The following is a 239,768-nucleotide window of genomic DNA, read 5'->3' on the forward strand; positions in this document are numbered from 1 at the left end:
GGATTTCAAGCAGAACTGAAGATTCAGCCAATATTAGCAACATGTCATATGCTAATACAAAAATTATGAAAAGAATCCATAGAAATCTATTAAAAATCTATACAAATCTTCCCTCCCTGCATTTAAAGACAATGAAGCGACGATGGTTTTAAGAGAAGAGATGCCCAGGATAATATTCTTTCTTTGGGAGGGGAAATTAATTAGGTTTTTATACTGATTTACCCAATTACACCTACATAAATCTATGAATTATTGGTCAGTAATCAATATTCAATAGACAACAAAATCCTTAAATAGACAACTTAGACAACAAAATCAAATTCACAGTTAAGTAACATAACTTTAATGAATTTACATAATTTATAAGCCACCCAGAATCACCCTATAGGAGAGATAGGTGGCATAAAAAATTAATAAATAAAAAGTAAAATAATAAAAATGTGACTGTTTATGCTACAGTATTTCATTGCAACTCATTCTTCCCTAAAGAGCCCAATGGAATTTTGTAAACTGACATGCCAACTTCTGAATTTGAATCCACACATAACATAAGGATCTTTTCAGCCAACAGGGAATTTGCAAATTCAGGGTTCAAAACATATTGTGAAAATGAAATGAAGAATATAGAAAAAATGTGAATCAAAGTTTCAATCACACTCCATCCACAATACCCTCCCCCACTTTTTTTTTTAGTATTTGTCTTTTAAAATTGCTGAGTGGACAATATTAGCACATATCAGAGTAAATGTCATACAATACTTTATTATAAAGAGTGATTACAACTTTCTGTCCATCTGGGGATTAAAAATCCTATTTCCAATTATTATATTTGTAGGAATTCTATGGTGATCTATGTCTCTGTTATTATCGATTATCCTTTGAGCATTATTCTAGCTTCTTTGTATCCCAACCTCAAAAGCATCTGAGAGACAAACCCAATCTAAACATTTTCTTTTCTCATGAATGAAGGCAAATATATGTGTCCCAGGATAATGTTGCAGGATTCAATGTGGGTCAGTCACTGAACACTGGGTCCGATCCTAGTGTCTAACCCAGGTTGGGTCTTGTAACTTTCTTTTCTACCACCTACACCCAAGAAGCCTGAACTCACCAGTTAGAATTAGGGTTCTTGTGGGCAGAAGCTCAATTAATTAATGATTTCTCAACAGGCTTCCGATCAGAGTTTTGTGCAGTTCACCACTTGTATGGGCTTTGAAACTATATTGTTCCCTCAGTCTCAGTTCCCCTGCCATGCCAAAGTTTGGTTGTGAATTATTTAAATGAAACTGATGTATTCTGAACAATTCTTGGTTATAAAAGCGATAATTAGTCTGCAATACTTCTTTATGCTTTCTGGATAGTATTTATGAAGCGGGCTTTACAATTTCCAGTTCATGATCAAATAAACAAGACATTGAATGCAACTGAAACTTGCAGTTTCATCAACCATTACTATTTAAAAGTTCACATCATAGATAAAACTCTTAAGTGTTGTAAGGATTATGAATAACAAATATTAAAGTTTTGTGTTTGCAGTTTATTAATTTGTTTATTTTTACTGAACATTCCACAAAGTCTCTACAATTCTAGGAAGCTCTCTCTCTCTTTTTTTAAAGATCTTTTACAATGACTTTTCTGCATAAATGCAGAAAACACAAAGCAGTAGCCAAACAAAAAATTTAAAAAAAAACCCACACCAGAAAACAAATAGCAGGGAGGGATAAACAACAAAGGCCTTCCTATAAAACTGGATTGCTCCCTTCTGAAAAGTTGTCAGCAAAGAAGTGAGACAGACGTCCCCAAGAAGGATGTTCTAAAGCTTAGGCATAGTCACCAAAGTGATCCTCTTCAAAATGAATCTCAAAAATTGTTGGGTGTAACAAGAGAGCTTCTGAACATGAGCATATGAGATAAGCCAGCCATTAAAATATCATGATCTTAAATCATTCAGAGCTTTAAAGGTCATAACCAGTGGTTAGATTTTTTCCCTGGAAACTAGGATAGCTCTTTTGGAAGAGAGTTTGCCAGCCCTGTTAAAGCATTGACTGATTGATTATGCGCCATCAAGCTGGTGTCAATTCTTAGCAGACACATAAATAGATTTTCACCATGATGACCTGTCCCTCTTAACATGTGGATGCTTAGACAATATTTTTTCAGGCAGTTGTTTCCAAAGACTTTAAAGTCAGCACTTCACTGTAGTGATATTATATAATATGTATGTAAGTGCCATGTTGACTAGATCTCCATATTTCAGGAAAGGGCTGATTTGACATCCCCTCCTGACTCCTGGCCTCCTGGACACTGTCAACATTTGGGCTTCTAGGTCATGTTTAGAAAAATTCCCAAATGAGGAGCTCACCTTTTAAAAGAGAGGAGACCATTTCATTCAATCTGAAGTTGAGAAATTATTTCATGAGCAAGAATCTTAAAACTGGAATATTAGGGAATGGTCAGGTATCCTTGGGGAGAATGTTCTTTAATGACATTCTTACTACCTCTTTAGTAAGGCATTTATCATTTCAGCCATCCATTCAGCCAATTCACTTCCATCTGTGTTGCTACTCAGAATAGACAAATATACATATTGGCCTCACTTCTTGAAGAATCATGAAAAATTCCTGTCTATGGGTTGCACAGCCCATTGAATTGAACAGGCAGGGTTTGAATGTGATGTAATTACCAAGGTATTGGACTAGGACCAGAGGGGCCATGACTCAGGTCCACCTCTAGCCACAGAAATTCCCTTGGTGGCTTTGGGCTAGTCAATACTTCTTAATTTTCCTCATAGAGTTGTTGCCAAGGGATACACCTGGAGGGAGGAGTACTATCTATTTCTTGGAGCTTAAGCAGGCAATATTGATTCAAGCCTATAGTACAATCGCTGTTAAATATTTAAAGATGTAGGCATGTCCTTTGCAAAACCATAAGGATTCCCTTACATGCTTCTCAAACATTAGAATTGGATCATCTTGGTAGAACCAACATTTTTAAGGCAGAAAGATTTATGACCTGATTTACCACAGATATGTTTTATCTAAAACTATATTACAAACCCTAGTTAACCTACCCATCAATACAGTTAAATAATAAATATATTTTTTTTAATTTTTTAATTTATTTATTTTGTCACAACAATATATGTAACTATCATACAGAAAGGTTATATAGTATATAAAGGTATAGAAGAAAAGAAAAACAACAGGACAGGAACGGTAGGCACATTTGTGCGCTTATGCATGGCCCTTATGGTCCTCTTAGGAATGGGGTGAGGTCAATAGTAGAAAGTTTTTGGTTAAAGCTTTTAGGATTATGAGAAGAGACCACAGAGTTAGGTAAAGTATTCCAAGCACTGATGATTCTGTTACAGAAGTCATATTTTCTGCAATCTAGATTACAGCGGTTGACATTAAGTTTAAATCTATTGGTTGCTCTTGTATTATTGCAATTAAAGCTGAAGTAGTCTTTGACAGGAAGGACATTACAATAGATGATTCTATGAGTTAAACTTAGGTCTTGTCGAAGGCGATGGAGTTCCAAGTTTTCCAAGCCCAGGATTTCAAGTCTAGTGGGATAAGGTATTTTGTTGTTTACAGAGGAATGGAGAACTCTTCTTGTAAAATATTTCTGGACACGTTCAATTGTATTGATGTCAGAGATATGGTGAGGGTTCCAAACAGGTGAGCTGTATTCTAGAATTGGTCTAGCAAATGTTTTATATGCTCTGGTTAGTAGTGTAGTGTTTTGGAAAAGAAGCTACATAAGATTAGGTTTACAACTCTTAGAGCCTTTTTTGCTATGTATTTGCAGTGGGCTTTGGCACTTAGATCATTTGACATGAAAACTCCAAGGTCTTTAACGGGATGGGGGTCATCTGTAAGGTAATGTCCATCAAGCAAGTACTTAGTGTTTGGGTTCTTTTTTCCTATATGTAAGACTGAGCATTTGCTGGTTGAGATTTGGAGTTGCCAAGTTTTAGACCAAGCGGTTAGATGATCAAGGTCTTTTTGAATGATAGATGTATTATCAGTGGTGTTAAATAGTTTGACATCGTCAGCAAAGAGAACACAATTACTTGAGATATGGTCACAAAGATCATTAATGTATAGTATGAAGAGTGTTGGTCCAAGGACGCTGCCTTGAGGAACGCCACTCTTGACAGGAACAGGATTTGATAGAGCATTGCCAATTTTGACCACTTGTTGTCTGTTAGACAGAAAAGCAGATATCCATTTGTGAAGGGGTCCTGAAATGCCGTAGGATTTTAGTTTTAGGAGAAGTTTATCGTGTACTACTGAGTCAAAAGCTTTGCAGAAGTCTATGTAGATTGCATCTATTGTTTTGCCTTGATCAAGATTTGTAGTCCATATGTTTTTACAGTGGAGAAGTTGTAAGTTGCATGATAATTTTTTCCTGAAACCAAATTGTTTATTGGAGAGAAGGTTGTTTGCTTCTAAGTGTGAGGTAATGGATTGATTGATGATTGATTCCATGACTTTGCAGGCGACGCAGCATAGAGAGATTGGTCTGTAATTTTCGACTAAGCTGGGGTCTTCTTTTTTGAAGATAGGGATGACTGTGGCCAGTGACCACAGTTTGGGAAGGGAACTGGTAGTGAAAGCTTTATCAAGATTATGCTTAGGGGTTCTGCTATATTAGTGGAAAGTTTTTTTAAGAAGTAGGCACATAGTCCATCGGGTCCAATAGATAGCGATGGTTTTATGTTATGAAGAGCTTTTCCAACATTTTCTTCTGTGAAGTCTATATGAGTTAAGTCATCATGTTCATTGCTGGTACGTTTGTGGAATGTCGGATATGTGTCATCGCTGTTAACAAAAACTGAGCCAAAGAATATGTTGAAGAGGTTGGCTTTAACTGTTTCGTCATTGCATTCTTTGTTGTTAGAATCTTTTAGTGGTGGGATGGATCTTGTGTCTTTAAGTTTATTGTTAACAAAATTATAAAAGGCACGATTGGAATTTGTGCGCAGAAGGCCTTCTTCTTGTTTGGTATGGTAATTTGTGCATTCAGTTTTTATTTGGTTGCATATATTTCTGTAGTGGTTTTTGAAATTTGCTACAAAGCCTTTTTTGTTTTTTTTCCAGAGGGATTTTTTTTTGATTGAAGCTTTTTTATTGATATGGGTAGTTTGCTTTTCCTGATCATATTATAATATGATAATCATATATTATTTATATTTTTGTCCCTTGTCGTTGTATAATTTCTTTTTCTCTTTTCCTTTCTTTTTCAAAAGGTGGCAACCCTTGATAGATTTATTAAGCATTTCCCAGACTTCCAGGGTCAACTGGCAGCTTGCAGATTAGCCTTGAGTCATGGGAAATGTCATTTATCCCATCTGCTACATCCTATCCACAGGGTTCCCACCTTTGGGAAGGATGAAAAAAATCTTTACATAATGTGCATCATTGTTTCCATCAAACTAAAATATTTTTTAAACTATTTCTTCATTATAAATACAAACGGTATAAATATAACAAACTGCCATAATAGGAAATCTTGGTTTGGAGAAGAGTAGTTAACACACACCTCTGGATGAATGAATAAAATAATAAGTAGAATCAAAATTAACTTATATTAGGAAAAGGGATTTTTGACGTTAGATGAAGTTAATGATTCTTTTAAATCTATGTTTACTGTATGCAAGGAATTCAAAAAAAAGTTAACTACAACACATATATCTTTATAGACTATATATGTATATACTGTATATAGTATATATGTATGGATACTGATAAGGATATGGGTGTGTGTGTGTGTGTGTGTGTGTGTGTGTGTGACCCTCTACAAGGGTCTTTCAAGATAGATAGATAGATAGATAGATAGATAGATAGATAGATAGATAGATAGATAGATAGATAGATAGATATGCAGACAGACAGACACATACAAACATATATACTGGTATATACATATTCATGTATACATATCTGTGCACACACATACATACATACATTTATTTAAATCTCCATGCTATGTTATACAATTAAATTATTAACAGTCAATGTTTTTATTTACCAGTAGGAAAAACTGTCTTATTAAGTATTTAAATTAGTATATGCAATCCAAATGTATCAAAGTTAAAAGGTTATGTCACCCCCTATAAGGCTGCTTTCGAGACAGGCATACATAATGCTTAAAGTAATGCTTTCCCCTTTATCCCAATCCATGAGTTCAATTTGATGCACATCACTGACTGTTTTGTGGGTGGCAAATGGGAAGGTTGCCCATCACCCATTGGCTGTTTAAGGCCGGTGCAGGTCCAGCTGCTCTCTTGAAATCGCTATGCATCATCTTCTAGGACTATTTTTGTAGCAGGAGTGTCTATTTCTTTGAAACAGGTTCTCCTCCTGTACCTGTCAGGTTTCCAAACAATCGTCAGGTCAGTTACCTGTATCAGTCTGACCAGCAGCAGAGGGGAAGGGAAACGCTGTAAAATCGAAAGGATCTTAACTGCTTCATAGTGATGGACTGTCTGCTAAAACAAAGCAATGCTGTGACATACACTTGAAAGGAGACTGAGAAAGCCTGTAATTGTGAAGTCTGTCTGACAAGAACAAAGAGCTGTGGTGGTGCAGTGGTTAGAGTGCAGTATTGCAGGCATCTTCTGCTGACTGCTGGCTGACTGCAGTTTGGCAGTTCAAATCTCACCAGGCTCAAGGTTGACTCAGCCTTCCATCCTTCCGAGGCGGGTAAAATGAGGATCCAGATTGTTGGGGGCAATATGCTGACTCTGTAAACCACTTAGAGAGGGCTGTAAAGCACTGTAAAGCAGTATATAAGTCTAAGTGCTATTGCTAAGTGCTATTATTCACAGAGAATATGAACCTGTAACACTTGTAGCAATTCTAGGTGGTCAGAGGATTGATAATAGTAACAAAGAGTTAGACATCCTGCATAGCTCAGCTAAAAGTTAGGAATAGAGGAATAGAGATAGGAGCAAACAGAATGTGTATTAGATAACTCCTGGAGCATTCATTAGCAAAGGCTTAGGAATAGGGACGGCTAGAGACCAATAGAACAAATTGTTAGATCATTACTAAAATGTTTATTAGATGCTACTTCTTATATATCCCACCTTGTCCCGCCTTCTGCTTTAGTGAAAGTGTATAAAGCTTTCTTAATCCTTTGCTCTGGGTCCTGGCATTTTGCTGGCTGGGGCCCCTTTTGTTGAAGCGCTTCAATAAAAGGAAACAAAACCTGTACTTCATGTCTGGTGTTCTTTGTCAACTTTGTTACCAGGCTCAGATCCAAATTGGGGACAATAATTGTACAACTCTGCTTACACCTGCCAGTGACTCCTTGGCCTCCTTTTAGTACTCTTTCCACACAGCTTTCAAACTTTACTCAAAAGGGATTTGAGAATCACCTGATACCAGCTGATCGCTGAACTTCATTTTTATTTATTTATTTATACAGCAATCTCCAAATGAGGCTCAGGGTGACATATAAGACAAAACAATAAAACCTTCTTATTTTAACCATTAAAAACAACAAAGCATGCATAGAAGTAAAACTGCAAGAGAGCATTTAAAGAGCCCACATGGAATATTATAAAGCCATGTCATGGCTCCCTGTTTCCAAGGAATCCACAGGCCTGTTGGAAAACCATGTCTTGAGAGATTACTAGAAGGACAATAAGTCTTTTGCATAAAGAGCAAAGGTTGAACTAAAGTCAAATAGCGCTGTTCCAAAATATAGTTATTCTGGAAAGGAATCTGAACACCAGCTGAAATTGGCTGATGATGAGGCACAATATCAATATACCTCACACAAAACACTTGTAACTGACCCGAGTGAGTTTTGAAAAATGGCTAAACCTGCCGGCTTAGTCATCTTTCAGAATTTACTTCCTCCCCAATCTCTTTCTTAGTCCCAGTCCCAGTCCACTTTAAGAGGTTAAGATAGGATCGGGAGGATGGGGAGGGAAACAAAGCAATGAAAATCCAGTAACCCTTATTCTGAACAGCTCTATATATCATAAATTAATGGGGCAGCAAAATTTATTCTAATGGACTTTTCTGCCTGCGGAAGGATTGGTGGAAAGCACTTCAATGTAAGTGTGAGGAAGAACCCATTCCATGAATTTTTCTTAGCAAAATATGGAATTCCAAAATTTGGAACTCCCTGATGGTCATCCTTTCCCTGGGAAACCCAGGAATTGCTCGATGATAAGTGATCTAAGTGTCAACCAGCAATCATGCTTAGTTTTTCTTGAGAATTATCACTCATTAATTCTCATGAATTATCACTGAATATGCGATAATATGACTCACATTTCTAAAATATCTCTAGTTAGGGTTCCTGATTTAAAATGCTTATTTAGGTGTGAAAATGAAGTGACTTCTTCAGAGTTTTATAAATTTGACTGACAGTCAGTATTATTATATTTGTTGGTATAATTTTTTTCAGCTAGAAAAGCACAAAATATCAATGTCAGTAGTCTCCTGTTACTGAAGTATATTTAATTTAGCCTCAGCACAACAATCACATACCAGCTACCTTTCAGGCTCATAGCTTCCATATTAATGGAGAATAAGCCTACGATATTTTTCTAGACTTCTTGAGAAATAGAACTTGGATCAAGTAGATTCCCCAATAAAGGCGGAAGTTTCTTTTGACCTGAGCATGACTCCTAAAGATTGTTTATGTTTATTTTTGACAACAATATAGTAATTGTTTACTACTGACATCTGGATTTTTTTTAAAAAAAGAGTCTAGCTACAGTTCTGATCTTCCCTGGATGTCTAGATGTGGCATTTAAATCTATTTTAATAAGACTGCAGTCTTGTGCTGATTTACTCTAAAGCAGGGGTCCCCAATCCCTGAACACAAACAGGTACAGGTCTGCGGCCTGTTAGGAACCAGGCCTCACAAGTAGAGGTGAATGGCAGGAGAGCAAAATTGCACATATGTGGGATCTAGGCCAGAGGTCTCCAACCTTGGCAACTTTAAGACTTGTGGACTTCAGCTTCCAGAATTCCTCAGCCAGCTTTGCTGGCTGAGGGATTCTGGGAGTTGAAGTCCACAAGTCTTAAAGTTGCCAAGGTTGGAGACCCCTGATCTAGGCTGCTCACACCTTCACCCCCTGAGGTCCGTGGAAAAATTGTCTTCCACAAAACTGCCAAAAAGGTATTCTGTATTCAGTGGAATTTATTTCTCTGTGAATCAGTCTAAGGTTTCATTCTCAAATTAATTAAACCGTTGGCTTTCTGCTTCTGAATGCTTCTGAATGCTTCTGAATGCTTCTGAAAATTATAAGTGTGTCATCTGATACAATGAAACACAAAACGTTTGCATTTTGAAAGCTTGTTATTATAGTGGTTACAAAAATGGTTTTGAGACATTTGGGTAATCCCCTTGACACGCTGGCTGCTATTACTTCATTCTATTCACTGAAATCTCCCACATTCCCAGATGCTGGAGAGTCAAGAGTTTCACATTCTTTGGTTGGGTTGTCCTGGTATCTTACCGCATTTCCCGTACTTTTGCCTTAGGAATGAAGATATTCAGGGTTAGGTTGGAGCCAAATTGTTCAAAAGCACGATTTGTTGGCAAGGTATCATATTAGTTTCTTCTGAGGAAATCCAGTGCTCTCTTGCTTAGCTTTTGTTATTTAAAGGGATTCTTCTCTATTAATATGGATAGAGGTTAGACATTCCCGAAGAGAGAATCAGAAAGGAGCAGTGAACATCTGATCCAGTGGTGGGATTCAGCCAGTTTGTACCATTCGGGAGAACCGGTTGTTAACTTTTTGAGCAGGTTGGTGAACTGGTTGTTGGAAGAAATCATTAGGGCAGAGAACCAGTTGTTAAATTATTTGAATCCCATCACTGATCTGATCCAATGTTATTGATTATTTCCAACAACAGCATCCTCCATTTAAAAATGACAGTCTTTATTTGCTGTTAACTAGATGTGCCGGTGCAAAGCCTCTCAGTTCATTCCTTGTTTGTCCCTGCATGAAGATATCTCTTTTTTTTTAAATTTGCATTTATATCCCGCCCTTCTCCAAAGACTCAGGGCGGCTTACACTATGTTAAGCAATAGTCTTCATCCATTTGTATATTATATACAAAGTCAACTTTTATTGCCCCCAATAATCTGGGTCTTCATTTTACCTACCTTATAAAAGATGGAAGGCTGAGTCAACCTTGGGCCTGGTGGGATTTGAACCAGCAGTAATTGCAGGCAGCTGTTGTTAATAACAGACTGTCTTAGCAGTCTGAGCCACAGAGGCCCTTAATAGGTTGTTTAGGACATCAGTGCTCATCATTGTTCTCAATCTGTCCCAACTTATTTTGAAAGAAGCTTCCTGTCTTGTTTCATTTTAGAAAGCGTTCTCTAAACAACCCAGTCTCTACTGGGTTGGGGACAGTCTGATTGTATAAATCCCAACTATGAAATTGGCACTACATTTCTTTGAACTACTTGGAAAGATGTTTTCTGGCTTTCATTTCTTTGGATTTTTAATCCCAGTAGGAATCTTGCATTTTACTTTTGGACTCTTCTAGGAAAATTATCTTTTGCAATTGAACATATGATGTTCTCAAAACATGTTTTGTAGTTGTGCATTCACTTTTTTTCTCAGTACTTATTTGTGCAACCATGATATTGATTGCATCAGAATGATTATTTTTTTTTAAAAAAATCTACTATTGTGCTCAATTATGAATGTGTAATACCCAATACTTTATTTTTCTGCAGTTTTTCAGTAATGGTATCTTTAGAGGGAGGTTTTGGGGTTTGTTTGTTTATTTTATTTTTTATTTATTTTATTTATTTATTTTGTCACAACAATATATGTAGGTATCATACAAAAAGATTATATAGTATATAAACACATATATGAGTAAATATAGGAGGTATAAGCATATATATATATATATATATAGGAAGAAGAAAAGAAAAAACAACAACAATAGGAAAGGAACGGTAGGCACGTTTGTGCACTTATGCACACCCCTTATGGTCCTCTTAGGAATGGGGTGAGATCAATAGTAGAAAGTTTTTGGTTAAAGCTTTTAGAATTATGAGAAGAGACCACAGAGTCAGTAAAGTATTCCAAGCACTGATGATTCTGTTACAGAAGTCATATTTTCTGCAATCTAGATTAAAGCGGTTGACATTAAGTTTAAATCTATTAGTTGCTCTAGTATTATTGCAATTAAAGCTGAAGTAGTCTTTGACAGGAAGGACATTACAATAGATGATTCTGTGAGTTAAACTTAGGTCTTGTCGAAGGCGACGGAGTTCCAAGTTTTCTAAGCCTAGGATTTCAAGTCTGGTGGGATAAGGTATTTTATTGTTTTCAGAGGAATGGAGAACTCTTGTAAAATATTTCTGGACACGTTCAGTTGTATTGATGTCAGAGATATGGTGAGGGTTCCAAACAGGTGAGCTGTATTCTAGAATTGGTCTAGCAAATGTTTTATATGCTCTGGTTATTGAACTTGTTATGCTGCCCATTTCGCCAAAGGTGACTCTAGACACTCACAAGACTCAATATGATGATGATGATGATGATTGCTTGTTTACTCTTCTTGCTTTTCTGAAAAGAACTTTGAATCATATTTATTTGTGTGTGTTTGCTAATCAGACATATTAGCATAAATGTTCCTTCGTAACCTCTCTGAAATTGCTCTATTGAGTCAAACTGACCTCACATTTCCCAGCTTATTAATTTATTCTGATTTCCTGTTATGTGTAAATAATTGTGGCATTAATTTCTAATAAGTTCACAATTTATTATTTTGAAAAAGGACAATATTTTCTTTGAGCTTTAAATGATTGGTTTTATTCAGCTTTTTGTTTAAAACACTGGAGTTAAATTACCCAGCTGGAAAGCATATGATGAACATCAAACATTATAGTAAGGCTGTTTGGGTAATAACTGTGAGGAAAGGAACCATATATGGTCACAGATAATTTTTTTAGCAGTGTCTATCCTCCAAAAGATGTTTTCGTTCTCTTACAATTGCTGTTACCAGATGTTCTCTTTCTGTTATTCCTTCTGTGAGTGTCAATTCTCAAAAAGATGTTGGCTTAATCAGTCCTGTAGAGAAATCCCAAAACTGGCTATTTAATGCAGAGCTCTATGATAATCAAATTATGAACTTCAGTCAACCTTCCTCAAGCTGACATCTTCCAGATCAAAAGTTCTGGAGAACCGGTAGCGGAAATTTTGAGCAGTTTGGAGAACCAGTAAATACTACCTCTGACTGGCCCCACCCCCATCTATTCTCTGCCTGCTGAGTCCCAGCTGATTGGGAGGAAATGAGGATTTTGCAGTAACCTTCCCCTGGAGTTGGGGGGAAATAGAGATTTTACAGTATCCTTTCCCTGCCACGCTCACCAAGCCATGCCCAAAGAACCGGTAGTAAAATTTTTTGAATCCCACCACTGTTCCAGATACATTAGATTAAAACTCCCATCATTCCCGGACATCATGGCAAACAGAGAGGACAAATGAAAGTGATGGGAGATGTAAAGGGAATAGGAATAGCCTTGAAGGACAAGAAGGAGCCACTATCAAAACAATGATCAGACAAGTGGGGCTGGAGTCTTTTCAAGAAGTTGAGTTGAAGTCTATTATATCTGTGACTAGTGGGTACAAACGAGTCTCACACAGAGGTTGTAAAGAACACAACCTTTATTCAACGCAACAACTGATCACAACAAGATAACGTATTTCACTCCAAACTAACTCTCCAGGTGACAGCCCTTATATACTGGCTGCCTCAGGAACTTTAACCAATGACAGGACTTCCAAACTCCCGCTTCTTTCCTCCGGCGCGTCTTAGCCAATCAGAGACCACTTGGCTGTTGTCAAGGCTCAGCCACGTCGTAACTCCGAGGACTTTGTTAGACATAACAAAGTCAACTCAGACAAGCCCCTCTCTAATTCACACAAAGATAAAATGAGAATGAAAAAATCACATTCAGGCTGTTACCACAGTATAAAAGGTAAAGATTCCCCTCGCACATATGTGCTAGTTGTTACCAACTCTAGGGGGCGGTGCTCATCTCCGTTTCAAAGCCGAAGAGCCAGCGCTGTCTGAGGATGTCTCCATGGTCATGTGGCCAGCATGACTCAACGCCAAAGGCGCACGAAATGCTGTTAACTTCCCACCAAAGGTGGTCCCTATTTTTTCTACTTGCATTTTTACGTGCTTTTGAAATTGCTAGGTTGGCAGAAGCTGGGACGAGTAACGGGAGCTCACCCCATTACACGGCAGCACTAGGGATTCGAACCCGCCGAGCTGCCGACCTTTCGATTGACAAGCTCAGCGTCCTAGCCCCTGAGCCACCGCATCTCTCTACCACAGTATATTTATTCCAATCAAAGGAGTTTTAGACCCATGGCATGTAATGTTTCATGGCATGGCATGGCTATAGTGGTGCCAGCAGTAGTCAACACACAGGATGAGAAAAGGAAGAAGCTCAATTCTGGCCACGAAGGATAGCCAAGGAGGCTTTTATGCTTTTTATATTTACCGATGGTCCTCAACTTACAACTTTTCATTTAGTGTCCATTCAAAGTTACAACAGCACTGAAAAATGTGAATCGTGACATTTTTCATACTTACAACCATTGTAGCGTCCCTGTGGTCACGTGATCAGAATTCACACACTTGGCAACTGACTCAAATTTATGATGGTTGCAGTGTCCCAGAGTCATGTGATCACCTCTTGCAACCTTCTGACAAATATAGTCAATGGGGAAGCCAGATTCATTTTCCAGTGATTCACTTAACAATTGTGGCAAGAAAGGTCCCTAAAATAGGTCAAAACTCACTTAACAATGTCTTGCTTGGCAACAGAAATTTTGGGTTCAATTGTGGTTGTACCTGACTACCTGTACAGTGAAGTTATTTACAACCTGCATTTCCGGAGTATATTCAATAAATCCTGAGGTTCACCCAGAGTCAAGTAGCATCCTAGGTCTTTCTCCCAGAGACTATACACCTCTCTAGCTGTCTTGCTCTCTCCAACTTTTACCCCATCTCATCCCCCCCCCTCACTTGTTTCTGGCTTATCAAGAGAGAGGGAGAAGAAAGGAACAGCTGGATTTAGTGTGGTGTGCTCAACACAAGTTGACTTTCTCCTGAATCTGCTCAGCCAAACATCCACTGCTTCTTTACTGAGGGAAGAAGCTCTCTCAGGGTCTTCTGCCCAGCCCTTCCCCAGAGAACAGGGCTTTGCCAATGACCAACAAACCTCTCCTTTCCACTTTGGGCCTTGAAAAGATGAAGATGCTATCTGGAGCCAGCTGCCTCCCTCTTTCCTGTCTTAGGTGAACATGTCCTCTCTCTGGGTCTTCATTCTTATTCTTCCAAAGAAACTACCTATGGATCTTTCTTCTCCCTCCCCTGACCAGGAAACATCAACTGCTCTACACATTCATGCAGTGGTAAAATCCAATTTTTTTTACTACTGGTTCTGTGGGCGTGGCTTGGTGGGTGTGGCAGGAAAAGGATACTGCAAAATCCCCATTCCTACCCCACTCTGGGTGACATTTGCCGAGTCTCCGAACTACGCAAAATTTCTGCTACCAGTTCTCCAGAACCTGCCAGATTTCACCCCTGCATTCATGTAACTTCATTCTCCAACTTTTCTCTCCAGCCACTCCATTTTACAATCTTTTTCTCTCCTTTTCTCCTCCCTCTCTCTCTCTCTTCCGCCCTCTCCAATTTTTAGGTCAAACAGTCACCATGTCCCCCAAGTGACTTAGGAAGTGAGTGTCCACCTACACTTGAATATCAGGCTGGAGCAATAGGATTGCTGTTGACATCTCTCACAACCGCCTTGGTTAGCAGTCATGTCAGTTCGTTTGCTTTGTGACAACACAGCTGCCCTGCAAGGCCAGAAATGAACTTTCTCCTTCCCCCCACACACCCCTTTCCTCATTCCCTTTGGTAACTCCCACCAGCACAACCAGGCCAGGCTACTAAGAACCATATGCCACAAAACCCATATGACATGAATCTCTTGCTCTGCTCTATTCTACAGGGCCAACAGGAATTAGATTGCAATGCATCTGCCAAAACCCAAGGGAGAAAAGGCTAATTTCAATAATATGTTTGGAGGAGAAAGTCTGATCCAAAGAAAGAAGCCTCAGAAGTTCCGGCTGAGCAGATTGCTGCCAGACAAACAGCGACGCGTGACAATTTCAAGTTCTCGGGCCTCAGACAAAACAGATAACACAGATGTTTCTGCTTTGTATCTTTTACATTTAGGAAATATTGAAGCTGCTTTATACTGTGTTCAATGACTGGTCCATTTAATCCTGTATTATGGCTCTATTTTTCTAAGTCTGGAAATATCGCATCACAGCAGGGGTCTCCAACCTTGACAACTTTAAGACTTGTGGACTTCAACTCCCAGAATTCCTCAGCCAGCTTTGCTGGCTGAGGTATTCTGGGAGTTGAAGTCCACAAGTCTTAAAGTTGCCAAGGTTGGAGACCCCTGCATCACAGTATATGTGCTCTGACACTGAGTTATGGACTCTCTCTCTCTCCCCTTCAACTCCCTCCCTCTCTCCCTTCTCCCCCTCTCCCTCCATGAAAATATCATTCACATACATGAAATTTGTCTATATACAAAGCAAACTAACAGATTGTAGGATGATTCAGTAATAACAGGAAAAATCATTAACTGAAACTGAAAAATATAGGCACGTTTTGCTACTGAAAGATCTGGAAAGTAGCAATATCCTAAGATTGACTCTATAATTCTTACACATCTAGTGTCAATGTTCCGACTGATGAACCCAACCGAAGCAAGCACAGCTGAGACGATCCAATCTCTTAATGCAAAACTTGATTGATTACATCATATCAGCAAAGATGAGGGCAAAACCAGATCTACCCATTTCCTGCTCAAACACACATAGTTAAAGTTCCGGTCTTCCCTCCCCACGTTAGACTAGGTCACATTGTCCAATGGAGGCTCTTGGTATTGTTATGAAAAGTTCTTTTGGCTCTGGTAAACACCTGCTGATACGTCCTTGGTTCCCATGGATGGCATCTTGATGTCTGGAAGCTATACTCTATCTACCCTTTCCCTCCCGCTATAGTTTGTTGGCAAGCTGGAAAGCACGAATAGTTTTCAACAGCGAAAGCACCCTGTGAAGCTTGACATCTAGAGCCGAATTGTTTTTAAAATCTAAAATATTTCTGAATACTTATTCAATACAGGTAGTCCTTGATTTATCATCATAATTGATCTTCAAATTTCTATTGCTAAGCAAGGCAGCTGTTAAGGGAGTCATGCCCGATTTTACAACTTTTTTTGCCATGGTTGTTAAGTGAATCACAACAGTTGTTAAGTGAATCATGCAGTCTCTAAATGAATCCTGCTTCTCCCATTGACTTTGCTATCAGAAGCTCCCTAGCTAGGTTGCAAATGGCAATTCCAGAATCCCGGGATGCTGCAACCATCATTAATAGATGCCGGTTGTCAAGCATCCAAAGTTTGATCACATGACCACTATGGGGATCCTGCAACGGTCGTAAGTGTGAAAACGGATCAAGTAACTTTTCCCCCCGATATTGTCATAACTTTGAACAGTCATTAAACAAATGGTTGCAAGTTGAAGACTATCTACACCCTTTCATAACTTCCATGCTGGTTTTATACATCCGATTTGAAACACAATATAGGGGGAAATTTATCTTGTCCAGACCCCTTCACTCAATGGTAACAGAGATGGGTTTCAGCAGGTTCTGACCAGTTCTGGAGAACCAATAGAGGAAATGTTGAGTAGTTTGGAGAACCGCTAGTAAAAATTCTGACTGGTCCCACCCCCATCTATTCTCTGCCTCCCGAGTCCCAGCTGATCAGGAAGAAATGGGGATTTTGCAGTCACCTTCCCCTAGATTGGGGAGGGAATGGAGATTTTACAGAATCCTTCCCCTGGATTGGGGAGGGAATGGAGATTTTACAGTATCCTTCCCCTGCCATGCCCACCAAGCCACACTCACCAAGCCACGTCCACAGAACCGGTAGTAAAAAAATTTGAAACCCACCACTGAATGATAAGCAGAAGGTCCTAGAGAATTCAGAGAGACAAGACAACTCCCCCAACTCAGCAACATACTGTCTCTAGAGATAGAAATAGCACAGACCTTCCATGCCACCCAGTTCTTTATAAATTTAAAGCATGAATACATTTTACCCCATTTGTGAGAAACAGAATGATCCTTCATATATTTGGACACCGTGGCAATGGGAGAAAGGCAAGCACAATGTAAAGCTGGTAGGCAGTGGAAGTCCATTCAAGAAGGGCTTTTGTGGAAAGATAGGGAGGATTGAATGGTTCTTCTGCAAATCTCTATGTGGCATCTCTGAATATCTACCCCAAAGTCTTTGCATTTCCATATTTTGATCTGTACTCTATAGGAAAAACCGGGGAACACTATCCTCTGTAACAGTGATGGTTAACCTTTTTGGTGCCGACTGCCCAAAGCGTGTGCGTGAATGCGTGCGTGCGTGCCCCAATCCCCAAAATGCAATGCGAGCACCCCCTGAGCATGCGCCCATCCCCATGCATGCATGTGTGTCCCCTGTGCATATGACCCCCCATGCATGTTTCCCCCACACCCCGTTTTGGCTTCCAGGTTGGTGCAGGAGGCTTTCCAGGCCCAAAACAAGGCGTGGGGGCCCTCGCGTGCCCCCCCCGCGCCCCGTTTTGGCTTCCAGGTTGGTGCGAGTGGCAGGAATGGAGTAGAAAGGTAGGGCGCGCTGGAGGGGAATCTGCAGAGATCGGGGAAGGCCCTGCCCTCTGCGCATGCACGGCAGAGACCTAAAGACCAGCTGGTTGGCGGGAGGAGCGTGCACATATGTGCGGTGGAGCTAGTCTGGGGTGAAAACTGGTGTGCCCGCGGACAGGGCTCTGTATGTCATCTGTGGCACCCATGCCATAGGTTTGCCATCACGGCTCTATAAATACATTTCATTTATATCCTTCTGTCGATGGATAATTCCACCCCCAATCTGAGCTGGTCCATGTTTTTTCTTAAGCTAGCTTCGGAAATTCCAGTCTGGATTGCCATGAGACTGGGCTGGTGCTTGGTCTGGACTCTGGCCGCCAGAAGACCTCATGGATTGTTCTTATTTATTATTTATTTATTTATTGTTTATATTTATATACCACCCTATCTCCCAAAGGACTCAGGGCGGTTTACAGGCATTTAAAAGCAAGAAATACAATAAATACAATTCTAAAAACAATTAAAAAACTTATTCAAAGCCTTAATTAAAAATATAAAAATTAAAACCCAAGATAAAACCCATAAACTAAAATCTAACTCAGTCCTGCGCAATTAAATAGATATGTTTTAAGCTCACAAGGAAGGTCCGAAGGTCCGGAAGCTGACGAAGTCCTGGGGGCAGTTCATTCCAGAGGGTGGGAGCCCCCACAGAGAAGGCCCTTCCCCTGGGCGTCGCCAGACGACATTGCCTCGCTGACGGCACCCTGAGGAGTCCCTCTCTGTGAGAGCGCACGGGTCGGTGAGAGGTATTCGGTAGCAGCAGGCGGTCCCGTAGATAACCCGGCCCTATGCCATGGAGCGCTTTAAAGGTGGTCACCAAAACCTTGAAGCGCACCCGGAAGGCCACAGGCAGCCAGTGCAGTCTGCGCAGGATAGGTGTTATACGGGAGCCACGAGGGGCTCCCTCTATCACCCGCGCAGCCGCATTCTGGACTAACTGCAGCCTCCGGATGCTCTTCAAGGGGAGCCCCATGTAGAGAGCATTGCAGTAATCCAGGCGAGACGTCACGAGTGCGTGGGTGACTGTGCACAGGGCATCCCGGTCCAGAAAGGGGCGCAACTGGCGCACCAGGCGAACCTGGTAAAACGCTCTCCTGGAGACGGCCGTCAAATGATCTTCCAAAGACAGCCGTTCATCCAGGAGGACGCCTAAGTTGCGCACCCCCTCCATCGGGGCCAATGACTCGCCACCGATGGTCAGCATGATTTAGCTGACTGTACCGGGATGCCGGCATCCACAGCCACTCTGTCTTGGAGGATTGAGCTTGAGCCTGTTTCTCCCCATCCAGACCCGTACAGCCTCCAGACACCGGGACAGCACTTGATAGCCGTTGGGGTGGTCCGGTGGAAAGGTACAGCTGGGTGTCATCCGCATACAGCTGATACCCCACGCCGAAACCACTGATGATCTCACCCAGCGGCTTCATGTAGATGTTAAACAGAAGGGGCGAGAGGATCGACCCCTGCGGCCCCCCACAAGTGAGGCGCCTCGGGGTGACCTCTGCCCCTGTCAACACCGACTGCGACGGTCGGAGAGATAGGAGGAGAACCACCGATAAACGGTGCCTCCCACTCCCAATCCCTCCAGCCGGCGCAGCAGGATACCATGGTCGATGGTATCGAAGCCGCTGAGAGGTCTAATAGGACCAGGGCAGAGGAACAACCCCTATCCCTGGCCCTCCAGAGATCATCCACCAACGCGACCAAAGCCGTCTGTGCTGTAACCGGGCCGGAAACCGGACTGGAACGGGTCTAGATAGACAGTTTCATCCAGGTGCAGGGAAACTGATATGCCACCATACTCTCTACAACCTTCGCCGCGGCGGGTTGGAGACTGGACGATAATTACCTAAAACAGCCGGGTCCAGGGAAGGCTTCTTAAGGAGGGGTCTCACCACCGCCTCTTTCAAGGCGGCCAGAAAGACACCCTCCACCAAAGAAGCGATCGTAATCGCCTGGAGCCAGCCTCGTGTCACCTCCTGAGTGGCCAGCACCAGCCAGGAGGGGCACGGGTCCAGTAAACACGTGGTGGCATTCAGTCTACTCAACAACCTGTCCATGTCCTCGGGAGCCACAGGGTCAAACTCATCCCAGACAATGTCACCAAGACCACCCTCGGACGCCTCACCTGAGTCACTGCAATCTTGGTCCAACCCGTCCCGAAGCTGAACGATTTTATCGTATAGATAACCGTTAAACTCCTCAGCACGTCCCTGCAGCGGGTCATCCCGCTCCCCCTGGTGAAGAAGGGCGAGGATCGACCCCGCGGCACCCCACAAGTGAGGCGCCTCGGGCCGACCTCTGCCCCTGTCAACACCGACTGCGACCGGTCGGAGAGATAGGAGGAGAACCACCGATAAACGGTGCCTCCCACTCCCAATCCCTCCAGCCGGCGCAGCAGGATACCATGGTCGATGGTATCGAAGCCGCTGAGAGGTCTAATAGGACCAGGGCAGAGGAACAACCCCTATCCCTGGCCCTCCAGAGATCATCCACCAACGCGACCAAAGCCGCTCTGTGCTGTAACCGGCCGGAAACCGGACTGGAACGGGTCTAGATAGACGGTTTCATCCAGGTGCAGGGAAACTGATATGCCACCATATTTCTACAACCTTCGCCGCGGCGAAGGTTGGAGACTGGACGATAATTACCTAAAACAGCCGGGTCCAGGAAGGCTTCTTAAGGAGGGTCTCACCACCGCCTCTTTCAAGGCGGCCGGAAAGACACCTCCACCAAAGAAGCGATCGAATCGCCTGGAGCCAGCCTCGTGTCACCTCCTGAGTGGCCAGCACCAGCCAGGAGGGGCACGGGTCCAGTAAACACGTGGTGGCATTCAGTCTACTCAACAACCTGTCCATGTCCTCGGGAGCCACAGGGTCAAACTCAACCCAGACAATGTCACCAAGACCACCTCGGACGCCTCACCTGAGTCACTGCAATCTTGGTCCAACCCGTCCCGGAGCTGAACGATTTTATCGTATAGATAACGTTAAACTCCTCAGCACGCCCCTGCAGCGGGTCATCCCGCCCCTGGTGAAGAAGGGAACGAGTCACCCGGAACAGGGCGGCTGGGCGGTTATCTGCCGACGCAATGAGGGAGGAGGCGAGCAACGCCGCTTCCCTCAATGCCACTAGGTAAGTCCTTGTATAGGACTTCACTAGTGTCCGATCAGCCTCTGAACGGCTAGACCTCCAGGAACTCTCTAGGCGTCTTCTCCGCGCTTCATCCCCTCAGCTCCTCGGAGAACCAGGAGCCGGTTGGGACCTGCGCCGGGTCAGAGGCCGCAAAGGCACGACACGATCTAAGGCCCCGCCGCGCCCGCTCCCAGGCCGCAACAAGTTCCTCAGACGTGCCGTGAGCCAGACCCTCAGGAATGGCCCAAGCTCCGTCCGGAACCTCTCCGGGTCCACCAGGCGCCTGCGACGGAACCAACGCATCGGCTCCGCCTCCCTGCGGTGTTGGGTGGCGGTCAGAAAGTCTAGGCGAAGGAGAGAGTGATCTGACCATGACAAAGGTTCGGTGACTATTTCCTTTAAGTCCAGATCTCGACCACTGACCAGAGACAAAATCAAATCGAGTGTACCACCCCGGTGTGGGTAGGGCCATCAACTACTTGCGTCAGGTCTAAGGCCGTCATGGAAGCCATGAACTCCCGAGCTGCTGTCGATGACGAGCCGGAAGAAGGCAGTTAAAGTCCCCATGACTAAAAGTCTGGGGTTTCAACTGCCACCCCAGCAAGCACCTCCAGGAGCTCGGGCAGGGCAGCTGTCACGTAGCAAGGAGCCAGGTACGCCACCAGCAAGCCCATCTGACATCTATGGCCCCACTTCACAAGGAGGATTCACACCGACAATCTGAGGTACAGTGGTCTCCCTCGGCTCCAGACTCTCTAATCACAACCGCCACCCCCACCCCTACCCTGGGCTCTCGGCTGATGAATGCACGGAAACCTGGTGGGCACATCTGCACCAGGGCACGCCCCTTCTGCGCCCACCCAGGTTTCCGTAATGCCTATAAAGTCCGCGGCACCCCCCTGAATAAGGTCGTAAATTAGGGGGGCCTTATTGGCCACAGACCGTGCATTACATAACATCAGCCGAAGGCCCAGGCTCTGAGGGTCTTGGCTATCCGGGAACGGAGAAGTCTGGGGCTCGGGCGCGATCGCCTGCAAATATCGAGCGTGCCCCTTAACACGATCCGAGCCCCGCTTCCGCCAAATCTGCCCCTCCCCAAACTGCAAATAACGCCACCCTCCACCAATGGAACCTGAACTCCCCCCATAACCTTCGGACCTATTAGCTCACCGCCACGGGCATGCGCAGCAACTGATACCCCACCCGGCGGGTTTCCCCAACACCGCCCTACCCCTCCCACCCCTTAAAAATGCCCTATCTAAAAACCCCCAAAGGCTCTTCCTCTTCGCATGCCACCTCTGTGGATCCCAAGATCCGTCATTGAGGCCGGCCCTTGGTAATAAAACGGGCCATTCCTGCGAGGCGGGGGCACCTCGCAGGCGCAAGAGTTCCTGTACTGAATAACATAGGCGAATCGTGAAATAATACTACTTCGCTAGGGGAAAACAGTCGCCGGGAGATGATCATTGTCCAGGATGGCAGAATATTAGTCCATAGTGCTTCACACGGATACCCATCGTCCGATGGTGGCTAATAATGATAATAAATAGGCTAAAGATGGAAAGATGGAAAAAATAGCCCAGTCCAAAGATCCATGTTCTTCTGCTTCTTATTTATGCAGGAACCCTCACTGGCTGGCTCCCATATGGACTGGCCTATCAGTGTCTGCCTTTTCCTTTTATGTATTGTTTGGTCTTCAATAGTCCCCATGCCTTTTCTTTGCTTTCCAAAATGTTTGCACACATGGGTGCTTTCACACTCCCTTCCCACATATCTCATCTGACACTAAAACAAAGTCTTTTTCTTTTTCTTTGTGATACAATAATCAAAGCAGTAGGGAATAGATTGTTCTTTTGCTCTTAAATTCCTCTGTAGATCCATGGAAACTGATGGAACTAGAGAAGGCAGAACTGATAGTTCACCTTCGTAGAAGCAAAGTACAAGTAGTCCTCTATTTATAAACATAATTGGGACTAGAATTTCAATATAAATCATTGCAGATGTAAATTGAGTTGCGTCCATCCAATTTTACGACAATTTTTATGGTTGTTATTAAGCAAATCACGTGGACGTTAAGAAATACAACTTCCTCAATGGCCGTTGTTTTTTTTTTGCTGGAATTGGTGCAAATCTCAATCGTACAACCACAGAATGCTGCAAACCGTTTTAAATGCAAGCCAAACACCCAAATTGCAATCATATGAGTGTGGTGGTGATACAATGGTTCTAAGTGAGAGTACTGGGCATAAATCATTTTTTCTAAGGCTGTTGTAATTTGGAACAGTCATTAAATGAAAGTCAAAAGTCTTTCTACCTGTAGTAACATTCCTCTCTTGCAATTTAAATATTTGGGATGTGAGGGGAAGAAAAGGGAAGGGAAAAGAAAGTAATGAGAGCATGCCTAAGGTGACCAGATGTTCCACTTTTGGCAGGACAGTCCCGCTTTTTAATAATTTGTCCCACGTCCCGCAGCATTTCAAGAAAGTCCCGATTTTTAAAAAAAAATTTTTTTTTTTAAAAGTCCCACCTTCAGACGCAGACTCCATCCACTCCCATTCTGAAAATGGGAGGCAGCAACGCAAGAGGAGGAGGAGGAGGCGGAGGCGGGGGAGTGGGTGTTACAGACATCAAGCGGCGTCTCTCCTCCGCCCGCTCTCGCGAGATTGCCCGCTCTCACGAGAGCGGGCGGAAGAGAGATGTTGCTTGACTTTGCCTGCCGGAGGCTGCCTGGAAGAGCCAAGAAGGTGCCTGGAAGAGCCGAGAGCCGAGAGGAGAGCCGAGCCTGCCTGGAAGAGCCGAGAAGCAGTGCAGCAGCCACTCCTCCTCCTTCAGCCAGATGGCGAGACCCAACGTGCATACGCAGCCCCCCCCCCCCATCGTCAATGGTGTCCCGCTTTGCCATCGCTGAAATCTGGTCACTTTCAGCATGCCTCCCTTAGTTTGGCAGAAATCAAAGGCAGGTGCCCACTGGGAGGGTTGAGGATAATTCATTGACTTAACAGACCATCACTGGATCAATCACAAGCTGATTTTTAAAAAAGCAACTGCAAAGAATACAAAATCCTGGCAGCTGTGAACAAAACAACTGCTTGGGCATCAACCAGTCACTGGAGTTAAGGGGCCATGTCAGGCTCCGCCACCAGTAAGAGTTGTGGCTGCTGTAAAGAATGAAGTGAAACCTTGGGACCAGCTGCTCTGGAGAGCTTAAGACAGCTCAGTGTCAAGGTTTTCATTCACACCGAAATGATGTACTCAATCAAACAGTTCTTTGAGGAAGCTGGAAGTCTCAGAGCGCTAAATTGGTTGGGTTCATTAGTCAGAACCTTGACCCTCAGATTGGGAAACAGCAGTTTTGCATCAAAACATGGGTGTGGGGATCATTTGCAATAGGATGTGAGTGGAAGGAAGATAATAATATTTGTTTCTTCCGTCAGGAATTGATGAATGGCCTAATGGGTGATGGGCCAAGCAGATCTGCCCTATGACTAAGGAGAGAAAGTCGGCTGTTCTTTCATGGATACACACACACACACACACACACACATACACACACACACACACACATACACACACAAAGTTAACCAGGGAACTATACAGAGAAAAAAAATCCTCCCTCCAAAAGCAGACTCTAGTTGAGTTCCAGCCTTCCTCTTACCGTGCCTTGGTCTGACTTGCCAATGGGATGACTTAGACCAGGGGTCTCCAGCCTTGGCAACTTTTTAACTTGTGGACTTCAACTCCCAGAATTCCTCAGTCAGCATACGCCAAGGTTGGAGACCCCTGACTTAGACAACTATTGATCCTTCCCTAATTTCCCCTGCTAGCTGTGTCATTTCCAGATTTTAGAAGGTGCTTGACCAGTTTTCCTTGGTCTGCTTCCTAACAACAACAACAACAACAACAACAACAACAACAACAACAACAGAGTTGGAAGGGACCTTGGAGGTCTTCTGGTCCAACCCCCTGCCCAGGCAGGAAACCCTACACCACTTCAGACTAATGGTTATCTAACATCTTCTTAAAAATTTCCAGCGTTGGAGCATTCACAGCTTCTGGAGGCAAGTTGTTCCACTGATTAATTGTTCTAACTGTCAGGAAATTTTTCCTCAGTTCTAAGTTGCTTCTCTCCTTGATTAGTTTCCACCCATTGCTTCTTGTTCTACCCTCAGGTGCTTTGGAGAATAGAAAGCAATAGCACTTAGACTTATATACTGCTTCACAGTGCTTTCCAGCCCACTCTAAGCGGTTTACAGAGTCAGCATGTTGCCCCCAATAATCTGGGCCCTCATTTTATCAACCTCGGAAGGATGGAAGTCTGAGTCAACGTTGAGCCTGGTGAGATTCGATCTGCCAAACTGCTGGCAACTGGTGATCAGCAGAGGTAGCCTGCAGTACTGCACTCTAACCACTGTGCCACCGTGGCTCCTTCTCTGAGTCAAGTCCCACCTTCTCCTTCCTGCAGTGGCCAAGATCCACTGATTTCATGCAGGGAAGGAACAATCCAAACAAGCACTAACCAGCAGTTGAGATGACATCTGGGGTAGCAGCTTCTTCAGACTGCTGCTCTTTTCCCCGTATATTCATTTAGGCACAGCAGCAAATCAGCAGAAGAACGAGGAACCATGTCTGGGATGACTTCCTTCCTAAGGAACTGTGAGGCCCTCTGCAGATGCCTGTTGATACAATCAATATCTCTTGATGGTGTTGCCGGTTCCTTTTCCTTTGCTTTACTCGGACCTTATTTTGAGTGGGAGAAGAGAAATGGCCTCTTGTTCCTTGTTTGCTTCCCAGGTAGCTCAAGTGCTGATTTAAAGTTGGTCCTTGCTGTTTCCTAAGAATTATTTTTTCCATTTAGAAAAGGTGCTAATCAATTAAAAACCAAAAGAATTAAGTAATTGCAACTGTTTACTGATTGAAGCTTTAAATACAGAAAGTCCTGGATTTAACAGCCGACTTTTATAGGTAGCCTGCAGAGACTCACATCTAAAACCTTGGACTGCTACTTACCCATGATAGCTAGAAGGGCCAAGTTCTGATTCACCATAAGACTATCCTATGAGTTAGGACTATTACACTGTTCTGGCTTTTTCTTGTCATAAAAATTCCCTTTTTACAACCCTGTAGTCCCTATTCAGGGTAGAGTTGGAACATCTGGATGGAGCTGAGGGCTTACTGGCCAAATGCCCTTCCTGACAGCTACATAGAATTCACAGCAGATATTTTTTTTCCTTTGTGCCCTGAGAGAGAAACATCTGCCGCTACCTTAGGATTGAACTTTCAACCTTGCAAATGGGAAGCGAGCGTCTTCACCACTAGGCCACCACATCGCTCATTTTTTTCTTGTCATAGAGTTATGCATATTTGGTTTCTGTACCTACATTTTCTTGGTTTTCCCTTCTTTATTTCACTGCCTCTTCATCCTTCCATCGATGGCAATTGAGTGGCTCGTTATCGGTTCTATGGTCTTGTTTCTTTTCTCTAGGTTTGTCATCTTTCCATGAGTAATTAAATGAAGAGTGGCAAGATAAAGCTGGATAGAGAGTGTCTGTTGATAAGAAAGGCCTACGCGCTACAAGTGTTGTCGGGAAGCCGCCTTGCTGTGCAAATCCATCTACAGTTCACTTGATACTTGATACCTTTGGATCAATTACTATCTCTCAGCCAGTGGTGATAGGGCCGGGCTACTTACGGGACCGTCTGCTGCCACCGAATGCCTCTCACCGACCCGTGCGCTCTCACAGAGAGGGACTCCTCAGGGTGCCGTCGGCCAGGCAGTGCCGACTGGCGACACCCAGGGGAAGGGCCTTTTCTGTGGGGGCTCCCACCCTCTGGAACGAGCTTCCCCCAGGACTTCGCCAACTTCCTGACCTTCGAACCTTCCGCCACGAGCTTAAGACACATCTATTTATCTGTGCAGGACTGGACTAGAATTTTAAATTTTTAAATGTTTAAATTTTAAATCTGGTTTTAAATGGGGTTTTATTATTTATATCTCTATTTTAAATATTCGGCCTATGTAATAAGTTTTTTAAATTAATGTTTTACTCTGTATATATATATATGTTCTTTTTATATGGCTGTAAACTGCCCTGAGTCCCTAGGGAGATAGGGCGGTATAAAAGTGTGAATAATAAATAAATAAATAAAATAAATCTGAACCAGTTTACTACCGGTTCACTGGCTGCACATGCACACTGCGCGCCAAACATGCGCTATACACACGCACGCACAGTGCACACCACAGTGTGCACGATAGGCGAGCTGCACACGCATGTGCAGTGGATGCCAAAAGGAGGCATGGGGTAAGTAGAACAGTGCAAAATGCTTTTAAAAGTAAAAAAAAAAAAGGTTCTGACAATCACAGCTGTGGCGCGTGATTGTCAGAGCCTTTTTTTTTACTTTTAAAAGCATTTCTTTACAACCTATTTGGGCGAATAGGCTGTTAAAAATGCTTTTAAAAGGTAAGAAAAGGCTCTGATGATCGTGCGGCACAGCTGTGATCGTCAGAGCCTTTTTTTTACTTTTTAAAAGCATTTTTAACTATCGGTTCCAAAGAACTGGTAGTAAAAAAAATGCTAAAAAAGTAAAAAAAAAAAAGTTCTGACAATTGTTTGTCACTTCCAACCTGATCATCGGAACTTTTTTTTTTACATTTTTTACTACCGGTTTGGCCCTGCTCTCAGCCCAACATATCTGATATGGCTGTGTGGTGGGGATAAAATGTGGAGGCGGGCCTGTTACCCAAGTAGTGAGCTCTCAAGTGAAAAGTGAGATATACATAGTTAATCAAGCAATCATTGTTAGATTGCTCAAAGACCCGTGAGATTGCCTCAGGGACGCATTAGCAGAGGAGAATATTTGAGAATATTTGTAGCTCAGGGTTGACATGAGGGCTCTCGGTGCTCCCTGAACATCATCAGTGCTAGAGTAGAATTACTCTACTCTACTACTCTCTCATTAGTAGAATTGTCACACACAAATAGTTGGCAAATGAAGATGCATTAAGGTATGAGAAACCAGCCTAGTCAGAGATTTCTAAGAAGGTGCATAAATATCCTTTTTTCTCTATCATTATGAGGCATGCATGGATAAGTCAGGTCTCTGAACAGCTTGGACAGCGTTCAGGCCACTCATATATTAGCTTTCCCAACAAACCGGGCTATGTAAGTCAGAGCCACAGTGCTCATTAGGATCTCTGCCCAAAATACTTTGACCTAATGGATAAACTAGTTTTGAGCTGCAGCCACATTGATTTCTTCTTTTATAAGCAGCTGTACTTTTTCTGGGTTTAAGTTCAAAACCATTAATGTTTTGCAGAAGGTTTTTTTTTAAATTAAAACCGACCCACATTACTTTTTTTTCAGATTTCTTCACAATTCTTGTGTGTGCCTGTTGCCATAATATGTCAAGATCTTCAATTTAATTTTCTCTACATCTCAAGTCCTTTTGCATTTACAGATGTTTATGTTTGTGTTCCAGTACTATAAATACCTAAAAACAAGAAAGACAGGATCTGTAAATCCATAAATAGTGTATTTTTTGGTCTTTTTTTTTTTTTTAAATTGAAGTGTATCTAACCAAAGAGAACTCTGATGCAAAGTTCTGCTCCCACGGTGGTACATTAGCCTGAGGTCACCAGGTCTCCAGGATACTGGCAGACACCAGTCTTCTTTCCATAAGTAGCAGCAGTGAGCCTATAATATTCCACCATCCAATTCCGCCAGATTCTTCAGATAAATACAAACTCATCCAAGAATGGTTATCCAGTTCTGCTGACTTTCTCAACTTCTAACTTGTCTGAGTTAAATTGTTGCTTGCTCCCCATGTCTTCATTGGGCTTGTTTTCCTTATTTAATCTGAAGACCAGACTTAATGCCTGGGTTAAGATTTTAATGTTGCTTTAGATCGGTGCTTTTCAAACTTGGTGTCTTTAAGATGTGGCCTTCAGTTCTCAGAATTCCACAGCTAGCATGTTGATTAGACTACACTATCTATATACAATCTGAAGAGAAGGATAGCAGTGTTCCAATATCTGAGGGGCTGCCACAAAGAAGAGGGAGTCAAGCTATTCTCCAAAGCAGCTGAGGGCAGGACAAGAAGCAATGGGTGGAAACTAATCAAGGAAAGAAGCAACTTAGAATGAAGGAGAAATTTCCTGACAGTTAGAACAATTAATCAGTGGAACAACTTGCCTCCAGAGGTTGTAAATGCTCCAACACTGGAAGTTTTTAAGAAGAGATTGAATAACTATTTGTCTGAAATGATATAGGGTTTCCTGCCTAAGCAGGGGGTTGGACTAAAAGACCACCAAGGTCCCTTCCAACTCTGTTTATTCTATTCTATTCTATTCTATTCTAGTCTAGTCTATTCTAGTCTAGTCTAGTCTAGACTAGACTAGTCTAGTCTAGTCTAGTCTAGTCTATTTTCTATTTTCTATTCTATTTTGATTGCTTTGAGTAAGACATAAAGCAGGGTATATAGACTTTTAGTCTCATCATTAAGACAATGAATGGGGCAAAGGAAATTACCCTGACTTTTTTTTTAAAGTCATACCTTTTATTAATGCAGTACAATTGGATTATAAAGATTTATTTCTTCTCTCTCTTATCTACATCACCACAAAGTTCAAAAAGAAAAATCAATTTTCAGTTCAAAGGTTTTGTCAGCATATGCTATAGCAAAAAGAAAAGGTGGAAAGAAAGTTGACCTTTGTTTCATGGTATAGATTACACTTTGGAAAAGACCCTGATGCTTGGAAAGATTGAATGCAAAAGGAAGAGGGGACGACAAAGAATGAGATGATTAGATAGTGACATTGATGCAATGAACATGAATTTGGGCAAACTCCGGAAGACAGTAGAGGATTTGGGGGAGGGGCTGGTGTCCATGGAGTTGTAAAAAAATGAAAATAATTTATCAGCCAAACAGCAACTACTACTACCGTGTTTTCCCAAAAAATAAGACCTCCCCTGAAAATAAGCCCACCCACCCCAAAAATATTTAACTGCATGCGCAGCTGGTCCCCACCATTTCCTCGGGTTAGGGTTAGGGAGACAGAGCTGGAAATCAGGTAAGACGGCAAGAGGAGCCCTGTCTTGCTCCACATGCCCCAAAATAATAAGACCTCCCTGAAAATAAGGCCAAGCACTTATTTCAGGGTTCAAAAAGATATAAGACAGGGTCTTATTTTCGGGAAAACACAGTAGCAACATAGATTACATTGAGAGTCTGTCTGGCAATTTATCAGGAAAAATTTCACCATTGTCTCTAAATATATTTGACCTATGAATTTATTCTAATAAAAAAAAGGAAGAAATGCAGTGATTTTTTGCATCTTTATTTATCAAAATGGCAACTGTAAATGAAATCATGAGACTCATCTTTTTCTTTTTTGCTTTAAATATGTTCATTATTTTAGATAAAGGCCAAGACAGCCCTGGCAATGTAGCTGTTTCCAAGATCAAAATGGAAAAGGATGCCAAATTAGGAACTTCAGCAAAAATCCTATAAAAAAGCGTCAATCTCTATTGTGCTCTTGGACTTTCTTAGCTGTATTCACGTTCCTATTTATGAAGAAGTCTAATTCAGTTAGTGAAACTTCCTTTTAAAAGTAGGACTTCTAGGAGGAACTGGCCCCTAGTTCTATCTTTCTTTCTTGAATGCTGCCTATTTTCTACAGTAAGTGGGGTGGGGTAGGGAGAAATTAAGCGAAAATATTGCAGATCTATTAGTAGAAGATGAATTTTCATCTTAGGAAAATACAGAAATTCATTTTGAGGTTTTAAAATTGTAAGAGATTGCATATATGTGTATGTGTAATTCTGGATTACTAGCTTGCAATCCCAAGGAATCATGGTCAACCTCTTTCTATTTTTTCCTGATTGCTTATTTGTACCCTATGCTTATCATTAAGTGTTAAATTGTACCCTATGACCATCATTTGTGTTGTAAATGTTGTACCTTGATGAAGGTATCTTTTCTTTTTATGTACACTGAGAGCATATGCACCAAGACAAATTCCTTATGTGTCCAATCACACTTGGCCAATAAAAATTCTATTCTATTCTATTCATTCTATTCTATTTTTTTGGATTTTCACTTGGACATGGTTTGATATCTATATATTTTCTTTCATTTTAATGATGTTTTAGAACTCCATTTTATTATTTAACCTGATATCATTCATACACTTTAATAAATACAATCATCTGAGCCAATACAACATATGAGATTTTTATTCCAGGTGCCAACAATAGTTGAAAATACGATTGTAAACCCCATTTTTAAATCTAGACAAAAATGAATAAATATGATTAGTAAGCTTTTTTTAAAAAAAATCGTGAAAAAGGATTTGTTTTCTCTGGTGGGAGCACAAATGAATTTGGAAAAAGAAACCAGATAGTTTTAAACCAAAGTTTTCATTCAGGCGTAATTGGCATGCTGTACACAGTAGCTGTTGAGAATAAGTGGTGCATATACTTAAAAGTAGCTGGATGATTGAAAACAGTTCACCGGGCTCTGAAAATAAGAGGCAACGCTATGAAATAGCAAATAGAAACAAGCATAGTAGAAGCAAAATATCACAGGTAATGTTCACTGCTTTACGACACAAAAAGCTACTTCAGAAAGTAATTGAATGCTTGCTTTGCATTTAAGATTACTTGAGAAGAGAACATTCTAATTACATTCAGGTAGTGGCAAACAATCCTTCTTGGCCAGCTTGCCTGACTCTTAGCTACTAAGACAAAAGTCTCCCAAGAAGTTTATAGATGCTTTTGCATAACATGTTGGACGAGAGTTCAAGAGACTAATTGGTAGCGATGAATTCACGGGCCACAGCCCTAGAATGAAGAGTGGTAAAGGCTGAAGTTGTGTCAAATGTTTTTTTTTTTTTAAAAAGGAGTGGGTGGGGAGGAAGGACTGTTGATACCCCACCCCCAAAAGAAAGATAATTCAAAGGATGAGAAAAAGCTTACATCTATGTCCACCTTGTTTGCCAAAATTTGACAACTTAATTGCCATGTCTGATAGAGTCCATACCAGAGGTGGGCTTCAGCAGGTTCTGACCAGTTTCTGGAAAACCAGTAGCGGAAATTTGGAGTAGTTTGGAGAACCGGTAGTAAAAATTCTGACTGACCCCACCCCCATCTATTCTCTGCCTCCCAAGTCCCAGCTGATTGGGAGGAAATGGGGATTTTGCAGTAACCTTCCCCTGGATTGGGGACCTCACTCCAATCCTAAGAGGTCTGTAAGGGGCATGCATAAGAGCACCAGCATGCCTACCGTCCCTGTCCTAATATTCCCTTTAATTGTATTCATTTTATGTATTCAATTCATGCTTATATATATTATCTAATATGTACTCGACAAGATAGATAGATAGATAGATAGATAGATAGATAGATAGATAGATAGATAGATAGATAGATAGATAGATAGATAGATAGATAGAAGAATGATAGATTTTTAACACTCACTTCAAGCCTAAATATTCAGGTTTTAGTATTTCTCAAAAAGTTCAAAGTTCCTTCAGTGGCAGCAGGGAAAGCAAGTATGATTTTACACTAAGCATGGGGTTTTCTATTGTCTAGTTTTTTGTTCATTAAGAAAGTGAAGGAAAGAAATATAATGCTCCAAAGCTGGTAGACCGTAAGGAATGAGACATGAGCAGGATCTGAGGCACCAGTGGCTCTATGATGCAGTTGTAGTAGCTGTTCAGGAGGCCAAGGCAAACCAAGCATCATAACATCTATTATATAGAGCATGTAATTATTATTATTTGACCATGTAACTAAGGAAAAGTAGGAAAACCAATGGGCCACTTGGTAAAAGTCCTACAATATGTGGTAGCACATGGTACTCCTGTATCCTGTGATCACAGAGGATACCCTGCAACCTATCAACACCTGTCAGTAGCACCTCCCACTTGTGAGCCCAGCAACTCATACAAAAGATAAATAGTCATAATGATAGGCAGCCATTGACAGCCTTCCTCATTCATGTTAACAAATCTTCTTTGTTCTGGTTGAAAACCATCTTTACACCATGACATTACTTCAGATTTTAATTAAGAAGGAATACTTCATTTTATTAAGTCAGAATATCTTTATTCATCTTTATATTGGATGACCCTGGGAATTAATATTTTTAGGATAATATGTTAAACCTTCTGACACTTTTTCCATACCATGCAATATTTTATCGTTCATGAGATCCTCTCTATTCAATGTTTTCCTAAGGGAAAAAGTCTTTTGCAACTCTTCCTCACAGACCTCTATCGACACAACTTCGATTATTTTGATTTGTCAAGTTTCGTATCTTTTCCAGAAGCCCCAAAGGTGTTTTTCAAAAGGCAGCTGGATTTTCTTGACCTGAATGTTTGAGAATCTCCATAGACAAATTATAAATTGAAGCTACCATAACGTTTGGCTGTGCAAAATCCACCAGCTGCTAATGCCCCCTTATTCTATTCCAGTCCTTCTTGTCCTTCATTTCCTTCTGCAACAGTTACCATTACAAATCCAGCAATTCATAACCTCCGAAATGGAGCAACGTCTGCTTGTCTTGTTTAATGCTAACGTTGCAGAGTATACAGTTGTGCTTTTCAGGCATGTAACACATCCTGCCCAAACCGTGAGATTATGTTCTTTTATAGACTGATGGGTTACTAATTATAAAAGTAGAAATGCACCCAAGAAAGCAGATTTAATGGAAAGCAATTTGAGAGCAATGGCGTCCCTTGGATTCAGAGATTGACATATTTTTAAAAAGGAAGTGAAGAGATATATGAATTCTATAGAGATTCTCAAGCAAGTCAAGGTGCTTTTTCAGGAGGCAAGTGGACTTTCTTGTTTTTTTTTTCTTTGAAGACATTTTGCTTCTCATCCAAGAAGCTTCTTCAGCTCTGACAGGATAGTGGGGAATGGAAGGATTTATATTCCTTGCAGACAGCTGGTCATTTGCATCCTTTTAGAAGGTCGTTGAAGCACTTGGAGGTTTATCTGTGTCCTCAGGGTCACCTGAGTAGCGCTCCTAGTTCCTGTAGTCTGCATTTTCCCCCCTTTGGAAATCCATTCCTACTTCCACACCATTCAAAGGGTCTTCATCGCAAATTGTATAGCTAAAAGTCTGTAGAGATTCTCAGTCATTCAGGTCACGGTTGTCCCAAAGGTGTTTTTTCAGGACGCAACTGGACTTTCTTGTTTGGTTTTTTTGAAGACATTTTGCTTTTCATCCAAGAAGCTTCTTCAGCTCTGACAGGATAGTGGGGAATAGAAGGATTTAATCCTTCTATTCCCTTCCATTCCCACTATTCTTCCATTCCCCGCTATCCTGTCAGAGCTAAAGAAGAATAGAATAGAATAGAATAGAACAGAACAGAACAGAACAGAACAGAACAGAATAGAATAGAATAGAATAGAATAGAATTTTTTATTGGCCAAGTGTGATTGGACACACAAGGAATTTGTCTTGGTGCATATGCTCTCAGTGTACATAAAAGAAAAGATACCTTCATCAAGGTACAACATTTACAACACAAATGATGGTCAATATATCAATATAAATCGTAAGGATTACCAGCAACAAAGTTACAGTCATACAGTCATAAGTGGAAGGAGATGGGTGATGGGAACGATGAGAAGATTAATAGTAGTGCAGATTTAGTAAATAGTTTGACAGTGTTGAGGGAGTTATTTGTTTAGCAGACTGATGGCCTTCGGAAAAAAACTGTTCTTGTGTCTAGTTGTTCTGGTGTGCAGTGCTCTGTAGCGTCGTTTTGAGGCTTTTTTTTTAAAGCTTCTTGGATGAGAAGCAAAACATCTTCAAAGAAAAACCCCCAAAAAAGTCCAGTTGCCTCCTGAAAAGTACCTTTGGGACAGATATATAAATATATAAATTGTTGCTCTCTGGTCTTTTTTCACTTGCTTGTGGCTTTGGTTGCTGCATTTTTATTAAAATTACAAGAGGAAACATTTTGTGAGATGATAACATTTTGTGAGATGACATCCCTACAGAATAGAACAACAAATAACAAAAGGACAAATTTTGTTTTTATTGGAATACATGACCAGTCCACATACTTTCCATTTGCTAGGCATTTTTTTCTCACTAGGAAAATAAGTCCTCAGGTCATCATAGTTCATTCTCTTAAAGGGACAGATATAGATACACCTGAATAGGATGTTGTTTAAACCTTGCTTTTAATATAAAAGATTCCCAAAGCAATTTGATGGTTTAAAGAAAAGAGAAAACATAAATGTAAATACTGATCTCTGTGTGTCAGTTTTCTGTATACTTTAATGCTGAGGCATTTGTCTTCCTTAATGTTTACCGCACAGGTCAGGAAAGTGAGACAATTCCTCTTAAAATCTTCCTGTGTGAATTTAACGTACCTGTACACAGTATTGATGTGCTTGGTGAAGGCTACTACTCCCCACTCTTCATTCAAAAGCAATGCCCTATTTCTAACCATCTTCATTTCCAAGATGGTAACCTGGCATTCCTGGCAACCTGATATTCATCTTTATCTCTATTCCCTTGGAGGTAGAGATGCTTTTGCTGCTTCTGTCAGGGTCAGAGTTCATGGAAAGAGGCTCAGCGGGCGAGGCTATGGGGCCTGATTCTGGTTTATGGCCCATACAGTCCCTGTTCTTTTGTCCTCTTTCTCCCATAAAGACCGATATGCCTTCCGTGTGAAAGGGGTTGACCTTGGGCATTGCCTGCTTGTGAGCACAGAAGATAATTATCACCAGAATAACTGTTAGTCTCATTCTATTATTTGTTCATGCTAAACAGTATTAATAAGTGAGTTGGAAGGGTCCCTGGAGCAGGGGTGAAATGTTACTGGTTTGCTCTGCTTCAGGCGAACTGGTAGCAGTGGCAGCACATGGTTCAGTGAACTGGTAGCGGCGGACATTGTTACTTCCTGGTTTTAATCAGGAAGTAACCTATTTTTGGCCCTCTGCACATGTGCAGAAGGCTTTGCGCATGTGCAGAAGGTCCAAAATTGGATGTGAAGATGGCGCGCGTGCAGCGCGTGGACTTCCAAACCAATAGGGAAGGTAAGTAGATTTCACCCCTGCCTTGGAGGTCATCTAGTCCAATCACCTGCTCGTGCAGGAGACCTGTACTAGGGATTCGAACCGCCAAATTGCCGACCTTTCTGATCAACAAGCTCAGTGTCTTAGTCACTGAGCCACCTAGTCAGGCTCCATAATGGGGGTTTGTTTATTGCTCAGCATGTTATTTTTATTCAACAGAATATGTACCATTCTTTAGCCTGATGTGTGAAGCCAGTCCGTATTGCTTACATGGACTGCAGTAGTTTTTCAATGTTTCAGCGAAGGGTTTTTTCTTAGCAGAGGTATCCACATCTATAGAAGAAGGAGAGCTGGCATTGCATTGGTGTGATACAGATAGACCTCTAAGTAACTGCCTTACTTAGTGATCATCTGCATTTATGATAATGGTGAAAAAGTAACTTTGCAGCCGGTCCTCACATATATGGATGTTACAGGTCTAAAAAGCCAAGAAAAGCTGAAGTAAAGTCATAAGGACAGCTGTGTTGTCACTTAATGACCACCTTGCTTAATGACTGAATTGCTGGTCCCAGTTATGATTGCTAAACAAAAACTCCCTGTGCTACTTTCTTCTTTTTCCACCTCCACCTTCCTTTGTGGATGACTCAGTTTCTTAGTCAACCAAGACTGGGGTATTTTTTGTACAAACCTGGAAGATTCACAAGATCTTGTGCATTCCTGAAGATCTTTGTATTATATATGCTGATGGTTGGAGGGAAGACTGTGCCAGACAGTTAATAGTGGAGTATTAAATTTAACAATAAATCACCCAACGTGTAGGACGTGAGCCTGCAAGTGTAATGTGAATTAGCAGATTAGAAATGAAGTCTTCAATGCATGGTTTGTCAATGTGCAAAGTAAATTAATGGCTTTCCTGTGACTTTTGGTCTGGTCACACTTTGTTAATTTAAGCAATTTTACTGCCTACAAAATGTTGAGAGATGCATGTGAGGCTGTCACTTTGGGTGACCTGATCCTGGTGCAAGAATGCCAACCTTAGATGATATTCTAGAGCACATTGGAGAGTTTGATTTGTATCAGAAAAGAGCATTTTTTGTCCTGTGTTTGCTCTCTGCTGCCTTCACACCCATCTATGTTGGTATCGTTTTCTTAGGTTTTACTCCTGAGCATCGTTGCCGGACAGCTGGGCTTCCTGAATTAACAGCCAGATGTGGCTGGAGCCTTGAAGAGGAGTTGAATCATACCTTTCCAAAGAAAGAAACTCACGGAGATGCTTTCATTAGTCAGTGCCAGAGATACAATGTGGATTGGAATGTATCTGGGCTCAACTGCACAAATCCAATCAATTTTTTCACTGCAAACAGCAACATCAGCCATGTTCCTGTTGTTGCATGCCAAGATGGTTGGCTTTATGATTTTCGTGGATCATCCATTGTGACTGAGGTAAGATCCCTGCAATAATCATAAATTGCTTGCTACAGTAGGTAATAAAGCTAATGTAAAGAGCTACACCTCTGCTAAGCCCTTTTGGCCAATGCAACTGAGATGGAAACCAGGGGCGGGTTTCAAAATTCGTTGCTACTGGTACACTTGTAGGCGTGCGTGCGCAACGCTTCTGCGCATGTGCAGAAGCGTCCAGCTGCTGCCACTACTGGTTCACCCAATCCGGGGCGAACCGGTAGCAACCCACCACTGATGGACACCAAGGGCTCTTCTCTTCTCCAGATGTTATTGCCTCTTGAAGTTATTTTATTTTATTTATTTATTTATAATTGAACAGACAGATCAATTATATGAAAGAGCTGACAAGCTCTCTGCCAAGGTAGATCTACTAATTATTTCCATATTATCTTTTGGACATTGAACATTGTACTATTCATCTGAGTTCAAGGTTAACAATCACCTTAGAAAAGGTGGTAAAATCAGGCACATGATGACCCCCCTTACAACCACAATTTCAGGATCAATTATGGCTGTAAATCAAGGGCTACCTGTAATTAATAAAATATATTTTGATTGGCCCATGGGGTTGACTTTTGATGCACCCTGTATAAATGTTCTAAAGAGATACTTTTAAAAAGCCCTTGGATATTCAAGGGGAAATAGAGGGATTCAGAAAAGACAAATATCAGCGAGGGAGACAAAAGACACGAGACAATAATAATTGCCTTGAAAGAATTTGGAATTAAATGACGAAGATTCAGACATTGTCCTGTTTAGAGGAGACTCACTGATCATCACAGGACAACTTAGACATGCTGCTGTAGTTTTAATTTATGAGAGTTATGTCTTAATTTTAATGTTTATATGTTATAGTTAAATGCTGTGAACATTATTTTCAGCAAAAAAGGTGGGGGGGAGAAAGATATTTTTTCTTATTATATCTTAAATTTAAAGAGAAAGTTATTTTTTTGTGAAATATTTGAAACATTTTGATGTACTTTCTCTAACCAGCATGCTTCATCTTTTCAGTTTAACCTGGTGTGCAACGACGCCTGGAAACTGGATCTATTTCAGTCATGTGTGAATGTGGGCTTTTTTCTTGGTTGCGTAAGCATCGGTTACCTGGCAGACAAGTGAGTAAGATTTTCCATGTTGAATTGTAGTGTTTACCGTTTCTCTGTTACAAAGAAAAGGGTAAGCTGCAGAGACATTCTTTAGAACAAAGTTGCCTTCTGTTGGAAAATTAACACTTGGAACGAAATGTTGTATTATGTATGTATGTATGTATGTATTTATTTTATTTGTCAAACACAACAGTATATATAAGTATAAGCATAAAATAACCATATGAATTGGATACAGTCAAAGGGAACATTAGGACAGGAACGGTAGGCAGGCTGATGCTCTTATGCACGCCCCTTACAGACCTCTTAGGAATGGGGTGAGGTCAACAGTAGATAGTCTTTGGTTAAAGCTTTGGGGATTTTGGGAAGAGACCACAGAGTCAGGCAGTGCATTCCAGGCATTAAAAACTCTGTTACTGAAGTCATATTTTCTACAATCAAGATTGGAGGGATTCACATTAAGTTTAAATCTATTGTATGCTCGTGTATTGTTGCGATTGAAGCTGAAGTAGTCTTCGGCAGGAAGGACATTGTAGCAGATGATTTTATGAATTATACTCAGATCATGCCAAAGGCAGTGGAGTTCTAAATTTTCTAAACCCAGGATTTCAAGTCTGGTGGCATAAAGTATTTTGTTGTGAACAGCGGAGTGGAGAACTCTTCTTGTAAAATATTTCTGGACACGCTCAATTGTATTAATGTCCGAAATGAGGTGTGGATTCCAGACAGGCGAACTGTATTCGAGAATTGGTCTAGCAAATGTTTTGTATGCTCTGGTTAGTAGAGTAATCTTTCTGGAGAAGAAATTCTTTCTGGAGAAGTATTCAGCAGGTGAGAGTATTTGTTCTCACAGTTGGCCCTTAGCTGCCCTTTGATTAGGTCCAATGAGATTCAATGCACTCTAATGTGACTGCTAAGAGAATGTCCATCCAGTCAACAGGAAATTAAGTTTCCTGTGGCATTTTCCCCTGGTTTATGACCAATTAGACCAGGGGTCTCCAACCTAACCAACTTTAAGCCTAGAGGACTTCAACTCCCAGAATGTCCCAGCCAGCAAAACTGGCTGGGGCATTCTGGGAGTTGAAGTCCTCCAGGCTTAAAGTTGGCAAGGTTGGAGACCCCTGAATTAGACTTTAGTTTGGCTAATAAATTTTATTTAGCCAGTTTAGTATAGTAGATAAGGCCTCAAGATAGAAACTGAGAGAGTGTTTGTTCTCATCCTTGGGCCCAAAGCCAGCAGGATGACCTTGAGCCAGTCCTTTTCTTTCAGCTATAGGAAGGAAGCAATGGCTAATCACTTCTGAAAATCTTGCCAAGAAAACTGCAGGGACTTGTCTTTCTGGTTACTAGGAGTCAACATGGACTTGAAGGCAAAAGAAAAAAAAATATTTGCAGGCTATCATAATCTCCAAGGGCAACTGGAGATTAGTAACTACACCATAACAATCATTCAGTAATAAATGTAAACATTCACGGTAAACAATAAAAAATATTAAATTACAATAAATGAAGTAATCCAATCCAACTGCGTAATTTTTTAAACATTTTGGAGATGGACAGCCTGTGCAGACTTATGAACAGATGTTTTAAGAAGACCTGAAGAAGGGACGTGGGAATGCCACCTACTGCATTGCAGTACCTCAAGTCTGAACATAGATGGCCTTTGTTCTCTCAGTCTTTCCAACATCACAACACTTTGGAGAAAGAGGACTGTTTTAAATTAATGAATAGCAATAGCAATAGCAATAGCAATAGCAATAGCACTTAGACTTACATACCACTTCATAGTGCTTTTACATCCTTCTCCAAGCAGTTTACAGAGCCAGCATATTGCCCCCAACAATCTGGGTCCTCATTTTACTGACCTTGGAAGGATGGAAGGCTGAGTCAACCTTGAGCCAGTGAGATTTGAACTGCCAAACTGCAGCTAGCAGTCAGCTGAAGTAGCCTGCAATGCTGCACTCTAACCACTGTGCCAACTGAGCTCTTGGGTTTGTTTTTTTAAAAAATGAGTTCTTTAAAAAAGAATGAGCTTTTTTAACAAATAGTCTAGAGTTTCATTGGCAAATAATTCCATGTCTTCAATAACATGTTCATCTCCCTTCTGCTTTTCAAGTACATAACAATGACTATAGTGTTTTTTCTTTCTAGGTTTGGCCGAAAACGGTGCTTACTAATTACCATCCTAATAAATTCTATCTCTGGTGTTCTTGTGGCTGTTGTCCCTAGTTACACATGGGTAGTGGTTTTTCGCTTGATACAAGGATTGGTCAGCAAAGGAGGCTGGTTAACAGGATATATCTTGAGTAAGAGTGTTGATAGTTTAAATATTCAGTTGATACTGCACAATATACTATTGTACATTAAGCATGCTCCTGATCCTACTCTTATACACTGATTAATTAAAATAAAATAATTACTATTTCTATCTAACAACACTGGCTAACCTTTCATTTATTGAATTAAAAGTTGTTGTATAGGTTTTTTCGTTATTTCAGAATGTCTCAGTAGTAACTTTTGCTAATACGGAAAGCTGCTTATTCACTGTTCCTAGAAGTTGCTTTGTACAATTAATAAAGGATATGTGAGATGTAGGAATATTTGCAGGGAGAAGTCAAAGCAAGGTGTTGGCCACAACTGTGCAATCTGAGCCCTACCCTTCTTTAAAGTGTTTTGTGACATACATTAAAAAGAAGTGGTGCTCAGGTCATACAATTGCGGCCAACATCTTGATTCTCTTGTAGACAGCTTTGGTGGAATGCAGAGGTGGGTTTCAGCAGGTTCTGACCAGTTCTGGAGAACCGGTAGCAGAAATTTTGAGTAGTTCGGAGAACCGGTAGTAACAATTCTGACTGGCCCCACGCCCCATCTATTCTCTGCCTCCCAAGTCCCAGCTGATCGGAAGGAAATGGGGATTTTGCAGTAACCTTCCCCTGCCATGCCCACCAAGCCACGCCCACAGAACCGGTAGTAAAAAAATTTGAAACCCACCACTGGTGGGATGGTGTGCACATTTTAATCTTGGGAAGGTTCATAAAATTCCGGAAGTATACTGAATATTTTTGATGGTGTTATCGAAAGGTATGCTTCACCATTTTATAAAAACTGAATTTTGAATGATGAATAGTATCTCATACATTAAAAAATGGAAACTTTCCTAATTGAGCACTACATGTATAAGATTAAAACTGAGTTCCGTTGCGATGATGATGATGATGACAATGATAATGATGATACAGTACTATGTTTAATTTCCTCTGCCCTTTCAAAGTTGCAGAGTTTGTGGGTCTGAACTACAGAAGAACAGTTGGTATTGTTTATCAAGTGGCCTTCACTGTTGGACTCCTCATACTTGCTGCTCTTGCTTATGGAATTCCTCACTGGAGATGGCTTCAACTTGCTGTCACATTGCCAAATTTCTTCTTTTTGCTCTATTATTGGTAAGTAAGGCAGCCCTTCTAATTAAAACAGAAAACAACAAGAAGAATGCAAATAAAATATTGTAACCAAGAAGAACCTTTGGGGTGAGGGGTTCTTAAATTGGGACCTTACTAGATACTTTTATTTTTCCAGGAAAAATGCACTTGTTGCCAGCTTTGCCTTGACTGTATCACCCAAATTTAACATTCCAAGATATTAATCTGGGGAGGTGTGTAATACTTTGGATTCAGAACGTGAAGGGCAATGAATGTAGCAGTTGTCTTTAAAACAGCTGTGTTTTTGCTTGCAGTCATTTGATAGCTACAGAGGGCAGCTGCATGATCCTATGAAAAGTCATGGTAGTTTAGAGTGGCAGATAGGTGCTTTGTTCACGGTTCTCTGCACTCCAAAGTATATTTTGTCAATTATTTCCAAGTTAGTATATTTTAATTAGGAAAGGTCACTGAAGATTGGCAATATTAATCCGTGCAAATATTTTAGAAAAGGACTGTTGTGTTGTAAGAGTTGATTTTGAGCTGGCTTTTCATTTGTGGAAGTTTTATGTCCTTCCCTAGGTAACATCTTCAGTGCTACGATGTTGGGGAAGTGAGATTTGCTGCTTATTGTGGAAACTGCTTATATGGGAGTGGATAGCTGCATTTTATTGCTTTCTATGTGATTGCTGAGCCACTTTTGTTATACTGATGTGGGGCCACCTAGTGTAGTGTCTTCTCATGCAACTATTAAACAACACCCAGATAAGCAGCAGATGTTATTGCGTGCACATTACAAGAACCAAATAATATATCAATCACAGCAGCACTCAACTGCATAGCTCACCCAATCACATACAATCCTGGTAAGACAGACCACTATACATTCCCCAGATAACCAACAAATCCATTTCTCCAAAATGAGATATGTCAGGATCCAAGAAACAAGAAGGACATGCAGTGATTCTTCTAAGCAGATATCTTTATTGTTCCACACCTATAGACAGAATCTTACCAAACTAAAGCAAAATACTCCCTATATGAAGCTTATACTTCGGGTACTATTAGGGAGGGGCTTCTTCGCCCTCTTTCTCTCACACAAACTAACTGAACTAAGTTGGTAATTACTCCTCTGAAATGCATTTCCTCCAGACTGCGTTCCATGAAAGATATGACCTTGGTGGGTCAAACCAGTGGTGGGATTCAAATTTTTTTACTACAGGTTCTGTGGACGTGGCTTGATGGACGTGGCTTGGTGGGCGTGGCAGGGAAAGGATACTGTAAAATCTCCATTCCCTCCCCACTCCAGGAGAAGGTTACTGCAAAATCCCCATTTCTTCCCAATCAGCTGGGACTCAAGAGGCAGAGAATAGATGGGGGTGGGGCCAGTCAGAGGTGGTATTTACCGGTTCTCCGAACTACTCAAAATTTCCACTATTGGTTCTCCAGAACTGGTCAGAACCTGCTGAATACCACCTCTGGGTCAAACTCAAACAACTCCTGACACTCCAACCCTGATTAACATATAGGTAGTCCTTGACTTATGACCATAATTGGGCTCAGAACTTCCATTGTTAAGGGAGACAGTTGTTCAATGAGTCATGGCCACTTTTACCATCATTTTGTGTTATGGTTTGTAAGCAAATCCCCATAGTTGTTTAGTGAAACACCTGGTTGTCAAATAAATCCAATTATTGACTTTGTTTGGTGGAAGCCAGCTGGGAAGGACACAAATGGTGATCATGTGACCTCAGGACACTGCAACCATTGTAAATGCATGTCAGAAGGGTTCAGATTCTGATCACATGACCATGGGGACTCCCTGATAGTTGTAAGTCACTTTTTTCATCGCTTTGAACAGAGTTTAAACAGATAGTTATAACTCAAGGACTACCTGTGTATTCTCTATCATCACAAGATTCATCATGTTACAGAAAGGGAACTTGGACCAGATACTGCACATTTGCTACAAAGAAGCTGAATCTTGTTTCCAAAGTTAGGTTTCAGTCAACCCAAGACAAGTCCTACGTCATCCTGATTTTGTGTTACCATCAAATGTTGTTACATAGATACTGTACACTGCTTTACAGGTGTCTTCCAGAATCCCCAAGATGGTTGATAGCCCAGCAGGAAAATGACAAAGCCCTGAAAATTATTAAATGTATTGCCAAGGGGAACCAAAAGAAGCTGCCACCATCCATGGAGGTAATCAGACCTTTCTCCTTGCAAAGCTATCCCAGGAGTGGTATGCTTTGCAGATAATATTCCGAAATATGAATTTAGCATCTCACTTGGTAAGCCAGGATTTGGGACAGAACTTGTAATTTTCAAAGTACTCTTTGAAGACATATTGCCTCAGTTCACCCACTGTGTCTTGTGAGTAGATATTGCTGTAGATTATTTAGAGCTTCTTGAATGGAGAATGCAGTATACATATAATAGCAAATAAATAAGAAGCTCAACAAGTTAGTAACTCCAAAGCAAAAGTTATCCCAACAGAATTGTTTCCATGTGGACATCACCATGAACAGCATGGAAAGAGCAAAATAATAACAACAACAAGAAGAACCTTGGTTAAGTAAGACATTTGCACAAGGAAATAATTGTAGAAGGAAGATGGCGGAAGATTATTTTCCTCCCTAGGTTTATAAGAAGTCTCTGATTTCTCCTACTCAGATCAGTACAAATCCATTCATGAGGTCCAATGGCTTTTGGAAAATGCATCTTTGGACAGATTTGGATGTTGTGGTGAGGAGAAGATGAGAAAGTCACCTCATTTATTGGAACTTTGGAACTTTACTCTAATTGCTTATTAGAACTTTACTCTAATTGCTTATTAGAACTTTACTCTAATTGCTTATTGGAACTTTACTCTAATTGCTCTCAGTCAGGAAATGAACATGGAGAACAGACACACGCTTGAGATACAAAATAGGACACATTCCAGGGGTGAAATGTTCCCGGTTCAGAGTCACATTTCCTTTCTTTATAGCTGACTTTATAGCTTTATAGCTTTGTAGCTGACTACTGTGTTTTCCATGTATTTTTTTTTTACTTTAAAAAATTGAAAAGTTAAGTCCTCCCACCAGAATCCAATACCATGATTTCAACTACCTCCAACATTGAAAATTTGTGTTTGGGTTGTTGTTTTTTTGTCCTAGAAACTTCAGCCTGAGGAAGAAATAAGCGATAAGCCTAATCCTTCCTTTATAGACCTGGTGAGAACACCACAGATAAGGAAACATACATTAATCTTAATGTACACTTGGTAAGAAAAGTTCAGTTTTTTTAAAAAAATGTCCAAAGACATCTCCATGTAACTGACTAGCTCAACGGGAGGCTGTAGAAATAGTAAGAATGGCAATAGGAGACCAGAAGAGATAGCATTGAAATCAAAGATAGAATCAATCAGAAATGTCAGTGGTTTTCTTTTTTCATTAAACTTTAATTAAACAACTTATTTAATTTAATTAACTGTTACTTGTTTAGCTTTTGACTGTGGAATGGGAAAGGTTAGCCTTTATTACTTGAGTAGAATGTCTTTCTTCATGAAAGCAATCCATTTTCTCTCACATCCACAATACCTACACTTAAAAAAGCTCTTTAGTTACTTGATTGGATTTGCACACTGTGGTAAACAGTGGTGGGCTGCTGCCGGTTCGGACCAGTTCAGGTGAGCAGGTAGTTCCGACGATCAACTGGCCCCTCCCACCCACTCCTGCTCTATTCTGTCCTATATTTCCTTAATAATAATAACAACAACAACAATAATAATAACAACAACAACAATAACAACAAAAGAATTGGAAGGGACCTTGGAGGCCTTCCAACCCTCTGCCCAGGCAGGAAACCCTATACCATCTCAGACAGATGGTTATCCAACATTTTCTTAAAAATTTCCTTCTTTCTGGCTCACTGATTTTTGTGCCTCTGCTATTCTACTTAAGGGCTGCCTTAGAAGGTAAGCAGCTGAGCTTCAAATTGCTGTATTTTGAATGCTGTGAGCAAGTGCATTAGGCGCATGGACGCGCAAAACCTGCATGCACACAAGAAGCCTGTATGTGCGTGCAAAGCACGTGCTCACAGAACCAGTTGTTAAACTGGTTGCAGCCCACCACTGGTGGTAAGCCATTGTTTGGTCAGCTGCAGTTCAGTGATTCATCTCAGTTAACAAATTTAATATTCTAGGCCAGGATTGGCCTGTGAACTTCAACTTCCAGAATTCCCCAGCCAGTCAGCTAGCCACTCTCAATTCTGGGAGTTGAACTCCGAAAGTCTTAAAATTGCCAAGGTTGGATACCCCTGTTTTACGTCACAAAATGTGCTTTACAAATCACAGTGCTTAGGTTCACCCATGCTATGCCAAAATGAAACAAACCACATTTATGGCTGGTTACAAACCACATTATGGCTTGTGAAGCAAGCCTGCTTTTATAATGCAATGTGTCCTGGCATTAATGTTGATAGGTAGCCCTCAAAGGTACACTTTATATGCATTAATTCTCAAGTTCTTTGGCATTAAGTTATATTCAGGTTTAATTTCAAACTGTCTTCCAGCTTTAGAAAATGGTGTGAGGCAATACAGTACAGGACGTTCTGGGTGAATAACTCTTTGCAAAAACAAAGCCAACAACAACCTTGGCTTCATCTAGTTCTACTTCTTTGCCTAGGTTTACCAGCGCTGTAGTGTATCAGGGCCTCATCATGCATTTGGGAATTGGTGGAGGTGACATTTACCTGGACTTTTTCTATTCTGCTCTTGTGGAATTCCCTGCTGCCATCATACTCATAGTCACAGTTGACCGCATAGGCCGCCGTTCTCCCTGGGCTGTGGCAAATTTTATGACAGGAATCTCCTGTCTCATTACTGCCTTAGTTCCTGAAGGTGAGTGTTGTAGTGATACATTGTATATGCCCCTTTTCTCTCTAATCTAGGGGTCAACAACAGTGACCTTCGAGTTCAGTTGAGTTCTGACATCCACAAGTCCCAGGCAGCATGACTAGTGGTGAGAAATGAAAGGAGAAGCAGTCCCAAGGCAACTAGATGCTATTCTTTGCAACTTTTTTCCTACCAAAATATAACATATAGAGCTTGTACTATTTTTTTTATTTAATTTTGTCATAAAAGTATACATAAACATTGTCATAAGTAAAAGAAACATATCATGAAAATATATATATCTTAAATTGTTTAATTTTAAATTTTAAATTTTCTCTCTGGTTTTAATTGGGGTTTTTAGATTCTTAATTCTTAATTATTTCGGCCATACTGTATAATAAGTTTTTTAATTGTATTTTAATTGTATATTGTTCTTTTTTATCCTGGCTGTACACCGCCCTGAGTCCTTCGGGAGAAGGGCGGTTTATAAATCCAATAAATAATAATAATAATAATATATTTGTTTTCTGAGGTTTTCACGGGTGTTTGTATATAGGTCTTTGGTTGTTCGGGTTTTCTCCCGTGTAAAATTGGAAGGGAGAAAACCCGAACAACCAAACACCTATATATATATGTATATATATATACATATATATATATGTATATATATATGTATATATATATGTATATATATAGGTCTTTGGTTGCTCGGGTTTTCTCCCGTGTAAAATTGGAAGTGTCTTGGCGACGTTTCGACGAAGTCTCATTCATCATCTTCAGGCTTCAGCTTCGTGCTTCTGGGAGCAATGTGTGATCGCAGCTGTTTCTTCCTTTTAACTGCTAGTGGGGGTTTGAACTGATTGGGTGGGAGCTTGGCTGTGCTCTGATTGGATGGGGGTTTTTCTGTGCTCTGATTGGCTGGGGGTGTGTCCTGTGTTGGTGGGGGCTTGGTTGTGCTCAGTCTAGTCTGTGCTGCAGGGGGATTTGAGCTGGTGAGCTGCATAGCTGTTGTTTGGCTTATTCCCTGATGCAAATCATGTTGAGTAGTTATTGCTTGTCGAACAAACTAGATTTCCTAATTAAGTATGAACTTCTCTACCACTTTTGCATCCCCCACTTATAAAAAAAGTATAAAACCAAAATTATTTTTTTCAATATTTCCTCAGATCTCTATTGGCTAAAAATGACTGCAGCTTGCTTTGGCAGGCTGGGTATTACAATGTGCTATGAAATGGTCTGCTTAGTCAATGCAGAGCTCTACCCAACCTTCCTCAGGTGAGTGACTCCTCTTCTATTATCCTGGGTTGGGATGACCTTTGATGGACCTTTCTGGATTGGATTGGGCTGAATTAAGGAGGAAGTTCCTGGCAGTTAGAACAATTAATCAGTGGAACAACTTACTGTACCTGCAGAAGTTGTGGGTGCTCCATCATTGGAGGTTTTCAAGAAGAGACTAGACATTTATCTAGAATAGTATACGGCCAGGATGGCGAACCTATGGCACACATGCTGGAAATGGCACACAGAACCATCTCTCTGAGCATGCCAACCGTTGCCCATTGCTCTAACGGGTTCCGGTGTGCACAGGCGAAGCAGTCAGAAAACCGGAAACTGGAGGACTAGGTGACCGCGCGCTTGTGCATGCTGGAAACAGGAAGCTCAGCTTCCCAGCACACACATGCACGCCGGGGAACTGCTCTTCTTGTTTCCAGCGCTCCCCCGCCCATGTGCACTCATGTTTTGGCACTCGGTGCCAAAAAGGTTCACCAACACTTGTATAGAGTTTCCTGCTTGAGCAGGAGGTTGAACTAGAAGGCCCCCAAGATCCGTTCCATCTCTGTTAGTCTTTTATTCTTGCTCAAATAGCTTTTGATATTCAAAGCCAACTTGTGATGCATGCACATTTCCATCTGGTTCCACCAAGCTCATGAACGTTTTTCTCAATGCTTTTGGTCTCAAAAGCTAAGGGGAATGGTGCTACCAGAGAAAGCTTAATTGGTTCTCCAGGCAAAATGAAGAAACTGGCTTGAGAAAGATGGTTGATTTAAAAAATAATCATCATATTGTTTAGGGATCCTTTCAAGATGCTACTGATAAAGATAAGGGTTTTTTTCCTGTGATTTTTTTCTTTTTTAAAGGAATCTGGGGGTCCTTGTCTGCTCTTCCATGAGTGATATTGGGGGGATCATAACTCCGTTCATTGTCTATAGGCTGGCAAATATTTGGCACGAGCTTCCGCTTATTGTCTTCGGTAAGAATGCCCTTTTGTTCTTTTGAGTGATTGAGAATAAGGGCACCATTGTTGTTCTGTCATAGCAAGTTTCATATTTCTTCCTGTATCTCAGAAGTATCCTGGCAGAACAGCACAGCCTTGGGGGATTTCTGGTCAAGCTCTTAAAAAAAATATCTCTAAATCTCAGGGTCAAGGCAGTGGAATTTTATTTATTCTTGTTCTATTAAGCAATTCCGTTTAATCAATGATTTACTGCATGGCATTAGTGATATCTAGGGAGGAAGAATTACATGGACAGGAATTATGAGAAAAGACAAGGGGGGTGGGGTTGGAATGACCTATCACCTGATAGCCCTGAATTCTGGCATAATGACAAGTCACAACAGTGAAAAGGCCAATTTTAAAATCAGTTTCTCCCCTTATGAATCAGACAATCTGGCAAATGAGGAGGACAGCCCTTGGTTATTCTTTTTTTTAAAAAAAAACCACTTGATGTCATTGTTTAAAAGATCCCATCAGTGGCCAAACCAACCACTCCCTGTAGGCTTATTTTAAAAGGAAGGCTTTTTTTTCACTGCAAAAGAAAAAAGCCCGGATTATGGATACCTGCCTATCCAAGTTCCTACTTTCTTCATATTTGTCTGGAAATTCTTTCCTTCATACAATTTTGTGGTGATATTTAAAGGATACATTTGATCCATAGTCTGATTGTTGTTTTAGTATACCTAAAGGCTTGGTGGAGAAAAATAATAATCAATGCATTTTGGGAGTGTGTTTTTTTTAACAAATAAATGACTGAAAGAGCATGGTTGGTATGCCACCTCCATGGCAGGGGTCACAACATGGTTCCTTTTGTTTCTTCTCTGTTCCTGAAGCTGTCATTGGCCTTGTGGATGGCGGTCTGGTGTTGCTCTTACCTGAAACCAAAGGGAAAACTTTACCTGAGACTATTGATGATGCTGAAAATCTGCACAGGTATGGGCACGTGCCATTTCTTAAAGAGGAATATTTTCTATTCAGAATCAGAAAACAAGGTTGCATGGTGATGCAGGCTGAATGTTCCTCTCACTCACCTTCCCTAACATCCAAAAAAACCAGAGTCTTAGGAGACAAACTTTGTGAAGACTCAACCATTGGTTTGGTTCAGAGGTGGCTTTCAGCAGGTTCTGACCAGTTCTGGAAAACCAATAGCAGAAATTTTGAGTAGTTCGGTAGTAAAAATTCTGACTGGCCCCGCCCCCATCTATTTTCTGCCTCCCAAATCCCAGCTGATCAGGAGGAAATGGGGATTTTTGCAGTAACCTTCCCCTGGATTGGGAAGGGAATGGAAATTTTACAGTATCCTTCCCCTGGAGTGGGGTGGGAATGAAGATTTTACAGTATCCTTCCCCTGCCATGCCCACCAAGCCACGCCCACCAAGCCATGCCACACTCACCAAGCCACACCCACAGAACCAGTAGTAAAAAAATTTGAAACCTAGTACTGGTTTGGTTGATCAGTTTTTGATAAAACTGGCCAGCTTCCTAGGATAAAACATTCTAGTAATTTTAAAAACAATTTCTTGGATCATTCTCTCCCTAAAGTGGGCCAGAAAGCAAAGAGCTTCAATTAATCAGGGAAATCCACCAACCATTTCCAAAAAATTATCTGTGAACAGCCCAGCTCTCCACAAAGCTTAAAAAACAATTTCCCAAGAGTTCCATGTTTACCTTTTTCCATCTCTGAAAAACTTTCAGCCTTACATAGAAAAAAAAAAGCACTTATGGGCTCTCATCCAGGTCCTTGAATTAGCCTAAAGCCTTGTGCTGCCTGACTGTCCTAGCAGATAATATTGGATGTCCATAACATTTTCTTTAGCATCCTAAGACACCCACACAGTGTCTTTACTACCGGTTCTCCAAACTACTCAAAATTTCTGCTACTGGTTCTCCAGAACTGGTCAGAACTGCTGAAACCCATTCTCTGCGCCACCAAACTGAAGCAGCATGGGGAACTCTCAGGAAGTTTCCTTGAGGCAGATGTCCTATTAGGGTCCCAATCTGAAGCCCACATCTGCCCTCTTTGACAACCTACAGCAGCAAATTCATATTTCCTGTAGTGTTCTATGATCTGGCTGACATTGAGACAGCTTGGTAAATTTAAAATAGTCCTTCTTTTTTCAGTTATTAGTATGAAAGACTGAATAAAGTCAGGATCATGCAAGTCATACAGAGTATAAAGTATTTCTTCCAAAAAAAATTCAGCTAGTACAGAACCACTATTCTTTTTCTTTCAAGAATAAATTGGCCAAATATGTTATTATAAAATACTTAAGAATTTGGATGAAATGGCTGTGGTTATCAGTTTGATTTATTTTATCTGTTCCCATTCATCTCTTGGTTCCTTTACATAGACCAGGGAGGCCCAAGGAAAAAATGATTTATCTTCATGTGCAGAACTCAGATGTGTCCATTTACTGAAGAACAACTGTGTTCCCCACAAATTTCCATGGATGCATAAGGAAAGAAAAGCAAAAATGTGGATACAAACATAACTCTTCATGAGGGTTCTGAAGTCTTTAAACATTCGATGTCCTCTGCTTTTTGTGTGCAGCTATGACTCTGATACATTCCAGAGAATTCTGTGGTCCTGGCAAACATTTTAAAGTCTTCCCCAGGGTGGTCCCCTTTGGTTATGTAATCTGTCTTGAATTTCTCAAATTGAAGAAACCAGGCTAGGGACAGTGCCTATATATGCACCATTGAGTCTAATAGAGATACTTTTGTGTAATGTAACATAAAATATGGCAGAGAAATTGACATTGCCTGAAAACTTGATTTCAATCTGTTCCTATTTTTTTCCCTTAAATTTTGTTCTGTTTCATTTATCAGCTGATGCTTTCTGTTTCTCTCACACAAATGTATATGCATTTTCATGAACATTTCTTCAAATATACAATGCTATTAACAGTGCTCCTAATATACAGATCTCTGTGAGAACTTTTCAGAAGGAACCAGCATTCTGGGCCAGGGATCTCCCTTGGCTTAGGAGAGATGAACTAGAGGACACTAACCAAATAGAAAACACATAGTCTCAAAACATCCACCAGAGTTTCATTTTATTCTGCTTATGTATAGGCAGTCTTCATTTAGCAATCAAAATTGGGACTGGCAACTCAATCATTCAGCAAAACAATCACCAAATAAAACTGCAGCAGTGCTTATGATCTTACTTCAAATTTCTTTTGCTTTACAAGATCATAAATGCAAGGATCAGCCATAAAGTTACTTTTTCATCACCATCATAACTGCAAACAGTTGTTCAACAAGGCAGTTGCTAAACAAGAAGTACTTGCAATTAATCATGTGATCCTCTGTCCATTAAACATTATCATTTGATAACAGCTTTTGGAAGCACCCAGAGAAGGGCAATACTCAAGATTTCAGGAGCAATCTGGTGCTCAGGATCATTAACCTAAATCCATCCTGTGAGTGGATGGCCAGTTTTGCAACCCACATACCTATCTAAGACTGGCAAAACCAAGTATTTATAACCATTTTTGAGAGAGAGGAAACAATTTAGTATACATTTGAAAATATGCTTAACCATTGTTTCAAAAAGACAAGGAAAAAGGAGACACTAGAAAAAGTGCTGAGAAAAGCAACAAAGATGATTAGGGGATTGGAAGCTAAAACATATAAAGAACAGCTGCTGAAACTGGGTATATCTAGTTTAATGAAAAGAAGGACTAGGGGTGACATGATAGCAGTATTCCAATATCTCAGGGGCTGCCACAAAGAAGTGGGAGTCAAACTATTCTTCAAAGCACCAAAGTTTAGAACAAAAAGCAATGGGTGGAAACTAACCAAGGAGAGAAGCAACTAAGGAGAAATTTCCTGACAGTTAGAACAATTAATCAGTGGAACAACTTGCCTCCAGAAGTTGTGAATGCTCCAACGCTGGAAGTTTTTAAGAAGACATTGGATAATTATCTTTCAGATAATTTCTCTGAAATGGTATAGGGTTTCTTCCCTGAGCAGGGGGTTGGTTTAGAAGACCTCCAAAGTCCTTTCCAAATTTTTTATTCTGTTAAATTAGAGATATAGCAGAAGACCTGTCGCCCCTCATGTAATTAAGGTGACCTTGACCAAATTACTCTCCATCCTATTCTGGCTCTTAATTTCTCTTCTCCAAGTGTCAAATACCTGCATTGATTCATTCTTTTCTTCCTACCTCTGGCTACAACCTGACAAAATTGAGAATTTGGAAGATTATGTAAAAATCACACAAAACCTTTTTCTAGAGCCCAATTTCATATCCGTAGATACACACACACACACACACACACCACTGCCTGCAATATATGCAGTCTTCCATTCTTTTCCCCTCCCGCTTTTGGAGATGATTTGGGGGAAGGGGTTCTCTCAGTAAAACTGGACACTAAGATAGAAGTGTTACATAAATGAGATGCTGGGGGAGATGCACCAAGAGGGATCCAATTGCTTTCTCCTACTGTGAAGATCTATAAACATAAGCATGTTTATATTGTGCAGAGAGCAGGTTATAGTGAACAGGGCAGTTTCAAATTTTTTTACTACCAGTTCTGTGGGCGTGGCTTGGTGGGTGTGACATGGCGTGGCTTGGTGGGCGTGGCTTGGTGGGCATGGCAGGGGAAAGATACTGTAAAATCTCCATTCCCACCCCAATCTAGGGAAAGGTTACTGCAAAATTCCCATTTCCTCCCAATCAGCTGGGACTTGGGAGGCAGAAAATAGAAGGAGGTGGGGCCAGTCAGAATTTTTGCTACCGGTTCTCCAGAACCGGTCAGAACCTGCTGAAACTCACCTCTGGAACAGGGGTGTTTTTACCTCTTTCCCAAGTACCCCTGAAACTAACATTTTGCTCAGGGTCACCTATTCTACACTTAAAGGTAAAGGTTCCCCTCGCACATATGTGCTAGTCATTCCAGACTCTAGGAGGCGGTGCTCATCTCAGTTTCAAAGCTGAAGAGCCACCCCTGTCCAAAGACGTCTTCCTGGTCATGTGGCCAGCATGACTAAACGCCAAAGGTGCAGAGAAGGCTGTTACCTTCCCACCAAAGGTGGTCTACTTGTATTTTTTAATGTGCTTTCGAACTGCTACGTTGGCAGAAGTTGGGACAAGTAATGGGAGCTCACCCCATTACGCGGCAACTAGGGATTCGAATTGCTGAACTGCCGACCTTTTGATAGACAAGCTCTAAATTTTAAAATTCTAAGTGATTTCTACCTTTTTAAAAAGAAAACATTCATCCTCTGTCCCTTTAATTGCCTACTTCCAAGCATAGAATTTTAAAATCTGGATCACCAGAAAGGAAATAAATGATCCTACGAAAGCGGGGGGAAGTAAATATGCATTGTATTGAAGGGATAAATAAAAGATTATTAAAACCCTGAGAAGTAGAACTGGTTCCTGTTTTAACATAATTGCGGATCCTGAATCCAAGGAGTTGATTCCCCAACCTCACAGCAGAGATCCTACTAAGGGTAATGCAGTTCCCGTAACCAAGCCTGCTGCTATCCGTAATCTTCTATCCGTAAAGAGATTCTAAGGGTCGATTAGGGAAAAAAAATATCCAACCTCTTCAATAGACAAGAACGATTTTACTATTAGCAATAGAAAAGCATTAAACATACAGATATACAGACAACATCAAATAGAGTACTAATTTTAAATACAAATAAGGTACTGAGCTCAATGGGGTGATTTCCCATATGTCCCACACAGGAGCTTGTTCAGAGCCAGCAGTTCCTACATCCATACAGTACATATACTGAGCAACAATTGCCTTCAACTTGCAGCACATCCAAGGCACAGTGCATATTTAAACAATTTAACTCTCCCTCCTACCTCCTGAAATGCCCAAAGAGTTATCTCTGCAAAAATCTCATGGGGCAGTTCTCCCCATCTCTTCTGGGCCGCTTAATCCCCCCACCCCCAAATTAATCAGTGGAACAGCTTGCCTTCAGAAGTTGTGAGTGCTCCATCACTGGGAGTTTTTAAGAAGGGATTGGACAACCATTTGTCTGGAATGGTATAGGGTCTGCTGCTTGAGCAGGGAGTTGGACTAGAAGACCTCCCGGGTCCCATCCAAATCTGTTTTTCTTAAATTTCATCCTGCCTGGCCCATCTGAATCCTATCTGCTCTTCCTCTTGATCCTCCAAGCTTCTATCCTCCCACAGCTGATTGATCTGCTGTGCACTGTTCACCCCAACAGTGAAATGGTCAGCTGCCTCTGTCTATCTGCATTGCCTAAGTAGACACTGTACTTGTGAATCTTTGCACCTTTGACACCTCTCTAGCCTTGTTGGTTGCATGAGTGGAAACCTGCTAGCCAAAAAACTACAAGGAGAAACCTCTTGCTTCCTCTCTCCTTTAACTCTTATCTACTCATGGATGGTCTTTTTTCCTACTTTAAGATGTGGGTCATATTCCCTTTAGCTGTTTATATTACCTTTTTTTCTTAACTAATATTCTGTTTCTTTCTTTTTCTGTCCTTGATTCACCCATTTTTGTATGTGCATCCAAGCTTTTTTTCTTTTCCCCCCCAATCCTTCTGGATTTTGTTTCTTTTTCTCCATTCTTGGGGACAGGCCCTCATTATGACTCTCTTAAAGTAGCCAAATGCCTCGTCATCTAATTAGTGACGCGCATGAATGGATGAACGAGATTCCCACTGTCCCTACCTACTATCTAGCGAAACCACAGCCAAGGGAACATCTCCCATGTTGACTTCCTGATTCAAAGCTACCCAATGAGAAGCCTTTTATTGCTATCCCTGTTTATCATAGTAATGTATTTGAATTTCAGGAGGGAAATTTGGGCGGGAAATTGCATGTTGCTGATTGGCTGATGCCTCAGCCAAAATACTATTTAAAGAGGGGTTTTGCCTGTTGGTTTTCGCTGGGATCACAATAAACCAAAGAGCTGTTGTCACTTGTATCGTCTCCTGCCTCATCATTGCCCGAACTTAACACATAGCATAACACATACCATTCCTCTACATCTGACGCCTTCTAGTTCTAGGCCTGTGCAACTATAAACAAAACACCCATATTACTTTCCTTACTTGTCCTGGCAAACTCTTGCCACTTTGCATCAATTTTAACCCATTTCTTTGCCTATTTTTCAACTCTACTGTAACGAACAGGATAATATAGAAATATTTATTTATGTATTGATCTCTTTTAGCTGCAAAGGGATGTTTATCTTGGATCTGGGCACTACAAAGAATCCCCCAAAGATTTACAACATACATATATGCATAGCAAACTAAATAAAGTAGCAAAAGTTAAAATAAAAAGAAGGAATAGTATTTTAACAAATGTAGAACCTCCATAACATAATGTTTAAATACCGGTTAAAAAGTATTATTTTCACTGCCCTCTGCTTATTTTTACTGTTTACATGTTGTGTTTGCTATATTGACAATGTTCAACAGTTTAACACAGGCACACGTGGAAGAAACGAGCACTTTGTGTGCATAAAATACCTGTCCAAATGAAAGACTGTATAGTGTAATATTTTTATTAGATAGTGAATAGATCTGGACTTTTTATGGACCATAGCTGAGCACGCACATTTCAAAAATAATTAAACTTTAATTTGCTTCAAGATTGATTGTTTAATGCAGGTTTGTGGAAGTTTTCTATGTCATCAATGGTCTCGGGCAAGGTGCTTCCTTTGGTCTCAGGCAAAAGCAGCACTGATCCAGCAGCTATTAACCCTATGACAGCTGCAAATAAAACAGAACAAAAAAACATGAGAAGCCAAATTGTGACCTATTGTCAAGATGGACACACAATCGTTTTATTTTGGATGTTTTATTTCTGCTGCATCAAAATTATCTGTGCAGTTACTTCAGTGGGGGGGTTCTAATCGGTGTTACCACCGGTTCGCTTTGCACACGCGCTTTGTGAGCTTTGTGCAAGTGCATTGAATTGCTCAACAGCTGAGGCATTGCAATCCGCTCTGCCGCGCCTTTCAGCTGGGCTAAAAACTAAGGACTAAAGGTAGGTATAGCACAGGGGCGGGCGGGAGGGCCCAGATTATTTATTATTATTTATTATTTAATTTAATTTTTATACCGCCCTTCTCCCGAAGGACTCAGGGCGGTGTACAGGCAAGATAAAAACCAACAATACAAATATACAAGTTAAAATACCCTTTAAAAAACTTATTTAAAATAGCCCAAAGTTAAAAATTGCCATCAGTTAAAACCCCATTTAAAATTAATAAAATTCCCCTTATTAAAATCCAAATTTAAGCCAGCCCCGCGCAAATAAAAAGATGGGTCTTCAGTTCGCGACGGAATGTCCGAAGGTCAGGTATTTGACGTAAACCCGGGGGAAGCTCGTTCCAGAGTGTGGGAGCCCCCACAGAGAAGGCCCTTCCTGGGGCCGCCAGCCGACATTGTTTGGCGGACGGCACCCTGAAGTCCCTCTCTATGGGAGCGCACGGGACGGTGGGAGGCGTGTGGTAACAGCAGGCGGTCCCGTAAGTACCCAGGTCCTAAGCCATGGGCGCTTTAAAGGTCGTCACCAACACCTTAAAGCGCACTCGAAGGCCACAGGCAGCCAGTGCAGTCTGCGCGGGAGGCGGTGTTACATGGGAGCTACGCGTAGCTCCTCTATCACCCGCGCAGCTGCATTCTGGACTAACTGAAGCCTCCGAGTGCACTTCAAGGGGAGCCCCATGTAGAGAGCATTACAATAATCCAAGCGAGAGGTAACGAGCGCATGAGTGACCGTGCATAAGGCATCCCGATCAAGGAAGGGGCGCAACTGCCGAACCAGGCGAACCTGGTGGAAGGCCCCCCTGGAGACGGCCGTCAAATGATCTTCAAACGACAGCCGATCATCCAGGAGGACACCTAAGTTGCGCACCCTATCCTTTGGGGCCAATAACTCGCCTCCGACAGCCAGCTGCGGCTGCAGCTGACTGAATCGGGATGCCGGCATCCACAGCCACTCCGTCTTGGAGGGATTAAGCTTGAGCCTGTTTCTCCGCATCCAGACCCGTACGGCTTCCAAACACCGGGACAGCACTTCAACAACTTCATTGGGGTGGCCCGGAGTGAGATGATGGTCGGAGTGAACCAGGGAGAACATCTCTGCTACTGGCTCTCCTGAACCGGGAAGAACCGGTAGCAACCCACCACTGAGGTAATCCTCAACTTACAACAGTTCATTTAGTGACTGTTCAAAGTTACAATGGCACTGAAAAAGTGACCTGTGACCATTTTTCACACTTACAACCACTGCAGCAAGCCCATGGTCACATGATTTACATTTGAATGTTTGACAACTGACTCACATTTATGACGATTGCAGTATCCCGGAGTCATGTGATCCCCTTTTGCGATCTTCTAATAAGCAAAGTCCATGGGGAAGCCAGATTCACTTAACAACCGTGTTACTAATTTAACAACTGCAGTGATTCACTTAACACACATGGCAAGAAAATTCGTAAAAATGGGATAAAACTCACTTAACAAATTTCTCATTTAGCAACATAAATTCTGGGCTCAATTGTGGTCTTAAGTCAAGGATTACCTTTCTTAAAAATTGGGATTCTTAACTTTGCCATGCCATGGGTCCCTTTGAAAATCTGGTTGAACATCTGGCATTTCTTTTTTCATGCACAGCTCTAATTTGTGTTAAGCACTTTTCGCTAGCATGTAAAATTAAGGATATCGTATTATTGTTTGCACACTCTATTACAGTCTTTTTTGGTAGTAGAATGTAGATTGACCTCTTCCAGTCTGTTGGTTAGAACTTTTACTGATTTCATCTTCTGTTACTTGCCATATTTCAGTGTGCATTCCATCACTTCCTATAGCTTTCTGAACTGGTAATGACCAGAATGCTGATCTCTAAGTTCGTCTTCTAGGACTAGAGATTTTTATAAATCGGGAATATCTTTTAAGGCATCCTGGATATTGATATCTATACTGTAGAGTGCTTCATATACTCCTTCCATCTTTGTTTGATCGCCTTTGAATTGCTTACATTACAATATGCCAGGGTGTCAAACTCAAGGCCCGCAGGCTGGATCCGGTCTGTGGGATGCTTAAATCTGGCCTGCAGAGCCAGCCTGGAAATAGCATGGAGCTGCCTATGGTGCACCTAGCAGTCAAAACGGGGCACAGCCCCCCCCCTGCCTCATTTTCAGCCTAGACAATCTCCTATAGCATTCTGCTGGCCAAAACAGGGCATGTTTTGGCTGGCAAAGTGCTGCAGGAGGCCATCCAGGGCAAAAACAGGGGCCGGGGGGGGAGACGGGATGGACACCTCCTACAGCACCTGGTGGCCAAAGTGTGCCTTGTTTGCAAGGTACAGTGCTGCAAGAGGCCATCCAGGCCAAAAACGGGGTGTGGGAGATCTGCTTGTGGCCCCCTGTGCCCCATTTTGGCTGGCAGGATGCTGCAGGAGGCGTCCATCCCATCTCTCCCACGCCCCCAGCTGCCCGACGGAGAACTACAATGCTGATCCAGCCCTTGAAGAAATCCAATTTGACACCGCTGCAATATATCCTTTGGAGTAATTCATTCAATTCAAGGTTGGAACTAGATCAAATATTTTCTTTTTTTTTTTTTCCCATGTCTGTTTCCATCCTTCTTCCATTCCATCCTGAATTGGTAATGATCAGAGTGCTGATCTAAAGTCACATTCTGGTACTTGAGGTTCTTGTAAGTAGGTAATATTTTCTAGTTACCATGGATGTTGGCATCTATACCTGGGATGTTAATTAACAGCTCTCTGATATAACTTTATTAAGTTCCTTTCGGTACTTTTTTTTCAAGAGGCAACTGGACTTTCTGGGTTTTCTTTGTAAAATTTTCACTTTTCATCCAAGAAGCTTCTTCAGCTCGGAAAATATCTTCAAAGAAAAACCAGAAAGTCCAGTTGCCTCTTGAAAAAAAGCACCTTTGGGACAACCATGACCTGGATGACTGAGAATCTCATTAGACGTTCCTTTCTGAGATTTTTCTCTTACTTGGCTTTCGTTTCTCTTCTCTTTTTGGCAATTTCCATACATTCTTTTATTGAGTTTACTTTCTTCTCTTTCCTCATTTTTGGCAGTCTCTTAAAGACTTCTTTAAATTCATTCCACAATTCTTTTGGTTTTTTATCAATGAGTTCAGGACTTCAAAATGACTCCTGATGTTCTCCTTGAAAATGATTGGTATATGTTCAAGATCATATCATGGAAACTGACTGCTTTTCTTCTTCTGTAGCTTAACTTGAAATTTGCACAGGAGCAGTTTGTGATCTGTTCCACACTCAGCACCTGGCCAAATCTTGATGCCATATATGAACTCATCCATTTCCTTTTAGTTAATTCAATTTCTATATACTTCATCTGGTACTGTCCATGCATAGACATTCTGATTATTTGAACACCATGTTAGCTGTTTCTTTGGAGTGACAGAAATAGATAAAATGGTCTTCTGCTTCATTTTGGTTTCCTAAACCATGTAATCAAGCTATATTTTCCTCTTTTGTGTTTCCAACGTTGGTATTCCAATCTGTAATCACAAGCAGTGCTTCTTGCCTGCATATTCTGCCAATTTATTGTATGATCCAGAGCTGCATAGACCTAAGCCCAGTTAGGTTCAGTTGGACAGGATCTCTGGATGAATACAAAAGTGCATGATTAACGAGCTGTAGTTGCCACAGATAGAATATTACTTACAGAAGACTACAAGAGGTAATTCATGCCAGATCTCTGCCAATCTGTAGACTATAAATGGGGATATGATTCCACCAAAATCGCACAGGGAAGAACATACCATCAACCCAAGGTTTCTGAAAGACAGACAGACAGACAGACAGAAAGATCAGATTCAATGCTATACACCAGTGATGAGTTGCTACCAGTTCGCCCCGGATCAGGCGAACCGGTAGTGGCAGCAGAAGGCTCTGCCCACCCGTCCGGACGTCTCTGCGCATGAACAGAAGCGTCGCACACAGGCATGAGTGCACATACGCTCGTGCGCCCACAAGTGAACCAGTAGCGGCCGAAATTGAACCCCACTACTGATATACATACATACATACATACATACATACATACATACATACATACATACTAATAAAATAATGAATAAATGAGAAATTATCTTATTAGAAAGCCAAGAGCCAAACCTTATTATCATTTTCATTCTCTGACCTCCAGATAAGCCTATGAGTTTGGTGGGTGGTTGCAACCCAGTCATTTGTCTGAAAAGACTGAGCTCTTCAGATTCCTCTTCATAAAGGGATCAGAAGAGGGCATAGATGGATTAAAGAGAAATGGCTACAGATTGAACAAATATAAATTCCTCCTCACTGAATTCATATGTCCTGCAAAAATTCTGGGGGAGATCTGATTTTAAGATCATCTGATTCTCTGAATAATGAGAAGTCCGTAGAGGTAAGTGCATGAGACATTGTTTTTTAAAAATTAAAACTTTTACCAATATTTTCCTTTTTTTCCCTTCTTCACAGAAAAGTAAAAAGGTTCAAATTTAAAGGAATTGAAAGTGGGAGAAAAGAAAACTAACAAATTTGTTTATTTCATATGTTAGTTGCTTAACTCCTAAAGGCCTGAAGTTCAATTCCTGTTTATAATCCTGAAATAAAACCTTTCACAGCTACATGATAAGCTATTTCTATGTAATCACTTCCATGCTGGAAACAGCTGTCACTGATGAAATGCATAAAAGTTAAAACCCTTTTTGATTTATTTTTTTTATAAGAAACTAATGTCTTTTTGAACAGAATGGAAAGAAATATCGTGAAAAATAAGTTATGAGGGAAAGCAAAAGTGGCAGACCTCTCTAGTTAGTTTGGGGGTTTTTTGCTGATTTTTTTTTTATTTTTAGTAAGAACATCCAGGACATCTGCAGACCTCATGTCCTAGGCTTATTTACAAATGTAGATACAAAGCAGGGAGGAAATAGATTCATGAAGAAGGCAGCACAGTCAGCTGATGTGTTTCAGGTTCAGGTTCATGCCAGGGGTGTCAAACTCAGGGCCCGCGGGCCCGATGTCTCATGCACTGGCCACACCCACCCCAGTTTAGTGAAGGGGGAAAATGTCACAATACGTCACATGACAATGATGTGACAATGCGAGTTTGACCCCCCTGCTCCAAGCCAACGAATGGAATGACTGTTATATTCTCTTCTATGGCATTCAGTTCAAAACCACCACTATTTCTAGCCACCACCTTGTTTATTTCCCTCTTGGTGAGACCAAGGTTCCTCCCTTAGATGTGGTGATGGCCACCATCTCTTCCCCGGTATTAAGCAAAGATTCCCTTGGTTGGCTTTTACCCATGGAAAAAGAGATGCCATTGGTTTTGTCCTGCCTCATCTCCAAAGTTTCTCCACTTTGGCTTGCCATGCTAATTCTATTTATGATGTTAATTCAGAGGGATAGTGCCTCAAAATTGGTGATAGTTGAGTAATCAAAGATACAGAATTTCTACATTAAGCCGTTCTTCGAAGCAGCACCTACCTAAGAAATGTTGGGTACAATTCAGCATTGACAAAGCAGACCATTTCGAAAGCCATAGTAATTCCCAACCTGCCAAAGGAACCTGCAAGAATCTTTAACCAATGCATATCTGAAAAGAAAGCATATGTACATAGTTTACCCAAAATAATTCATTGGAAGAAGATGATTAATACTGGTGATATAATAGGTAGTCCTCATTTTGCAACCACAACGGGAATTGGGACAACTGGGAAGTGGTCGCTAAGTGAAAAAATCACATGACCGCAAGTGTGCTCAGAATTTTACTTCAGCTTTCCTTTGTTTTACTGCATCAAAAGGATACAGCTTTAAATAGCCAGGTGAAGCTAAATGGTGGGGTAGGTTCCTGGAACTCAATTCACAAGGAAGCTGGATAAATCTTATAGCCCTTTTACCCAATTCTCCCACCCTTTGAAATGCTCACCTGGCACAGGGATAATTAGCAAGACAAGAATTAATGTTTCTATTTACATTCATTGGAGAGGAAGGATTACAAGAGAGTATGCAAGCAAGCAATGGGGAATATTCATCTAAAGGAATAGGGCCTACAGCTGAAAGCAGAGAGTTTAGGAGGCAAACAAAAGGCTTTAGCATTAAAGTGATTAGAGTCTTATCGGTGTCAGGCAGCATTGCAAGCCATAGAAGAATTCTAATCAATTAATGTCACAGGTAAGCTTGTTAATTTGGCTGAGCATTTTTTAGGGATGCACTGCACTGCAGAAAAAAGCAGCTCAGGAAGTGATAGCTTGTTTAGGCAATCTCTCTGGAGGTGGGGTGGAGAAAAACATATGTCATATATGTGGGCATTGGTAGCAAAGTTTCTTTTTTTAATCACCGTCATAACTGCAGATGGTCACTCACTGTCCAAGGCAGTCACTAAATAAAGACTACCTGTGCAATTTCCCAGAGAACTAGTGATAAAGATAAGTACCCCTAATGCAGGGGTGTCAAACTCGATTTCATTGAGGGACGCAACAGGGTTGTGTTTGACCTTTGGGGGCGGGTAAGGAGGAGGCATGGTCAGGATAGCATGGCCAAGGTGGGGATGACCAGCTCAACATCACTTGTGTTGGGGGCACCTTTGCTAAGGCAGGACTTTTTTTAACATTAACATTAACAAAGTTGGAAGGGACCTTGTAGGTCACCTAGTCCAACCCCCTGCCCAAGGAGGAGACGTACACCATTTCTGACAGAGGGCAGTCCCATCTATTCCCAAAAGCCTCCAATGATGAAGTTCCCACAACTTCTGAAGGCAACTTCTGTTCCACAGGTTGGTTACTCTCACTGTCAGAAAACTTCTCTTATTTCTAGGTTGAATCTCTCCTTGATCGGTTTCCATCCATTATTCCTTGTCTGGCCTTCAGGTGCTTTGGAAAATAGCTTGACCCCCTCCTCCCTTAGACCCTCCCTTATTCTCATTATAATCTCTCTCCCTTCCTTCCTTCCTTCCTTCCTTCCTTCCTTCCTTCCTTCCTTCCTTCCTTCCTTCCTTCCTTCTTCTCTTCTTTTTCCTTCCCTCTTCATTCTCCTTTCTTCTTCCTTCCACTAGTTTAGTGCAATTAATGAGAAAGGGCTGTTCTCAACTTTTGGTTCTGTAAACAAGGGAAACAAAAGTCTGTTCTCTGTTTATAACTAGAAGTGCCTTGAGTTTTGGAGAGATGATGCCCCTTAGAGTCCTCCCCTGTTGGGACAATTACAGTAAATTGGGTGGAAGGGGATTTAGGAAGAAATTAGAAAAGACACTCCTAGTGTCTTTTCTCCTAAAACTCCTAAAACACATCAGCAATCAATTAATTGATTAATTAATTATTAATTAATTAATTAATATGTTAATATGGCTCTGCACTACATCCTACAACATCTTGAGTCTCCAAAGATCTATGCAAGGGTCCTTTTTGTAGACTTTAGTTCAGCATTCAATACCATCATTCCAGACATTCTTCTAACTAAACTAAACCAGCTACAGGTACCGGAACAGACTTGTAAGTGGATCACAAGCTTCCTAACAAACAGGAAGCAGCAGGTGAAGCTAAGCAAGTTCACATCAAATACCTGTACAATTAGCACAGGGGCCCCCCAAGGCTGTGTGCTCTCCCCACTTCTCTTCTCTCTGTATACCAATGACTGCATCTCCAACGATCCATCTGTTAAGCTACTGAAGTTTGCAGATGACACAACAGTGATTGGTCTCATTCGAGCCAATGACGAATCCACATATAGACGAGAGGTCGAACAACTAGCCTTGTGGTGCAACCAAAACAATCTGGAACTGAACACACTCAAAACCGTAGAAATGGTGGTAGACTTTAGGAGAAACCCTTCCATACTTCCACCTCTCACAATACTAGACAACACAGTATCAACAGTAGAAACCTTTAAATTTCTAGGTTCTATCATATCGCAAGATCTAAAATGGACAGCTAACATCAAAACATCATTAAAAAAGGACAACAAAGAATGTTCTTTCTGCGCCAACTCAGTAAGCTCAAACTGCCCAAGGAGCTGCTGATCCAATTCTACAGAGGAATTATTGAGTCTGTCATTTGCACCTCTATAACTGTCTGGTTCGGTTCTGCAACCCAACAAGAAAGACACAGACTTCAGAGGATAATTAGAACGGCAGAAAAAATAATTGCTACCAACCTGCCTTCCATTGAGGACCTGTATACTGCACGAATCAAGAAGAGGGCCGTGAAAATATTTGCAGATCCCTCGCATCCTGGACATAAACTGTTTCAACTCCTACCCTCAAAACGACGCTATAGAGCACTGCACACCAGAACAACTAGACACAAGAACAGTTTTTTCCCGAAGGCCATCACTCTGCTAAACAAATAATTCCCTCAACACTGTCAGACTATTTACTGAATCTGCACTACCATTAATCGTTTCATAGTTCCCATCACCAATCTCTTTCCACTTATGACTGTATGACTATAACTTGTTGCTGGCAATCCTTATGATTTATATTGATATATTGACCATCAATTGTGTTGTAAATGTTGTACCTTGATGAACGTATCTTTTCTTTTATGTACACTGAGAGCATATGCACCAAGACAAATTCCTTGTGTGTCCAATCACACTTGGCCAATAAAATTCTATTCTATTCTATTCTAATTCCCAACAGGAAAAATTGCGGCAGGAACTTTATCTTCTTCTTCAAGACATTTTGAATAATCCACCAAATTCTTATCCAAAAGGCCTTAATTTTCTTGCAAGTCCACCAAATATGAAAATATGTAGCGTCATCACAGTCACATCTCCAACATTTCGCTTGGATATCAGGGTACATACATGATAATTTTTGGGGATCTAAGTGCCATCTATAAAACATCTTATAAAAAATTTTCCTTAGATTCTGCGCTTGTGTAAACTTAACATTTCTAACCCAGATTTTCTCCCATGTTACCAACATTATTGGTTCCTGAATATTCTGTGCCCATTTATCATACAGTCCTCTACCAAATCCTTTTCCGAATCTATTTCAAGCAACACATTATACAATCTCTTTATATGCTCTTGGGTCTGATTTCTAATAATCAGAGCTCAGGAAACCTGAATCCCTCAAACCTCTTTATTCATCATCATGATCATCACCATGATTATCATCATCATCATCATGACTGTGATCATCATCATTTTTATCCATATTGTGCATAGTTGTTTATTTATTTTTTTTGTCTTATCAAATGACCCTCCAACATCTTGAGTTGTTCCTCTTGATGTCCCTGCAGAAAGGCTGCTTGTGACCATCATTTTGCTAAAGTAGATTCTTGCAGTATTTTCCTCCAGGCTGCCCTTGGTCAAGGCAATTAAAAAAGATGGACAGACATTATGTACTTACCCTCTGGGCTGAAAGCTGTAACAAGGCAAGCAATTCCGGCCAGCAGATTAGAAGCTGCCCAGGGATAACGACGGCCCACACGCTCTATGGTGACGATGAGGATGAAAGCAGCTGGAAATTCAACAAGGGTGGCATAGAAAAAATCCAGGTAAACATTTCCACCAGCAACTCCTATGTGCATAATAAGTCCTTGGTACATTATAGCACTTGTGAACCTAGGAAAAGAGGAAGAACAACAGTTAATTTGGGCTAGATTTATTGTCTAGCAAGTCTTGAAAGAATCAGTGCTCCAGATTTGACATGTCAGTCCCACATTGTATTACTAACATAAGCAAGCTGATGCATGATCAAGTTTTGTTAGTAGAAACTTTTTTGTCTTCTGGAATTTTGACTGTTTAAAAGAATTTGGTCCTCCATGTGGGCATCAGTGGTGGGTTTCAAATTTTTTACTACCGGCTCTGTGGATGTGGCTTGGTAGGTGTGGCATGGCTTGGTGGGTGTGGCAGGGGAAGGATACTGTAAAATCTCCATTCCCTCCCCAATCTAGGGGAAGGTTACTGCAAAATCCCCATTTCCTCCCAATCAGCTGGGACTTAGGCAGAGAATAGATGGGGGCGGGGCCAGTCAGAAATTTTACTATTGGTTCTCTGAACTACTCAAAATTTTTGCTACCGGTTCTCCAGAACTGGTCAGAACCTGCCGAAACCCACCTCTGGTGGGCATGTATGTTCCTTAGATAAGCATCCATATTTCTTCTATTAGAAGAGAATATGTGTAGCTCAGAATTGAACTGTAGAGTCCTTGATGCCCTGATGATGTTACCTAGTTGGGTAATTAATCTGCAACCAAACAACCAAGCTCAAAGAGCACCAAAGACTCCATGATTCTTTTCTCCTTCTGGAATTTCCTTCCATTAACTGATGAGTAGCAGCGTGAATGGATTAAAAAAAGTAATTAGGCAACAGGAGCTTGTTGGAAAACAAGAAGTTGTTTCTATTAGCTATTGAAACCCCACAACCCCAAGACACCCACAATTTATATGAATGGGGAATGGACTACACCCATCTTCCCCTTAACTTGCTTCCTTTACTTGTTTATGGAGTTGCCCCCCTCCAAAATATGAATGAATGAATGAATGAATGAATGAATGAATGAATGAATGATAGAAAAGCCTACAATATCTTCTCAGATAGTCTACCATTTATGCTGAAGTTGTCAATTTAAAGCCCACCTAATATGGGCTGGCATTGGGTTTCCCCAGTCCTAAGCCAACACTTCACATGCTAGTTCTGAACATACTGCATGAGAATTGGAAACTGAGCAGAGAACTGGATTTGTCTGCAGTGATCCAAATTCTTACATCCTATTTGCCCTCTCCTCAGTCTCCATGCACTCAGCAGGTAGATCTGAAAGGAAAGAATAATTATACTCACTAGTACACAACTCACCATGTGATCCCGGTAGACTATCAGGACCCCAGATTACAAAGAGAGCTATACTCGCATCTGCATGAATGTGAGTGTAAATTTTGCTTTGCTCAGTGCAATGAAGTTGACAACAGTAAGAGGCAGAACAGCCTGACATTAGCTTTGTGAAGTAGATTAGATAGGAAGCATGGCTACAGGAGCTAATTCTCTTTTATTGTAAGGATTCAGTAACAGAATCTTGCAAGTCTGAAATTACATTTCTCCCCCTGTCTCAAAGGAACACACACACACACACACACACACACACACACACACACACACACACACACAGGATGATGACACCCAATCTCAAATTGTGATGTTTTCAGGGCAATACAATTCCAATGTATTCAGGATGTGCAGTGTGAAAAAAAGAACTGTCTGGAGCAAGGTTTAATGTTATAGAATGATGATGATAATATTATCCATTCAATCATATTCAACACTTGGCGATTCTATGGGCTATCCAGTGTCTCCACATCTGCCGATCTTGCACTACTTCTTTTAGTTTTTCTATGCTGTAGTTGGTGTCAGTTTTGATGGTGGTGTTCTGACTTAGGCTTCACAAAAGCACGAAGCAGACTCCTTGTCCCAACAAAACCCCTTTTTATTAAGCTAATGTAAATTCCTCTCATTCATATCCAGCAAAGTCCTGGCAAACAGTCTTTCAAGGGTGAATTTACAACCACAGACCTTATCAGGCTTGGAGAGCTGCCAGGCCAATATCTTCCAAACACAATGCTGTTCAAGAAAATACTTGGCGAGGAGTCTCTGAGAGCCAGGAACAGATCTTCACACTTATTAAATGAACTAATTGTCTCCTGCAAACACCACTCCCCTTTTGCTCCTATTTATTTCCTATGGGAGGGGCCATTCAGCATCCCCTTGTGCTTTTACTTCCGAGTCAACCTCTGTTCCTTAATTGTTCCCTTCTCCTGACAGCTCTGCATATGCGCACATCGGGAACAGGCTCCAGCTGTTCTTCAGCCCTACTTATCTCCGACTCCAAAGGTAGCTGATAACTGTCGGATGGCTCTGGCCCCATCTCTACCTCCGATGCAGAGCACTCATCAGAGCCTTTCCCAGACTCCAGGACTGGCCCATGTTCCTCCCCAACCTCCCCACTGTCTGCCGTCAGCTCCACTGGCCGCTGGCGGGCCACAACAGGTGTCTAGACACTGTGTTCTTTGGTGGCCTGGTTTTCTTTTACCACTAATAATATTATAAGAATATGGACCCAATTTTTTAATGAGCAGAGCTTCAGGCAAAATATGAACTCTAACCAAGGGTTTACCTGACCCTCAATTGCACAAAAAATTGTAAATGTAACATATTAGGGTTATGTGTGTACCAATAGAGCCAACATAGCTGGCATAGCTAAAGTAAGCAAGGATTCAATGAATTGCATGAAATAAATGGCCTCTTACCAGTTATACATCAAAATTAATGTGTATTTCCTGATCTGTGGTGTCCTCACAAGGTCCAGGAGTGAAGGGCTAAGCTTTGTGTCTTCTACATGTTCTTCTTCAAGATTAATATTCTATAAGTTAATAATTGCAAAATAAATAAAAAGACAAGGAGCATAAATACATACATATCCATCACATTGTTTATGTTCAGGATAAGTGTTACGCTGAAACAGAAATTGAGTAAGAAATGTAAGGCACGAAATAAGAAAAAGTTAATCTAAAAGAAAAAGTTAAAGCTAATTAACACCAAGACCAATGAATGGAATAGAATATAATTTTTTATTGACCAAGTGTGATTGGACACACAAGGAATTTGTCTTAGTGCATATGCTCTCAGTGTACATAAAAGAAAAGATACATTCATCAAGAATCATAAGGTACAACACTTAATGATAGTCATAGATTACAAATAAGCAATCAGGAAATAATATCAATATAAATTGTAAGGATACAAGCAACAAAGTTACAGTCATACATGGAAGGAGATGGGTGATGGGAACAATGAGAAGATGAGAAGATTAATAGTAGTGCCGACTTAGTAAATTTATTTTTATTTATTTGTCAAACACAACAGTATATATAAGTATAAGCATGAAATAACCATACGAATTGGATATAATCAAAGGGAACATTAGGACAGGAACGGTAGGCACGTTGGTGCTCTTATGCACGCCCCTTACAGACCTCTTAGGAATGGGGTGAGGTCAATAGTAGATAGTCTTTGATTAAAGCTTTTGGGTTAAAGGAGAGTGATGGCATTCGGGGGAAAAACTGTTCTTGTGTCTAGTTGTTCTGGTGTGCAGTGCTCTATAGCATCGTTTTGAGGGTAGAAGTTGAAACAATTTATGTCCAGGATGTGAGTGCTCTGTAAATATTTTCACAGCCCTCTCTTTGAGGAATACATTCATTCCAGTCAACCACATCTTTCTTGGACTTCCTCTGTTTCTCTATTCATTCGCTCTGCTCAGGGCAACCTGCACTGACCAACTAGGACATCAAACTTGCAGGTGACCAGGCAATCAAAGTCCTTTTCTAGGATGTATCAAATGCATCACATGTAAAAGGGGTAGAGATTTCACACCCACCATTTTGATGTTAATCACAGCCTCTGCAGATGCACCTGACTCATCATCTATTTATTTATTTATTTATTTATTTATTTTGCAAATTTAACCCTCTTTCATTCTTTTTCTATGACCAACTCTACATTCATTCAAACTTTTCACTCACTCTCCTTCTCGATCTACATTCATTCTTACATTTACACCCTTGACCCTATAGCTTTTTCTCTTGCTGTACACATCTTTTAAATATCTCATCACGAGATTTTGTTTTCACATTGATAAAAAGTCTTATGGTCTGTTTGTATGATTGTCAGTAGATGCAAACACAAAGCCTCCTCCCTTTTATTCCAAAAACATGAGAAAATGCTGCTTATATTGCCTGCATATAATTTTTCTATTTGGAAGTAGAGCACAGGCTAGAATTCATGTATTGTAACCTCACCTGGCATCTAATAAATATCATCAATCAGAGCTTTGAGACCTTTGTTCTTTAAATTAATCATTTCCTTTTGGATAACCATAAGAGATGTCTGATGCCAACTCCTACTATAGTCAACTTACTTTTATCTTTTTGCTAACATACTTTTATGTCTGTTCCATCAGATGACCATCTCCTTTTTCTGTTGTATGATGTTGTTCTATACCAGGGGTCCCCAACCTTGGCAACTTTAAGCCTGGTGGACTTCAACTGCCAGAATTCTGGGAGTTGAAGTCCTCCAGGCTTAAAGTTGCCAAGGTTGGAGACCCCTGTTCTATACCTTTGCTTTTAATTTTGTATGCTGCTCAGAGAAGTCAAGAAGTTGGAGGGCTTTAGAAATGTAAATAAGTACATAAATACTAAACTCCCACTTCTCTATAATATATTGGAGAGAAACAAGCTCTTGAATGCAACTTTTTAGCATCGTTCAACATTCATACTTCAGAATCGACAACATGACATTCTACCAGTATTTGCATGTCTTCAAATATTTCCATGCATTTTCCATCTTTAGTTAATCTTTTTAACAAGATATGTAAATTCAACTACTTGCTCTAGTTTTTTGTCAAATTATAAACATTCAGTTCATCTTTATACTAGTGTTTCTCAAAGACCCTTCTCAGCGGTCCACCTAATCAATATTACTCGCCAGACTATGTTGAAAAATAATTGATTGATTATATACCATCAAGACACTTTCAATTTCCAGCAATCACATAGATTTTTTTCCCCATGATGATCTATCCCTATCATGTTCTTTCAAGTTTCCTAATGAAAAGTAATACAATATTAAAATCCCATCAAACCATTGCGAAAAGCGGGAGTGGCAGCAAACGTGTCAATTTTAGTTTTTAATGTAGTAAATATGGATAATATAAACCATACAAACAAACTTTTTTGGGGGGTCCTACCTACCTAATTTTTAAAAGGTGAAGGTCCTAAGGGAAAAAATTTAAGAAACACTGCTGTATAAGGTAAAAGGTAAAGGTTCCCCTCGCACATACGTGCTAGTCGTTGCCGACTCTAGGGGCCGGTGCTCATCTCCATTTCAAAGCCGAAGAGCCAGCGCTGTCCGAAGACTTCTCCGTGGTCATGTGGCTGGCATGACTCAACGCCAAAGGCGCACGGAATGCTGTTACCTTCCCACCAAAGGTGGTCCCTATTTTTTCTACTTGCATTTTTACGTGCTTTCGAAACTGCTAGGTTGGCAGAAGCTGGGATAAGTAACGGGAGCTCACCCCGTTACATGGCAGCTCTAGGGATTCGAACCTCTGAGCTGCCGACCTTTCGATCAACAAGCTCAACGTCCTAGCCCCTGAGCCACCACATCCCAAGAGATTTACATGACAGGTTCCACCGAGATTTGAACTTGGATCGCTGGATTCAGAGTCCAGAGTGGTAACCATTACACCATGGAACCACAATGGTGTAATCTGCTGTATATAATTATCTAAATGTAGATAAAGAAATTTAAATAAGTGCCTCCCAATCTTCTTTGCAGCAGTTAAAACAGTAATTTATTTTTTATTTTATTGCATTAAATTTATATGCCACCCATCTCATTCTCCGAAGTGACTCTGGGCAGCTTACAATAGAATTACCATCTTCACCCTCCAGATTCACTGACATTATCATGATTATAGGATTATTTCTGTTTACCATGGTTAGGAAGAGATACACTATGCCAGGGGTGAAATCTAAAAATTTTCCCTACCGGTTCTGTGGGCGTGGCTTAATTGGGGGGCATGGCTTGGTGGTCAGATGACTGGGTGGGCGTGGCCAATAACAATAAATAATAAAAATAATAAACAAAGTATAAAAAACAATAAGAGGTACCAAAAACCAACTTTCACACTTTACACACACACAACACAACACAACACAACTGACTCACACACAATGTAAAAGCAGCTGCACTTCACACTTCACACAGCCACAAAAAGCTCAAAAACCAACTTTCACACTTTACACACACACAAATGACACACACACACACAAAATGCCACATACAGCTTTCTGAGATTTTGTGTGTTTGTGTAGTTAGAGTGAAACACTACAGAAACATACCAAATCTCACAAAGCTGCACAAATATTTTATTTTATTATTTTATTTTATTGTGGACTTCAAATCCCAGAGTTCCTCAGCCAGCAAAGCCAGCCAGTTGATCACCAAGGAAATAGATTAGCTAAGCGATTGATTCTTTCTGGCTAAAAGTGAAACTGCTTTCGGGCTGGAAAAAGAGCCATGCGTTCATCAGTAATCAGGTAAGTGCCTTAGAATCTCTACTCTTACTTGTAGAAAACATGAAATTTACTTGTAGAAAACATGAAATTTATTTATTTATTTATTTATTATTTAAATTTTTATACCGCCCTTCTCCCAAAGGACTCAGGGCGGTTCACAGCCAGATAAAAATACAATAATATTACAATTAAAATACAATTAAAAAACTTATTCAATTGGCCGAGATTAAAAATTTAGGATAAATACTAAAAACTCATTAAAAACCCATTAATTAAAAAACTAACCCAGTCCTGCGCAGATGAATAAGTGAGTTTTGAGCTCGCGACGAAATGTCCTATCATTCATGGTAGATGCATCTTTCTGGCAGCCTGCATTCTGCTCTCTATCTCTCAGTTAAAGATAGGGCAAGAAATTATATGATAAATTTGGTCCTGGGGTCTTTTCATTTCAGAAAGTATGGGCAGCTGCAGAAGAATGGAGAATGGGGTAGTGCAAATGTGTAGTACACACCACCCACCGTCCATCTGTCTGCTCAAACTGAAAGATTCAGAATCTCACTGAAAGATTCAAATCCAACTAATCAGGCAGAGGTGGAAGAAGATCAGCAGAAGATTAATGGACTGTTACAACATCCTATGAAATTAGCCTACCAACATGTAGTGTTTAAGACTCACCTCAAAAAAGGCAGGTACAACTTTTCCATTTTTTTTAGCAATTTCAACCACGAGTTTCATAGCTCGGGCATTCTGTCCTTGAGTGATCAGCCACCTGGGTGACTCGGGGAGGCACCTACAAAAGAACTGGAATCATTGGTCAGGTCCAGAAATGCTCGTGGCAAAAAACAAGCTCATAGGGTGGGACCAGACACCTACCTTCTTCTACATGCATTAGTTAATTTAGTCTTGTTGCACTTTAAAGATATAACCAATTTATTATGGTGTAAACTGTCATGTGATACGAACAGCATTATTCCGTAAAAGGAATACTTCCATAGCTATGCTTATCGGGGCAGGTTAGACAGCAGTAACATAATTAAGAAGGAAATAGAGATGTAAGAGAAGCAAGCAGTGAAAATTACCTATTGTTCCTGGCTATTCACAAATCAATTGTTGGATGCAACACAAACATTATTTTATTCTTGTAGGATGATAAGGGGCCTGGGTTTCTGTTTACTTCTTGAGAAATAGATGACTATGACTACATGATCTTGGCTTCCTTCACTCCTTTGTTCAAAGGTGACTGGTTTGAGGTCACAGACAGCACAACCTTTGAAGTTGGAGTGGCCCCTTATTGGTGACAATGCCTATTACAGCCTCTGTTGGATTACACTTACAGCAATAAAAATAAGCTTTTCAGGAGAGGCTGTTGATACCAGATAATCATCCTTTAAGGTCATAGTTCTCAACCTATGGTCTGTGGACCACTGGGGGCCACAATGTCATTCATAGGCTTGAAGAAATACTATGATTTAAATCTTGGTTAAGTTATGTGGGTCTGTGGCTATGTTCTATGGCCACAAAAAGTAACCGGTAATAGTAACAGAGTTACTATTACTGCCCTGAGTCCTCGGAGAAGGGCGGTATAAAAATACGAAAATAAAATAAAATAAATAAAGTTGGGAGGGACCTTGGAAGTCATCTAGTCCAACCCCCTGCTCACTCGAGAGACCTATACTAGGGATTCGAACCGCCGAACTGCCGACCTTTCTGATCAACAAGCTCAGTGTCTTAGCCACTGAGCCACCTAGCCAGTATTTAAATATTTAAAGGGTGTCTGTGGTGACGAAAAGGTTGAGAACCATTGCTTTAAGGCAGCACACATGCTTCCCAAAAAGGAGAATGTTTTCATTACAATAATCTCCTCTCTAAGTGTCTCCTTGATCACTCTAGTTCTTAGGATATCTGGTGGCAACCATGAATTAGGCTAGACTGACTTAGTGGTTTAGTAATTTGTGAAAAACAGCCACTAAATAGAAATAATTCACTTATATGCAGAAGAGAGGAAGATGAGTTACTGAGAATCAAACTTACTCATTTATTAGAAATAAGCAAATAATTATGGGCCTCATGATGTTGTTCAATTACAGCTTCCACAACCCTTCACAATTGCCATGGTGGACATGGCTGCTGGATCTAATATCACTCGGATATTCTCCATCCCTATCCTAATTGCACTAGACCCAGTCTTTCCTTGTTCCATAATAGAATCTATTCCTTGGATATGATAGGCAAAAGACTGCCACTGAGCAAGACGTTCTTACCAGTAGTAGAGTAAAAGAAAGAACATTGGAAGAGTAACCGCAAGTTGAAGCCACCTCCAGTTGGGAATTGCATAAGCCAAAGCATTGAGGATGAGGAGGCCGAAACCATATGCTAGTTGATAGAGAATGGCCACAGTCCTCCTGTAACTTGGGCCAACAATTTCTGTGACTGGAAAATAAAATGAGGACATTCCATATTAATTCTTAACTGAGAAAGCTTATTTGTAGGCTTTGATTAGGAAGAATGCTTGTAAGCAAAAGAAACAGTTGAAAGCATCTTTGTTTCAAATAATAAAAAACTAATAAGGGAGATCAATTTTGAAACTGGGTGGAAATGATACATACTCTACCAATATCTATGATCTCTTTGGACTCTCAGTGGCTTTTAATAACATTAAAAGAAAATGTACCTTAGTTTTCTTTAATTACACTGAGAGCATATACACCAAGACAAATTCCTTACGTGTCCAATCGTACTTGGCCAATAAAAATTCTATTCTATTAGAATAGAATAGAATAGAATAGAATAGAATAGAATAGAATAGAATAGAATAGAATAGAATAGAATTTTTATTGGCCAAGTATGATGCGACACAATTTGTCTTGGTGCATATGCTCTCAGTGTACATAAAAAAAAACCTAAGGTACGTTCATGAAGAATCATAAGGTACAACACTTAATGATAGTCATAGGTTACAAATAAGCAATCAGGAAACAATATCAATATAAATCATAAGGATACAAGCAACAGAGTTACAGTCATACAGTCATAAGTGGAAGGAGATGGGTGGTGGGAACGATGAGAAGATTAATAGTACTGCAGACTTAGTAAATAGTTTGACAGTGTTGAGGGAATTATTTGTTTAGCAGAGTGATGGCGTTCGGGAAAAAACTGTTCTTGTATCTAGTGGTTCTGGTGTGCAGTGCTCTGTAGCGTTGTTTTGAGGGTAGGAATTGAAACAGTTTATGTCCAAGATGTGAGGGGTTTGTAAATATCTTCACAGCCCTCTTTTTGACTCGTGCAGTATACAGGTCCTCAGTGGAAGGCAGGTTGGTAGCAATTGTTTTAATGATGTATAGTGCTTTAATGATGCTGCTATCTGTTTGTTTATTTAAATAATTATTTAATTTGTTCCCACCCATCTCGCCGTGATTTGTAAGGGATGTCTCAGAAAATAATGCTGTAGCTTCTGTCTTTATCCCTTGGTTTTGATTCATGAGGTGCCTCTACATTTAATTTAATGCAACATTTAGATTAAATTAGTGGACAAAGTCATCTGGGCAGAAAAAAACCCTTAAAAACATGTTAAACTTACAAATGAACCAACTCAGTTCATTGGGTTAAATCCACATTGTCGCAACAAGAGATATTTATACCCTCTTTTAGCCTTTGTTCATCTGAAGCTAATTGCGATATAAATATAACCCAGCAACATCTTTCTTGTTCCATGTCCTCATGAAGCTGCCATTATTCGATCCCTGGTTGTACTGAAGGTAGCTTTAACTCATACTTGGCTATTTTGGTTTTGAACTGCTGTTTTCTCCCTTTATTTCTCCAACAACTTTTTTAATGTGAATATATTCTGGCATGCTTTATCAACTATTCTGTACCTTATAAAATCAGATTGACTCCCGGGAGCTAGGACCCAATATCCTAATGGCCATTTCAGGCTAGTATGGGCACACACTTTCACTTGTGATTTCTGGGAACTGTTCTCTAGAGCCATTTTTGTTTGGACAGTAGGAAACATTGGGTGGTTTTTGTTTTTTTAATGAGCTCCCCCTCTATGCCTGCCAAGTCTCCAAGATAATTCCTGTCTTGAAGAATTGCATCAACCCAAACAGCAGCTGAACAGAGAGGAAGAGGGAAAAGAGATGACTGTCCCTGTACCACTTCATCATACAACCTTCTTCCCCATGTCTGCCAATTCATTGCTCTGGAACCCAGCTTTAATGCTTTTCCAGACACTCAGATGTCAACCGGTAATCAGGCTTTTTGTGCATATGGGTTTGTGCACTTCTGGAACAGTGCAATATCTCTATCCAGCTCTTCTTGAACCCTGAATTAGCACTTTTTGAAGACACCCATGCAAAACTCTTGCAGAAAACATATCTCTTTTTATCCCACCTCCTCATGATTGATGTATGTTTCTCCCCCAGATGATAATGTTTGGTGGGAGGGGCCTCTGTTATTAACAGCAGCTGCCTGCAATTACTGCAGGTTCTAGTCCCACTAAGCCCAAGGTTGACTCAGCCTTCCATCCTTTATAAGGTAGGTAAAATGAGGACCCAGATTGTTGGGGGGGGGGCAATAAGTTGACTTTGTATATAAATATACAAATAGAATGAAGACTATTGCTAACATAGTGTAAGCCGCCCTGAGTCTTCGGAGAAGGGCGGGATATAAATGTAAATAATAAAAAAAAAGGAGGGAAACAAGCCTGGAGAAACCTATCATTCCTTGTCCCTAATGTGTCCTGAAGACATTCAATGGGAACAGCGCTGGGTTTTGGCACTGGGATTGTGGCAGGAACAGCAGCTTTCATGCTGGTAGATCACCCTGCTGACTCAAGACTTGGATAGATTTAATTTAATCTGGTCATGAGAAGAAAGCCTTTAACTTTAGTATATTAATTGTAGCAAAAGTATCACAAATTAATAAGGCTGCAAAAGGTTGGCAGTTTAAGACCTAAGTACCACATGAAGGGGTGAGCTCCCATTTTTGCCCCAGCTCCCGCCAATTTAGCCAACTAGCAGTTCAAAAGCCTGCAAATACTTCTCGAATAGATAAATACTTCCTACTTTGGTGGAAAGATAACAGAGTTCCATGTTCCTTGGCATATCGTCATGCTGGCCACATGATCACATGACCATGGAAGTAATAATAATAATAATAAGGGGCGTGCATAAGAGCACAAACGTGCCTACCGTTCCTGTCCTATTGTTTTTCTTTTTCTTCTTCATATATATGTGTGTGTGTGTGTGTGTGTGTGTGTGTGTGTGTGTGTGTGTGTGTGTGTGTAGGTCTTTGGTTGTTCGGGTTTTCTCCCATGTAAAATTGGAAGTGTCTTGGCGACGTTTCAACGAAGTCTCATTCATCATCTTCAGGCTTCAGCTTCGTGCTTCTGGGAGCAAAAGCACGAAGCACGAAGCTGAAGCCTGAAGATGACGAATGAGAGTCGCCAAGACATTTCCAATTTTACACGGAGAAAACCCGAACAACCAAAGACCTACATACAAACACCGTGAAAACCTCAGAAAACATTATATATATATATATATATATATATATATATATATATATATATATATATATATATATATATATATATATATATATATAGGTCTTTGGTTGTTCGGGTTTTCTCCGTGTAAAATTGGAAGTGTCTTGGCGACGTTTCGAAGTCTCATTCATCATCTTCAGGCTTCAGCTTGCTTCTGGGAGCAAAAGCACGAAGCACGGTTGAAGCCTGAAGATGACGAATGAGAGTCGCCAAGACATTTCCAATTTTACACGGAGAAAACCCGAACAACCAAAGACCTACATACAAACACCGTGAAAACCTCAGAAAACATTATATATATATATATATATATATATATATATATATATATATATATATATATATATATATATATATATATATATATAGGTCTTTGGTTGTTCGGGTTTTCTCCGTAAAATTGGAAGTGTCTTGGCGACGTTTCGTGAAGTCTCATTCGTCATCTTCAGGCTTCAGCCGTGCTTCTGGGAGCAATGTGTGATCGCAGCTATTTCTTCCTTTTAACTGCTAGTGGGGTTTGAACTGATTGGGTGGGAGCTTGGCTGTGCTCTGATTGGCTGGGGTTTTCTGTGCTCTGATTGGCTGGGGTGTGTCCTGTGTTGGTGGGGGCTTGGTTGTGCTCAGTCTAATCTGTGCTGCAGGGGATTTGAGCTGGTGAGCTGCACTGCTGCTGTTTGGCTTCGTGTTCGTGGTCGTGCTACATCTTCGTAGTGGGTGTCAGTCTGCTGCATGTATGGATTGGAGGGTTTGAAGTGGCTAATGTTGCAGCTGCGGTCTGGCTTCTGGTCCTTGGTCGTGCTTCCTGATCAGTGTGGGTTTGGGTGTGCTTTCTGGGTGGATGTGTGGTGGTGACATCCTGTGTGGACCTCGTGAGTGTGGGTCTGGTGTCATTCCTCGTGTTAGGGACACGCTTTGTCAATAAGGGCAGGTTTCCAAATGGCTGGTAGGCGGAGGTATCATCTCGTTTGTTCATGCTGTGTGGGCGTTTTCTATCTCGATGGCTTCTCTGATTATTCTGTTGTTAAAGTGTTCAGTTTTGGCGATAGTTCTGGTCTTTTAAAGTCAATATCGTGTCCTGTGACTTTAAAGTGTTGGACCAGGAAGAAGTTAGTTCCTCTTTTTGAATGAGTTCTTGTGTTCTTCAATGCGTGCACTTATTCTTCTGTTGGTTTGTCCAATGTATGTGGTGGGGCAGGCGGTGCATGGGATTTCATATACTCCTTGATTTTCTAACTCAATTTTGTCTTTGGGGTTTCTTAGGATGGTGGATATTTTTTGGTTTGTGCAGAATGCTGTCTTGATGTTATGTTTGTGGAGGATCTTGCTGATTCTGTCTGTGGTGCCTTTTATATATGGGAGGAGGGCTGTGCCATTTTCTTGCTCTCTGTCTTGGGTTTTAGTGGGGGGTTCTTTTTGGATTAGTTTGGTAATTTTATTTCTCTGGAATCCAGATACGTAGACGACACCTTCATAATCTGGCCACACGGGAAAGAAAAACTTGAAAACTTCCTCACACACCTCAATAGCCTACACCCTAAAATACAGTTCACCATGGAAACAGAAGTTAACAACCAACTTCCCTTCCTAGATGTCTTAGTCTACAAGAAACCCAATGGCTCCCTAGGACACACCATCTACCAGAAGAAAACACACACAAACCGCTATCTGCATGCACTCTCACACCACCACCCAGCACAGATCAACTCCGTAGCCAAGACACTCATCTCTAGAACAAAATGCTTAGCTGACGAACAACACCTAAAAACCGAACTACACACTCTCACAAACGTACTAACATCCAATGGATTCCAGAGAAATAAAATTACCAAACTAATCCAAAAGAACCCCCACTAAAACCCAAGACAGAGAGCAAGAAAATGGCACAGCCCTCCTCCCATATATAAAAGGCACCACAGACAGAATCAGCAAGATCCTCCACAAACATAACATCAAGACAACATTCTGCACAAACCAAAAAATATCCACCATCCTAAGAAACCCCAAAGACAAAATTGAGTTAGAAAATCAAGGAGTATATGAAATCCCATGCACCGCCTGCCCCACCACATACATTGGACAAACCAACAGAAGAATAAGTGCACGATTGAAGAACACAAGAACTCATTCAAAAAGAGGAACCAACTTCTTCCTGGTCCAACACTTTAAAGTCACAGGACACGATATTGACTTTAAAAGACCAGAACTATCGCCAAAACTGAACACTTTAACAACAGAATAATCAGAGAAGCCATCGAGATAGAAAACGCCCACACAGCATGAACAAACGAGATGATACCTCCGCCTACCAGCCATTTGGAAACCTGCCCTTATTGACAAACGTGTCCCTAACACGAGGAATGACACCAGACCCACACTCACGAGGTCCACAGGATGTCACCACCACACATCCACCCAGAAAGCACACCCAAACCCACACTGATCAGGAAGCACGACCAAGGACCAGAAGCCAGACCGCAGCTGCAACATTAGCCACTTCAAACCCCTCCAATCCATACATGCAGCAGACTGACACCCACTACGAAGATGTAGCACGACCACGAACACGGCCAAACAGCAGCAGTGCAGCTCACCAGCTCAAATCCCCTGCAGCACAGATTAGACTGAGCACAACCAAGCCCCCACCAACACAGGACACACCCCAGCCAATCAGAGCACAGAAAACCCCATCCAATCAGAGCACAGCCAAGCTCCCACCCAATCAGTTCAAACCCCACTAGCAGTTAAAAGGAAGAAATAGCTGCGATCACACATTGCTCCCAGAAGCACTGAAGCTGAAGCCTGAAGATGACGAATGAGACTTCGAAACGCCGCCAAGACACTTCCAATTTTACACGGGAGAAAACCCGAACAACCAAAGACCTATATACAAACACCGTGAAAACCTCAGAAAACATATATATATATATATATATATATATATATATATATATATATATATATATATATATATATATATATATATATATATATATATATATATATGCTTATACCTCCTAATATTTACTCATATATATGTTTATATACTATATAATCTTTTTTGTATGATTCCTATATATATTGCTGTGACAAAATAAATAAATAAATAAAATAAATAAATAAGTCTTTGGAAAATGCTGGCTCCCTCAACTAAGAAACGTAGATGAGCACTGCTGCCCCCTAAAATCAGACATGATTGGACAGGGGAAACCTTTACCTTTGTTTTAAGCTAATGTAAAATGATTTATTAAAGTTTCAGAGACATCTTTTTCCTGGAATTATTAAATTTATTCAAAACTTCAGTTTTGAGTTTCAAGAATAGGTTTGATTTATTAGAGTTGGACTTAGGTAAAGGTAAAGGTTCCCCTCGCACATATGTGTTACTCGTTCCCGACTCTAGGGGGCAGTGCTCATCCCTGTTTCAAAGCCGACAAGCCAGCGCTGTCCAAAGACGCCTCCGTGGTCATGTGGCTGGCATGACTCAGTGCCAAAGGGCCATGGAATGCTGTTACCTTCCCACCAAAAGTGGTCCCTATTTTTCTACTAGCATTTTTACATGCTTTCAAACTGCTAGGTTGGCAGAAGCTGGGACAAGTAATGGGAGCTCACCCTGTTACGCGGCACTAGGGATTCGAACCGATGAACTGCTAAACTTTCGATCGACAAACTCAGCATTTTAGCCACTGAGCCAGTAGTAATCAAGTCCAAGTTGGACTTGATTACTACTAATTTAGGAAACAGTGTTAAAGATTAACTCTCTTTTTAATCTTTCAAAAGAGTTAAATGAGTTCCACTAATACGTTAGATTCTGTCCTCTCGCAGAATACCAATCTGTAGGAAAGTGTCATACTTACGCAAACTGTAACCTGCCACCCAGCTGCCCTTGCTGAACAGGCCTTGGATGAAACGAAATATCACAGACCATAAGTAGTTTGGTGAGAAGGCAACTAGTACTCCAGAGATTGCAGTTACCAGGACAGAAATTAAAAGGCTTACTTTTCGTCCAAATCTGCATTAAGAGAAGCAATAGATACACATGCTCAGAAAGATACATGGAAAATCATATGCTGAAGCATATGCTTAAGCTGCCCTAGTGGTATAGTTTGTCCTTGACTTATGACCGCAATTGAAGTCCAAATGTATGTTGCTGAGTGAGAAATTTGTTAAGCGAGTTTTGCCCCATTTTATGACTTTTATTGGCACAATTGTTAAGTGAATCACTAGAGTGGTTAGTATCATGGTTTTTAAGTGAATTTGTCTTTCCAAATTGACTTCCTTGCCTGAAGGTTGCAAAAAGTGATCAGATGACCCCAGGACACCCCAACTGTCATAAATATGAACCAATTGTCAAGCATCCAAATGTAAATCTTGTGACCATGGGGATGCTGCAATGGTCATTTCTCACATGGTGTGAAAAATGGTCCTACGTCACTTTTTTCAGTGTTATTGTAACTTGAATGGTCACTAAACAAACTATTGTAACTCAAAGACTACCTATTCTGCCGTGAGTAGGACTTGTAAGGTATCTTCCAACTGTCTCATTGTATTAAATTTGTTTAGCTTTTTCTAGGTTCATCCGTGCTGCCTGAGTTCACACAACATCTAAACCAGTGGTAGTCAACCTGGTCCCTAGTGCCCACTAGTGGGCGATCCAGCTTTCATGGTGGGCGGTAGGGGTTTTATCTGATACTGAAGCACTTTCCTTTTTTTTAATTTAATTAACTTTTTGAAAAATTTTCATAGCATTATTTAAAAACATTTTCATTAGGTTTTCATAAAATTCCCCGTGTCAATTTAAATTTCTGAAAATACACTATTTGTATCGTCCGTGCATAAGTTTAGTTCACGTTACGTAAGTGAAACTAAATGGCGCTATAGTGGGACTGCAAATAAAAGAGCCTCATCCCAGAATAGGTCACGCATCTCCCCCTACACCACCCAGATGTAACAGACAAGCAGAGCTGGTAGCCGGCGCCCCCCCCCAACCCAATCCATGATGCACGAGAGGCATGCGCAGACGATACATGGCGCATTACTGTGGAACCGGTGGGCAGTTAGAAAACTTTACTACTAACAGAGATACAAAAGTGGGCGGTAGGTATAAAAAGGTTGACTACCCCTGATCTAAACCTTAAACCCAGATTCAAATTTGCTCTGCTTGTATAAAATACTCTGCCCAACTAAATTAGGCACATATGGTTTGCAATGATTTATAATTCATACAACCTGCTAAGATTATTAGAGAAAGTGATAAGGAAAATTATGGACTGTGCTGAGATGGATAAATTAACGACGGAGATAAAAGAAAAGGAAGATATGGAATATTATATAGTATGGAATAAATGCTATAATTGGATAGAAATTAGAAATGGTAAATGATGAAAAAGGGGAAAAGGTCCCACATACACACACACACACACACACAAAGGGTAGTGCATGAAAGGAAATGAATTGTTATAATGATAGGTATAATGGAATATATACAGAAATAAGAAGTAATGGGACAAAAAAAGATAAGTATAATTAAAGAAAACGAGAGGGGAAAAATGTAAATAATAGAGGAATACTGATACGAAACTGATGTAAAGAAGGAGTATATGTTTTATGTTAGTGTTTGTTATGTCTTGTTGTTGTTTTTTAAAAAAATAAAAAGTATTTACAAAAAAAAAAAAAGGTTACAACTAGCCTCCCACAACACACTGAATCCTATACTTCCCAGCTCCATTTTAGATTAATGTACTGTTCTGAACTAAAGTTTTGAGTTACTAAGAATTTTCTTGAACACCATGAATAAAAATGGATTATGATGAATCCATCCCTGCCTCGACTGACAAAACCACTAGCAGAACACCCTTGCCTAAAGGAATAAATGTTTTTCTTCAGCAATAGTAAGCAGCCTGCATCATGGTGTTCAATTAACAGTAGTGAATCTGAACACAAGGTGGCAATGTTTACGCAATATTTATTTATTTATTTATTTATAATTATGTTTATATACCGCACCATCTCCCGAAGGACTCAGGGCGGTGTACAGCCAATATTAAAATACACATAACACTATGATATAAATATAATAAATCAACACTATTTAAAAACAATTTAAAAACAAATATTTAGTGGTCGAATCACTAAAACGGCCGAAGAACAATTAAAAACCCATTAAAATTTCGCTAAAATACATTCTTAGGCTAGTCCCACTCGGTGAAATAATAAAGTCTTTAGTTCACGCTTGAAGGCCCGGAGGTCGGGTAGTTGGCGTAACCCTGGAGGTAACTCGTTCCATAGTGCTGGTGCTGCCACAGAGAAGGCCCTCTCCCTGGGGGCTGCCAACCTACATTGTTTGGTCGACGGCACCCTGAGGAGGCCCGCTCTGTGGGAGCGCACAGGTCGTTGGGAGGCAATCGGTGGCAGAAGGCGGTCTCGCAAATACCCCGGTCCTAAGCCATGGAGCGCTTTAAAGGGGGTAATCAGCACCTTGAATTGCACCCGGAAAGCTATCGGCAGCCAGTGCAGGCTGCACAGGATGGGTGTTATATGGGAGCAACGTGGTGCCCCCTCTATCACCCGCGCGGCCACATTCTGGACTAGCTGGAGCCTCCTGGTGCTCTTCAAGGGAAGCCCCATGTAGAGAGCATTGCAATAGTCCAGGCGGGAAGTGACGAGGGCATGAGTGACTGTGCGTAAGGAGTCCTGATTAAGAAAGGGGCGCAGGGGGCGTGGCCATGACCGTGGTGGGGTAAGGACCTTTCCTTCACTTCACAGGGCTTAATAATGAAGATTTATGAGGATTAATGCTGTTTGGAATGCACCGTTATGGATGAAAGTTAATAAATCATGAAGTGGAAGTGTTAATAGCCCAGCAGACTGAATTTAAAACTGGTAGGTCATCTGAAACTGCTTGAATTAAGGAGTTTTTACTGCGTGGGATGACCGAACTGGCAGACACAAGGAGTTTGGAATAAATTGCTGTCTTTTGCTTTCCTTATTATAATTATCGTGTTCTGTGTTAAATGCTGAGGCTAAGGAATATCAAAGACTGAATTTGTTAATGAGAAGAATTTTAATTGAAGAGATCGATCTTTTGTGCTGGACTGACTGGCTGATTGGCTGAAGAAGATTTTATTAGGTGGATAATTTTTTTATTATTTTTCTTTTGAGAGGAAATTAATAGCTTGTTTATATTACAGAAAACAAAAAAAGGACTTTGTTTTGAAGTTCAAGCTGGTTTGTTTGTTTTTTCTCTCTGCCGACGTGGAGAAAAAATGGCGCTGATTAAGCTGTGAGGTAATTGTGTTTCTTTGTGGAGTGAATATGACTCGTAAGTTACTGATAAGCTACTAACGAGTGCAAATAAGCCGTTTCGCTTCAATTAAAAGATTGCCGTCCCTTGATCTTCATCAAGACCCTCTGTAAAATTGGTTTGACTGCTGTCCTTTGATCTTCACTAAGACTCTTTGAAAAATTGGAATCCCAGTTTGAGAAATTTTTTGGTTTTGTTTTTTCAAAATGACTCAACAACTTTCAGAACGCAGCAAATTGCTGCAGCTTTAAATAAAATTGGGGAAAAATAGCAGCACTATCAGAGCGTATAGATAATTTGACATTTAAACTGACATCCAAGTGCAAAATTTAAAGCAAGATATGGATGATAACTTTGCTAAACAAAAGAGGAAATGACAATGATTAAAGATGAAATGGAGCAGCTGCATGTGCATGAGGCAAAAGTAGATCGGCAAATTGGCAAAATATTTTATAAAATGAGCAGCAAGATAAGAGAATTTGTCTTTTGGAAGAAGAGATGAGGAAATATAATTTTGTTATCAGAGGAATCTCGGAAGAAAGGAAGATAAATTGAAACAGCGGGTTTTGAAATGGATTAATGATTTGGATACGCAACTTACGTTCACAATAGCAGACCTGGCAAGTGTTTTAGAATTGGATATAGAAGGCAAAATGGTTCTAACAGGAATGTGCTTGTCAGGTTCGCAAATCTTGGTGATAAGTTGGAAGTTATGGCCAAGTTAAGAGAGTTGGGAGATGCTTTGAGTTTGAAGGAAGACTATTCAAGTCTTCCCGGATATATCAAGAGAAGAAAGGGCATGGAGATTTTTTAAAACCAATTACAAAAGTTTTGAGAGATAATGGAATTAAATACAATTGAGGCCACCACAACAATTGAAATTTTTTATAAAGGAAGGATCGTACAATCACCCCAGATATAGATGCATTATTATATTTACGGAGCTTGGACTGATTGAGATGGAGGATTTAATGGAGATAAAAGATCAAATGCTTCAGATGGGTGGAACATACGTGGAAACATCAATCTCAGAAGAAGAAAAAGGGGCTATTGGAGGCAAGACTCAAAGGGTTAAAGAGGAAAGAAATATCACCTGTGTTGGTTGAACAGAAGAAGAGTCGTGAGGATACAGTAGGAGAAGAAGCAGATAAGAGTCTTGGAAAATATGAAGCTGAATGCGGTCATCGCTATCTTTTTTTGAGTGATGAATTTAAATAGACAGCCGAAAGAAGTGCCCGGGCATTGGCACGTCCCCTCTCCCCCATTCTCTTTATAGAGGCGAAACCGATGAGGATGTGGGGGAAGAAGATTGTTTGTTTTGTTTTTTGTTTTTTTTTTTGTTTTCTTATTGTTGTTTATATGGTAGTTTAATGTCGGGTGGTGGGGGGCACAGAAAGGAAGATGCGGGGATAGGATTAAAAAATTTATATTTTAAATGGGAGTTATAAAAATAATGTCATGGAATGTGAAGGGTACAGGGAATCAGATTAAAAGAAGAAGATTGGAGCTTAAGATTAAAAGGGATTTACCAGACATTTTATTTTTACAAGAAACTCATCAGAAATCTGAAGATTCAAATAGAATGTATATAAAAGGTATGCAAATATATGAAAAAGCATTTGGAACTTCAAAAGCTAGAGGAGTTGCAACACTGATATCAGATAGGGTGTACTTTGAAAAACATAAGGTAATTTTGGATGAAGATGGAAGATATGTAATAATTGTTGGAAATCTTAATGAGGAAAAAGTGACACTTGTTAATTTATATTTACGAATGAAAACAAAGAGAATTTCTTGAAAAATAACAAAATTTTGGAGAATGAAAGTGTAGGAAAGTAATTGTGGCTGGGGATTTTAATTAATCAGAGATAAAATAGACAGTACTAATCCCACCGCTGTGGAGGAGCAAATAAATGGGGATTTTAAATATGTGGATGCTTCGAAACGGCGTGGTTGATGTGTGGAGAGAGGTTAAAGGAATTGAGAGAGTATACACTTTTTTTTCTAAGATATATAATACATATTCTAGAATTGATTATATTTTTCTTTCTAAAGATTTGTTGAATAATGTGGATAAGGTAGATGTGGGAATTTAAAGATCCTGATCATGCAGAAGTTATGGTGGACTTAGATTTTAATTTTGAGAAAAAAAGAAGCTATTGGAGATATGACGAGAAATTGTATAAAAATGAAAAGGATAAAAAATGGATACTTAAAAAATTGGAGGAAAGTTGGAGATTAAATGATAACGGGGAGGTTAAATTTGAAATTGTTTGGGATGCGATGAAAGCGGTGTTTAGAGGGGAGAGTATTAAATTATCAAGTAGGAAATATAAAAATTATAAAATTAAAATGGAAAGAGATAAAAATAAGATTAAAGAATTGGAAAATCAATTTTGCTTACTAAAGAAAAAAATTCTTCAGGAGCTTAATATGTTAAGAAATAAAATGATAGAAGAAGATACAGAGTTAGTAAAAGAAATTTGAGATTTTTAAATAGGAATTTTTGAATTTAGTAATAGAAATTCTAAATTATTGGCAAAGATGGCGAAAGATAAAAGAGAAGAGAGAAATTGGAGTTTTGATAGATGATAGAGGTATAAGATGTTATAAAAATTAGAGAAATGTGAAGTGGTTAGAAACTTTTTCAGAATCTATATTCAAAGAATTAATTAATCGGGGAAAATTGCAGAGTTATTTAGAAAAGTATGTGGTGAAAATTGATCAAACATATAAGGAATTGATGGAAGAAGATATAACACAAGATGAGATTAATGGAATAATACAAAAATTAAAATTAGGGAAAGCTCCAGGTGAGGATGGATTACCTGTTGAGTTTTATAAAGAATTTAAAGAATTAATAATACCAAGACTGCAAAAATTATTCAATGGAATATTACATGGTGGGGAAGTACCTTCGTCATGGAATAGAACGGTGATATCCTAATTCCTAATCCAGATAAAGATTTAGAAAGGATTGAGTCCTATCGGCCCATTTCTTTAATTAATCAGGATGCAAAGATATTTACTGCTATTATAAGTAATAGATTAAATAGATTTATAGATAGATATATAAGTTATAATCAAGTAGGCTTTGTGAAGGGTAGATACATGAGTGATATTGTTAGAAGAGTATTAAATATTATAGATGTAGCTGAATATAATGGTGATAAAATTGGTATAGTATCATTGGATATTTTTAAAGCTTTTGATTCTGTACAATGGGAAACAATTAAAGTAATTGTGGAGGCTTTAGGCTTTGGTAATAAGTTTATACATGTTATTTCAAAATTGTACCAAAAGAGCAGTGCAAGAGTGAAGGTGAATGGAATATTAACTGAAGAGATAAAATTAGAAGCTGGTACGAGACAAGGATGTCCCTGTCCCCAACATTATTTTTATTGGCTATGGAAATATTGACAAAATGATAGAAAAGATGAAGAATTAGAAGGATATAAGGGTATAAGATAAATTTGTATCGGATGATACTTTAATTATTTTGAAAAATGTAGAGAAAGATTTGGAAAAGATATATAAGCATTTGATAGAATTTGAAGAAATGACAGGATTGAAAGTAAATTGGTCAAAGTCAGAATTATTGATGGATAGTAATGGTAATGAGTCTGAGAATATGCAAGAGCAATTTGGGATAAGGATTAAAAACACATTGAAATATTTGGGTATAGTGCTTTCACTTAAGGTTAAAGAATTGAAAAAACTTAATTATGATGTGGTGATTACCGAAATTGAGAAGAAGATAGATAAATATAAAATTTTAAAGTTGTCTTGGTTTGGTAGAATTGCAATGTGTAAGATGATGCTGCCCAAGTTCAACTTTTTATTCGAGATGCTACCACTAAATCTGACAGAGAAAGATATTGAAGGATATCAGAAAAAACTGGATAAATTTTGCAATGGTAGCAAAAGACCCAGATTAGTGAAGAAGATGTGGTATCAAAATCAAAAGGAAGGTGGATTAGGAATCCCCAAATTATTTAATTATTACTGTGCGTATGGTATCCGGATAGTGGTAAAAATACTTAAAGGTGAAGATAATTATTGGAGAGATTTAGAGTTAAGGGATATAGAAATTTGGATCAAGGTGGTTTTAGATAAAGCAAATTTAAAATGTGTAAGTAGAAGTTATTGGTTAAAGGATTAAGTAAAATGTGGAACAAATTTGTTAAAATTTTAATTCGGATATAATCTTTTGGGGAGACAACTGGAATTTGGCGATTAAAAATAATATAAAACGTAATGAAGTGATTAAAGAGGAAAATATAGAAATTATTAAAGATTGGATAAAAGTTATGGGAAATGAAAGGAGGAATAAAGAAATTATTGAAAAATTAGGGTTAAGTTGGTTTGAAAAATACAGATAGAAAAATGGACAAAAAACTAAAGGAAAATTATTCGATAAATAGATGTGAAACTGAATTTGAATATTTAGTATCTCGGATTATGAAAGATGAAATTGGGCTAAAGGGACTCGTTAGTAGGGTTTATAAGATTATAAATTCTGATGAAAAATTACAAAGAGTGATGAGGACAAATTGGGAAAAAGATCTTAATATTGAAATACCAGAATCAGATTGGAATGTGAATTGGAAGAGTAGAATTATGAGAACTTTATCTATAAGGATTAAAGAGCACAATTATAAAGTTGTTTGGAAATGGTATTTGACTCAGTAAGATTGTCACAAATGGATAAAAAACTAGTAAAAATGTTGGAGATGTGAGTTGGAATTGGGGACTTATGAACATATGTGGTATAATTGTGATAAGGTTAAAAAGTTTTGGCAACAATTGGAGAAAATGATATTTGAAATGATGGGGAAAGTAATAACATTGAGAGTGGAAACTATATTATTGTTGGTAATTAAGGAAATAGAATTAACAAAATATGAAAAAGAATTGATTAGAATTATGATTATAATAGGTAGAATTATAATAGCTAGATATTGGAAACTAGATGTGATTTTTAGAATAGAAGAGTGGAATTCTGAAATGTGGAAATTAGCTTTAAATGATAAAATGACATGTGATATTAAAATTAGAAGTGGTGTGTATAAAGAAGATATTTTCTGGAAGACTTGGAAACCATTTGTGGACTTTGCGCTTGGAACATTGGACGCTTCAGTACCTGTACCTTGAGAACGTGGATTTTGGCAATCATGAGGATATATCCGAAGACCCAAATCTTCCTTTTATGTATAGCACAAGGGTGTAATAATGTATTTTCTTTTTGTTTGTTTGTTGCAAAAAAAAAATAATAAAAAAATTTAAAAAAAAAAAAAATAAGAAATAAGAAAGGGGCGCAACTGGCGAATCAGGTGAACCTGATAAAATGCTCCCCTGGCGACGGCCGTCAAGTTTCTTCTAGGGACAGCCGATCGTCCAGGAGAATGCCTAAGTTGCGCACCCTTCCCCTGGGGGTCAGTATTTCCCCCCCCCCACAGTCAGCGATGGCGTAAGCTGACTGTACCGGGACGCCGGAACCCAGAGCCACTCAGTCTTGGAAGGGTTGAGCTGGAGCCTGTTCCTCCCCATCCAGACCCACACGGCCTCGAGACACCGACCCATTACCTCAACAGCTTCGTTGGGGTGGTTCGGGGTGGAAATGTATAGCTGCGTATCATCAGCGTATAGATGATAATCCACCCCGAAACCATGGATAACCTCACCCAGCGGCTTCATATAGATGTTGAACAGGGGAGGCGAGAGAACGGACCCCTGCGGCACACCACAAGTGAGGCGCCTCGGGGTCAACCTCTGCCCCCCTGCCAACACTGTCTGCGAACGATTAGAGAGATAGGAGGAGAACCACCGATAAACGGTGCCTCCCACTCCCAATCCCTCCAACCGCCGCAGCAGGATACCATGGTCGATGGTATCAAAAGCCGCTGAGAGATCTAACAGGACCAGGACAGAGGAACATCCCCTGTCCCGAGCCCTCCAGAGGTCATCCACCAACGCGACCAAAGCCGTCTCGGTGCTGTACCCGGGTCTGAAACCGGACTGGAACGGGTCCAGATAAACAGTTTCCTCCAGGTGCTGAGGAAGCTGATATGCCACCACACTCTCAACAACCTTCGCCAAGAAACAAAGGTTGGAGACTGGACGGTAGTTCGCTAATACAGCTGGGTCCAGGGAGGGCTTCTTAAGGAGGGGCCTCACCACCACCTCTTTCAAGGCGGCGGGGAAAATGCCCCCCACCAAAGAAGCGTTGGTAATTCAATATAAAGAATTGTAGGCCCAGTTTTGTATTCTTCTTCTCTGATGAGACATTTATACTGTATCTGCACTCTAATTTTATTTTGTTTCTTCACCAGGTTTAAGAATAGTAAAACTTTACAAAGCCTGGAAGAGCAGGCAAAAAATATTTCAATAATCCTGATACCCATCAGTCAAAGGGACATAGCAGTGGTGAAATCCAATTTTTTTTACTACCGGTTCTGTGGGCGTGGCTTGGTGGATGTAGCTTGGTAGACATGGCAGGGGAAGGATACTGCAAAATCTCCATTTCCACCCCACTCCAGGGGAAAGATACTGCAAAATCCCCATTCCCTTTCCACTCCTGGGGGAAGAATATTGCAAAATCCCCATTCCCTCCCCACTCCTGGGGGAAGGATATTGCAAAATCTCCATTCCCACCCCACTCTGGGGCCAGCCAGAGGTGGTATTTGCCATTTCTCTGAACTACTAAAAATTTCCGCTACCAGTTCTCCAGAACCTGTTAGAACCTGCTGGATTTCACCCCGACATAGTGTATACATGTATGTGTCTGTGCAGGAATGAATGTTTGTTCCTCAAGCACGTGCTCTTTTTTTCAAGCTGTTAACCAATGGTTTTAAAGTACAGATAAATAACTGAGACTCCAGTAGTGTTTGGCACAAGGAGAGGAAAGCCTTGCCTTAACCCCATCAAATAAATGTTGAAACAATGTAAACTGTGTTTGCCATAGGTTTAATAAAGCAATAACATAGACTTTGAAGTGTGGGAACAGCAGTAATTCATCCTTAAATCATTACCCACAAATGGTTAAAATCCGGGAGATAATTAGGACCTTTTTTTTAGATTTGTGAGTAAAATGGGAAAAAATTGTCACCTTAATTACAATTCAAATGCCACCTTATTTGGGGGGAGGGGAATACCAAAAAATGAAAAATCGTGACATAGAAATTCTACCATTTCTACTGTTGCTACATTGGTATTCATAAAGGTGATGGGCCATCTATTCCTGATTTCACAAAATGTTTGCCACAAATAGGAATGCAGGGAGAAAGAGCTATGTGAAGCACTTTCTATTATGTTTCTTTGTCACTACAAATACAAATAGTATTTTCTTCTTGTTTCCAAAAAGCAACTGGACTTTCTTGTTTTGTTCTTTGGAAATGTTTCACTTCTCATCCAAGAACTTTCTTCAGTTCTGACTGACTGGCAGGGAACGGAAGGATTTATCCTCTTTGCAGTCATCTGGTTGTTAGCTCTTTGAGAGTCATTGAGGCCACTTGTGGGTTTGTCTGCGTCCTCAGGGTTACCTGAATCAGAGTGTAAATAGGTATAGAACTTTCTTGGGACTGCTGAAAAGACTCCATTGTAAATGGAGATAGGTGGTGTTGTATCCAGTGGGGGGATTCAAATAATTTAACAACCAGTTCTCTGCCCTAATGACCAGCTGCGTGGGCGTGGCCATGGTGGGCATGGCCAGCGGGTGTTACAGACAGCATTTGGCCTCCTGCACCCCCCTGGGAGCAAAAATGGGCCACGGGGGGGGGCACTGCCCCCCCGTGCCCTGTTTTAGGCCTAGTAGGCCTCCCTGCAGCCACTTGGGAGCAAAAACAGGCCATGGGGGGGCATTGCGCTCCGCTCCCCATTTTGGGCCTAGGAGGCCTCCCTGAAGCCTCCTGGGAGTGAAAATGGGATGCAGGAGGGCAGGCCGCCCCCCCCCACACCCCGTTTTGGACCTAGTAGGCCTCCCTGCAGCCTCCTGGGAGCAAAAAAGAGGTGCGTGGGGACTCCTGGAAGGGTGGGGTGAGAAGGGGCAGGGCCACCCAGAAATTTAACTACCGGTTCGCCTGAACCGGCCCAAACTGGCTGACTCCCACCACTGGTTGTATCCCTCTCATACTTGGATGAGAAATGAAACATTTTCAAAGGGAAAAAAAAGTCCAGTTACCTTTTGAGAGGGAGGGAAGTACCTTTGGGACAACCATGACCTGAATGATTGAGAATCCCCATAGATATTTTCTTCTTGCTTCTCACCTTTTTGCACTTTGCAAAAAATTGCTTATCCTGAAAGCGTGCTGGCATGAATGGACATTTCATTATACATTTATTTTAAAAAGTTGGATGAAAATTTAACTATCAGGATAACAGTTTAAAAGCTTTTAAGCAGAAGCCTAGAAGGATGGTGCCGCTTTGGCAGGAAATGTGAGAGGAGGCACTGGGAACATTTTTAGCTTCTTATGGTGGAATCCCTGTTGCTTTCAGCTAAACTAATAAATCCCATTGAGAATCATGCACTGGAAAACAACATAATATTCAAGAACAAAGCACCATGGAAAGAAAAATAAATAAAGCTTTATTTTGTTTATCCTCTCTTCCCCTTATCCAGAGGAAAGCATTTTTGTTTTGTTTTTAGCACTGGTCTTTTTAACAAGCTTTAAACAAATTTTACGAAACTTTAACAAGGAATAGGTCACGCAGCAAGTATGTATACAGCAGGTATATAAAGTATGTATGCAGCAGGTATATAAAGCAGTAGTACAAGGTCTTTGCAAGCCAAGTTTGGATTTTAATCTCTGTTTATTCTCTCCATCAAAAACCTCCATCAAAAATCTCATTTTAGAATATTGGGATTTTTTGCAGATAATTCCTTGTAATATTATTTTCCTAAGTTGTGACTGTCAGAATAGTTAGCAAATATGCAAGACATCAACTCTACATGTAGATGTGTTCCAAACTTCATAGCGGTATGTATGTTCATCTATATTAACACTTCACCTGTAGTTATATGGTTAGTCCATTATTCTGCTCTTTTACAATACATCTGGAATAGATCTTATAAATAGTCTTGAACTTACATCACAATTGGAACTGGAACTTCCATTACTAATTGAGATGGTCATTAAGCAATTTAAGTGAATTGTGGCCAAACTTTTTTGCCATTGTCATGAAGCAAATCACTGCAGTTATTAAGTGAATTGTGTGATTTGTAAGTGAATTCACCTTCCCCCATTAACCTTGTTTGTCAGAATCCAGCTGGGAAGGTCACTGGGATTCAAAAAATTTTACTACTGGTTCTGTGTACATGGCTTGCTGGGCGTGGCATGGCTTGGTTGGCATGGCTTCCCCAATCCAGGAGAAGGTTACTGCAAAATCCTCATTTCCTCCCAATCAGCTGGGACTCGGGAGGCAGAAAATAGATGGGGGCAGGGCCAGTCAGAGGTGGTATTTATCGGTTCTCTGAACTACTCAAAATTTCCGCTACCAGTTCTTTAGAACTGGTCAGTACCTGCTGAATACTACCTCTGATGTGATCTGCTGTAATCATTGTAAATACATGGCAGTTGCCAGGCTCCCAAATTTTGATCCAATGACCACAGAGATGCTGAAACAGTCATAAATGCAAGGACTGGTCATAAGTCACCTTTTTCAGCACCATCGTAAGTTTGAATAATAACTAATTGAGTGGTTGTTAAGTTGAGGACTTCCTGTACTTGGAAGTCTAAAATAATTATTGATAGCAAACTGTAATAACAATATATTAGCACACCATCTGGCTTATATTTGGTTTGATGTTGTAGTTTTGAAGGTAAACAGCTCTAATAAAAAAAACATATATTTTGTACTTAGTTAAGCTTTGCTCCATAAACTCACTTAAATTATCAAATGTTCAGTTCTTCAGTTTAGTTAGAAGTATAGTATAAAGTATCCAGAAATGCCCATATATACCACCTATATGGAGAGTGTAAGCATAAGTGTATGGATGAGTTTATACAAATACCAACCAGAAATGAAGTTTCAGATTGAATCAGTGATGAAATCCTTCCGGTTTGTACCGGTTTGGGTGAACCAGTAGCGATAAAAGCTACCGGTTGGTCCGAACTGGTATTTCCAACGATCAGCTGTGCCACACAATTTATATTTGCTAGAAAGCAGGAAACTCTGCTTTCTAGCGAATCTAAATAGCGCAGCACAGCTGTTCCCCCCTTGCTGTTCTACTTACCTTGTTAAGCATCCTTTCTCCGTGCAAAGCCCGCGTTTGGTGCACACTGTACATGCATGCGCAGCATGCATTTGGCACGCAATGAGCATGCACGTGCATTCAGCATGCATTTCGTGTGCACTGTGCATGTGCGCATGCAGCACGCGCTTGGCGCGCATCACACATGCATGGGCAGCAAACCGGTGGCAAACTGTGGAGGATTTCACCACTGGATTGAATGGCCAGGGTACAGTTTTCTGGCATCCTGATGTTTGCAGGCAGCTGTGGCTGGTGCCTTCAAAATAAGCAGCAGCACCAGAAAACTAGACCTGCTTATTCAGCCCAAACCTCATCATTGGTTGATTGACACCAGCTGTAAAAACCAATATTATATAAGTTTTTATATACATATGAAGACATGTTCTCATAAATTGCAAAAAGCTAGCACAAGTAAAACCTATTTCTCTTGTCAAAATATAATTAGCTTGGTCTTTGGTACATTACTTTTCAGAACCGTCTGCCTTGTTTCATATATTAACATTCAGGTCTCGACTCACAATACACAATATGCCTGAATTCATATCCTCTACCAATCTACTTCATCACCATCACAAACATTCCTTATGCTTTTATTAAATAGGCAAGGATACTTATCTAACCTCCTGTGCATTTTATGTATTCTCACAAATGCTTTTTTTAAATCATATATCGCATGTAGTTGCATTCATCAATCAAACTTCAAGTCCATAATCTCACAAAAATTCCATACTAGTAGGTCTTGAGTGACAGCAGTTCATTTAGTGACTGTTCAAAGTTACAATAATACTGAAAAAAGTGATTTATGACCATTTTTCTTACAATCACTGTGGCATCCCTGTGGTCATATGATTAAAAGTCAGATGTTTGGCAACTGAGTCATATTTTTATGGCGATGGAGGTGCCTTGGGGTCATGCGAACACCTTCTGTGACCTTCTGACAGTCAATGCCAGGTTCACTTAACAATCGTGTTATTAACTTAACAATTGCAGTGATTCACTTAACAACTGTGGCAAGAAAGGTCATAAAATGGGGCAGCACTCAGTTCATAAATGTTTTACTTAGCAACAGAAATGTTGGGCCCAATTGTGGGCAGGAGCCAAGGTCTACCTGTATTATTTATTCATTTTACCATCGGCTTTCTCTAAATTGGCTCACTTTCTTGATCATATTCAGACACTTCTCAGTAATCTGTCGAAGAGCAGAAATCCTTTCGTAGAATTTCTGCCTAGGATACAGCCATGCTGTGTTTCCTACATTTCCCTGATTGTCACTCTTGTATCCTTATGTCAGAATGCTGCCGTGCACCATTTCCAAGCCTTCATCATACAAATCCTTCTGTAGTTTTGGCTTTCATGCTTTTTACTTTTCCGTTATTTTTAGGAGTAACATTTTTCAAACCAGTAGAAATAGATGCAGGAATAAGTGCACAAATACACCATCAGCTAACCACATCCATATTTCAATATTACTTTGATGTATGATTTTTTTTTTGCAGCCTTCCCGGCTTTCGGCATTCTCACAGCTTTTATAATTTTCCATAAAGTTTTTTCTTAGTCAAAAATATTCTCACATTTGTTTCAACTTGATTCTTTGACATAATCACTATTATTCTGGAACCAATCTCTAAAATATTCCTTTCAGTATTGTCTCACTTCAGTTGCATCCCAAATAAACTTGTCACTTATTTTTAATTCTATCTACTATAGTGGAGGCAGTTTAGTTTTCTTCACCCACTTTCAGAACAGATTTTTTCATTTCACCAATTTTTACTTTCTGTTATTCATATTTAGTTTTAACAAAATTGAATGATGTACCGACCTGTCCGCTATGTAGCCAGCGAATATAGATCCAACCAGAAACCCACCATTCACAGCCGACTGAAACACATCTAGTTTCCAGGAATCTCCACAAACCAAATTAAACTGAGAAGACAAAGAAACAGAAGTAAAATTAGTTCTAATCATTAATACGGTTAAGAGCTGTTCACAGAGAAATCTACAAGGAAAGTGGAAACAGATAAAACCAAAATAAACCAGATTCGTCCCCACAAACCTCCTTGCCAACTGCTTTGCTCCAAATTTAGGAAAACAACTTCTCCAAAATGTTGTTAATTTTGGTTGTATACCGCTAAATTATTGTTGAATAGTTTTCTGCTGGAATTCAAGCAATTAGGGAAGACCCAAGGAAGATACTGTTTGGCAAAATGTATGTATAGATGTATGTATGTATGCATTAATTAATTAATTTGTTGTTTTTTATCTCATTTTATTCTGCCAGAAACATATGACTCCTCATGGTATGACTTCTCCTCAAGAGCTGTGGTGACACAGTGGTTATATTGCCATACGGCAGGTTAACTTTGCCCACAGCCAGGAGTTTGATCCTGACCAGTTCAAGATTGACTCAGCCTTCCAGCCTTCCTAGGTTGATAAAATGAGGACCCAGATTATTGGGGGCAATATGCTGACTCTGTAAATCGCTTAGAGAGGGCTGTAAAGCACTGTGAAGCGGTACATAAGTCGAAGTACTATTGCTATTGCTATTGCTATTGCTATTGCAAAATTTCACTCTACAAAGGAAACAAAAAATACTGATGTAAGCCTTGGGAAGACCTCACATGGCCAGCAGCTGCCTTGTGAAAGGCCAGACCAGACATGCTTTGCCAACTGGGTGAAGAAGATGGCAAGGTCAGTTGGGGGCAGCAGGAATGGCAGAACGAGGCAATCAAAAGGGCAAAGATGGGGAGAGGTGGACATTTGAGAGAAATTGAAGTGGAAGTGAGTGCATCAGGGCAGGAGGAGCAAATCACCTAATGATGGCATGGTTCTGGTCTAACAACTGCGATGGACACTACCAGAAATGCTGTCACTGCATGGTGCAGTGCAGTCACCTGAGGTTTCACTTAATACCTGCTTTGTTTAGTGACAGAAATTGGGACTGTCAGGGAAGAGTTTGCCGAAATGATATCTGGGAGCCCTAATCAACGGTGGGTTGCCGACTGATTGTTCTGCAGAAAGGTTAGGCAAGACAAACAGTGCAGAACTAAACTGTAGCAAGCCAAGGCCCTCCACTCTTATCTTCTCCAGAGGAGCAGTCACAGTCTAGGAAATAACTACCACAAGTTCAGAAAACATGTCAGAAGGATTTCAAAATGAGGAAATGACAATTCAGCATTTTTAAAATGACAAGTCCGTTTCTTCATAACTATATAGGATATGGACATCTTCCACAGTGTTGAGGCTTGACTATATAACATGCATATATGTAGTCAACGAAACAGACGCATTATGGCTGTCTTCAATCCAGTTACCTATCCTGTGGATCCTTTAATGTCATACCCAACAAATGCTTTCTCTTCTTTGATTACCCTCCCCTTATGGGTTAGGAGTTTTCAGACAACTATCAGAATAGACAAGACATGTGTTATAATGGTATTAGTGAAGACATTGAGGATGGCAACAGACATGAAAAAAATATCTAAACTAATTCCAACCTTGAATTCAGTGAATGACTCCAGTGAAGAGATTACAAGTAATTTAAAAGCAATCAAACAAAAATTGAAGGAATATATTGAGGATTACAGTAGAGATATCAACATGCAAGATGCCTGGAAAGTTATTCCCTAGTTACAAAAACCTTGAGGACTAGAAGATGAAGTTAGATCAGCATTCTGGTCATTATCAGGGCCTCTGGTGGCTCAGACTGGTAAGACAGTCTGTTATTAACAGCAGCTGCTTGCAATTACTGCAGGTTCAAGTCCCACCAGGCCCTCATCCTTTATAAGGTAGGTAAAATGAGGACCCAGATTGTTGGGGGCAATAAGTTGACTTTGTATATAATATACAAATGGATGAAGACTATTGCTTAACATAGTGTAAGCCACCCTGAGTCTTCGGAGAAGGGCGGGATATAAATGCAAAAAAAAAATTTATCAGTTTGGAAGGCTATAGGAAGAGATGGAATACCCACTGAAATATAGCAAGCAAAAGAAGAAAAGTTCTAATCAAGCTATGCCAGCAAATCTGGAGAAAATTGTGGTCAACAGACTGAAAGAAATCAATATATAGTCCAATAAAAAAATCAAATATACAAGCTGTCATATAAAATACTTAATTTCACATGCTAGCAAATAATGCTTGGGACAGTGGTGAAATCCAATTTTTTACTACTGGTTCTGTGGGCATGGCTTGGTGGGCATGGCTTGGTGGGCATGGCAGGGGAAGGATACTGCAAAATCTCCATTCCCACCCCACTCCTGGGGGAAGGATATTGCAAAATCTCCATTCCCACCCTACTCTGGGGTCAGCCAGAAGTGGTATTTGCCGATTCTCCAAACTGCCCAAAATTTCTGTTACGGGTTCTCCAGAACCTGCTGGATTTCACTCCTGGCTTGGGATCATCCAACACAACTTTAAAGCTTCTTAAGGCCATTCACTTCCTCTCAGCCTTAAGAATCAAGCAATAATAAAGCATTTCCAAATCTTGTCAACAAAATTGTAGGTATTAGTCCAGGCAGTCACCAAGAGTAAACATTGAGTCAAAGGCACATGTACAAATGCACATACACAAACATGGAGAGAGAGATAAATCAGTTTAGATTACATTTTATAATGTTTACAAAGCCTAAACCCCTGAGCATGCATAGTCTAGAATTCTCTGTAGTAGCCATGGGAGAAATGCATTTATCTTCTTGCTGAATAAATCCAAGTGGGAAAACATGACACATGGCATATATTTTTAAAACAAAATCTTATATTAGATTTGAAACAACTGCAAGACCTTACCTCAGTCACAATGGACATGACTGAAGCATCATAAACCCAGCCATCTTGACAAGTGGTCACAAGGAGGCTCCTGTTCTCCAGACTGGTGAAGTCTTCCAGGGGATTTGTACAGCTCAGCCCACTTTCATTCCAGTTGATGTTGTATCTCATGCATTGAGGGGTGAAAGTATCCTCTTTGGATGTCCCTTTTGGAACGGTGTGATTCAGTTCGTCTTCAAGAGTCCAGCCACACCGGCTGCTTAATTCAGTAACTCCTGGAGTCCGACAACGGTGCTCTGGTATAAACCCTAGGAAAACAACTCCTACATAGACTGGGGCGAAGACAACTGAGAGAAAGCAAACGAGAAAAAAGACCCTTTTCTGGAAGAAGTCAAATTCCCCAATGTGTTCCAAAAGATCATCAAAGTCAGGCATTTTGGATGAAGGCTGAGTCAATTGCAATCCAGTATTTAATTGTACTGAGAAGAGGTGTGCTTATACAACAAGGCATTTAGCCTCAAGATAATGAGTTAATTTATGAATGATTAAGCCATCCATTGCAATTTTTATAGATGTTTCACCAGAGGGAAGATCATCTCAGTAAGCTTCAAATATCTTTAGTGGCTTGTTTGACTTATTTAGCAGACAACCAGGTTTGACAATAAACTTCTATGAAGTATTCCAGAAATCATGATTTCTCTGGCTTGTTGTGGGTGAAAAATCAACCGGAACCAAATGAACAATCTGAATTTATTCATCAAGGCAAATATCAGTGTAAACACCTTTTACAATCAACAAACCTCTGGTGGAGAATAAAGTTTCTTTCTCCTGCTTCCCTAGAATATTTGTCCAGCGTTGGACACTCTTGAATAATCACGTACTCTGCATTCCATAGTACATTTCTTCAAATGCTGTCCCTAATTTACCCTGTAATGAATATTCTAGGAAAAACCCATCATGCGAAAGACTGGCAATCTGGCGAGAGGTGCAAGGATTCTGTTACAATTTGACTTTCAGAGCTATTCAACAGAGCTATCAGCTACTTATTAATACTCTAGATAAGTACAATTTTACAGTAATGCTTCCATTATTATTTTTTAAAAGCCCAAACAACATATACACAAATCACATACATACTGTATAATATGGACATTGTGTGATTGTGTATCTGTGTATGCATACACAGATTTCCTAATAAGGAAGTATGTTTGGAATCCTAATTGATTCAGGGATCTTCTAACTTCTGAACTACCTAAGTCAATAAAGACATGATGAATCTCCATTGCTTAATTTCCAACATTTTTATTTAGCACATGCTAACAAATCTAAGTAATACCATTTGACTTTCTACAATCAGAATCTTACTACCACAGCAGACCATATTAATACTTTTTCCTAAAACATATCTTCATTTTTCATTAATTATCGCATAATTTAGCATACCTCTAAAAATACTCTCCTATTTCATTTATTCATACATATATTTCAAAACAATGTTTTCCCATTTAATAGCAGCTTAATATAATTTCAGGCATACTAATTAAACAGAAATATTTAAATTATTTTTAAAACGAGTATATAACTTAATAGTTTTTCCTTACCCGATTTTCATTTAAATCCAGTTGTGGCCATGAATAATCACTATTGCAACTTTTTCACCCTTTATAAACATTTTTCAAATCTAGCAGTCAATTTTGTGCTATTTTTCATGTGGATAATATCCAGATTGGCATATTTGTTTCTTTGACACTAATTCCACAAAATGCACCATTTGTTTGTTTATTGCATTTGCATCCTGTCATATCTGCCAAGATCTCCAGTCATTTACAACTAAAATCCAGTGAAGTACATTGTAAGCCGCCCTGAGTCTTCGGAGAAGGGCGGGGTATAAATGTAAACAAAAAAAAAACAAAAAAAGTAAACAGTAAGTAAAGCAAAAGTAAATAATAATAATAATCATGAATTGTACAGTGCCTTCATTAGATGGCATATATCAGCTCATTCAGAGAGTTTAGGGGAGTTGAACTGGTAGCTAAGAGCCCTGGGAAAGGAGACGGCTTCCATTTATATCTTTTAAAATAGGGGTCTCCAACCTTGGCAACTTGAAGATTTGTGGACTTCAACTCCACAAGTCTTCAAGTTGCCAAGGTTGGAGACCCCTGCTTTAAAACATTCTCCCAAATTCTGAAAAACAGTCCCAATTCATGCTTTTGAAATTTACTGGCAAAATTGCTACATTTTGGTAGCGTCATTTGGGGGATTTTGGAAAAAAAAAAGATTGGGGGATGTTTTAGGTGCAGAAATGGAAAAGGATTGCTTCCTGACCTCATTTTATTTTTTCTTTTTGGAAACGAAATCAGCTATTTTGCCATAATTTTCACATTTCAGGGTATTGGGGACTGCACATGGTTGTACACCCCTCATTCAACCTATTAATTTTCACTTTATTCCAAGAAATATCTTATTTTTAAAAAATCAATTGTTTACCATCTAAGTTTTCCCCCCCATCATGAATGGTTGATAGGACTGTTAATAGAATATCATTGGAAGTGACATCCCTTGAAAGACTGCAATCCTGTGTCCCCATAGCTGCCTTGCCTTTAACACAAAGATACTCAGTTCTTTTAACCAATCTTCATAGGGTTTTGTTTCCAAGATCTTCACCCCTTTCATCATTCTTCTTTAGGCTGTTACGTTGCTTTTTCACTTTATAAAGTAAGAAAAAACATAACCTCTCGTGTCCCACCTCCAATTAAAGCTGGCAAGTGTATTTTTTCAGCCTTTTTTTCTTAATAGCAAAACTCCAAGTAAAAATGCAGCAATTACTGATCAGATATCATTTGCTATCCACTTTGAAATATAGTTCTGTTTCAAATAAATTTATTTATTTATAATAATAATACAAGAGCACACAACAGATACAAACTCATAGTAAACCGTTCCAAACTAGACTGCTGAAAATATGACTTCAGTAACAGAGTTGTCAATGCCTGGAATGCACTACCTGACTCTGTGGTTTCTTCCCCAAATCCCCAAAACTTTTACCTTAGACATTTTACTATAGACCTCACCCCATTCCTAAGAGGTCTGCAAGGGGCATGCATAAGCACACCAGCGTGCCCACTGTCCCTGTCCTAATGTTTTCTTTTATTCGTATCCTTTACATGTATTTATAATTATGTTTACACTTGTATCTGTCATAAAATACATGCTTGATGAAATAAAAAAATAAAAATAAATTAAATAAATTAAATTGCAATATTATACATATAAACCTCAAACTGATCACATGTAACACATTTATTGGAACTGTTGTATAAAATGTATAATAAAATGTATGCAAATATACACATCTGTGAGAAGCAGTTTTATATATATAATTTTGTTGTAATTGTATTTATTTTTTCCCTTTTTCCTTTTATTATTCTTTTCTCTTTATTATTTAGTAGTAATCATAATTTAACTTGCAAGTTAAATTTTATTTAAAACTTTATATCCTTACATTCAAAATTTCTTAGATGTAGAAAAATAACTTTTAATAAAACAGACTTGGTTAGTTAAATCTACCTTGAATCAATAAGATAATTGACAATCTTTTGCTTTTTTTTTAGTGGAAAAACAAGGTTAGGGAAAGGGAGAAAGAAAGATTTCTGACCTCCTGTTGGATACTTACCTGTTTGAGTAGTTTCTGATGTTCGATGGTATCAATTCCTTTCTTAAAGTATAGGTGATTTTTCGCCCCTTCCACTTACTTTACACAGATATTTCTGCAACTAAACTGAAGCAATAATTTGAATTGCTTCCATTAGAAAATGGATGGCCGTAGATTTAAATCTACAGTATTTACTTCTCAACTAAGTTCTACTGTTTGGCTGAGTCAGGGAGAATTGCAGGGTCAAGGTATGAAGAGAGCTGCAATCCGGCCTGTTTGTTCATGTGTGGGGGTATGAGTGCTTATGTTCCAGAGAAGAGAGAAAGAGGGACCCTTTTTTTAAGTGATCTGGAAGGTTCATCAAGCAGCAGAGATTCCTACTGGTTAAGGCGGAGGGACGATATATATTTTTGCCAATTTCACAGTCTCTGCAGCAGTTCCTCCCATGCTGGGTCAGAGAGTCTGTCATAACCCTGGAGTACATTTGTAAGAGACCCAGAGAGAATGAAAAAGGTAAATTGAGAAAATCATCTTCCTCCCAATCTGCAGGTAGGAAAATTTCATGTTTATCATTGTTGTTGCTGTCTTTTGGACACACTTAGTTCCATCAATGTCCTTCCTAAAATTCAACTCCCCAGAATTGAATGCCATATTTTAGACATTGGCTGACCAACACAAAATAGAAAGCAGCTATTACCTCTCTTCATTTTGATCCTGTGCTTATGATGTTGCAACTTAGAATTGCATCTTTCAAACAAGTATTATAGTTAACTCGTATTCAGCTTGCAAGTTATTAAAATTCCCAGAACCATTATTCATGTACTGCTGTCTATTATTGTTTTCTCCACTTCTGCCATCTAATTGTTCTTTCACACATGCATTTGTCCCTCTTGAAATGCAGCTTTTTTTTGCCCATTGTATGAGCTTGTCAAGGTCCTGCTGAATCTTGATAGTATTCTCTGTTGCTTGCCATGCTACTTTGGTGTCATCTGCAAATTTGATAATCATGTTTTCTAACCCTCATCCAAATTATTTATGAATATGATCAGACCCTAGAATGGAACTGGACCGGAATTCAATTCAATTCTTACTTCTGAAGTTGAGTCATTGATGTACTAGGATGATTGTTCAAGTAGCTTTATACTCAACTAATAGCAATTTAGAGTCAATTTAGTCCAAAGGTTATGGCACCATGCTAGAAATCAGAAGCCTATGATTTCTGGTTCTGCCTTGGACACAATGTTGGCTGGATGACTTTGGGCCAGTCACTCTTTCTCAGCTCTAAGAAGGAAACTATGGCAAGCCACTTCTGAAATCTTGTCAACAAAACTGCAGGAACTGGTCCAGGCAGTTGCCAGGAGTAAACACTGACTTGAACACACACATACACAAACACAATGATAGCATTACCCAGTCCACATTTTACTCTTATCTATCAGGGTTTCATGGAAAAATGGCAAATGCACTTTGGCCACCGTATTCTGTTGGTCAGCAAAACTGGACAATCTGTTGGAAAAGAGGTCAGGTTATTTTGAGTGGAATATTTAGTTGGATTATCAGGTTCACCACAGAAATTCATTAAAGGCCTTTGACACCATTGCAAGTACCTTCTATTCTAAAAACTGTGTTTTAAAATTGATAACTACTAAAAATGCAATGTAGTACAACGTAAATATAAACTGAAGACCAGTAAATAGCAGATTGGCTCATATAGCCATCAGATTCACAAACAATTAGTGTTTGTCAGTGTGTATGAGAGTTCATGACTGGGAAGACATGGTAACAAGGTCACCCAATGAATAGGCATAGCAACTAGGTCGGCCAATGGGGTCTGTTCTGCTGAATTGAAACTGAAACTGGAAGGAGCCTGGGCGTGGCTCTGTATTAAGTTCTGAGCTCTGAAGCGGCAAACTAGTCTGCTGTATTCTGCTTGTGTTTTACTTGTAACTGCTAAGTTGAAAGAATCTGCTATTGATATTGCACATTTATCTTCAAGTGTTATATTGTATATAAAGAGAAGTTAATGAATCCTGCTGAATCAGTTACTCTGTGTGTGCTTTCTGGATGTTTGATATCTGCAACAAACTCTAACAGTGTTGTCTTTCATTTATCATTGTTCTTTTGCCATCTAGCCATACCCATAATTTTAGATTGCAGTCTACACTTCTGAGGGTTATCTATTAACTCTATTTCCAATATTTGTGCCTATTGCATCCAAATATTTAAAGCTATACATTATTTGCTAATTTTATATTTGGGTGAATGTATGACCTTCTTAATGTTACTGACTCTAATCTTTCGTCAATTTTTCCTTTCTTTTCAGTAAAAATAAAAAAAGATGGAAGAAAAAACAGTAAGATATGAGGTTATATGTAGACATTGACATCATCGAGATCTCCCATAAAATTAGGTGAGTAAGGAATCATTATTGCACAAAAAAATTCTCCATACTAATAATTTATAGCATCACCCAACCATGCTTATAATGATATAACTCATAATAGACCCATAGAATGTAACAATTATATGGGACCTTAGTGATCTAAACCAGTGGTCACCAACTGGTAGTCCATGGACCACTGTTGATCCGTGAGAAAATTTTGGTGGTCCACAGAAAAATTATTTGCATTTTTAATATCACACTAGATCAGGGGTCTTCAAACTACGGCCCCTGGGCTGGATACGTGCAATGGATATTTGTGTTGCTACAGAGAGTCTCTCCCTTCGGGAGGCCTTTTTGTGCGTGTTGGAGAAATTCTGACTTGGGGTCTGCTTCAGCTTCCTGGTTTGGGGTTTTGGGCGAAGGCTGGAGGGAAGTGCCACCAGTGGCAAAGAGCCAGAGGGCCTTGTTCCAGTGGGATTGCATCATGGCCTGGAACTGGCTGACTATCTCAGCCTGCTGAGCCTCCAGGTGCTGGTACCTGGCCTTACACTCCCACAGGTCTTCCCTCTGCTTGGAAAGCTTATGCTCGTAATCCTCAGTGAGGTGCTTCTACTGAGCCTCCTTCTTGGTCAGATCCAGGGGTGAAATGCTCCCAGTTCGGACCGGCTTGCCCGATCCGGCAGTGATGGCAGCAGGTGGTTCGGAGAACTGATAGCAAAAATCCCTAACCCCGCCCCCTGCCTCTGCTGAGCCGCACCATCATCAGAGGGTTTTTTTTTACTTTTAAAAGCAGCTTTTTTTTCAGCCGAAAACATGCTTTTAAAAGTAAAAAAAAAAAAGCGTTTGATGATCCCGCGGCTCAGCTGAGATCATCAGAACCCTTTAAACTCTTTTTTTTAACGACCTCTTCAGCCGAAGAGGTTGTAAAAAAGGGTTTTAAAAGGCTCCTCTGACGATCCCAGCTGAGTTCCTCATCACCAGAATCTTAAAAAACATGTTTTCTACAAGCTCTTCAGCTGAAGAGCTTGTAGAAAACCTCCTTTTAAGAGGTTCTGGGCTGCGATAAGGCTCTTACCTAATTAACTGCTCCTTTTGGGCTGGGAAAGCCATGCTTTACATCAGTTGCATCAGCTAGCAACTGAATCTGTCTGCCTGAAATCCATCTCCTCAGTCAGCAACTGAATCTACCTGCTTTGCTGACTGAGGAACTCTGGGAATTGAAGTCCACAAACCTTAATGTTACTAAGGTTGGAGACCCCTGATCTAAAAAATATAAATAAAATAAAATAATAAAATAAAGTATTTGTGCAGCTTTCTGAGATTTGGTATGTTTCTGTAGTGTTTCACTCTAACTATACAAACACACAAAATCTCACAAAGCTGTATGTGGCATTTTGTGTGTGTGTGAGAGAGAGTCAGTTGTGTTGTGTTGTGTGTGTGTAAAGTGTGAGTTGGTTTTTGAGCTTTTTGTGGCTGTGTGAGGTTCCTGCTTGTTGCAGGATCCATTTTGGGTTAAGTGCAGCTGCTTTTACATTTTGTGTGTGTGTGAGAGAGAGTCAGTTGTGTTGTGTTGTGTGTGTGTAAAGTGTGAGTTGGTTTTTGAGCTTTTTGTGGCTGTGTGAGGTTCCTGCTTGTTGCAGGATCCATTTTGGGTTAAGTGCAGCTACTTTTACATTGTGTGTGAGTCAGTTGTGTTGTGTTGTGTGTGTGTAAAGTGTGAAAGTTGGTTTTTGAGCTTTTTGTGGCTGTGTGAGGTTCCTGTTTGTTGCAGGGGCCATTTTGGATGAAGTGCAGCTGCTTTTACATTGTGTGAGTCAGTTGTGTTGTGTTGTGTTGTGTTGTGTTGTGTAAAGTGTGAAAGTTGGTTTTTGGTACCTCTTATTGTTTTGTATACTTTATTATTTTTATTATTTATTGTTATTGGCCACACCCACTCAGTCATCTGACCACCAAGCCACGCCCACCAACTAAGCCACGCCCACAGAACTGGTAGGGAAAATTTTTAGATTTCACCCCTGGTCAGATCCAATTTGAACTGAGCCAATTGTTTTGATAACTCTTTCTCATGGTGGCTGCTTAGCTCCAACAACTGCTTCCTGTTGGGGCCCTAAGGAGCCTGAGCTGGCAGGAGAAGAGTGGCTGGGAGAGGAGGGGTGAGTAGAGGCCGTAGAGGTGCCCCTCAATGTGAGTGGCATCGAGTTGACCGTGTCCACCCAGTCACATGACCACCTAGCCACGCCCACCCAGCTGGTCATTAGGCAGAACATATTAGTGGTCCGCGGGATTTAAAATTATGAATGTAGTGGTCCCTGAGGTCCGAAAGGTTGGTGACCCCTGATCTAAACAAATGTAGGAATTCACTATTGTATAACCACAGTTACCTTATAAATATGGGTACAGGGATGTTCTACAGTAGCAAATCTTTTATCTTATGGCCTGGCAACCTCAGAAGTCTCCAATGTACTAATAACACTGACTTGCCACTTTTTAGATGATAACAGCCTCCTGTTTCTACTTTCCACAATAAAGCAAATATCAGAATAGAGTTGGAAGGGACCTTGGAGGTCTTCTAGTCCAGCCCCCTGCTCAAGCAGGACATCCTATACCATTTCAGACAACTGACTGTCCAGTCTCTTCTTTAAAAAGTCCAATGATGAAGCACCCACATAGAGATTAATCATGAAGGGTTTTTCAAATGGGAATTTTTTCAAGGGTTTTTGCAAAGGAACGTGGAAAAGACATGGGGGAATATGTATCTCATAACATAGGCCCCAAAATAATCCCTGTTGAAAATTGACACTTACCTGCTATAGGGCCAGGCTACCTGCTTTTTCAGGTACCACTTTTTAAGTGGAAATTTATTCTCTGATTTTGGATAGATTATGTGCTCTCCCAATTTCTTAAGTGGCGGGTAAGCTGGAGAGCCAATGCTGACTATGCTAGGTTTTCTTTGGCTGGGAGAACTGCTTATGTTATGTTTTGCAATTGCAAGTTCCTGTTTTATTTGAGATCAGATGGGGACTGCAAGAGGGAACAGAGAGGAAGAAGCTCCGATTGCATAAGCTAAACACTACTCATCTGCCAGCAAATTTGGCCCTAAAAACGGCTTCTTTTACTGTCCTCAGAAGGCTAGTAGAGACTTTGCCTCCATCACACTATTCTTCTCTGACTAGAGCAGGGGTCTCCAACCTTGGCAACTTTAAGACTTGTGGACTTCAACTCCCAGAGTTCCTCAGCCAGCAAAGCTGGCTGAGGAACTCTGGGAGTTAATCTAATCTTAAAGTGCCAGAATGAGACCCTGAACTAAATATTGTTGTGACAATGAATTTTATGAGCCAGGGTCAGAATATCAGAATTAATGAAGAAGGCTTTTTAACACAGAAAATATTTTCATTTGCAAACAAATCCCTGCACAAACATTGTGCAAGGCACTTTATATGGAAATATGCGTTACACAACATCAGCCCAAAGGTGAGACGCTTCTTTATCATGATTGCCAAAAAATGCTGACATAGATTAGAGAATGAGGCTTAAAACAAATAGCGTAAGCTTTAAAGTAGACTTACCTGGTTTTTAAGTTTTTTTAAAAAGAAGAGACTCCACCCACTCCTCCCCAATATTTTGCTCAAAAGCACAAAGAAAAATATACAACCTTGCTCTGTGCCTGATATGGTTCCCTCCGTTTCTTGGTCATTGCTCCATCTCTGCATTTTTCACCCATTTCCGACAATCAAGAAGAGATCACAACCCATAAGGCATTGCCCATCTCTGCTGAGGGAGGATGCATCAGAACTGAGATACTGCAAAATCACATTTCTCAGGCATCCTCTGAAGGAGAAGAGCTGATCGAAGAGGTGGCTTGGCCTAGTAAAAATGCCTTTTAGCTTGCTAAAAAGAACTAGCCTGATGCAAAGAAGCACATTGATAGCCATACAGGTTATACAGTTTGATAAAGCAGAAGGGGAACACCTAGCAAGAGTTGTGAGAACACTTATGGACATTTTGTCTGCTATGATTAGATAAGAAAAAGATGGCTCTGGGTGCCAAGGGAAGGGTGCTGTTGCTATGGGACACCATTATCTGACCAAGCTCTGTAAATCGCTTATCCTTCCTTGCCCAATGAGCAGAACAGTGTATTTTCCCTCTGTGCAGTTACAATAAACTTGGCTGAAAGAAGTGATGGGGCCTCCACTCATTAAAAAGAGTAAGGGAGCTTGTTTTTCCTCTTCATCTCCTAATGAGAAATGAGAACTGGAAGGTACATTGCCAGAGTGCTGCGGTTAAAAATTAAACCATGATTATCAATTATTTTTGCAAGGAGGACACTGGGAAAGGGCAAGAACAATCTCTGTTGAATGTAACCTACTGGCATCTGCTACAGAGCTGCTTGGTCTTTCAAGCACCTCTTTTAAAGTAGAAATGTATTCACAGGTTTAAGAAAGATTGTACGCTGTCCGAATTTTGTAAGGGGTGGAGAGCCAAAGCTGGCTGTTTTAGGTTTTCTTTGGCTGGGAGAATTGCTTCTATTATGTTTTCCATTTGAAAGTTGTTGTTTTACTTGAGATCATATGGTGACGGCAAAGTGGGGGGTGGGAGAAAGACACTCACATTGGGTGAGCTGACTATTGTTCAGCTCCCAGCAGATTTGCCCCTATAGACCTCTTCTTACTGTTCTCAGAAGGCCATTAGAAGCTCCACCTCCCTCACTGAGAGCTCTTGTTCTCTATTTGTCTATTGTTGCAACAATGATTTTTTCCAAGCAAGGGTCTGCACTTATGCACTGAATCACCACTTCAGACAAGCAAGCATTCTAGATCATTGAGTACAAAGATACATTTAGAGTGTTATTAGTATCTCTATCATATCCCAGATTCCAGGTTCTTGGCAAGACTTTCAACAGTGCTATAAAGGGGATTTCCTCATGAAATGTTAAGAAGAAAATAACCGCAAATAAGGAAGCAATAACTGAAAATACAAATGCATGACAAAGGGAAGTACATAAAGGTTGACAATCCTGCTACAGAAACGAAGGACCTCTGATCCATGAAAATGCATGTAAAATTTAATAATTTTAGTCTTTAAGGTGCTGCAAGATTCATACTATGATAGAATCCTAACTGGGTCATTGAATCCAACCTACAATCTATTAATGAAATTACCTGATTTTTTTTAAAAAAAAGATTAACCTGGCAAAATTTGGGACTTGCAAATCCACACTGACTCCTTGTTAGAACCATATTGTTCAAGGTGCTTATTTTATCATATTTATATCCTGAGGAAATGCTTGAAGGACTCTTGGAGATTCATTGTTAAACAGTCCTCAGAGGTTCATGAAAAAACAAACCAATGAAAAACCTTGTTTATCTAAAGAAAGTTGGAATAAGAAATATCAGATGGTTGAATGCCAATAAAAATAAATTTTGAGACTTTTTATAACATACAATTTGTAAATGTGGTAAACAGCATATATTATATATCAAGTATGCTATATAATGGATCAGATTCCATTCATCAGTTATGGATAAAACCTCTTTTACTTGAATAGTACTTAAAATAATTCATTGTTCAAATGTGTAACATCAGATATTTTTGTTTTGCTTTTGATAAAAGTTATCACCTTTTGACAGAAGTTATCATCTTTACCCATAAACATTAAAAAACCTGGATAAATGCACACATAACCTGACACCCATCAACTGCCTTTTGTTTCATTGGGATCTCTTTTAACTCTGAGATTTTAGAAAAAAGATATTTAACCAGAGATCTGGATAAATGCCATCCAACTCTTAGTCTTTAATTTCTCCACTGCTTCCTGTTAGATGCTTTTATAAGATCAAACTATTTTTTTCCACAGGTGAATAATCAAGGAGCACAAATGACCAACAGAGTAACATTAGCTATTTCAGTCAGAGAAAACTCATCAGAAATACCTGGATAGTGGGATGTGTTAATTTTTGTATAGATAGATGTCTAGAAACTGATGGAGTTTGCCATGTTATGCATCTCAAATGGACAGCTAACATCAAAAACATCATTAAAAAAGGACAACAAAGAATGTTCTTTCTGCGCCAACTCAGTAAGCTCAAACTGCCCAAGGAGCTGCTGATCCAATTCTACAGAGGAATTATTGAGTCTGTCATTTGCACCTCTATAACTATTTGGTTCGGTTCTGCAACCCAACAAGAAAAACACAGACTTCAGAGGATAATTAGAACTGCAGAAAAAATAATTGCTACCAACTTGCCTTCCATTGAGGACCTGTATACTGCACGAATCAAGAAGAGGGCCGTGAAAATATTTGCAGATCCCTCGCATCCTGGACATAAACTGTTTCAACTCCTACCCTCAAAACGACGCTATAGAGCACTGCACACCAGAACAACTAGACACAAGAACAGTTTTTTCCCGAAGGCCATCACTCTGCTAAACAAATAATTCCCTCAACACTGTCAGACTATTTACTGAATCTGCACTACTATTAATCGTTTCATAGTTCCCATTGCCAATCTCTTTCCACTTATGACTGTATGACTATAACTTGTTGCTGGCAATCCTTATGATTTATATTGATATATTGATCATCAATTGTGTTGTAAATGTTGTACCTTGATGAACGTATCTTTTCTTTTATGTACACTGAGAGCATATGCACCAAGACAAATTCCTTGTGTGTCCAATCACACTTGGCCAATAAAAAATTCTATTCTATTCTATTCTATTCTATTCTATTTTGGATCCTATGAAGTTGTGACAAATAAGTAGATTCCTTTTTTTAGGAAATATTTCCTGTTGCATCTATAGGTCAATGCAGATGTAGTTAAATGTCCATAGAGGAGTATAGCAATAGTCTGAAAGAAGGAATGCAAGATCAGTTCCATAAAACTCAGTTTAACCCTGAGAGGGAGCATAGTGAGAGAAATCTAAGATTGCTCTATCTAGATTCTCTGTGGTGTAATGGAGTGGGAGTGATGAGATTCTTCAAAAATAAAATATAATTCCATGAGTTCTTGCAGAGTCTGTTTTCTGGTCTGATCTGCCTTGAAATGTGACCATATTCCTAATTCCAAACCTGGTACCTTTGTGTAAATTATTGTTGTTTGAAGCCAGCAGTCTTGACAGCATCACTGAGTATAGACATGTGCTGCAATTATTAAATCCTACTTTTGAATTTAGACTACAGTTGAATTCACCCATATTGTTTTGTCAGGTTGGTTAGAAAAGTTATGGATTCACTTCAAAAAGAAAAGCTTGGAACATATTTGACCATATCTCAAGTAATTGTGTTCTCTTTGCTGATGATGTCAAACTATTTAACACCACTGATAATACATCTATCATTCAAAAAGACCTTGATCATCTAACCTCTTGGTCTAAAACTTGGCAACTCCAAATCTCAAGCAGCAAATGCTCAGTCTTACATATAGGAAAAAAGAACCCAAACACTAAGTACATACTTGATGGACATTACCTTACAGATGACCCCCATCCCGTTAAAGACCTTGGAGTTTTCATGTCAAATGATCAAGTGCCAAAGCCCACTGCAAATACATAGCAAAAAAGGCTCTAAGAGTTGTAAACCTAATCTTGCGTAGCTTCTTTTCCAAAAACACTACACTACTAACCAGAGCATATAAAACATTTGCTAGACCAATTCTAGAATACAGCTCACCTGTTTGGAACCCTCACCATATCTCTGACATCAATACAATTGAACGTGTCCAGAAATATTTTACAATAAGAGTTCTCATTCCTCTGTAAACAACAAAATACCTTATCCCACTAATCCTAGGCTTAGAAAACTTGGAACTCTGTTGCCTTCAACAAGACCTAAGTTTAATTCATAGAATCATCTATTGTAATGTCCTTCCTGTCAAAGACTACTTCAGCTTTAATTGCAATAATACAAGAGCAACCAATAGATTTAAACTTAATGTCAACCGCTTTAATCTAGATTGCAGAAAATATGACTTCTGTAAAAGAATCATCAGTGTTTGGAATACTTTACCTGACTCTGTGGTCTCTTCCATAATCCTAAAAACTTTATCCTAAAACTTTCTACTATTGACCTCACCCCATTCCTAAGAGGACCATAAGGGGTGTGCATAAGCGCACAAAAGTGCCTACCGTTCCTGTCCTATTGTTTTTTCTTCTTCTTCCTATATATATATATATATATATATATATATATATATATATATGCTTATACCTCCTAATATTTACTCATATATATGTTTATATACTATATAACCTTTCTGTATGATACTTACATATATTGTTGTGACAAAATAAATAAAATAAATAAATAATAAATAAATAAAATAAACATGCAGGGGAACAAAAATAGCATCCATTTACAATTCCTTAAAAAGCAGCTAATTTCCCTTTGTCCATGGCTACAGAACAATCCCAGAAAAAGATACACAGGTAGTCCTTGATTTACGACCAGAATTGAGCCCCCGATTTCTGTTCATAAGTGATAACACTTGTTTTGTCCCATTTTATGACTTTTCTTGCCACAGTTGTTAAGTGAATCACTGCAGTTGATAAATTGGTAATCCGTTTGTTACTTGGCTTGCCCATTGACTTTGCTTGTCAGGTCGCAAAAGGTGATCACGTGATCTTCGGACATAGCAACCTTCATAAATATGAACCAGTTGCCACAGTTGATCATGTGACTATGGGGATGCTGCAAAGGTCATAACTGTGACCTTTTCAGTGTCATTGTAACTTCGAACGGTCACTAAATGAACTGTTGTAAATTGAGGACTATCTGCATGCTACTGTACATGCATACCCACAGGCCTCCCAAAGAAATTTCTGGCATTCAGTATCTAGTACTGCATGGTCCAATTGGTCAATCTGTAGTTCAGTGCATTGGATGAACCAAGCTTGTGTGATTAAGTTTACGGCTCGGTAGGTTGCATGAATGCAGTTAGGATGAGTAAACATAAAATAATGCGGTGCAACTATAACATACTCTAGAAAAAAATAGGTACGTTACAGAATAAAATGGTGATCAATTTGTCTTTCTTGAGGCTTCTACTTACTCAAGAACTGAAAAAAAGCTTACACGGTGGCACAGTGGTTAGAGTGCAGTATTGCAGGCTACTTCCGACTGCCGGCTGCCTGCAATTTGGCAATTCAAATCTCACCAGGCCCAAGGTTGACTCAGCCTTCCATCCTTCCGAGGTGGGTAAAATGAGGACCCAGATTATTGGGGGCAATAGGCTGACTCTGTAAACTGCTTAGAGAAGGCTGTAAAGCACTGTAAAGCGGTATATAAGTCTAAGTGCTATTGCTATTGCTGCAATGCATACCAGAAGCATGCTGTTTTTAACAACCCAACTCTGTATTAGACCTATAGTAACTCTAAGCAGTACTTATATTTAAAGGCAACTTTGCAATTTTAAATGTAAAAGTATAGAGTATTGCACGACAGTATGCAGACCTTCGAGTTTCCAGTTCAGTACTAGTTTCAGCAGCCCCTTATCATTGTAGTTCTGCCTTTGAAAGACTATTTTCTAAGATCTATCTTAGTGCCCTTCGTGTAACTGGAGAGGTCAGCATTTTCTTTACTTACTAAAATTTTATGCTGACCACCTCCCAACAAATCTGCCACATTGGTAGTTGAAATGAACTTTTTCATATCATCCCTCTTTCACCCATTTTAACATTATCACGGTTCATCATTACTTTGTAAATTATTTGCATTCTGCATTAAAGCCTTTGGAAAGGTTTGGCCCTAGCTTGTTTGAAAACCCAACATAATAGACACGCAAAGGCATGAAAAAACAAGTACTACACAGATTCCTACAGAAACATAATTTAATTTTTATTTATTGAAATTCTTTAAACACTTTGTTACATCAAATCCAGGTACCAAGTGGAAGCCAATCTTAAGTACTCCAACGCAAACAGTACAAGATAAGAGAGGAGGAATGAAGGAAGAGCCTCTGACCAGCCTAAATACTGGTGCACAGTTCTTAGAAACTCACATTGGCCCTGAGCCTCTTAAAAAGCACTAAGATGCTAAATACTGCAAGAAGAACTTGTTCCATCTTTCCCTTAAGGTTAATTGTTGCAGCATGTAACAATGATGGGAGTTCGGTGACGATATCCAGAGTTTTACCTTTCAAAGGAAATGCACCTAGTACCAAAACCTTAGTGTGCTCATGTTCTGCAAGCCCATGACATTAAAGCAGCGATCAAAATTTCGAGGGCAATAAAGCTAATACGCTAGTTTGATCTGGAATTAGTTGGCAATTTCCCAAGAAGGGGGAAAAAAACATTGTTTAAGCTTCTGACGAGAGACAGCATTCGGAAAAAGGTACATGTGTTTTTTCATCACAACAACAGTTGGAGAAAAAAAGCTACAAGCATTAGTATCTAACCTGAAAGGGTCTTTGGGAAAGGGCATACTCTTATTATTTTTTGCCCAGCTAATGTTGAAGGATAGCACTGGGTTGTTATACTAACAGTCTTGTAAACACTGATGAACGACATTATATGACTGGTACCAAAAAACAGACCTAACATGCAAAGGACAGCCACTGTTCAAGGCTAAAGCTATAGGATTTATGTCTTCCAGCTAAAACGTTTTTCAAATCAAATCAAATTATTTTAATTGAATAAGATTACAGAAATCAAATATACAGGCAAATTCAAGATACAGACCAGCTCCAAGATGTACACCAAAGAAACCCAACCTAATGAGATGGGTGAATCTACAGAAAATACCCTGCCTGCAGGAAGAACACTTTTATTTTTTCAGTGAACCTGAGTAGTGAGAGCAATAAATATAAAGTGTGTTAAAATGCAAGTCTCACAATGAAGCGGAAAGGACTTCATTTAGATTTGAGCCCATCATTGTAAAATATGATAAGAGTTTCTAAAACCTTCCCAAGGGATCTGTGTGAGTGTTCTAGCTAAGAATAATTACCTTTATTTCATTCATTGAATGCTAGAAACCCAGCCGTCACCAATCATTGTAAACAACTAGGACGGACCCTTTCTCCCCTTCCCTTGAAACAATCCCTTGCTAAAGGCATCTGCAACACAAGTCCTCGTTTTTGGTTGGAAGTGTTTTGCTGTCCCACCTTAATATATTTAATATACATATACACATAAGGAGTTTTCATTAGGCACAATTGCAAGTTAAACGTTCAACAAGTCCTCATCGCTATCATCATGGTATGATGCAATGTTCATGGAGTTCTGCATTTCTTCTTGACCAAAAGTGGCGCTGGTTTTGCTATTCTTCCTTCCATTAGGCAGAGCAGTTTTTCCACTGCCTGAAGGCTTATGAGCTTTGTTATGATAAGGCCTTCTAGTGCTGCTCAAGCCTCTTGAATCAACATCTCTTGCTGAATGAATCTTCACCTCTGGTATTGTCAATACTTCATCCTCACTGTCCATGTCATCCACCGGAAGGGACATGAGGGTATCTGACATGACTGCCTTTCGTGCTACGTGGCCATTTATGTGTGCTTCGTTTCCTGAACTGTGATTGGGTGTAGCGACTTCTTCCATGAGCCATTCTGTTTCATTCTCATTTACTTCTTCAGTATTTATCTGTTAAGTCCAAGGACAAGTAGTGAATGGTATTAAAAACATGATCATTTAGTTTACTGAAAAGCAAGGTACGTCTGATTTTAGAGAACTACATTTAGCAAAATAAGTGTTTTGCAGGTTCAATTCTTTTACTAGAGAAAATCAGGAACAAACAATGGGAAAACCTTTGCCTGAGATCTTGAAATGCACTGCTCAAGTTATATGGATCACTGGACAAAGGACACAGTGCTTTATGGATCACTTCAGTGGTGCTCAAAAACCTGTGATCCCCTTTGAATGTTTAATAGTTTTGCAAAAATATGACCTAAAATGTGATGTATTTTTCACACAAGCCCTGAAACTAGATAAAGAAAGCTCAATTAAACAAATGAGTTTTACTATACTTGTTCATGTATGTATTGAGGAAAACTATCCAAAACGACATATTTCTGTGTGACAAAAGTATGCGAAGCTCTAGGAATATAAGTTCATTTAAAGGGGAACTTAGTGTGATCATAATCAGATGTGAATGTGGGAAGTCCTTCCTTAAAGAACGGAATTCTGGGTATCCACTATCGAAGTCTAATCTTTACAATACAGATACATGGAAATATGTAATAGCTAGAACAAAGGAGACTTCTGAAATCCTCTGAAAAACAGCTGATTCTCAACAGACTAGAAGAGGCTACAAGGCTATTTCCAAGGCAGATTGTAAGGCAACTCTATACTTACCCTTCCCAGGAGTGTTTGATCCACTAAGGTCACACCAAGAGCAAGATGTATAATATACTGGAACCTTTCAAAGAACCCCAGGGTAAGTTTTTAGAAACTGAGGGTCTCTTTTGCACTGAAAAATGGCAGCGTTCATGAAACCATCATCAAGAGAACAATGAAGAATAATGGTGTGCATTGCAGGATTGCAAGGAGAAAATCATTTCTCTCCGAAAAGAATATTGCTGCCCATTGTTTGCAGAAGACCTGAATATGACAGAAAGCTATTGGAAGAACGTTCTGTGGATGGATGAGACCAAAAGAGGTGTTTTGGTTTGTTTTTTGCCTTGAATGGAAAACATTCTGTTGGTGAAAGGCAAACACTGCATTCCAGCAGAAGAACCTTGTCTCCTCTATGAAACACAGTGATGGCAATATCATGGTTTGGGCCTGCTTTGCTGTTATTTGACTAGGATGGCTTGCCATTATTGTTGGAACTATGAATTCTGAATTATTGTATGACCAGTTCTAGAGGAAAACGTAAGGATATGTGTTCCAGAATTTAAACTTAAGAGAAAGTGGATCATGCAGCACGACAACAGCTGAAAACAACAAGTTATAAAACCAAAGAATGATTAAATCAAAAGAAAGTTAATGTATTGAAATGGCCAAGTCAAAGTCCGTACCTTAATTTAATAGAAATGTGGAAAAACCTGAGAGAACAATTCATGCGAAGAAGCCCCCAACACCTCTGAGTTGAAGCTATTCTTTATGGAGGAATGGACTAAAATTCCTCCAAGCTGATGTGCAGGACTGATCAACAGTTATCAAAAACTGTTTAATTGCACTTATTGCTACCCAAGGAAAGCATACCAGCTACTGAAAGCAAAGGTTCACTTACTTTTGCCAAAATAGCTTTGAATCATGTCTTTCAATAAAGAAAGAAATATATATATATATTTGGCTTATTTATTTAATTGGGTTTTCTTTATCAGGTTTTAGGACCTGTATGGAAAACAGATCATGTTTTACATCAAATTTATGCAGAAATATTGAAAATTCAAAAGAATTCCCAAAGTTTTACGTACCACATTATTTGATTAAATATAAGCAGCCTTGTTCCTACAGAAAAGAATTTAGTTGTTTTCTACAAACAGGATGAGAAAGCTGTCACTTTCGCTTGCTAAATATATCTTCTAAGAACCTAGCATGGACACTGATAGGATGGCTTATATTTTATAGTTCAGAAATACCCTCAGGGCCACCAGTTCCACAATGTGATCTAGAGGAATATGCTGTAAACCTCTATGCTTTCCCTTTCAAAAGTTTGGCTAATTCTCCATTTGGCACTTATTCCTTTTAAATGAAACAGCCATGCTTTCAATATTTTTATACAGTTCTTTCAAATACTGAACAATAGCCAAAAATCTCAACTGAAAGCTATCAATAAATAATGCTTAGTAAATGTAGGGCAGATTTTTTTTTTTAGTGTGTAAAATTCATCCAGTTATTTATACTTCATGCTTATATATAATTAAGTAGCACTGGTTTTAAATGGGATAAAGCTCTGCACAGTATAGTTACGATTACAATACAGAGCTGTAAGTAGAATATTTGATATACTTATATAATAAAATACCTTAGTATATTTATAAGAAACATTTGATGATCTCCGACAGCAGTTGACTATCTTCTGCTTCATAGATTCTCTACGAAATAAAAAATTAATGTTATACGCTTCATATTCTGAGGTAATGTAAGTTTGGGTGTCTTCTCAAAAAAAAAAGCCATTATCAAATTGCAAATGAAAGTGGGAAAGGGAGATACCGTGTTTGAAAAAAGAAAAAAGAAAAAAAGCCCACACGTCAAGGAATAGCACTGCAGGCTTTGAAGAGGACCCTGATGGCAGACTAGAGGCAGGAGGCAGTTTGGTTACAGTGGATGACGAAAGTGGGAGTAACATGCTACTAGTAGCAAAGTTTTGACACCAATAGCAATTTCTAAAGATGCCTAAAGAGCTAAAGACATTAGCTCTTTCAAAAACACTTGTGCTTGATTTTTAAAAAATGAGGCGTGGTCTGATATCAGATATCAGTACAATTTGTTGTGTGCTACTATTAGAGCTGTGATGGCACGGAGGTTAGAATGCAGTATTGCAGGCTAATTCTGCTCACTGCCAGCAGTTCGGCAGTTTGAATCTCACCGGCTCAAGGTTGACTTAGCCTTCCATCCTTCTGAGGTCTGTAAAATGAGGACCCATATTATTGGGGGCAATATACTCATTCTGTAAACCGCTTAGAGAGGGATGTAAATCACTAAGAAGTGGTATATAAGTCTAAGTGCTACTGCCATTTCTACTATCCTTTAAGAATAGTAATATGTTTAATGAAGAAACCGATCTAGCACAGTTTTATGGGTGTTAGACATGTTGTTTTCAATGATACTCCAAGCTTTCTGGCTTTAAAACTTTTCCAAATTGTTATATGGGGGAGTTATTGCAAAAGCAAAAAAATATTGAGCATTCTCTTTTGTCCTACCTTCTTTCTTTTTTGTAAAGTAACAGGATCACAAGACATGCTGTGAGAATCACAAGAAGTAAACTCAATAGTGCTCCAACTGCTTGGCTTCTTCCTGAAAGGCCTTTAGAAAAATCTTCCACGTACTTTCCATCATTTGTTGTTTCAGAGCTACTGCAAATGATTAAAGAAGTGGGAATTTGAATTCAAAAGATATCATCTGTTCTGAAAAGCAGCCCTCCACATGTTACTTGTTCTCTCTATTCTGCCCACTAGAATGGGTCTCTTTAACCGTTGGAAAGGTTTGGTGCAGAGAAGAGGAGACAAATTAGCCTCATTCTGAGTACATATTTCTATTGTATTTCCCTTGACTCAGTTCATAAATGACCCTTGCAAACGTTTAATTAAATTCAATAATATATAAAAAAAACTTTGCTAAATTCTGAAACAAGAGATGAAGGTTGTATATCTTTCAATTATATTGTTTTTATTTGTTTCCTAGTACGATTTGATAGCTTATTAGTAACCTTGACTATCACTAAGTTTTGTATCTTTTTATTCTTGATGAATGTATTTTATTCTCCTTATGTACACTGAGAGCATATATACTTAAGACATATTCCTTGTGTGTCCAATCACACTTGGCCAATAAAGAATTCTATTCTATTCGGAAATGATTGACAACCATGTTCCAATACATTTCTGGAAATGGAATAAGCTAGAATTATAAGCAATTTTTAAAAATTTATTATTTTAATTTTCCCATTTCAGAGCAGATTTATCAACTTCCGACCAAACAAGCAAAATTTCCCAGCACTGGTTTTTTTACTCAATTTTAGAGACTGCCAGACTCCAGAATGACTTTGGGTAGCTTACAATTAAAAAACAGAAAAACAAACATGGAAGTAAGAATTAACAAGAATTATTCTCATGAAATTTACTTACACCAACTGGCAAACCGCCGAGGTGTACCAGGTGAATAAGTACTGGCAGTCCATTGATTCATGAAGAAATTTTGGGATGCCTTCTTCAGCATCTTTATCACAGTGGAAGACAATAGTTGAGGAGGCAGATTTTTTGGAATCTCTGCCACATTTGGAGTCAGAGAAGAACACAAGTTCCAAAACATCATCTGCAAAGGAAGAAAAAAAGATTAAAAAATTCACAATCAATTGCTGGTTGTGGATATTTTGTGGATATCTCAAAAGAGACATTCCCTAGTTTTTGGGCTGTTAAGGTGACAGGGAAGAAATGTACTTTCAGTCTTGCAGGTTTCCACAAGACACAACTGCTGGTCTACTTCTGCATTGTGTGCCTACTTATTCTGTTGTAAACCTGTCCTCTCCAATCACTTTCTTTGCCAGAGAATAAAGAGGAAGTAAAAAATGGGGCCAAGCAAAGAAGCAATTGCCTATTTAAAAAATCACTCCCCCCACTTCCCCCCCTCCCCACAGAGCAGAGATTGCTTAAACAAGCAACTGGGGTAGGGGGAGAGGAAGAAACCCAATCAATTTCTGTGGGCAATCTCTCCTGTGCCTGACTATTATTTTTCAACAACTCCTCCCTTGTATTTCTTTCTATGTACATTCCCCATTGTGTGCCTTACTCCCTTCTTCTCCAAGTTCTCTGCTCTGCAAGCAGGAGGGGAGAAAGATTAAGCACAGAAGTCATAATAACTGTAAAGACAATCACATGACTGAGGGACATTGTGAAGTAGTAAATGTAGGCATTGGTCCTAAAGTTAATTTTTTTCAGCGCCATCCTAACTGAATGGTCACTTAGCAGTTGCTAAGTGAGGACTACTTGTTCTTATTTATACAGAAAAGTTGCTAAATTCTCGTTTAGTAAATAATGTTCTTACTTTAGTTTCCTTCTCGCCTCTCACGGAGGTGAGCTGGCAAGTTTGCACATTAAGTTTCCATTCGTGTAATGACTGGAGGTGAGTACACAAAGATTGATTTTTTTTTGTTTTCCCACATTTGCTCTCTAGCTACCCAGTTTAAAAAAATGAGAAAACAGGATCAATGTGTGTAAAAAAATCAATTTTTTTCAACCATTCTCCTCTCAGAAAGCAAGAGAAGATGCAGTGAAAAAAATTATACTGTATATCCAACAACTAATCCGTCACCCTGCTCTTCTGTTATTAAGTTATTGCCTTTTCAGTTCTTTAACTTGGAAAGGCAATAGAGGGATGATAGAGGGTTGAAATGTAACTCACTCTCTTTCCCCACTCCCTTTTATATATATATGGGGGGGGGGAGCCTAAACATATATATATAGGGACAAGCAGAAATAAGGAGCCATTTTATCTTCACTCCCTGGGATAGGAAAAGGTCGGAATCAAAATCCCAAAGGTGCTTTTTCTTTGAAGACATTTCGCTTCTCATCCAAGAAGCTTTTTCAGTTCTCTTGAGAAGCAAAATATCTTCAAAGAAAAACCAGAAAGTCCAGTTGCCTCTTGAAAAGCACCTTGTCAAAGACAACCATGACCTGGATGACTGAGAATTTCCATAGACAGTCAGAATCAAAGAATCCATATGTCCAAAAAATAGGACTGTTCACAAATTCTCAATGCCTCTCAATTTGCCTAAACAGCCAAGAAAGGGTATATGCTAACACCAGGAGGAACAACTGACAGGTTACTAATAGCATTATTCAGTTCTGCTCACAGGAATGGAAACCAAGATGAAGAATTTGGAGACATTAGGAAATCAACAGGGAGAGTGAATGAAGGAAATACACTGATACTGAGGCATCAGTATAATTGTAACAAATAATTAGATGATGGGAATGTGCAAAATGTTTTATTTATATCTTTTATCAAATTTATATGGCTTGCCCTATCACACAAAAGTTACTGGGTAGATTTATGCCCAAATAATTCTAGGCACAAAACAGCTACTGCCAGCTAGTTCTTTCTTCAATTATACAGAATGAAATGTGATTGTTTCCTTCGAGATACACATTGAAATATATCCTTCTGAATAGAATTGTTGGAAGGGAAAGGGGAGAATGAAAAAAAATATCTCCCCAAATCAGACTTTAGGAGAGCCATAGAAATGTGGCTTTTTAAGAAAGCCCTAAAGCAGGGGTGTCAAACCTGCTTGCACTGTGAGCCGCATCGTGACGTATTGCGATGTTTTTTGCCTTTGTGGAGCCGGGGTGGGTGTGGCCTGCGCGGGCCATATCTGGCCCACAGGTTGCCAGTTTGACAGGCGTGCCCTAAAGAATCATTGCACCTGCCTTGGATTGTGTTTGGATGACTGGGTATAGCCTTTTTGAAAAAAACCTGAAGAGTGGCAAAAAGGATAAGAAAGAAATACACTGGGAAGATTGAGCATGGGCATGTGGGTGAGATATCTGATTATGGGACATAGTTACATTCTGGGGCTGATACCTCAGCAGATGTGGGGCTGGGTGGTGGAGAGACATAACATAGCAGACTTGCCCTACTTGCTTAGTAAAATCACTTTGGAATTGCTCTGGATTTCAACAGAAGATTTAGAAGAAACTAGGGATAAGCAAAACATTCTAGATTTTATTTTTAGTGAACGGTGGAATAGTTCCAACAGAACTTTCAATGCAATTTGTTTAGTTTGGTTTTCTATTTTGCACATAACCCATAACTGTCATCATTCCTAGCAAGTCACCCTTTACCTTGAATATAATAGTGAGCATTTTTTGATGATCCAACTCTACGAATACGCGTATCTGATATTTTAACTTGACAGATATTAGCTCCCACGCACTGTGGATTCTTTGAATCAGTGATAGCAGAAAGCTGAATCTCATAAATGTATCTGTCCCCATTTGTTCTGAAATCTCCTGATGCATTGTATAATCTGAAACAAAAAAATAAAAATAAAATTACATAATGCTCACACATATACAGAGCAATGATACAGAAATAACCAGAGGTAAGTTCAAAAAACTTTGGAAGCACCTCTTTTCACCTAGCTAATTACTGCTATTCTAAAGGATCTATTTTAATTTACCTAAAATCTCAAGTTTAGTTCCATCTAGCAAGGACTTTCCCATTTCCAAGTAATCTACAAATCCTCAATTTTCTTTTTACCTAAATGCTATATAGGTAGTCCTCAACTTACAACCCTTCATTTAGTGACCATTCAAAGTTACAAAGGCATTGAAAAAAGTGATGCATGACTGTTTTTCACACATTACAACCATGGCAACATCCCTAAGGTCCAGTTATCAAATCCTTGGCAACTCTTACATTTATGAGAGTTGCCGAATCCCTGGGTCACGTGATCACCTTTGGTGATCTTCTGATGAGCAAAATCAATGGGGAAGGCAGATTAACCTAACACAGTATTAGCTTTACAATGTCAGTGGTTCATTTAACAACTGTGGCAAGAAAGCTTGTAAAATGGGGCAAAAGTCACCTAACAACTGTCTTGTATAGCAATGGAAATTTTGAGGTCACTTGTAGTCATAAGTTGAGGACTACCTGTACCCATCTTCACTATTATTTATGAAAACCATAGGTATAATGCACAAGAATACAGTTGGGTTGGAGAAAATGTTTTGTTCAAATGTCCTTCATTCTAGAACTAGTTTTTACTTTTAATGATAGGCATAGGGATAAATTTAAATGATAGGGGTAAATTTAAAGTTATATATTTATCATAGCTTTATAATATATCTACAAGAAGTACTTTCCTAAAGATTGGAAAATCTACCATATAGCTCTTGCATCAATCTATCACATATACACAAATTTGCTACTGTGCCTGCTGGAGCAGAATGTACTTCTGTTCTATGGATTTACTTACTAGTCTATGGATTTGTGTTGCACTAAGAGAAATCTTTTTTTAAAAAAAAATCCAACAGATTAAGATGAATCTGTCTCTGTGAGAAAATGGAGTTGTTTTTCAATAGGCACACATAACTATATAACAGTAGAATTATATATTTAATAATAAGACATACAGATGAAAAATTAGCTAATTCCTTAAGAAATCTATTAACCAATACACCATATACCAGTGGTGGGTTTCAATTTTTTTTACTACCGGTTCTGTGGGTGTGGCTTGATGGGTGTGGCATGGCTTGGTGGGCGTGGCTTGGTGGGCAAAGCAGGGGAAGGATCCTGTAAAATCTCCATTCCCACCCCACTCCAGGGGAAGGTTACTGCAAAATCTCCATTTCCTCCCAATCAGCTGGGACTTGAGAGGCAGAGAATAGATGGAGGCGGGGCCAGTCAGAATTTTTACTACCGGTTCTCCAAACTACTCAAAATTTCCGCTACCGGTTCTCCAGAACTAGTCAGAACCTGCTGAAACCCACCTCTGCATATACCAAACTTTAGTTCTTAAACGACCCTTCTTATAAAGCTGTCAATACATCCACTCAGATTTAAAAGTTATTGCATTGCTTAAAAAAAAATCCAGACTGATAGTTGTGACCTGAAACTTCACATTTCTAGAAGTGATAAACATTTTGCTCAGCTTCAGTTCACTTACCAGTTTTTCACTACACCAATTGGCAACTAGAAAGCAGATTTATTGAGTCTTCTCCTGGTCTCTTATAAGTATTTAAAAAAATTAACTTACTTGTAATAAATATTACCCAAACTGAAATTCTTTCCTGTCTCTGGATTTATAACTATGCCATTCTCTATCTTTACTTCTTGAGGTTTCACAGCACAAGCAGCTCGAGTTTCCCAGGTAATAAAATAGGCACAATTTTCTTCATCAATCCTAAAAGGAAGCATTTGGGAAATTAACAGCAGAGGCAGAAATGGCATGACCATAAAGACTAAGAGGTGGAGAAATAAAATTTGCTATTTATCTTTACTATTGTGTGGATGTGATGGTTGGATTTACACGTTTCACTGAACTTAAATCAAGTACACATTTTCCCAAGTTCCATTATGGTCATTCTACTTCATAATTTAATGTTCTTTGTGAACCTAGCCAATTAGGTTTATTCAATAAAGTTTAAACAAAAAAAAAGCTTTTTCTGCTGTGTAAATCAGAAAGCAATTATGTAAAGAGTTTAAGTTTTAAAGAATTACTTCACCACTTCTCTATAGCCATAAGAGGCAAAGGTTTATAAATCACCCATTTAGAGCAGATGGTTTTATTTAGTAATCCAATGTAAACCTTTAGAGAATTTGACCTTAAAATAGGCATGCTGTCAAGAAACAGGGGGAAAACCTTCTCTTTTTTCTTCCACACTGCCTCATAACTATCTGAGCAGAATGGTTTCATGGGGGAGTAAGAGTTATAGAGTTGGAAGGGACCTTGGAGGTCATCTAGTCCAACCCCCTGCTCACACAGGAGACCTGTACTAGGGATTCGAACCGCCGAACTACCGACCTCTGCAGCTGGTTTTCAATAGATATAGACATTTATGCTCAAAAAATGGAAGAATCAGAACCAAAACTAGACTGAAACATAGATTTTATTTTCATTGGTACTGTTAGCATGACAATTATTTTATTTCTACTATTTAATTTGGTGATTAGTATAGATCACTCTTCCACACCACATATTGGTCTTTCTCAACATTCACTCTTTCACTCATTTTATTGACTTCATTTATTGGCCATATTGTGGCCAATTAGGAGTTACTGAAATGTATAGAACACACTGGATCAGGGCTGTCAAACTCACGGCGTGTGGACCAGATGCGTTATGCGCTGGGCACGACCAAGCCCGGTTTAGCGAAGGGGGAAAAAGTTGTGATACGTCACATGACGCCGCCATGACGACGTGGGTTTGACACCCCTGCACTAGATGAAAGAAAGCTTCCCTAAAGCCTAAATGATGCCATGTGCATAATATATACCTTGATAAAAGCTTTTATACCATAAAAAAACCAATCATCCATGTACCTCCTTACCTGTTGAATCTTGGCAACCCAACAGTTTTTCCACATTTCAACTCTATCACCGTTGTTGCCTTTTTGTTCCCCTGCGGACATTCATGACCATTGGAGTAGCTGACAAGAACTTTGTCACCTGAAATAAAGCACCAGGTTTTATTAAAAGCAAATGAGATTCTGAATCTAAAGCAATGCTGTGAAGGTCCCCGACCCAAAATGAATTTAACTAGGTGGTATTTGTGAGGGTTTTTAAAAAAAATTAAAATTCTTTATGACTTGGAATTAATAATATTTCCTTCATCAAAAATGATTGGTTATATCTTCAAAGGCTAATATTTTATAGCTGGGACATATGAATATATTTAGTATGTCTCCATATTTTTATTTCATAGATTGAATTTCATAGATAGACTTTTGCAAAATTAAAAGTATTTTGTTCCAAGTTTTAATTTTAGTTTTAAAGAATAGCTGACCCATATAAGCACCGAGCACCAGGAGGTTTCTTTCTATTTCCATATCTACAGACACTTTCTAGAAGAACATTTAAGAGGAATTGCATGGATCTCATCATCTACAAACATCTACAGCAGGGGTCTCCAACCTTGGCAACTTGAAGACTTGTGGACTTCAAAGCTGGCTGAGTTGAAGTCCACAAGTCTTCAAGTTGTCAAGGTTGGAGACTCCTGATCTACAGAGTATCTGCTTAAGTTCCTTTCTCTGCAAAGGATATGGACACAGGCTAAAAAACAGACTTTCTCTATGATTCTTTCCACTTGGTGAAACTGAAGTGCACTCATTCTGGCATCCTGGATGACACTAAAAACCTTATCATTTTTTATTGAACATTTAGCTCCTAGCAAATGAACATTGGCACACTTTAACTTGCAAAGCTAACAATTCTGCTTTTAGTTTTGTCTTAAATATTTGTTAATAATGCAGGACCAGCTTAATCGTTTTATCACAATTTTACTGTATACCACCCAGATTTGTTTGCATAGGGTACAAAATGGTGCAAGGCAAATAATAAATAAATGTTAACAAATTAAGGCTATTTTCACTTTCCCCTGCATAAAATAGCAGGGGATACCAAAGAGACATACCTGTAACATTAAGTTTTTGCGTATGAACTAATCCCAGAACTTGGACAGCACCATTCTGATTTCGTCGGCAAACACTTGCCCTGTCAGGACAGCCTGAGGGTCCTTCATGGACTCTCTGACAAAGATTCATGTAGTAACTAAATCCAAGAAGGAAAAGATGGTCATTTCAGCAGACCTCCCCTCAGTTTAATAATTATTTAAAGCATCAATACCCTACCTTTCACTCAGTTTTTTTTAAAAAGACAATCAATATAGGACCTCAATAAGGACCATCTTATATTTTTTTAAAAATTTCCAAGTACGTGAAATAGAATGTTGTCTATCTATGGCAACCAATTTATATAAGGTAACTTGACTGAAAGAATTTTCCAAAAGTTCTTCTATCAACTTCAAAGATCTTTTTAGATTTTTTTTTTACCATCTGGCAATTTCTTACGTGATAGTCAATCTAAACACAGTATCCCAATGATTCTAGGTTACTCAACAGAACAAAACTGAGTGGTCAAATAATTCTAGTAAAGATATACCTCCTTGTAATTAGTAAGCACCTTGCATTTCCCTTTGATGTACATTTTCCTTCAATCAGTCCATTGACTGAAAAAAAAAAAACCAGGACTATAAAACTTGATTTAAGCACTGCCTGATCTTAGTCACTTTCCTGAAACTTAGGCAACCTTGCCTGAATTGCAAGGTACACTTGGAAGAATGATTAGCTACGCTAGCAATGAATAACAAACTGGTCAGCTGAGTTCCATTACAGTTCCAAAGCACACTCACGAGCTGCCCTTGTCTGCGAAGACCCATGAGCCTGTGAGTGAGGAAAGTATTCTCAAATCGTAAGTTTTGTGCTTCTGAATAAACTTGCATTCCATTTTCCTTGGAGGACATAGAAGCTGTGTCCTCCATTCAAATGTGACAGAGCAGCCGAGGGTCTCACTCAACAGCTGAGGACTTCCGTTATTAGCATTTTCATCACACTTGAAAATAATAGTAGATTCACGCTGTCCAGCTTCTGCAAGATATTAACAAAAGCTTATAAACAAGACTGTAAATCTATGGATTAAATTCTGTAGGAAAGTTATTAACAATAAATAAATTTATCTTTCTTTGCCTTGTTCATACGGTCCAGGCTGGATACAATGGTTCAGTAGTGTTATATTTGGGGAAAACTATATAAGTCTAGGCATATTAGCTATCTGAGTTAGTGATCAGAGCTGGAATTATTATACTCTAATTCAAAGGAATAAGGTCATCTATCACAATATCAAAAGGGACATAGTGAATTTGGGAAGGAGGGAGGGTTTCAGAAAGCAACGCAATCTTATATATTTCCTACAAAATTCTCAATTTAAAATGTATTTAAAATAAGCTGAGTCTTATTGATTTGGAGGGTATTAATATTCAAGCATACTTGGAATCCTCAATCTTAACATTCAGTCACATTTTCTTCTTCTTCAAGAAAACATGATAGGGGGTTAATTAACCTGCATGAGGTTTCTATTTTTCCTGGCCTCAGACAGGAAACCCAATTATAGTACAGGTAGTCATTTGACTTATGACCAGTCACCTAACAACTGTTCGAAGTTACAAAAGAAAGGTACTTATGAGTCTGATGATTCAAAGGTTCTGGCAGCCAAAAAAACTGAATTGATTATGTGATGGCCCATTTAAAAACCAGCATAATTCTGGGCTGAATTGCAGTCGTAAGTCAAGGACTATCTGTAATTCATCAATAGGCAGGGTTAATGGTCAGTTCTCGCTGAACGACACTCCCAGATGTGGATAAACATATGCTATTCAAATAGAAACATTGTGGTATTTATTGTCTGTATTTAGAGCACAAGACTAATTTTAGTGCCGTTACATAACAACACCTAAAATGCGGCAATACAAATTACAGATGGTCCTCAACTTATAACCACTTGTTTAGTGACCACTTCAAGTTACAATGGCATTGAAAAAAGTGACTTAAGACCATTTTTCACACTCACAATCATTGCAGCATTCCCATGGCTACATCAACATTTGGACACTTGGCAACCAGCTCATATTTATGATGGTTGCAGTATCCTGGGGTTGTGTGACCACCTTTCGCGACCTTCTGACAAAGCCAATGGGGAAGTCAAGATTCACTTTACAATCGTGTTAATAATTTAACAACTGCAGTGCTTTACTTAACAACCGTGGCAAGAAAGATCATAAGATAGGGCAAAACTCACTCAACAACTGTCTCGTTTAGCAATAGAAATTTTGAGCTCAATTGTGGTCGTAAGTCGAGAACTACCTGTATCCTGATCGGATTTTCTTTTCAGCAGCTGTTGCTTTATCTCAAGCCACCAGATATTCCATCACTATACAGTACAGCTGTGCATCTTAATGCTTCATCCTGTGTAGCAGAACTTGATCTCCTTACTTACCATTTACACAGAATCCCCATTTTTGGTCTCTCCCTAAGTTATCAGTTGTGGCACACCATGGACGCCCTCGTCCCTCTGCTATGCACCTGTCGTAACTTTTACCATTATACTGTAAAGGGAAGACACAAAGCTCACCCTTTTCAGTCACTGGAAGTAAAAAACAGACAAAATATTTAATGGGCAATACCTATGAAATATAAACAGTAAAATATAAATATTTCTTAATCAAAAAACTTATCACAGAAGTGGTTTGTCAGTGGCACCCAGAATTAAGAAAGACCACATTTAAGTAACAATTTATGTTAACTACTTCTAGCAGCCATCATTTTTCTACATAAAGTTTATTTTAGAACAAACTGAGATGATCTCAAAGATCATCACTCTCGGCCACTTCCAACTGGAATGCTTCTGCCTGCCAGCTCTCCTTTCAAAATGACATTGTACAAAGAGGGACAAGACACAAGCCCAAAAACAGCATCTTACAATGTTCAAGATGCATGTATTTATATATACATGAAGACACTCTATTATCCATCAACTTGTCCTTTTCACCTCTTATAATTAGATAGTCCAGAATGGTACATAAATTAATTTATATGATCATTGGACAAAGTTCCATCTCAAAATCATTCAGTAAAATTCTATGGGTGAATTCAGCCTGAGTAGCCTTAAATGTTACCTTCCTTAAATTCTCAATGGGATTATTCTTAGGATAAATAAGTTTAGGAAATAAGGTTAGTTTATCTTAAACTTAAAAGCTGATAAATTAAGATACTAAGCAAGCAATGGTGTAATTTTCGAAGTAAATTCCTTGCAAATCTCATACCTGGAGGACATTTATCACCACCCTTATACTGCAAGAAAACAGCTTCATCTTGATGCCTGTAGTCCAATTTTATTTCTTTTTTGTTGCCAAATGAGATGGCATTATTGCCAGAGATAAGACAAACTGCAGCGTCTTTGCATTTTCCTTGAGGTGTATCTGCTGCTTCTGAACATACCCCAAGATGGTAGCTCCTGCGTCCAGAAGGAACCTGTTTTGACAGCCAAAACTATATCATTAAAGAACTGCAAATGGAATCAGAGAAAATACTAAATATTTTTAAAGGTTCAATATGGCCAGGCCAAGGGCCTCCTGGATTATGTAAGACAACGTGTGAAGGGTCTCAGAATGAATCTTCCAGAGCCATGATGGCGAACCTCTGGCACGCATGCCACCTGTAGCCATATCAGCGGACACACGAGCTCAGCTCCGGTGCACATGCACACACCAGCCAGCTGATTTTCAGGCCTTCTGGGCCCACCAGAAGTAGGGAAACAAGCTGTTTCTTGCCTCCAGAGGGCCTGGGTGGTGGTGGGGAAGGCCTGTTTTTCTCTCTTACATGGCTCCAGAGCCTCTCTAGGAGTCTGGGGGGTGGAAAACTGCCTTTCCCATCCCTCCCCAGGCCCTCCGGAGGCCAGAAATGGCCGGTTTACTAACTTCCAGTTGGATAGGAAGTGACTTTTTTTTTGCTGTCCCCAGTCTCCAGAGCCTGGCTAGGAGTCTCTGGAAGCTGGGGACAGCAAAAAACATCATTTCCTGTGCAACCGGAAGTTGGTAAACGGGCCGTTTCTGGCCTCCGGAGGGCCTCCAGGGAAATAGGGAAGGCCTTTTTCCACCCTCCCAGACTCATAGAGAGGCTTTGGAGACAGGTAAGAGAGAAAAACGGGCATACTGGGCCATCACGTGTCGGAGGGGGGAAGAATTGCGTGCGCATGTACAGGGGTGGGGCGCATAGAATTATGGGTGTGGCCATGCACATGCATGACCCCCCCCCACCCCCCCATATTCTTGCACGCGATGGCAAAAAGATCAGCCATCACTGTTCCAGAGGATGTTCAGTTTAAACAGCAGGTTCGGAGGGGTGCTTTGCTCACTTTCCAAAATACTCCTGTGAATATGATGCTCATAAAATTTCCAACAGTTGTTACCAGAATTTCATCTCACACTCATAGGGAGAAACAGTTCTAGGAATGCCTTTGATGGTATTTATTCATCTACTGATGATCAATGCATCTATGTTATTTGCATGATTTTTAGGCCCATGTCTCACAGATAAATAAATCTTTGTATGATGAGCACATTTTATTATAATATGTACATCCTATTTTCCTAGAGAAACTCAAATTTGTGTCCACAGGCTTTCTTGACATATTTTGGCCTGAACAATAATGAGTAACCCAAACCCTGCTGTTGGATTCCATTCCCAACACCTTAACTACTACTCTCAACTGCTTATGTTTTGGAGAAAAAAATATGAGAAATGCAGCTCAGTCCCTTGGGAGACATTTTCACTGACAATATAATTTGATATACATAAAATTTGTCACTGTGCTGGAACCTGATTCCCCTCTTACTTTATCCCAAAATATGTTATTTGTGATGGTGCTAAAAGCATATTTTTTATCGCTGAGTTCTGATCACATGGGCTCTGCAACAGACCAACTCCACTTTTTTCATGTCAGAACAGTATCAACAGTTCCCTTTACTAGCCACAGCAATACAATCACCTTATAGGGCTTTCCTGCAAGGCTTGACAGATTGAAAGCATAGTGCAACTGTTCATCCATGACAGAGCAGCCCAAAACATTCTCTTCATCAGGGCATACCACTGGGGTGCTCCATTCAAATATATATTCACAGCCGGATTTTTCTATCATTCTGGGCTTCCCCTATTACCAACACAACAAACAAGGGAATAAAATGGTTAAGCTTGAGAATCAGATGTCTCAATAAGAAAGCTAAATGACTGAAAATTAAACACACACTGAAGTTAAATAAACCCATCTGCTTTTATTTATATTATTTTGGTTTTGCTTGCTGTGGCTGAGGTTGATGACACTGGAAATAATCAAGCTTCAAAAATTTCTACAACAACAAAAGAATAAGATCATGTCCCAACTTTTGTTGCTTCATGCTGACTTTCTGGAGAGAACTGCAGATCACATGCTTATATACAAATCTAAGACAATTTAAAAAATTAATTTGCCTGTACCAGAGAAGGATTTGATATCAGGTTATGTACACAACTTGAATATTCCCTTTGAGCCTTCAAAATTCATTCTTTCTCCACTTCTCATTTAGTTAAAAAATGGCATAAACAAGTGCTTGATAACTGACAAAAGCAGAAAATTAAATACATTTCCCCCTCATCATCAGGACTCTGTTGGCAAAATATCTATTTTACTAATCAGAAAGTTGAATTTTTGTGATGGGTGAAATTATTTAATTTGTAATTAAGGAACCTTGCATACCTATTAGCACATTTAATATCCCTCTAATGCCATGCCTCGCTAAGCATTCTACAAGGACATAGCCACATAATGCATCTCCAAATCAAAGATGAGGTCAGCCAACTTTGAAATGTATTGATTTAATGTGAAAATAGTGTTTTCATTCTTCTCCCAACACAAGCTATGCCATCCATTCGATCCGAATCGTTTGGTGGTAGATAATGATGCAGGAGGGAAGGGATGTGTCCAGCACCCATTGTTTGGTTTTGTCTGGTGTAGTCACCTATGGGTGGGTAGTGGTTGTTCTCAGAGTCTTCTTGTAGCATGGTCAAATTTGAAAGGGAAGGATATGTACTAACCCCTCCAAGTAGATATTTGTTGATTGAATAGAGGCTTTCAATGAAGGAAGAGAGACTCTCTCCTCCATCAGTACCCATCTTAATCCTCCCATTTCTATGTGCCTAACCTATCCCATGGATCTAACACCATAGGTGATGCACAAAAAGTTATGGGCTTCCTGGTAAAGCAGGACAAGAAACACATACCCACACACTCCAACATTTATTCCACAGATCAGTTTCAATAAACCTAGTTTTCTAATCATCTCCAAAACTCCATTTTCTAGAGTCCCAACCTCACTCCACCTGGAAAGCAATTGAAGAATGTCTTTCCTGCCACTAGAAAACCCACCAATTACTGCACATTAACTTTCCTGGCAGCAGACAACCTCATTCACCAGCCTCAGTAGTGAAGCAGAGTAGGAATTGGCTATGCAAACAGAGCATAGCTCTTTTGTCTAATGCTTTCTGCCAACTCACAAACTGGACAAGGTTAAACCAGCTGTTTGGTTGTTGCCCTATGCCTGGAAGGGATTTTTTCCCCCCAACATTTTCTTTATTCGTAAATACTTCTAAGTTTTTGTCAACAAGCAAAATAAAACTATGATTACCAGATTTGTTCCTTTGTTGCAGTGAAACACAATAAGGGAAGAATAGTTGAGATTTTTATCTTCTGGACAAGGAGTGGTACTGTTAAAGGCAATATTAACTTCATTTGTTGCACTGTTGAGCTGAGGAGGTGCTGTGATTCGACCAATATCCTAATTAAATATAATATAAATAAGATTGACCACAAAATGAAACTGAAGCATCAGCATCCACTGGAAAATAAATTACTTCTATCTATATACAAGTTGTAATAACATGTGTTACAGTGAGGGACAGAATGAAGGAATGAGTTAGAAGGAATCCATCCATTTTTATGATGAATGTATTTCTCATATGATGAGAAATATGATTTCAATTACATTTTGTTCTGATGTACTAAAAATCTTAATATTAGTACTGCTAAAAACATAGGCAAGATCAATATGCTCCACTAACTAAAATTGCTATTCATTTAGCGCAAAATGGCCCAAGAATCAGAAGCTATATATTTTAACTAGTCTGACTGGTTTGAGTTGTTCTACTTTCAAAATAGTATTAGTTTTAAATAAGTCAGCTGCTTAAAGCAGTCAAAATGTTTCTTCCTGTTTGTATAGAACAGGGGTCTCCAACCTTGGAAAGACTTGTAGACTTCAACTCCCAGAATCCCTCAATCAGCAAAGCTGGCTGAGGAATTCTGGGAGTTGAAGTCCACGAGTCTTAAAGTTACTAAGGTTGGAGACCCCTGGTATAGAAGACTGAAAGAAGTTGGACTACTTTAATGAATAATAAGCATAATCTTTACTTGCCCCAAGGTTGTAGACCTTTTTCAATTTTTAAAGAGATTTGCCATGATATGTGGACACATATTGTTCAAAATTCAAAAACCCTTTGAAAATAATTGAAATGTTTCCTGAAATTTGGGCCATGACTTTTTAGCAGTGGTTGTGTCCCGAAATGAAACGGGAACAGATAACATTTTTCTCTCCTCCTTTCAATATTTTATACTATATATCAAAGGCTGAAATTGCTTTTCCAAATAATTGTTTGGAGAATGTGAAGTCACCAAAGAACTGGGCTCTTAAATAATACATTACTCTACTAAACCAGCTTATTAGGTACGGTACATTAGATATTCATTCTACTATCCTGTTGTGAAAAAGAAGACAATTTGATACATGCTGATAATATTACTTACTATAGGAGAGCCATTAAGTGGGATCATGCAGACAGCTGCTCCAGGCGGACAACTGACATCCTTGATGGAATTTAATGGTTGGCAAATATTTATATAGAAATCTGGATTCTGGTCAGAAAAGTCATCAAATATCTCATAAGCACTTGTCCAATGGATTAAAGGGGAAAGATCAATTACTCTGCTGCCATTGGTAACTGAGCAGTCTACCTGTGGGCAGGGGAGAGAAGATTCACATATCAGTAGAAACAACCATTATGATAAGATTATAGATACATATTGGAAAAACATTTCATTTATAAAAATTGGAGGGAAAGAATTTATTACAGTAGGAAGTTAAAAAAAAGAGTTGTCTTGTTTTATTACTGTTACTATCAAGGAACTATAAAGGAGAAAACATCATCAATACTGACAGGGCAGGCTATATATAAACAGAGAGCAAACACTGCTCTTTTCCAACACTGAAGATGTTGCCTATCCAAGTAAGGAAATATCTGCACAAAAGCAACAGAGAGCCAACTTGTAAACGTAACTGCTAAGATTAGCAATAATTTATTTGCAATCTCTCCTTAAACTTTTTAAAATTTCTTCTATTTTTAGCTTTCCCCTTATTTTTTTCTTTTATTATTGTATTAGCTTTTATCTTTTTACAAACTTTTAATAAACTTATCAGAAAGAAATCCAGAATGTTTTGATTGTTAACATTTGTGGATAAATCTGCACCGAGTGAACAAGGGAAAAAAAGAAGAATGTCACCGCTTACTTTCAGCATGGCATAGCAGTAACACTTATATGCCACTGCATAATGCTTTATAGCACTCTCTGAGCAGCTTACAATGCCAGCATATCATTTTACCGATCTTGGAAGGATGGAAAGCTGAGTCAACCTTGAGCCGGTCAAGACTGAATTCCTGGCTGTGGGCAGAGTTAGCCTGCAATACTGCATTCTAACCACTGGGCAACCATGGCATAACCCCCTAGTTTCCTCCCATTCTCTTATTTCCACCATTTATGTTCCAGCATGTCATATAAAAACAGCTCACCTGCCCCTCATCTTCTTCCTTCATCTCCCTTCATCTGTTGCTGATATCCCAGCATATCTCATACCTCTAGACTCCCCATTCTTCCCAACATCTTTCCTTCCTCCCTTCAGCCACCATTGTCCTTGTTTTTTTTCTTACTTCCACTTGCCCAGAATAAAGTAGCCTGATTGTGGAACTAAACAATAACCATATGTGAGTATTTTGGTTTGGACAGGAAGTACACCAAACCAGCTGTGTTATGCCTGGAATGTTCTGCACATACTAATTACAACAGAGAGACTAAATGCAGACATGATGCTATTCAGGGACATTGTTGTGAGATTCTGGCCTCTCTTCTTCAGCCTGACATCTCATAAATGAATTTGTTCTATCTCCTCCTCTTCCTCCTCCTCCAATTACTCTGGCTAAGATGAATTTTAACTGTCTTTCAAAATTACAATGGCTTGCTTCAGTTTTGTTAATCATTAATTGTATTATGTCTGCATTATACTAGAGTTGAGTGCCTTTTTGACAGAGAGTTTTCAAGTGACCTAATTAATAAACACTATACTGCTTTTATTATGCTTAAAAAGACTAGCTTATTCTACTTCAACAACTGCCCTACAAAATAGCACAAATGAGTGTAATAAATCTGTAAATGTATTATGTTGCAACTTCCCACCCATCCCCAAAAACCCTAGAGGATTTAAAAAAAATTAAAATCTTAAATAACACCAGGTCATTTTAGATAAAATTAAGTAGATAAAACAGTCGATTTGCTTACCACTCTTTCTTCTTCACAGGCTAAAACAGTATGCCAAGAGAAAAAATAAGTGCATGTTTTCTCATCAAAAGAAATGAGAACCGGCTGACTGCCAGGCCCAGCATCCAACCTGCACACAAAGGTGAAATAGCTCATGTACTTCAAAGCAGGATCTGCAGGACAGGACTCGCCTTCTTTGTAGACAAGTTTCAAAACTCCATCTTCATAGGTTAATGCTTTGCTTAGTTGTCCAGCATTAATTGATGGCTGATGGCCACCCGTGATGCAAACTCCTATTAACAGAATTAATAGAGCAATTCTAGTGCATTTTTTTCCTTATTTTTTGACAGAAGAAATACAATTAATCAACACAATTAATAGGGAAAATACTACTTTATGAATACATCAAGAAAAATATATGCTTTTACGATTTTGGTTAAAAAGACTACTATTTGTTCTCCAGTGCTGGGATCAAGTTTGGTGTTTGTTTGTTTGTTTTTTTTAATTTATATCCCGCCCTTCTCCGAAGACTCAGGGCAGCTTACACAGTGTTAAGCAATAGTCTTCATCCATTTGTATATTATATACAAAGTCAACTTTTATTGCCCCCAATAATCTGGGTCTTCATTTTACCTACCTTATAAAGCAGGGGTGTCCAAACTTGGTCCCTTTAAGACTTGTGGACTTCAACTCCCAGAGTCCCTCAGCCAGCAAAGCTGGCTGAGGAACTCTGGGAGTTGAAGTCCACAAGTCTTAAAGGGACCAAGTTTGGACACCCCTGTTATAAAGGATGGAAGGCTGAGTCAACCTTGGGCCTGGTGGGACTTGAACTTGCAGTAATTGCAAGCAGCTGTGTTAATAACAGACAGACTTAATCTGCTGAGCCACCAGAGGCTCAGTTGCTCAATGATTCACTGAATAGTCCTAATACAGTTTTGTTCTTTCTTCAATATAAAGTGGGCAATTAAGGCTTACAATGCCCAGCAGGAGGCTATGTAGGTTTCTTAATATCAGATAGATGGGATAGTGTCTCCACCATCATGATATGCAGTGAACATGCACCTTTTCCTTCCACCCAACTTGTATCTCATTCGGTTAACAATATAGCGAGTGGCTGCTTAAATACGGCATAATGGACTTTGGTGCACACTTGTAAAATATAGCATATATATAAAATATATGCACTCCAATAAGCATTTTACTGCTATCCCAGGTAAATTTTGGAAACTAAGAAATCTGAACCGTGTAGCAGGTTTTACAGTTAATCTATTTTTTTTAAAAGTTACAAGTAGATCACAATTAGAGAAAAGTTTGACCAGTGCAAAATTTGATCTGGCATAGTTTATAAACTGATACCACGCCTTTTTTCATGTAAGTCAGCATTCAATTAGTGCAAGGCTGCATATGTGCAGTTGAGGCTCGTGCATGCACAGCCACAGTTGGGGTTTTAGAAGTGAATTGTCTTTTGTGCAAAATTGAGAAAATGAAAGTTCAGTTTGAAGAACTGCAGCAGAATACAGGAGATATCATATATATATATATAATTTGGATGTGGGTTTATCCTTTTTTACTGTTATACAGTATTCCATTAATAAACATTAATGGAATAAACATTACTTTGAGTTTTAAAACTGCCTATTTCCATTGAGCTGGAACCAATTACCCTACTTCCCATAGAAAAATCTGTTTGAATGGTGAATTCAAATAATGTAACCATTTTGTGGGATTCATTAATGCACTAATCAAAACCTACCTGCACAGCTTGTATGAATAGCTGATAAACTGGATATACTGGGAAGGAAGGAAAAGCTTACCCCAGGAAAAGAGCACACATCCTTATCCAGATACTGTCCTACATTTTTATTGAAATGTACTTTACTACATTACTACTGTTATGTCACATATCAGTGATAACATAGGTTTAAGAAAAGAAAGTGTCACGACAATCTCTTTCCATCCTATGAACCTGGGTTCAATATCAGCATTTCAGCAAGTCAAAACTTACCAATGTCTCCACCGCATGAAGTTTTGGGTTCATCACACACACTCAACTGGAGCATTCTCTGGTTCACATAATCAAAGAGAGTGTAGCCAGCCTGTCTCTTTAAAGGATTAAGGTCAAAGAGATGACCTGAAAGAAAACAGAGGAGGGAGGAAAAAAGAAATATTACTATGGAAAACACTTTTTTATTAAAACAATCAAGATGCTGAATAAACTGACTCCAGTAGAAGGACATCAAAAATTAAAAACCAGTATAAAAGTCATTCATTCAGGACTTTTGACATATTATTTATAAAAATAATATAGTATATAATAATACCATATTTTTCAGAGTATAAGACACACCTTTTTCCCCCCTAAAAGGGGGTGAAAATTTCAGTGCGTCTTATACATCGAATGTAGCCCTGCCCGCCCACTGCCCCCACCCTTTGGCCTCTGCCTGCCAGCAATTTACCTCCTTGCAGCAAACAGCAAGAAGAAACAGCTCCTTTCAGCTTCAGCACAGCCTAATTAGCACAAGTTGAGTGGATCGACCTCCCAACTCTCAGCTGTTTTGTGGGGGCCTCTGCTACTTGCTACAAGTAGGTGAACTGCTGGAAGCAGATTTTTTTTTCTTGTGCTAATCAAGCTATGCTTAAAACGAAAATGAAAGTAAAGCAGGCTATTTGCTACAACAAGGCAAAATTGCTGGGAGGCAGAGGCAGAGGCAGATTTGTTTTTCTTGTTTTCCTCACCAAAAAAAATAGGTGCGTCTTATAGTCCAGAGCATCTTATACTCCAAAAAATACGGTATACCCACAGAATTTTAACATGAGCCATAAACCTAAGTTCATATGGTGTGATGGTTTGCATCTCAGTATAACCAAAAGATCCATAGAATGAGACCCAAAGCCTTCCTGTTACTGTGGTCAAACAATAGATAAAAATGTAATATAATAATGGTTACGGCTTTTATTCTGTACCAGTGGATACAGAAGGTCATGATGACAGTTAGGACTGAAATTTCCATCACAAAGCGATCAAGTTTTAAAGCATGATGTCACATGACTGCATCACTTAGTGACAGCAATCCTGGCAGTCCCCAATGCTGCGGTTAAATAAGGACCAGTGGAAAAAGGCAGGAAACAAGGCAAACAGGTCAAGACCTATGATGGGCCAGGTGATACGTATGCAGGTAGGTGGGCATCATGGATGGGCACTAAGGAGTGTGAGTAAGCACTATGGGGTATTAAGTGGGCAGGTGTCAGAAAAAAATGGCAAGAGTGGGAACAACTTGCTATAGTGACTTGCAACCTCTTGAGAGCTTCCCCATTTTTCTTGCTTGTGAGAAAATTACAAATGGTTGTCACATAGCCCAGGGGTATCAAACTCGCATTGTCATGGAGGCATCATGCGACGTATCGGGATTTTTTCCCTGTTCACTAAACCGGGCGTGCGCGCGGCCAGAGCAACACATCCAAGCTGCGAGTTTGACGGCCCTGACATAGCTGCAGGATGCTCCAAATGTTGCAATTATGAATGACAGTATTGCCCTTTTCTTCTATGCAAGCTTCCTTTGAAATTTTATGGTGTGCATATTTTCCTGCAATCACATACAATAGCAAATATTTCCAAGGTTTTTTTTAAAAAAAGTGAGAAAGAGATATATATCAATGGACATTTAAATGTGTAATTGCTAGAACTCCGATCCCTTTGCTTCACTCTGAGACAGCAGCAGCTGTAATGCTGTGCAATTAGCTTCAAGGAAGTACTTTAATTTATAAAGCACACATCTGAAGATTTTGCACAGCTGTAATCAATTCATTACTTGGAGAAAAAAATGACTTGGAAAAAAAATACCATTACCATAAAAGGAATTCTTATTTATGGGAAATGTGGAACATTCATCTCAACCAAGTTAAAAGGAAAAGGTTTCAATATATATAAAAAAATAATAAGGCAGTAATCCACTTCATTAATTAATGTTTATTGTTGTCATTAATCAGTCAAACACTAGTTCTAAATATTCTCAGCTAAAAACTACAGAATAAAATATATAGGGAAAGGAAAGCAGCATTTACCAAATATGGAGAGAAAGTGGAACTAAGAAATACCAAGAGGCGTATGGATATGGAGATAGAGGGCAACTTCCTTGCTGGTAAAAATGAGAAATATGGGAATTATGCTAACAGAATTACAGGATAGAAAAAAGTATATTTTTTCTAGATGGGAAGGTAGTTTTAAACGGTCTAGTTTTATGAAAAAACACTTCCTTCCTTTTGGATTTCTTAACCTTTTGTCCATCTTTGTCAATGAATGTTGTCAGAGCTTTCTATGGATCTCAATGAACCTCTCCCAAATTTATTAATGCTACCAACATGCAATATGCCAAAGAGAAAACAAACCAATTCACTAGATTCACTAACTATCTGTTCTATCTTTGGCTGTAGCAACTGCAACCAAACACTTTTGGTACTTAGTGATCAGGTTTTTGTGTCACTATATGGGAATTCCTTCAGGACAAATTGCTTCATTTCAGTTAACATTTGAAAAAACATTTGAGGATTTTTTAGCATGAACTGCTTGTTCCATACCCTGAGACTTTCTATTGCATTAAATGTCAACTCTAGTCCTCTTTTCTACTTACTTGTTACATTTAGTCAACCCGCATTTAGAAAAAAATATTACCTGTACGAGGGTTAGACACAGTGCAATTATTGTGCATATTGCTTTTCAGAGGACATGCAGCAGCTGTATACCACATAAAATTATATTCACAATCCATATGGGCTGTTATCAATTCTGGATTGGAATTCTGGCAGATAAAAAAAGGAGAATATGAGTACATGCAAAGCTGATACACAATGGTTTTCTCAGTATTCAAGAAACAACTTTTCCACTTAGAAAAATAATGAAAACATGGCAAGCTGGGATCAGTTCATCTTTTTTTAGCGGTCACATAAAAATTGTGACTAATATTGATTAACTGGATAATACTAACGAATTTACATTTTAAGACAGGTATGGAGATGATCTCCACATACAGATATTATTACATCTGTATAACCAACGGTCAGGATTTTTGGAAGCACTGGTCTAAATTTCTGGAAGATACCAGTTTGCCTATTATTACTTATAAGAGTTTTATGAAGCAGAAAACTTCACTTTGTTTTTTTTTGTTGTTGTTGTTGTTTTTTTACAATCAATACTGGTTATCTGCTATCTTGCTACCATACCCAAACAGCTGTAGCTAAATAACTGCTTCCTCCTAAGAAATGAAAAGATGAATTTTATTCCATGTAGAGGCAAATTTATGAAAATGAGATCCCAATAAGAATTAGGATTCTAATTCTATGACCATTATTTTCATAGGAGCCTATGAAATGTTTTCATCAAGCCCTCAATAAATGAAACATACTTACATCTTTCTTTTCATCACATTTGAAATGGATGATTGCAGATTTGTTCCGGATATGGTCTTCACACTTCTCACCATTTATATATTTAAGAACAAAAATACCATTTTCCCATCTCAGCCCCTCAGCCACTTCACCTAAGCTTATATACTTAGAACCATTCATTAGGCAGGCTGCAGCATCTGGGGGACAAAAATCTAAATATGGAACAAAACAGAACAAAAACAACCCAGTAAGAAAACCAAAGTAATTTAGTATGGATAAATATACACACAGAAAGGGTACATTAAGGAAATAGCATTCTTTTAAAAAAAAATCTAGATCTGGCAAAAAAATAAAGGTAACTTCAAAATGAGACAATCCTTTTTATAGATAAGATGTTATACAGATGAAGTCATTGCTCAGAGACTGTTTGCAATTACGGAGAACCCTTCAAAATCTACTTATGACCTGGTTCCATTGCAGCATCCTGGTGGTCATTTGCTGTTACAACCAACTGCAGGGAAACTGTAGCAGTCCCCATCCACCCACCCATCTCCCTGGCTTGCACAATTCATCACATGTGAATGGTAAGTAGTTGAGTAGCCAATAAATTTAAACAAAGTTATGTCTTTTCTAGAATCTTCATGGCTACTGTACCAAATACTATATGATGTATTTCTTGACTGCTTGTTCCTTGCCTGTTGATGGCTGAACCTAAAAGCAGAAGTTATCCACCACATCAGTATCTTTATTACTAATTTTAAAGCTAGTTGTTCTATTTGTTAGCATTTAATGTTCTATCTCGTCCGGCCCCTTGGTTCTCTGAGGGGCTGAGGGAGATGAAACGCCGGAGAAGACGCCTAGAGAGCACCTGGAGGTCCAGTCGTTCCGAAGCTGATCGGACACTAGTTAGGTCCTATTCTAGGACCTACCTGGTGGCAATGAGGGAGGCGAGGCGTTCCTACGCCTCCACTCTCATTGCGTCGGCAGATAACTGCCCGGCCGCCCTGTTTCGGGTGACCCGCTCCCTCCTTCATCAGGAGGTGCGGGATGACCCTTTGCAGGGACGTGCCGAGGAGTTTAGTGGTTATCTATACGATAAAATCGCTCAGCTCCAGGACGGTCTGGACCGAAATTGGGATGATCCAAGCGAGGGAGAGGAGACACGTCTTGTTGAGCCGGTTTGGGATGAGTTTGACCCTGTGGCTCCCGAGGACGTGGACAGGTTGTTGGGAGGCTCCACGCCACAACATGTTTACTGGACCCGTGTCCTTCCTGGCTGGTACTGGCCACCCAGGAGGTGACACGAGGCTGGCTCCAGAGGATTATCAACGCTTCTTTGTTGGAAGGGGTTTTCCCTGCCGCCTTGAAAGAGGCGGTGGTGAGACCCCTCCTCAAGAAGCCCTCCCTGGACCCAGCTATTTTGGGTAACTATCGTCCAGTCTCCAAACCTCGCTTTCTTGCGAAGGTTGTAGAAATGCTGTGGCGTGACAGCTACCCCAATACCTGGATGAAGCCGTCTATCTAGACCCGTTCCAGTCCGGCTTTCGACCCGGATACAGCACGGAGACAGCTTTGGTCGCATTGGTGGATGATCTCTGGCGGGCCAGGGACAGGGGGTACTCCTCTGCCCTGGTCCTATTAGATCTCTCAGCGGCTTTTGATACCATCGACCATGGTATCTTGCTGCGCCAGTTGGGGGGACTGGGAGTGGGAGGCACCGTGTATCGGTGGTTCTCCTCCTATCTCTCCGACCGGTCGCAGACGGTGTTGACAGGGGGACAGAGGTCGGCCGCGAGGTGCCTCACTTGTGGGGTCCCGCAGGGGTCGATTCTCTCGCCCCTGCTGTTCAACATCTATATGAAGCCGTTGGGTGAGATCATCAGTGGCTTCGGGGTGAGATACCAACAGTACGCTGATGACACCCAGCTGTACTTTTCCACCCCGGGCCACCCCAATGAAGTTGTTGAAGTGCTGTCCCGGTGTTTGGAAGCCGTACGGGTCTGGATGGGGAGAAACAGGCTCAAGCTTAATCCCTCCAAGACGGAGTGGCTGTGGATGCTGGCATCCCGATTCAGTCAACTGCAGCCGCGGTTGACTGTTGGAGGCGAGTTATTGGCCCCAAAGGATAGGGTGCGCAACTTAGGTGTCCTCCTGGATGATCGGCTGTCGTTTGAAGATCATTTGACGGCCGTCTCCAGGAGGGCCTTCCACCAGGTCCGCCTGGTTCGGCAGTTGCGCCCCTTCCTTGATCGGGATGCCTTGTGCACAGTCACTCACGCGCTCGTTACCTCTCGCTTGGATTATTGTAATGCTCTCTACATGGGGCTCCCCTTGAAGTGCACTCGGAGGCTTCAGTTAGTCCAGAATGCAGCTGCGCGGGTGATAGAGGGGGGTTCGCCTAGCTCCCACGTAACACCGCTCCTGCACAGACTGCACTGGCTACCTCTGGCCTTCCCAGTGCACTTTAAGGTGTTGGTTATGACCTTTAAAGCGCTCCATGGCTTAGGGCCTGGGTACTTACGGCACCACCTGCTGTTACCATATGCCTCCCACCGTCCCCTACGCTCTCACAGAGGGACTTCTCAGGGTGCCGTCCGCCAAACAATGTCGGCTGGCGGCCCCCAGAGGAAGGGCCTTCTCTGTGGGGGCTCCCACACTTTGGAACGAGCTGTCCCCAGGCTTACGTCAAATACCTGACCTTCGGACTTTCCGCCGCGAACTGAAGACATACCTTTTTATTCGCGCGGGGCTGGCTTAAATTTTAAATTTTAAATTACATAAATTTTATCGATTTTAGATTTTCTACTAATTTTAAATGGGGTTTGGTTTTATAAATTTTAAAGTTCTAGGCTATTATAATAAGTTTTTTAACTCGTATTTTAAATTGTATATTGTGGTGTTTGTATTTTATTGTTGCCTGTACACCGCCCTGAGTCCTTCGGGAGAAGGGCGGTATAAAAATCAAATAAAATAAATAAATAAATAAATATCTTTATGTTTAATTTAATCAATTTTTTCTCTTTGCTTTTTAACTTTTATTACTAGAGCTTACAAATCCTTTGCATTTTCAGTTATCAAGGCAATGTCATCAGCATACTGCAAGCTAGTGATGTTTCTTCATTCAGTTTTAAAACCATGTTCTTCTTTTTCCATTCCAACTTCCCTTAATACATATTCGGGATACAGGTAAATCCTCAAGTTACACTAGTAATTTGGACCAGAATTTAGATCGCTAAGTCATAAAATGCAATGTCACATGACTACATCAAATAGCAACAGCAATGTCCTCCTACGCCCTACACTCCCCGCCCCCCATTGGCATCATTAGCCAAGGACTCACCATATCCAAACCATTCTAGGCTTGGTCCCACCCAGTCCTAAGCCTCAATTTTTCCAAGGTAAGGGAATGACTTCCCTTCAACCATTTCTCCCATCTTTGCCCTTCTGGCTTCCCTGCATTCTGCCTTGTGGTTCAGCAAAGAGCCCCAGAGCCACTCAACTCAGGGGCTTCTTGGGGCGTCACGGCTCTGGGAGCATCAGCTGCCCCAGCAACTGGCACAAAGATGTCGCCATCGGAGAAAGCTGCAGCCATCCCATCCCAGTCTCAGCTCCCCCAGTTAAGTCCTAGCTTGACCCAATAGCGTGGCACCAAGCTTACAGTCTGCTGGCTATTGTTTCATTGTCCAGATTTGTATAACTGATAATGAAATTTAATTCATTTACACAGATGGGAATTTACCAACAGATAGATGGCAAATCAGGCATAAAAGGCTAGATTTAACTTGAGCAAAATGACTCACCACAAAGATACTGAATTATTTTGTTCAGAATCTGGTGGCACATACAAAATTTTCTCCAAAACCTCCTATAAAACGTCTGAGTAAATAGCATACACTTCTCCGAATACTTACCACCTCCCACATGAGGTACTAACGATCTACAAACATTGATGTAGTATTTCTGTGAAGAGCTAGCCTTTGAAATAGCCTCCCAGTTTTTCTTTTGTTGGGTCAGAGGAGAGAGATCATAGGAATTGCCAGCACTATCTCTACAAAACAAGAAAAAAAATTTAATGAACAGAGTAAATATATTCAAGATATAAGGTAAAGGTAAAGGTTCCCCTCGCACATACGTGCTAGTCGTTGCTGATTCTAGGGGGCGGTGCTCATCTCCGTTTCAAAGCCAAAGAGCCAGCGCTTTCCAAAGACGTCTCTGTGGTCATGTGGCCGCCATGACTCAACACCAAAGGCGCACGGAACGCTGTTACTTTCCCACCAAAGGTGGTCCCTATTTTTTCTACTTGCATTTTTACGTGCTTTCGAAACTGCTAGGTTGGCAGAAGCTGGGACAAGTAATGGGAGCTCACCCCATTACACAGCACTAGGGATTCGAACCGCTGAACTACCGATCTTTTGATCGACAAGCTCAGCGTCTTAGCCACTAAGCCACCACATCCCTTTTTTCAACATTACTACTTTAATTAATTCCTCTTTTGTTTGAGTTAGACCACACAATTTTACCTCGACAGCACTCAAATGCTGCTCATGTACAAGTAATGCTACAGGTACAGAAGAGGAAAACTTATATTCTCAGAACGTCACAGCAAATCTTATTTCTGGTATGGATTAAGCAATAGTAGATCAATAAAACAGAAAATCCTAAAAACACTCTGGGGGAAAGACAACTTACTTATAGGAGCATTCAACAGATTTGGCAGGTGGGCAGGCAAAAGGAGTGTGCCATTCAAACATATAGGTGCAATCCTCGGTTTCCTTCAGAAATACTGGCTATGAAAACAGAAGGGGAAAAAAAACTGTTGCATGTTCTAGACCACATCAGCATCAAAGCTAAAAATATTAAATCATGGATGGACATTTGGAAATGGATCCTCAAGCTCTTTTGCACAAGGGAGTAATTCCAAGACTGAAGTCCATTGGAATGGAAGAAAGGAGGCAAGGCCAGAAATGTGGGCTGTACTCTTCCCACTGTAAACATAGAAAGTCTTAGCAATCTATCATCAAACAAACCAATCTTTTTTTTTATTAAAAAGTTTTACCACAGTTTTAACAAATAATTATCCTCTCCTCCCTCCACCTCCCCCACTTTCACCCAACCCCCCACCCCGCCCCGACTTCCCAGAGCAAATACAGGGTATAGCATTTACCAATCATAAGCTAAAATACGCTAATTATTCATAAACTCCCATCCCTCCCCTAGAACCATAACTCCCTTATTTCATATAAAAAAAAGATTAAAAAAAAGAAATAACTGTATACAAATACAATTATTACTTTGTAGTCATTCATATGCTATTTGATACTTTTTAGTCTGATATTTGTTTTGAATATATTCTATCCATCTTTTCCGTTCCACTTTCTGAACAAACCAATCCTTTGATAGAGCCTCTGTTCTGACCCATCTCCCCAAACATGACAAACCCTCTGAAGTTAACTCAACAGGTTCCTTTATTAGGAACCAGCAGCCCCGGCAAATAGTTTCTCTCTCAATGCAGGCTAATAAGTTTGTCCAGCTGGAAGATGAATCATTGTCTGCCACATCTATTCATCTCTGCCCCCTGCCTTTTATCCCCAGAGCTAGGGTGGGGCTTCGCTAGCAGTGGTGGCTCTTCCTTCCCAAGAATCGGGCTACAGATTTCCACTACTTTCCTCTTCTCTGCCTTCTGTGTGTCTGTGTGACAGGCACTGGACCCAGTTTTTCCTCCTCTTCCTCATCAGCCACCTCCAGACCTGAGGGCTGACAGACACCTCTGCCTCTGCCTGCCTGCCTGCCTCTCTCTCTCTCTCTCACTCTCTGCCAGCTCCATTCCCTCTTCCCCCTTGGAACTCTCAGGTTGCCTTGATGCTGGTGCCCTGACTCCCACTCCTCCTCCTCTGATTTGGTTGCTGGAGGGGCCAGTGGCTGACAGGCCACAACAGCCTCTTCCTTTAAACCAGGCATGCCTAACGTTTCGCCTTGCCTGAGACGCATTAAGAGGAATTAAATTGGAATTAAATTAATTTATATACAAACACACATAAGGGTAAAAGTTTATTATCTTGTGGGGCTGCATTGCTAGCTGTCCAGGGCCACATGTGACCCCAGAAGGACTGCAAGTTGGAGATGCCTGCTTTAAGCTATTGCAATGTCAACATTTTTTTTTTATTTCCATGCCATTTATCAGGCTTGCTTCAATCAAAGAATCAGAACATATATAAACAAGTGACAGCCACTGCAGCACAAAATTAATGAAAAAGAAACGACAGTGACATGGCAACAATTTATATATATATTTTATGTCCTTCAAGCAGGGTGATTCTTTAAAAGAAGCACTGCACAGGACAAAGCAATGGATAGGGTTAGGGTTAGGCCTGGACAAAAGCTACATATAATTTTCTTTAAACTTAATTAAAATTAAAATTAAATTAATTAAATGGTGAAATTACATATATTTAATATTTTCCCTTCTGATACAATGCAAAAAAGGCATTGCCCTCAATCATTAGCAGCTTCATTTGCATCTGAGGACTCAGTATCTACCTTTGTCCTTAATAAGCATGTTATCTAACAGGCAGCTATCGGGATAATGCAACTCTAATCTCTCACTGCATTTAATTTTTGTATAGTTGTTCTATACAGATCTTCTTGAGCTTCTTTTTCTTTCCAAGTTCAGACAACTTCCAAGCCACATTTAATTATCCTGGAACAGACTACAGTCCCCAAGGCTCCTTACCTGCAAATTAGGATTAGGATCACAGTAGAAAAATATGGCTGTTGATCTCTTATACACATTGTGACATGTGTCCCCACCAGTGTAGTTTATCTTAAGTAATCCATTTTCATATGTCAGTTTTTCAGTCCGCAAACCTAGTTACAGAAATGTAAATGGCAAAATATTTATTTATTTATTTATTTTATTTATTTATAATTTAATTTCTATACCGCCCTTCTCCCGAAGGACTCAGGGCGGTTTACAGCATTATTAAAAACCAACACAGAGTACAAACAACAAATTTAAAAGCAGAATTAAAACCAAATATTTAATAGGCCAAATCAAACTAAAACGGTCATAGACCGACATAAAACCCATTAAAAATTTCGATTTAAAATTTCGCTTAGGCCAGTCCCGCACGATAAAATAAGGTCTTAAGTTCACGTTAGAAGGTTCGGAGGTCAGGGAGTTGGCGCAACCCCTGAGGCAGCTCATTCCAAAGGGCCGGTGCCGCCAAAGGGCCGGTGCCTCCCCCTGGGGGCCGCCAACCAACATTGTTTGGTCGACGGCACCCTGAGAAGGCCCATCCTGTGGGAGCGCACAGGTCGATGGGAGGCTATCGGTGGCAGAAGGCGGTCTCTTAAATAGCCCGGTCCTAAGCCATGGAGCGCTTTAAAAGTGATAACCAGCACCTTGAATTGCACCCGGAAGGCTACCGGCAGCCAGTGCAGGCCGCGCAAGATAGGTGTTATATGGGAGCAATGAGGTGCTCCCTCTATCACCCGCGCAGCTGCATTCTGGACTAGCTGGAGCCTCCTGGTGCTCTTCAAGGGGAGCCCCATGTAGAGAGCATTGCAATAGTCCAGACGGGAAGTGACGAGGGCGTGAGTGACTGTGCGTAAGGAGTCCCGGTCTAGGAAGGGACGCAACTGGCGAATCAGGCGAACCTGATAAAATGCTCCCCTGGCGACGGCCGTCAGATGTTCCTCTAAGGACAGCCGATCGTCCAAGAGAACGCCCAAGTTGCGCACCCTCCCCCTGGGGGCCAGTAATTCACCCCCAACAGTCAGCGATGGCGTAAACTGACTGTACCGGGACGCCGGCACCCACAGCCACTCTGTCTTGGAGGGGTTGAGCTGGAGCCTGTTCTTCCCCATCCAGACCCGCACGGCTTTAAGACACCGGGCCATCACCTTGACGGCTTCGTTGGGGATGTACAGCTGAGTATCATCAGCGTACAGATGGTACTCCACCCCGAAACCACAGATAACCTCACCCAGCGGCTTCATATAGATGTTGAACAGGAGAGGCAAGAGAACCGACCCCTGTGGCACCCCACAAGTGAGGCGCCTCGAGATCGATCTCTGCCCCCCTGCCTACACCGTCTGCGAACGGTCAGAGAGATAGTAGGAGAACCACCGATAAACGGTGCCCCCCACCCCCAATCCCTCCAACCGTCGCAGCAGGATACCATGGTCGATGGTATCAAAAGCCGCTGAGAGATCTAAAAGGACCAGGACAGAGGAACACCCCCTGTCCTGAGCCCTCCAGAGATCATCCACCAACACGACCAAAGCCGTCTCCGTGCTGTACCCAGGTCTGAAGCCGGACTGGAACGGTTCTAGATAGACAGTTTCCTCCAGGTATTGGGGAAGCTGATATGCCACCACACTCTCAACAACCTTCGCCAAAAAGCGAAGGTTGGAGACTGGACGATAGTTTGCCAATATAGCTGGGTCCAGGGAAGGCTTCTTGAGGAGGGGCCTCACCACCGCCTCTTTTAAGGCGGTGGGGAAAATGCCCCCCAACAAAGAAGCGTTGATAATTCCCAGGAGCCAGCCTCGTGTAACCTCCCGTGTGGCCATTACCAACCAGGATGGATACGGGTTCAATAAACATGTGGTGGGATTCAGCCTACCCAACAACCTGTCCATGTCCTCGATAGTCACAGGATCGAACTCAGCCCAGGTAATATCCACAAGACCCGTCCCCGTCATCCCGCCTGAATCTACCCAATCAGCGTCCAGTCCGTCCCGGATCCGAGCGATTTTATCAGACAGATACTGTAAAAAATCCTCAGCCCCTTCAAGGGGTCCTCCCGAGCCCCCTGCGTGAGAAGGGAGCGGGTCACCCTAAACAGGGTGGCTGGGCAATTATCTGCCGATGCAATAAGAGTGGAAAAATAATTATGTTTTGCCGTTCTTATCGCCACTAGGTAGGTCTGAATATAAGACCTTACTAGTGTTCGGTCGGATTCGGAGTGGCTGGACCTCCAAACACTCTCTAGGCGTCTTTTCCGGTGCTTCATCTCTCAGCTCCTCATTATACCAAGGAGCTGGTCGAGTTCGGCGCCAGGTCAGAGGCCGCAAAGGCACGACGCGGTCAAAAGCCCCGGCTGCCGCCTCTTCCCAATTCTTCGGCCGAACCGTGGGCTAATTCCCCGGGAAACGGCCCAAGCTCCATCAGAAACCCCTCTGGGTCCATCAGGTGCCTGGGACGGAACCATCGAATTGGCTCCGTCTCCCTGCGGTGTGGTGCAGCGGTTCGAAAGTCTAGTTGAAGGAGTAAATGATCTGACCATGACAAGGGTTTAAAATATTAAGAGAAACCTATGGAAAATGTATTAAAGTTTTAAGCATATGTGTGCGGAGAGAGAATGAGCTGTCCTTAGCTGGAAGAAGATTCTTAGAGATGTATCAAAAAAACTAACAGTTATGTTTCTGGGAGAAGAGAATCGAAGTTTAACAATCCAGTTTTAATCACCAGCATACATTACCCTACTAAAACTTCCAATTCTAGTCTTTACATTAAGTTGACTAGTAATGCAAACTACTTCCTGCATATCATTTGTTCAAGACCCATCCCTGCAACAAGGGGGTACCCACATGGAGGGGTTTTATTTATTCCACTTCTATAGCCATCTGTATCTCAATGACACTGGGGAGCCTTACAATGTGGATTGCATCCCATTGCCTGTTCTGCTGCAGAATGTCCAGGCACCCTGCCTGTGGTCTAATTACCTTTATCACACAAAAAGAGAATGAAAATCACTTAGTGGCATAAGATGTAAAGATAAAAATTAGCAAATAAAAGCATACCTAAGGTACATAAACTGACATGTACATGCATTTATATACTGTATATATAGATTTGCATGTTTATAAAAAAGTACAGAAATTAAGAATTCCACAGTGCTTTCAGATGAATTTAAAATTCTGTGAGGGTACAGGGGGAAAGGACATTAACAATCAGCAGCAAAGTTTCATCTTAGTTGGCCTACTGTAATCGCACGGAATTATTAGCATACCCAGAGGACTGCTGGCTCAAATTAGCTAGAGTAATATCAAATATGGAGATTCAAGAAAAGTTCCATGAAGACATTTGCTTGGATAACAAATCAAGGCAACAATCTGAGAATGACCTTACCTGCTATTTTTTTAGCTTGTGGCTCTTGCTTTTCAATTTGACATGATGACACAACATCTTCACTGTTGCTTGACTGTTTGCAAAATCCTGTTAATCCATCACAAATTCTAAAGTAGTAGTCATATTCTTCGGTGCTGACTTTAATGTCATTCCCACGAAGCGGTGACAAGTTATATATATAACTATATCTTGGATCTTTCACTTGACAGTGGTCACCTTAAAAAAAACCCAGAACCGCAAGGGAAAAAAATTATGATCTAATGCTGTAAAATAACATACAGTTATCACTTAAGTTTCTTTCAGCAAATTAAACAGAAATTGCAGTGTACTAATTTTTGTAAAGCAAATTGACTATCATTAAACCTACTTTCACAGTAATAGATTATCCAATGCAAGTATCAACAGCAAAAAAAAAAAGCCACAAAGAAATATGGAACCAAGGTGGCGCAGCAGTATGAATGCAGTATTGCAGGCTGCTTCTGTGCCCACAGTCTGGAGTTCAATCCTAAAGTTGACTCAGCCCTTCATTCTTCCAAGATTGAATGAGGACACAGATTATTGGGGGCAGTATGCTGACTATTGTAAACCACTTAGAGAGAGAAATTTAAGTGCTATTCCTATATAGCTGAACCATTCTAGGTATGACGCAGATTGTCTGAATTAAACTTGGAACAGCTTGATTGCTTCAGATTTCTGACCACAAAACACAGGCAGATCTTATGGGGTAAATAGTTCAAGGCTGGTGCATCCCGCCCCACTTTCTCCATTTCACATTTGCATGCCTGTGCACCATCAACTTCCTTTCCATTATCTTCCCTTAATGACTACTCTTGTTTTTTTCTTCATCTCTCACTCTGAAACTATATGGACAAAGTGTATCACTAAAAAGCAAACTAAAGAATATATAAGATGTAACAAATGATTCCACACTTCTAAAGAGAATTAAAAATTAAACTTTTTATGTATTTCATTTTTCTTCAAAAATCCTCCCTTTTTCCTATATATTTTATAGTATATAATTAAAAATATGAATATGTGACATCTCTAACAGTATAGACAATTGTTTAGTTACACAATACTTCTGTTCCAAAAACACCTGCATCACCTGTTTTCTGAATATACTACATGCATCACACACACATACAAAAAATGAGGCCATCTCTTCTGATCTAAAACCCATCTCTGGCCTATAACAAATACTGAAGCCTCCAATTCCAAAAAGCAAAAGGTAGAATTAGTTCAATAACAACTTTTTATTTAATTTATATTAAATTAAAAAATAGTTAATATTAGCAGCTGTAACTTGATAACAATTTTGGAGATGGGATGTGTATGCATAATCATAAAGCTTCTATATGAAATATTTGGAAGTTAAGACTTCTGCCATATTCACGAATTAGGAAAGAACTGGCGGGGCATTTAAGTTCAAGATAATACCTGCCTTTCAAATGGCATATTAAATATGAACTTATTCACGAGTTTTAGATATACAGGTTGAAGAATAAAATTCTTTTTTAAGTATTCATACTTACCTTCTGCTCTGTGCACAGGGCAAGCTGCTAGTGTTCTCCAGAGAAACACAAACTCACAGTCCTTTTCATATTGAAACACTGGTGATCCCTAAACATAAAAATGAATGGTTTGGAGAGTTTCATGCATTCATGAATGAACTTCTGATTCTCCTATATGCTACTAAATCACCATTTTCTAATTCATTGGCAGTTATTCTATACAAATTTTATTTGTCAAAAAAACAAACAACAAACCTGGGAACCTGAGATTTTCAATTTTGACCTATCATTTTACAACCCAACAGGAGAACTAATCACTATTGCTACGTAACAGATATAATCTATGTTGTGGGACAATGTGTTTAGCTGTATTCCCTTTTTAAATATATTTGCAGTAGAATCAGAGTAAGGATTGCGGAGGAGGTGACATGATTCTCAATTTGCAGACATTTAGTTTAGTTTAGTTTTAGTTTTATTTTGATTTTTATACCGCCCTTCTCTCGAAGGACTCAGGGCGGTGTACAGCCAAGTAATAAAACCATACGATATACACATTAAAACAAAAAACTTAAAACCAAACATAATTATATAAATGGCCGAAATTTAAAACAGTCAATTTTAAAACCCTAAAATTCATACATAGCCCCAATAAAATTTAATAAAACTTTTAAGCCAGTCCCGCTTGAATAAATAAATGTGTTTTCAGCTCACGGCGAAAGGTCCGAAGATCAGGCAATTGGCGTAAACCAGAGGGAAGTTCGTTCCAAAGAGTAGGAGCTCCAACAGAGAAGGCCCTACCCCTGGGGGCCACCAGCCGACATTGTTTGGCGGACAGCACCCTGAGTAGACCCTCTCTGTGTGAGCGTACGGGTCGGTGGGAGGCATAAGATAACAGCAGGCGGTCCCGTAAGTACCCGGGTCCTAAGCCATGGAGCGCTTTAAAGGTGGTAACCAAAATCTTAAAGCGCACCCGAAAGACCACAGGAAGCCAGTGCAGGCTGCGCAGGAGTGGTGTTACATGGGAGCAACGTATGGCTCCCTCTATTACCCGCGCAGCTGCATTCTGAACTAGCTGAAGCCTCCGGGTGCACTTCAAGGGCAGCCCCATGTAGAGAGCATTGCAAAAATCCAAACGAGAAATGACAAGAGCGTGAGTGACCGTGCATAAGGCATCCCGGTCAAGGAAGGGGCGCAACTGGCGGACCAAGCGTACTTGGTAAAAGGCCCTCCTGGAGACAGCCGCCAGATGGTCTTCAAACGACAGCCATCCATCCAGGAGGACACCCAAGTTGCGCACCCTTTCCATTGGGGCCAATAACTCGCCCCCAACAGTCAGCTGCGGTTGCAGCTGACTGTCCCGGGGTGCCGGCATCCACAGCCGCTCCGTCTTGGAGGGATTGAGCTTGAGTCTGTTTCTCCTCATCCAGACCCGTACTGGATCATCACATACTGGCTGTTTTTGTAACCTATGGAAGCAGCCTTTGTTCTCATAATACACTGGCTTCTTTAGAGAAGTGATAGAGGGTATTTATTTAATCAAATTTGGAGACTTCCCATCCTACTCACACAGTAATTCTGGGTGTTATACAATTAAAACATAAAAACTATATAACTATTTTGGTCCCATGGGGGTAGTTAAAACAGGAATAAAATAATAAAAGTTAAAAAGAGGGGGGAGGTCCTTCAAGACACTAACCCATCCCAAGTGGATCTGCGAGCCCCAAATGAGTCAGTAGAGTCACGTTTTCAAACACATATCTAAACACCTACGGTATCTATCTACTGTCTACATTGTCTCTACCAATCTTTCCTATATTATTTTTTTTTCATTCTTCCCTCTGCCTCTGTTAGCTTAGCTCCAACTTCATTCAAATGCACAATAAACAATAATAATTAAGTAAATAATTAAGTGATTTGAATTGCAACTCTTCTCCATACTGCCTCTGTAGATCACACCATCAAGTTTTGGTGTAGGGAGGGAGGGAGGGAAGGCTAAGACGCTGAACTGTCAGGCAAGTGCATCAAATTTGACTTAAAGCCTTTTAAGCCTAAAAAAATAAACTTCCCATCAACTTATATTGGCCACATCCCCTGAGGCTCTCTCTGAAGTGGAAAAATGGAAATGAATGTTCAAATTGAGCAGTATGTACTGCTCAATATGAAATAGTCATTTTTAATTAATGAGAAAAAACATCCTTTTATTTTTACTTTAAATTTAGGGTCCTATTTTAACAACTGTGATTTCAAATAGGAAGCATCCACTGATTAGTTCCTCTAAATTTATTTTTGCATCTTTAGAAGCAGAAGGAAGTTTGTGAAGCTGGAGCCCCTCGTGGCTCCCATATGACACCTATCCTGCGCAGACTGCACTGGCTTCCTGTGGCCTTCCGGGTGCGCTTCAAGGTTTTGGTGACCACCTTTAAAGCGCTCCATGGCATTGGGCCGGGTTATTTACGGGACCGCCTACTGCGACCGAATACCTCCCACCGTCCTGCGCCTCACAGAGAGGGTCTCCTCAGGGTGCCGTCAGCGAGGCAATGTCGTCTGGCGACGCCCAGGGGAAGGGCCTTCTCTGTGGGGGCTCCCACCCTCTGGAACGATCTACCCCCCGGACTTCGTCAGCTTTCGGACCTTCCGCCGCGGGCTTAAAACATACTTTTTTAATTGTGCAGGACTGAGCTAGATTTTAAATTTTGGGTTTTAAATTGGGTTTTATTTCTATTTTTAATTGGACGGGCTTTAGAATAAGTTTTTTAAATGTTTTATATTGTATTTATATTCTATTTATCTGTTTTTAGTGCCTGTAAACCGCCCTGAGTCCCTTGGGAGATAGGGCGGTATATAAATATGATTAATAAATAAATAAATAAATAAATAAAAGCTATTCCACCCAAATCAACTACACACAATCATATGACACAGGTACAATATGTTATTACTTTTGGAGTCCCTGATTCTCTTCAGGTGTAGAGGTGGGTGGGGGAAGGGTGTTAAAGACTGCTCTAACGGAGCCTTGACAGTTTCCCAAGGAGCCATCTGGGAAAGGGATAATGTGCAGCTGTACACTCAAGCTTCTTCCAACCAAAGCCTTTGAGGTTAGAAAAAAATAAAGTCTTGAAAAATGCACCTATGCACAATTATTTGATATATATTTTTAAAGGAACAGAATTCCTAAGCTTCATGACACACTAGGATAAAGATTGCTGCAACAATACAAACAAGTTGGAAAAAGATATGAATGACAGATACAATTCCAGCCTGCAAGGTTTCAAAACGCAATCATATTATGGCATCTAGATATTGAAATACTAGAACAGTGATGGCAAACCTTTTCAGCACCGAATGCCAAAAAGGGAGCACAAGACCCAAAAAGGGCCGCGACCAGGAAGAGGAACTGCCCAGGGGGCATGCACATACTGGATAGAGTCCTTCTGGTTTCAACAAGCAAGTCTTCCAGTTACTGCCATGCATGTGCATGCGCCGATAAGCTGGCCGGGGTGCATGCTCATGCTGGAAAATGAAAGACCAACACTTCTGGTTTCTGGCACTGCCATACACACAAGAGCCAGCTGATTGTGACGTGTGCATGCACGCCAGAAACCTGGAAAAGGAATGGGTGATGCCGCACGTGTCAGGTGACATGGCTTGCATGCCATTTTGGGCACCTGTGCCATAGGTTCACCATCACAGTACTAGACTTTACATATACGGTACATAATGTTTTTAAACCTGGCAAGTTTAAGATGTATAGACTTCAATTCAGTAGGCTGGCTTTGGAATTCTGGGATATCACACATCTTGAAAGTTGCCAAGTTTGAAAAAAACTGCCCAAACATGAACTTACCATAGCTTGATCACACTGGAAAATTATTCGGGTTGAATACTGTTGTTTATCTTTGCATATGTCTCCACTTAAATACACAATAGTAAGGGATCCGTCGGTGGCAGCCTGAGGACTTATTTGAATGACACCAAGATTCTGGCTTTTATCAGCATATTTCACACAAGCTCCTAGTATGCCAGCTGTAGCCAAAAGACATATTTCAAAATTGATGTTTATGTTTTCCAAAAAGGGTTGCATTCATTCTTTTTAAGAGGGGCTCAGAGGTAATTTAACATTATTTTCTCTTTTTCTTAAGTTAATCATATCTGGACTGAGGATGTGCTAGTTAAATATAAACTCAATATGAATTTGCTGATATACAAGGATTTTACTTTACTTCCCTTATTTTAACAGTTGTCTTTCTGTAAAAAAATATTAAAATTGGTTTAAAACTATTATTTCTATCTTTAAGATTACCCAAGCATCAAACTGATAATTCCTATTCTCCCCTATTATAATATACATTCTATCATTACAATTCAAGCTGACAAAGGCAGAAGAATAAAAACCAGCTTAAAAGAACAGTTCAGTCAATTTTTTAAATCATTTGAAGGTCCTTAAAACAAATAAACTATTGACAGGTTTACATAAGAGATGTGGCCAAACAGTTTGTTTAGCTTTGATTAATATGATCGGCAATGAAGTCACCACAATGCTGGGAAAGGTGAAAGAAAAGAGAAAAAGAGAACGGTGAATGGATTCAGTTAAAGCGGGAGTGTCAAACTTGCGTCGTCATGGCAACGTCACATGACGTATCGTGACTTTTTCCCATTTGCTAAACCGGATATGGGTGTGGCCAGCATGTGACGCATCCGGCCCATGGGCTGCGAGTTTGGCAGCCCTGAGTTAAAGTGATGATAAGTGCACCATCGGAAGACATGAAAGACCAGATTAGGGATAGATCATCATGGAGAAAAATTATCTATGTAATCACTTAAGAATCGACAGTGACATAATCAATTGATCAGTTCAATTCAATTCAATTCAATAAAAAGTAACAAAATTACAACTGGGAAGAAGCTTGCAGCTCATGAATAACCGGATGCAGATTCCTGATTCAATCTACTGCCTGAACCTTATCACTGTAGTCTGTTCAACCATGTCTGCTCATTTGGATTCTAAGCACTGGGAGCTCAAACCTACATCATTAGTTAACCTAAGATACTTACCTGGACATCCAGGTATATAGGGAAGTGGCCTGCAAACATTGAGATAGAAAGTTCTTTTTTTGGCATCTGCTGTTGTATCCAGGGCAATCCAGGGTTCACGATTTCTGCTCAAGTCACTCAGATCGTATTCATTGCCATCAGAATCTGAAAACACAAGCAGGAACTGGAAATGCTTGATTAAATTAAATCCTCCTTATCCAAGTCAGACCCCAATTTCCAAGAGGTTAGTCATCCAAGCCTGACATTTAAAGAGCAAAGTAATAAAATAATATTAAAACAAAATATGCATTATGAAATCAGAAGTTTCTGCAAATAAATGTTGGGTGCTTCACTATACATAACTTCCCAGTATTCTTTATATCAAATATTCAAGTACATCTCAAGAAATAATGTATGTCTGTGTGTGTGTGCATGTGTTTGTGTGTGTGCTTGTAAGTAATATAAATATAAATTCTGGACTTCTTATATTTAAAAATTTTTTTAAAGAGACTGAGGATTTTAAATAACCTAAAAATACCCTTGCAGTATTAAGTCAACAAAAACCTCTTAAATGTTTCTTCTTTCTTTTTAAACATAATTTACAAGAAAAACCACAACAGTACCTTAGGCAAAAGAGACAACTTGTACTATAATAAAAAAATAATTACTAAATAGAACAAGAACAAAATGACTAGCACCTCAAAATCAAAGATTATACTGCTAATATGTTTAAAAGCAGTTCATGCCTTCTGTGGAAGGGTAATGAAATCGCTCTACACGTGAGCTCAGAATTTCTTAAATTCTACATCTTTTAAACCAGCTTCCACTTGAAGGATCTCTGGATTCTAGAAAATAACACAGATCCCCATAACTCTGAAATTCCATTACCTACTATTTGAATGGGGAGGGGAGGGGAAACATATATAAAGGCACTTAGTGCCTGACATGAAAAATTTACCTTTTCTAGTTTACTTACCAGTGACTTGGCAATCGACGGGAACAGGAGGGCAGGCTAACGCCGTGTAGAAGTTAAAGTAAGTATTATGAATATTTCGTGCAGAATCCATTTCTTCATGTACAAATTTGAGTTCTCCAGGATAGGACCGATTACAAGTAAAAGTGATGATGAAACTGTCATTGGGCCCTGAAGAATGAAAAAAAACAACAACAGTCAAGACAAAATATTCTCCAACTCTTTTCAGGTAGTTAATTACAGTACATGGAGCTGGGAATTCCATTGCCAAGTCTTGAGTTGCTGTCATGGTGGCACAGTGGTTAGAAAACAGTACTGCAAGTACTTCTGCTGACTGCTGGCTGCAGTTTGGCAGTTCAATTCTCACTGGCTCACGGTTGATTCAGCCTTCCATCCTTCCGAGGTGGGTAAAATGAGGAACCAGATTGTTGGGGGCAATATGCTGACTCCGTAAACTGCATAGAGAGGGCTGTAAAGCACTGTGAAGCGGTATATAAGTCTAATGCTATGCTATTGTTAGGCAAATCTCACTTAGGCATAACATCGCATGATTGTCATTTGCAACCTCCTGCTGATTTCCCTATTGGTTTTGCTTGTCAGAAAACAGCAATAAAGGCAGCAAACAGCAACATTCACCTTGCTCTATCACATGACCTTGAGGACATTACCACAACTACAAGGGTTACCCATAAGTCTTGTTCAGCCCCATCATAACTTCAGTCGCTGAACAAGTGATTGTTGAACAAGGACTACTGTATATGTTGTTCCTTTAATTCTGCACACATTGGCACATCAGACAGTAATAAGAACAAACAAAAAAAACCCCACAAGAACAATAGTTAAATGTAAGGAGAAATATGATGGTTTTCAGGGATGGCAAGGGAAAGACTTTCACCCAAGTTCAGCATGTACTTTTTAAAAAATAAAATGTCATTTCTATGACTGAGTCAGGATACATTCACTAGTATAGGTTAAAGAAAGAGCAAATATTAAAGTATGATGGAGATAAATTATACCCTGTAAGCAAAGAACATTTTCTACAATCTCTCTTACTGGGCATTTTTTATATATCTTGAATTCCATATCTCCAGATTTTTAAACTCCAAACTCTTTTATTTTTTACAGGAATGTGGAGAAGCATTAAACTTTTATGTCTGTGAATTCAGAAGGTGGGCAAGAATATACAATTTCTAAGGTAATAGCCAACAAGCTGTAGATTGTGCATTGACCCCTTCCCTTCCCTTTCCTTTTCTAGCTCTAGGAACCACAGATTGCAGAATAAAGCCTGATGGGATAAGGGGATGAGCACTGCATAATGACTAAATATTATCTCTCAAAAACATGTAATGACTATATTGGAAGGCAAACATTTACAAAGTAAGCCACACTACTTTACCTTTATAAGTAAGTGACAGATATCCTTCCGTAGACAATTGAAGAGTTTTGTTCAATTTCACCAAGCGAATGTGTTCCAGATCTTCTGTTTCACATCCACCAATTGAATCATCAACTTCAGCACCATGAATAGGCCCACATTCCTTGGCTGGTCTACAGATGCTTATCTAAAAGATTGAACACAATCAATGTTAATTTTCTACTCTTTGATGGACATTATTATCAAGACCACACTTAGCAATCGCAGCCTCTCCCATTTTATTCATGTTATCTTTACAAGGTTTTTAGCTCAGCCAAAGTGATACAGAATATAAATGTAAGCTTTGAGTTTGACATGAAAAATTCTAATTCCATAGTAACAACTCTTTAAGTTGCCTTTTACCCATCTAACTAGTTCATATAACTCACCGAACTCATAACTCAGTATTTTCTGTTCTGTTCCATAGCAGCTTTGCAGGATTTAAATGACCTGTGTTTTATCTTTAACTACTAAATCCTGCATATAAATCATTTATTCAGTTCTTGGGCTAGAGCTTTTCCCAATGTGTAGCTCACAGTATATTCACGGTATTTGCTGTTTATTAACATTACTATTATCAGGAATTCTTTTTACAATGCACAAGATATGGTTCTGAGCGTTTTCTATACTTTCTTCAAGAAAGCACACAGATTAATTATTAACTCACTTCAGAAAAACAGTAAGAATTAGAAACAAAAATTATTACCATGTAGCTCTTTTGAATTCCTTCGACAATGTATGCTTTTTCCAAAGCTAATGGTTCCAGGTTATATAAAAATCCAGTGTTTGGGTCTTTTACAGAGCAGCTCTGGAGGAAAAGACACAATTCATAAACTTAAAACATTTGCAACCTTAAAAATAGAGAGTCAAGAAAGTAATATCTACCATATGGTTATGATTATCTAGAGATAAGTTCAAAACTATTTATATTCAGGATATTTATCTTGTTGAAAGTCAAAGTCAAATATTAAGTAAAGTAAGGTTAGTAATATTTACAAAAGTGCCCTCTATCTACAGCAGTGTTAGTACTAAATTTTGTTTGATGAATCACATACAAGGTTTAAGGGCTATGTCATTTTTGTCTCAAATCTTCCTTGGAAATTAAAAAAACACCAGACTTTAAAGTTTGTCCCAATAAAATTTTAAAGGGAAAATCTGATTTAAAAAAAAGATATTGTAAGAAGTTGAATAAAAGTGAATTCTAACATCATTATCCTTTTTAGAGTTCTTTGTGAATTTGTTTGCTTCAAGTGCTTGCCTCTACTGTCTTTAGTCATCTCCCAGAAGCCTTTCTATATATTGAAAATGAATAAGGAGTTGCTGGGTAAAAATGTAAAACTATAATTATTTGGTCTTTGCAGAGGAGAAGAAAGAAGAGGCAGATGAAATAAGATTTCATCTATAGCATGCATGCAAGCTTTCTCAGACTGAATTTGAGATCAACCAGCAAAAGATGGATTATGAGGAATCACATGTATTATACATGGATCCTTATAAGCCATCTTTACACATAGCATCCAAGTATAAGCCTATTCTGCTCTGCTCTTACCTGAGACTCGCCTTGTGTAGTGGTGACTGGACAGGCAGCTTCAGTTTCCCACAGAAATGTTGCAACACAATCTTTCATCTCTACAAATCTTGGGCTGCTATTCTGGAAATATAACCGGTTCAAAAGTTAAGATAAGGAATATATTAAAAGAAACACACATATTTATTTTGGAACAAAACTTTGGAAGGGCAACATGTCAATTTTGAAATTGCTCTGAATGGGTCAGTGTTCCAATCTGGGCAATACTGAAACACTAAGGAGACTTAGACTTGGTTGGTACCTAGGCAACTAGAAAAATAGCATGCCTATAGATTAAGCGAAATTTATTCCATTGTCCTCTAAACCACAGAACTTGCTTAGCCATCATCACTTCTACTTAGCAATGAAGAAATCAAAAAACCTAGAATAGTTCATCCTGCAGTTATATCATTTTTAATAATATAATCTGTGGTAGAAAAGCTAAATTAGTCCTGTTTAATTAAGTGGATGCTCTATCCCAGAGGTGTCAAACTTGCGACGACACGTTGTCATCACGTGACATATCGCAACTTTTTTCCTCTTTGCTAAAAAGGGTGTGGGTGTGGCCAGCACATTTTTTTTAATTTGCATTTATATCCTGCCCTTCTCCGAAGACTCAGGGCGGCTTACACTATGTCAAGCAATAGTCTTCATCCATTTGTATATTATATACAAAGTCAACTTATTGCCCCCAACAATCTGGGTCCTCATTTTACCTACCTTATAAAGGATGGAAGGCTGAGTCAACCTTGGGCCTGGTGGGACTTGAACCTACAGTAATTGCAAGCAGCTGCTGTTAATAACAGACTGTCTTAACAGTCTGAGCCACTCAAGGACCCATGCATCCAGCCTGTAGGTCACGAGTTTGACACCCCTGCTCTATCCTATTCCCCCTCTGTCCTGATTTCCCAACATTGGGAATTATTTAGTATACTATAATAACTACGTATATGTGGTCCTTGTTAAGGTGCTTTGAAAATGTTCCAGTTCTTTATATTTCTGAGAATTCTAGGGCTTTTTTTGGTTGTGTTTTATTTCCACTCTTGAATGATATTTCAGCTGGATGAAGATGAAATGAATCACAAAGTTTTGGAAGCATATGTTGGAGTAGTATGATATAAAGATTATTTATTCCACTCTTAACTGAACAAGTTAAGACATTTATATTTCATCATTATACCATCTTTGCTGCTCAATGGAATTATACTGCCTGAAGTAGACCACATGTGCAATCTGGGAATTCTCTTGGACTCACAACTCTTACCTACAAGTAGGTGGCAGTCATGGCTAGAAGGGCTTTCACATAACATTGTATTGTGCATCAGTTGCGTTCATTCCTAGGTCAAGGAGTTCTATTCATATTCCCTCATCTCTAGTCATCTCCCTGTTGGATTATTGTAATGCACTCTGTAATGCACTCTTCAAGGTTGTCCTTGAAGAGTATCTGGAAACTTCACCTAGTGCAAAATGCAGCAGCACAGAGTTACAAGTGTTCCTCCTAGAACACCTGCTACACCTCTGTTCCATGAGCTTCATTGGTTGCCAGTTTTTTTCCAGGTCGAATTCAAGCTGTTGGTTTTGACCTTTAAATCCTTAAATGGCATAGATTGGGTCATTTCAGGACTCTCTCTCCCCGATTACATCTTTCTGTGCCACCGGATTCAGTAGAGAAGGCATGCTATGGGTTCCATCACTCAGCTACATTTGGAGGGCCCTAGGTGGCAGGCTTTCTAGGCTGTAGCATCCATACTGTGGAATATCCTTCCAGAAGTTAGGTTGGCGCCAGGTCTCGAGATCCCAGAGAACTGGCAAACTAGTAAACTAGTTCCATTATTATTCACACCCTTTCAACCATTTTTTTTAGTTGGGCTTTTATAGTTTTTAATGTTTTCAATAATAATAGATGGCCCTTGTGCTTTATTGTTGTTTAGATGTATTGTGTGGTATCCAGAGCCACTTGTTGTGTGAGATGGGAGGCTGTATAAATTTTTAAAATTAATAAATACATAAAGTATGACAAGAGGAATCAAATAATCCATCTGTAACAGTGATTCCCAACGTGGGGCCCATGCCCCACAGGGGGGCAATTTGATTTTTAATGGGGGCAATTGGAAAATGTGTGGTGTCTAGACTTAGCAACACTTTTTAATATATGCATAGACAAAACTCAAAGAATTATATGTCACCGGAGGGGGGGGGGAATCAGAATTTTAGAGATGTTTAGGTGGGGCATGGCCAAAAAATGGTTGGGAACCACTGATCTATAAGGTGAAATCTATAATATCTACTCTTATATAGTGGCAGTCAATTCCATAACACTATGAACCTACAGTGCGTAAATAAACAAACAAACCATCAGAAACTTACAAGAAGGCCCTTGGCACAAATAAGATGGATGAGGCTTGAGAAAGGTTCCGACTTGTCATCATCTGCCCTTATGCATAGAGAGCCACCAGTGTAATTTAGAAGGATTCTACCAGGTCCTTCAAAAATGGGACTTTTCTGGGCAATCCCAAGGTTACTATTGGAAACTTTAGAAGAACCAGCCTGAAATGAGAGAAATGAAATCTTTTTAAAGCAAAAGCATTTATAATAAGAGAAAAAATATTTAAAATAATGCAATAAGAAATGCACACATTCTTTCTGTAAAGATTCTCCAGGTCTTACCCATATATTGTATAAATACCTAAGAATACGAAGAAAAGGAGAACTCCAAAGTTAGCTTTGATTCTGCCTCTCTATACAATGGACATACTTACACTCTCACCCCTTTTGAATGTCATTTCACAGATGGATGCTCTTCTGTCACATCCTGGGATGGGGTTCAAAGGTCGGCAGACATTTATGTAGTATTTTTTGTGAACAGTCTCTCCAGAGTTGTCCATTGCAAACCAATTTTCTTTTACATTGCCAAATAATGATAAACTAAAAATAGACCAAACATTATTAAGCCTTTAAATATACATCAGTTTTTAAAAATAAAAAAACAAAGGTTACAGTTGGGAATAATGTATTCAGAAATAAGACAGAAGTAATTGTATTCCTATATTTCCCTACTGAGATAAGCATGGAAGTGCACTACAAATTATCCATTGTTGTTTTAAAACACACTATTGAGAAAATAAGATTTAATCTACATCAGAAATAGTAGCAATACTGATGGATGAACAATTAAAACTATACATGGACAGCCTTTAGGAGTTGTAAGGTAACAAGCTATTTTTACACAACAAACTGATTCTCTGATAGTTAAGCATAATGACAGCAGTGCTGATCAATGCAAGGTAGTGTTACGATTAAAATATAAAGTTGTTTTTTGGCTTGGAAAAATGGCTAGCTGAGAATTCTTCCACATATTTAGAATTTACATTCAGAACTTTTGTTTTCTTGTTTACCTTGACAGATCATATTGCTTCATGGTTTGAGGATCTGTTACAACACATTCTGTGGGTATTTCTGGGCAAGCATACTGAGTATATAACTTGAAGTTGTATGTGAATTTGTCTTCCTCCTAAGTTATCATGATCAAAAATACAGAAAGCAAAAAAATCAAGATTGGAAATCGAACACCTCAATATTATGATAGTTCAAAATGAGAAGTTTCAGCTTACAGACACAGATTTTGTCTTTATAGATTCAGGCTTTTCCACCAGAATGTTCAGTAGAATCTATACTTATACTTGCAGTTAGAAGCAGCAGACCCCAAACAAAAACTTTCAATATGTATGTGCTTAACTACAAATTCCTCAATGCGGTGCCATGCGATAACAATGAAGGCACCTTCTTTTAATGCCCACTAAGCTTCTCCTTTCAGATAACTGAAACTATTAATGTTTAAAAAGTTAAAGTTAAAAAATTCTATTAAACTTTTCTAACTGTAAAGTTAAAAAAGAAAACAAAACTGATGCACAGTAAAGTGCCAGATTCTAACATCATATCTACTTCTAAAAGGTTCTCAGAGCCCCCAATAAACCAGAGGCTTCATTGAAAAATTAAAAAAATGTAAAAGCACTTTGCCTAGAAATATAACTTGCCCAGATAAAGAAAAAAACAAGTTGGGATAGGATGAAATGTTCTATATCAGGAGTGGTTACAGAGGTTGGTAGATAGCATTCTGGTTAATTGCCAACTTGTAACTGGAGATGCCCCATATGCCGATTTTATGAATGGGTAAGCAAGGGGACCCTGAACAGGCTACTTTAAAGTTGAAATGTATGTGTACTTCATCCCAAAGCGTTAAGAATTATATGAAAATATCTAAAATTAACATCAAAGCTGACTTCTTGATGCTTTCTAGGCAATCTATAAAGATAGCTCTCCAAGGCATATAAGGCAGGGGTGAAATCTAGCAGATTCTGACAGGTCTTGGAGAACCGGTCGTGGAAATTTTGAGTAGTTATGGGAACCGGCAAATACCACCTCTGGCTGGCACCAGAGTGGGATGGGAATGGAGATTTTGCAGTATCCTTCCCCTAGAGCAGGGTGGGAATGGAGATTTTGCAGTATCCTTCCCCTGCCACGCCCACCAAGCCACACCCACCAAGCCACTGGTAGAAAAACCCACCAAGAACTGGTAGAAAAAAAATTGGATTTCACCACTGATATAAGGCTTATATGGAATTAGAATTCCCCCTCTATCTTCTTCTTCTTGTGCCATATCTGTCATTGGACATTGGGAATCATGTTGGCGACCCTATTTTTATCAACAGCCGCATGATCCCCCTCTATACCACTCAAAAAGTCTGGTGAGTTAACTACCCATTTTGTTAGCCCTTCAAAAGCTGACTTAAAGATCCGGTGCAAGAACAGAATTAAAGGAATTTTTTCTTATTCAGCTCCTACCTGATACTCCAGTACACTCTTGTTTGCATCACGATCGCACAGGAATGTTATATGGGTAGACCGTCTTGTATGCTGCACATTGTTGTAAGGTGTGCCATTCTGATAGTTTAGCTGAATAATTCCATCGTAATAGGACAGCTGAGAACTGGGCATCCCTAGATTCCAAGAATCCTGGCCACTAAAATTATACAATAATGCAATTTCGTGTAAGTTTGTTTTAAATGTTTCAGCATAATGTCACATTCCCAAAAATTAAGCTGCATTACAAAACCATATGTAACTGTCCCATATATGTTGCTTGACTGATAAGTTTAATCTTATGAATCAACTTTCTCTATTATAGTTTGTCCAACTGTGCTCTCACTAATCAAAGATACACTCATTTTTGGATCATGTTTTCCAGTCATAATCAACAATAATCCATATTTTATTTAAAAGGCAAATTGCTAAAGCCACATCCTAGCACAAATTTATTTAGTTGCTGTTAGTTGCGAAGTCGTGTCCGACCCATCGTGATCCCATGGACAACATTCCTCCAGGCCCTCCTGTCCTCTACCATCCTCTGGAGTCCATTTAAGCTCACGCTTACTGCTTCAATGACTCCATCCAGCCACCTCGTTCTCTGCCATCCCCTTCTTCTTTTGCCCTCAATCTTTCCCAGCATTAGGTTCTTCTCTAGTGACTCCTTTCTTCTCATTAGGTGGCCAAAGTATTTGAGTTTCATCTTCAGGATCTGGTCTTCTAAAGAGCAGTCAGGGTTGATCTCCTCTAGAACTGACTTGTTTGTTCGCCTTGCAGTCCAAGGGACTCGCAGGAGTCTTCTCCAGCACCAGAATTCAAAGGCCTCAATTCTTTGGCGCTCAGCCTTTCTTATGGTTTATAGCCACCAAATAAAATTAGAAGCTCAGGTCGGTATTAATCAGGAGTTCATGCCACTGGGCAATTCATGTAGTGGAACAGCTCCTTGGGATTGATCACTTGGGATTGGAAGACGTGTCCTACAGCGTTTTTGATTCCAAGACAGTTTTATAGGAAGCATTCATTCAGTATTATTATTGTTGTCATACTCCATTCAGTAAATATATGAATAAAACATACATGACAGAAATATAAACCAAAACCTTAATGTCATGTAAACAACCTAACAAAACAAAACAGAATAATATTCCAAAATGTAATTAATCTTTTTCACCACCTCACAATCACTCAGCTAAAGGAACCAACTCATTTTGAAGATACAACATACTTTTATTTGCACATCATCAGTAATCCTGGGTCAAATTTTCCCTAATTTGGCCTTGGGGTTGGGGAAAAAGGGAACTTCACTTCACCTGATGAAAAGACTGAATTCACTTGAGTTGTGAAGGCCAAGTCAAGATGTAGAACACTGGTTTTACAGGTCACAAAAAACGCAGAGCAGGTAAAGCAATGGCCCTATTCACAATTTTTGGTTTATGTCATTCTTTGAGCCCTGCCCTAGATAATTTCCTAATTTACAGTAAGGACAAAAAGTATGTAAAGGCCATCAAGCATCCCATAAAATAGAGATTCAGGAGGCATACACATAATACTTACTTTTTCTTTACTTGACAAACTGCAGACTCTGATCCACAATATTTATTTGACAAAGAGCCACAAATACTAATGTGAAAGGTATAGTCACTTGTGCTTATTGAGAAAGATTCATTCATTAGTGGTGATAAGTCGAAGGAAACTCCTAAGTAGAAATTTTAAAAAGTCTTCTTTAATAAAAAGTCATCATAAGAGGGAAGATATATAATAACCATTTCTAAGTATGTATACTCCTATACTTAATCTTGTGTTGAAAATAAGAACAGTCTTGCTAGCTGACACAAAATGTTAACTGACACAAAATGCAAACAGGAAATCTGAATTTCCCCATCACAGATTCATACCAGTTTGAAGATCTGAAACTTTGCAGTGGTCTCCTTTTGTTTTAGACAGGACACAGGCAGCAGCAGTATGCCATTCAAACTCAAATAAGCATCCATCGTATCCATAATTAATCAAAACGGGAGCACTTTCCAGATCACCTATCAAAAGAAAAATACTGATCTGAATAGTCATCTTCAAGAACATAGTAACAGAATTTCCCAGATTATTTGATCAGATATGCAATCGGTTATTTAATCAGTTTATATTTCTTCAATCAGAGAGTATTTTTCATCACCAATAAAATATAAACAGTGACAAGTGCCACATTCTTTCCTATCTGATTTTATTTCAACTGTAAAATTCTGATTTATGGACTAGAAGCATGCAATCTCTTATTCAAACCATTCTCAAGCAGAAAATTGACCGTTTCAAGCATCTTAGGTGCATTTTGAGCTCAGATAACTTTTGGAATAACTAAAAATAATTGTTTCATTGCCAAAGCAGCCATTTCTCACTCACACCAGGGTAGTTTTAGTTCAAAATGGTTCAAATCAAAACATTTTGCATAAACTCACTTTGGACCTCTTTTCCACATAGTTCTGGATCATTTTCCTCAATTAATAACAACAACAACAACAACAACAACAACAACAACAACAATAATAATAATAATAATAATAATAATAATAATATCAGAGTTGGAAGGGACCTTGGAGGCCTTCTAGTCCAATCCCCTGCCCAGGCAGGAATCCCTACACCATTTCAGACAAATGGCTATCCAACATCTTAAAAATTTCCAGTGTTGGAGCATTCACAACTTCTGCAGGCAAGTCGTTCCACTGATTAATTGTTCTAACTGTCAGGAAATTTCTCCTCAGTTCTAAGTTGCTTCTTTCCTTGATTAGTTTCCACCCATTGCTTCTTGTTCTTTGGAGAACAGCCTGACTCCCTCTTCTCTGTGGCAGCCCCTGAGATATTGGGACACTGCTGAGATATTGGATCACAAATAAATGAAAAAGTATTGTTTTTTTAGATATTTGTGTTTTCTACCTAGTTTTAGTACTTGTGTGGAAAACAGATCATGTTTTAGTTCATATCTATACAGAAATATTGATTCAAAAGTGTTCACTTTTAAGCACCCCTGTATATGCTCTGTCGAAGCTTTGTAGTGGTAGACCTGAATGCTGTGATAATCAATCTTCACTATTCTTTACACAAAAATAAAAATACTTTGTAGAAATACATTAAAGACTCAAAAGTCAAAGCTTGTAAAAAATATGTACAATTACTACAGTGTATTTTGATAGAGAATACAACTGGAATGATTCCAAGGAATTCTTTTTGCACAATTTTATATCAGATCAGCTGCATCAATCAAACTGATTGTGTTGGAATATAATCAATCAAGCAAACAACACAAATTTTCAATTCATTACCAGATTTAATTCTTAAGGCACTGGTTATCACCTATGAAATCTTAATTCAATGGGTTAGGATCAGGTTATCTGCAAAACAATCTCACCACTTTGCAAACTGTTTTGCCATAATAACATATTAGTAATTCTATGAAGTAAATCTAAAAATCCGCGACAGATCAGTTCACATTTTGAGGTCCTCAACCACACTAGGAACTACCATACCATTTCCATTTGAGATAAACAAGCCTTTCTAAGATATCAAATTTTCTTGCATGTGTAAATATGAAAGAAGGTACTCCAAGGCTGCAAAAGTAGCTTGAGAATGGTTTAATTATTAATGATCAAAGTGAAAGAATAAAAAAAGATGTCCTGGCAGACTTTAAGGTCTTACTCCCACTGCATTCAAATTTTTACTATTCTCTATAAAGACCCGGTATTTAAGGTCTAATAATGAAATCACATCACTCACCTGGTTTACATATAAGGATTATATTTGTTTCAATGTTTTTATTGAGTGCACATTCGTCTCCATCTGAATAGTGAAGCTCAATATTTTCTCCAGCCTTTTTGGGAGGAGACATGAAAGTCCCAAGATTTCTTGTATTATTGTTTTTATCTAAAAAGCAATACAATATAAAAACTATGAACACTTGCTTTCATAGAAAAAACTTTCACTCTCAAACTGGAGGGTGAAAGTGCAAGTTTACTGCAAGATTGTATACAATGTAAAATCTTTAATATAGGTGTCAGATGGAAAAGTTTATTTTATCTTGAAAGTGAAGGGATTCAAGAATTGTTTTAAAATTCTGTTATAATAAACCACAAAAGATTGTTTTTGTGGTTTATTATAACAGAATTTTAAAACAAGATTGTTTTTGTGGTTTATTATATAAAGTCATTATAAGGTACATATGCCCATGCAAATCAAAAGCTAAATCATAACAAAAATACCAAGATTTTTGGCTTGCATCTGGTATAGATATTCCTATGCAACATGAAACTCAAGAGTGGAACCAGGAAATATGCCTCCTATTCTGTTGCTGCCCCAATCCTAAGGAACATCTACTCTCTATGAATTACCCTTTTCTATTGACACGTAGAAAATAAATTAAAAATATTCTCTTCTGCCTGGATTTTGGACTTAAACCATGTAAGAGTAATACTTATAAGGTACTATTTATTTTATTCTATTGCAATTATGTATTTGATGGTTTCATTTATGTACCGTATTTTTCGTACTATAAGACTCACTTTTCCCACACCGAAAAAAGTGGGTGGAAATGTCTCTGCGTCTTATAGAGTGAATATTGCAGTGGTGGGAGGAGGGTTGGTGCAGGGCACCATTTACCTCCGCCATTTGTCACCACCTGTCACCGCTACCACCAATCGCTCCTGCTGCAAATTGCCAATTGCCGCGGCCGAATGGCAGCGGCAATAGGCAGCAATCCCTGCTGCCTAGAGCAGCCGATTGGCAGTATTTTGGGAGGCCGATCTAACTGCCGATCAACTGTTTGGCAATGAAGGCTCTAGTGTTCCCTGGCGATGGCAGCAGCTCAGCTCAGTTGACCAGTGATGGGCACAACAAAGCGAAGCCCTCATGAGCCACGTGCTAGAGCTGCGATAACATGCTGAAGCTGACCAGGCTGTTTGCTGCAAGGACGCTAGCCAGATGAATACCGAATGGATGCTGGGAGGCAGAGCCGGTTTTTTTTACCCCTGTTTTTGTCCTCTAAAGCTATTGTGCGTTATGGTCCAGTGCGTCTTATAGTGCGAAAAATATGGTAATTGTATGCTTTCCAGAGCTATGTGATTGGACAGCATAGAAATAATGTAAAGTAAGTACAACTATTAAAAATACAAGTCATCCAAAATAACAACAACAAAGGAAGAGGGAAGATGATGATTATTAAGATTCACAGCATAGCCTCCTACAACAGATGCTCTTCAGTGAACTTTATATATAAATGTAGCAAGAACAGATGTCTAACAGATCACTTTCACAGACCTATACTGCTAAATCTGCTCTCCTTCTTTTGTCAATTCTTCGGATGTGGACCGTTATTTTAAGTCCTGCAAACTTAAAATACATTTATTATTGTTGTTCTATGAAAAGAAAAGCAACTTAGCTTTTATTAAGAGAGACCTCTACTCACCAATAGAGCAAACTGATGCATCTTTGGCACAGTACATGGCTTCTCCTTTCTGGAGTACCTTGTGACAGACATTTATAAGGAAACGTTTCTTTTCTGCTTCAACGGGGTTGATATCTACAGCTTCCCAATTCTCCTCTGATTCTAGAATTAAGATGATTAAAATATTTAGATGCCACATATCCATCAGGTTATTTCCCTTTGGGGTAAGCAGTTATAAACATTGCAGAAAGGGAGTAAGTAATTGTAAAACAAAGAAGCAAAAAGTAAGAAATAAGAAAATACAGTATATCCAATTTACAAAAGTACAACTCATGGTAACTCTCCGTACTTTTCTTTCCTAGTTTCTACCATAGCTATACACTGCCTGCTTGCTTTTTGATGCCATATTATCTAACAATCTACACCTTTCCTTACCCGAAATGACAATTAAATTCATTTATTGTTAGACTTTTTTTTAAACTCAAGAACAAGGTTCAAAAAAGGAATGCAAAAAGAGAGATGTGCAAATGTGGTCAGATCAAAATACTAATGATAAACTAGAGCCTGTAGCTAATTAACACTATCGCCTACGGACTATTTAAAAACCAACAAAGTAGTGTCATTTGGTGTATAATATAAAACCATAAAACAATTTAATGAAAACCATACCACCTATCATAAATGGGATAAAGTTCCTCCTAATCTGCAGTGTTTATAGGCTTAACACAAATATCAAGTACTTCTTGTGATCTGCAGGATTACCTAAATTTCCAAGGCAGCATGCCCTGGAACAATGGAAGAGGAGAACTGCCTCATGTCCAATGGATCTGACTGAGTGACATCTGACACAGAGGGCTGGACTGAATACACCTTAAGGTTTTCTTAAAATGTTAAGCTAGCACCGTAGACACCATGGTGACAAGAATGTATTGGGAGTATCGGCTCCTGCATTGTATCTCTACAACCAAAGGAACTCACCAAGTTCATTAAGTAATGTGCATTGTGCATTATGTTCAAAAGTAAAACGAAGAGCTTTTTTACTAATGTCTCCAAACATAAATCCTTTTATCTTGGAAAATCATCAATATTCTACCATTTACTCGGTATATTTGGCAACAATGCGTTAGGTTTAGGACAACATTTCAGACAACCAGTTATATATCAACTAGAGCTTTTAAAACAATTAAGCAGACAATAGATTTTTAAAAGTTTCATACCAGAATGACGAATCAGTCGTGTCAAGTCATACTTTTTCTTCTTGTCTGAAACCATGCAAGGCAAACCTTCTTCTTCTCCAACACAAGCATATTTGGTTTGCCAAGTGAAAAAATATGAACAGTCTGTTTCACCATTAAATTCTGGATGTCCTTTGCCATTATTATCTTTAATAAATTCACAAAAACAGGAAACATTCAGATTAAAATGTGTTAATATATAACAGGAAACATATAAAAAGATACCAGATTAAAGTACAGATACTGTCCATTAAATATTCACCTTTAGGCTTATGACACATAATCAAACGTAAGAATAACAGAGTCCAGCCACCCCAAATAATTCAAGAGAAGCTAAAAAAAAAACATTTAAAAACTTGAAGTCAAATATAATTTAGCTGGGCATCCATTTCCATAGCAGAACTGGCATGAGCCAATCCATCACAGGTTGAAATAAAAAGGCTTTAATATTGCGATTAATATTAGAGTTCACACAAACTTACCTATAATTTGTTTAGTGCATTCATTTACCGAATAAGCCACAACTTATTTTATTGAACACAGTGTCTCTTTGAATGACATGGGTGGTAATGAAATGAAATATCTTGTTTTCTACATAATATTTTTCTATATGTGTTTTTTTTAAGTATCAGCAGTTTCTCCAACAAAACAATACTGCTCAAATTAATCCATTAACACCCAGACTGGTACATTACCTGCAGTTTGATTGCATTCAAAATTTAGGACTGTCATTCTCTGAAAACCCGAGCTACAACTATCTCCTCCTGGATACGTCAGAATAAGGTCTCCATCAGCATACCTGATTTCAAAAAAATAATAAGATTCTATTTAATTAGTTTTATTGGATGCTGCAACAGCCAGAATTTCAAAACCAGTTGTAAGTATCACCGTGCCATCAAAAGTTTGTACAATTGCTGAATGAGTAGTAATAAATTGAGAACTACCCGCACAGCATTTTGTGTTGTGAAAAATATCTTCTTTCAGAAACAAAAACTATTTTTCTCTAATATCAAACAAAATATTTTTGGGCAATATCACAGATTTCGTTTCCAAAAGAAACATGTTTACATTTCTAGATTAGTACTAACCTGAGAGTTTGATTGGTAAATCTTCCTGCTACTTTCTGCTGACCTTTTTCCGATTTAACTTGGCATGACGACACATCCTTATCCATACAAACACCTCCAGCTACTTTCCCACATACGTTCAGATAATAGTTATACTCTTTATCTTTTGCAAGATATAGTGATACATCACCTAGAGAAAATATGATTGAAATCCACATCTGAAATACTCAAATAATCATACAAATGGAAATATATATTTGTGACACCAAAATACTTATATGATTACTGTATAGCATTGTTATAATCTGCCTATGTGCCACAAGTGATGCTCCTCTTAGCCATTTTCTAAACTTACCCAATGAAGGATTAGGATTTTGCAAGCCAAATTTTAATTTCATCAAAACTATACTGTAGATATTTATAATTTTCTGCATTTCACCCTCAGATTCAAAACAAGAGTCTCCTAACAAATTTTCTAGTTTTTTCTCCATATCCCAGTTCTGGAGGGATTAAATTGAATGCATACTGCATCTAGCATTATGAAATCTCATGCATGTGTAAAGCTGATAAATCTGTGAAAATGTCTGTAAACCCTGTCACTAATTTTTCTCTTTATAATGTTTTTATTTTTTGTTTTGTTTATTTTTGTTTTCACTCTGCCATTTTTATCTTTGTTTTAGTGTCTTTAAGCTTATGTGATCATCATCCTCATCTGAGACAACCAAAAAGGAAATCATGTTTTTGTGATTGCTAGAGCAGAGGATATAATGCTACTTCCATTGTTTGATCAGATTTGTTTTGATTTCTAAACTGCTAGCTCATTAGATTTTAAAGCACCTATTGTAATGAGCAATCTGTAATTTCAATCTGTTGATTTACTTGTTGCTTTCGTTTTAATGCTTTAATAAATACTGGATTTTTGGCAAAAAAGCAAGTTAACTGTTCCCATGCATAAAAATACATTCAAAACAGATAATCTTCAAAATAGTACAATCTCATGTATGGTGATTTCATTTATATATCCATTTGGTTCATTTTCAAGACCAAAACACTGCTTGCATAACGTTTTGTACCATACATCTATGCCAGAATTTGAAATTTGTCTTTTTTTGCTATAGCAGCTGGTTTTACTCGTATAAAATATTATGTTGCACACACTCTAAGGGAAATAGGATAAGTTACCTGGAGATTGCGTAAGAGGTGTCAGATCCACATAAATACCATGTTGTTCACTGCTCAGAGTACAATTATGACTCTCCAGGTAGTCCCTGGCACAAGCAGACTCAGTAACCCATTCAATCTCATAGCGGCAATTACTTTGAGCAGTGAGCGTAGGATTTGTATCCTATATTAAAAAAATAACTAGTCAGATCAGAGAACTTTGATTATCTACCCCCAAACATAAGCTCAAAAGTCCAGTACAAGTCTCCAGAATTAGGGAATAGTAATACAATCTCTCATTTTAATACAACCCTACATAAATGTTGCTAAAACATGTTATTTAACATTTACCAAAACTCAGTCACAGAAATGCCATTTCAGTGTCTGCATCCTACCAAGGCGGTAGAATAACCACTTGCACAGTTATATTTTGTTCCCTCCACTCCATTTTAGCTTACCTGCTCTGTAAAAGCATTTTCTGTTTACCAATTAAAAAAAAAAGTAATGTCATACAGCCATTTTTGTTCCCCAATTCAAATAATCCGTCATGCGTACTTAGTAATAACTACTAGCTGACAGGGAAAGCAAAGGTGTGGTATAGCAAGATCTGGATGCAGCTTTCCGATAGAAAATCAAATTTGGATTCTGAAATTTTCCAACAGAGCATATATGAACTATTATTATAAAATACATTAGTTAAGTTTCAAATGGCTGCTTGCTTGCTATATACTCCTTTGTCCTTCTAGCTTTCAGATTTTGGACTTTCAATAGCCAAAACTGGGGAGGGGAGGGGCAAGGGTGGAAGATGACAAACTGTTTCATGTTGTGCATATACCCTCTTATGGACCATTTTTATTGTTTCTAGCAACTTGGAGGACCATACCACCAAAACCTACAAGCAAAACCTCAATTTTCAGCAGTAAAATGTAGTGTTTTTCCCACCCAACAAATATCACCCTAAAATAAATGATTAAAGCTTTGATATAATTTGTATACTTTTTTCTGTTTTCAACTAAAACATCCATTCACTCAAAATAGAAAAACTAGCTAAACATTTTAGCCTATCACTTCTGTGACTTTACCACCATGCCTCTAGCAGTCTTTAGAAACTGAACGTAAATGAAAATAAAACAAAAAAAAATGAAGTGCAACACTTGCTCAAAAATCCAAATAATCAATTATCCAACATGAACGAATATCATAAAAACTCCCTAAACCTATAACTATCCTTGTCCAATAAAATCCTCAATCACTGGAAAATCATGGCAGTGCCTGTCAAAAATTGTTTGCAGTTTAGATAATTATGAATTACGACAAAGATCTTGATGCCTCAATGAAAGGGTCAACACAGGTGATTTTGCATGTCCAGAAATTGTCATAATTTAATTCATTATGACAGTATCTTTGTTGTCAGGAAAAGGGGAAAGACTTGTTGGATATTCTGCCTCAAAAATAATTTTAACAGCCTTTATACTGAACTCTGGTTGGGCAATGAGGAAACGTATGAGAAAGAATGATCATGATGTTTACTTTTCAAGCAATAGGTTATCTTGACTTGGTTCTGTAAAATTGAAATATGCTGATATATTTATTTTTAGTTAATGCTATGATCTATTGGTCTTCCCAGTCAAGTAACAGTGCTCAATATCCACCATAGGACATTGTTGATTACCTCTCTTCGCCTTCCCTCTGGACATACGAAAGTAATTGTAACTGATGGATCATGGATACCACAAAAGTCTGGTCTCTCTTTTACATTGCTGTATCTCAGCTGAAACCTGAAAAAATAAACATAAACATGAAAAAAATTAACTACCAGGAGATTCACACAAAGCAAAGTTCCCAATGTAAAACCCTCCAAAGTGTAGTTGAAGTTAACAGTTAACAAACAAGAGGGCTATGAAATATAAGGAACTGGAATTCAAACTTATCTGCAAGACACCAAACTGGGGGAGTGAACAATTACACAAGTAGAATCTAGAACAATGGTGTCATAGTAATTTCAAATTGTTCTTTACTTTACAAGATGACTCAAATCATTTTATATTGTTTTCCCAGGTTAATACTACACTAATTCTATCAGTACCCTTGCATAATCATTTAGCCTAATCCAAGGCAATATATAGTCACAAAAAATAAAATAGCAAATAAGATACTTTCAAGAAGATGCTGGGCACTTCAGAATAAATATTAGTTGAAATTTGCTGCATTAGCACAAATAAATAATAAAGGGATAGTGGTGGGAAGAACAATTATAAATTCAGTGAATTCAGCAGAATAATATAATATACAATTAGGAACAAAATTAAGAATACAGTACCAATGAAAGCAATGTTAGGTTTTCTAGTGATTCTAGGCCAGTGATGGCTAACCTTTTTGCCATTGTGTGCCAGGAAGGGGGAGGGGTTGTGTGCATGCGGGCCATACCTATAATTGTATGCGCTCTGCCCCCATGCATGCAACCCCCCCACCACTCACCCACCCACCCACAGTCCCACCGGAAGTTGGCAAATGGACCGTTCCCTGCCTCCAGGGAGGTGGTGAAGGCCGTTTTCACCCTCCCCAAGCTCCTAGAAAGGCTCTGGAGGCTCAGGAGAGAGAAAAACGGGCCTTCCGGTCGCACCGGAAGTTGGCAAATGGGCCATTTCCAGCCTCTGGAGGGCCTCTTGGGGGGGTAGGGAAGGCCGTTTTTGCCCTCCCCAAGCTCCTAGAAAAGCTCTGGAGCATGTGTGCCGGAGCTGAGCTTGCATGCCCACCGATATGGCTATGCGTGCCATAGGTTCACCATCACGTGCCATAGGTTCTAGACCACCTTCTAATAAAAAGTTCTTTTTTGTGCTCCAAAAACATACAAAAATAGACTAATTTTAAAACTGTTGTAAATTAAACAAAGGACATGTAATTCAACTCTCAATACAAATTCCTAGTAATAGCAGAAACATGTAAGAGTTAAACTTTGCATTAGTATTTGAACTTTATAGCTACATTCTTCCAACCTTATTAACCATAAACAGAACTGACATGCTGATGACTTTCAAAGATCACACGAAGACTTCAGCCATACCTGTCTTTATCAAGCCGTTTTAGTAATTCTTTAGTATGGCCCAGATCAAATGCACGACCATCCTTCACCAAGCAAGCTGCACTGCGTTCTGGACAACTGCGAGTTTCACCTGATGACCTTCCTGTTAAAGCAATGGTGAGTAACAACCTATGTATTACTGATTAATAAGTAGGTTCCTTGGTTAAAGTTTCCAAAAGTTTGCTTAAATCAAACCAAAGATATGCTCTTTAACCACATCATCAATAAAAAATTAGAAGAAACAAGCTATTTAGCCAAGTTATGAATCAGAATTATGGCAATCAAGATTTTATTTTATATACAATAGATACTAACATGGCAAAGTGAGCAAGAACATTTTAGAAATTTATATGACTGAAGTGATATCGGTCTTACAGAGGTACCTTGATCAGACGTTCCAGAAATAAGGCAAATATATTTATCAAGTTATTTGCATGAAGTAATATGCAAGATTAAACTCATTTTTAGTGCCTCAAAATGGTTTTCACAGCTTTAAGAATAACATCATGCACCAAAGTTATATCTTATAGCCATAGAAATGGCATTTTCAAACGAAGTTATAAGCCAACTTTATACCTAGTAATATATGTACTAAAATATTTTATATAACTGAAATTGTGATTTTCCTCCCAGAATTGTATATTTAAACTATTGCCCAAGAACTGATTTCCATAAGGCAGTCTAATAACCCTACAAAGAAAATCTTGAGTTCAGACATAATTTTTCCACATTTAAGGATGATCTCATATTATTGATGGAATTACTAAAATGGAACAAGGTAGCACCAATAAGATATATTGAACTATAAATTATTCAACAACCAAATATCCAAGATAAATAGATAAACATTATCTAATATTTAGACAAAAAGTTATGGGGAAAATGTGGGAAAGAGTTGATCAGCAAATTCTTGTACCACAGGTACAAGAGGAAATTTAAAGTATATTTTCAAAAACTGTAAAGTCTCATAAATATTAATGATAAACCAATTTCTGAATGTTTAATAAAACAGAGGTATTAAATGAAATGGAGAACTGGGAAACACTGAGGGATCAGTGTAGCTCAAATAAAAGCACTAATATTTTATGCATTTCATCGTAAAGGGAAGCATGGTATATGTTCTGTCCCCCCACCACCTCAGTCCGGGAGGCACGAGCGATGACTTAATTAACCGGCAATTCAGTCCACGGCAGCTATTAGCTCTGGCAGCAAACTAGCAAGCGTCTGCCAAGTTTCTCTGTTATTTTTTCTTGATGCCAGCGAGTCAACCAGGAACAAACAATACTTCAGCTCAAGTTCTCTCTAAGCAGTTGATTTGTTCGCCATGGAGTAGTATAGCAGCCCCTGCTGCTTTTATACCCTGTGGGGTGTGGCTCCGTGACTCAGCACTTCCTAGGCCTGCCCCACCGCTGCTTCTGTTGTTCCCGCCTCTCCTGTCTACGAAACCTAGGGTCCAACCAGGACTGATTGTCCTCAGCTGGGTCTGGGAGCATTGCCTGGGCGGGGGGAGATACAGGAGACGGAGGCCTCATTATTTCTTCCACCTGGCCTGCCTCTAGCTCCTGGAGCTGAGCTAGGGAAGCCGGCCCTGCAGAAGGGAGCCCTGACGACCCTTCGCCCTCACTCTCTGAGTCACTCTCTGGCAGGGGGCCAGGCCCGGGGGGGGTGGGGGCTGGAGCCACAACAGTATAATTTTAGATATAGAAAATGTCTTGCGTTATGGAGATCAGAGAAAATTATCCATTTTTAAGTTGGATTTCATACCTATGTTTCTACAGATGTTGATGTATAACTGTGAATCATCATCTGCGTCTTCTATCAAGTATCCACCAGAAGTCTTAATCAATGGATTTAAATCACGTTTCTTCAAGTTTTCATCAAATATGTAGCAAGGTATCTAGAAATTTAAAACATAAGTGTCTTGCAAGTAGGATCATACACAATATAGGGTCATTATTGGCATTCCATCTGTCATTCTATGTTTCAAACAGAAGTACTTTAACCTGGTCCTATTTTTTTAACATGCAGAACTAATAAAGATATTATGCTTCCATCTTGTGGCACTGATGAGAGTGTGCACTCATTCAAAGCTACTATTTATTACTCACAGCTTGAGCAAATCAAAACCAGTCTTTAGTAAGAACAGTCTAATCAAACCTCTAGTATTCTGGAAGGGCCATCAGAATCCATAATTTTCTGTGACTATTGTTTAATACATACATGGTCAATTGTTAAAAAGCAGCTGCTATATTCATATCTGGGTTGTTATTTTACTCCTGCCATGTAATTGTTTGCCTGTTTGCCCAGCAGTTTTCCAGGAAGGGGCTCCCATCCCCCAGGCTGCAGCCCACTACTGGGCCATGAGCCTTTCGGAACCAGGCCGCAGAAGTGGCAGGAGAATGTATGTACATCCCCACTTCCGCAAGCAATGGGCAAGTGTGAATGCTCCATTTGCACAAGCGGCCGGCACATATGCTCACCACTCAAGCAAATGGAGCTGAGTGTACATTCCTGCTTGCCCACCTCTCATGCAAAACCATCCCCTCTCCTCCCCCCCCCCCACCAGTCCGCAAAGACAGTGTGGGGAATTCTATTCTAGGAGATTAAGCAAGCAACAGCAAGGACAGAATGGGGACATGAGTATATGAAAGAAAGAATGTACACAATTCAATACACAATCTACTGTGACAAAATCATATTCAAAAAAAAAAGAGTTCTCTGAGTACGCAAAGTATCAATTTCTTTCACATACTGCAGGGTATTTAACAAACAATAGAAATTATATAAGCAGCACTAGAAGAAGAAAGAGAGTAACATCTTTATAGCTAGATTCAAAAACTGATAGATTGTTCAAACTAAAACAGATAATGTTTGGCTACTATTTTAAAATTTTCATGACATTACCAGAAACCTAACACTAAATGACATTTAATATCACTTGTAAACAATATGAGATGGTAATTTTTGGAGCCCTGAATTGGTAAGAAAATAATAAATTGAGGATGCATTGCTTAGTTAACCTATTAGGCCCAGTGAATCTAATGGACTGACTTCTTAATCAACATGCATATGATGATTTTTTAGTTTATGTTGAACAGAGATTGTGTTACCTCTTCAGCTGATGTAAATAAGTCCTTCTTGCACGCAAGGAATGTTCTCCATTCAAAATAATGAACACACTCAAATGAAGTCACAAATTCTGGGGAACCCTGATTAAGAAAAAAGTGATGCACAATACTGATCAATTTGTATTTGTAATTACAATTAAAATCTAAATAAATTCTACTGGCTAGTATAGTTTACATTTCCAAGCAAGAAACTACTTTGATCCAGATATATATCAACTGGAAATTCATCCATAAATTAAAATAACTGGAAAAGTAAAACAAAATTAACATTTCAGAACCTAGACAGTACAAAATTAAATGCAAAGAGCTAACATCTTTAGCTTTAATAGCACCGTACTGTTTTGTAAGCCCCCCCCCCCCCGAGTCCATCTATCAGGCAGATGGGTGGCATGCAAATTTATTAAATAAATAAATGATTTTAAGACATTCTGGTAAAGAAACTTGCCTGAAAACAGTTATATAAATGAAATGCCTAAAAAATTTACTTGATACCAAGCATGTAAGTTGAGTGGCAGATTTTTTTATCAATTTTTAAGAAGCACTAGTTTTATGCAATCTGACCAATTTGATATTTCTCTTTTATGTTGGTACATTAATTAAACACCTTTTTAAATAGGATCATTTGGAAAAACAGATAAGCAATCTGTACATCTGGAACATGCAGATACATTCTATAATTCTTCTGTCAGGACTGGGATAGCTTATCAGTACTTAATAATTAAAAATAACTGCCTATTTAGAAATAAATTTTTTAGCAGTAACATACTAACCAAAGTCTTCCCACAATAGAAATTGATGCTACTTTGCCATGTGTGCTGACTTCCCTTAGAACAAGATTGTGTAGTGCTGAATTCCAACAGTAAATTAGACCTTCTTATCCGTGAGGATTCCCCTAAAACAAAAACAGCATATATTGTACATTAATCTCAAAAGGTGATTTCCAATTATATGAGATACAGATTAAAACACACAAAAATTTCACACCAACGAAGCATAGGAAAGAAATCTGTGGAAAACTAAACAGATTATTAATGCCATATACCAAGCACAATAAATCTAGGCAAAAAAAAATGCCCAGTATATGTGAACAGTTATCAAAATGGAGAAGTACATTACATCAACAAGCTCTTGATAGAATTTCTAAACTTTCTCTTGGGCCTATAACATATCCTAATAAATTTTATATTTGCCTCGATTAAACCACTGATACTGTCAATTCAAGTAGCTATTAAAAAAAGATGTAAAATTGTAGCAGAAATGCAACATTTGCCATGAACCAGAATAAGGGATATCAATCAAACAAATGTCATAAGAGTCCAAAACATTACACAGATAAATATATAGATGTTCTAAGCAGGGTGGCAAAGCAATGTGACTAACAGCTTTTTAATCACAGTCCAAAGAAACATCTGAAACACACATAAACACAAGCCAAGGATACTTGCCAAGAAAGTGTTCCTCAAAGAACTACAGTACAATCTTATGTAGGTCCACTTTAAGTCATGGTGACTGAGTTTCAATTGAGCTTATCCTCAGGTTAAATTCACCTACTGTAGAATATCCCCCTCTTCAAATTCAGAAATAAAGAAGTGTGATATTACTATCCATCTCAATTACTGAAGTAACTCTACTTTGGAATAAATCGCAGAAAAGGTGGATAGAAAGAGTATAGACTCTTTTGAACGCTGGTTTTGGGAAAGACTCTTGTGAATACCGTAAGCAGCCAAGGAAACAAATGTATCATTAAAGAAATCAATCCACTCAAGGCACAAATGGTCTGGCTCAAATTAGGTATCCTACTTTGGATGTATTAATTATGTGAAGACTCTGTTCTCTAGAAAAGGCTCTAATACTAGGAAAGGTGGAAGGAAAAAGAAGAGAGAAAGCCAGTAGCGAGATGAATGGACTCAGTTATGAAGAATGCACTTTTGGAAGACCTAAAGACCAGGTTAGGCACGGACTGCCATGGATGGCACATAATCTATTTAAGGAAAATCATCTGAGCATTTCAAGAACTATAATTTTAAATCCCATCCTACCAACTCATAAATTTACGTATATACATTAATACGCTATCCCAAAAGGATACTAGCATTTCTGCCACCAAACATCATAATTCTGAAAGACTCAGAATAATGGCCTTTGCTAGCATTTTTCTTTCCAATGTTCTAAGCCTTCCCCAGAGAAATCCCTTGGCACACTGAAGGAACAAACCTCAAACCTGGTAAAGATGCTACTGACTGCCATTGTTTTTGTGATCATTTTCCTTGGGGGGGGAGGGCAGGGAGATGCCCTAGGCCTCCCAGATGTGATGGAAGATCCAAGCCCTCTGCTCAATAACCTATGCAGTCACTTAACAACCAAGCTGGAAGAGCCAGGATTGCTGTCATTGAGCAAAAAAGTCACGTGGTGTCTTGCTCAATGACCAAGATTCTGGGCCTCGTTGTGCTCATAAGTGGAGGACTATCTGTAGTTCAATGCAGCTTAAGTGTATGTATGTATGTTTAATTAATTAAATATATATGCTACCCAACATGAATGCATGTGAATACATACATTTATTCAACCATCTATCTTTATTATCTCAATGAAAAGCAAAATGTGAAAACCTGAAATTCAGGTCTTTACCATTTTGATAAGAATAGAAATTATGTCAAAGTTCCCCTGGACAGTGGAAGAGCAACATATCCTTTAGTTGTTGCATATCCAAGGAAAAGGGAAAGGAGAATGATTAATGTTTTCCTTAAATAAGGGATGGAGCAAAGAAGGAAATAGACAGGACTGATTTAAGGTCATGTTCTGACAAAGTTACAAGTAAATAGCTTTAGACCAATATAGTCTGTTACAATAAAAGGTATCTGCCAATTATTTCTCCTGTTCAAAATTATAACACCTCCAGACAACTGCACCTGTACAGGTGGGAAAAAGAGGCACAAGAACATATTGTCTGTGCTATAAATATGACGATATTTTATATTTAGCAGTTGCTAGAATAATTATTGGTTGCATTCTTTGTTCTTGCAGTAAACATACTTATCAACAAGTTGTCCCTATAAGGTTTCTACTTCTAGTTTCAGATGAGAAAAGCCTAACACTACAGATCCTCAACGTGCAATCATAATGGAGGCTGCTGATTAAGGACCTATATTGTGATGGTTGCAAGATGAGTTGTTGTTTTTCTGAAGTCGTTAAGCGAATATGGCAGTCATTAAGCAAACCGATGGCTACAGGCAGGGTTTTGCTGAAAACCAGAAAAACAGCACAATTTTCAGCAAAACCATTGTAAAACATGGTGTTGCAAATGACAATAAATGCATCCAAATTTCAGTTATGACCATGGAGGGAGCCCAATCAAACTTTAAATTCAAGTTGCAAGTCTCCTTTTTTGGGTGGGTCATAACTTCAAACAGTTACTAAATGAGTGGTCATAAGTCAAACACTACCCGAGTATTGCAAATATTAAGTATAGAACATAGCTTCAACATTTCTGATATTTCAAAATGCTTTGCATCTTTATCAACTTGCAGCTGATGTGAGATTAGAACATCCCTGAAAAGATCCTGAAAAGCTTGACCAAACATAAAAACATGAGGAATGGTTCCCAGACGTCAGTAGTTTTAAAATCATTGCTAGACAAGCAATATTATTCTTTCAATGGAAATTCTTTGATTACTAATAAAATATAAATTTCTCCAATAACATGGCTTCAGCAGCTATTTTTCTGACAAATAAGCAAACCAACCAACCTTAGACCACATCCCTATGGCATGCATAGACAGGTAGCCAGTCTTATCTACAGAACCAATATGGGAATGAATGCCAAATTTCAGAACGGAGGCTGTTTGCCCAATTACTGTAACTGCAGCCTAGGCAATAAATTCTTCATTCTTACCAGTTAAACTTACAACAGTTGATTTAAAGTCGTAACTTCAGTTTCCACCCAAGCTTTCCAATAAAATGATTTACCACCAGATTTCAAAGTAGAACTCTTCCAAAGAGAAAAAAGTTACAATGTGGGGCATCTATTGGAACAAACCAATTCTGATTTATATGTGGATGCAAATACAGGCCATTCTTAGTTCTGGCATAATAGTGGACATGATACAAACTGCAGTTACTATGTTTTAAGCATGAATAATGTATTTATTACAAATCCTTTTAGATTTGTAAATAGCACACTGATTGCATAAAGAACATAAAAACTTGTTTTAATTTTTTCATTCCTTTGACTAAGATACATAGGGGCTCAATTTTTAAAGTATATAAAAGTTGATCAAAACTAAGGGCATGACTACAGCAGCATCTTTGGATATGTACAATAGATTTTATTTTCTCATATAGCTGACCTTCTAGCTTAGAGCGAATACTTAAATATGTATCTCTGTATATTGATATAGACATGAAAAAGGGATTGGAGAAGCATCAAGTTCTTCCTTGAAAGGGTTAGGGAGGAAAGGAGGAAATATAGAATAGAATATTTATTTATTTATTTTATTTATTTTATTCAATTTTTATACCGCCCTTCTCCCGAAGGACTCAGAGCGGTGTACAGCCAAGTAAAAATCACAGTATCAATATTAAAAGAAATTAAAACAAACATATTATAAAGTGGCCAAATTTAAAACGAATTAAAATATTAAAATATAAATAACCCAATAAAATTTTAATCCAATAAAATTTTAGGCCAGTCCCGCTTGAATAAATAAGTGCGTTTTCAGCTCACGGCGAAAGGTCCGAAGAATAGAATAGAATAGAATTTTTTATTGGCCAAGTGTGATTGGACACACAAGGAATTTGTCTTGGTGCATATGCTCTCAGTGTACATAAAAGAAAAGATACGTTCATCAAGGTACAACATTTACAACACAAATGATGGTCAATAAATCAATATAAATCATAAGGATTATAGAGGAAGAAGGTGTACCAAAAGGCTCTGTTCTGGTAAGGTTAGAAACATCCTTAGATGCTTCCAATCCAGCCTGTTACAACAAAAGGCACCTGGTAATTATTCCTCTTGTCCCAAAGTATGAGACCTCCAGACAACTGTACCTGTGCAGGTGGGAAAAAGAGGCACATAAATAGGGGTGGTATTTTATATTTAGCAGCTGCTGGAATAGTTCTTTGTTCCATTCTTTGTTTTTGCAGTAAACTTATTTATCAACAATTTGTCTGTAAGAGTTCTAGTTTCAGCTGAGAGGAACCCAATACTACTATTACATATATTTCAATAGATATTTTCTCACACTGCTTCAAGATTTCCAATATTCAAAATGTTTTGCACCTTTATCTAAATGTTACCTGCAACTGATGTGAAATTATATCAACATCCAGCATTATTTGTCTGAAAATAAGGCTTTGCAGAAAATCATGAGGAAATTATTCCCTGAAGTCAGTAGTTTTTAAGTCATTGAGAGACAAAATACACATTTAACAAAATACACATTTCTCCAATAATATTTCAACAGCTGTCTCTTTGACAGACAAGCACAAACCTTTATATATTTTGGCATACTTAGAGAGGTAGCTAGCCTTATATACAGAAATATAGTCAATATAGGAATAAATGCTGAATCTCAGAATGGAGTAAGAATGCACAATTACTGTAATTACAGCCTTGACAAGAAATCCCTCATGCTTATCAGATAAATTTTTGGAATGCTTTAGAATAAATTCCATCCAACATGGGCTGTGATGGACAGGGGGCTTGTACTAAGTCTTAGTGTTGAAGCAACTCATTCCTTTTCTGAGCCTATTATCTATCAGCTCTACAGACTGGACTGAGACGATACATTATCGGCAAGATAATGCTTCCATAATTAATGACGCTGCTCACACTGTTTCTGCCATAGGCTGCTCACAGGTATTACCATGCCAATTCCTGCTTGCTTTCCACTTTCTAGTTTGTTTGTTTTTTTTGTTTACATTTATACCCCGCCCTTCTCCGAAGACTCAGGGCGGCTTACAGTGTATAAGGCAATAGTCTCATTCTATTTGTATATTTTTACAAAGTCAACTTATTGCGCCCCCAACAATCTGGGTCCTCATTTTACCTACCTTATAAAGGATGGAAGGCTGAGTCAACCTTGGGCCGGGCTTGAACCTGCAGTAATTGCAGGCTTTGTGTTCTTAATAACAGGCCTTACCAGCCTGAGCTATCCGGCCTAGTTTCAGCAGTTACTTCAAATTGAAAGATTGGCTCGCATTGGTGATGAGGGTATGAACCCAGGTTTTCGGGCGGGGGGTGTTCCTTCAAGTTCTAAATACAACGGCTTCAATGCAGCCACCATTCAACAGTTGTAGCAGTTTGTCTGACACTCCAGAATGCAGATAAAGGTACTGAAATCTTTGGGGACCAGCTGCCCACCTCACAAACATAACTCTGGGCTGATAAGAAATTCTAAAACTGTACCACTAGTAAAATAAAAACTAAAGACAAAACAATGTGTTGCAGCAACCAAGGAAATCAGCAACCAGCCTACTTAGGCTCAGCTAAATTCCCAATCCCATGCTGGGAAAATAGCCAGGTCTTAACAGTTTTCTGAAAAGCCAAGGTAGTACGGGGTCAACCTAATTTCAGGTGGTATGGTACTCCAGAAGACAACAAGAAAAGGCACGGTTCCTGGGTCCCATAAGATAGCACTTCTAATATATATGGGATCCGGAGCATATCAGGTCTGACAGGACATTTAGAGGAAATGTAGATGGTCTAGATATGGTATTAATCAAAGGGAAATAAATTCATTTTAAAAATGTCATTTCAATATGCATATTTTAAAAATTAGCAAAACTGCATCTCATAGGCCAGGGCATTTTTGTACAAAAGGATATCCCATTTAATAATTTAATTATCTGTTAATCAGGAAAGCTTGCTGAGCTCATAAATATTTGACTTCAGTTTAAGAAGGAAAATCTTACGAAGTCAGAGTCTTTTCACTTTGGATTGCTGAAAATCCTGTTGAGTTTTATTTTAGAATCTGTAAAATTAGCAAAGTTGAAGCTTCAAACATTTAGTGCCAGATAAGGAGAGTGTTAACTTTTTTCTTTTGTAAAAGCTATGTGTTCGTAAGAGAGCAATTAAGCCAAAAGCACAAGAGACAATATAATGGTACACTCCCATTTTATAAACAAATAAGACAAATACAAAACAGCAATTATGTAATGAGGAATAGAAACCCGTGGGCAGCTAGGGCAGATCTGTCTTTAACTAGTTTGGCACACCTTAATATGTTACTATTTCATAATACCAATATAGAGAAAGGTTCAGACTATCACAGGTAGAGTAGCATTTCATGGAGACCAAAAGTATAAGCTGAACAGCTCTACCCCTGCTTCTTCTTAAAAGCCCAATTTAGTTGATATATTGTTGAAATAATTTTTAGGAAAAAGCCTCTCCATTTAGTAGGCTCATCCTGGAATATTTTCATGCAGGAACTAAGATTATATTCTGTAACCTAAGTCAGAAAATGTGCTAGAGGTCCAGCTTCAAATTCCAAACTCTTTTACTTAACTGAATTAAAGAAAAATTTTGAGTTTATGTCTCTCGTTCAAGTATTTATACATAATTTTATTATAAAGCGTTCCTTCTTCTTGTCCTGCTGGCTTTCTCTTCCACAAACCTAGGGTTTTTAGTTTTTTTCTTATTCATAATTAGTGGTCCAAAGTGCTGTAGTGGTTAATGCTCCAGGCTAGAAAGCAGGCGACTATGAATTCTACTCCTGCCTTGGGTCTGTCTCAGTGCTAAAAAGGAGGCAATGGCAAATCACACACACACCCCCAAAAAAAAAACTTTAGCAAGCAATGCTCTCTACATGGGGCTGCCCTTGAGGTGCACCCGGAGGCTGCAGTTAGTCCAGAATGCGGCTGCACGAGTAGTAACGGGAGCCGCTCGTGGCTCCCACGTGACATCGCTGCTCCGTAGCTTGCACTGGCTTCCTGTGGTCTTTCGGGTGCGCTTCAAGATTCTGGTAACTATCTTTAAAGCGCTCCATGGTTTAGGACCCGGGTACTTACGAGACCGCCTGCTGTTACCCTTTGCCTCCCACCGACCCATACGCTCTCACAGAGAGGGTCTCCTCAGGGTGCCGTCCACCAAACAGTGTCGGCTGGCGGCCCCCAGGAGTAGGGCCTTCTCTGTGGGGGCAGTGACGCTCTGGAACGAACTTCCCCCTGGCCTGCGTCAAGTGCCTGATCTTCGGACCTTCCGTCGTGAGCTCAAAACATATTTATTTATTAAAGCGGGACTGGCATAATTATTGATGAATTTTAATTGGGTATTCTTAATATTTTTTAAATTTTTAAATCTAAATTTTAATAATCAGCCTTTAAAATTTGCTCTTTTTAAATGTTGTTTTAAATTGTATATATTTTGTTCTTATTCCGGCTGTACACCGCCCTGAGTCCTTCGGGAGAAGGGCGGTATAAAAATCTAATAAATAAATAAATAAAATAATAATAAAATAAAACTACACGGATTAATCCAGGCAGTTGCCAGGAATCAATACTGACTCAGGAGCATCCCCCCCAAAAAATGTCTTTACTTAGCACCAACATAATCGTTTTAAAGAATGGATGGCAGAAATCAACTTAATGAGATTACAGTAGCGATTAGGATTTATTAAACTGTTAAGCGGTCTAAGTCATACTATATCACTTTCTCCTGCTGATTCTGAGGAGGAAAGGAAAATAACTTACTTAAATCCCTGGGTTAACCAGATCATGGAGATTGAGACATTAGCAGAAAATCTTGCTAATTCAGATTAAGATTCTCTAATAGAACAAGTGATCAAGGCCACAGCAGAATCACACAAAGCCTTGGACAGACTAATTACATATCCTGCCTCCTCCTTTTTGAGTCCAATTAAATATACTGTAAAGAAATTGTTCTTCCTGGCAAACACAGAAATTGAACTCTGAAATCTATTACAGTTTTTCTTAACCTGAAACTCTCTAGATACATTTGGCATGACTGTATTTGTGGACTATATCTGGAATCATAGAGAAATAGAGCCTACTATGATAGCTCAGGTTGCATTTTAATCATCTGTCAGTACACTCCACATACTTCCAAGTTCATGGGGTAAAAGTCATAGCTTGCAAGGTAATTTCTAAACTATAAATCATAACTTGCACATAACAAAGCACAAGACTTTAGGGTAAAAATCGGGTTTTGATTCTACTTATGATGTATGGGCCAAACCAGTGGTGTTCTTATCATTGAGAATGCTGTGTATGGCACAAGTACTACTAAGATAGGCAGCACAGGTTATACTTTCCTTAACTTATTAAAAAATGTTATTTGAAAATCTCAATTTACATAGGTCATGATGGGCTGCACATATCAATTATTTATGGTCGCGTAAGATGATGATCATGGCACACAAAATAGAAAATTGAAATATAAGGGGAGTCAGTGGCAAAGACCATGAATCCATAAATGAAATAAAAGAAAAAAAATTATTGTATGTCTATAAACTAAGAGAAAGGGAAATGATGTAATAGGTTTGAATGAAAAGGTTTGATTTTGTGAATTAGAGTAATTGAATGCATCAATATCTGCAGGGGAATGAAAAAGGAAGGACCAAATATGAGTTCTGGGAAAGATTATGCTAAATATATTAAATTCCAGGGGAACAATTATTCCATTAGGTGACATGAATGGATGAGAGACAAGAGAACTCATAGTTCATAAAAAATGAATGGATAAGAGACCCAGTGAGTAAAAATAGTGAAAGATATTTGGATTGAAAAAGTTTTGTTTGGAACACAAGGTTTAAACACAAGTCTATACATATGTTCACATGGCAAAGGAATAAATATAAATCTAAAGACATATAGTACTAAAAAAAGCTTAAAAAAACTAGAACAGTTCTGAATGTGAAAAAGGCCATTATTTGGCAATATCTAGAGTCAATCTTGGGCAAAATTGGATATCGGAGAAGGGAAACAACTAGACAGAAAGTAAAAGGATTATACAAATGGAATATACAAGCTATGTATGAAAAGTTATAAAACAATGAAAATAGAAGGTGCTTGGAACAAAAAGAAATTACCAAGTGCTATAGAAATATGGAACAATAGTGATAGAATAGAAACGGATGCCTCTGGAATAATGAGAAAATTAAAATTACTGTTGAAAAAAAAAGAGGATGTATATAGATAGAAAAAATAGATACAAAGAAAGCAATTGAATGAAACAAGGAACTGTAAAGATTAAAAAGATACAGAATGCAAAATGATTTTGACTGAAATTAACATATTATTCTGAAAGTGAGTGAAGATGAAGTCTCCAGCAGAATGAAACTTAACTGAAATAAATATGATGAAATGAATTGTGATGAAACAGCAACATTTTAGAAACTTTAGAAATACTAGCAATATGTCAAATATTACATTTTCAACAAATATATATCCAAGAAGAAATAGTTGCAAAAAATGTCATAAAATGCCCTGTGGATGTTGACCAAAGTTTAAACTGCAAATATGACAATATAATAGAGAAAAAATGAGTAACGATTATAAGAACGTCTTGTTTTCCTGTACAAAGGGAAAGTTAACAAGTGTCAAAGAAAAAACTTCAAGGCAATTATTTTATTATTAAGTGTGCTTATGAAGTGAACCAAATTTGATGAGTTTTGAAACAGTCAAGTGCTGAGGTATGACTGTAAAGTGAAAAGTCTTGAAGAACAGGATATTTTGCAGAAATCAAAATTTTGCAGTTGGTTACTGAATGCAGTACTGTATACACAGTATACAGTGTAATGGAAGTAAGGCACAGATAAGAATAAATTGAATATTTCATGTATGGTTCAGCACTGAGCAGGAAATAAAGCAAGGGTATATCATGACTCTTTAATTGTTTAAAGAATTTATCAAGCAAGTAAGGACAGTTGGCAAAGAGAAAGCAAAATGGAGGTATCATTAATGAAGATGATATAAACTATATGTTCAGGTAGTCCTCAACTTATGATTGTTTGCTTAATGATGGTTCAAATTAATGGCCTCGGAAAGAATGCTTTACCTCCCGTATAGCACATCTGACAATCATAAAATATTGTAGACAGGTTTTTTTTTACTACCGGTTCTGTGGGCGTGGCTTGGTGGGCGTGGCTTGGTGGGCATGACAGGGGAAGGATACTGCAAAATCTTCATTCCCACGCCACTCCAGGGGAAGGATATTGCAAAATCTCCATTCCCACCCCACTCTTGGGCCAGCCAGAGGTGGTATTTGCCAGTTCTCCAAACTGCTCAAAATTTCTGCTAACGGTCCTCCAGAACCTGTCTGAACCTACTGGATTTCACCCGATTATAGCCCCCAGTCCCCCACCACATGTTCATATGATCACCGTTTGCAATCTTCTCAGCCAGCATCCCCAGAAAATCAATGGGAAAGCCAGCAACGAAGTTTGAAAGTTGTTGCCACCTGCCAATAGGACTCCATCCCATCTCTGGAGGCTGGCTGGAAGAACAACTTGCCGATGGATTTCAGCTCCATGTGGAGCTCAAACCCTCTAGCACGCAGCCTTTTCACTCTCAAAGAGCTGCAAGCCTGGAAAGTTTCAGTTCTACGAGGAACTCAAAACCTCCAGCAGGCAGCCTTTTCACTCTTAAAAAAAACCCTGCAAGAAGGCAGGCAGTTGTTTTGCTCTGTCTATATGAAAACCTGAGATATAAGTTAACAAACGCAAATAGTGCCAGAATTGTGGTAGTTGAATGAAGTGGTCACATTAGCATCTTGCTTAACAACCGTTTCACTCAACAACTGGGATGATCCAAGCGAGGGAGAGGAGGCACGTCTTGTTGAGCTCATTTGGGATGAGTTTGACCCTGTGGCTCCCGAGGACGTCGACAGGTTGTTGGGGAGGCTTCACGGCACGACATGTTTACTGGACCCGTGTCCTTCCTGGCTGGTACTGGCCACTCAGGCGGTGACACGAGGCTGGCTCCAGAGGATTATCAACGCTTCTTTATTGGAAGGGGTTTTCCCTGCCGCCTTGAAAGAGGCGGTGGTGAGACCCCTCCTTAAGAAGCCCTCCCTGGACCCAGCTATTTTGGGAACTATCATCCAGTCTCCAACCTTCGCTTTGTTGCGAAGGTTGTAGAGAGTGCCGTGGTGCGACAGCTACCCCAATACCTGGATGAAGATGTCTATCTAGACCCGTTCCAGTCCGGCTTCCGACGCGGATACAGCACGGAGACAGCTTTGGTCGCATTGGTTGATGATCTCTGGAGGGCCAGGGACAGGGGTTATTCCTCTGCCCTGGTCCTATTAGATCTCTCGGCGGCGTTCGATACCATCGACCATGGTATCCTGCTGCGCCGGCTAAGGGGGATTGGGAGTGGAGGCACCGATATCGGTGGTTCTCCTCCTATCTCTCCGACCGGACGCAGACGGTGTTGACGGGGGCAGAGGTCGACCGCGAGGGCCTCACTTGTGGGGTCCCACAGGGTCGATTCTCTCGCCCTGTTGTCCAACATCTACATGAAGCCGTTGGGCGAGATCATCAGTGGTTTCGGGGTGAGATACCAGCAGTACGCTGACGATACCCAGCTGTACTTTTCCACCCCGGGCCACCCCAATGAAGTTGTTGAAGTGCTGTCCCGGTGTTTGGAAGCCGTACGGGTCTGGATGGGGGGAAACAGGCTCAAGCTTAATCCTCCAAGACGGAGTGGCTGTGGATGCCGGCATCCCGATTCAGTCAGCTGCAGCCGCAGCTGGCTGTCGGAGGCGCAGTTATTGGCCCCAAAGGATAGGGTGCGCAACTTAGGTGTCCTCCTGGATGATCGGCTGTCGCTTGAAGATCATTTGACGGCCGCTCCAGGGGGCCTTCCACCAGGTTCGCCTGGTTCGGCAGTTGCGCCCCTTCCTTGATCGGGATGCCTTATGCACGGTCACTCATGCGCTCGTTACCTCTCGCTTGGATTATTGTAATGCTCTCTACATGGGGCTCCCCTTGAAGTGCACTCGGAGGCTTCAGTTAGTCCAGAATGCAGCTGCGCGGGTGATAGAGGAGCTACGCGTAGCTCCCATGTAACACCGCCCCTGCGCAGACTGCACTGGCTGCCTGTGGCCTTTCGAGTGCGCTTTAAGGTGTTGGTGACGACCTTTAAAGCGCTCCATGGCTTAGGACCTGGGTACTTACGGGACCGCCTGCTGTTACCACACGCCTCCCACCGACCCGTACGCTCCCATAGAGAGGGACTTCTCCAGGTGCCGTCCGCCAAACAATGTCGGCTGGCGGCCCCAGGAAGGGCCTTCTCTGTGGGGGCTCCCACACTCTGGAACGAGCTTCCCCCGGGTTTACGTCAAATACCTGACCTTCGGACATTCCGTCGCGAACTGAAGACCCATCTTTTTATTTGCGCGGGGCTGGCTTAAATTTGGATTTTAATAAGGGGAATTTTATTAATTTTAAATGGGGTTTTAACTGATGGCAATTTTTTAACTTTGGGCTATTTTAAATAAGTTTTTTAAAGGGTATTTTAACTTGTATATTTGTATTGTTGGTTTTTATCTTGCCTGTACACCGCCCTGAGTCCTTCGGGAGAAGGGCGGTATAAAAATTAAATTAAATAAATAAATAAATAAATAAACAACTAAAATTCCAATCCCAATTGTGGTGTTGTGGTCCACCAGCAGCCTGCGGAGCTGGCAGCAGAGTCGGACAGTGAGGAGGCTGGGAAGGACAATGGGTCAGTCCTGGAATCAGGGGAAGGCCAGGATGAGGGTTCTGCGTTGGAGAAAGAGATGGGGCCAGGGCCATCTGGGAGCGATGTGCGGACTCCGGAGCTTCCAGAGGCAGACAGCAGAGAGGCAGATGAACAGGAGGAGCCTGTTTCTAGTATACACATGCAAAGAGCTGCCAGAAGGCAAGAGCTGCTAAAGCAAAAAGGATGACTTGGGAGTAAGGCCAGGAGATGATTGGCCCCTCCCATAAGGCTTAAAAGAGCAGCAACGGCTCTTGGGGTCTTTGTAGGAAAGCAACATTGCTACAATTGTTCCTAGTCGGCGTCTTTTGTTTCTGAATTTTATGGGGCTTTGCCAAGAAAAGCCTTTGGCAGAGTGCCAAAGAAGACAAAGGTCTCTGAGCAGGTTGAAGGACTTTTTCTGAAATATTTGTTTTGGAATTAATTTGGACTAAGCTAAGAATGAAGTCATTCTCAGCTGTTCTAATAAAATATGTTTGTTTAGGACTGATTGTCTCTGATAATAACTACTTGGGCCTAGGTCACAACAATAAGGAGTCATAAGTTGTCCTTTCCTTTTCTCGTATCATGCCTTTCGTTTCTTTGTTTATTATTTCTTACTACGTAAGGGTATTCATATATATACCTTCTAATTTTAAACTGATTCAAAACAACAAGACTTCAGCATTAATATTTATAAAAAAAACAGAAGCTGAACAGATGGCATTTGACGTTTTTAATCCATGGAGCAGAAAAGCCTTTAGACTTACCCACTGAGAAAGATAAATTTTGTTTTAGGTCATGGGCACAAATGGCACTGGATCCTGGACAATCTCCTGCACCACCACAGGGATTTATTTTATAATGCACTTTATCAGGATCAACAGCTTCCCATGTGTAACTGGAAAAAAAGGAGGGAAAGTATTATTGCTATGTTTTAACTATCTCCACAAATAACGGTTTTAACCCAAACTACTGTGCTCAAATATATCTTGATCCATCCATTTTTTCATCCACACTGACTTGCTCATTAATACCGTGCTTATCTCTTAATTCTGCTAGTCTTTTAATTAACATAAAGTCTATGTACATTTTAAAAGTATTAATGAAATAATATAATTTTATTATTCATAATCATACTAATGATAAAAACAAAAAGGAATGTGGAAAATTATGTTATGAAGCTAACTCCTCCAAAGCCATTGCACTTGATAGCTTGAAGAATAAACATTCTGAGGTGTCATATATACAAGGCAAAATATTTTATTTTGATTTGAGTTATACAAAACTAATTTCATAGAGTTGACAGCAATTCTCTATTGTTTTACCAGAAGACATTTAAGATTCTTTAACTTGCATAAATAGTGGAGTATCTTCAGCATCTTTAAAAGTTAGTGATTAAGGAATCACAGTTAATTCTTCTAAACTGTTGAGTGATAGGACTGGAAGAAGTTATAGCACTTGAACTAGATAATCTGCATAACAAATACTTAAACTGTATAAATTGCCAAGATAGTAAATAAAACTTTTTAGTTCTGCAAAGTTTTAAAATATAAACAATTTTAAAGAACTGAGAATGCCTTCAAAGGCACTCCTAGAATTAAAAGACTTAATAAAGGAAATACACCTTGGTAAAAGTGATCATTTTTTAAAAAAACACACATTTCAAGTTTTGAGCTGTTGGAAGAAATATCCATCTGGGTTCAGTTCCAAGTAGGGAAAAAGACACTGGAAACATGGAAAGATGGTTTAATGGTGGACAGGATCACATGGTTTGAGTTCCTGAACAGAAAAGAGATGCTGAGCGTGCCTTGGTTTTATGCCCTCTCTGAGCTCTGAACTTCCTGGGGCACAGGAGGAGTACCCTAATTGGTTGTCAGACTGGTGGGGGGAGTAATCTTCCCAGGTGCCATGTGGTGAGTTTCTGTTGCTAGATGGGTCCTATTATGTTCCAGATGATGGTCCATTGACAAAGGGGGGGAGGGGGGAGGCAGGAAGGTGACAGCTGCTTTGTCTTTAAAACATGTTTCTCCATTTCTCATCCAGGGAAATATATTCTGCCTTTTTAATATTTCCTAAAATATTTCATTCTTCTAAGAGAGGGGTGAGTGCTAACTTCCTACAGAGCCAATGAAAACGAAGTTAAGAATTCATTTTCCCTTCTCATTGATTAGTTATCTATTACTGAAAAAAGCATCTTAATTATGAAGTACAAATCAGACAAAATTAGAACTTAAAGCTGAGGAATACAGTAAAGTGATTTCATTTGGCTGACTTCTTATCAAGCATTAGATACGATGGTTTAATGATGGTTTAAAAACTAGAGTAAATGAGCTCACATATAGCAAGAAAGCCATATAGATACAAACTGAATTTTGAATCAGCCCTGGGTACAAACCATGGCCATTGCAACATATCATTTTCCATCTACAGGATTGGTTCCCAACCTTTTTTTGGCCACGGCCCACCTAAGCACCTCAAAAATCCTTATGTTCCCCCCATCCCACATATTATTCTAACTATTCAAAAAGTAAACTCCTACTCACAGAACGAAGGCCATTAACTTGGTTTAAACAAGGTTCCAATTGTCCCCATTAAAAATCTAATTGCTCCCCTGTGGGGCTTGGGCCCCATGTTAGGAGCCACTGATCTACAGCAAGGGTAGAATTAAGAAAGGAGATCTAAATCTTCACCTAATTTCTAGTTAATCAACACAGATTTTTTTAAGTTCCGAGTGCTTGACAAAAAAAGAGCTATCCTCTTATTACCTTCATAGAAACAACTACTAAACTCAATGGGAAGAAAACAGAAGCAAATTATTTGCATGAAAGCATCAGTGAAAACTAATTTTAACTCTGGTCACGTGCTCTTTTTCTTCAATTCTTTGTTTACTTTTCAGAGCATAAATTTTATGCTTGGTGAATATTAGTAATTCTAATGAAAAAGCTAAACAGATCCTGCAAACCTAAAAGTTGAACACCCTAGCTTAGCATTTTAGAGAAAAAAACACACCATATGAAGACACTAGATACTAAACACGCAAAGATCATAAAACAAAGATCTTTAAAAATTTCATTTAAAAGACATTTGTCTATGATTACTTGAATAGACCTTTCACCAATTCATATATTTTTAAAAACTTTTATTACTAACCTAAGTTACAATTATGTCTGACTCCTAAATATATATAGAAGTATCAGATGGTAGCGAACTAGGAAAAAATGTCAACAAACCTAGCTATAATCATTAACTAAGAACTGAAATTACATGCAGTTATTTTAAAATGCTAATTAAATGGTACAATTAAACATATGTTTTCAAGAATATTTTTTCACTGCACATATATTTTTTGAAATGCCCATATTCTTCTCAAAATATATTTCTCTAATATTGTTTTACCTATTATGTGGTTAGGCATATGAACTTTCCATAATAGCTGTAAATGATTCAGCTATAGGCCTAGACAGCTAACTAGATGAATCACAACCACAAAAAGTGATTCAAACATTGGAGCTAAGTGCTCTGTACTATACTGTATATAAAGCTTTTCTGAGCTTTGTTTCCAATCATGTGACTGTCAGTCAACCAGGATGTCTTAAAGTACACAAAGGCAGACAGAAACAAGTGTTTAATATCACAAAATATGGTATTTCTGTCCTCACTGAGATTATTCTGTAACTCAATTGTTCTACTTTTATAGCAGAAGATTAGCCTATCCATAAAAAATAAGGACTTGGTCAGACAAATGCGGGTTTTTTTACAGGTAGTCGACTTATTGTCAAGATTGAAACTAGAATCTTGGTTGTTGAGTGAAGCAGTCGTTAAATGAGATGCCTACATGACCACTTTGCTTAACGACTGCAATCTCAGCACTTCCATTTGTGGTCCTTAAGTAGACGGCATAGAAGAACTGCCTGCCAAAGGAGGGCAGGCAGCTATCCTCTGTGAGCAGAAGGGAAGACGTGCACTAAGGTGCAGGAACAGAGCTTCGATCTTCAGAATCATTTCATTTGTCCAGCCCAACACAAGGAGTTCCCCTCCCCTCCATGTATGAAAGGGAACTCCTGCACTGGGCTGGAGGAACGAAGCTTGGATCTTTGCAATCCATGCATCGTTCCTGCGGCCTGACAAAGTCAGTGGGGAGGTTGGCATGGAAAATTGAAAGCTGCAAACACCTAGAGAAGTTTGCAAATGGTGATCAAATAATTGTGAGGTGCTTGGCAACTGGTCTTAAACATGAACAGATTGCCAAGCACTCACATCACCATCACATGATGGGGGGGGGGAGTAGGAGTGGCAAGAGGTTTTACAATGACTGAAAGTACTTTATAGACTATAAAGTCTCCCTTTCCAAGCTGTTGTAACTTGAAACAGTAATTAAACGACTGATCATAAGTCAAAGACTACCTGTAATTAACTATTATTATTTACTCTTTTATTTGCAGGGCTTCTATGACACTCTAACAAAAATTTAACTGTATTGGAACAAAGATATTCAATTACCCTGTTTTGATCATTGTGTTACATACAAAACGTATTTGTTAAATTGTCAGGTTGCTATAAATTTATTCTATCTTTGGATGAGAAGAAGTGACAATAAGAAAACTCTTGTATCTTCTAAGGGTAGGTTTTAATTTCTGATCTCATACTGCTTGTCTGTAACTCCTCTCCTGAGTTTGAAATGCCTTTTCAGGGTATGCACAGCCCCATCTGCTCTGTAGTTCTAATCTCAGGAGAAGGCTTTCCTTGAGTTTGCCATGTAATGTTTACAAGATACTAAAAATACTTTAAAAAGTTCTCAAAACTATAAAGATTTTTTACCTTCCCTTCCAGCTCAGAACAAAGATAGGTTTGTCAAGTTTATGAAAGAAACATGGAGTCACTTTGGCAAATGAACCTTGATGATTATGATACAATAACCAAATTCATATATCATATGTAAGCCATTTTGTCATTGATCTGAAACAGGTTTAGCATACTGCATGAAACCAGTGGCTGAGGTTTTCAAATCACACTTCAATAGCATGTTTTCACCAACTCCAAACAAGTTATTTTATTACTGTAATGAAATCAACAGATGAAATCTTGATTTTTTAAAAAGTGGTATATTTATTTCTTGCCTAATCCAATCAATTGATTGATGATGGAAGGTTGCAGAAATTCATTTTGCTAGGAAGATTGATTGCCCCTCTAGATTGTTATCTAAATACAGAACATAAAATCAACCATTTTAAAGCCATAATTACCATCTTGAAAAAACATTACATGTATTAACTAAGCAATTATTCAGTTATTACACAGTCTTCCAAGGCAGCTGAGCTAAATAGCAGCCAATCTATTATTGAGGCATCAAGAGAGGGTCGTTGTGCTGATGGACCTGCTCGTGGCACACCATGACGCTCGTCATCTCACCAGTGGAGCTGCTTGTAGCACAACGCTGCAAGGTTCGTTGTGCTGGTGGAACCGCTTGTGTCAGAATGCCACAAGGCTGGTTGTGCTGGTTGTGCCGCTCCCAGCTGGATTATGCGTGGTGTGTTTTGCCATCGCATGCATTAGCGATGGCACCACCAAGATGACCCTCGCAACATTCTGCCACAAGCGGCTCCACTGGCACAACGACCCTCATCACACCGGTGGAGCCACTGACGGCAGAAAGATACTAAGCAGGATTAATTGAGCTCTTACTATCCCTGTTCTTAATGCAATTCTATATACTTAGGACAGGGGTCCCCAACCTTTCAGGCCTCAGGGACCACTAAATTCGTAATATTAAATCCCACAGACTACTAATATGATCTGCCTAATGACTGGGTGGGTGGGTGTGGCTAGGTGGTCATGTGACTGGGTGAGTGTGGCCAACTCAATGTCACTCATATCGAGGGGTGCCTCTACTCACCCCTCTTCTGCCAGCCACTCTTCACCTGCCCGCCCGGGCTCCTTAGGGTCCCAACAAGAAGTAGTCGTTGGAGCTAAGCAGCCACCATGAGAAAGAATTGGCAAAACAGCTCAGTTCAAATTGGATCTGACCGAGAAGGAGGCTCAGCAGAAGCACCCCGCTGAGGACTCGGAGCATAGGCTTTCCAAACAGAGGGAAGACCTGCATGAGTGCAAGGCCAGGTACTAGCACCTGGAGGCTCAGGGGTCTGAGATGGTCAGCCAGTTCCAGGCCATGAGGCAGTCCCACTGGAACAAGGCCCTTTTCGCTACCAGTGGCACTTCCCTCCAGACTTCACCCAAAGCCCCACACCAAGAGGCTGAAGCAGACCCCAAGTCGAATTTCTGCCCTCCTCCGGCCCCCACAAGAAGATCCTGAAGGGGGAAACTCTCTGCAGCAATACAAACATTCATTACACGTATCCGTCCCAGGGACCATAGTTTGAGGACCCCTGATTTAGTGCAATATTAAAAAAATGCAAATAATTTTTCTGTGGACCACCAAAATTTTCTCAGGGACCACTATGGTCCATGGACCACCAGTTGGTGACTTCTGCTTTAGGAAACAAGTTATCCTATATATATGTACCTATATATACGTACACTCCAACAGCTACAACATCTGAAACATCTTTTGTGTGCTTGAAAATTAATCACATTCAAGCCTCCAAGTAGTACTTCAGTTTGGCCTGGGAAATTAGAAAAATATCCCAGAAAAAGGCAAACCTCTGTAGTGCTGCTAAGAGTATTAATGGATACTTCTATGAAGACTTCACTAAGACTTGAACTCAACTTGAAGATGTTTATTTTTATTTATTTATTTATTTATTTTATTTGTCACAAACAGTATATATAAGCATAAGCATGAAATAACTATACAATATGTAAGCACATATATAATCGTAAGTATGTAATAACTATATGAAATTGGATACAATCAAAGGGAACATTAGGACAGGAACGGTAGGCACCTTGGTGCTCTTATGCACGCCCCTTACAGACCTCTTTGTTTTCCCTTTCCATCTCTATTACATATAATTTATTTGGAATATAAACCCCACAAAATTCTATGGTGCCTAGATCATTAATTTTTCTTTTTGCAACTCTGTAATTCCTTAATTCAGGATAGAGTTGGGGCAACTGAACGCAGCTGAGCGTTCACTGGCAAGATGCCCTTCCTGACACCTACAGGGAGTTTGCAGTAGGTATTTTCTCTTTGCATCCTCAGAAACATCTGCCAGGACCAGATTAACAGGATGATTAGGAGGATGAATTAATGAGGCTCAGAAGATGACTGCTCTACATATTGTTAATAAAGAGAACTTAAAAAAGAAAAGAAAAGAAAAAAAAGAAACATCTGCCGTTACCTAGGATTGAACTCTCAACATTCTGAATGGGAGATGAGCATCTTCCTCACTAGGCTACCACACTGCTCAGAACTTGATTAATACATAATAAATATAACTGTGCTACAAATAGTGATAGAATGAGAATTTTTTTTCGGGAAATTCTAACTTAAGAGCAGGTCAGAAAATAGGCTTCTGTTTTTATGAACAAATTAAGATATTGGACAATTGCTCTGTGAAATATAAGCATTGTTGATGTCTAGTAACGAACAACCAACAAAACTAAGCTTTTCTCCTGACTGAAACACAGACTTCTGAATCATGACAAAATAATACACCGTTAACAGGATATCATTTTGCACGAAATTAATTTGCATATATTAATGTAACCTTTAATGAAAAAAATATATAATTGTAGACAGACTATGATTAAAGAGAATTAGCTTGGATTTTTGCTGTTTTTAATTCTTAAGATTATATGCTATTCAGAACCAATAGAAAGAAAGCGATAAAATAAATAAAACAATGAGATAAGTAGTTTCTAATGCTCCTAACTGATTAGCTGAAATACCTTCACTGGAAAGACAATAGTTAGGTTCTCCAAAGTGTCATTTGGAGATTCCAGGTGGTTTACATGAACTTGTTATAAAGAAGACCCAAATATTTTTGTCAAAAATTTAAATACCGTATATACTCGAGTATAAGCCGAGTTTTTCAGCACGTTTTTTGTGCTGAAAAGCGCCCCCTCGGCTTATACTCGAGTCTCGATGTGCCGGGAACCCCGCACAGGAGGCGCCAAAGAGGCGGCGAGATCGTCGGCGGGATTTGCCCAAGGCTGAGCAGTTCGCGCGCGGACCTGAGCCAAGCGGTCCCAGTCCAGCGAGCGGTGAAAGCGACATGCCGGCGCCGCTCGCTTTCACCGTTCGGCTGGACTGGGACCGGCTTGCTCGGGTCCGCAGTAACTCCGCCAGGCTGTGCAGCGAAGAAACCATTTAAAAGCCCGCCAGGGCTTTCTTCTCCTCCGTGCTTCAGAAGTTGGGCTTTTAAATGGTTTCTTGGCGGCACAGCCTGGCGGGAGTTACTGCGGACCCGAGCCAAGCCGGTCGCAGTCCAGCCGAACGGTGAAAGCGACATGCCGAGCGCCGCTCCGCTTTCACCGTTCGGCTGGACTGGGACCGGCTTGCTCGGGTCCGCAGTAACTCCCGCCAGGCTGTGCCGCGAAGAAACCATTTAAAAGCCCCGCCAGGGCTTTCTTTCTTCTCCCTCCGTGCTTCAGAAGTTGGGCTTTTAAATGGTTTCTTCGCGGCACAGCCTGGCGGGAGTTACTGCGGACCCGAGCCAAGCGATCGCAGTCCAGCCGAACGGTGAAAGCGGAGTGGCGCCGGCATGTCGCTTTCACCGTTCGGCTGGACTGCGACCGCTTGGCTCGGGTCCCAGCGGCGGGCGGGGCAGCCGACTTTGGCCCTTTAGCAAGGAGGAAGGTGGGAGGGAAGCGGAGCTGCCGGCTGTGGCGCTCCGCTCGGAGCCGCCGCCGCCACCGCCTGGAAGAGGGAGGAGGTGACCTTCACGCGGAGAGGGTGGGGATGGGGGTTGAGGCGTGCAAGAGGAGCGGCGTGGAGGAAGAGGAGGCGGCGGCCCGCGGGCAGCGGCTTCTAAGATCAGCCCACGCTCCGAAGAGGAAAGGGAGCGAGTGGGTGGGTGGCTGGGGCGAGACCCCACCACAAACACACACAGCCGGTCGGACGGCGCGGTTCCTTTCTGCTCTCTCTCGCTCTCGTCAAGGCGCTGGAAGGGGCGGAGGCGAAACAGCAGCAGGAGCAGCCGGCGCTCGCTCGCTTTCACCGTTCGGCTGGACTGCGACCGCTTGGCTCGGGTCCGCAGTAACTCCGCCAGGCTGTGCCAAGAAACCATTTAAAAGCCCGCCAGGGCTTTCTTCTCCTCCGTGCTTCAGAAGTTGGGCTTTTAAATGGTTTCTTCGCGGCACAGCCTGGCGGGAGTTACTGCGGACCGAGCCAAGCGGTCGCAGTCCAGCCGAGCGGTGAAAGCGGAGTGGCGCCGGCATGTCGCTTTCACCGTTCGGCTGGACTGCGACCGCTTGGCTCGGGTCCGCAGTAACTCCCGCCAGGCTGTGCCGAAGAAACCATTTAAAAGCCCGCCAGGGCTTTCTTCTCCTCCGTGCTTCAGAAGTTGGGCTTTTAAATGGTTTCTTCGCGGCACAGCCTGGCGGGAGTTACTGCGGACCCGAGCCAAGCGGTCGCAGTCAGCGAGCGGTGAAAGCGGAGTGGCGCCGGCATGTCGCTTTCACCGTTCGGCTGGACTGCGACCGCTTGGCTCGGGTCCCAGCGGCGGGCGGGGAGCCGACTTTGGCCCTTTAGCAAGGAGGAAGGTGGGAGGCGGAGCTGCGGCTGTGGCGCTCCGCTCGGAGCCGCCGCCGCCGCCGCCTGGAAGAGGAGGAGGTGACCTTCACGCGGAGAGGGTGGGGATGGGGGTTGAGGCGTGCAAGAGGAGCGGCGTGGAGGAAGAGGAGGAGGCGACGGCCCCGCCGACAGCGCGGCTTCTAAGATCAGCCCACGCTCCGAAGAGGAAAGGGAGCGAGTGGGTGGGTGGCTGGGGCGAGACCCCACCACAAACACACACAGCCGGTCGGACGGCGCGGTTCCTTTCTCTGCTCTCTCTCGCTCTGCGTCAAGGCGCTGGAAGGGGCGGAGGCGAAACAGCAGCAGGAGCAGCCGGCGCTCGCCTTCCTCCTCCTCCTCCTCCTTTCGTGGCGGGCTGCTTCCAAGTCTGGAAATCTGTTTTGGGAAGTGGTGGTGCAGCGGCAGTTCAGCCCTGTCGGCCGGGGAAGGAGGCGGTGGATCGGATTCTCGCGCCACACGAAGTCGGCTGGAAAGCTTGCTGCTTCTTCTTCTTTTTGCTTCTCTCCCCCACCCCTCTTTTCGGCTCTCTTGCAAGCGTTGCTGCAGCTCCTCGGCTCCTTTTCCGGCGCCCCAGAAGGCTCGAGCCTCTGCTGCCGATTGAATACTAAAATAAAATAAAAGCGGAGAAGAGCAGGCGCCGCTTTTGGTGTCCAGCGTCCCTGTCGCCGCCCGGCAGGCAGCGTTTAAAAAGGCGGGGAGTTGAAAAGAGGCTGCCTCTTGGGTTACCTCAACATCCATTCCAGAGCCGCTAAAAGAGCGGCTGCTTGGCCCGCCCTGGTTGGGGAACGGGCACAAAAAAAGGGTCCCTGGTGACCCAGAATTCATCCTAGCCCCATTGACTGGCCCCTTTGACTCGATAGGATTTAGCTGGCGGGATTGTTAAACAGCGCTCGCACCTTTCTTCTGGGAGAGAAGTCACTCTAATAAATATTGGGAGGTGTTTTCAAGGAAACATAGGGGTCCACCTTCTGCCCACAAGAAATGTAGGGAAATGCCACCATTCCCAGCCTTCTGAGCACATCAGCTTATCCTGGCAGAGGATGAGGAAAGTCGCATTTCAAAGCCTTTGGAAATCACCAGCTTGGAAAAAGCTAAATTATGTAGGGCTATTCAGCTACAACTTCGTGTTTAGGTTTTGTCTTTTGAGCGAGATAATGATAGCTAGCTAGCTAGCTAATTAGATAGATAGATAGATAGATAGATAGATAGATAGATAGATAGATAGATAGATAGATAGATAGATAGATAGATAGATAGATTAGAAAGAAAACAGAACAAAAAAACAGAATAATAGAGTTGGAAGGGACCTTGGAGGTCTTCTAGTCTAACCCCTGCTTACATGAAACCTTATACCACTTCAAATGCTTATCCAATATCTTCTTAAAACTTCCAGTGTTAGAGCATCCACAACTTCTGGAGGCAAGTTGTTCCACTGGTTAATTGTTCTAACTGTCAGGAAATTTCTCCTTAGTTCTAGGTTGCTTCTCTCCTTGATTAGTTTCCACCCATGCTTCTTGTCCTGCCCTCAGGTGCTTTGGAGAATAGTTTGATTCCCCCTTCTTTGTGGCAGCCCTGAGATATTGGAATGTTCCTATCATGTCACCCCTAAACTAGACATACCCAGTTCACATGCCCGTGAGGCGTCTTGCTTGCATGTCACACACACGCACCGCTCGCTGGGAAAAAAAAAGGATGGAAGGAAGGAAGGAAGGAAGGATGGATTGATGGATGGGCGACCGCTTTGAGCGCAACCCTTCTCCCGCAACTAAGGGGGTCAATGTTTTCCCCAATCCTAGGGTGTGGGGAAACAGTCATTTTTTCTTCCCCCCTAGTCTCTCCCGAGATCGCACTGCAGCGCCCATCATCCCCAGCCGGCAATCTGAGCTCGTGCCATCGATGTGGTCCTTGAACTTCCCCCTCCTTGTTTCTAACCCAGCCTAGGATGGCGGCGTGGAGGGTATGGTGGTGGTAAAGCGACCAGGAGAAAGCTTTCGCTCTTTTCGAGAGGTCCTCTTGGAAGGCTGCCTTGGAAAGGGAAAGTGGGAGGGGCAGAGATTTCTCCTCAAGGTCCCCTTGGAAGGCTGGGTTGGAAAGGGAAAGTGGGGAGGGGCCAGAGATTACTTCCTCTCGGGCCCCCTTGGAAGGCTGGGTTGGAAAGGGAAAGTGGGAGGGGGCAGAGATTTCTTCCTCGGGTCCTTCTAGAGTCCTTGAGAAACTGATATCATACAAGGTTAATAAATTATACTCCTCCTCCTCATTGATGAGTTTTCATCCTGAAATTGATTGAAACATTGTACCATCATATGCTGCCATAGTATAGTGTTAACAACATCTGTAAAGATGATATATGAGCATGACACTAAGTTTTTCTATATTCCCCCTTTATTGAAAAACTTCCATCATGCTTCTTTCTGAAAACAAAGGTCATTATAATATACCTCATTATATATTTGATTTGATGATATTTCAGTTAATAAATACCATTTAAGGTGTTAAGCTTCCTTTCTTTTTCAGCAGCAAAGTGAATTACAACTTTAAAGAACTTTATTACTTTATATTCATTTATTTTAAGTATAGATTTTAGATTTTTAAACAAATATGTTTAGAGCTTTTATATCTTTCAAGTTATTCAAATTATCCCTCAGCAGGTATATAATGGCATCCAATTCCAATATCATGTTGGGGCTTTTGAGCAAGGGAGGAGGAGCGAGCACCACCTTTCGCTGGCATTCCGGGATTTCCCTTTGTTTAGAGCTGGGAATCCTCCTTCCCCCTTTTGCACTTTTATTGTTTTTCGTTCAAATAAATATTCATGTTATTTTACTTGGCTCTATCTTTATTTTTTACATTGACCAGTAGCTGCCTCATTTCCCACCCTCGGCTTATACTCGAGTCAATAGTTTTTCCCAGTTTTTTGTGGTAAAATTAGGTGCCTCGGCTTATATTCGGGTCGGCTTATACTCGAGTATATACGGTATATATATTTCATTTTATTCATGAAAGGAATCATACGAAGTCTTATATCACTTATGAAAAATCAATTTGTCTGCTGCTGTTGGTGCCTTAGATATTGCTCTGATGGAAGAATTCACAATTAAATGCTGCATTCAGAGAAAGTGAAAATGAAGGAAACCAAAAGTCCAGGTTGCATTTACTAGTGGTGCAGTCTTTATAAGTTTTTAACAATGATACATTACCGTAAATGCTTCATTTACACTTGCTTATGTATGAAATAAAGCAAGCACAACATACTTTTCCAGTGCTCTTCTACACAGTGGGTATAATTTCTTTGGTACTGCCTTAGACTATACTACTGAGGAGGTAGAGATTTCATATTAATCTGAGGACCCAGATTGTTGGGGGCAATATGCTGACTCTGTAAACCGCTTACAGAGGGCTGTAAAAGCACTGTGAAACGTATATAAGCCTAATTGCTATTATTTGTTTTTCAAGCTTACATAGCATATCAAAACAGCAGACAGAGCTGACAAATACCAAGGTTATGTCTTTGCTGAATGCAGCATGTAAAGTAGCTATATCCTAAACTAACCAGAGTCTGGAATTATGCCTTCCAGAAAAAGATTGTGGCTCAGTAGGAGAGTGCATATAATAGATTCTTACCATCATCAGGAAAAGTTGAGAAAATGTCCTGTCTATTACTCTGCTGCTCGTTTTAATGGTCTATTTAAGCTATATAATCAAAATCTGGTGTACTGTAGTACAAAGCAGTTTCAGATAACCTTTCATCTTAATATAACAGATTATGATCCCCTACTTATATACGCCCGGTTCACATAACATGCTGAATTATGTAGGTTTTTATGGTTATCACATGGTTTATTTAGCAAGCTGTAAAAACCCAACTGACCCATGTATTAAATTGGTTAAATAAACTGTAACTGAACATATTGCATAAACGCAGCCAAACACACTGAACTAGGAGCCATTCATCAGCAACCCAAAAAGTCCCAGCAGGAAGTTTTTAGAGCCAGTTCATTCTCATGTGAAAGGTACTTTCACCCCAATCTCTTTTTCTTTTGCCTAACTTGGGAAAGGAACAGGTTTTTCTTGCTGTTTAGGTTCACAACAGCCCCTATATTTAAAGACCGTTCTCAACAACCCTGATCTCTAAGCCACAAAACATTTAGGTACTGTTTGTCAGCACACTTACAGAGGAAACCTGAACAAAGAAACGAATAGCATTCCACAATAGCGTTTAATAAGAGAAATGCTACGCAAACATGTGTTCAGTTTAGGAATTTTGTGCGGGTTAAGTTTAGGAGACGGCAACAATGTAAAGAAATGACAGCAGCTGTTACGCCTCAGCGAAGATTGTTCAAATCACTGCCTCCAAAATTAGTATTATACTATAGCCAATGACATGCAGCAAGCTTTTCGGGAAACCGAGTTGCTAAACGAGGCGATGATGCTGGTTATGTGAACCGCCAACTTTTGATTTTGGTTCCTGTAAAAAGGTCGCTTTTTCAATCGCAGTTCCTCTTAATTTAATCATGGGGTAAAACAGAGGAAGCGTTAAAAAGACACTTGGAAATCTAAATGCGAAAGGCACTCTTAAGGCAGCCATGCAAATGCGTCTTTAAGGTGCAATTGCCTGCCAAAGAGAAAACGACTAGAGAAGTAGAACCACAGCCCGGGACAATTTCCTTCTCATCCCCTTCCCACAATGGTCCCGCGGAGCTGCAGCTGCAGCTGCCCCAAGCAAAGAGCGGAGTTCCGGGAGGGCTGGGCGCTTACTTGCACAGAGCCTGGTAACTGAAGGCGTCCTGGGCCGCTAAGGTAGTGGAGAGGTCTCCCTTCTGGCTCGGGAGGAGAAGCAAGAAGAGGGCAGGCAGCCAGCGGAGCCGGAGGGCAGCAGCCCCGCACGAGGCGGCGAACGCGACGACGCGTCCCATGGCAGGCCGAGGGAGAGCTCCGCGAAGGTTACTCGCCTAACATGAGCGAGCAGAAAGCGAGAAAGCGCACTGGCGGAAGAATCATGTGACTCCCGCTCGCCCGCCCTCGCCTCCCCTCTCTCCGCGCAGCGCCGGGTCACCTGACAGACCCGGAGCCTGTCACGTGCTGGTAGTCATGTGAGGCGAGGCGCGAGGGTGACGGAAGCGGGGGTGGGGAGGAGGGTGGTTGTGCAATCAAGGGTGGGGCGCCTCCTCGCGCTTTCTTGAATTGGGTCCTCAGGCTTCCCTCGCCTGGGCGCGGCTTTGGTTGGCGCGGTTTAAGAACGGGGGTTTTCCAATCTTGGCAACTTTAAGACTTGTGGACTTCAACTCCCAGAGTTCCTCAGCCAGCAAAGCCGCAAAACTTAAAAAGATTGCACCCCTAGCAAAGCTGGCTGAGGAACTCTGGGAGTTGAAGTCCACAAGTTTCCAAGGTCGGAGACCCCTGATTTAGAAGGGGAAAAAATCTCGGTTACCTCGACTGGGAAAGGCTCGTTGGTGCCTGCGAGACGGCCGTCTCTTCAGAGGGGGAACGAGAAAGATTTAGGCTTAGAATTTACTTAGAATAACTTTATTGTCGCTTTAAATGTACACCAGACAGCATACTTCAAAATGAAATTCCGATGCATACAGCTCTTAAAAGGATCACCACTTCCAATATACTTGACATAAACATGACAAATAAATAAATATGCATATACCTACATATATGACACACAGAAAAAACACAGTCTAGTCTTCCTCATGTGACTTTTGTCCATGTGATCACAGGACTTATTACAGGACTTACTAATTTAGGGGGGTTTCCTACACTGAAGGTAGGCATTACGTATTGAATAGGACACGGTGGTTAGGAACCATTTGCATAACACTTGTGATGTATAAATCTATTATTTGTTTGCATAACATGCTAAGCTGTAATGTGATTTGCTTCTTTGTGGCCTTTGAAATGTATAAACAAAAGGCATACAGTTAATATAAACATCCTCACTGTTAAGTTCTGGAAGTAACGAGGCTGGAGACCAGGGTAGTGACAACAGCTCTTTAATATAGGGTGAACCCAGCAACAGGCTGGGGGAAAAACCTCTCCTTTTATACAGTTCTACTGGAGGCTTCGTCCAATCAGCAACGTGCTGATTTCCCGCTCAAATATTTAAAGGTACAAACATGAATACATAACACTCCTCCCCTCCCAGAAAACACTTTGCCTCTATTTACATTTTATTTACATGTTATTATTTGACGTAGTCACGCAAATAACCTGGGCGTCTCCTAGTTCTTTCAGACCTGCGCGGTTCAGTTCGGGGTGGTGTTTTGAGCTGGTCGGAGGGGCTGTTTTCTCCTCCCAGCTCTTTCTCTAGGCCAACGGGCCCTGGATTACTTGCAGACTCTTTTTCTTGGCCATCCGGCCTTGGATTACTTTTGTAATTTTCCCTGCCGATTCCCTCGGGAACCTGATGGCGCCGCTGGACCTCCGGGACCTCAGCTAAGTCTTGCGCCTCCGGGTTATGGTCAGCTGTGGGTTCAAATAAGGATTGGTCACTATCTGTCTCGTTTGGTTCAGGTTGTTCTGTTATTCGTTTCCTTATCTGATCTATGTGGCGCCTCCATACTCGGTTGTCTTGTAATTCGACCAAGTATGACTTTGGACCGGTCGCTTTTATGATTTGCCCTGCGAGCCAGCTTGGGCCGTCCCCATAGTTGCGGGCCCACACTCGATCGCCTATGCCCATTCCCTTGTTTTTCTATTTCCCCTTGTAACCCTCTGGTGTGTAATGGGATTCAAGCGGTCAAGTGGGCACGGGTTTCCGTCCCATCAATAGTTCGGCTGGGCTTCTGCCTGTAGCAGTGCTTGGGGTTCTGTGCTGAATGGCCAGAAAGAAGTCTATCTTTGTTTGCCAGTCTCCTGGCTTGAGTCTGGACAATGCCTCCTTAGCGCTCCGGACGGAACGCTCTGCAAGGCCATTCGACGCAGGGTGGAAAGGCGTGGAGAGGGCATGGCGGATGCCCTCCTCTGCCAAGTATTCCTCAAACTGGGCTGCCGTGAATTGCGGGCCGTTGTCGGACACCAGAGTGTCAGGCAACCCGTGGGTTGCGAACAGGTGGCGCAGGGCTGCGATTACTGCCTCGGCCGTAGTGGATTTCATAAGTATGATTTCTAACCATTTAGAGAATGCGTCGACAACCACTAGGAAGGTTTGGCCGTGGAAAGGCCCAGCAAAATCAATGTGGATTCTTGACCAGGGCCCTTGGGGTTTTTCCCTGATTTATGAGCTTATCTAGCTCCTTGTCAATTTTTGGCTTAAGGGCAAAAGGGACTCTCCTCGCCTTTAGCCTAATGGGAGCTACCTGGGGGTCTAAGTTGAAGGAAATAGGGGTCCCCTTGTACTTGCCCAGGCAGTCCTTGAAGACATCTTCGAACTCGTTCAAGAGTATGTCTTTCAGGTTGCAGTCACTTTTGTAGATGCCAGTCACTCCCATGCCCAGTGCACGAAACCAGTCTAGTCCTAGCAAACTGGGCAGAGTTCCCTCGACGATTGTGATGGGCAGGGTCTTCTTGTGAGGTCCGTGCCTACGGACGGAGGTGGTCCCTCGAACAGGGATTCGATTTCCCTGGTAATCGTGGACCCGTAACCGTTGGGATTGCAGGTGGCGCTTCGCGACTGATGGCAGTGACTTCACCAAAGTGTCCCAGGACATGATGGTGATGGCTGACCCGGTGTCCACTTCGAGTCGGCACCTTACTCCCTCTATTTTAGGTTTGGTGAAGATCTTCTTCTCCACTCGGGTTGAGGCGCGGCCTATGACTACAGTCGTTTGGTTTGAATTCGCGCCTTTCTTATTTGAGCCAATCGCGGGTCGCCTTTCCGATCCCGCGCTCTGATTGGCCGATTTGAATTTTCGGCGGGAAGGTTGGGGAGCTCGACAGACTTGAGCTAGGTGCCCCTTCTTTCCACACCGCCGACATGTTGCGTCCTTAAACTTGCAGCGTTGGCGCTGGTGTTGACCTCCGCAGCTTCCGCATTCGTCTCGGTCCTCTTTGTCGCGCTTTTCGGTTCGGCAGACCCCTTCCTCATCCTCACTGTCTCCTCCTGGTGCACTGGAGCCGGCTTTGTGCTCGCCTTTGGTGGGAGAGGCTTTTGCAGTGTCTCCGCCGCTTGGGTGGACATTTCATGTGCTCTGGCTTCGTCCAGAGCGTTGGCCAGCGTTAGGTTGCTCTTTGCTAGCAGCCGGCGCCGCAAACGGATGTCTTTGACCCCTCGGATGAGTTGCTCGAGCAGCACCTCGTCTAGGTCTCGGTATCCGCAGTCCTTGGACGCTTTCCTTAGGGCGGCCATGTAGTCACCGATGGATTCGCCCTCCATCTGTCTTCGCTCTCCGAATTCAAACCGCCGCACATATTTGGATGGTCTGGGTGCGAAGTGGTTTTTTAGTAGGGTTTGCAGAGTTGGCCACGATACCGATTGTATCGGCGTTGGCTCTGCCAGGGCTTCCGCAATATCGATGACCTCCGGACCACAGTGGCTTAAGAAATAAGCCCTTTTGCGGTTATCTGGAACTCCCTGCAGTTCGTTGGCTTCTAGAAAGCTTTCGAAACGGGTCATATACGTTCCCCATTTCTCTCTGGCTGGGTCAAACGGTGCGGGCGGAGTGTAACTGGCCATCTCCGCGGTTTCTGCCCTGATTTGCTGGGTTCGGTTCTATCGTGCTTCAGCTCGGTTCTGGTTCTCCTTAGCCTCGAGATCCCACCCTCGTCGCCAATGTTAAGTTCTGGAAGTAACGAGGCTGGAGACCAGGGTAGTGACAACAGCTCTTTAATATAGGGTGAACCCAGCAACAGGCTGGGGGAAAAACCTCTCCTTTTATACAGTTCTACTGGAGGCTTCGTCCAATCAGCAACGTGCTGATTTCCCGCTCAAATATTTAAAGGTACAAACATGAATACATAACACTCACCTATATATTTTTTGGCTTTTCTCATTGGATCCTTGCCAGTACATTTCTTTGATTTAGCATAGTGTGCTGTGATGCAAGCAACATGGTGTTGTTTCTTGATAACTACATTTTTGCAACAGCATTGTGTGCCTTATAGGAAAAAATTGGTCAAGCAACATTTGTACACATCTGTGTCCTTTTTTGCCTCTTGCCTGAATATTGTGGAAAATATGTATACCTATACAATATTGGCTTCCAAGAAGATGCAATGGTGATTGGTACATTCTGCCTTTATCTCGCGGCATAGGGCTTTATAGTAGTTTTTAAAGTTAGCTATGTAGCCACTTTTGTTTTCTCACCAAAGAGATTTTTTCTTGGATTGTAGCTTTCTTATTGTTATGGGTAATTTTGCTTTGTTTTGTTTTTTGCTTTAGGGGTTATTATTGGTACGTATAGGTTAATGACTCTATTGACTTCCAGCAAAAAAGTGTTATAATGGTCTTCTGCATTATTGCAATCTGTGAACAGAAGGTGCCAATCAAGAGATGCAAGGTCGGCAGCTATGAGATCATAGTTTGCTTTTTTAAAGTTATAATTTGGAGTCCCATCATTGTGACCTTCTTTTCAAGGACACAAATTGAGACAAAAATCAATCATGCTGTGGTCACTGTTGGAAAAAGTTTCTTTAACTTGAGTTTAGACTTGCAGAAGATGAGGTCTATGCAGTTGTTGAGTCTAGTGTTGTTTGTTACCAACTGATCCAGCCCCAGAGTTGTAACAGCAGGATTGCATGTATAGGTTCAGTAATACATTCATTTAGGGTCCAATTAATTGAGTCACCAAGAAAGATAAGGGAGTGCAGGAAGCTGCCTACATTAGTAGTGCAGTTAGCTTGTTCGTATGACTAAGGTCATAATCAGGGACCCTGTAACATAGCAAGAAACTAACTCTGGTATTTAGGGACAGTTTGCAGACAATGGTCTCAGGGAGAGCAAGCTCCTGTGTAACCTTAATCTTTTTCAGATCTAGGGACTTTTTATAGAAGATAGCAACACCACCCCATCTATGGTTTTCACAGTCTGACCGGAAAATGTGATAGTCGCTTCCTGTGATAATGGAGTCTAGAAAGGATACATTCAACCATGTCTCGCAGACAAAAATAAGGTCAAATAGAGCTGCATTTAGGAGGAGGAATTTAGACATTTTGTTTGCAAGGCTTCGTGCATTAAGTAGCTTGCATTTAAGGTCTGTAGGAAGTTGGGGGCATGCATTCCTAGTTTTGTTTGTTGGTGGGGAAGATGTTGGGATGCAGGACATTGGTCTTGCATTTTATGCTGTTTTAATATAAATAGCACTTTGTTCTTAGAATAAAAGGCATTTGATGGTAAATTGCATCCAGTTTTGGTTGCCACGATGTAAAAAAGATGTTGAGACTCTAGAAAGAGTGCAGAGAAGAGCAACAAAGATGATTAGAGGGCTGGCGGCTAAAACATGAAGAATGCTTGCAGGAGTTGTGTATGTCTAGTTTAATGAAAAGAAGGACTAGAGGTGACATGATAGCAGTTTTCCAATATCGAAGAGACTTCCACAAAGAAAAGGGGGTCAACTTATTCTCCAAAACACCTGAAGATGGGACAAGAAGCAATGGATGGAAAGTTAATCAAGGAGAGAACCAACCTAAAATTAAGGAGAAATTTCCTAAGTTAGAACAATTAATCAGTGTAGCAACTTGCTTCCAGAAGTTGTAGGTTCTGCTGCAACATTGGAGGTTTTTAAGAAGAGATTAGACAATCATTTGTCTGAAATGGTGTAGGATTTCATGCCTGAGCAGGGGGTTGAATTCGAAGACCTCCAAGATCTTTTCCAACGGTGTTATTATGTTATTCTATTAAGTCAGGGGTTTCAAACTGGCGGCCCTGTGGGCCAGATCCATCACACATAGGCCATGCCTGCCCCAACTGTGTGAAGGGGGAAAATGTTGGGATGTCACATGACAGCAACATGATGCTGAGAGTTTGACACCCGTGTATTAAGTTAATGATAACATTTTTTGATTTATTCCGACTTTTAAAATATTCTAGATTTTTAGCAGGTTTTGTCTTATAGATATATCCCTTCAAATTATTCTCTTTTGTTTCTTTGTATTATTGTTAGCTGTGAAGTCTATTAGCTAGACTGCCTCCTTCCATTACTGATATTCTATTGGAGAGCTTATTCATTTTGTCATTCATGATAGTCAACTATAGTACACAAGGGGGAGAATAAATGGCAACAACATTCCTATAAAATAAGCAAAATGGTGAAATCTTGTTCATACTAACAGTGATCACTATCTCTCTCCATCGCCTTTTACCTCGGGAAACCAGTCTTGTTTTTTCTGTTACAATACGTTGCTTTGAACATTGTCTTTTGTTCAGGGGTGAAATCCAGCAGGTTCTGACAGGTTCTGGAGAACGAATAATGGAAATTTTGAGTAGTACAGAGAACCAGCAAATATCACCTCTGGCTGGCCCCAGAGTGGGGTGGGAATGGAGATTTTGCAGTATCCTTTCCCTGGACTAGAGTGGGAATGGAGATTTTGCAGTATCCTTCTCCTGCCACGCCCACCAAGCCACACCATGCCCACCAAGCCACGCCCACAGAACCGGTAGTAAAAAAATTTGGATTTCACCACTGGTTTTGTTCTATAAACTTCTCACATTTTTTTTTTGAGGATCCCGTCAACTCCATCCAATCAAGACATTTTCAATCTTCCCTTCCTCTCAGCCTATTCACTTTTCCTTCTAATGCTTGTTTTGCACCTTGCCCCTCATTGACCTGACCAAATGACAGTGTACTTTTTTTGTACTCTGTTGGTTACTCTAGTCTGCCATTTGTTCCTGGAAAAAACAGGAATGGCAAAATACAGTAGGTCTCAAGAAGTCATAGGAACGGCTAGATTCTCACTGAGTTTATTAACCTAATGTACTGAAACAGTAAAGGGGGAACTTAGATTACAAAAAAATTGACAACTGGGTATGTTGTAAGCAGGAAAGTGTACAGAATTTATTTCCTGCTTCTTGGGAAGTTATCCCCAGTGAATGCAGCCATTACAGAAAACAATATGATAGCAGTACAAGAATTGCATAGGTTTATTGAGCCCAGCTTCTGCCAACCTAGTAGTTTTGAAACCACGTAAAAATGCAAGTAGAAAAAATAGGGACCACCTTTGGTGGGAAGGTAACAGCGTCCCGTGCGCCTTTGGCGTTGAGTCATGCCAGCACATGACCACGGAGACGTCTTTGGACAGCGCTGGCTCTTCGGCTTTGAAACGGAGATGAGCACCGCCCCTAGAGTTGGCAACGATTAGCATGTATGTGCGAGGGGAACCTTTACCTTTACCTTTATTGATTCAGAGCTTCAACACAGTTGTCTCTTTAAAACATTTCTCAGCCCAATTTATTAAAGTTATACATAGCTGATCAACACAATCTTCCCAAAATAAACAAAGTTAGTAATTAAATTGTTATAAAAAATTGTCATACAGTTCCATGATTTCAAAAGTCTTTCCTAAGATGAAAAACCTAGTGAGAAAAATAGCAAGAAAGATAGAAAACTATAGACTGGAAAAGCTTTTATAAATTAAGTGCATGTGTGAGTGCACGCATCCGCAAACCCACCCACCATTAATTACCAGAGCCGCTTTTATTCTATTTAATAAATCCACAAAAAATGCTATTCTGCATTCTTACAATCAGTCTGGAATTGAAGGGGGCATACTGAACTTTCCAAAAATAATTGCAGAATTGGAAAACAATCTGCACGGGAAATGCTACCTTATTCAAAACATCTTATTAAAAACACTTCCATTCAGCAGGTAAAAGCAGCTGAAATTAAAAGTGCAAGGCAAAAATAGTAGGGAGAATACCACTCAGTGCAAAGTCCAAGCCATCAGTTTGCACAATGAAACGATAATTCATTGTGCAAAGGACAATGTGTCAAATTCTGGAATGCTTCTTAAACCGCAAAAGTTTACTTAAACCCTTTCTTTGTAAGTTGAAACTTTTAATGAAATCCTGCAAACCCCAGTACAAAACACATGAAAAAGTTTTTTTAAAAAAATCACCAAAAATGCTGTTCATCTTTGACATTCTTAAAGACTATCAGCATAAGATGGAATTTATTTTAGCAGAGTCTGTCTTAATTCCTTCTTAAGAAATCCTTTGGCCTAAATAACTGGGTGGGCAAAACCACTTTTTTTAAAAAAAATAGCATTAGGTCATGTTTTCATAGTTTTTCCAAAACATTCCTGACACATTTGGACAGTTGGCTCACTGTGTTATTGGAAGAAATGTCCATCAGGGTTCAGTTCCAAGTGGGGAGAAAGACACTGGAAACATGGAGACTGCTTGGAAAGATGGTTTAATGGTGGACAGGACCACATGGTTTCGAGGTCCTGGGCAAAAAAACACATGGGGGGGGAGGGAGATAGATAGATTTGGACTTTGAATTTGAGCTGGTTGAGCATGGGGACATGCTGTAAAATAATCTGCAAGAATTATGTACCTAAAACACTTTAAAACTGAAATTAACCAAGGGAACAGCTGTGGTATTTTATAACTAAGAAAAGAACTTATTAGCTCTAAGCTGCAGAGGTTCAACCACAGAAATCATACAAAATGGGAAAAGGGGAATGAGCATAGAAGAGGTATAAAATCTCTTCTCATCCCCATGCATCTCAGCTGTACAACTGAAACTATAATGAACTCTTGCATGTTCCTTGGTACAATCTGTAAATTTTCCAATTATCAGATGTTCTGGCAATCTTCAAAAGCTTTGTTTAAACTTCTACATAAAATAGGTTTAGTTTTGGATACTTCAATCATGGTTCATTGGTGCCTATTATAGGAACTGCTTATAAGTATGAAGAATCCAAGAACGTTACTCAAATACAACCTGTGAAAAACTCAGTTGGTTTCAGCAAAAATTCACAATGAATGTTGAAAGGCTTAAAAACATCTGGACGGCCATTCTACCTGTCTGTTAATGAACTTGGGGAATGAAATAGCATGGTCAGTAAAGTAGGAACAAACGATGAATCCTGGTGTCCCGTCAGTTGCTCGTTTTGGTCAAATTGAGTATCATTTGGATATCTGCCCATTTATTAGTTGATGAAGAAAAAATAAAGTATTGGTTTAGAGCCATTTTGGTTTAGGCATCAAGTGAGAAACCAAGAGACTGAGTTCCATTCTAGGCATGATGCTAGCTAGGTGACCTTGGGCCAGTCAGTTTCTTTCAGCTGTCTCTATGAATGAGATAATGACAAACCTCTTCTGAATAATCCTGTAAAGAAATCTGCAGAGACTAGTGCAAACAGTCCCCGGAAGTCAAAAACTACCTCAAAGAAACACATGCACAAAGTGGTTTAACTGTTTCCAGTGGGTGAGCTGGAACACAGAAAAAATAGTTTCCATTGTCAAAATAAATTACCAAAATAAATGGTAAGTGCTCTAGAGTCTCTTACAGCCAAGAAATCTAAATTTTACAACCTCATTAAACAAATTGATTGAAAGTAGGAAAGGACATTAGGTCACAGAATTCTTGGCAGCTGGATACTATAAATTTATCTTAACCATTTATTTCTAAATTCTTTAGAAGCAGGATCCCGATTTCTTTGCTAAACCCCTGTTGATGCAATGGTGAGGGGTGTGTCCTCTTTCAGGTTTTATATAATTTGGCAGGTGATGATAGCAGTTTACTCAAAGCAAAGTAGACAAGCAAAAGAGCACAAAGTCAGAATCTCTTGCAGATAAAGCTTGCCCAAATAGTTGCACTTTTCACAGGAATATAGCAATAGCACTGAGACTTATATACAACTTCATAGTGCTTTACAGCCCTCTCTAACTGGTTTACAGAGTCAGCTTATTGCACCCAACAATCTGGGTCCTCATTTTACATACCTCGGAAGGATGGAAGGCTGAGTCAACCTTGAGCCTGGTGAGATTTGATTTGCCAATCTGCTGGCAGCTGGTGATCAGCAGAAATAGCCTGCAGTACTGCATTCTAACCACTGCGCCACCATGGCTCATATGCAGAAGAATAGTTAAAATACAATCCAAAATTGAAAGAATCAAACCAGATTAATCAACCTGTTGAAAGGTCAGAGGGTAAAGGTTTCTTGTACGAACAGAATATACAGGAACAATACACCAAACAAAAGAAATTGGACAGTTGCTTCCAACAGAGAAATATGGGCCAGGACCAGGGGTGAAATGCTCCCAGATTGGACCAGATTGCGCAATCTGATAGCGATCGTGGCTGGTAGTTTGGCAATTCGGTAGCAATGGTGGAGTGAAGCTCCACCCACCCACCCGGGTGTCATTACTTCCTGGTTTTAACCAGAAATAATGTGTTTTTTACTTTCTGCGCATGCGCAGAAGGTCTGTGTGCAGGTGGCGTATGCACTTCCGAACTGGCAAGGAAGGTAAGTAGATTTCACCCCTGGCCAGGTCTGCCTCTTAAATGGTGCTGCAACCAGTTAAGTTCAGTTAAGGTGGTCAGTTTCTTGCTTGGCAAAATTGCCACATTAAGTGCCTTTGCTCTACTCTCCTGCTCTACTCATTGACCTGAAGACTTGAAGGCTGTACACCATCTTCCAACTTCTCCAGATATTCTGATGGTTCCTGTATTTGATCAGCCTCAGGTGATTCCTGTCTTGGTGTCTTCTAAGACTGACATTCCACTGGTTCAGTTGGAGCAGTTTCATCAGAATCCGTCTCATTCTCACTTAGAATGTTTGATCAATTTTAAGTGCATTTTACCATGGATCAGAAGATGGTACAGAATAGCTGGTCCCAAGAGGATCCATGGGTGGAGTGGGTCAAAATTTTGAGATGGTGACCATAGCTGCAAAATTACAGCTGTTCTTTTTTATATGTATCACATGATCAGTGGTGGGATTCAAATTTTTTAACAACCGGTTCTGTGGGCGTGGCTTATTTTGGGGTGTGGCTTGGTGGTCATGTGACTGGGTGGGCATGGCTAGCTGCTCATGTGACCAGGTGGCCATGGCTATGGGCATAGAAACTACTCAGAGGGCTAAAAAGAGTCATTTCTGACCAGTCCTCGCACTTATGACCATCCTCACATTTATGCCCATTGCAGCATTTTTAACAACCATGTCACTCATTTCACAACTGCTTCTCTTCAGCACGGTTACAAAATAGGGCACAAAATGTAAAATGTGAGGACAGTTGTAGGTGTGAGGACCGGTCAAAAGTGTGAGGACAGGTCAAAAATAACTTTTTCAACCCTCTGAGTAGTCCCTATGCACAAAATGCTGCAACAGGCATAAATGATGACCGGTCATAAGTGTGAGGACTGGTCAAAAGTGTGAGGACAGGTCAAAATAACTTTTTCAGCCGTCTGGGTAGTCCCTATGCACATAGGGACTACCCAGAGGACTGAAAAAAGTGATTTCCGACAGGTTCTCGCACTTTTGACCAGTCCTCACACTTATGACCAGTCATCATTTATGCCTGTTGCAGCATTTTTAATAACCATGTCACTCATGTCACAACTGTGGCGCTTCATGTGATCAGGTGGGCATGTCCAGGTGGTCATGTGACATAGCTTCTTTGCCCTAATGACTGTTCGCTGCAATGTTCTTAAGTGTGAAAAAACGGTCATAAGTCACTTTTTCAGTGCCATGCTTGTTAAACCAATTACCAGAACAAATCCATTCTCCCTCCCTCTTTCTCTCCATCTCTTTCTCCCCCTTTCTCTCTTTCTCTCCTTAATCTCTTTCTCCCTCCCTCTCTTTCTCTCCTTCATCTTTCTCCCCCCTCTTTCTCTCAATCTTTCTCTCCTTAATCTCTCCTTCTCCCTCCCTCTCTTTCTCTCCATCTTTTTCCCTCCTTTTTTCTTCTTCATCTTTCTCCCCTTCTATCCTTCATCTCTCTTTCTCTCCATCTTTCTCTCCTTAATCTCTTTCTCCCTCCCTCTCTTTCTCTCCATCTTTCTCCCCCTTCTCTCCTTCATCTTTCTCCCCCCTCTTTCTCTCAATCTTTCTCTCCTTAATCTTTTTCTCCCTCCTTCTCTTTCTCTCCATCTTCCTCCCCACTTTCTCTTCTTCATCTTTCTCCCCCTTCTATCTTTCATCTCTCTTTCTCTCCTTCATCATTTTCTGCCCCCCTCTTTCTCTCCATCACTCTTTCTCCAGATGGGGTAGGGTAGGCTGGTGCTGCATGGGCAGGAGGCGGCCGCAGGACAGTCCTGCTGGGTGGGCAGCAGGCCGAGGCGATTGACACACGCTTCGCTGCCCACCTGATCCAAGCTCCTTGCTGGCCACGCTTTAATCGCTGGCTAGAGAGACGCTTGGATGCAGGCAGGCTTCTGTCGGCGGCCACGTGGTGTTTGGATCGGGTGGGCAGCGAGGTGCATGGATCGGATGGGCAGCGGCTTGTGGCCGGTGCCCACCCGATCCATGCACCTCGCTGCCCACTCGACACCAGTAAGTAATGGTGGGGAGGGGAGGGGCAAGGGGCGGGGCGAATCGGCAATTTAACACACTGTTCGGCTGAACCGCCTAGAACCGGCAGAATCCCACACTGCACATGATGCATGCTAAAAAAAATGTCAAATTTTAATTGCACTGTTAAGATTGCCATCTTGACTTTTTTTTATGACCCCTCCCTGTGAATAACCATGGTTGATCTTGATCCTCTGTAAATTCTGTAGCAGTGAACAAATTTGCAAATTGAAGAGGCCATTAATAGATATGGTTCAAGATGGTGTCACTGATGGCAGCCTTGGTAAAACGCTCTCCAATAGTTTTGATGTTTTTATTATTTTCTATGACTCGCTGCAGACTACATAGGATTATATTACTTTGTTTCTTTGTACATTGAGAGCTTATGCACCAGAGACAAATTCCTTGTGTGTCCAATCACACTTGGCCAATAAAGTGTTCTATTCTGTATTCTGTTCTACTCTACACTACTCTACTCTGCTCTACTCTACTCTACTCTACTCTACTCCTTCAAGTGATTCTCTATAGTATATAATGTGGAAAAATAGTCAGACCTATAAATCTTACTCAGATTTAAGATCTCAATTCTTTCTCTATGTTATTCCCATTATTAGCCCTTTCCCTGTGTTAGCCCATTATTCTCGATGCAAAACATTCTTAAGGAGTATCCATGCATAATATTTCTGGCACCTGCAGACTGTTCACATAAAAGCTATCATGGGTGTGTCAGCAAGCGTCAGATGTGACCTAGCTTGGGAAAAAATATAGAGTTCTGTTTCTCCCTCTTACCATATGAGTTCATGAGTTTTCTTCATTGCCAAACTGGCTCTGCTGAACACTGACAAATAAAGACCAGCACTGGCCATTTGTCAAATTGCAAGCAGATAAAGATGTGTGGGTAATGTCTTCATTCTGCTGCTAGCTAAACTTTATTTTCCTGCTGTCACCAGTTGGAAAGATCACTTGACTGTCTGGAAAAGAAATGTTTCAGAACTTTACACCGGATAATGAAGGGTAAGTAATACTATATTCATTTGATGATTAAGTGATTTTGGATCCAAAGCATAGCCTGATTTATCCCTGCCAGAAAATGCTCCTTTTGGTCTGTTCTGGCATCACACCTTCTCTCACATCTTTCTATTCTTGCACAATCTTCATGTATTATTTCTGCTATTGCAGATATTTACCTGTGATTTTTTTTCCTTATCTTTTACATTGGTGTGTGCATTAACAAAATAATAAGTTCAGAATTTCAGACACATGTAATATAATGTCTTATATTTATAAAGATCTATTTTTCTGACGAAAGATTGCCACATCATCAGATAATGTGAGTCCTTCAAAGCATGTTATAAAAGGAGAAGAATATAAGGAGGGAGACAATTGTGCAAAATAAGAAATATATCATTTCAGCTCCATTTCTTTTAATTGCGTTTCATTGCTCAGTCTTGTTCAACATTGTTCTGGTGCTTTGGGGATATGAGAAAATCGAAAATTGGTTGAAGGTGTGATTGAGATATGATTGAGAATGCTCTATGTAGAATAGAAATAGAATAGAATTCTTTATTGTCCAAATGTGATTGGACACACAAGGAATTTGTCTTTGGTGCATATGTTTTCAGTGTACATAAAAGGAGAAAAAGGAAAAAATACATTCATCAAGAATCATAAGATACAACTCTTAGTGATAGTCATAGGTTACTAATAAGCAATCAAATCATACTAGGAAACAAACAGAACAACATAAATCGTAAAAATACAAGCAACATGGTTATAGTCATAAGTGGGAGGAGATAGGTAATAGGAAGGATGAGAAGAATAATAGTAATACAATCTTAGTAAATAGTTTGACAGTGTTGTGGGAATTTAGCAGAGTGATGGCATTCAGGAAAAAACTGCCCTTGTGTCTAGTAGTTGTTCTGATGTGCAGTGCTCAATAGCTCGTTTTGAGGGTAGAAGTTGAAACAATTTATGTCCAGGATGTGAGGGGTCTGTAGATATTTTCACAGCCCTCTTTTTGACTCTTGCAGTATACAGGTCCTCAATGGAAAGCAAGTTGGTAGCAATTGTTTTTTCTGCAGTTCTAATTATCCGTTGAAGTCTGTGTCTGTCTTGTTTGGTTGCAAAGATAAACCAGACAGTTATAGAGGTGCAGATGACAGACTCAATAATTCCTCTGTAGAACTGAATTGGGGGTAGTTTTATTTATTTATTTCCAAAACCTGATGATTAAAAAAATATCACTGGTTTATTCCTGGATGGTATAGGAAAGTCCCTTGTGTAATAGATTTAGTATCTGGTATCTTGCTCCACAAAGAACGCGCATTGGTGCAGACATGGCTCCATGATTAGGAAAAAATTGTTCTCTGGCTCTTTTTCTCCCCCTGCTTTTAACCTTGACTGAAGAAGACATTTTTGAAAACTCTAAAAAAAAAAAATTGTAACATTTCAGTTGCTTCATAAAAGCATTGCTTTTATGGATTTTGGATTTTTTTTATCATGGCCCATAGAACAGTATTTCTTTGCAGCACCTTGCTCAGAGCTATTCTTCATTCATAAGTTAAGGATTTTCTCATTCTTATTGGTATACAGTTTATGTACCCACACTGTGAATAACATTCTCTCACTTCACTCTATCCTTATTCAAATGCACACTGCAGTCTTTACATGAATTCTGCATGTCTTACCTCATTTTTTTCTTTTTCTTTTCTTTTTTTTGGAAAGGAAACGGCTCTCTCTCTCTCTCTCTCTCTCGCGCGCGCTCTCTCTCTCCCTCTCTTCCTCCCTCCCTCCTCTTAGAACATAAGGGAACTAATTAATTCATCAGAGAGTGTCCTTTGGGAAAATAATTACTTCATTGATTCACATTTTTAAAAAAATCACTACAAGCCATAATGGGAAATATAAGAGAAAAACAAAAAGGAACAATGTCTGTAGCTCATTGTCGGGCCAAACTAGAATAATAAGTCTCCCAGCAATACTGATTTAACCAGCAGCTCACTTCATACATTGAGTGAAGCTATAATATGGCTTATTTGGGATTAGAATGTATTGTAATGTGAATCTAGCTGTTTGTTTATTTAGGGGATTTATTTAGGGGATTTATATTGCCGCCTATTTACACATGGCGACTCAAGGTGGCTTACAGAATATAAGCCGCCTGTTTGTTTTGTTAACCATTGTTTATAGCTTAGTGATATGTAATGTTGAACCCAGCCCATTTGGGCTTATTTAGCAACTCATGGCTGAAAAACGAAATATGCCTTAGTGCCAAAGTGAATGCTAGCACCTCCAACTTTCAGTTATATATTTTGAGAAATTCAGAAATGCCCATTAACTTACTGACAGCAACTGTGTTTGCCTAGTGATGCTATGCTTCATGCAAGATACACATTGGCATGAATTTGTCCTCTGGAGGCTTTACCTCCCTTTTCAGGATTGCCTAAAACACGGGTGTCAAACTCAAGGCCCAGGGGCCAGATCTGGCCCATGGGGTGCTTAGATCTGGACTGCGGGGACACTCTGGAAACAGTGAAGCCCGCGGTGCCTCTGCCAGCGAAAATGAAACTGTTTTCGCTGGCAGAGGATTGCAGGAGGCTGTCAGAGCCGAAAACGGAGGTCAGGAGCCTGTTTTCGCTGGCAGACTACTCAGACCACCACAGGCGCCCTGACACAAGTGACATTGAGCTGATCAAATATTTGCAGATCCCTTGCATCCTGGACATAAACTGTTTCAACTCCTACCCTCAAAACAACGCTATAGAGCACTGCACACCAGAACAACTAGACACAAGAACAGTTTTTTCCCAAAGGCCATCACTCTGCTAAACAAATAATTCCCTCAACACTGTCAGACTATTTACTGAATCTGCACTACTATTAATCGTTTCATAGTTCCCATCACCAATCTCTTTCCACTTATGACTGTATGACTATAACTTGTTGCTGGCAATCCTTATGATTTATATTGATATATTGATCATCAATTGTGTTGTAAATGTTGTACCTTGATGAACGTATCTTTTCTTTTTTGGAAAGGAAACGTCTCTCTCTCTCTCTCTCTCTCTCTCTCTCTCTCTCTCTCTCTCTCTCTCTCGCGCTCTCTCTCTCCCTCCCTCCTCCTCTTAGAACATAAGGGAACTAATTAATTCATCTGAGAGTGTCCTTTGGGAAAATAATTACTTCATTGATTCACATTTTTTAAAAAATCACTACAAGCCATAATGGGAAATATAAGAGAAAAACAAAAAGGAACAATGTCTGTAGCTCATTGTCGGGCCAAACTAGAATAATAAGTCTCCCAGCAATACTGATTTAACCAGCAGCTCACTTCATACATTGAGTGAAGCTATAATATGGCTTATTTGGGATTAGAATGTATTGTAATGTGAATCTAGCTGTTTGTTTATTTAGGGGATTTATTTAGGGGATTTATATTGCCGCCTATTTACACATGGCGACTCAAGGTGGCTTACAGAATATAAGCCGCCTGTTTGTTTTGTTAACCATTGTTTATAGCTTAGTGATATGTAATGTTGAACCCAGCCCATTTGGGCTTATTTAGCAACTCATGGCTGAAAAACGAAATATGCCCTAGTGCCAAAGTGAATGCTAGCACCTCCAACTTTCAGTTATATATTTTGAGAAATTCAGAAATGCCCATTAACTTACTGACAGCAACTGTGTTTGCCTAGTGATGCTATGCTTCATGCAAGATACACATTGGCATGAATTTGTCCTCTGGAGGCTTTACCTCCCTTTTCAGGATTGCCTAAAACAGGGGTGTCAAACTCAAGGCCCAGGGGCCAGATCTGGCCCATGGGGTGCTTAGATCTGGACTGCGGGGACACTCTGGAAACAGTGAAGCCCGCGGTGCCTCTGCCAGCGAAAATGAAACTCTGTTTTCGCTGGCAGAGGATTGCAGGAGGCTGTCAGAGCCGAAAACGGAGGTCAGGAGCCTGTTTTCGCTGGCAGACTACTCAGACCACCACAGGCGCCCTGACACAAGTGACATTGAGCTGATCAAATATTTGCAGATCCCTCGCATCCTGGACATAAACTGTTACAACTCCTACCCTCAAAACGACGCTATAGAGCACTGCACACCAGAACAACTAGACACAAGAACAGTTTTTTCCCGAAGGCCATCACTCTGCTAAACAAATAATTCCCTCAACACTGTCAGACTATTTACTGAATCTGCACTACTATTAATCGTTTCATAGTTCCCATCACCAATCTCTTTCCACTTATGACTGTATGACTATAACTTGTTGCTGGCAATCCTTATGATTTATATTGATATATTGATCATCAATTGTGTTGTAAATGTTGTACCTTGATGAACGTATCTTTTCTTTTATGTACACTGAGAGCATATGCACCAAGACAAATTCCTTGTGTGTCCAATCATACTTGGCCAATAAATTCTATTCTATACTATTCTATTCTATCACACCCACCCTGGCCACGCCCACCCCGGCCCCCTGAGGTCAAACACAACCCTGATGCAGCCCTCAATGAAATTGAGTTTGACACCCCTGGACTAAGAACATAGTGAATCAGTGAATCAGTAGTGGATTGCAAATCCCGTCGCTACCGGTTTTCTCGTGGGTGTGCATGTTCTTGCGCGCACTGCTTCTACGCATGTGCAGAAGCATCTGGGCAGGTGGGCAGAGCCTCCCGCCGGTGCTACCGGTTCACCTGATTTGTGGCGAACCGGTAGCAACCCACCATTGCAGTGAATGTATAAACTCATCTCATGAGCCATTTACCTTTTTAAAATGTTATTTCATTTATTTCACTTTTCTTAAACTGCACTTCAGAAATCTGCATATGCATGCATTCACATCCCAAATAAGTGCTTGCATTATTCGTTGCACGTATATACTGCCTTTTGTTATGAGCATCAAAGCTGACTTACATAAGGCTTCCTACATTTCATTCTCACAGCTATTTGTGAGATGAGGTGAGGCTGAGAAAGGGTCCCCTGCAGAGGTGGGTTTCAGCAGGTTCTGACCAGTTCTGGAGAACCCATAGCGGAAATTTTGACCAGTTCGGAGAACCGGTAGTAAAAATTCTGACATCTATTCTCTGCCTCTCAAATTCCAGCTGATCAGGAGGAAATGAGGATTTTGCAGTAATCTTCCCCTGGAGTGGGATGGGAATAGAGATTTTACAGTATCCTTCCCTTGCTACGCCCACCAAGCCACACCCACAGAACCGGGAGTAAACTTTTCTGAAATCCATCACTGGTCCCCTGGCTTCCAATGAGTCACAAGGCTGAGTGGGAAAACTTGAAGCGGAAATCTCTAAGTCCTTCAACCAGCTCCTTATTCAGTGATTCTTTTCACCCGGAAGTAATTTAAAAAGGCCAGATCAGGAGTCAGCAAGAAAAATGCTTGAACCAAGATGCTAGAATTCTAAGAAGCTCAGGAAAAAGTTATTTTTTTCACTTTCCCTGTTTTTCTGTTACCTAAAAGCTAATGCCAAAGTCAGACCACTAGATAAAGAGCCAGCATACCAAAACAATGATTAAAGAGAGGGAACAAGTAAGATGGTTAAGAACTATTTCAAAATCCCCTCTTTTTATAAATGTATCTATATAGATATCTACTGGCTTGTTTAACTAAGGCCACTGTATAGTAGAATTAAGCATTAATTATTTCCATGAAAAACTATAATCATAATTTTAGTTCGTAGAAATAGTTCAGTTTAGTTCATAGAAATAGTTGCAAGTATGTGTCTGCATACAAGCCTATCCTTTCCCCGTTATTCTACCCATTATATCCACTATGGAAATCAGCCACAATTCTGCCATTAGAAATCATACAAGTCCAATAATTGGAGCCCTGCCTGCCCCACCTAGCTAGTAAAAACAGTCAGGGAAGAAACTGGAGTTGACTCCAGAATACAGTCATGCTTTTGGGGAACAAGGAGAGGTTTCAATGCCTTTGATATTCTAAAGTTCCTGGCAGCAGTTCTTGAGGAATTTAGTGAGGATCTTTCTCAAACCTGTTCAGAGATTCTATGTCTCTGAATTTCCGTGATAAATAATCAAATAATGACCATTTACATAAAGAGGATTTTCCCCGCCATATAACTCAATGCAACATTAGTCTTTCTAATTTACCAATAGAATTGCATTAGAATTATGGATATTGATTTGCATACTAAGTTTAGAAATCAAAAAGTTGTGTTAGGAATATAAGGAAATATGTTCACTGCAGATGTAGGCATTATTATTCCATCAACTAACTATGTTCCTTAAATATGTTTTCTTGGTTTTCATTTTTTTCCTCCTCAAATGCTTTCACTCCTTCTGTTAAAACTCCCAGTGTCACTCCAAATTTAGAGATTAGTCTCCGGTGATAAAGAGATTCCCAGATTGAGGGTTGTCAGAATCCCTACAGAATCTTTGAATATTGCCCTTCATTTTGGGGTCATGGGTTTCTCATCTTAAAAACATTTCTCAGCTAAGGTTTAGAAAAAATTAGATGTGAAAGAATATTTTTCCTTTTTTGGGCTGATCAGCAAAGGCACATATGCCTGCCATCAAACCCAGGACTCTCCCCTATTGGGAGATATAATGTACGTTTCAGTAGACCACATGAATTTTTATGACAGATGGGATTGCTATCTGAGCCTTGAAGATCAGGCAAATATTTCAGCAAGAGCTGGACTGAAATGCCCTTGCCAAACCTGTATCATATGGGTGGATAGGCAATTTCTAGGGAAGGAGAAAATGTCTACAACATTTTCAGGCTTATATTAATGGCACAATTATTATTTTTTTAAAAAATGGAAGGTATTCCTTCATGTTGCCTTCTTTTGGGATTTAATTGAAACCTAGTAAATCTGGAAGACAATACAATGTTTCCCTGAAAATAAGACCTCCCTGAAAATAAGACCTCCTCCCAAAATAAGACCTCTCCCAGAAATAAGACCTCCCTGAAAATATTTAAACCCATGTGCAGCCGGTCCCTGCCATTACCTCTGGTTAGGGTTAGGGAGAGAGAGCTGGAAATCAGGTAATACAGTAAGAGGATCCCCATCTTGCTCCATGTGCCCCAAAATAATAAGACATCCCCAAAAATAAGGCCAAGCACTTATTTCAGGGTTCAAAAAAATATAAGATAGGGTCTTATTTTCGAGGAAACAATAGATTTCTAGAAAGGTGACATACAGGACATACAACCATGCTGTTGTTGTTGTTGTTGTTGTTATTGTTGTTGTTGTTGTTGTTGTTTCGATTTCTATACCGCCCTTCTCCCAAAGGACTCAGGGCGGTTTACAGTCAAAGTAAAATCAATTAATACAAAGGAAAATTTAGAGTTGGTTGAAGAACTTAAAACCAATAAAACCCCTTATTAAAACCCCGCTAGGCCAGTCCTGCACGGTGAAACAGAAATGTTTTCAGCTCGCGTCGAAAGGTCCGAAGATCAGGGAGTTGACGGATACCTGGTGGTAGCGTATTCCAGAGGATTGGTGCCCCCACAGAGAAGGCCCTCCCCCTGGATGTCGCCAGCCGACATTGACTGGCCGACGGCACCCCAAAGAGAACCTCCCTATGGGAGCGCACTGGTCGATGGGAGATCGCCGGTAGCAGCAGGCGGTCCCGTAAGTAACCCGGTCCTATGCCATGGAGCGCTTTAAAGGTGATAACTAACACCTTGAATTGCATCCGAAAGACCACCGAAAGCCAGTGCAGCCTGCGCAGGAGAGGTGTTATATGGGAGCAACGAGTCGGTCCCTCTATCACCCGCGCGGCCGCATTCTGAACTAATTGAAGTCTTGGGTGCTCTTCAAGGAAGCCCCATGTAGAGAGCATTGCAGTAGTCAGGCGGGAAGTGACGAGGGCGTGAGTGACTGTGCAGAAGGAATCCCGGTGTAAGAAGGGACGCAACTGGCGTATCAGGCGGACCTGATAAAAAGCTCCCCTGGTGACGGCCGTCAAATGCTCTTCTAATGACAGTCGTGCATCCAGAAGGACGCCCAGATTGCGGATCTTCTCTGTGGGGGCCAATGACTCGTCCCCCACAGACAGCGATGGCCTCAGCTGATTATACCGGGACGCCGGCATCCACAGCCACGCAGTCTTGGCGGGGTTGAGTCGGAGCCTGTTTTTCCCCATCCAGACCCGCACGGCCTCCAGACAACGGGACATCACCTCAACGGCTTCGCTGTGATGGTTAGGGGTGGAAATGTACAACTGCGTATCATCAGCATACAGATGGCACCGTACCCCAAAACCACAGATGATCTCACCCAGTGGCTTCATATAAATATTGAACAGGAGAGGCGAGAGAACCGACCCCTGGGGCACCCCACATAAGAGGCGCCTCACGGTCGATCTCTGCCCCCCTGCCAACACTGTCTGCGACCGGTCAGAGAGGAAGGAGGAGAACCACCGAAAAACGGTGCCTCCCACTCCCAGCCCCTCCAGCCGCCGCAGCAAGATACCATGGTCGATGGTATCAAAAGCCGCTGAAAGATCTAATAGGACCAGGACGGAAGAACAGCCTCTGTCCCGGGCCCTCCAGAGATCATCCACCAACGCAACCAAAGCTGTTTCAGTGCAGTCCGGCCGGAAGGCGGAAGCCGGACTGGAACGGGTCCAGATAGACAGTTTCATCCAGGTACCCAGGAAGCTGATGCGCTACCACACTCTCAACAACCTTCGCCACAAAACGAAGGTTGGAGACCGGACGGTAGTTCGATAAAACAGCTGGATCCAGGGAGGGCTTCTTGAGGAGAAGTCTCACCACAGCCTCTTTCAAGGCCGTAGGGAAGACATCCTCTCTCAGAGAAGCATTAACAATTCCCTGAAGCCAGCCTCGTGTAACTTCCTGTGTGGCCAGTACCAGCCAGGAGGGACACGGCTCCAATAAACATGTGGTTGCATTCAGCCTCCTCAGTATCCTGTCCATGTCATCGGGAGCCACAGTGTCAAACTCCTCCCAGATGACAGCCTCAAGATCCGCCTCCATCATCCCATCTGAGATAACTAATAACTTAATAACTTAGTAGCCATATTTGCATGTCACAACTCAGCTAAGGGGGGTGGGATAGTGTTTACTGGAATCACCTACATCCAACCAGATGTGGGATTTATGTTAGGGTTAGTTTTAACATCAAAGGACACTAGATTTGTTTTGAGCTGAACTAGCCTTCCATGATTAGGTAGATCTTGCAAAGATTTCAGAGAAGATTCCCCTTCAACAGTGTTAAGGTGTCTCTGAACCAGCTGGGCTACTGGATTTTTGTTTCAAAGAGTTCAGGAAGTCTCAGGTTACCAGCTACCTTTCTGCAAAGAATTCTCCATCTGCTTCCTAGTCTTGGTCTATTTACTCCAGCTGATACCAAGCTGAAGCAGTTTTGTTTTGCAAACGCAGGTAACCAGTTTAAGAACATCTCAGTATGCTCATGAGAATTGTTTGAAATCCTTTTCTTGCTTGAAAGATTAGCTGTAAAACAAAACAAGAAAATGCATGGGAATTTTTCTGTCCCATGGGTATTTCAGAAAAAAAAATGCATTTAGTGCAACTGAGAAGAGAGTTGTTAAGAAAACAAAGGGCAAGATATTCTACGCACATGGGCTGACAGTGTAAGGAAGAACAAAAAAAGGAATAGGGAGGAAAGAGAAACACACACATTTGGGTGTCAAGAGGAGTCAAAAGTATTGTGCTGTAGCTTGTTTTGTCAGAGTGACCCAGTGGTGTGTTGCTCCTGGTTCGCCCTGGTTCGGGTGAACCGGTAGCAGTGGCGGCGGGAGGCTCCACCAAGACGTCATCTAAAACACTCTATGCATGAGCAGAAGCACCGTGCGTTCCCAAAGCAAGCATATAGATGTTCAACATCTATCATCTGTCGCTGATGATACTCAGCTGTACTTTCACCGGACCACCCCAGCGAAGCGGTCAAGTGCTGTCCCAGTGCCTGGAAGCTGTACGGGTCTGGATGGGGAGAAACAGACTCAGGCTCAATCCCTCCAAGGCGGAGTGGCTGTGGATGCGGCCGGCGGTACAGTCAGCTGCATCCGCGGCTGACTGTTGAGGCAAGTTAGTGGCCCCAAAGGAGGTGGTTCGCAACGGGCGTCCTCCTGGATGGGGCTGCCTTTGATGAACATCTGGCGGCCGTCTCCAGGAGGGCCTTACCAAGTCGCTGGTCCGCCAGTTTCGTCCCTTCCTTGACCGGGATGCCTATGCACAGTCACTCATGCTCTGGTTACGTCTCGGCTGAATTACTGCAATGCTCTCTACATGGGGCTGCCCTTGAGGTGCACCGGAGGCTGCAGCTAGTCAGAATGCAGCTGCGAGTAGTAATGGGGAGCCTCGAGGCTCCCGTAACACCACTGCTCCGTAGTCTGCACTGGCTTCCTGTGGTCTTCGGTGCGTTTCAAATTCTGGTTACCACCTTTAAAAGCTCCATGGCTTAGGACCGGGTACTTACGAGACCGCCTGCTGTTACGTATGCCTCCCACCGACCCGTGCGGCTCTCACAGAGGGCCTCCTCAGGGTGCCGTCCGCCAAACAATGTCGGCTGGCGGCCCCCAGGAGTAGGGCCTTCTCTGTGGGAGCATTGGCGCTCTGGAATGAACTCCCCCCTGGCCTACGTCAAGTGCCTGATCTTCGGACCTTCCGTCGTGAGCTAAAAACATATTTATTTACTCAAGCGGGACTGGCATAATAGTTTGATTTTATATTCGGGTTTTATTAATATTTTAAATTTTAAATTCATTTTTAACTATCAGCCGTTTAGTAATTGCTATATTTTAATTCCTTTTAATTGTATATATCTTGTATTTTATTTCTGGCTGTACACCGCCCTGAGTCCTTCGGGAAAAGGGCGGTATAAAAATTTAATAAAATAAATAAATAAAAAATAAATGTGCGCCCACGTGCTACCGATAGCGAACCAGTAGCTCTGGGATTTGAAACGTACTACTGGAGTGACTCTTCCCTTTGTTCAGCTGCCAACTACAAATAACTGCATCCAAATATAGAGAAGGGAGGACAATTGGTGGAGATACAGATAAGTCCATCTATTTTCTTTCTGCAGAGCTTTAAATTGGCTCATGGTCGAACTATTACATTTCACAGAACTTTTAAAATTGGAAAGCAAAAAGAAGAATAGAGCAGGAGTGAATGCACATGCTGCAAATATTAAGGAAAAAAACCTGGTTGACTAAAAACTCACAAACAATTTATTTGCTAAAGTGTGGAAGTATTTAACTATATCTACTCATGTAAAGTTGGATAACCATCTGACTGAGATGGTGTAGGGTTCCTGCCTAGGCAGGGGGTTGGACTAGAAGGCCTCCAAGGTCCCTTCCAACTCTGTTGTTATGTTATGTTATGTTAAAGTGTGGACTGGAATGTTGTAGAGAATCAAGAAGTCTGTCTTGTTATATGGCTCTTTCAAAGTCCTTTTAGTTGCAATACAACAGGGGTGTGAAACTCAATTTCATTGAGGGCCGCATCAGGGTTGTGTTTGACCTTGGGGGGGAGGACTGGGGAGGGGGCAGGACTGGGGGGGCGTGGCCAGGGAGAGTGGCCAGCTCAATGTCACTCATGTCTGGGGCACCTGTTGTGGCCCAAGCGGCTCCCCAGGCTCCACTTTCTCTGGCAGAGGCACTGCGGACCGGTCCTTCACTGTTTCCAGGGCCGCCCAGTGGGCCAGATCTAAGCACCCGCAGGCCAGATCTGGCCAGCAGGCTTTGAGTTTGACATCCCGCAATACGAAGTTCAACAGTCTTAATAATGGTGGGGTTCTTTTTATTTTTACAGGGAAGAGAAGAATACTGGCCACTCCATACATGCCTTGATCACAGAGACTGCTCCTACTGCTCATGCAGCCAAGAGAAATGAGACCCAAGATTCATTCCAAGAAGAAAAAACTCTGCTAATATTGTTATATATTACTCTACCTTTCTGTTTTTTGGGACTTTTCAGCAATGGAGCTGTTTTCTGGTTTCTCTGCTGCAGAATCAAAAAGACTAAATACACAGTATATGTACTGAATTTAGCCGTTGCTGATTTCAGTCTCCTCCTCTGTCACACCACATACTTTATCAGTCTAGTTACATGGGATGACTCTCTGTGGGAGTCACATTTTTATTTAGTATTTGATATCTTGAATTTTTTTGGATACAATACCAGTTTTTTCCTATTGACAGCAATTAGTGTGGAGAGGTATATGGGGACTTTTTTCCCTCTCTGCTATCGTTTTAAACGGCCAAAGCATCTTTCTACCACACTGTGCGCTGTGCTGTGGGCCCTCTCCTGTATCATGATGGGAATAGATTATTTATGTTGGCAGGAATACATGTCTTCCACAGGTATTTATCCTGCAAATATAGTCGTTGCCACTGTTCTCATGCTATTTTTGCCATTTATGGTCTTTTGTAGCTGCAGTCTGTTTATTAAAATATCTAGATACCCAAAGTCAAAATCTCCAGCTCGCTTTTATCGTACTGTTGTTATCACAGTCATTCTGTTTCTTATCTTTGCTGTGCCTCACAAGATCCTTTGTCTGATGGAATACATGCAGCCAACAGTGAACATAAATTGGACGATCATCCGTAGCTTTTCCTTGCTTAATTTAATCAACAGCAGCCTCAATCCTTTTGTCTATTT

General features: G+C 40.2%; 4 protein-coding genes and 1 non-coding gene across 5 annotated transcripts in view; 2 read left to right on the plus strand and 3 right to left on the minus strand.

Moving 5' to 3' along the window:
- The first annotated feature begins 36,994 nt into the window (after positions 1 to 36,994).
- Positions 36,995 to 51,817, plus strand: LOC131190844 (solute carrier family 22 member 2-like). The gene is made up of 11 exons (XM_058168292.1): positions 36,995 to 37,411; positions 38,441 to 38,544; positions 40,687 to 40,841; positions 41,807 to 41,975; positions 44,039 to 44,153; positions 45,110 to 45,216; positions 46,619 to 46,833; positions 47,994 to 48,102; positions 48,966 to 49,078; positions 49,936 to 50,035; positions 51,454 to 51,817. The coding sequence occupies exons 1-11, from the start codon at positions 36,995 to 36,997 to the stop codon at positions 51,518 to 51,520; spliced, it is 1,671 nt and encodes a 556-aa protein (XP_058024275.1). The 3' UTR covers positions 51,521 to 51,817.
- A 4,775-nt stretch (positions 51,818 to 56,592) lies between these two features.
- Positions 56,593 to 101,829, minus strand: LOC131190840 (solute carrier family 22 member 2-like). The gene is made up of 10 exons (XM_058168281.1): positions 101,048 to 101,829; positions 98,082 to 98,185; positions 82,568 to 82,722; positions 75,433 to 75,601; positions 73,847 to 73,961; positions 69,344 to 69,456; positions 66,451 to 66,665; positions 62,586 to 62,694; positions 60,778 to 60,890; positions 56,593 to 56,815 (listed from the first exon to the last, which is right to left on the minus strand). Exons 1-10 carry the CDS (start codon positions 101,459 to 101,461, stop codon positions 56,691 to 56,693), a joined length of 1,632 nt encoding a protein of 543 aa, XP_058024264.1. The 5' UTR covers positions 101,462 to 101,829; the 3' UTR covers positions 56,593 to 56,690.
- TRNAQ-CUG (transfer RNA glutamine (anticodon CUG)) lies at positions 72,276 to 72,347 on the minus strand. The gene has a single exon. It is a non-coding gene; the product is annotated as a tRNA-Gln (tRNA).
- A 15,043-nt stretch (positions 101,830 to 116,872) lies between the features above and the next one.
- Positions 116,873 to 213,773, minus strand: IGF2R (insulin like growth factor 2 receptor). Its single transcript, XM_058168333.1, has 48 exons — positions 213,490 to 213,773; positions 199,808 to 199,938; positions 186,125 to 186,246; positions 185,337 to 185,435; positions 183,991 to 184,123; positions 182,209 to 182,329; positions 180,817 to 180,922; positions 179,166 to 179,328; positions 178,005 to 178,173; positions 177,612 to 177,715; positions 176,899 to 177,063; positions 175,703 to 175,843; positions 174,019 to 174,165; positions 172,152 to 172,289; positions 171,811 to 171,952; positions 170,236 to 170,413; positions 168,789 to 168,904; positions 168,153 to 168,318; positions 167,761 to 167,940; positions 165,376 to 165,477; positions 164,533 to 164,634; positions 163,809 to 163,974; positions 162,416 to 162,583; positions 161,461 to 161,604; positions 160,253 to 160,431; positions 156,430 to 156,517; positions 154,898 to 155,113; positions 151,493 to 151,626; positions 149,452 to 149,549; positions 148,674 to 148,810; positions 144,784 to 144,974; positions 144,050 to 144,176; positions 141,386 to 141,511; positions 139,402 to 139,673; positions 137,599 to 137,805; positions 136,427 to 136,576; positions 134,755 to 134,916; positions 133,031 to 133,238; positions 132,205 to 132,351; positions 130,565 to 130,799; positions 129,788 to 129,924; positions 128,706 to 128,823; positions 127,412 to 127,558; positions 125,496 to 125,680; positions 122,784 to 122,970; positions 121,860 to 122,012; positions 120,962 to 121,031; positions 116,873 to 118,632 (listed from the first exon to the last, which is right to left on the minus strand). Exons 1-48 carry the CDS (start codon positions 213,645 to 213,647, stop codon positions 118,216 to 118,218), a joined length of 7,452 nt encoding a protein of 2,483 aa, XP_058024316.1. The 5' UTR covers positions 213,648 to 213,773; the 3' UTR covers positions 116,873 to 118,215.
- Positions 213,774 to 227,113: 13,340 nt separating this feature from the next.
- The window catches only part of LOC131192483 (proto-oncogene Mas-like), a 12,896-nt gene continuing 241 nt past the window's right edge, over positions 227,114 to 239,768 (plus strand). Inside the window, exons 1-2 of the mRNA XM_058171706.1 lie at positions 227,114 to 227,145; positions 238,920 to 239,768. The exon at positions 238,920 to 239,768 is cut by the window's right edge and continues 241 nt beyond it. Coding sequence (XP_058027689.1) covers positions 227,114 to 227,145; positions 238,920 to 239,768 — 881 coding nt within the window. The remainder of the gene's footprint in view (positions 227,146 to 238,919) is intronic.

The sequence above is a fragment of the Ahaetulla prasina genome, chromosome 1 (genome assembly GCF_028640845.1).
Source record: "Ahaetulla prasina isolate Xishuangbanna chromosome 1, ASM2864084v1, whole genome shotgun sequence".
In the NCBI taxonomy this organism is placed as follows: Eukaryota; Metazoa; Chordata; class Lepidosauria; order Squamata; family Colubridae; genus Ahaetulla; species Ahaetulla prasina.

Coding starts and splice junctions, on each gene's coding strand:
- LOC131190840 (XM_058168281.1), bottom strand. CDS start 101,461: ATGCCTGACTTTGATGATCTTTTGGAACACATTGGGGAATTTGACTTC. Junction 98,186..101,047: donor TCATGTCCATTGTGACTGAG/GTAAGGTCTTGC, acceptor TTGTCTTCTCAG/TTTAATTTGGTTTGTGGAGA. Junction 82,723..98,081: donor GCTGGCTACATAGCGGACAG/GTCGGTACATCA, acceptor CTCTTAATGCAG/ATTTGGACGAAAAGTAAGCC.
- LOC131190844 (XM_058168292.1), top strand. CDS start 36,995: ATGCCAACCTTAGATGATATTCTAGAGCACATTGGAGAGTTTGATTTG. Junction 48,103..48,965: donor CTCTACCCAACCTTCCTCAG/GTGAGTGACTCC, acceptor TCTTTTTTAAAG/GAATCTGGGGGTCCTTGTCT. Junction 50,036..51,453: donor GATGCTGAAAATCTGCACAG/GTATGGGCACGT, acceptor TCCTTTACATAG/ACCAGGGAGGCCCAAGGAAA.
- IGF2R (XM_058168333.1), bottom strand. CDS start 213,647: ATGGGACGCGTCGTCGCGTTCGCCGCCTCGTGCGGGGCTGCTGCCCTC. Junction 172,290..174,018: donor AATCCTTATATGTAAACCAG/GTGAGTGATGTG, acceptor TTCTTTTGATAG/GTGATCTGGAAAGTGCTCCC. Junction 160,432..161,460: donor CTATATACCTGGATGTCCAG/GTAAGTATCTTA, acceptor TTTTGGCTACAG/CTGGCATACTAGGAGCTTGT.